The following is a 284263-nucleotide window of genomic DNA, read 5'->3' on the forward strand; positions in this document are numbered from 1 at the left end:
TTTATGTCAACAAATAAAAGGGTCGAAAATCGGCCATATTTCGCAAATTTCCCTGTACTATAGTACAGGGATTTTTTCCAAAAAAATTGCTAATTTTCTACCTTTTTTTTTTTCGATAAAACTGGTTACTATAGCACAATTGACATGCGCAGAACCCATTATTCGACTCTGCGCATGTTTATTATACTATAGTAACCATTTATGTCAAAACTGGTTACCATAGCACAATTGACATGCGCAGAACCCATTATTCGTCTCTGCGCATGTTGATTATGCAATAGTAACCATTTATGTCAACAAATAAAAGGGTCGAAAATCGGCCATATTTCGCAAATTTCCCTGTACTATAGTACAGGGATTTTTTCCAAAAAATGGCTGATTTTCGACCTTTTTATTTTTCGGTAAAAGTGGTTACTATAGCACAATTGGCATGCGCAGAACCCATTATTCGACTCTGCGTATGTTTTTTATGCAATAGTAACCATTTATGTCAACAAATAAAAGGGTCGAAAATCGGCCATATTTCGCAAATTTCCCTGTACTATAGTACAGGGATTTTTTCAAAAAAATGGCTAATTTTCGACCTTTTTATTTTTCGATAAAACTGGTTACTATAGCACAATTGACATGCGCAGGACCTATTTTTCGCTTCTGCGCATGTTTATTATACTATAGTAACCATTTTTGTCAACAAATAAAAGGGTCGAAAATCGGCCATATTTCGCAAATTTCCCTGTACTATAGTACAGGGATTTTTTCCAAAAAATGGCTAATTTTCGACCTTTTTATTTTTCGGTAAAAGTGGTTACTATAGCACAATTGACATGCGCAGAACCCATTATTCGTCTATGCACATGTTTATTATGCAATATGTGAAAAAATAAAAAGGTCGAAAATCGGCCATATTTTGCAAATTTCCCTGTACTATAGTACATGGATTTTTTCCAAAAAATGGCTGATTTTCGACCTTTTTATTTTTCGGTAAAAGTGGTTACTATAGCACAATTGACATGCGCAGAACCCATTATTCGACTCTGCGTATGTTTTTTATGCAATAGTAACCATTTATGTCAACAAATAAAAGGGTCGAAAATCGGCCATATTTCGCAAATTTCCCTGTACTATAGTACAGGGATTTTTTCCCAAAAAATTGCTAATTTTCTACCTTTTTTTTTTTCGATAAAACTGGTTACTATAGCACAATTGACATGCGCAGAACCCATTATTCGACTCTGCGCATGTTTATTATACTATAGTAACCATTTATGTCAAAACTGGTTACCATAGCACAATTGACATGCGCAGAACCCATTATTCGTCTCTGCGCATGTTGATTATGCAATAGTAATCATTTATGTCAACAAATAAAAGGGTCGAAAATCGGCCATATTTCGCAAATTTCCCTGTACTATAGTACAGGGATTTTTTCCAAAAAATGGCTGATTTTCGACCTTTTTATTTTTCGGTAAAAGTGGTTACTATAGCACAATTGACATGCGCAGAACCCATTATTCGACTCTGCGTATGTTTTTTATGCAATAGTAACCATTTATGTCAACAAATAAAAGGGTCGAAAATCGGCCATATTTCGCAAATTTCCCTGTACTATAGTAAAGGGATTTTTTCAAAAAAATGACTAATTTTCGACCTTTTTATTTTTCGATAAAACTGGTTACTATAGCACAATTGACATGCGCAGGACCTATTTTTCGCTTCTGCGCATGTTTATTATACTATAGTAACCATTTATGTCAACAAATAAAAGGGTCGAAAATCGGCCATATTTCGCAAATTTCCCTGTACTATAGTACAGGGATTTTTTCAAAAAAATGGCTAATTTTCGACCTTTTTATTTTTCGGTAAAAGTGGTTACTATAGCACAATTGACATGCGCAGAACCCATTATTCGTCTATGCGCATGTTTATTATGCAATAATAACCATTTATGTGAACAAATAAAAAGGTCGAAAATCGGCCATATTTCGCAAATTTCCCTGTACTATAGTACAGGGATTTTTTCAAAAAAATGGCTAATTTTCTACCTTTTTATTTTTCAATAAAACTGGTTACTATAGCACAATTGACATGCGCAGAACCCATTATTCGTCTCTGCGCATGTTTATTATGCAATAATAACCATTTATGTCAAAAAATAAAAGGGTCGAAAATCGGCCATATTTCGAAAATTTTAAACAAAAGCCAATGAACTTTCAAAAAGTAATGTACTTTAAAACTTTTCTGTACATCAAAACAGTTCAAAAAGTAAAGTAAAAATAAAACGCATAGTGATACCGGACCGACAGACAGACCGACAGACCGACCGATATAGTGAACTATAGAGTCGCGTCCACGCGACTAAAAATATACTATAAAAATGTATTTCTTATTTTACTAAAAAAATCATGAGTCTCCTCTCCCTAATTGCCTAAGTCACACAGCTGACTTAGGCAGAAACACAAAAAGCGATCTGAGCATGTGCAAATGTATATAAAAGTACTCAGATAATGTACAGAGGACAGTATAATGATATAAGCAGTGAGTTAGGCAGATCATAAGTCAGCTCTCCTCTTAGGAACACAAAAAATATAGTATATTGATATAAGCAGTGAGTTAGGCAGATCATAAGTCAGCTCTCCTTAATTGCCTAAGTCACACAGCTGACTTAGGCAGAAACACAACAAATATAGTATATTGATATAAGCAGTGAGTAAGGCAGAAAAACAAAACAAAAATTATGTCTTAGACACTTTTGTTATGAGGCTGTCGATATCATCTATATACAACAAATTCTACCTTTAAGTAACAAAATTTAATAGCATCAGCTCTTCAGATTAAAATTAACACTGATGATTTTAGAAAAGGAAAGTAGCAATAAAAGCGAAAAAATTTGTAACAAATGGGTTAAAAAATATACTATAAAAATGTATTTCTTATTTTATTTAAAAAATCATGAGTCTCCTCTCCTTAACTGCCTAAGTCACATAGCTGACAGTCACATAGCTGACTTAGGCAGAAACACAAAAAAACGATCTGAGCATGTGCAAATGTATATAAAAGCACTCAGATAATGTACAGAAGTAAGAAGTAAGGAGTAAGAAGTATGATCTAGATGATATATTGTTTACAAGGGGAAGAGTATGATCTAGATGATATATTGTTTACAAGGGGAAGAGTATGATTTAGATGATATATTGTTTACAAGGGGAAGAGTATGATCTAGATGATATATTGTTTACAAGGGGAAGAGTATGATCTAGATGATATATTGTTTACAAGGGGAAGAGTATGATCTAGATGATATATTGTTTACAAGGGGAAGAGTATGATCTAGATGATATATTGTTTACAAGGGGAAAAGTATGTTCTCTCTTGGTTTAGGTGAACTGAATGCTTAAAAACATTGACGCGCGCTGTCATTAGGCGTCGAAGTAATGATTATTGTTTAAACGTTTGTATTATAGCATGCCTAACAATGATTCGCGCTGTTATATCCTTGGATTGAATGAATATGGTATTTGAAAATAAATAATATGTGCAGTTTAAATATTTATTTTTTTTTATTTCTCTGTCTTGCATTTTGTATGATCTCGGTATTTTGAACAACACGAAAAGAATTATCTAACCATAAACATTCATTATTTACAATAGCCTATTAAAATGAAAAATTTACAAACGATGAAAATGTCTCATAGAATATTATCAGGAAAATAAATATGTCAAGGGTGAATATTGAGACTACCAGAGTAAAATAGTACAGTACAATAGGAATGTGATTAATTACAGTGCATATATATATATATTGATTAAAGTACTTGATTTGATGTTGGATATTCCATTCCCTAGTACTAAATAATTGCATATAGACTTTATATAACTACAGCTTATGGTAATGTTTTGAATATATAAATATATATAACTTTTTCAATTTCACAATTCATGCATCAGAAATTAGTCGTAGGTTGTTTTTCAGTTGGCTTATACATTGAAATTCACGTGTATAATTCGTCTAGTGAAAAAACACATTTCCCAAAATGCTTGATTGCAGCACAATATTATACTGTACTTTTTGTGAAATGGAAGAATGATAATTATAAATATTATTTTATCAAAAATAGTTATTTAGTAGGTGACTTTTTTGTTGGTCTTTGCAAGCCGCTGGTGGGTCTAGCAATGCGGCTAGGTGTAGCACCAACACTGTTGTGTCTTATCGTTTTAGCCTTCTGTCCAGGAGTACCAGATTGCACAATGTCCTCAGTTTTGTTAGTTGATTTGTCTACCACTAAATCTTGCTTATTTCTGTTCCCTTTTACAGTACTGCTTTTTTTTTGTCCACTGTTTGGCTTCTTAGCTGTGACGGCCCTTACTGGTGTTTTATTCACTGAAGAAAGATCACCTCTTTCAGATGATGGGCCAACAGGGGTTTTACTCTCCTCCGTAGCATTCAAGTCTTCTAGAATTTCTGGTTTGGGTGTAAATATATTTTGAACCTCTTCTTTAAATTGTTCCCTTTGCTGTTTAACCTCCTCTATTTCATCAGTAAGCCGATCCCGTTCTGCTACGCATTTTTTTGATTGGATGTCGATTGACATAAAGAATTGACGGCCGAATCCACTTAACGCTTTTTTAGTATCTGCGTTATTTTCAGGAGAAAGTGATCTCACAACATCTGAAAGCTATGATATATAAAATAAACTTTAATCAACACAACTGTCAGGTCTGTTATTCATATTTTTTCATCAGCCTCAAGTTGCACAAAAATTCTTTAAATCTTTTTACAAAAAAAAAACTGCAATAGAACCATTAAATGGAAACATAAATTAGAACTTTTACCGTTCAATAGAATGAACACTGAACGACATGTGATGCGAAATTAACCAATCAAATGGCAATGAAACCATGCTTCATGACGTCTAAGTAATTAGGGTTAGGCAGTGCGACCAGTAACAGGATTTAAACATCCTTGATGGGTAGACTTTGAATAAAGTGTTTAGATTTAGTATACTTACTGTATCAGCATTTTCTTTAAAAGTTGCCAAGAAATCCCTGAGAGCATCTTCAGAAGTTGAATCTCTCAATAATAAAAAGGTATCCAATATATCTATTAAAAAATAAAGTAATATTTATGATGATGAATCAATTATTGTTAAAATATAAAGCTCTGTCTAAACTATAAAAAAAAATGGTGATTTTTGATAGTGTAGACAGAGCTTAAAGATGGCATTATTAGTGAACAAAAGATAGTGTAGACAGAGCTTAAAGATGGCATTATTAGTGAACGAAAGATATTTTATCATAGAATTTTTATTTAAAGATCGTACATCAAATAATTGCTGTGACTAGAAATGCTTACCTTTCAATGGTTTGCCTAGCATCTGTTGGATGTTGGTCTCAAACGTAGTGTAGGAATCACTGGTAAAAACAAATAAAGAAATGAGGCTAAACCACAAGCAAAATTAATAATTCAATTTCAATTTCTTTATTTTTCGGAAATATTTCATCCATATAAAAAAAAACTCTAAGCTAAATATATAGGATACCTCTCCATCTACAATACATTTTTTATTTTGTTTTCAAACATACACTTATTCGCAATTGACATTTGTGTGTCCAAAAAGAGGAACAAATTAAAAAAATAAACAATTTGCTAAATTAGAAAATAAACTTATTTTAATTAAAAAAATTAAACTCGAAATGAACAAAGCAAATTATAGTGTCAATCAACATTAAAATAGAACATTCAAATCAACAATTTTTATTGTTATTTTTAAATACCTGACAGCTTTGAATAGTGACTGCATGTAGTCTACTTGTAGCTGGTATATTGCCTGGTGATATTTTAATTCTTCCGCACAAGCTTTTGCCTACAAGAAAATGAATAAATTAATAAAAATAAAAACAAATTTTTACAATGGTATAAAACATGATTAAAATTTTAGTAAATATTTAAAAAGCAAAACATTTAATTTGATTTAGTGTTTATTAATTGTAATGAAAACTCAATTGTCAATAACTCATAGGGTCTTATTAAACCAGAGATTATTTAGTCACAATATTATTATCATACAATTACCTCCAATCGTACAACTTGCCGTGAGTAACTGCATGCTTTTGCCAGAGCTGTAACCATTCGCTTACCCTAAAAATGAAAATATACACTAGAGAGGTTTCGCAATCTTATGAATACGATAACGAAAACGGATACGTCACGCACACATATTCGTTTTCGCAAGCCAGTAAAAATCTGTTTCGCATGGTAACGAAATATTGAGGTGCGTCCAAAATATGGACTGCGGTAAATTTGAGCGAAGCGCAGGTACGTGTTGCTTGGTGGTTGGCTGCCTAGGCCTAGCGTAACATCAAAGCGAGTGAGGACTTTAAAAACTGCTAGTTATCAAAATTGACTTGGCCTTTTAGTAAATTACTTTTATTAAATTACTTTCAATAAATCTATAATTATATTATAATCATGAATCATTCCTGATTCAAATGCAAAATGTGCAAAATAGATCAAAAATTATACTCGTTTTGTAGTTACGAATATGACTGGTGATATTCGTTAACACAAATACGCTTTACGAATATGAAATAGGGATCAGCTCAAAAGTTTCACAAATGTATAACGTATCCGTTTTCGTTATCGTATTCGTAAGGTTGCGAAACCTCCCTATTAAATACTGCATTACAAACACTGGCTTAGAATAACACAATGTTTGAGGACTGGCCATACAATCCAAACATACAGGTTAAAGTGGCTGGTAAATAATTGCTTTAGAGTATGGGCTATTCATACATCCATTATGTAGCCTTTCAAAGTCACAATGCATTTCAACATACAGTTCTAGTTTGACAAAAAAATGTACCCAAATATGGTAGTGATATCCCCAAATATGGTAGTGATATGACATCATCATGTCCATATATGGGCACACACATAAAGTTTGATAGTGCAGACAGAGCTTTAGTCTATTTTTTACTAACCTCTTGCTGCTTATTGCGAGGAAAACTGGGTAAAGCCGCTAATATCATGTCGGTTGTTACATCAGCAACTGGTGGTTTGTTTAATATAGGCTGAAAATATTCATTCATTTTTTATTTCATTATTCTGATAAAATACATACAAACTTGAATTTGATTGTGATATTATGTATAGTAATATTGAATAGTACAAAAATAGAATTTGATTGTGATATTATGTATAGTAATATTGAATAGTACAAAAATAGAATTTGATTGTGATATTATGTATAGTAATATTGAATAGTACAAAAATAGAATTTGATTGTGATATTATGTATAGTAATATTGAATAGTACAAAAATAGAATTTGATTGTGATATTATGTATAGTAATATTGAATAGTACAACAATAAAATTTGATTGTGATATTATGTATAGTAATATTGAATAGTACAAAAATAGAATTTGATTGTGATATTATGTATAGTAATATTGAATAGTACAAAAATAGAATTTGATTGTGATATTATGTATAGTAATATTGAATAGTACAAAAATAGAATTTGATTGTGATATTATGTATAGTAATATTGAATAGTACAAAAATAGAATTTGACTGTGATATTATGTATAGTAATATTGAATAGTACAAAAATAGAATTTGATTGTGATATTATGTATAGTAATATTGAATAGTACAAAAATAGAATTTGATTGTGATATTATGTATAGTAATATTGAATAGTACAACAATAGAATTTGATTGTGATATTATGTATAGTAATATTGAATAGTACAAAAATAGAATTTGATTGTGATATTATGTATAGTAATATTGAATAGTACAACAATAGAATTTGATTGTGATATTATGTATAGTAATATTGAATAGTACAAAAATAGAATTTGTTGTATTTTTTTAATTTCTTGTAGCAAAAGTTTCTCAATTGAATCCTGTTACAAAAACCTTTGAAATTGTTATCAATAATATAATAGACATTTTAAACTTATAAATGCTCTCTCAAATCAACTTACCCACGGTGCAGAAGGCACTAAAATTGACAAGGATATGAGATCTCGACAACACTGTTCTAGAGACTTTTCACATTTAGCCAGTTGTCCTGACAATCGTTGGACAACAGGCAATCCAAGGTTCTGATTGGTGTATAGAGGTTGTTTAAAATCATGTGACCAGAATAGTTTCAAAGACTGATGAAGAGCATTTAAATTCTTTTGTAGAGCAAATAATTTGGACTCCAATTTGGCCTGGAAAAAAACCCCCAAAAACCCAAATTATTAAATTTGAAAATAAAAGAATAATGTTCCTTATGGTATGCTTCTTAAAAAATGGGATATGCACAAATATGGAAGTGATATTCCCAAATATGGTAGTGATATTCCCAAATATGGAAGTGATATTCCCAAATATGGTAGTGCTATGACATCATGTCCATTTATGGGCACATCATATTTTGTTGTCGCATAAACTTTGATAGTGTAGACAGAGCTTTATATACAACTAGCAAAGACACCCATCCCAGGAATAATCTCCTCCTTGATGCCTATTTTCAAATGTAATTTAAAAAATACAATACAATTCTGGTCATTTTGATTCCATGTGTATATACTGTATGCATAGAAGCAAATCTATTATTGTTGAGTTCAAAAAATAATTCTGGTACAGTATTTATTTTGTTAATACTCACCACATGTTTTAAACTAATATGTTCAGTATTTCCATTGCACACATCAAAGATTGTCATCTCTTTAGCCTGGCCATGCTTAATAAACTCTCCCATGTATAGCACAGGCTTAGCTAGCCTTTCTGTTGAGTTATTCTATAGAAAGAAATCAGAAATTTGTTTCAGCAAACCAACAGCTGATAATGGCATATTTAAAATGTTTTTTCATGAAGAATCAATTCACAAATCCTTTGATGCCCGATGTGAGAGATTGATTGGACGCTTGGATTATTTCTGATAATAACAAGTGATTCAACTGAAACTTAGTACTAGATTTTTAGAATAAAATTCCTTGTGTCTATGTCTTGTAGAAAGAAAACAATTCTAAAATCATTAATTAGGTAACTAATTTACAAGTGACTATCTGCTTACTTCTATATTTTTGTAGAGGCGATGACGAGCACCTTCTAGATTTTCTATAACTTTTGTTAGTTGTGATCTTTCAATTGGTACAGTTGGACCATAAACACCACTTGCTAGTAAATCTCTGTTAAATTAATATACACTAAGTAACAATAATATATATTACCTGATATTCTTTGAATGGTCAATGCAAAACAAGAGAAAACAATGTCAAATCATTCTAGAAACCAGTAAGAATTATGAGAACTTTTACAACTCTACAACTGTCCTAATTTGCAAGGCAATTTTACTCAAATTTTTGATGAAGAAAAACTTCTTTAAAATGGTTGAGTTGATTCAGTTACAGTTACTCAACTTCATTTACACTACCTCATTGAATCTGCTGTCGATTGAAGAGTGTTTTCAACCACCAGCAAGACATCTGATCTGGAGGACAAGGCATGTGATTGTAAAAGAATCTGTCGTTCAAGCTGTACAAGCTGTGATTTTAACAAGTTTACACGCATTTCATCAAACTTTTCTGAGGGCGCTTCTTGAACAAGTTGCTTGTATAGCGATCTGGAACAACAAAATAAAAGTTTCATTTATCAAACAATTAGGGGGGGGGCCTTTTTGGGGTTATGAAGGTGTCCCATTGATAGAGGTTCTCCTTTAGTACTGTATGTGTATCACTAACCTTAGCTGGGGTTCTCCTTTAGTACTGTATGTGTACCACTAACCTTAGCTCCGCAAGTTCTTCTTTTAACTGTTTATTCTCTTCTTTCAGGCCCTAAAAAATAATGTTTTAAGTTATTTACAAACATGTTAAATCTTTTCTCTACTCAGGATCGATATTAGCAGGATGTCTGATGATGTTTGTGCTAGAGGGCGCTATATTTGGTGGGGAAAAACATTAAAACAATTTTATAAAGATTAACAGGACTTCAGTTACTGCCAAGATTATATAATACATTACATTCATTGGTCAATTTTCCTGCCCTGAGCTCAAAATCTCTATCCCAAACCCGGAATACAAACGATTACTGTACTGTGTATCAATTTCAAATAATAATGTCCTCACCTTAATTTCATTCTCCATTGTTGATGTTTTTGCTTAGGAAGAGCCAATGCAGAAATGCTGAACTGAAAGTTAAAAAAACAAATTATCTAGCCAAGCTAGGCCTAGACCTCTAGGGTAGGTTATTTAAGATATCCTCTCCGAGGCTAGACCCAAGCTTCTGCTATGGCCTAGCTAGGATAGGCCTACTAGAGGAGGTCTTGGCTAGGCCTCTTATTAGAGCCTCTGGGCCTAGGTAGGCCTAGTTCTTCTCGTACTAGGCCTAGGCCTACTGTACTAGCCTAGAGAGAGGCTAGCTAGAGGCCTAGTTATGCCTAGCCTTTAATAATATTAATAGCCTAATAACTAGGCCTAGATTAGGTAGTAAGCATAGGCCCTTAAAAATAAGTTAGCTAAGCTTACAGATGTGTTTACACCAATTAGGCCTACCGCACCGCACATGAGCTGGTCTTTCCGCCCGGGACGAGAGAGGCGCGCGACTGTGACTTATGTTGTCGGGAGTCGATCACCGTTAGCATGCGTCGCAACGAGCGTCACAACGATGAAATTGACGTTTTTAAAGACTACAATATTGAAGAATAAATTTGGTGAAAGGTTCTTATATTATTATTGACTTATCCCCCACTCACAAACTTCCTTGCATTGAGCTTTTTAAATTCTAAAAAAAAATACAATATAATCAAATTCCAATTTCTTCACAAAATATGATTTAATTCAAGTAATTTCATATTGCTAATGATCAAGAAATTTACAAAAACCATAAATCCATGTCATACAAAAACAGTGAACACAAGCAATATAATATTTATAACTAACTCTAACACAATACTGTAGACTAACATTAGACCTAAAAAAGAGGTTTGTTTGCAAGTGCAGAAAAATTAGACAATTATGAGTTTACAGCAGATTCAGTCAGGGAAGAGTACTGTAACTCTTCCTGATTTTAGTGAAGACTAGACTTGCTCCAAGTCTGTATTGTTTTTTATTTTTATTTATTTGTTTTTATTTCGACCGCGATTTTTGTCTGAGAGTATCCAAACTCAAGTAATACACGTATGAAACGCCATATGTGCAAAAATATTTATATTTTTACTAATATTAAGAAAAAACTCCGTCTGGATCCCAGACTAAGTGAAGACATGAGAAAAAAGATTTGAGATTGATAGCATTTGAGAGCATTTGAGAGCAAACAAACAATTTAGGCCTTATTTACATACCAACAATGATTGCAAAAATAAAGAGAAAAAATTATAACCAATCTGTTTTACAATAAAAAATGTCCTAAATGTTTTTTTTAACCACCACAGACAAGACCGTAGCGAGAGGATAAAAACAGACGAGGCATATGTATGTCCAATGATGGGGGTATATTACACCTCAATGGTCCAATGGAATTTACCCTAAGCTATGTCATTGTTATCTAAATTGTCTTTGTTCTCTCTCATATTGATCTACACATTTTACAAATTAAAAATTACAATTCTATTCCACATTATTCAAGAATTTTTTAAGCCTCTATAATTTTTAGTAAAATTGTAATATTAGAATTTACTAGTAATAAGAACCATGTATGTTTGTTTATATTTAATATAAATTCTTAATAAATTGACATTTAATATCATTAAATAAATTACATTAACACATAGTATTTCCCATTAAAATTTACACCATTAAGAAATAATAATATTTTAGATTAAAAATATTATTTTTAATTATATAAGACAAAGAAACTATGTAGAAAAAAACATACATATACATACTGTACTAAGTAAGTAAGTTGTCAATTGTTAGTAGACCTCAAGGCAGGCAAATTGTACAAAATCAGTTACTCAAACCATGGACCTATAAATTAAAGCCTAATTTATAGGTCCATGCTCAAACCGAGATAACATTACATTTTCACACAATTCATAATATTATATCATTTTTCATGTTAATTATTAAAATTAGATTCAAATACACCTTGCTGGACATTTGCAATACTATACTGAAATAATGTTAGTATTACCAGTAATATAATGTTACTATATAAATAAAAATAAAGTATAACCCCATTCACCACAATAAATTGAATCATTATTACCATACATGACCGAGAATAGCCCCAGGGGCCTGTTTATGAAACTTGGTGATAATTAGGAAGTGTCAAAGAGAATAGTTCTCCTGTATACATAGACAATTATACTGTATTACTATGGCCAATGCTATGATGTACCTGTATGCACTCTTGCAGCATTTTTCTTTCTAATAAATAATTCATTGCATTGCAAATTTTCTAATGAAATTAATGTATCCTATGTAATAATGATGTATAGAACTACATTGATATTCATTAGGTAAATAAATTGAATACATGGGGTTTACCTAAAAGTTATTTTAAGCTTTTACCACTGCCTCTAGTTTCTCTAAAAATAGTTTAATACATGGGGTTTACCTACAAGTTATTTTAAGCTTTTACCACTGCCTCTAGTTTCTCTAAAAATAGTTGGTGATCATGTAACGAAGCTAATAGACCATGTTCGTTTTTCTCATCTCCGGGAGCTTTATGTTCGTAATTTATCAGCTCGCCCTTTAAGTTTGTCATTTGTTCATGAGATGCACGCAAGATGGCGTCGCCAGCACATATATCCCATTTCTTGATCAGCGTAGTGTGGATGTAAGCATCGGCCGTTCCATCGTATAACGACAAAACTTTATAACCTATTGAGAGAATAAACAGAACTCATAAACATTCAATATTTGTATATTAAATTGTTTGTAAATTGTCACTGACTGACAAGGATAACATTATATTTAATTTAATTTAATTTCATTATTTATTCTGTCTATTTTATAATATATACATAACAAAAAAAACTGAAAGTTGGGAGACCAGGGTCAACCTAAGTGAACTTAATCACTGTAGCTGAGCCAGTTGACCCAACCCAAAGATCAGATAAAAGACACAGAATACAGTTAAAGCAAATGAATATGAACTTTTCTAATGATGGCTGATGGGCTTAACGTACCTGCTCCTCCTGCTGGGATAACCTCTGTGGTTTCACCAAATGATTTATGTGCCACTGTTTCAACTTCTCCTTTGTGACTTCTAGACACAATAATCTTTGGGTTGGAAGCCTGGTCCGCCCGTTCTTTAGGTTTCTCTAAGCCATTAGACTTTGCCATGTCCAGCCACGCCCACTCTAAAATAACAAAATTGATTTTTTTTCTAATTTAAGATATTAACTCACTCATGCAGAGACATTTCTTCTCACACTTTACAAAATAATAATAATAACAACAATAATGTGGAAAACTTATATTGCATCAGTTTCTTTCAAATAAGGAGATGCTCATGGCGCTTTGACACAACAATACAACAAACACTATGGTGTAAAAAAAGTAAGAATCCAAGCTAAAAGTTTAAGCTTTGATTGAAAAGATTTCAATGAAGTTAACATGTTCCGAAAGCTGGTTACAAAGAAATGAAGCAGTAAAAGCGGTTACCACATGATTTTGAATTTTGTGGTGAAAAAACTTCTGTTTGATGATCGCAGGTTTATATGGAATGAGTAAATTAGAAATGTATGAAGCCACATGGTCAATTGTACAGTGGAATACAAAACAGGTATATTAAAAACAATCCTGTTATGTTAGGTATTGAGAGGCAATACAGATCTTTGTTTTGTTTATTCAATATTTAATATATATTCAATATTCTCTACACATATATTAAAAATACATAAAATAATAATAATTTTATTAACACATTTGATAGTAATTGATAAAACATAGTATATGTGGAAGGAAACATATATAAATTAAACTTTACTTTAGAAAAGTATGACGACGCATGGTCAATTGTACAGCGGAATACAAAACAGGTATTTAAAAACAATGGTATTAGGAATTGAGGTGGCAATCTTACTTGTCTTTTGACCATTACTGAGGAATGGTTTGTGAATAACACCTATAATAGGATCACCTTTGACAGCTACACATACCATGGTAGTAACATACTGTAACAATTCCTCTGTCAAAAAGAATGAAAGCAATTGTTATCACACTGTTTATTATATATACAAGTACATACAAACAAACTGTACAAATACATAGATTGAAGAAAGATGGCATAAATATAAGAGAGAATACAATATAAAAACTTTTGGGCACCAGTGATAATAATCCATTACATAAAAAGTTTAGCATTGAATGGCCAGCAGTTGAGCAGTACTTCCATTGTTCTAATCTGTAGATAAGGGACTATAATATTGAGTCCATATGATGGTCAGTTATCAAATTTCTATTTTGGGAAGACTTTAGGAAATTATTTTCCAAAATAAAATGAATGAAATGATGATTAATCAAAATACAGTAAATTCTTTTTTTTTACTGGAAAAATTATACTTTTCTCTGGTCACGTGCTTGTGTGTGCCCTCTTTAACCCATGTTCATTTAATTATTTATACCCTATACATAATGTGATTTTTACTATTTAAAGCTCTATCCACACTATGCCCATATAGAGACATGATGGCCAAATCACACTTTTTTTGTCAAACTAGTAGTTGTGATGTAAAACAATAAACTTGAAACAACATACCTGTATATTCTTGAGTAGCATCCAGGGGGTCTATCCAGACTGTAATATCTCCGGCACTGATAACAGTATCACCTGTAATTGACTTCACTTCATCACGGTTCATCTTTGGCATTTTCACTTCAGATTCATCCCATTTCAGAGTCTCATGTTCTTCTGAAATTACCTAAAGGAAAGCAAATACAGTTTATAATCAATGAAGGCTTAAAATTGTCATTATTATGGAGTGTGATCTGTATGTTTTACATCATGTTTATAAGTAATAGCTTTGCTAATTTTGTTTCCAAAAATTATACATGCAGTAGCAGCAGCACATTTGATATCAAATTGCACACCACAGCGCAATGCTAGTAATGTATCATATGTAATAATATTACATAATTTTTATATGTAGGTATATTTTATATGCAAATGGAAGTGATTTTCCACTGATATGAATGAATAGAATAGGCCTACTAATGTATGTTATGTAGATCCCACATCCATAGCTCTAGTAGTAGGTCACTAGCTAGGAGGCTAGGCCAAAGCTTTTAGTATCCCAACTTACTTAGCTACGCTAAGGCCTAGACTAATACTACTACTCTAGGGGATTCCCCTACTACCTAGGCTAGTAGGTCTAGCCTAGCTAGGCCCCTCTCCGTAAGTAAGTTATTTTAAATTTTTACCTTTAAGTTTGGAAATGCTTTTTTCATTCCATGTGTCATTATTCGGTGAGATCGAATATCACCGTCAGTTACAGGATTATTTGCGCCTTCCTTTGTTTCACCTTTACTTTTTTCGTTTAACTTCTTTTCATTCATAACTTGAACAACTTCTAGGCCTCCCTTCTCGGCCATCTCGATACTCACAGACAGGAGTTCTTTCAGGCTTATTTGCTCCGGTGTGCTCTTCATTTCAAATGACTGGTACCTCCAAACTCTTTGAGTATACAGTACAATGCATCCACTGATAATAAAGATCACTGCAAATCCAACGGGTGAAATTTTAATATTAGACACCATGATTATCGGTTTATCGCTAATTTCCAACAACAAAATCACCTAGCTAGGCCCCAGACCTCTTCTTTTCGTGTTCGCCGCCGCCCGGTTTGTGATCGTTTTCTTCCCGTGTACTTTCTCTCTATAAGCAGCCACGTCACGTCGTAAAGTCACGCTTCAGTGAGCCCAAGAGCAAACGTACCAACAACCAGACCCAACAAACATTATAACAATAGGACCAGCTTATCTCAATATTTTTCATGATAAGCAATTGTATTGCAATTTAAATAATTTAAACAATATGTAATACATTAATGAATAAACAAATTAATGACACAAATGTATTATTATTAGAGTGCAGCACACAGGAATTGCACGGCCGGGGTTTCAGGAAAATTGATGAGTAAAGAATATGAGAAGTGTAAATATTTAGATGTATTGATTTTCAATTTATCAGATACTGCAAAAGTATATTATTATATCATTCATTCATCATTCTATAAATCAAAAATACTATTACTGAAAACTTTGTTTTATTAAAAAAATTTATGATATTATATACATAATTTACAGTAATCAAATTGTGAACAAGAATTGTTGTTACAATTTAAACTATTTATTAATACCTGTATAAGACTAGTGGTAGTGTAGGTAGAAGCTTGCTACTAAAATGGTTTACTGCCAATATCTTAAATGGTTTACTGCCAATATCTTAAATGGTTTACTGCCAATATCTTAAATGGTTTACTGCCAATATCTTAAATGGTTTACTGCCAATATCTTAAATGGTTTACTGCCAATATCTTAAATGCTAGTCATCAAACCTGGGAAAAGATTTTACATTGAAAAGGATGTACTGTAACACCTACATGTGAAGGGATTCAAACATTGGTTTTCAAATCTGGTTCTGAGTCAAATTCCTGAAATATTGGTCTGAAGCATGAAAGGATTCTATTTTATAATCAACTGTTTTTCTCCAAATTTATTGACAATTATTCAGGAGGGGGATCATCATATCATACTTAAAACTGACGAATGTTGTTGTGATCTTGACATACAATGTGCATCTTCCTGATTGCTTGTGACAACAAATCACAACACAAAGAGAGATCATCTTCACTTCAATTTCTTTCCATCATTTCATACCATTTTCCAACATGCAACATTTCACTGATGAAAATTGGTTGTAAACCTTCACCTATCGTCTCGTGATTTTCCTGTATTTTTTGGCATTTTTCGACTCGAACCATCTTCCAGTTCTTTTGATTTGTAATAATGGGGTGCTACTTCTAATAACCACTGGTTCTCAATCTCAATTACCTGCAAAACAAATAAAGCTTTTAAAATGGATTACTGTTGTATTGTTAGGCATGTTTCTGTTAAGCAAATTAGTGAATTATAACCATGTGATTAAACTACCCAAAACATCTTGGAAGCAGATTTGGAACAAATTTCATATAACCAGTTAAATAGTGTTCTCAAAATAATGGTTAAACACACTCAATCGATTGTGTGTGGAATGTCGTGTGAAATGGCAGTGGAGCTGTAGCTTAGTGGTTAACATGCTTGCCTTCCAATCCCAAGATCTGGGGTTCAATCCTGACCTAATGCCTGGGTTGTAACTCACGACTCCTTAACTCCACTCCCTCAAATAAGACTTAGTTTATAAGCATGATAAATTATAAAATAGTTTATCTATCCTGTAATTGGCGAATTACTCGCTGTTGGATGTGCATGAAATAGAGAAAATGTCACTCCTGAATCACTTACCTGTCTCATAAATTCTTTGGTTGTAAAGACAAGTTCAAAGTAGATGACCCATCTAGGCTGCTCCTCAAACAAACTACTATTTGGATGAATCATGACAGACTGTTGATGCTTCACAGTCTTGTACTGCCCTCCTTTGCTGAACTTGGCCGTGTGATAGAAAAAGCCAGCTGTAACTGCCTACAACGCAAATTAAAATGAATTATAAACTAAAGGGAAGTTACAACAAATTATAAACTGTAATCAAAATTAAAATAAATTTAAGATTATGTCTATGACTGTAGTTATCACAGTTATAATACAATATTTCACCCTGACAATTTTTTTTTCCTCACGAATAAACACCTTTTACTTTATTTTATCACTTCTTTATATATAATTATTGCGTTTATCCAAATAAACATGGTACGCTACCTTGCGAATTGCAATTGTATCTTGTGGGTTAGTTGTAGAAGGAATTTCAACCCGCTCCATCAGTCCAACGAGTTGATCACGCACATCACGCGCCCTTTTCATTGATCTATGTTGTATAAAGTTCTCAAAACACCACTGTGTCGAGTGTCCTGTTTCAACCCACTGAAATAACACAAGCATATTTTCAGTTTATTTTAGCACAGGCAGTAAATAAGTCAATTACAGAACTAAAGCTCTGATGCGATATAAGTGTAAAGCTTGACTGTCTACACTATCAAACTTTATGTGAAAAAACATGTGACATGCTCATATAAGGACATGATGATGTCATATCACTACCATATTTGGGCATATCAAACTTTTTTTGTCAAACTTGTTTGATAGTGTACACCGAGCTTAAGAAATGAAATATAACAACAATGATCATGACAATATTAACCAACTCAACTGACCTGGTTGTATACATTGAGGAGTGTCAGATGGTCACCTCCGGCGACAAAGAAATTGACCCTTGCATTGTCCGCATGAACTATCTTGTCTTTAGGCCGATAGAAGATAGAAGCGTTGACTGACAACATAGCTGTTATGCTGAGGATCTCTTCTGAACATTGATACCTTACGTAACGTAGAAATATTGACATTAAATACAAATAAAGTGAAAATGAAACCAATCATAGCATTGGCTGTAAAAGTCTATGCATACAGTAGCACCAATCATAGCATTGGCTGTAAAGTGTATGCATACAGTAGCACCAATCATAGCATTGGCTGTAAAGTGTATGCATACAGTAGCACCAATCATAGCATTGGCTGTAAAAGTGTATGCATACAGTAGCACCAATCATAGCATTGGCTGTAAAGTGTATGCATACAGTAGCACCAATCATAGCATTGGCTGTAAAAGTGTATGCATACAGTAGCACCAATCATAGCATTGGCTGTAAAGTGTATGCATACAGTAGCACCAATCATAGCATTGGCTGTAAAAGTCTATGCATACAGTAGCACCAATCATAGCATTGGCTGTAAAAGTCTATGCATACAGTAGCACCAATCATAGCATTGGCTGTAAAGTGTATTCATACAGTAGCACCAATCATAGCATTGGCTGTAAAAGTCTATGCATACAGTAGCACCAATCATAGAATTGGCTGTAAAGTGTATGCATACAGTAGCACCAATCATAGCATTGGCTGTAAAGTGTATGCATACAGTAGCACCAATCATAGCATTGGTTGTAAAGTGTATGCATACAGTAGCACCAATCATAGCATTGGCTGTAAAAGTGTATGCATACAGTAGCACCAATCATAGCATTGGCTGTAAAAGTGTATGCATACAGTAGCACCAATCATAGCCTTGGCTGTAAAGTGTATGCATACAGTAGCACCAATCATAGCATTGGCTGTAAAAGTGTATGCATACAGTAGCACCAATCATAGCATTGGCTGTAAAAGTGTATGCATACAGTAGCACCAATCATAGCCTTGGCTGTAAAGTGTATGCATACAGTAGCACCAATCATAGCATTGGCTGTAAAGTCTATGCATACAGTAGCACCAATCATAGCATTGGCTGTAAAAGTGTATGCATACAGTAGCACCAATCATAGCATTGGCTGTAAAGTGTATGCATACAGTAGCACCAATCATAGCATTGGCTGTAAAGTGTATGCATACAGTAGCACCAATCATAGCATTGGCTGTAAAGTGTATGCATACAGTAGCACCAATCATAGCATTGGCTGTAAAGTGTATGCATACAGTAGCACCAATCATAGCATTGGCTGTAAAGTGTATGCATACAGTAGCACCAATCATAGCATTGGCTGTAAAGTGTATGCATACAGTAGCACCAATCATAGCATTGGCTGTAAAGTGTATGCATACAGTAGCACCAATCATAGCATTGGCTGTAAAGTGTATGCATACAGTAGCACCAATCATAGCATTGGCTGTAAAGTGTATGCATACAGTAGCACCAATCATAGCATTGGCTGTAAAAGTGTATGCATACAGTAGCACCAATCATAGCATTGGCTGTAAAGTGTATGCATACAGTAGCACCAATCATAGCATTGGCTGTAAAAGTGTATGCATACAGTAGCACCAATCATAGCCTTGGCTGTAAAGTGTATGCATACAGTAGCACCAATCATAGAATTGGCTGTAAAGTGTATGCATACAGTAGCACCAATCATAGCATTGGCTGTAAAAGTGTATGCATACAGTAGCACCAATCATAGCCTTGGCTGTAAAGTGTATGCATACAGTAGCACCAATCATAGCATTGGCTGTAAAGTGTATGCATACAGTAGCACCAATCATAGCATTGGCTGTAAAAGTGTATGCATACAGTAGCACCAATCATAGCCTTGGCTGTAAAGTGTATGCATACAGTAGCACCAATCATAGCATTGGCTGTAAAGTCTATGCATACAGTAGCACCAATCATAGCATTGGCTGTAAAAGTGTATGCATACAGTAGCACCAATCATAGCATTGGCTGTAAAGTGTATGCATACAGTAGCACCAATCATAGCATTGGCTGTAAAGTGTATGCATACAGTAGCACCAATCATAGCATTGGCTGTAAAGTGTATGCATACAGTAGCACCAATCATAGCATTGGCTGTAAAGTGTATGCATACAGTAGCACCAATCATAGCATTGGCTGTAAAGTGTATGCATACAGTAGCACCAATCATAGCATTGGCTGTAAAGTGTATGCATACAGTAGCACCAATCATAGCATTGGCTGTAAAGTGTATGCATACAGTAGCACCAATCATAGCATTGGCTGTAAAGTGTATGCATACAGTAGCACCAATCATAGCATTGGCTGTAAAGTGTATGCATACAGTAGCACCAATCATAGCATTGGCTGTAAAGTGTATGCATACAGTAGCACCAATCATAGCATTGGCTGTAAAAGTGTATGCATACAGTAGCACCAATCATAGCATTGGCTGTAAAGTGTATGCATACAGTAGCACCAATCATAGCATTGGCTGTAAAGTGTATGCATACAGTAGCACCAATCATAGCATTGGCTGTAAAGTGTATGCATACAGTAGCACCAATCATAGCATTGGCTGTAAAGTGTATGCATACAGTAGCACCAATCATAGCATTGGGTGTAAAGTGTATGCATACAGTAGCACCAATCATAGCATTGGCTGTAAAAGTGTATGCATACAGTAGCACCAATCATAGCATTGGCTGTAAAGTGTATGCATACAGTAGCACCAATCATAGCATTGGCTGTAAAAGTGTATGCATACAGTAGCACCAATCATAACATTGGCTGTAAAGTGTATGCATACAGTAGCACCAATCATAGCATTGGCTGTAAAGTGTATGCATACAGTAGCACCAATCATAGCATTGGCTGTAAAGTGTATGCATACAGTAGCACCAATCATAGCATTGGCTGTAAAGTGTATGCATACAGTAGCACCAATCATAGCATTGGCTGTAAAGTGTATGCATACAGTAGCACCAATCATAGCATTGGCTGTAAAGTGTATGCATACAGTAGCACCAATCATAGCATTGGCTGTAAAGTGTATGCATACAGTAGCACCAATCATAGCATTGGCTGAAAAGTGTATGCATACAGTAGCACCAATCATAGCATTGGCTGTAAAGTGTATGCATACAGTAGCACCAATCATAGCATTGGCTGTAAAGTGTATGCATACAGTAGCACCAATCATAGCATTGGCTGTAAAGTGTATGCATACAGTAGCACCAATCATAGCATTGGCTGTAAAGTGTATGCATACAGTAGCACCAATCATAGCATTGGCTGTAAAGTGTATGCATACAGTAGCACCAATCATAGCATTGGCTGTAAAGTGTATGCATACAGTAGCACCAATCATAGCATTGGCTGAAAAGTGTATGCATACAGTAGCACCAATCATAGCATTGGCTGTAAAGTGTATGCATACAGTAGCACCAATCATAGCATTGGCTGTAAAGTGTATGCATACAGTAGCACCAATCATAGCATTGGCTGTAAAGTGTATGCATACAGTAGCACCAATCATAGCATTGGCTGTAAAGTGTATGCATACAGTAGCACCAATCATAGCATTGGCTGTAAAGTGTATGCATACAGTAGCACCAATCATAGCATTGGCTGTAAAGTGTATGCATACAGTAGCACCAATCACAGGATTGGCTGTAAAGTGTATGCATACAGTAGCACCAATCATAGCATTGGCTGTAAAGTGTATGCATACAGTAGCACCAATCATAGCATTGGCTGAAAAGTGTATGCATACAGTAGCACCAATCATAGCATTGGCTGTAAAGTGTATGCATACAGTAGCACCAATCATAGCATTGGCTGTAAAGTGTATGCATACAGTAGCACCAATCATAGCATTGGCTGTAAAGTGTATGCATACAGTAGCACCAATCATAGCATTGGCTGTAAAGTGTATGCATACAGTAGCACCAATCATAGCATTGGCTGTAAAGTGTATGCATACAGTAGCACCAATCATAGCATTGGCTGTAAAGTCTATGCATACAGTAGCACCAATCATAGCATTGGCTGTAAAGTGTATGCATACAGTAGCACCAATCATAGCACTGGCTGTAAAGTGTATGCATACAGTAGCACCAATCATAGCATTGGCTGTAAAAGTCTATGCATACAGTAGCACTCATCATTTGGGACACCTCAACATATCAACTTACTTTTCGGATGCTAAAATCATCTTGGATAACATTGGATCTACTGGAAACTCGGCCATACGTCGACCAAGCTTCGTCAGTTCTCCTTTATGATTAAGGGCGCCGAGAGCATACAACTGCTCTAATGCCATTACCAACGTTTCGTGCGGTGGAGGATCCATAAAATCAAAATGAATCAAATCATTTATTCCTAAACTTTTCAGTAATAACACGACATTTCCTAGGTTAGTTCTTTGAATCTGAAAATCACAAATTAAAAAAGTCAAATTTTATATATTTATCATATATGTAGGTAAACATAAAATTGCATTCACAGAAAAAATTTACAACAATATCTGTACAAAAAAGTCTTTTTTTTTTCTTTTTTTTAGTTTAAAAAGCAGAACTACCTACCTCTGGAATGGTATTTTCCTCAAGTTCATGATTATATGCCCATGCCGTGAAAAGTCTAAAACATTTACCTGCCGCAACTCGTCCAGCACGACCTGCTCTTTGGTTTGCAGATGCCTAGAAAGGAAGAAAACGAATGATTGAATCACACATTGCGCAATCATTCTCAAAGGTATTGTAAACGAAATGAGTTTTGACAATCCTTAAGCTCTGTCTACACTATCAAACTAGTTTGATGTGCCCAAATATGGTAGTGATATGTCCAAATATGGTAGTGATATGAAATCATCATGTCCATATATGGGCAGATCACATTCTTTAGAGACATAGAGTTTGATAGTGGAGGATTAAAATGAATAGGTAAATATGTATCACCTTTGAGATAGGAGTGACTAACAAAGATTCCATTCCAGTTCTGGCATTGTAACTTTTCTGTTTGCAGAAGCCAGGATCAATAACATAGATAATGCCATCAATGGTTAATGACGTCTCTGCTATGTTTGTAGCAAGAACAATTTTTCTAGCTCCAGGTGGTGTCGGTTCGAATATCTTGGCTTGGAGGTCAGAGGGCAAGTTGGCATAAATTGGTAGGATTATTAGTTCTTTTATCTTGGAACCAAGTTTCTTTGTTCTTTCCTGTTAAAAAGATAAATATATGAATGTTTAATAATAAGAAAAGAGAATATTATAAGAGATGTATTGATAATTGGTACAAATGAATTGATCGTTTCACAAGAAAGTGTCCAATGCAACAGGGGTGTCCCTAAATAGGGGTGTCCCTGAATAGGGGTGTCCCTGAATAGGGGTGTCCCTGAATAGGGGTGTCCCTGAATAGGGGTGTCCCTGAGTAGGGTGTCCCTGAATAGGGGTGTACCAATAGTGGGGGACTACTGTATTGAATATAGATGTCTAACCTGTAACATTTCACTACAAGTTTCAATCTCCTCTTGACCTGTAAGGAACACTAGTATGTCTCCAGGTGGCTGAGATACATGGATCTGTAACACAGATACCACACATGCATCTAGATAGTCTGCCTCTGGAGCCTATAAAAACAATTCATGAGATTAACTTCAATGTGTGTGCTGTGTACGCATTTTAGTAGACAAATGCCTATGTTATGTATGTATGCAACAGAATACATGGTGGGATACATTGCTAAAGTAATGGATCAAAATTGAAATTATTTTAATAATAAAACTGAATCCAACTACATTTTGTAGAGATTTATCTTAATAGTTGTGATACTGTAGTTGTATTTCTTTCATAGAAGAACATCCGTTTTAAAATAAAGATTTTATTATTATTAGTATATATCAGGCCATGATTTGAACTCAGCAATCTGCAAAGCTACAGTGTACAACTAATATGTAAATATAATTACCTTTGTATAGTAAATGTGTACTGGAAATCTTCTACCTGGTATTCTGAATATAGGAGCATCATCAAAAAACTAAACACAATCACAATATATTGTTTTTAATTAAAATATATTGGCGTTAATTATCCTAAACATGGCAGCCTCACACACACACATTATACATTTCAGTTAGAAGCCAATACTTGTTACTGTATCTTATACATAAAAAATCACAAAACCACTACAAAAATATTAAAGAAAAAACTAATCATTTCAAATATAAATTTATTAATAAGCCTACTGTAGGATAATATTTGGTTGAATAATGTTCCTTGAATAGTTATTATCACAAGGATGGATTCTACTGTGTATTTAGTTTATGTTGAATACACAAGGCAACCACTTACATCAGAGAACTTCTCAGCATCTAAAGTTGCACTGGATATTAAAAGTTTGAGATCAGGTCTGAAGCGAGCGATGTCTTTGACGAGACCAAACAGAACGTCCGTATGCAGCGTCCTCTCATGGGCTTCATCGATGATTAGCGCACTAAAAACAACAGCAATTACAATTGCGATATGTATACAAAATGTAACAAATTTTACATCAATATAAAATAAGCTTATGGAGTTACAACAACCCAGTTTTGTCACGATATGAGCTATTCCGTGATTTTACATCGATCTAACATGAAAAAATACTATTTAACGTCGTGAGGTGGTGTCCCGAATGATTGTATGAATAAAACGGTACTGGGTATGAGTAGTACTAGCGTTCGTGTTCCAACCTAATCATCCATCAATAGAAGTACTGATAAGGAAGTCAATCTGTTGCGACTATAGAATGGACCTGACTATCTTCGACTTTTAGATAATAGAAAGTTTTGAAATGAAATGTATGATGTATATGTGTTCCACGATTTCACATCGATCTAACATGCAAACACATTAACACCAAATTACAATACCCAATAAAGGAGTTAATCCACAGTCTCTCATAGAAAAGAATGTTGGTGCAGTTAACTATTTATTTAGAAGTGGAAATGCTTCTAAATGTCTATTTCTTAGTAGAATATAAAAATATTTAAAACATTTGATAATAAGTATTAAAATATTAAGTAATTACTCAACTACTACTGGCTACTTACCTGTATCCAGCAAGATCTGGTTCACTTAGAAACTCCCTTAACAGCATACCATCAGTCATATACTTAAGAACCGTACGATCAGATGTACAATCTTCAAATCGAATACTGTAACCAACCTACAAACAAATTACAAAGCTGGCTTATTGAAGCGTTTATACTGAAGTCATTTATTTTATGTCTTTGGGCACATGTGGCCAAGGATTACCAATAGTAAATTAATGACTGTCCTATCAGACAGGTGGTAATCCCCTGATACAGGGGCTATTTTATGAACCAGTTCACCCCATATCTCGAATAAAGAACTGGGTTCTTTAAACTGGGTTAATGGCGCCCCTGCCTTAACCACTTGGCCATGTATAAGATTTGGTCACTGGGTCACTCCACCTTTTTCTGATATTCTGGACACAGTCAATGCCATCAGGTTAATATCAACCACCAAGACAGATTCGCTATAAAAAAAACCAACTTTAATAATAAAACTAATAAATGCAGAGGAACCTACTTCATTGCCAAGTTTAACACCCATTTCATCAGCTACTCTAGAAGCCACGCTCATGGCTGCAACACGTCTAGGCTGAGTACATCCTATCTTCTTCTCACCCTTAGTATAACCCTAAAACGACAATTACTAATACAGTAGCATAAATACTAAATAAAGAAAAATAATTATCATATTTAAATCTGAGCTGTATGCAAATGAGGTGTATGCAAATGAGGTGTATGCAAATGAGGTGTATATAAATGAGGTGTATGTAAATGAGTATGTCATTGTAATGTTATGTAAGCGTTTGTGGCTGTCATGAACAGGACCCAATAAATCTGAATCTATAAAAATCAGGTGTATGTAATTTGAAAATAAGTATGTAAAGAGGGAGGTGTACTGTATGTTAATTAGTTAGTGTACAACATCAATTTATTTTTGTTTATGTATTTGTCTATGTCTCATGTAAACATCTTTACAATATAAACTTACAGCTTCATGCAAGTACTGTGGAATTTGAGTAGTCTTGCCTGAGCCTGTCTCTCCCTCAATGATCAACACCTGATGCTCCTCAATAGCCTGGAGAAGATCTCCACGGAATGGGAACACTGGTAAGCTTTCCCTTGTCTCTTTCATGCTAAGACGTTTTTTCTCTGCTTTTGATATTGATGGTTCTTCCTCCTAATGAAATAAATAAAGGCCACTGAGAGGGGTGCCCAATTTAAAGCTTGCTTGCTGTGGAACCCCCTTTTCACTTATATATTTTATTATCGGTTGTTATTTTGCGAAATTATTTTATTACTATTTGTGGAAAAAAAAGAGAAAAAGATGTACAGCAATAAAGATGATAAATTAACAACAGTTAAAAGATTTTAATCTTTTAACATTTGTGATATTTTACTACATATGTACCAAATTGTGGAACGTGATTTCACTAACCTGGGGTTCACCTACGGCAGGCATTTGTAAAGCACTCACAAAGTCTATCTGATCAAATTCATCCAATACAACCAAATCATACTCCTTAGTTTGCTGAAAAAAGGTTTTCAAAATATTTGTATTATTTATAGCAAGTCGGATAACAGAGTATTATGTATGAATAATTTAGAAAATTGACCGTAGTAAGACAATCTGTAATTTTTGTTAACCTTTTTCTTAGCATCTTTGGCGCCAAATCTCATTTGTCCAATTGCCATTTGGCCCTCTTCCCATTTCTTCTGTTCATAGCCGGCCATTTTCTCATCTCCTTTTGGCTCAACATACCTCTCTTGCGGTTTCTGAAAAAAAGAAGAATTATTTTCTAATTTCATTAACATAACGAAATGTGTCTGTAGTATAAACATGTTCTACTCAACCACAAAAGTATAAAACCAACATGCAGTTGGTTGGTTTAACTTTACAAATCATTCTGAGTGCAAATTAAAACAAATTTGGGATGGGGTTATAGTCCCAGGGTGGGCCTATCCAGCCATGAATATTGAATATGGTTTAATAGTTTAAATTTTATTCATTTAATGTTAATTGAAAGTTATTAAACTAATAATAGTTAATAAATGCAAATTTTCATTTTAATTACAGTATTTAAGATATTCAAGTAAATTTTCTTTTGGATGATCCAAAATTATATAACAACCTATTAAAGAGGAGGCCCCGACAATCCCATTTGGGTAAAACTGAACGATCTATAGATGGCGCTATACCATATACGAGATATGGTAACAAGTCCAAGTAACAGAGACTCACTCATGATTAAGCTGCGTCGTTGACCAGCGAAAGCTAGAGATAAAACGTAAGTTATACGATTTTATTTGACTTGAATACTATACAGAGATCAAAATGAACCTTTTCACTAAAGTATTTAAGATTTATAGCTAAATACAAACAGTACATTTTAAATTATCTTTTTATCATACTCACAGCATCATCTGTTGGAATATAGTAACGGTCTTCCTTTTCTTTATCTCCTGCTTTATCGTACCTTTTTGTTAAATCTAATATAGTCTTTTTATATTCAAGATTTCTTTTCTCTTTTTCAGTCAACCTATTAAATTAAAAACATAATGTTATAATTCAGTTTTTACTCTTTTTTAAAAAGGTGTATATATAAAAACATATATTCAAAAAACTTTTTCTATGCCTTGAACTAATATATAATTTTTGTTGTATATTTCTGAATTTTCTGCACACTCATCCCTGCCTTTGTAACAGGATAATAATCTTAATTAATAGTAGCTTAATTATGTAAATTCTCTTTTAAATAATTCAGTTATACAATGAAAGGAAATTGTTCTACTTCTTCCATTTAATATAATATATATATTTGTATTTGAAAACAAATTCAAATAACTTACTCGACACCAGAATATAAATATTCATCATCCTGGACGTCCATCTCCAGCTCGTCTAATTTGTCACCCTTCCTCATCTCCAGATATTTCCTTCTGGATTTCTTTCTTATATCTGGAATCATTTTCTTTTTGTTCTCGTCATCCATTTCTAATCGTTTCTTGGCTTCTTCATATGCCTAGAAATAACAATGTGTACATATAAATTATTAATACGACATGTTTCTAAGCCATTCAACTACTTATATAAATGAGTTTTTTTTTTTTTTTTTTTTTTTTTTTTTTATCAATCAATCAATAATTTTTATTTTTCAAATAAAAACAAAATACAGTTAACATTTTCTAAAAATAATAGATAATAAATAAGTTAGTCACTTAAGCTTTGTCTAAAATGCAATATCAAACATTATGTGAAAACAAAATGTGATGTGCCCATATATGGACATGATGATGTCATATCACTACCATATTTGAGCATATCACTACCATATTTGGGCACATCACTACCATATGTGTTTATGTTTCAAATTACCTCTTTGTTTGATTTATCAAGAACATTCTTAGTGTTATCTTTGTCTTTCTTTTTCAATCTATTTGCAAACTCATCACGCTCTTTAAGATCCTTGATTCTTTCCTTCTCTTCCTTGTTCCATTCATCAGAATCTGAACTTGTGTCTTCTTTAAATCGAAGCTTTTTACTAAAAAAAAAGTTAATAAGTAATAAGTTCCAGGAAATTCCCAAAATCAAATTCACATATTTATGACTATTTTGATTCTCCTCTGTGAACAATTTATTGCTATTATGTAGTATTCAACATACCTGTCTCTTATTTATTGCTATTATGTAGTATTCAACATACCTGTCTCTTATTTATTGCTATTATGTAGTATTCAACATACCTGTCTCTTTCATCTTCCTCACTTTCACTAGATGACGATGTTTCTACTTTTTTCCTAATGTTACGTTTCTTGGATTGGCTAGACTTTAAAATAAAATAAAAAAAACAAAACATAAATTTAAAGTTTATAAATACAGCCACTGGAGTTGAATTATTTATGCTAAATTCCTATGCTCAGCATTCAATCAATAAAATCTTGCAGTTACCCACAATGTTCAATGTTAAAATGGTAGTGTCACTGTGGTTCTGGGTTCAAGTCTGCCACAGATTAGTATCAGAATTTATAATGATATTTACAGTGCCACCACTAATGAAATGTGACTTTTTTCTTCTCTATTATTTACAACTTAATTTGTAGCAACAATTACACCAAAATGTTGGCTCAATAATTATACTGTACCTTTTTAGTTGCTGATTTTGTCTGTAGCATCTCAACGTCGTCATCATCATCAGACAAGACCTTATAACTTTGATTCTGTTGTCGTTGTATGATGGCAGATTTCTCCCTTGCTCGATTTACAACTGACGTACTAACTTTACGGGGTATCTGTACAAAATGATAAATTTCAAACACTTCAAATAAACATTTGTTTAGCTATTGGTTGCTTATTCCAACTCGGGCTTAAGTTTTGTTTTTTTAATCAATTAGAGATGAGGGAGCAGTGCTTTATTTTGAGTAAGTGATTATTTGGAAGAGGTGTTTATTATATTAAGACATACCTTTGACCAAAGTTGATTAGCAAATGCAATGGTTCGATCATCAACATCTATTGTTCCCGTTTTTTCAATAGATTCAACAAAAGCTGTTGAAGTACTGGACTTTTTTGCAAGCCCTATCAGAAACTCTGCAATGTATCGATCACTGATACCTAGAACATCATGAAGCTGGTCATGAACCCACACATCTAGGCCCCTGTCTGCCATCTTGTTGACAAAGGTTGCCTAACTGCAGGCTAGAAAATATCCAAATAAATTATAAATTTATTTTGAAAACAATTACGGTATATTATGTAGTCATTCTCAAATAAAAGTGTTAAGACGTTGAAGGGTCCTCAACAACCCAACAATCCACATTGTATTGTCACTGCTACTGCTTTTAATGTAAAACATTCATTAATAGTAATTGGATTGTATTTATAATATTGAATGCAGTAATTACAGTTCAGTAATCGCCACACTAATATATTCTTCAACTCGAAATACTGAAAATCAGCCTAGGCCTAAGTGGGTCGCAGAGTCTGCTGTGTTCGCAGGCGGGTTCGTCTAGGAATGAGTGGTTGGGCGACCTGCCTGAGCGAGCCTAGCTAGCTACAAAATAGGCCTAGACACTGTATTCTATTTTAATTTTGCTTAGGCATTAACCAGAGCTTTAGTTTATTTATACAGTATTAAGTAATCATCAACATTATAATAGTATAACCATATATACCATGTAAAATGAAAACTTTTAACTTACAAAACTTTTTGTTTTGATGAGCTCCAAAACACACGTTCTCTATACGAACCTCCTGAGGGCAGTACAATATGCTATGGTACGCCAATGATGCATTTAAATGGATAACACTAGAAACGTATCTGTGCTTAATACTGTACTGTATTTATTATCAACCTATGATATAATTTATTCACTTACAATTTTTGAATTAACATCACAACTACATTATATTATGTCTTCAACTCTATATTATGATATTATAATCATATACAACATTTAGTATTAAAAATCCAAACAGAAAAAATGATTGTTCACAGTGACATTTAAAACATAGGCTTGGTAATAAAAAAAACAAAACTATAACAATACAAAAAAAATAAATTATTAGAATATATTTCTATAAGTGGACGGATTGTAATACACTTTAATATTCTAAAATAAATACAATTGTTATATCCTTTTATGCTATAAATCTAGGTTGGCTCCCATTAACACACAGGGATGTAAGCGAAACGATGGGATATAAGAGCAACACAAGTGAGTTGACCAATGACAAAACAGATAATCTATTACTTGTGTTGCGCTTACATCCTAGCCTCATCATAGTAGGAACCAAACTAAAAGACCTTTGGCATCACCTTTTCAAAGCACTAACAACACTCCTCTCATATAACCCTCACATTTAAATAAATGAAAACATTGAAGAAACTTGCGAATGTTAAAGAGCCTATTGAGTGAGTTCCATATTATCACTTGGTAAATTTAATAAAATTATAGTTGTTCCTGGAATGTAAGTCTGGGTTGTGATTTTAGCTGTATCTAAGATTTTCTTACAGGTATCTTAAAACAAAGCATTGTTTCAACCCTGTAATTGGTGGATTGCCTTGTCCTTATGTCAACAACTACAGCCTCTAAGTTCGAAATATTTGATGCAAGGTGTTTTCAAATCACAAAATTAATTAAACATAAAAAAGGTACATAATCAAAGTAATTCAAGGTATCAAACTTGCTTTTGTGCACATAATTGCATATAATATAAATAAATGTCTTACATAGCCTAATGGTGCATATTATGATGTTTGTACTACCATGGACCTATGTACTACTACCATATCTTTTACCAAGTTAAAAGATCATTTATTGACAAAATGATTGTTTGTGGTTATAAGTTTTGTTTTACAACTAGTCCTCTGACATTCAGACAATTACAATAAAAACTGTTAACTGACATGGGCAATAAAATCAATTTATTTCTTCTTTTAACTCAAGACTTTCCTTCAATTACGGTATGTTTTGGACCTATAGATGCCTTCTATAAGTGCACTAAATCCCTTTTAACACAGAAGGCTGTGCCCATATATGGACAAGATGATGTCATATTACTACCATATTTTGAGGATATCACAATTTTGTTGTCAAACTAATTTGATAGTGTAGACAGAACTTAAGATTACTTGGCTAAATAGGAGCATCTCTCTCTCTCTACCACAGCATTTGTGCCATTAAACTTCTCACCATAAAACTAATAATATGAATCTGCTAAAGAACGAGGCACTGTCAACCATGCATGTAATTTAAGTTTTCTATATCTTCTGACACTTTACAATAGACACATGGTCAACTGGTCAACTCAGATAACAAGCATGGTTCATCAAAGGTCAAACCAAACCATCCTAAGCTTTTTCCTGGAAACACGTATACATGTACAAATACTATCAATATATGGATAATAATCAACGGTATCTAGTAAGTCCATTCACCACTTCATAGTTTTTAGTTGTCCTAACGTACTGGCTTTTACCGTTCCATACGATTGGCTGTAGCTGCCTAGTGAGGATTTCGCTGATCCTGAAGAACTTGTATTTTTCAATCCAAACTGTTTGCGTCCATATGAGACAGCAGTCCTCTGTGATTGCTGCTGTCGGCTAGCATCTTTCCCCGATAGTGGTCTTTGTTGTGGAATCTGTAAACAGTGTTCAAATATAAAATTAGATGAATTATGCTTACCACTAACATACTGTATTCATGGTGGCACCAAACCCTATTAGTTACACAGCTCATTCAACCCTTAGGCCTTGTCTAGACTATTAAACTTTATGTGATAACAAAATGTGATGTGCCCATATATGGACATGACGATGTCATATCACTACCAAATTTGGGCATATCAATACCATATTTGGGCACATCAGTCTTTTTTTGTCAAACCTAGCTTTACTCTTCCCATTGTCTACTTAAATTTGAAACAAGTATTAAAACCTACAACTTTAGATGTTGTTACTCCTAGGCCCCCAGCATTGCTTGTCACTCCCCTGTCGGTATCTCTCGTGATTGTTGCATTTTTCATACCGGCTGAGAAGGAACGAGTTCTTTGGTGGCCGACTGGTTTTCTTGTGGTCCTGTGGCTGTTCTCATTTCCATACCCGTTTAACTAGAATAAAAAAAAAAGGATAATGTATACATTTAACAACTGAACTTTAATACTTTAATACTACAATAAGCCCACATGAAGAGGAAGTTATAGAAATATGAACTTGATAATATTAATTTTAATTTTACTACAATAAGCCCAGATGATAAGCTCAATAATTCTAATTTTCTTGAGAAGCATTTCATTATTGTGTAACTTCATTTTCTTCTAGTTTCAATAATCAATTATTAATGGATAATATTAAGCATTTAGATTGAGACCAAAATGAATAGATTGGATAACAATTCAACAATCAATGGACAGAAATAAGTAAAAAAATAATAATTTTTTTATTTCGAATCCATTAATCATATATATCATACATAAAAATAAAAAACAAAGAAGAAACATTTGATGATGATGATTTGATGATTGGGACAACCCAAATAATCATTAAAAAAAAAAGAATTAGTTTCCATTGAACTTACTGTACTTTCGTTAGGTTGATGCCTAGTTGAATAATCTGTTGTTTTAGATGACCTGTGGGCATTGCCTGCTGAAGATGCATACTGATTACGATTTGTACGAGCTGTAACAATAAATAATTTAACTTTATTAAAATATTAGAAAATGATATTTCAATAACATTATTGAATACAATTTCACAAAATAAACAGCAGTAGAGTAATGTTAAGATCAAGTAGAGGATAGCAGTGACAATCATTAGATAAATAAAGGCTTGTTTCCATAAAATTCAAAAGAACTGCATTGAAAAGAAGGTCAACAATGTTCCTTAATTGTTTTATCACAAAGGGTACTAGCCACACACAGTCGACCGTCTGATACAAAACTTGATACTAAATACACAGTTGGCCATGTCAATAGTCAAGTCAAGAGACCGAGTATATATTATGGAAACCTGCCATTGCAAATAAGAAAAAAACAAGTAAAAAATAAGAACCCCTTGGAAAGTGGAAGACAATAAGTATTAAATAAATGCCAATATACACAGACGAGTGGTAACGGTAATGAAAATATAGAATCTATGTTATTCCATATCAAAACTTACACAGGTTAGATACAGATTCTACGTTGGACAAGCTACACGGTTTCCCGCTTACCGTTACCGCTCGTCTGTGTAAATTGGCCTTAAGACAGCAGCAAAAAGTGTTAATGTAAGCATGAAAATGTAGATATAATGCAATCAAGTTTTTGGGATAATCACCTGGCAAGAGTGTGGAAGAACCATAAGGATGTTTGGAGTTGGAGAGAGGATAACGCACCGTGTTGGCTGATAACGGTGGTCGATGCAATCTACGTGCTAAACACAAGACAAAGCAAAATCACAGCTAGTTCAAAACAAAGTTAAAGCTCTGTCTACACTATCAAACTTTATGTGACAAAAAAATGTGATGTGTCCATATATGGACATGATGATGTCTGCCATATCACTACTATATTTGAGCATATAGTTACTATACCATATTTGGGCACATCACACTAGTGTGATGGTGTAGACAGAACTTAAAATATACAAATAAGGTTAAAATATGTAAAATCACAGTTACAACAAAATCAGTATTGTAAATATCACATCAAGGATGTGAACAGAAAATATAAGAGTGACCTTTCATTTTCACAACACGACATGCGCTATATAGCTGTAGAGTAAAAAAGTCATTCTGCTAAAAATATGAGCATGCGCAGAACTTGATTGCGTAGCATATGCTGTAAAAACGAAATGTCGCTAGTCACTGCAATAAGAATACTATACTAAACGTATAAAATCTGGGTTAAAACGTTCAATCACGGAAAAGAATATTTCAAATAAGGTGACAAAAAAGGTCATTTAAACACTATTGAAAAGTTAATATTCATTTCACACAACACAAACAATTAACCAAAATCCTGTCAAACCTAGTAAAATGTTCCATCGTTTTTGTAAACTTAAAGCACATTGGGATATTGTACATAAATAACAACATGTTATGTGTTTTCCTGAAGTTGAAATATTTGCTAGTATTAATCATGTAAAAACTCACCTGAATACTGGGTATATGATGAAGGTACTGCACCAGCAGCATTAACCGTGGCAGACTTTGGCCTACCAGATATTCCTTGATGCGATGTCACAGAATCAGAGCTGTAAGGTTCGGTTGGAGAGATTTCTTTGGTTACAGGTTCGTTCTTAATTTCTCTCCGTATCCTCCTACTCTGTGCCTTTTTCTCTCGCATCATCTATGGTTTTTACAGAGACAGAATGTGAAAATGTAATTCTCTTGTAGCATGTAACTGTGTGTTGATATATGGAATTTAGGATGTATTGTATTTGTTAAGTATTTATTAACATTTCTACCCAATTATCAGTACTATATTTATAGTTTGTTCTATCTACACTATCAAACTAGTTTGACAAAAAAAAAGTGTGATGTGCCCAAATATGGTGGTGATATGCCTAAATATGTCACATAAAGAACTTTAGTTTAACTCAGTATACACATTAAGAAACAAACCTCATAAAGTTTTTCTCTGTACTCGTTAACTGATAATTGTACATCATCATCTAATGGAGGGATGACATCATAGTCTAAGGATGTTTCCTCTTCTGGATTGTGAAACCTGAAAAGTGGAGAGAACAACAATGTGAAATAGAAAAATCCATATAACGTTTTTATGAATCTTTGTATTACCACAATAAAATTAATTTCCCCGTAGAGATTGGGATAATAAAGTTTTATAGAAATGAATTAAAAATGGTAATAATGTTCTATTGTTAAAAAATCTATTTTTGATAAGCCTTTATCACCATTATCAAGTATTTTACTGAGTACATACTTGTGCGACTTGAGAATATACATACATACCTAGCAACATAAGGGTGTTCTAGAGCCTGCTCTGCAGTTAGTCTCTTGTCTGGGTTGAAGAGAAGAAGCTTAGATAGAAGGTCTAAAGCATCTGCTGGTGCCTCTGGTAAAACATCTTCAAATCTCAATTTATGTCTACAAAAAATATGGTTAAATGTTATGCAAATAATAAATGTGTATTAGTAGACAAACAAGTACCACAGCATGGACAAGATTAGTGAAAGACAGGAACAACTGGCACCAGTTGGTAGAGGTATTTGCCCGGCATTGGGACGATATGGGCTGAAGAAAGAAGTAGAGTAGTATAGTAAAATGAATAAAAAATTGTAATGAGTTGAAGGAACAGTACATCTTTGACAGACCTACTGTATTGTGGATGTTAAAGGCAAGTCATAAAAAAAGTATGGCTCTCGGGATATATACATTATACCTGGTGCACAGTGAGTGGCGCAACACACAGGGTTAAGCACTCCTAAGGGGCCCTCCAAAGCTGGGTAGTTGTGAGTGGCGCAACACACAGGGTTAAGCACTCCTAAGGGGCCATCCAAAGCTGGGTAGTTGTGAGTGGCGCAACACACAGGGTTAAGCACTCCTAAGGGGCCCTCCAAAGCTGGGTAGTTGTGAGTGGCGCAACACACAGGGTTAAGCACTCCTAAGGGGCCATCCAAAGCTGGGTAGTTGTGAGTGGCGCAACACACAGGGTTAAGCACTCCTAAGGGGCCCTCCAAAGCTGGGTAGTTGTGAGTGGCGCAACACACAAGGTTAAGCACTCCTAAGGGGCCCTCCAAAGCTGGGTAGTTGTGAGTGGCGCAACACACAGGGTTAAGCACTCCTAAGGGGCCATCCAAAGCTGGGTAGTTGTGAGTGGCGCAACACACAGGGTTAAGCACTCCTAAGGGGCCCTCCAAAGCTGGGTAGTTGTGAGTGGCGCAACACACAGGGTTAAGCACTCCTAAGGGGCCATCCAAAGCTGGGTAGTTGTGAGTGGCGCAACACACAGGGTTAAGCACTCCTAAGGGGCCCTCCAAAGCTGGGTAGTTGTGAGTGGCGCAACACACAAGGTTAAGCACTCCTAAGGGGCCCTCCAAAGCTGGGTAGTTGTGAGTGGCGCAACACACAGGGTTAAGCACTCCTAAGGGGCCCTCCAAAGCTGGGTAGTTGTGAGTGGCGCAACACACAGGGTTAAGCACTCCTAAGGGGCCATCCAAAGCTGGGTAGTTGTGAGTGGCGCAACACACAGGGTTAAGCACTCCTAAGGGGCCCTCCAAAGCTGGGTAGTTGTGAGTGGCGCAACACACAGGGTTAAGCACTCCTAAGGGGCCCTCCAAAGCTGGGTAGTTGTGAGTGGCGCAACACACAGGGTTAAGCACTCCTAAGGGGCCCTCCAAAGCTGGGTAGTTGTGAGTGGCGCAACACACAGGGTTAAGCACTCCTAAGGGGCCCTCCAAAGCTGGGTAGTTGTGAGTGGCGCAACACACAGGGTTAAGCACTCCTAAGGGGCCCCCCAAAGCTGGGTAGTTGTGAGTGGCGCAACACACAGGGTTAAGCACTCCTAAGGGGCCCTCCAAAGCTGGGTAGTTGTGAGTGGCGCAACACACAGGGTTAAGCACTCCTAAGGGGCCCTCCAAAGCTGGGTAGTTGTGAGTGGCGCAACACACAGGGTTAAGCACTCCTAAGGGGCCCCCCAAAGCTGGGTAGTTGTGAGTGGCGCAACACACAGGGTTAAGCACTCCTAAGGGGCCCTCCAAAGCTGGGTAGTTGTGAGTGGCGCAACACACAGGGTTAAGCACTCCTAAGGGGCCCTCCAAAGCTGGGTAGTTGTGAGTGGCGCAACACACAGGGTTAAGCACTCCTAAGGGGCCATCCAAAGCTGGGTAGTTGTGAGTGGCGCAACACACAGGGTTAAGCACTCCTAAGGGGCCCTCCAAAGCTGGGTAGTTGTGAGTGGCGCAACACACAGGGTTAAGCACTCCTAAGGGGCCCTCCAAAGCTGGGTAGTTGTGAGTGGCGCAACACACAGGGTTAAGCACTCCTAAGGGGCCCTCCAAAGCTGGGTAGTTGTGAGTGGCGCAACACACAGGGTTAAGCACTCCTAAGGGGCCCTCCAAAGCTGGGTAGTTGTGAGTGGCGCAACACACAGGGTTAAGCACTCCTAAGGGGCCCTCCAAAGCTGGGTAGTTGTGAGTGGCGCAACACACAGGGTTAAGCACTCCTAAGGGGCCATCCAAAGCTGGGTAGTTGTGAGTGGCGCAACACACAGGGTTAAGCACTCCTAAGGGGCCCTCCAAAGCTGGGTAGTTGTGAGTGGCGCAACACACAGGGTTAAGCACTCCTAAGGGGCCCTCCAAAGCTGGGTAGTTGTGAGTGGCGCAACACACAGGGTTAAGCACTCCTAAGGGGCCATCCAAAGCTGGGTAGTTGTGAGTGGCGCAACACACAGGGTTAAGCACTCCTAAGGGGCCCTCCAAAGCTGGGTAGTTGCATTGGGGCTGTTCATGTTCTGGGGCTCCTGGTTAGCCATTATACCACTGTGCACACTACAGGTTGAATTTCAATGATTTGACCTGGCACCTTACCTTACACAAGCTTTGTCTAATACTGTTGCTCCATAGTTTGACTGAATTGAATCAACATCTTGCTTTGTTGGTCTTTCTATTAAACTCATGATTCTTTCTATTTGATTAAATGTAGATGTACCAGGAAAAAGGGGCTTTCCCTTTAATAGTTCAGCAAGAATACAGCCTACACTCCACATGTCCACTCCTTTAGTATATCTACAAAATACAAACAATAGTAATACTGTATCAACTACTTCACTTCTTATACTCGATTCAGTTGGAAATTTGTTTTTAGGCTTAGCTATAAAATCAAAGTAGAGTTTCACAGTTGTCAGACCATAGCTCTGGTGGTAGAAAAAGTCGGATAAGTACTGGTGGTCTAGTGTACACATCTGGCTTGTGTACACTTGAGAGACCCCAGTGCATCTTTTAGAAAAGTAGTGGGTTACCCTGGTATACTGGCCCCTGAATTGACTAATACTGTACCTTTTTGAAGCCAGAAGAATTTCTGGAGCACGATACCATCTAGTTGCTACATATTCAGTAAGGGCTGGGTTGGCTTGATCAAAATCATCATCTAATTGAGTTATTGAGCGGGCTAGACCAAAATCAGCTAGTTTTAAAAAACACTCTGAATCCAGTAGTATATTTGACGGCTGCAAAAAAAATTTTTACTGATTATAAATGATGCAATCTTTATCATTGTAGAAAAAACTCACAAACCTTGCTAATCAATTTTTTGTTTAAAATCTCGAATCACGATTTAATCCACACCATTTAAAGAGTGCATGGCCTCTTCAACAAATCTGGATTGTCTAAACACATACATAGGATGTAAATCCCATTTTGTGGATTTTGAGGGCTTACCCTGGTACCATACAAATGACTAGCACTTTTTGTTTATGTGTTTTTTCTACCTTTATGATATCAAAATCAATCAAATCAAGTATATTACCTTCTTATCTCTGTGTATAACATTTCCAGAGTGCAAGTATTTTGTTGCCTTTAAAAGTTGGTACATAATGTACCTTTTGTGTACATCCTTTAGAATTCCACCTTTCTTTATCACTGCATGTAAGTCAGTATCTAAAAACAAAAGATTTTAGATATGAAAAATTAAAATGTTAATAATTACTGCATGGTTTTCTTCATTTCATTATAGTATATTAGCAATAACTATTAATTAATTAAAATTTGATAAACCAGTACCCCATGAAAAATGTGTTTAAACATAGGATAACCTCTCTGATATATTTTAAGGGAGTGGGGCGGGGGGTATCATTCCCATCTTCATATACAAAAGAGGATACCATATAATCAGAATTTGTTTAGGGAATTTGTAATTGAATGAATTAGCTGGCTCTCGAAAGGAGAATGCTTTTCTTTTTTTCATCTCCTCAGAGATGCAAGCATTGTTATGAATAAAATTTATTTTATAAACTTGCAATGCCAAACTCTATTAACATATTGTACTTATACTTACCCATAAATTCAAATACTAGGTAAATATCTTTGTCATTCTCTGCTCTCATAACATTCAATAACTTCACAATATTTTCATGTCCACTAAATTCCTAGTTAAAAAGATTTCCATAAGTCTTAATCTTAATATCATTGTATGACAGCCTGTCTGTTTCTAGTGAGTCAGATATTGTTGACTGTATAATTAGTAACCATACAGTATGCTAACCTCTGTCTACACTATAAAACCATATATGGACATGATGATGTCATATCACTACCATATTTGGGAACATCACACTTTTTTTGTCAAACTAGTTTGATAGTGTAGACAGAGCTTTAGACGATTGTAAACAATGTGAGATAGAAAAGTTTAATTTGTAGCAGTACAGAAAAAAAAACTTAAATAAATATATAATAATATAAGAAAAATTACATACCTGAAGAAACATTATTTCTCTGAAAGTTCGCTGAAAAAGTTCATTAAAAAAATTATAAAAACCACTAAAAAAACATGTTTCTGTACATTACAGTTTAAAAAAAAATTAATGACAATGAAATGAATATTTTCTTATGAAAATTTCTTATATTTTTCAAATGAGGTTCATTTTAAAATTAGATATGCACACATACAGTACATACTTTGTTATACATGACTGATCAAACAGGGCTTTAAAACTGGTAATTGATTTACGACATTTATACCGGAAGGGAAAATTCAATTTTGCATGCATTTGGGGCTTTGATTCTATTGTATTGTAGTTCCCGATAACTAGTATTCTTACAATAACATACCTGAGCGTCAGTCTGATTTCTAAAGGCATCAAATATTTTCTTTAAGGCAACAACTTCTCCCGTTTTCCTATCTATCGCTTTCCATACAATTCCATATGCCTTGACAAATATAATTAAGATTTAATATCAAAATCAAAATACACAATTTCTTTATTACTCGATGGCATTTATTTTATTGCTTTGAATTATTTGTTTGGTGAGTGAATTGCAAGTTATAAATTTAAGCTTTATAAACAGCTCAGCTGAAATAACTGGCAGCCATCAATATGATCAGACACCACAGAAAATTTAATATTAATTTTATAGGAATTATTGATAAATATTGTCTGCACTATCTAGGCCTATGCCTAGCCTAGGTAGGCCTACATCAATTCTTTCTATTATAAATTGAGTCAATAAAACCAATTTTAAAAACTATTAGGCCTAGTAGGTAGGCTAGGCCTGGCTTTCTATATAGGTCTAGTAGTAGAGGGAGGGGCCTAGTGTGACAGGGACAGGGCCTACTAGGCCTAGGCCTAGTTAGTAGAGGCTAGGCCTACTAGCCTTAAAAATATATTTTAAAAGAACAATGTAAAAGATAAAGACCCGAACATATAACTTACTCCTTTTCCTAGTCTTTTTTTAATTTCATATTTTTTCATCACATGGTCTTCAATATCTGAACTCATCGTAATTGTTTTCTATACAAAATAAAAGTAAAATAGTTGCTCAGGCCAGGCCTCACAATAGCAGAAATCTTCTGCCTGCGCTGTCCACTTTTTGCCGCCGTGGAATTTGTTTTTGTCAACATCAACATTTACGCGCGGAGCAGAAAGTAAACCCTTCATTTTTCATTGATAGGATATTTTATTATACAAAATAATACATTTTTCAAAACACAACATTATAGTATGTGAATTATAATACTATTCTTTAAATATTAAGTATCAATTCATAATTTAAGTGAATTAAATTAGAAGACGCGGATTGATATTATTTTATTGATGATCGCCGCCATCTTGTTTTTCACGGTCCACTGTTTTTCTTCATTTCGTTGTTTACACGATGCCATAGCAACAATCGTTACATACAATTAAAGATGTATTGTCCCCTTGAAAAAATTATTCTTACAAATTTTTTTTTAATATGCCATTTTATTGTCACCTAATAGTTATTAACTTTGACCAAAAATTAGATCGAAAACAAATAGTCAAATTGGTTTTTATTGGTTGAATTTAACCATTTATTTTGTCATTTTATAAGTAAAAACATTAATTTTTTTCGTTTATTTTTCTACGGAAGTGATTAACTTTATTAAAACTACAAAAGAATATATTCAAAATCTGATTTTATTATTCTTTATTTTTTTTGTTTTTGGGGACAATACATTTTTAATTACCGGACCATAACAAATCAGAATTTTCCTATTATATGTCTATGCGCATTATGTTAGCTTTTAACGTCAACTAAATAATTAATAATGAATAAGCTGCTAAAAGTATTTTTCTAATCTTGCACACATAACAAAAGATAAATAAAATAGTATACAAACTTATTAGTTCATTTCCTTTTATTAAAAAATAAAAACTACTTAACATGATCATTTCAGAAACTATATTCTTGCTGAACTAGGATTTTTCTTTTTTTTCTTTTACTGAATTTTACTGTTCCAAATTTGCTGGATGAATGTGTAACAAATAATAAGGGAAGCACCCCCTCTATATACAGTATACCACTGGTCAAGCCTTTGAGAGAAATTCTTATTAAATATTTTGTTTGCGATTGTTCAATATAACAATTCTTTGGAGAAAAAGTGTTTAACGTTTATTAACTGAAACATTTTGCAAAGTTGTGACAGTACATTCTCCATACTGCACTCGGTAGAGCGTCCTCTACTAGTTCTTGTAAGTCAACCGATATCCATACCTCACCACCATCATAACACTAAAAAAGAAATACAGAGAATAATATCTCATTAGTTACTGTCTATTTTATTTAGAAAGGTAATTGGTTTGGTAATGTCTTTCTTTTATTTCTTTTCTTTCTTCTATCTTCTTTTTTTTTTTGGGGGGGGGGGGGGGGGGGGGGTCATGTATATTTCCAATCTGTTCAGTTTGATTAATATAGAAAAAACTATCACTACCACATTTAAGAATATCACCACCATACTTGGGCACATCACACGTTTTTGTCAAACTAGTTTGATAGTGTAGACAGAGCTTAAAAATGATTGAAGACAGAGCTTTAAGGTGCAAAAATGGGACATCAGTTCACAACTTCATTAAAAAAAATTGTTAGGCCACTGAACCCCCACCCATCCTCTACCCGAACTATTACAAAATGCTTTACCTTATTGCAGCTACCAATCCTGCTGGCATAAACTTGCCACTCTTTACAAACCTCATTCCCATAACACCACCTAGAACTGCTGATGTTCCTGTTGCGTGAAAGAAGGAATGAGATACCATTCAGATTATTATTAAGCGGTAAAAGAATATTGATAACTAATGGATACAGGCATTACATTACAAATTAAAAATAATATACAGATAAACAGGTTGGCATTTTTCAATATTTGCTTATAATCCATTATTTATAGTAATATGCAATTGATCGATCTTCACTAAGAAATTTAGAATTCTGTCTTTGCTTAAGTCAAGATAGTGTGCTTATGTGAAACACTGAGAATCTATTATATCAAATTATTTTTATCTTATGGAATAGACTTTAGGCCATTTTTAAAACTAACTTGATAAATGACGTATAATGTTATTCATTTCACTGCATTCATTCAAACACTGTAGTGTAATCCAATCAAATAAGATAAAGAAAACGGATTCTTTTGGAAAAAAAATAAAAAAAATAAAATATAATAATACTACATTTTTTTGAAATTTAATTTTGTATATATTTCAAATAAATGAATTTTGTGACTACTAGCAACTTACCCAGAATAACATGAACGTTTCTTGGGTTATTTGAGGTAAGAGATGCACCATACCCTGCCAAACTGCCAAATAGTAATCCCATTGCAAGAGACATCGCACTACCTATTAACATCTATCATTAGTTTTTCTATATTTAAAAGTTATATACAAAAAATGTGCATTTATTCATATTTTAAAAATCATTTTATACTAAAACTATTTTATTATATTATTACATTATTTTATCCTGTAATTGGTGTTTGTAGGATGGAAATAAATAAAATTAATAAAATGAAATTAATAATAAATATTTAATGGTTGCTCTTTCTTTACTAAATACGTCTTTACTGTCACGTCATACAGTACTGTCACGTCATACAGTACTGTCACGTCATACAGTACTGTCACGTCATACAGTACTGTCACGTCATACAGTACTGTCACGTCATACAGTACTGTCACGTCCCGGGGTCACGTCATACAGTACTGTCACGTCATACAGTACTGTCACGTCATACAGTACTGTCACGTCATACAGTACTGTCACGTCATACAGTACTGTCACGTCATACAGTACTGTCACGTCATACAGTACTGTCACGTCATACAGTACTGTCACGTCATACAGTACTGTCACGTCATACAGTACTCACAGTAAAAATGCACTGCATTACAGTAAAATCTAATTTCAGTGTTTCTGGTTGTTGGGTAGAGTTTTATCAGTAAAATCCTTCAAATTGAAATATTATTTTAAAAAAGAATAATTTCTGAGAATATAGAGCGGCAGTATATTGGCTTATTGCAACTTCACTAGTTTCCAGTACCTGTATGCAACATTGCACATGCCGCCTGGTGGGCCGAAACGTCCATGGACCCTGCTTCGCATAGCTAACTATCCCTACAGTAGGCCTACTAACAGTAAAAAGGATTAGCCAGAGGTATGGCCAGGCCTAGCTACCGTAGCTAGTAGCAGGCCTACCGTCGTCGTTACGTAAAACATTGCAATATTTATATAGTTAAAATACCTGCTTTCACATATCCCATAACACCGCCTGCAGCTACAAGAGCAGCATAACCAAAGCCTAAAATATCAGTCATTCTGTTTTCGGAAAGGCAGTGATTCTAGATATATTTTTTGCAAGAAGTAGCAATAATTTATATCCAGGTACGTCTACCGGAAGTAAAGTACAAGTTCGTATACCGGATGCGCGCGAGGAAGTCGCTCACTAAATACCATATTCGGTATGAGGGCGCTTATCTTGTAGGGTGCTTATTTTTCAACATTTTTTCAACGTGAAACAGGAAAATAATTGTATTTATGATAATAATTGATAATAATAATAATAAATAATATTGATAAATCAATTTAATTGTTAAAACGATTATAGCATGATGGTTTAATAAAGGCCCATGCATATACAAGGACGATTACTAGATAAATGCATTTATTTTACTTAGGAAAAAAAAAATTTGACAAGTTTTGATCTTAGAATTTAGGATAACTCTATTTACTGCCTTAGATGAAAATAATATTTTCATACGTCCAATAATGAAGTCATGATTTGAGAGGAAAATTATAGATTTAGTTTAATGGCTGATTCGTAAAGCAGTTGTGAAGACGCACTGAATGCAATTTTAATATGATTGTATAAATGTATTTTTAATGTATTTGGCGGCAATATAAATTATTTAATTAATTTGTCAACACAATACACAATGTTTTGTGTTTGTGCAAACAATAATGTAATTATTTATAATGTAAATTTGTCTCCTAATTTAGGCCTACTCTCAATTCATAAATGAGTAAAAAACAAAATATGAAAACAAATTTTGGTCGAAATCCGTGTGGTGGGAGAGGGGTTAAATCTGATAGATCCATGGTTAAATCCGTCTTAATCAGGGACCCGCCGTAGCTTAATGTTCACAAAAGTAGTTATGACAACTTAGCCCAAACAGGATAAGAACAATGTGTGGCATCATGGAACTATATGGTGGCATTAATCATAAGAAGCTACTTAAAGATTTCACACTCCTCTTTATTTAGAAACGATCCTTTTATTTAGTTTGGTTAACGTTTAAGTAGTCGGTTAAATTTACTGCAACACTGGAGAGTTCTATACCGATCTGGTATTTCTAATTATTGTGATTTACTACTGAAATATTTTAATTACTATCTTTGACGGTGTTACGAGTAATTTTGAGAAGTATCTGATCTGAAAAAAGATTTTAAACTGAACTTAATAATAAAGAATAATGAATATCGTATACATTCAATAAATAGCCACTATTCGTCTGTAACAATCAAAGGAGACACACCATACAGAATTCTTTTATTGTCCAAGAAAATGGAAATGACATTGATCATGGCTGCCAAATACAAATCTTAAATTATGGAGATATTAGTCTTAAATCGTAATCTCTTCTTAATTATCGAAGTTTGTCTGTTTATCAACAGAATATTGAATAGATAAAACATATAAATATGTCTAACGAAGATTATTAATTTATTTTAGTATGATAAACAAAATATATGTCGATACGATCATTGTTGTACCAATTATTAATATTATTATTCATCAAGCAAGATATTAAACACGTCATCCTTAACAGGAAAGGGAGATTGCGGTTCTTATTGTACCTATGGTACCTATTGTTATTATTCACGGTCACAGTATATAAGTACACGTGGAGGGTAAACGTTGGCCACCCTATTTAAGAAGGTGCGGTAGAGGGTAACAATAGGTCTATAGAATATAAATTCCATACAACAATAGATTACTGATTTATCTACCTTTAGTTATGCTAATTTACCTGACTCTCATGAATGATTTCTAGCAACTTATGTGGCGTTATCGTAAGCCATCGTCGCATTCAGCCGGTTGCAGACGTTCAGTTAGTAGTACATTAAAAGCCTACCTACAAGTATACAAGATGGCTTCGATAGGATTCAAAGCAGGTTTACTTCTTGTTGTATTGTTAAAGATCTGCTCTGGAAGAAACCTTCTGCAACATGAATGGGATCCCAAGGGATACGTGATGTACTGTCCGTGTATGGGTAAGTTAATTGTGGGTGATTGTAGCTATATCTGCTAGGTTAGGTTTGCGTACGAGGAATCTTGTAATTTTCTCGATTCCTCCTGTTGTTATATTGACTCTATTTATGGTGTTGTGGAATCGATTCTACGCTAAATTATTCATAAACAATTACATTCCTTATGTACGTTTCAATGTAAGAACATTTAAGGAAATTGGTTTTTGGAATTTAGAGAAAATAGTAGTAAGAATAGAGAATGTATTTCTTGAGGCGAACCTTTGCCTTACTCAGCAAGGTCGTGGAAATTAGGGGAGCAATGCCATTGGCCAAAAGTAAAGTGGCGCGCACCAGTTTCGTTATGGTACATCGTCGTCAAACTGGCATAAGTTCCGATGTGGCGACAATTGTAGTTATGGTTTTGGTGGCACACTTAAGGTCTGTTTACACTATCAAACTTTATGTGCAAAACAATGTGATGTGCTCATAATAGACGTGATGTGCCCATTGTATGGACATGATGATGTCATATCATACCATTACGCATATCACTACCATATTAGGGCACATCACACTTTTTTTGTCAAACTTATAGTACTACTTTTATTTATTGAGTTATATATATTTATATTTGTTATCAATGTTATTCATCTGATGATTGAATGTAAATTATAGTATATACAGTGATTAGTATTAGTAGTATGTAATGTTTGTATACTTATATGTCACATGTTACATATTGTAATGTTTTAGGGCAATTCTCTGGGCAGACGGAACAGTTCCTGGGAGCACTATCATTTGCTAAAGGAATTAACAGAGTTCTTGTTATTCCTAACTATATAAATTATCCATGTGGAAGGAAACGTCACGCCCATCCAGGAGCCATCAGCCTTCCCGTTTCTCGACAGCACAATGTAAGAATCACATGGTGATGTTAGATTACACTATAGTACCTCCTTTGAACTGTTCTACTTGCCGTCACCAAGCCTTATTGAATCTGGTCAAATATTTATTTTTCTATAAAACAAATTTTCAACAAAATTATTCATTTGTTTCGTTTCAGGACGCTTTGGTAGCCAAGTAGACCAGTTCTTAGGAGCATGCCATTTTGCTAAAACAATCGGTCGAGTTCTAGTCATCCCGAAATTCATAGAATACCAGCATGAAAAAGGTCATGATGTACCAAATGTAAGGCATACAATTAATAATTCAAATATGCTATGATTACTGTATATAAACACAAACATGTTGGTTGTGCTTGATAGTTGTGCCAATTGATTTTCTATTGCTAAAACATTGTTTTGAAAACTGTCTATCAATGAAAATTAAGGTAATGTTAGAATTAACAAATAATACCATAGACATTAGTTGTTGTTTAATATATAATATAATCTCAAATATAACACATAACCTCAAATCACCGTAGTGTTATTATGTTGAATAGCTTCCTTCTAACACGTGTACAGTAGCTAAGTACATTCCAAATTTTCCTTTGTAAATCCTTTTTATTCATAACAAAAAAAAAGGATTGTTAAAAGGATTGGTTTAAAGCAAGGACGTGTTACAATGCTATTGGTTAGTTAGAATCTGTCATGCATCACTACTCCTATTCTTCTGGTAACCATGTTCTTTTTTTTAATGCAGGCATGAATTGGCCTATTGTTATAAAAATAATAACAACTCCTCATCTAACAAAACCTATTTAATTAACTGAGTAAACCCCCTAGCTTGTTGATTTTCTGTCTTGAATACTGTACACAGTAACTATATATTAACTACAGTATAATACATTTTTTCATTTTATTATTTCCATATAATATAAAACAACAATTTTCTAAAAATCACACCCAAATATATTTTATTTTCTAGTACTTAGTGCAAAATTGATGAATAATTATCAAGATAGTTTGCAAATAAGAATTTAAAATAATTTGATACTTTTCTTTTAAGATATATAAATCTTTTGATGATTATTTCAATCTTGATAAAGTGAAGGAATATTATCCTGATGTGATTTTAATGGATGAATTTATGGATGCATTCGGAGATAAAGAATGGTCTGAAGGAAAGCGTTTAGCTTACTGCTCAGAGAAGGCAGCAGAATTCAATGAAGGCGCTTGTCCAAGAGTAAGTTCCACAAAGTAAATTCAATAAAACATTATTATCACAAACTCCAGGGAAATTCATTTGGTTCTGGTACAAAGTATTAAATTAATAGATTTGTTTCTTTAGAAGTTTTGATCTTTCAATGAAAAATTAAACACGGGTATCAGGATCAGAATGGTGTTGTTTGATCATGGAGCAATCTAATTATTACTCCATGGTTTGATGGAAACTGTTTATAAGTGATGTCATCGCTAATAATTTACTATGAAATGCAATAAAATATAGACCAACAGTAAATAAACCCAAGTTATTATTCCAAGTTATTATTCCAAGTTATTATTCCAAGTTATTATTCCAAGTTATTATTCCAAGTTATTATTATTAAGTTATTATTCTATTTTATTATTATTAAGTTATTATTCTATTTTATTATTATTAAGTTATTATTCTATTTTATAGAAAGGAAACCCATTCTCTGAATTCTGGGATCATTTTGACATAAAATTTGATGGTTCAAAGGAATGGTCAGGAGATTTTCACTTCAATGTTGAATATGACCAATGGAGACAGAACTGGGAAGAAGAGTAAGTATTGTTTGTTCAATACTGGAAAAAATGTCACCATGGCAGTTCTGGTATTTTGAGCTTTCTATCAAATCATGGACATGATGATGTCATATCACTACCATATATGGGCACATCACACTTTTTTCATCAAAAATAAGTTTTACTGTAGTATCAAAATCTCTCTCTCTAGTACATGCGTCTACTTCCTCTAAAAAACTCATTTCCTACGAGAACATCTTAAATTCTTGCAGTAGAAATAAAGTCAATCCTCTTTTTTTTAGTTATAAACCTAAAGATCACCCAGTGCTTGCTTTCATGAGTGCCCCGGCCATCAGTCCCCTAACAGAGGTAGCTGGCAAACTACAAGAGTATCTGGAATGGCAACCAACTATAGTGGAGAAGTGTGACAAGATCATTGAAGAGAATCTGATAAGACCATATATCGGTATTCATCTTAGGAATGGAGCTGATTGGGTAAGAGGTTTTTTTAAACTTTTAATATTAATAACACAATACCATACACATTTGCAACATAATAGTAGGATAAATTATAATAAGTTGTTAAAAAAAACGAAGTTTAACAAATGTTGTTAAAATTAAATATTTACATACTGTGCAAGATTGATTCAGGAATATGTACCTTCCAAACAATAAATATTGCATGGTAATAATATAAATATCACTGTGGAAACATATCCTATGCAGAATTGTTTTTTGGTGTGAGGCGATTTGTTAAAAGGGCCATAGAAATGATAAAAATAAATAAATAAAAGAAATAAAAAGCATGCCTAATAATCCTCTTTTGTACACATTTTAAGGAGCTATAATATTTATAATATTTGGACCTTTTCTAAATAAAAACAAATTATAATTTGTGAAGGTTCGCACTTGTCAATTAGCCGAGGAAGGAGAATATCAACAACTGATGTCATCCAGACAGTGTACCGGTGTTACACATGACGACACCATCAAAATTGATCACAAAATGTGCATCCAATCAGAGGAGCAAGTGATTAAGGATCTTGCACACGTTGTTAGGAAGGAACAACCTAAATCAATATTTGTTGCTACAGATCATGAATCTATGGTTGAAGAACTACAAGAGGCCTTCCCAGAGGTTAGTAACATGAACTTGTCCTATGCTATTAAGTCTATAGATCTTTAGCCACTTTTCGTTTCATGACTCGTTTATCGATTAAAAAGATCATTCTATGCATGCTCATATGTTTCTGGTGCATTGTAAAAAATGAAAGGTCGCTATTCCTGTATCCTATCCTGCGTATTTGCGCAGATCAACAATCTATGGTGTTATATTTCAAATAATGTATATATTCTAAAAAAATGTTGATAATTAAGGGAGAATCAATAGAATAATATAGGTTTGGAAAAGAAATAATAATAAACTTTTATAAAGTGCAATTTACTGAGGTCTTGCAGCGCTAAAAGACCAACAAGGGGAGGTTTTAGAAGTGACTTGTATTCTTGAAAAGAACTGTAATTGAATTTTAATTTTTTCTTTTGAATATAGATCAAAATATTTCATCTTGATCCAGAGAAACCAGAGCATGATATGTACATCCTTGGCCAGTCTGACCATTTTGTTGGAAACTGCGTCTCAGCTTTCTCGCACTATGTAAGACGTGAACGTGATGTCTTCAGCAAACCTAATACCTACTTTGGTTGGAAGAGTAATTACCATGATGAGCTTTAGATAACTAAAACAATCGCAATGTTTTACTGTATTCTCTTAATTATGTACTGTAGTTCATATCAATGTTTCACAATTGGGGGAAATAAATGAATAACGCTTGCAATTATTGTTCCCAGGAAAATTTATTATTAATTTATTTATTTATTATTTATTTTCAATCTTTCTACATAACAAAAAATATAAAGTATAACAGGGGAGTAGCGGAAAAGTAATAATACCTTCAATTTTTCGACGATAACATTTTTTTTATAGGGATTTAATTTCATAGAAACGCCTTGAACATGCTATGCATTAATTTGAAATTTATTTTGTATGTATTTATCACTTTTGTATGGTTAAATAAATAATGTTGACAATAATTAATACGGTTTTATTATTTATTTATAATACAATCACACAAAATGGCTTACTTTACAAGGTTGGACAAAATCTTGTGGAAACAACTATATATGGACAGACTATTATGTTAGTGTTCCCCTGTTTAAAAAACCCTGCATCCACAGGAATAATAATATCCTTATTAGTGAAACCTCTAAGCGCTGAACATTAACAAGTATGGAACTATACTCCCATAATGCAGCTAGTAAGCAGCGCAGAGTTGTGTCTTGATCTAACCGGTACCATGACATTGATTTGGGAAGGCAAGGGTAAAAATGACACACCTGTCTTTTTAAGAATTTAAATTTTCGGCATAATTGTTATTTAAATAATGAAACGGAATGTTTTTATCATATTTCATTGACGTAAGGTTCTAATATGAAAGAATGAAATTTAACCATTGGGCTAGCTGACCTTGGGTTGTGTACTTTACAAGAATATCTCTACCAAACAGAATTGCAACTGAATTTACTTTGCATTTATTGCAACTATTACATTTATTATAAACATGACAGTATTACCCTCAATCAATGTTGATACAAATATTTAAACACAAGTTATGAAATGATTAAACTTAACGTCTCTCAAAGTGTACATCGCGCATTTCACGATCTCTTACGGATGATTGACTATTTGGTGTATGAAAGGTCGGAGGTCGAAGTACAGATTTGTTACTCGTAGCTCTTGAGTTTGCTTCTAAAAGAACATCCATTTTTTCTTCCACTCTGGAAATAAATAAAAACATAACAAGTATTAAAAGGTTATTACTGGGATCAAAACTTTTAAAATGGACATGAAATGATTTTAAAAATTCAAGTTCTGTAAACATAATTTTGAAATGTTAAGATACCTCGAAATCTACCAAAACATATCAGTGGTCATTACAATTCTTGACCGTATGAATCACATCGGGCCAATTGACCCTCTGGATGGTGCAAGTGAAATTGGCTTGCTTACCATGACACGGACGCGGAGCAACATCATGGGTAAATGACATAAAAGAATAAACTGGGCAAGGATTGGTAGCAGTATCATCATCAGCTCTGAATGTTGACGTGAAAAAGTGATGACCATCGCAACGCGATTCGCGCCAACGGACTAAGAGAGAGACCATGTACTGCTGTTAGAACCGCATACTGCCAAAGTACAACAACGAATGATTTTGTATATTCGTGAATTGGAATAAATTCAAACACACACAGTTTACATACGGTAATTTTAAACAAAAAATTCATTTCTTGTCCATCTTAAATTGAAAATTAAGATAATAAGAAAACAAAAACACGTAATTGCAATACACCATGCAAATCTAATATAATAAAGTTGATCAAAATTAGTAAACAAGTTGGCAGCGATGAATCAAAGGAGATTGCATAATTCGTTGTGTATTCCTTATTTCCTTTTCCATAACTGACAAATAATAGAAGATTCCGCTTCCCTTAAGCTACACTATCAAACTGTATGTGACAAAAAAATGTGATGTGCCTATAAATGGACATGATGACATCATATGTTGTCAAACTAGTTTGATAGTGTAGATCGAGTTTTACTCGGTTCTTACCAACAAATCTAAATATAACTTATGAACATTTGGGATCGGAATAACATGAAAAATGATTTGAAAAATATTGTTGAGATATGAAATTAGAAGATATAAAATGAACAAAAAATCGTAAAACTGTGAGAAAAGCTTATAGTAAATTTAATTGGAGTAATTAGGAAAGTAAGAATAGAAAATGTAAAGATGATAGTATTCATTGAGGTTAGCAGTATCTGTTGTTAGTATTAAACTAAATATAAAAGTGTTACAATTACTAACTATAATGCAAACATTTAGATGAACTATGAAGAAACAAACAATCATCCTTAGTATCTGTATTTTGATTAAAATACTATGATTGAGTATAAAAAGAAAGGATATAATGATGTAACATGCTAATTTCAATCAGGAAAGCTTGTAGTTAATTTAAAAACAAAATGTAATTTTAACTAAAGCAAGCAAGCATATATTCATGAGATTTTTAGCAACAAAGTGTTAAAGCTTAAAGAAAAAAAGAAAAAATTCCATTTAAATATACAAAAAAAATCAGGATATTTTCTATTCCTTTCATGCATTTAGGTGCATTTGTAAGAAATATTTATTTACCAAATAAATTTGTTTGTTTGTTGGAGTTTTGATTAAAACCATGCAAGAACATCAATAGAAACAAGCAATTGAAATGAAATAAATTCTTTACTAAGGCATAACAAACACTAATCATGCAAAGCAATATAGTAACTATTAGCTAACATGCATTAACAATAGAAGGAAAGCAGCCTTCCATAAAAATAATAACTTACTCTTCAGGATATATTTTCAGGAAAAGGTTGTATCACCGCAATAAATAACTACATTTTTACAACAAATCAACATATTAAACATCAATAACTTGTTCTTGCTAACAATCGTATTCATAAGGTATGGTAAAGCATTGTGGGGGTTTATCAGTGAGTGCATTGAATGTTATGATAGCACAAACAGCTGTAGTGAGTGAAAAAGTGTATTCACAGTAAAATATGTCTTTATTTTATTAAGTCGATACATTTTAAAAGGTTTCCCTTATTCAAGAAGTGTAAATATCACAAATGGTTTAAAAGTCTTGGACATGTGTTGTCTAATCTTCACGTAAGTTATAAAATTAATAATTAGTCTTTTTCAAATATTTTTAATAAACTTTACAGATATAACCAAGTTAAGATGGCTATAATATTGTCACGATTTTAAAACTTTTTTTCACTGCGCAGTTTAATCTCATCTCTGTGGGTAATTTTTTTTGTAATGAAAAACTAGTCAATAGGCAAATCTGTTTACATAAAATTAAACTTTGGCCATTATTCCTTGAAAAGAAGTACTATAATATTTAGTGAATATTACTTACTGTCCAGCATCCTGTTTGTACATGTCCTCTGCCTTCTTTGGGATCAAAAACTCATCCACTCTGCCAACCGTTCCTGTTCTGTCTTTGTAGTGGTCCCTGTGCTGCTGGGCAAGCTGTACACAATGATAATAAACATATTTAGTGGACGTGGTGTGAGAATTGAGTTGAGATTTAAGAATATGCTTTGTCAATTTAGGAAGCTAAATTACAGTATGTTAAATAGTTCTCAACTTGCTTAATTGATTTCAGTAATTTTGACAGAAAATATCATTATTTTTGTATGTGCTGCATCAAACATGAGTGTGCGAAGAACGATTTTTCAACTTGACATTTATGTAACTGGTTGACCGTTGATACACCATGAAAATGAAAGGCTGCAGCGTGCTATGTTTTGACACTTTAAAAAAAAATGTTACCTTATCAAATGACTGTAGCTGATCCTGCCTGTCGTGTTGAACATTATTTAATGAGTATGGTGGCGCAGTTCTCCATCGTTCCCGTGTTCTCTCCCTGTTTGGGATTACTAGGTCTGGGTTATGAGTGTATACAGTTGGAAATTGACCACCATTTGCATAATTTGTTTGGCTCGTGTTAAGCGTTTTGGAACGGTAATCTTGAAAGTATTTAGCAGTGGCGTTACCGTATGTCTCACCATAATCGTACTTCAGAGTTGGGCAGTGACCTTTATACCTGAAATACAATAAAAAAAAGGCTTTAAAAAAACTTACAAGACAGACAATTATTTACTAACTTCATTTGTTTCCTATTTAAAAATGCCTATCCCTAGGCCTATTAGTATTGTGATTTAATAATAATTATTATTACTATGTAACTAGGCCTAGCCTAGGCCTAGGCTAAGCCTACGCTACTCAGCCTTCCTAATTTATCTTAATAAGCCTAGTCTAGACAGTCACAGTGTGCACCCTGCACAGCAGCTGCTTGGTTGTTGGGTCACCCTAAATGCTAGCCTAGGCCTCCCAGCACTAGGCTCTAGTAGTAGTAAATACTAATAGATATGCCACATGATCATTTCACTCAATTAAATATTGTTGTAAAGTTTATATCACACAGATTTTTTTACTTACCCTGGCATGAGTTTTGGAGGTATATAAGTTGCCTGGTGAGTAGTGGTCAATGTTCCGGCTGCTTTTGACATTTTGAAAGGTTTTTATTCAAATATATTTAGAAGAAAAAGTCTTGTACACCGCTGAAAACTACAGTATATTGTGTTGAAGACAGAGATACCGATTGCTGAGAGAGAAATCACCACACCACAATGTTTTTATTTACACCCCGCCGCATAACCTTAACATTAACGTGATATATTATTCCGCAAAAATTAAAGCACGTAAAAAATGATTCATTAATCATCAAAATGCAAACATTCCAATTATAATTGTAGGATTGCAAATATCTAGTTATTAGTAAAATAATAATTATTCTAATATTCACCATATTATGGTTTTTAATGAACTATTTTCTATTATGTTAGTTGGCTCCCGGTATCCTTAACAACGGAATAAGCCATTCTTACTATAGAGGGCGTAAACAAGATTTCCAAGAAAAAAGTAAGCAGTCAAAATTCTAAAAATAGTAATTCCGGATGTGCGTTAGATATCATACGCGCGACAACTTCCGACGCACAATTTCCTACGCGATAGTATCTTAGAAAATTAAACGAATGTAAATTGTAAACAAACCATATTCTATCTCTCTATAATATCAAAGATAATAAAATATATACCTATTTATATTCTTTGATAATATCAACAAACACACAGAACGAGCCTGGTTATATTAGCTGGTGGTAGTACACTTCTCACCTGTAAGGAAATTAATGTTATTTTACAATTTTATAAACAAATTTGAAACTAAATGATTTGTTTTCAGATTAATTTTTAAAATAATTTGTTTTAGAAAGTTTTCAGCTAGTTGTAATGTAGTACATAACATAGTAAATATTTATTAACTACTAGGCCTAGGCCTATGACTTCACTCAAACAAGGTAATTTCTACTATGGCCCAGTACAGTATTATAGGCCTAGCAGTAATAGTATGAATATATAGTAGTTTACAAGAGATAAAAGTTTATAATATTATTATTAATATAGTGTAAGATTTTAAGTAAGGATTTAATTATACGATTTTTCAGCATATGAATAAAACATATAATAGCTCTAAACATTGGGAAATATTGGGAAAAAAATATCTTCTCAATACCTATTTATAAAAAATTAAAATACACTTTACTTCTAGCATTAAACATGGTGTACAATAAAAAAAAAAAGAATTGACAAATGAACACCCTCATCTTACATCTTTATTTATAAAATGGATCACCTACAAGTATTTCTCATTTGGCATGCAAAACAAGATAAAGTGGGAGAAGCAGAAAAAACATGGAATCAACAAAAATGATTCACTGAATTCCATTATTTTACATTTAATTGTCTTACAATTTAGAACTACAAATTACAAACACAGACACATTCACTAGCCAAAAAAAAAAAAAATGGTTGCATTCTCACAATAATATTACACAACCGTGTCATTAATTGGGTGAAATTACCAAATTCCAGTTAAAACCAGTCGGAATTAACTGATTTAAATGTTATTTGGTTACTGGTATTAACTAGTTTACTGGTACGATAACTGATTTTTATTATTTTAAAATTTTCCAGTTGATTATCAACAACCAGTTAAAACAAGTTTACAATTGGAACTTGGTTACTGGTGTTGACTGTTTACCGGTATGTTAACTACTTTTAATCATTTTCCAGTTTTTCCAGTCAACGAGTTGCAATTTGGTTAATGGTATTAACAGGTATCAAACTTAAGTTGGTTACTGGTATTAACAGGTATCAAACTTAAGTTGGTTACCGGTATTAACAGGTATCAAACTTAAGTTGGTTACCGGTATTAACAGGTATCAAACTTAAGTTTGGTTACTGGTACTAACAGGTATCAAACTTAAGTTTGGTTACTGGTACTAACAGGTATCAAACTTAAGTTGGTTACCGGTACTAACAGGTATCAAACTTAAGTTTGGTTACTGGTACTAACAGGTATCAAACTTAAGTTGGTTACTGGTACTAACAGGTATCAAACTTAAGTTTGGTTACTGGTACTAACAGGTATCAAACTTAAGTTGGTTACTGGTACTAAACAGGTATCAAACTTAAGTTGGTTACTGGTACTAAACAGGTATCAAACTGGAATTTAGTGCATAATAAATGAATGTGTACAGAATACAATAAATACATTCATATAATAAATTAAAACGTGTTCAAGGTACCCAAGAAATCTAACTAATGTTCTATTTACACCATTGCTAATTTATCAAAAATTTAGGGAATTTTATTTCTTGGAATTTCAAGTTTTAAAACAATATAATACTCCAGAAATAAAAGATAATTATTAAAAATAAATATAAAACAATAAAGAACATTACAAAACATGGCAAACACCGTAAACTGTATGCAATTGTAGAACAATATCATAATAAACATCTTTGGAATATTTTTAAAAATTAATAAAAGTTAAATTACAGTTTACATTCCTTAAAATTAATGCATTATTGGTAAATTGAAATATTATTAATAGATTACTTGTCTGAACAAGCAATTAAAAAAAAAAAGGAAAATTTCCCAATTTTTGTTGTTGCAATATTTGCATTTAAAATTTAAACTTATTGACAAATGGGAATAGACATTTGGAATGACATAATAATAGTTAACAAATGAGTATGAATTATTACTGGATATAATTGTAAGTATTATCAACAAATCGTTAAATTTCGAACATTCTTAATAAAGATAAAAATCATTTTTCCAAAAGTGATCCAAAATTGTTTATTGTGAAATGAGGTAATGTATTTGTGAACCGCATTACTAAATTTAATGGATTTTGGAAAATAAATTACCCTGGAATGTTGATCATTTATTTCTGGAAAGTATTGAACCCATTGGACACACACCCTTATCATTGGACACACCCCTATCCTTATCATGTTTAAAATATTCAAATACAAAAACTATATTTTTTTAACTTGTATTGTAAAATCTTTTGTATTGGTACTTAAAGAATATAATATATAATTATAAAACTTTCCAAAAGTTTTTGAGTTATAGAAGGATTAGTTATTATTTAAAGGAAAAAGAAAACAAAAAGAATATCAATTTAGTTAATATTTTGAATTACAATGTTTGTTAAACTTAAAATGTTGTGTCTGTGATAGCGTTGCGCATTTGGTTGCTCTACCAAAATTAAGAATGTACTATTTTATGATGATGATTTTTAGGTTTACAAAGTTATCAACTGTTGTGTGAGTTACAGCAGCAAACATGTGCAGGGATTGAAAACATTAAATCAGAGTTGTTGAACTGGGTGTTACCTACATTAATACGTTCATTGGTCATGTAAACTAAGCACCCAATTCTCTGTACTGTATCTTCGCATGTGGCATTACTGTGTAAGTACAGTATTACAGGCGAATTCTGTAATACAGCATCACATATGTATCATATGATGCATGTATTATGTTATGGTCAAGCATTATTTTTTCCTCCATGGGTCAAGTGTATGACCAATTATGATACAGGTGTCATATGTGATACATATGTGACACTGTATCATAGAATTTTACTTTGATACTGTAAAAATTATAATGAGCTGAGAATTGAGTAATCTAAGGTACTTTTATACAATGTATATACATGCTGCATCCATATACATAATAATCATCAATGTAATTGCCATGTGTACATATACAGTATGATGTACTGTACTGCTTATTTATAAAATATAAACTTTCATTCATGCTGATTTTATAACAATTTAACATACAACATCGCACAAACAATTATGTTTTGTACTTGGAAAAACAAGCAGGCAAGCATATCATTGCATACATATCTGTGTATAATATGCAATGACATTGTACCCCAGGTGTAATAAGCCCAATGCAAATTTGGATACATCTGACAGGGATAGGTCAAACCACTTTAGCCATCCCAAGGTATGAGTGGTCAAGGCTTTAACCAGAGTCAGTATATGGTATATATTTACATAATTACATTTTTAATATGCATTATATCAATATATGCATATGAATATGCAGAACACCTAAGGTTGTGTGCGGAACACGTGCACACGTGACGTGCATAAAACACATTAACACATATATAACTTGAGTGAATGCATTATACCCTGCTTGGTTTATATCTTTTTTTTCATAACACACATTTAAATTGATAATTTATGCTGAATAATCACATGACATATTACTATACAGTGCAGAAGCGTTTTTCTGTATCAACAAAGACAATCAACATTGGTGGCGCTACAACCAATGCTCATTTACACAACGTTTATCTACTTAAAATTCTATTTATAGTCTATTACTCACAAAATTACTTTACAAGACCTTTGTTTCAGAAAGTCCAGACAATTTTATATTGCAAATGGCGCATAATTTACACATATTTTTGTTCTGAGATCAACTCTATAAGAAGATAAAACACACTATTACGCTTGTACAAAAGAAATCTTTTATAAATGTGAATATTGAGTTTACAAGCTATTCACTACCCTACAAAAAACCATTTTAATACCCTAGCTTAAACTAACATATTTTTTAGAATAATTTCATTCAGCGAGTAACCCTAGGAACGACTGAACCTGCTCCCTGGGTAACTTTCATTAGCTTTGATGGAAAGCTGTAAAATATAACATTAATGTTAGGTAATGCATTGGTTTGTAGATGTGATATTCGCATTCTATTTCAAACAATGTCAATAAGTACCAAAACATGGTCAACAATTGGTACTTCTACAGGCCTACTGTTACTGATGCACTGTCTTTCCAAGTTTATTGTTTTTTCCCTGCTAGCATCTCATCCTCCGCAGCATGTCAACATTTTATACAGTCAGTTTTCTGTCTTTAACATGCCTTTGGTATAATAGTTTGTCGCCCTCGCAGTAGTTTTAAATTTGGTCATCGTACAACTTTTAGGTTTCCAACTCCAACAGCTTATTTCTACGCTCCATTGCACTTACTTTGCAAGATCCTTTTCTTAAATAAAATGGCCGCCAACGTACTTGGCACATCAACAAATTCTCCTGAATGTCTGAACATTTTAGTCACCTGCTTTGTAACAGTTCATCTGTTAAGCTTATTATTTTAAATTGCAATCTAATAAATAATTGTTGTGACATTTATACTCAGACAGCGATTTTAGAAATACTTTGAAATATGTTCTATAGTCCGCATTAAAAGTATTCCAAAATTATAAATAGACACACACTTCCTTGAAGTAAGTTTGTTGAAGTCATTTGCGTGTATTCAAATATTTGTACATCTTCATTCATGCAAGCTTTGTGCAATGTCTCTATACATACAACCCTTTTGGAGTTCAAAGTTCAGAGGTAGCCTAGGTCAAGTGCATGATGTAATGCAGCCAAATCAGAATGGCTTGAAATTCTCCAAAATGGAAAGTCCAACTGAAAAAAAAGTGAGAGAATGTTACAATCTAATACAATAATGAAAAGATATTAACCTTGTTACATTATATTTTTTACAAAATATGTCACAAAATATGTTACAAAATATGTTATAAAATATGTTAAAGGCAGAAATCATGAATGCATTGCAAATGGTATACATTAATAAATTGCTGTGATGACATGTGACACAAGAAATGGTCAATGCATTATTTGAAATCTGCACATAAAAAAACCAATTTCATACAATCCATTTTTATCTTTAATACTAAAATATGTGATGCCGATACAACTTTCTAACATCCTTGAGGGCGGTGCCTGCACTTACCGACTTAGCTGCTTGTTCCTCATCTCGTCCATCACCTATTGCCACGTACGTTACTTTACGACCAAATCGTGAGACAATACGTTCAAAGCAGCTCTCTTTACCAATCTTTGTTGCACTATATATATTCTCAATGGGAAACACACCGCCTAGTCCATATAGAAGAACTTTAGCAACTGCTGGTACAAGTTGAGTTGTGGTCACTAACACATTAGTACAGTTTTTCCTGTCCATTAAATGAAAATATATTTAAATAAAGTTTTTGGGTTGCACTAGTGTTTGAGTTATCTAAGGAGATTTAGAGGCAATACAGTAGATAAGTGTAATGACTGTTGGGTTTTCTATAATATGTATGTGAATCAGTTTTTTAAACAGTTTGTGAGAACTGTAATATACTAGGCTGAGAATAGCCTGAAGAAGTAAATCAACATATTCTTAACCACCTAGTATTTCAAGATACTGTAGAGTTCAACTGTGTTTGTTGAACAATGCTTTAAACATTATTTTACAATCATTCATTGTAAAGATCAAATTTAAAGAAATGACAAAGATCATTTCATGTTTTAAATACCAAAAATCTATAACCCACGTCGTGTACTGTGTGTTCAGTATTATTGCTATACTACATACCTTGATGCAATGATTGAGAGTGACTTTAATGCCAGACTTAACCATGAATCTGTCATGCCTTCTATCTCAGCTCTTAGTTGTAGCCATGTCTCCCTCTTTTGTGGTCCAAGTAAACCTGATGAAGAAAAACACAACACACATTCATAAATCTATCATAAAATACTCTGCATTTCAAGAAAAGAAAATATTATGAACTCTGCAACTGCAATTTTATAGTACAAACAAAAATAAAAATTTGCGTTACAGGTTTCAGTTGCAGTTTTATTGGGTCACGGACAAGTGTTATTTGAGTTGCGAACTGGTTGTATTAGGGTTGCTAAATTGGCGCCTACAGTGGGGTGATGTCGGACAAGTGTTATTGGAGTTGTGAACTGGTTGTATTGGGGTTGCTAAATGAGCAGCAACAGCGGGGTGATGTGGGACACCGATTTAGTATATCTTATGTCAAAACCACAACATAAATGTATATAATTGCTGATGCATCAATTTGTTAACTATTTATAATACAAATATGTATAATGTATTATACCTCCTGTGTTATTCTTGTAACTTGCATACATTTCCTTAATTCTTCTGTATCTGAATGCTAGTTTCCTCATCCAGTCTACACCTCCACGCACTCCTGTAGCTAAACATAGATTTGCACTTGTAGCGGCGGCATGGAAACCATCAGTCTGGAAGTTGTAATTCCTATTAAAAACAAATAATATAACGATAATAATCATAACAAAATTTAAAGGCACAGAATATTAATTCATAATTAATAAGCGGAACGGAAAAACAGCTAAAATTTTATAACATTCTGAACTATACTTTATGTAATTTTGGAAACCATGGTGTACCGCAAACTCAACTGACAGCCAATGTACACAGACGAACGGTAACGGTAAGCGGAAAATCATGTAGCTTGTCCCACGTAGAACCTGTATCTATCCTGAGCAGGTTTCCATTTTCGCCCATCCCCATAACGCTCGGCTTGATTCTATATTTTTGTTTTCCGCTTCCTGTTACTGCTAAAGCCTGGTTTCCATAAAATCGCTACATCGTTTCCATTGAAATCGCTACACGCGCAGATGTCGCCGACACGCATCGGGGAGGTCTCCCCGATTCATCGCAGACAAATCGGCAAAGTTCAACCATGTTCAACTTTGCCGATTTTGTCGGCGATGAGTCGTATACGCGTGTACCAAAGAATATTTAGCGCTCGCGTACTAGATCCCCGATAAATTCTAGCATTTCCATAGAATCGCTACGCTCTGTCGGCGACAGCAGTCGGCGACACGGTGTAGCGATTTTATGGAAACCAGGCTTTACTGTTACCGCTTACTATTATTGCTTACTGTTATTGCCCATCTGTTTAAATTGCCCTTTACTGGTGTTTATTCACCATGTAAATTTCCAGATTTATTAATAAATGAATGAATTTATAATAAATGATTACATAAAAAATGACAATAAACTAGTTTTCTTACGATAATTCTTGACCATTGTCATCTGAAGCAACATCATCGATGTGTACTTGATCACATTCCTATAAACAAAATAGTGTTATTAAATATTATATTTATGATTTGCAAGTAGCATACAATTATCTGAAATATAATTTATAAAGGAATCAATTTTCTGATCAATTAATAAATCACTCACTCAATCAATCGATCAATCTTAAATAAATCAATGCTTAACTTGATAATCAATATCGGTCAATCATCAATCAATAACTCATTATTCAATATATTAATATAAATCACTCTGAAAATAATTTTGATTAAACTGGAGACAAAATATTTATAATACTGTATATACACAAACCAGTTGTATTTCAAGAGACGCATTACAGATTACTAAAAGCAATGTTGTGAAAAAAAGTGTGATTTTAGGAGTTCCATATTCCACATATGGGGGCAGCAATATGGAAGGACTGATCTCTGTGGTAGCGAATTTGTAGGAGGAAGAAAGAGCCGGATATTATCTTCAGAGGATAAATATGCTTAAATAATAAAACCACTGGTATATCAAAGACAAGCAACCAGCAGAGTGGGTTTATACAAGTAGCAGGGGGTGTAACACCTGTCATTGGAATAGCTACCCTCTTTAAATCTACCATTTACTACCATCTGCTGGTAGACATGAAACTTATTTTGATGGACATGTCTGAATTCGATAATCAATAAATCAATTAATCTACATTGATTGCTAAAACAAACTCAACTTTTATATTTTATTTTCAAATTCTTTGGGACAGTAGACCCCCTTCTTTGGGACATCCCTTTTCAGTTGAGATTTTTTTTTTTTGAGTTCTACTATATGAAACAAACATAGGGAAATTATGTTTTAACATTACAGGAAATTCAGTGGACATTTCTATTAATAAGGGACACTTTGCTGTATCCTGAAGGTGTTTCCTTAGTAGGGACACTTTGCTGTATCCTGAAGGTGTTTCCTTAGTAGGGACACTTTGCTGTATCCTGAAGGTGTTTCCTTAGTAGGTTCCACTGAATAGTATTGTCGGTTTTTCAATTTCAAGAGTATTTTTTTCAGTACAAGACTTATTTGTATACGAATATACAGTGACATTTTAAAGGTGACAACTGCAACTAATTTAACAAAACAACAAATGAGATAGACAGAGGAGCAAAGTAAAATGCATTTGCAAGTTTCTTGAATAATATGTTAAATTCTCAATACAGTAACCAATTATAATGGATACCCAAATTTAGAGTTTGTATAATTTATGTACAAAAATATTAACATATGTTTAACCTTAGAAATAAAACCATGCCTTTGTCAATACTGTCCACAATTTTACTAAGTTCATAATCAAAAGTAAGTAACAAAGAGAAACTAAGAAAATAAATTGGAAGATATTTTGTTTCACATGGAAATATGCTATAGATGTTTATAACCTGTGCTTTCTACAAATAAGTACCAACAACTCCATTTCTAGGTCTGCATGATTAACTTTAATTACCTAATTTAGCTCATAAAGGGACATTTTCCATGACCTTAACTTGTAATATTTTGATTGTTTATGTCCAATCATGGAGCAAACAAAAGGAACTTGACACCAATGAAATGAAATTGTTAACTGCAACATACATCGACCAATCACACACTGGTATAAATTTGCCATGGATAAAAATTAGAGGATCAAATTCTCAAACTTCTAACAATGGCTATTTCTGCTGGTCATATTTGATGAAATCTCTACACTAATATATAGTTATAGTCATCTTAGAAGCGTCTGTGTGTTAAAAGCCTTCAATACCCTGTTGTATGACATGTAGTTAAAATCACTGCATGAGATTCTCTGGGTTAAAAAACATGCCAATATGCCTTTAGCAATAACTCCATAAAACGGAAAACTGAGAAGAAATGTATCCAGTTTTAAGGTAGTGACACCTTAACGATGAAACTGAGCCGGCAATCTAGGTCATTTCGCAACTTTATTATTTGTCTTAATGCGTTCTTAAAAACCATGTTGTTACTTATTTAAAACCACAGTTAGACATTAACACATGGCAAGTTCCAAACATACTAAAAATTACAATTATTGAATCAAATAGGCCTACAACTTGTAACTGTTGTATATTAAAGTGGAAAATTACAACTTTTTTTTTTAACCAAAAAAATAAGGCACAGATATTATAAATACCCTAGTGACCTTTATTCATTGTAATATTGTTAAGGATTTCTTTTGGATGGTCCAATAAACGTTTTTTGTTAACTCCAAATAACATTTTTCATTGGGTCAAAAAAATAAACCATAAAATTAAGCAATTCTCCTGGAGAGAATCATTTAAACGTAAACCAGGTTGATTCTATTAATTATAAATGTAACTTTTATTAATTAAATGTATTCAAAATAAATTTGATGAGGAGACAAAAACAATGTTTGGGTGATTAAACAAAAACTTCTTTTCTAATTAGCCTTTACCCTCTCAGCTTCTATTTACTTTTATCCACATTATAAATATAGACAGAATTATTATTTGATTGACAAACTGTGCAACCTTTTAATTGGCAGAACTTGTAAGTGTCGCCCCAAATTTTGGCTTCATTGCTGGAAAGGCCAAGCCAGAGGGCACGAAATTCCCTAAATTTAGACGGAATATGCGCCCAGAGAAGAAAAAAATTGCGATGTAATTATCGCGTTCACTCAAATCATAAAGTGAGTGTTTATGAACTGACGTGGTAATTTGCTTGCAGTACTGGTAGAATGTTCCGACTAATAGGCATGTGGGCTTGGCTGAAGTCGCGGTTCACAACTTGCCCTGCGGGTGTTTCTTTTTCATCTACAGCTGACAAGGCAAATTCCTGTCGAAACAAGCGAGCTATTGCAGGCTTGTGAACTTCACCGCGTTCTCTACAATCCCCCGCAGGTCCCTAATTCTACAGAAAGGTGATCAGAGGTTAAACTAAACAAGCTAAGCGGAGACTGTTTTTGCACCATTTTTATCAATTAACGATGCAGCGTTTTTCTTATCGCAAGACACTCATAACAATGTTATTCTGTACAAAATCCTAACTTCGTTCCGTCCACTCCAGCGAACACCAGCTGAAATTTAGCTAAACTATTCGGTTTATAGACAAGATAATATATAGGATGACATTAGGCCAGTCTGATTGGTAGTATTAGCCATAGCCTACAGCAAATTGTTTCACCCCTGTTGCCTCCATTTGCAATCTGACAAACGAACCATGTAGAAAATTAAATCAGTCTAGGTGAACTCATGCATTATGGGTAATTTAGGAAACTCCATGGGATAAACTATTACTAAACAAGATCCATTCAGGGTAGATAATTATTTATTATTAAATTAGTCTAATTACTCATTTGATAGGGTTGAATATGGAGGAATTAGGCGTAGGCCTTAATAATAGAATCAAAAGATCTTTTTTATTTAGGTACATTTTCAATAATTTATTAATACAGTAATGAATGTTGTTACTATTTTTCTATATATTCTGTATTAAATTGGTTGCAATTTACATGTTTACTATTTTGATGTATTTATATGTGCTTTGTTTCAACATTAAAATGGTTTACATCAATAAAGATTATTAATATTTTATATCAATATTAATTATTTGATAAAAATAGACTAAATCTACTGTATCAAATATCTGTTTGCTGCCATCTAGTGGGTACATTGAATTAAAACTACTCAAATTATATAATATTTGATAAAAACAAATATTTATTACCCTAAAATATTTTTTCAATGCATTTTACTACACATCTGACATCAGGACATTTCCAATGTTCACAGTTTTTATTTGAGTTTTATATTAATTAAGTTCTTATTTTGTTTTTGTTTTAAAAACTTGTGATACCAGTACCGCAACACTGACAGTTCCACCACATTAAATAATAAATAAATAATTGTTTCTAACAAGAAAAACCTTTAAAAAATGTTTAGTATGAAATTTAATTTTTCGAGTTTGAGGAGAGTTTGCTGAATTTTAATCCCATTTGTTAGTTGTTATTCAATTTCCGATTCAATCACATTTTTTGGGTCATCAATTAAGGTTAACACAATACCGGTGACCTAAACTTAGTACAATCTCAACATAAACATCAATTGCATTTATTTATAAATTCAATAAACAATACAAATTAATTTCTGAAAATATATTTTCTTTTAAAAATAGTTAAAAATCTTATTTATGCTATAATTGTGATAAATTATTATTTTTAATAAATGTAGAAATCAAAGAATATTAATGATAAACAAAGGAGAAAATATAGAATATTTTGAATAAAAAATAGAATATTTTGAATAAAAAATAGAATAAATCTTATATATGTTATGATTATGATAAATTATTTTTTAATGAAGAAATCAAACCATATTAAGAAGATAAACAAAGAAGAATTTGAACCAGTAAAACGGCACAAATAATCGTGTAGGAAAAATTAAATTATGGAACATAATTCTATGTTTGTAATGCATTTGATTAGTTTTGTGGTTTAAAGAAACAGAATGAATTGACTGTATATCTGATTCATTAGCCTTACTTTAGTTTTTTTTTTCATTTTCTTTGCTGTTTGTTGTCTTTTTGTAAATGTTTTCCAAACAAAAGAAAGAACATTAAAATAATTTTTTTTTTTAAATAAATAAAAAATACACTAGGCGTACTACTTTACCACAAACACCTGATAAAATGAATAAATATAATTATATACTAAACATTAATTAATAACATAATAATTATTATTACTAACCTCTAAATCATTGAAGAAGAGATGTGTATCAGCCAGGTTAAAGATCATCTCCTCCATCCGTAAACCAAGAGAAACAGAAGATGGCGCATCCTAAAATAAACAATATAATACAGTTAATAATTATTTGTTCATATACTTTTTTTATTTAAAAAAATAATAATAAAATTATTTAAAAAGTAATTTTAATATGGATTAGGGTTAAATTAAAAAACAATAGATGTACTGAATATTTCAAAATGTGAAGATATTTAAATATACAATGTTTTAATATTTTTTTTTATATACCGTATTCTAAGTTTGTAATATATTTGTTTTGTGGTTTAAAGAAACAGAATGAATTGACTGTATATCTGATTCATTAGCCTTACTTTATATCTTAATATTACGCCACATTTATTCATTACTCAACACCAGAAATCCCTAAGTACCTAATTATAAGAAGTCTTGCACAATCAATCAATCATTTCATATACCTTGTATTACTACTACCTACCTACATCTGGTCAATGACCCAGGCCTACATCTCATCATCAAATATTATTAAAATTCACAACATTATCGTGCCATGGGCTAGCCTGCGAAGATTCCACTTTACATGATTCTTAGTGTCCAACCAACTACTTTGTTTAATACTTCACAAGGCTACGTATTATTGACTGAACCAGCCACAGAAAATGCAATTAACAGTGTCAAAAAAAATATCGTACTATATGCAACAGAACCAAACTACAATATTGCTTGCGATTGAAGATGTACTACTTATCTAATGTATGTATTGACAGTAGAGCAAAAACACTATCACGGAGACTTTGAATAGTGGCGTCCCCTGAATAGAGATGTCCTCTGAATATGGGTTTCCCCTGAATAGTGGTGTCCCCTGAATAGAGATGTCTTCTGAATATGGGTTTCCCCTGAATAGTGGTGTCCCCTGAATAGAGATGTCTTCTGAATATGGGTTTCCCTTGAATATCGGTTTCCCCTGAATAGAGATGTCCTCTGAATATGGGGTTTCCCCTGAATAGTGGTGTATGGCGAAAGAGATTTCCACTGAATAGAGGTTTCCCCTGAATTGAGATGTCCTCTGAATAGAGATGTCTTCTGAATATGGGTTTCCCCTCTGAATAGCGGTTTTCCCTGAATATAGATGTCCTCTGAATATGGGGTTTCCCCTGAATAGTGGTGTATATGGCAAAGGGATTTCCACTGAATAGAGGTTTCCCCTGAATTGAGATGTCCTCTGAATAGAGATGTCCTCTGAATATGGGTTTCCCCTGAATAGCGGTTTCCCCTGAATATAGATGTCTTCTGAATATGGGGTTTCCCCTGAATGGTGGTGTATATGGCGAAAGGGATTTCCACTGAATAGAGGTTTCCACTGAATAGAGGTTTCCCCTGAATTGAGATGTCCACTGAATAGAGATGTCCTCTGAATATGGGTTTCCCCCCAAATAGTGAGTGTCCCCTGAATAGATTTTCTATGAATATGTGTTTCCTCCTGAAAGGTGTCCTCCAAAAGGGATGTCCACTTAATAACAGTTGTGTCCCCTGAATATGGGTATCCCCATACTAGGGTGTCCCTCCAATACTAAAGGAGGGATCTATTATTATATATGCAAGCAGAGCTTAACTACTTGTTCAACATAATGAATTCCTACAAATTATTCTGAAGCATGTATACATACTGAACAACCAATAAGGAAATGTTTAGTTAGCAAACGTAGGTTAGCCTAATTAAAATTCCTAACCAGTTCTTGAAATATTAATGAAGCATCAACCAAATCAACTGATGATGATGACATAATAATAGCCTTTGTTATTTTATAGTTTCTATTTGATTTTCTTGATTTATTCTGAACTTCCTTAAAAGGTTCACTAACTTAGAATCCATGGCACCACATTTTTATAATGGAGTTTCCTGGTACTTAGCCCAATTTTAAATTCCATATTTATAACATTTAAATCTGCCTGAACTGCCCTTTGCCGTAAAACATAAAGTGCAAATTTGAATTGATCATATTAAATGACTTTTTAAAGTGTGTACCCCTGATAAGTATTTCCACAAAGAAAAAATGATAATTATGATTATAATATTACTGTAGGGTACTTAATGAAAATACCAAGGTGTGTGGATAAAGAGAGGGGAACTTAAGGTATAGGCCCCACATTCAATCAGTTTTAAAGTATTAAATTCAATATTCAATAAATTCTAGGAAAACTAAGTGTATTTTAATTGTATGAATACTCTCATCCCCTTTATTGTTTCTAGATACATCACAAAAATAGACATTACATTACTTTATTCATTTCTTTCTTCCATTCTTTATCATGAATGCAAAATAAAATGCAATAGTTTAGATAGTGTACAGTAGTTAAAATTAACTATCTTGTGATTTCTTCAGGACTACCTGTTGTTATTGTAAATAAACAATACAGAGAGGTATTCTATGCCTAGAGCTTCAATTAAATCAGTTTGTGTGCTACAGAATGAAGAGGAAGACTGGCAAGAGAAGAATCACTCTTTCTTCTCAACACTTTTGCCTTAGGCTTTGTTGCCATGGCAATCGGGGTTCACAAATCAGACCCAAAGGTCACAGGGCATGTGTCTCCTAGGTCAAAACTGTCAAATCAAACTTAATCATGATATAGGTCAGATTATAACCTCAACAGGCAAATTTATCAAATAAAACAAAATTTATAAAAAAAAAGCTAAAGAAAATATAAACAAAAAATGACAGTTAGACCCCTATAGGCTTAATTGATTTCTCCCAGAATAAACGTTGAAATCATGTGAAAAAAAAAACAAAACATAAATTAAGACTATATTTCAGAATCTCTCACAAAAAAATAACATAAACAAATAAAAACGAGGACAATAAGAAGAAAAAATCCATCCCTGCATACAAATTAACTACTATGGTATGGTACAGTAATCCCTGTTCATATGGAAAGTTTATAAAGAAACATTTGAAGTTAAATCATCTTATAAAAACTGTTTGTTCATATAAATAAAAACTACAATAAATTAAAACACTGTAAAAATGAAACTTTATTTTCTATTTCTATTCCTCTGTTTTTGAGATCACATTAAACCCAAAATATTCTCATGAGGTTTACAAAAAAGTCAAAAGTTTAAACCCATAACTATCGTTGTTCTTTTTCTTTTGCTTTGTGTCATACCCATTGTAAATTATCAAAGCTGCCATATTTTAACTGTATCCATTATTTAAACACTATACATAGAACCACCCTATTACGGGGTCATATTCAGGACCAAAGTGTTCATTTAATAGAGGTTGGCCACAGTGTTAAAATAAATATAATCCAATATTCATTTCATAAAAGTGTTCCCTGAATAGGATTAAAATAACATTAGGTTATTACTTTTAGCATTTTAGTGACAATTTGAAAGAAAAACATAAATCGCACAATTAAATGTAATAAATTGACAATTCATGTTTGTGTCACATGACCTCAACACAAAGTGACATCATGGTGACATTCGCATGACATGACTGTTTCAACTTTTTATCTGTCAATCAAACGCTGTATCCATGGTAACGTAGACTTTAATAGCGTCAACATTCCAGCATGTTTGTTATACAATACAAAATGAAAGAAATAAATTGAAAGAAAAACAAAGAAAGAATCAACTAATTTAATGTTAATGAAGAAAAATACTTGGAGCATGATTGAAACACGTTCATCATTTTAAGAATGTTGTGAATGTGATGGATATAAATAAAAAATACTTAAAGAAAGTTTGTTTGTTGGAATAATACTAATATGAACAAATTAAGGGTATTGTTATTGTTATGACAATAAATCAGGTAAGCATTTACATAGGTACTACCACCACCACAGTATTGTGTGATTTTCACCAAAACTTTTCATCATCAACATTATTCTGCAGTTACTGCAGTAACAACGTTTATTGCAATAATGTATAATCTTAGTTTGTTTCAATGTAGAAGTTTATGACACAAAATGTTGCTAAAATAAAAAAGTATGTATGATTACCCTAAAACGTTTGCTAATAATTGTATGAATGGGTTAAATATAGTTACTGCAGCAACTTACTGCAGTAGAATAATTTTGACATGAAATGTAATGATATGATTTGAATGAATACTTTGGGAGAGGGTAGGTAGTATTAAGGGGATGGAAAGGTCACATTTGGAGGAAGATGATGTGCTGCTGGAAGAGGTGGGCTGCATTTACCGAAAGCCGTGGGCTGCAATTAGCGGAGAAGTTAGGAAATTGAGAAGACCATAAACTAGTTGTTACTTTATTTATGGAACTGTCAATTTATTTAAGAAAAGATTGCTGTGGAACATAGAAGTAGACTGTTGACTTAATCAAACATTTTTTGAAAGATAACTGACAAAAACCTAATGGAAAGGCCAAGTTTTACCATAGAAGCCCAATTAAAAAGACACCTTTAGGACCCAGCAAGTATCCTCTTAATAGGGGTGTCCCTTAAATAGCGGTTGGCTGTAGTGTTAAAACATATAGATAAATTTACCAATGACATGATCATTATTATACAGTATTTTGTATTATTAATTTACAGTGTTGGCCTTTGTCCAAAGTTGAATTTCAACAACACATTCCATCAAAAAAAGGTTTATAAAATGTAGGAAAGTTTGAATTACAAATCAATGCAAGTGTAAATATACTACAACATCTCTGGTTGTAATAAAATCTGTGAAATGTAGTAATTAGGTTTTCCTCTTGACCTGACAACTGCTAATATTACATAATGGGATACCAGTCATATACTAAGCAGGGTAACTTGCAGAAAACACTAGATCTCATCTAGGATTGCCCATCTCATTTTACATTTCTTGTATCTACTTTCACAACATTGGTCTGCTTAGAGCACTAAGCATTGACATCAATATTAGTAGTAACCCAGTATTACCTTCTGTATTACCAATCTATTCTTTTCCATACCATTTTTGTCTACAACTAATATACAAGGCAATGTAAGAGCACACAATGTAATATCTACACATTTTTCCAATAGCTATTCTTTTTATTGCTATTGTTGCAATACTTTTTACAAGCATAGCGTAAAACAGAACGAATCAGGTACTAAATTTTCCTGCCTAATGCCGGATGTTGACTAAGCATGCATTATGGGACAGTATGAAGAATTGATGGAGAGGTAAAAATAATCAATGGAAAAAGCCAACTAAGGATAACAGTTCTCGCTGTTCGGAGCTCAAACAGCTCAAACATGGATCAATTATGAGTATATAACCTTTAAGAAAAATCATATTAAAATAATATACAGCACAACTACAGTTCAGGAACTAATATATTTTTTAAATAACATAGCAATTTGTAAAAGCGTTATTCAGACTGCATGCCATTTACAATGGCTGCACGCTGCTCTGAGGTCAAGATAGGTGTTGGTGCTGCTGGGTATGCTACGGGAACCAGCTGGCTGAAAAACACGAGCCAACGGAGGCCTAGCACTCAAAAACAACACCCTACCATCAACTTGTTAGATTGGAGTAGTGATGTAAAAGGCCAAGGTACAAAGCGGCATCGAGCAAAGTCTATGAACTTCTTTGTTAAGTTCTTTGTACACTATAAAACTTTATGTGACAAAAATATGTGATGTCCCCATATATGGACATGATGATGTCATATCACTATCATATTGAAGCATATTACTACCATATTTGGGCACATCACACTTTTTTTTGTCACAGTTTGATAGTGTAGACAGAGCTATTAGTTATAAAATGAAATACACTTTTTGTAAAGTTGTTGATAAAAGTTGTAAGAATGAAATACACTAGTGGTTTAATGGTTGGTGTTCAACATCTTCAACGTGACATTTCATTTTACAAATTAGTATTATTTATTAGCACTTGTTCTGTCTAAATAATTGTAAAGATTAAGTGTTGAATAATAGCAGTGACTACTGATAGCATTTTAATAGACCGCTAACACTTTCTAAGTCGTTAACCACACTTTCTCGTTGCTAAACCCACATTAATAACGTCTGATTTACGCGCGCCATAAGAGTTGAAACATCGCTTTATACGTACAAATTTGAGCAATGTTTGAACTTAGCTATAAGAGTAAATGCTTAGCTTTGATCATTGAATAAGTTGGATTTATCAGCATACTTAAGTCAGCTATTTCTCAGACTACAGCAATGAGAAGTTTAATTGGTTTTTCATTTGGTCTGATTATTAAAAGCGTGGAAACTGATTAGCGGACGACAGATTTACATCGAGTGCTGAAGGAGCCTAACAGAATGGACAAAAGCTGTAGTTGAGGTGAGATCAACCTGTCATGTCTGCGTCCATACATCATCAAATAGTATTAATTCAATTAAAAGTAAATCGTTTAACGATAAGCTTTTATTGTTGGTTTCCTGCAGTTAACGCATGTTGGCATAACTCATATACTGCAACGGACATAAAAAGTTAAATATCCATGTGGAATGTGTAAATTCATTGCCGTATTTCTTGATTTTAAAGAGGTTTTCATACAAGCTGGATGGAAAATTAGGTGAATACATGTTATGAGAATGGTATAAATCAACAAAATTACTAATAATAAATTACATTAAAAAGTAAAATATACAGATAATGATTATGTTAAGAATATTAACATGTTCGATTCCTGTCTTATAACTGTGTTAATTTTGCCTTTTCCATTGATTCTGTCAGCAATCGTCGAACGATATCTGATATGGTTTTTTTATATAATATTTTAAATTCTAAATATGACTGTTCATTAATTTCACTATTTAGTTTAAATGTTCCTGGTCGTACACGAAATAGACATTTATTGCATATTCCTTTTAGCCGTGTCGACTGTACTAAGAGGGGACTTTTTCATAGACTACCTTATACATTTAATAATCTAAATAGCAATCATATCGATATTTTTAATGATAGACTTGGTTATTTTAAGAGGACGATGATGTGTTCACTTCTTGAACAGTCTGCATAACCTGTTTTAATTGAAATTTTTTATGGCATGCCAATCTATGTTTTTTATATATATATATATATTTTATCTGTATTTTATTGTTAACCGTTTTTGATGTTGTATTGTTTTATGTTTCAAACCTGTTAGTGGCGGTATTTATCGCTGTTGGTTTTGATTGAATAAAATAAAAAATAAAATAAAATAAAAATATTAGCATATCATATAAAAATTCTAGTTGCATATACTAGTACTACTGTAATGATTTTGAACACATCTTTTACAAACTCCAAGTAGCTGCAATGGGTTCTGATAGCCTTTTTGCCCTTTTCACTTAAGCATCCTGTTGTTTTCTAGACTTATCTAGAGTGAGAAATGTTGTAGAAGATAAGTAGGGCTATATGACATGTGCAACATACTTGCATTGTATGTAGGCCTACAGTGGATACTTGTGGAAGGTCAGAAAGTCTTTTTCAACTAGTTCAAAATGAATTTCATTCTGTTTCTTGCTACCACACCTATTATAAGATATATTTTATAAACTCCTAATATAGTTTAAATGATAACTTGCAGTACCTTCGTTTATGGTGGGCGCTGCACTGTGGCTGCCGTGAGCCCGTAGACGCCCTAATCCAAATTATTTCAAATTGGGGATAAATTTTATCATATATGAAATATTTTCTACCCACCTAAAATCTTGTAGCTATGATATAACGCTCCAAAAACTACATACAAATATATCTAAACAATACTTATTAAACTACATAGGAAGAGTGGCATTTTGTTATGGAATAAATATTAATAAGTTTTAAAAGTGCTCTTTACTATTAAAAAAGTACCCAATATGATAAAAATCTTTTTACAAACATTATTTTTCCCACTCAGAACTGTTGATGGATCTTGTCAAACAATAAACTACTTGTTTCTTAGGATGTATTGTTTTTCCCTGATTGATCTTCTATAATCTCCAAATTTCATCTAGTTTTAATTTTCTTGTCTGTGTATTCTAATCATGCCAATGTGTTGTATACAGTTGCAAAAGCTGTATTGGAAGTATCATCACAAATGCAATTGTAAATTCAATCAAATATATTATCACTGATCATTCACAAACTCCCACCTTACCAAAGCTATTTATCTTTAATCCCACTTAATCTACCTTAATCCCTCAATAGATCCAGAATCAAATAAACACATGCCATACACAAATCTCAACTGATCATGTAATTGCTTTATACACCTCTGGCTATAATCACCTTTGACCCACAATGGGATATAATTAATCCCTTGGGCCATACTAAAATCCCTACATATCCCCTAAAGGGAAGTTTACCCAATTTATATTACAATCAATTCTGAAGAAAAAATACAGGCAGAAATAAACACATAGTATAATCCAACCACCTCTATTCATGCTTACTAAAGTCAAGTTTCTCCATGGAGAAAAAATATAGGAAACCCCATTAAAATGAGAATTCTCGGCACTATGTGGAAAAAATATAGGAAACACAATTAAAATGGGATTTCGCGGCACTATGTGAAAAAAATATAGGAAACCCAATTAAAATGGGAATTCCTGGCACTATGTGAAAAAAATATAGAAAACCCAATTAAAATGGAAATTCCCGGCACTATGTGGAAAAATATAAGAAACCCCATTGAAATGGGATTTCCTGGCCCTATGTGAAAAAAATATAGAAAACCCCATTAAAATGGGAATTCCCGGCACTATGTGAAAAAATATAGGAAACCCCATTAAAATGGGAATTCCCGGCACTATGTGGACAAAATATAGGATAACTTTAGATGGACACTTAAAAACAAATGTTTGTCTTATCTGTTCTTGAAGAATTTGTCTATTTTTATGCAGGTATGTTTGAAAACTAGCTTTACATTTTTATTATGATTTATTATGATATCAAACTACGGTAGTTTTATGCTAACCAGTATCTACAACAGTGTTTATTCAATAGCACTGGTCTTTGCTCACAAATCATTAAAGTTGGCCCCTACATACCAGTAGTTATTTCTGTTTTTGTTCTTCCAACTCTATTTATTAAATGTATGATGTCACCATATTATTAAATCTATAAACTGTTATCTTATTCATAATTTAGGTTGACAGGATGTAGAATAGAAAAACGGATACAACGGACAAAAAATACAATGGACAAAAGACTGTAATCAATCATAGAATATGTCTAAAAAACTGATGTGGTTCCAATCAAAATGTCTGATATTATATAATACTACTTTTGTTTTTACTATTAACTGCTTTAGTTTGATGTTTTATTCTATTATCAACTTGTCTTGTAATTGTAAATGTCAATTATATTATTGTAAACTTATAAACAATTGTATTATCAACCTCAGGATATAAACATTGAAATTTAAATTATTGTTTACTTAACTGACAAAAAACTAAGTGAAAACAGTCATGTTTATGGAAAGCTGATTATTGTATTTTACTAGGAGGGACATGTGGCTATACTGGAGGCTGCGTACAAACAATGGCATCAGTCAAATGTTATCATTGCTAACAATTAACCCAGTTGGACTGAGAATGAGTAGATGCATTGCCAGGGGCAACACATACACTTTCTCCGAGGATGCCAAGCTAAAGAAAGATGACATGCCATTGTTGCGATAATTAGCAAAGAAGAAGCATGCTCATGTTTACCGGAAAATAGATAGTTTTACATATTTTAAAAATCATTTTTAGAACAAATTTCTTCATGCTTGATATACAAATTAATTCATCTTTATGAGAATGTTCTGATAAGACTAAACAAAAAAAGGACTCAAAATTAGTTTGAACCAAGAATGTTGGAAGTTGAGATGGGCACAACACCAATAATGCCGCCATCAGATTGTAAACAGGATAGGATGTAGACTCAATAGACACATTTCCTATATGTTGTTTGTACTTCAGTTTACTTCCTATAAACTTCCAAAAACAACGTTAAAATTATGCGAAAACACCGATGAAAGTAAAAGTGACAAAGACACGATGGTGTGTAGCGTTCTTATCTGAAATGAACAGCCAGACACAGTAGTCCATCAAACAGATAAATTTGCTCAGTTCAGATTAATTTTTGTTAATCTTTCTCTGTATTCAAACTACGAGTGAAATTATGAATGTGCTGTGCTATCATTATTGTCGATAACGCTATTGCGATTAATGCATGTTTGAGATTTGGTTGGAAAGCCGTGCATCCGTTTGATGCCGAGACAGCCTGGAGCGCGTTCATTACGTCCGTCACTATCTATCGAGAAGCCTTCGGGGAAACCGTGACGGCAAATCAACTATCTAAAATGTTATCGAAAATATGAATATTCATACAACAATACATGGAGAAATTAGTTGAAATGATGTTTTCATTCATGCTGACAATGTAGGCTAAATTTGTTTTACTAAAGTAGAGAACATCTATATTAAATCAGCATTATTCAGATATTTGTTTCATACTTTATAAAGATATCAAAGTTAAACATATAAATAATTACAAATGAGTTATGTTTTAATTACACTACTTGGCTGAATATACTGGAGAAAAAAAAACAAAACTGTTTTTATATTATATTAGCTATGAAAAAAATAATGTTATACCCTTAGATATAATTATAATATTCACATGTAATTCTTTTTATTTAGATATTGAATATTATTGAAAATCATTTTGTACAAAAACAATAATTTTTCATCGTTTGTGAATTTATAAATTTCCTTCAACTTTCAACTATTATTTATACATGTACTATTTCCAAGTGACATAGATAAATTTACCTATGTACTATTCTGTACATTCAATTCCTAAAACTATGATTTCTAATAACCAGTCTGGCCTCTCAAAGTACTTGCCACTATTAATATTAAAATGGACATTCAAGACAAGTATACAAATATTTATGTATTATGAGTTGAATGGAAAAAATATTTTCATGAGTTGAAAGATTGACTGTTCTCAATATTCAATTAATCTTCTATCTTTAATGGCGCACACTTAGTTTAGAGACATCAGCGTGTGGCACAACATAATTTGTAACAAAAAAAACCCATTAAATAGAAACGTTGAATAGAACTTTTAATGTGCAATATAACAAATACATGCACTGTTACTCATGAGGAGTAAAATTAATCAATATTATTTTAATTGTAATATTAAAAATTCAGTTTCAAATTATCAAACTATTTGCAATAAATAACATACTAAAGAATTTGTATATTAAATTGAACAAAACTTTTCTTAAATAAAATGTGTCATCCTGATATAATTCATCCTGATATAATTTATCTTAATAAAATGTGTCATCCTGATATAATGTGTCATCCTGATATAATTCATCCTGATATAATTTATCTTAATATAATCTGTATTTTTTTTAAATGAATTAAAATATTCTTAATGCAATTTTTAAAATATTATTTGGTAGAAGTGTATCTTTAAAAAAGTTCTGGCAAGCAATATATCTAGAGGTAAAATCAATCATGAACATAAATAATTTCTATTGTCATGCCTTTGTCTATAGAAAGAAAAAACCTTATGAATTTCAACAAGGACTCAAAAATGTGTAATACTTGGCGACTGACGGCCTAAGGAAAATTATTTACTACTTGCATTTCATTAATTTGACAAAATCAAATCCAACAAGCACGTTCAAGCTCATTATATCATTATTAGAATGTATTCTGCAAAGATGCATTTAACGAAAACACGCTTAATTCAGAGTTCTTGTCCGCAGGTATTATTCCGTACACTACACACGCAGAAGTTCAGTGACGATGAAACAAAACTTACGCTTCTTTCTTCCACTTTCTAATTCTGTCATTATTAATTTGTTTTTTTTTATGTGAACTCTAATATTGTGATAGTTTTAAAATTTATTCAAAGAAAATGTGGCAAAATGATAAGAAATCATTTTTGATGATGGTATTATGGCCGATATTAAATACAAATAACTATGTATATAATGACTATAAAAGTCATCATGTATAAAACAAAAGTGATTGTGATGTCAATGCATCTTTGTTGAAGCCGATGTACAAAGAATAATTTAATAGTGTTTGATTTTTGTAAAAATATTATTCGATTGTTGCAAATGTGATTATTCAGCCCAGAGGGAGCACTTTACCTCGATAAACAAATGTTTAAGAATTGATTCTAATGAGGTGTGTAAGTAACGACTGGACGTAAATCAATTTAGAACGTGTTTTACTTCAAAATAAAAAGAAATATGTATTTTTAAAAAATCCTACAAAAGTTATTTATTAATATTAAAAAACCTAAATAAAATCAGTTGATACTGTTCTTATAAATACATACTTTTTTTTTCTTCTGCACAGTGCCAAATAAACAGTTATTATTAAATATAAATTAATTTCTAAATTTGTACTCGGAAATAAACATTGATGGGTTCAGGCGATCAATTAATCAAGATGGTACTGTAGTTGATATAAGGTCAAAGGTCAATAAAATAACACAGTTGTTAATGAACCCTAGTTCACATTTTCCTTTATCAGAGCTAAATTGCTGTCTGTAACATGGTTTACTTTTTTCACCATTCAAACGCAAAAATACGCCAGATAAACATCTGATAGGAAGCGCTTTTTAACGTTATATTCTAAGCCTATAAGTTCTATCTTATAAACGACACAGAGACCAACACCAACAATATATGATTCGGATGAGCTTAAGTGTACATAGAATGGATTTTCCTTTAGCACGTATAAACAGTTTGTGTATAAAATTTAAAAACAAAATTCTTACAAAAACAATGCTAGTCTTATCAATTCAATAGCTTTAACACCTTACATATCTATTCATAGACTTTATTATTATTTGTTATCAATATTAGATATGACATATCATTTCAATGTTAACAAAACTGTAAATGTCAGCAAAACATTCTTACAGAATTATACAATTGAACGGGCAAAAAAAAGAAGACATTTTAAAATGAAATCACACTTGCGGTCTAAATTTGGTTTATCTCAGAAGGTCAAATAAATGGAACATAACTGGATAATAATGAAATTATTACACATTGGTCACTAAACCGAGAAAATAATGCTGTTAGTAAAAATGAGGCCAAAATAAAGTTTTTTCTTTTAACAAACCACCGAAACTACCATTCTTTGACTCTTTCTAAACATATACAGCAGTAAAGGCCTACTCTACCATGGTCTTAACATTTTGACAGTGCCTATATATCACAAATATCGGAGTTTTCAACCCTGTACCACCCTCACAAATTTAGAAAAAAAGGACTTGCTTGGCAGATTGACATGAAGGCCCTATAGACCAACAAAAATTACAGTCATAAAGAAGAGTGCACATAGAAGAAGAGGGCAAATAGAAGGAAAAGCTAACAAAACAGAAGTAATAACTAGTAGTAAATAACTAGTAATAATAACTAGTAGTAAATCGGTTAATTTGGATATTTTAATTCATATACGGTACAGTAGTTTAGTTCTTGAAAAGTTTCTATTAATCTTCTATTTCCTAATACATTTTCTTTTCCATCCTGTATGTTCAATATTAAACTTAAATTTCTCGACTCAAAGTAATGTTTTGGATGTCTTTTATTTCTATTTTAAGATCTTGAATATGTTTCAAATCCCCAAATATGGAAGGCTAATATAATTCAAAATTACAATTAAGTTAGTTGTTAATGAATCAAATTATATTATTTCTGAACTTTTGAAATTGTGTTGAGAAGACCAGAGTAAACTAATGCATAAGAAACAGAAGTTGATAGATACAGTCTCAGTTCAAGACCTTACTTATCATAGGAACTTGTAGATAATCCTAACAGAGCTGTGAACAGGGGATGAAGCTATAAAGATAACAATTTTCACATCTATTTCTTAAATTTGTAACTCATGGTTTTATAATGTTTAAATATCCATCAGAAAGCCAATCAATGAAATGCATTGCAGGATTATTTTGTTTTTTGGTGATTACATCATTAAACAAATCCACCAAGAAAAGTAATGGGTTCTCTGGAAAATTATTTACCAACTAAACTAATTATTACACACAACACAATTTGTTTCACTCGATGAATTACAATCGTTAAAAATGCTGTGGATCAGACAACAAAATTACAGAGATTCTACAACCATTCATCATCGCCATAACATTAAAAATGTCCACCCAATTACCACGATTTACCGAACGACAGAAACGAAACACAAATCATTGCCGGTTTAATCGGGAGAAACCAGTGGTAATGACGTCCCAAATCCTGGCGATATATCAAGATAATACGACGAATGTATATAAGCACATCATGAAACGTAATGGTTAAGAATAGCCAGTTAATTAAGCCTATAAGCTTATGCCTATTGCATTAAATGTTAACGTTCACTTACATGTAGCTTTGATTTAGAACACCTTTATAATGACAAGTTGCCAGCTTGGCTATCATTAAACTTATTGAGGACTTTGTCATCAGCTTCACACAAATAACGGAGAAATCATTTACCATTCAACGATCATAAATGTCATTAATATGACGAATAATTCAAATAATACCATTCAACAATAAATATTCCAACATTATCCAAATAAATTTTTTCAAATACTAAATGTCATTTACAATGAAATAATTCCAATGTTACCAAACAAAAATAAACAGTTTAAAATGTTAATCCAAATAAATAAAATGTTTAGATTGTATTAAATTAAATTGGATCTAATTTCTAATATCTAGTTTGTTGCCTAAACAGTGAAATAGACAGTGTATATAAAATGGATGCTATAAGACAGTAATAATAAACAAACGTATTTGTTTTTGGTATAATGACATCTTAAAAAAGTAGAATTCTAATTTTGCATTAATTAAAAAACAGAAAGATATGCAACAAGTGGCAGGCGAAAGATTGAACCTAAACTACTAAATTGTACGTCTAAATATTGTCTTCCAAATTCTTCGCACTTTTCATCGGATATTTATACTTTAATTTTGTAGTTATTTAGTAATATAAAATGCGCTTACCTTAGCAAAGCGTGATGCATATGATCCAGTTAGTAAAGAATGAAATATAATAATTGTCTCATCTAGATCCCATACAAAAACCCTCTGAAATAAAAAAAAACAACTCATAATTAAAGCGTTTACTAGCATCAGATACACTAAGGATGGCGTATTGTTTTTGATTGAAAAGAGAACAAAAAATACTACACAGATTTTCAGATTTAAGTTTTTTTGGATTTCATTCATCAGTGTAAAATTACTACCATTTATTGTAATTTGCATATACAATAAACATAGAAGTTATGAAATTATATAAACTATATGTCCCTATAATAGCAAATAACAAATGTAAAACTTAAATTTCATTTCAATAAAACTGACCTCTAAATCACTTTCTGGTGGGGGTGATGGATTGCGACGACCTCTTGATGACCTATTCCTATTTAGTTTGTTGTTTAATCTAGAACCACCTCGATTTAAATCATCTAATTTTACAGGTGAATCAGTGAACGTTTGAACTAAAATGCAAATTAGGGAACAAGGTTCATTAGAAAATTTGCATACATGTGATTTATTGATTATTCAACAAATAGTTATTATTATTAATCTTAATAATAATGACGAAATTTACAAAATTGCTAATCTTTTTTTTTTTAATAAACGGGGGAATATGAAATTTACTGTCTAAGAAATTAACAATTCCACAATTATGGAATAATTTGTGAATAATAATTTGTGAATAATAATTTGTGAATAATATTCATTTTTTTATCTTCTTTTTAATAGAAGTATTAGTTAGATCTGATAAAGGATTACAAAACACTGATTAAGAATAAGATAATTTTGGTTTTTTTAAATGAAATTTTAATGATAATTTTTTTTTATACTTCTGAAATTTTAAATATTTTTATCTTTTAGAATTTACATATATACTAATAATAATATTAATACAATGATAATCTTATTTATTAATAAAATAATACTGTATTAATGACAATACCGATATTACTAATGATATATACAACATGGCAACAACAATGTATTAATAAAAATGATATCAATAATAGTAATAATATAACAAAAATGAACAAGAATAAATCTGATGAATTTGGCATAAAAAATCAACCGAATTCAACTGCTTTTTGTAAAATATTTCTTGGCAAGATTGTTAAAGCTAAATTTGAAGACTGCCAATAAAAATATGAAACAAATAACGTTATGTAGAAATCTCATAATTTATTTCATGCAAAGTAATTTAAAATAATGTGTAAAATATATTAAAATCAATAGTGTAACATATAACATTATGACACATAAAAGTATGTATAGATGAGAAATATGTGAAAAATGTTGCTCTTTTGATTGGCAGGGAGGATGCCATGCCATTAGACCACCAGTTCAGTCGTACTATTTACATCCATTGCTTAGCAAAACTCTGGAATTTACAAACACTGGGGCTGGTACAAACTTTTGGAGTTTTGATAGGCGATTGAAAAGGATAGCAACACATTTCACCCTCATTTGTAATAACAAGTATTATAAACTTACTTTCTTCTACCATAGGTCCTAAAGAATAAAGAAAGTGTGTAAGATGTATGGTATATCTCACATAAGACAAACGTTTCACAAAGTAAATAATTAAACAACAAACACCATACATTTTACCTACATAATACATTATAAATAAGAACTTGAACTTACTTTCTTCCGGTAGAGGTGCTAATTGGTAGGTTGTAGTTGTAGTGGGAATAGACGATTGTATTGAGCTGTTCATGTAGGATGAATAGCCAGGATAATATTGATTTAATGTACTACCATATGCACTTGGATATGTTGCACTATAGTCTAAACCCTACAAGAATAAATAATGTTACTAATCAAATTTATTATTTACACAATTGTCTAGACTCAGAGAAGAAATTGTAAATATGAAATTCACATATTCATGTACCATAAACAGATTTTTTAACAGAAATGTACAATGCTTTACTAAAATAATGATAGCAACAAGTTAGACTGGCAGGATATAATGAAGTGAATGGTATTTTCTAATCATCTCAATACATTCCTCTATAATGCCATCACAGGTCAGAAGTGTTCATATCAATTTTTAAATGCAAGCTTACAAAAATTGTAAGCCTACACATAATCATTCTGCTTACTTAATCTATAATAAATATTAATTATTTAAGTACTTAGTGATCTTCTCCATTGCGTTCTCCAATCTCGCCACAGGTTTGATAATTTCTAGATTCTGGCAGTGACCAACACATCTATTCGCAAATCAAAAGCTTCCTAATATTTTAATATAACTGACTCCAAACAAAGTTTAAATGTTGCTATTACCTGTTGTGGAGTACTGCCAAAACCTTGTGTATTTGTTGTTTGTGTATTGCTTGTTGTTGGGTATGGGTACGCACTTGTACCTGTAAAACTACTTCCTAAAAACACAATATAATAATAACATAAATGTGAATAAACTTCAAAATAATATCTAATCAACTTTCTCTATATACAAAATTCATAATTTAGTTGAACAATTTTAAGTTGTATTTGAATTATAGTTATCTAACAAACATTAACATGTACAGTAATTATATAATGATAGTAATTTCTACCTGGCATTGAATAAAATGGGTTCTGTGTGCTTGAGAAGCCTGAACCATAGGCAGTTGGAAACGCCTGACTCTGTATCTGACTTTCTGATTTTAATGAGTTCTTGCCTGTAAATTGTACCAAATAAATATGTTAGTTACAGCCAATGTTCATTTCATTTTTTTCAGGAAAAGGCATTTGAGATATATTAAGAATGTTTTGGTAAAGTTTGCCACTGAATTATCAGTCAAATGAACAAGAAAGGGAAGAAGGATGAAAAGATCAGAAGAAAAGATGGACAGAAAGAAGGAGAAAGGTAGGAGAAAGGGCAGAAGGAAGATGGGCAGAAAGAAGAAATGGTGGATGGGCAAAGAAGGAAAATTGACAGAAGGGGAAAGGAAAATAACAATATATGTTTCTCCTAAATAGTACTGAAAAGTAAAATACACACCTCCATAAGGCATCGCAAGGCCTGAATACGACATTTGGCTGCTTGATTGTGAAGGGAAGGAGTATGGCGACGGATTACAAGATGTATATGATCCCTGAGGCGTGTTTAAAGGTTGAAAGTTACTGCCTTGTCCTGGTTGAATAATATGTGGGTAGGCTTGGCTGGAAAAAGAAGAAGAAACAGTAAATAGAATGTCAAATTGAAACATTAAATGTTCGTCACATTGAAACATTAAATGTTGTTTTTTAAACATATACTCAACTAACTACACAATTATGTCAGTGCACCTTGCATTGGGCTCAATTTAGTCTTAAATCCGAGTTGCAGCTAATCAAAACAAATCCAATCTGAACACTGGCTACAATTCCCTCTAATTTTACCTAACACTGTCTGCTCAGTAGAAAAGTTGCTGTTAATTCTTGGTAAACTAACCAAGTGCGAACAATGGTTAAGAGCACCCATAGCCTTCAAGTTCAGTGTGAACAAGACTTAAGTAATTTACTGAATCTGCACTGCATTTCTAACAAAAATCTTCAGAAATAAGTTTGCAAAACTTTTTTTTTCAAGCAAGGTTCAAGTACCGACAATTTAATAAAATCTAGTGAAAGAATAAGAACTTTTTAAGTAAAGACTGGTGGTGTTATAGACAAGAATCACTGTCAAATATTTATCTCAAAAATACATTCTGGATAAAATGTGTTTTTCATTCTTTACTTTACTAAATAATTAATTAATTCCCACAGTAAAAAAATATACATGTAGAGATGACCTTTAAATCTATAAAAGATAGTAAATGCAATAAACAATATATTATCCTCACTAGAGTGTTTATTTATATCTGACCTGAAATATAATAACAGACACTGTATGATCAAGTTATAATAATAATAATGGATTTATTATAATAAATTGTTAATTAAATATCTTAAAAAGATTAAATGGTTTCAGGATGGATAAAAAAAATTAATGAAAAAATAAATTCCATTGAAATTATATATAGTAATCATTTTTAAATTATTAAATATAAACAAATATTGATTTTCTTTGATAAACTAAATGAACTTCTTTTTTTTCTACTTATCACAACAAACTAACAGTGGCAAAACAGTGGCAAAAGGAAATATACACCATCACATGATCCATGCTTATGTTGCAAATAATCAGTTAAAAATTATCATAATTTTTGGGTTATTATTATTAATATACCAATAAAAATATATTAAATATTATTTAATCTTTCTACGAAAACTTAAAAAAACCGAGTTAAAAATAATACCTGAACAGAAATTATTTCTCCAAGTTCTGAATTAAACTAGTCCCTCTCACAGCAGGAAAACATATGATTTATTTACGAAATTGTTATTAATGATAATCTATTCATTAGCCTCATTAGCACGTTCCTTCTGATTGGTTCATTGGTTGTAGTCTATACTCAATTGGTCATGCTTAATTATTTACACAGCGGCAAATTAGATTAGAAGAACTGCCAGCTCCATTTGATTCAACAAAAATAAAATTAACTCTGCCAATTAACAGATAAATTAGTTATTACAATTTTAAGATTACAAAATGGGAAACTAACTAAAGCTGTACAGTAAGAAACTATTAGTATCATTTTAGAGTAATAATTCATATAAATCACAAAATCATAAATTAATATTCTCTTTTATATTTCCAGTACTCTGGTATTAAATCAAATATGGAATCTGAGACCCATAAATAATTTACAGCAAAAACAAATTCAAGTGTAAAATAAAGAAAATTGTGTACCTTCCAAAATACTGGGTTGCCGAATATTCACTTTTTGTCCGTAAATTCATGTCCAATGAACTTTGACCTGTAATACCGTTACTTGACCCTAGAAAATGTGAAAATGGAAATGTAAAACATTTTATAATTCATGTTCATACCAGTAAAAACTTTTGGAAACGTAAATAAATACAAGATGAATATTTTGGATTAATGCGTTTGAATCACTCAAGCTGAATTAATAACATTTTGGTGACAATATAATTCAATGTTTTTTTAATAATCTGAATGAACAATTTCATCATCATACATTTTGTTGTTTTGTCACAATCATCAGATTGTAATAATTACATCATTAATTATATTAATTACAGATTACAAACTGGAAGAACAATATTCCTTAAACCCTATTCATAAACAAAGACTATAGTACAACCTCTTCAATACTGGCTAACCAATGAGTATCATAAGGTCATGCACTGTTTGGTGGGGACACCATAGGTCAACCGCTGCCAATTACTGTATATTACCAAATCTCATTTATTAGCTGTTTTGATCAGCACTATCTATGTTATTTCTTAAAATCAAAAGACAATTAACAGCTATAATAACATGCAGTTTTTTTATTAATTATTTCTCGGTTTTCGGAGATGTTTGGGCCTACTTGTTGTAAAACAAAAAATAGTGCAGTACTAGGGTAAGGGAACTCTTGTTAAAAAGTGTAAGTAATGGGTTAAAAACGATCTGAAAAGGTTAATTATTATCTCGCACGAGGTAAATAAGGACCATCATTAGTATTTATATCACGTAAAAAAACAGCAACGCTAATTGTTAATGCGTGATTGTTACTGTGCAAAACAAAAATTATGCAAATGTGATTTGATTAGTCCTAGCTAATTAATGCAAACAGTTGGTCAGTTTTGCTTGAGTGACCTAAAGGTCATGAGAAAGAAACTACAGAATCGGTCTCTGTTCCCATCTGTAACTCGATAGTAGCGGAAAGAAATCATCGGCCTACGACTCTTTATTTGCGGTTTCACTGTCTGCATGCTGACGATTGGACAGAGATAACCGGTGCTTTACAGTAGGCCAGCATCAGACCTTCATAATAAACAGACTTAGCTCATCAATTTCGTGTCGCTTCAGTAGGCAGCAAAGGACATTATGTCAGGCTAACATCACAGGAACAATTAACTATTATACCAGAAAGATACTACTTTAAAAATGACAATTAAACTATCCAGCCTAAAAGGCATAAATTAATGAATATTTTAAAACTGTATATTCAAAATTTGAATTGCAAACCTACTAATATTTTTATAAATCAAAATCGATATTCCAATATAAATAAAACTTGGGTTTGAAATGAAATTTTAATTTTGTTTAAAATTCAAAATATTCTCAAATTTAACAGAAGGAACTATTAAAGCAAACAACTTCCTGTGTTATCCATTATATTATGATATGATTTACAATCTTATTTAAATAATAAAGTAATAAAATATCATCAATTATTAGCAGGAAACTTAAATTTAATTGTAATAATTTATTATATTATTTTAAACAAATAATAGTTATCTAAAATAATTATTAACATTTACATAGCTTAATAATTTCTTCTCAGTGACGGATCCAGAAAGGTTTTGTTTATGTACATATAAAATTAATAAAGGACAAAATCGGTGTGGGAGCTGTAAATTTGTTTAATTTTGTTTCTTCGCCAGGACCGCTAGAGGTCGTAGGTTGTAACATTATTATACGTAAATTAGCAACATTAGACGTAGTATACCTCTGCTTTAAAAAAAATATTTGTTGTAATTTTTAAATTTAAAAAAAAGAGTTGAATTGAGTTGTCCCTTTCTGGTTCCGCCACTGCTACTGAAGTGATGCAACTAAATCTATCAAGAAGCACATGATATACATGCAGCAGACTAGTAAAAGTAGTGAATCTGTGGATATTTGGAGGTAATGAAAATGAATGGATAAAGGGTTTTTATGGACTGACGACAGATAGATAAGCAGTAAACCACTATGTATACTGAAACTTAAAGGTAAATTACTTAAAACATAATTTAAATCTCTGTCTACACCATCAAACTTTATGTGACAAAAAATGGGATGTACCTATATATGGACATGATGATGTCATATCACTACCATAATTGGGTATATCACTATCATATTTGGGAACATCACAATTTTTTTATAGTGCAGACAGAGCTTAACACGGGCATTCATTACTTTATTGATAAATTTACCAATTTACTAAACTTAATTTTGAAAAGTGGACATTTGGTAGGCATACAGTTGAATCCATATTAAAGACAGGAAAGTGTTGTCATATTAAAAGGTATTTATTGTAGTGTCACTATAACTTCATTATATCTTTCTCTTTATGTTTTACTGTAGTAAAATGGCTCTCTTATGTTATCTTTCTCTTTATGTTTTACTGTAGTAAAATGGCTCTCTTATGTTATCTTTCTCTTTATGTTTTACTGTAGTAAAATGGCTCTCTTATGTTATCTTTCTCTTTATGTTTTACTGTAGTAAAATGGCTCTCTTATTAGGTTTATCCCTCCTTCCCCAATAGACCTGCCCAAAGGATGGAATCGTTATTGCTAGCTTGCTGGTTTAATTGTTTACCCCTTGCATTTAAAATTAAATATTCTAGATCAATAATTGGAAAATTCATTTATTTTATAGGCCAATATTCTTATAAGGAAACTAATATTTAATTTTTTTCATCTAATACTAGTTTTGTTTTAGCTGTTCTTACTACACACTTAATTAATAAAAATTGAAAACAGATAATTTTAAATTGCAAAAGGTTTTGACAATAATGGTTTTGAACATAATTGTTCTCTCTATATTCTCAATGTATTAAAATTAGAGATATGAATATCTATATATACTCCAACAACTTGTATATATTGTACTTTAATCTACATTTTAAATGTTAGCTTAAAACTATTATTAGAATGGCAGGAAGTGGTAATGGACGATAAAAAAATGATACAAATATTAATTATGATTACTGAGTATTATGCAGGGATCGAGCCTATTGATGAGAAGAGCAATGCTTGAACAAACCACTTCAATCTGACGCCAAGGCATGCAATGCCTCTCACCTGTGAAGTTTTCTAAACGATCGTGGAAAGCACCCCCAACAGTAGAGGAGGTGGGTGTTGCGCAATGGCTAATAGGTTCAGACTTGACTGGTGAGAGGTTTAAAAGAAGAAATAGCAATAACAAATTGAGAAATTATAAAGGCACATATGATGAACATATAATATAATTATATAATTCAATTCAACTTTATTTCAGACAAACTGTCCCTATGATACATATTACATTGAAAAAAACAAAGAAATACAAAGCATTATATATGACAACTGTTATGGAGAGAGGACCAAGAATGATAACATATAATATGTATATTAATAAAATAAAACATTTACAGAATGTTGTGACAATATAAATGTTGAGAATGGATGTACCAATACGTAAGTGAAGCAGATTTGTTTGTATACAGAATACAAAGTGTACTCTATGATGAGTGTACTTGTACACTTATTGTGCACTAAAAAAAAAAGTAATCAACATTGTTGACATGTCGTTAACCTTATCTCACTTGCATCATTATAATTAATTAAGCAAATAGTAATCACCCATTGAAGGTTAATTAATAAACAGGAAATGTAATTAAACTGTTTAATCATCATTATTATTGAGGTGTGATTTATTATATTTTGCTATAAAACGTAAGTGTAATAATAACTGTTGATTTATTTAACTGTTTTGTATGTTGTGTCATTCTGATTACCAAAAGGGGACAGAACAGAGACAGTATACTTTAAATAAGAAATAATATAAAATAGTTAAAAACAATTTGGATAATATGGAAGATTTTTCAAATCTAAATATATCTAGTAATGTTATAATACTTTGAAAGAGATAAGACAACAATATATTGTACTCACTAGTTGTGGAGTTGGAAAGATTATTCCAGCAGTTTGTAGAATCTGTTAGACTTGTGGATTCAACAGTTGTTGCCATTGGAACATGGTTAGCTACAAAAACAACGAAGAAACATTGTTAGGAAAATTGAAAGTAAATTAGATATAGAAAAAATGAAAAGGTATAAATATCCAAAGGAAAAAAAGCAAAAAGACCTAGGTCCACATGAAAAACAATGAGGAAATACCAAAGTATAGATCCTCATAAAGAAAGCAGTGTGTGTGTGGGTGGAAGCATAAAGAAATGAGCATGTAAAGTGCGACAACAAAATGTGTTTTAAACAAATACACAATACTTTACATGTCCAAAACTTTAAAACATATAATAACATATTCCGGTATAATAAAAAATGCTGACAAAAGGAATCGAAGCCCCAATGTAGCCTGCCGTCACATGACAGAGAGGGGTCAAAATACTATTTATAGTAAATTATTGGAATCAACATTCTCTTCTAATTACACCTTACCAATTGAACCTATCTCTCTACATTTGTAAATAAAATACAGCAACATTACATTACATTTATGAAAAATAAAAAATATAAATAGAAACCTAGGTCAACACTGATGATTGAGGTCATCTTGGATATGTGTGAGGGTTGCAATGCTCATTTTTAAATTCAATTACTGTACTTTATTTTTAAATCTAACTATTATTACTACTAGTATTTATTTCTTGCAAAATAAATCACTTTGATAGGTAGGACAAAGAATACAGATATGATTTTATACTACAGAGTTTTAATAAACTGAATTATGATACCCTTTTACCCATAAATTACAAGTTCACATCCCTGAACAAAAACTATGCATAATACATAAATAACATAAGCAATTGTAGCCTAAATTTATAAAGGTCATGTATGTAATTATTGACAAAGCAATTGTCCTCCTATACTAAAATATTAAATGGATACCCTTCCATGAGAATTAACAGAAGAGTGGACAGGTCAACAATAAGGCCCACAGATGACTGCACAGCAACACATGTTGCAGTCCAGTAACTGACAACTGATATAGATCAACAATGACCACAACTTTGGTCAGTTATTTTCATAAGAAATTCATAGCATATTTTCAATTTATTAAAATAAAAACAAATTTCAAAAAAATAATAAAATGATAAAATAACCAACTAAATTTTGCATTAAATTTCAGGTAGAATAGTACATTCTGTATGTTCTTATGCAATTATAAACAATGTATTTGAATAATAATAAACATAAACAATGAGAAATTAATTAGAGAATTGATGAATACATTAAAAGACAAAGGGTCATCCAGCTTCTCTAATAATGAAAATAGAATTTCACAATTGTCTGTGTATAAACATGAGGACATATTTTTTACTGAGGGTTTTCATCAAGATGAATCAATGGATGATGGATGATGGTACTTTTATCTTAATATTATATGGCTTAGCCCCACGCGCCTGGGTACAAACTTTGGTATTAGGTAGTGGGAGTATACTCTATAAACAGTAAATTACGATACAATATTATTTATTGTAATTTTAACAATGAGGTACAATTTGGTAAATTAAAATAGTACTTACTACTATTGCCATTAGGTGTTATCGTACACACTGAACCATTTGGGCTTGTGTGGTTAGCTGGACTTGAATGACCTGTAGATACTTGCCCTGGGCTACCAAGTTGCCCTATTTCCATAGACCTTAACGAAAAGAAAATATTTATAAATTAAAAATCATTAAATTGACATATATATATATATTGAAATATTTTATACAGTAGGCTTCTGTACAGTTTATACTTGTTTGACAAAATAAGTAGCTAGAATATTAATTCAATATATTTATAACAATAAACATTTCCTGGACAATTAAAACACCAATTCCTAGTCAGATTCCCGGAACTGCTACTGGATTAGATATTTATTTGTAGTTCAGATATTTTTCAGTTACATACTTCCCGGATTTTGACATTAAAAGTGCATATATGTATACAGCTGATAATGAATATTACAAAACACTCAACTTGTACTTAAATGATAATAAATAATACTTAAATAGAGTTGAATAACAATTAGAGAAACAATCAACTCTCTTAACCCCAAAATGTCCGGTTTTCAATTCGTAGGGAAATATATTACAAAACCTACAGTGGTTTTAGAAGTTACCTGGACAAAGTTATTCAACAATAAGAGTTGTATGGTGAAAATGAGCAGTCTGCAGTAGTGTGTATTAGTCACTTTTATCATTGTTCTCTCACTTCGAAGAGAAAGGCTAATGTTGGTTTATCCAGGTAAGCTAGGCACGCAATAGACTTAGCACTTTTTGAACAAAGAAAATTGTAAAGCTCCAGGAGGTTCTCATTTTCGTAAAAATGTTACAATGATTAAACAAACCATGGAAAAACGAAATAAAAATCTCAATTAATTAAGGAGATTTTAAGAGGACAACGGTTATCTTAAGGACAATGAGAAATGGTTTATTGTAAGTACTGCTGGTATCATAAACGTTTAAAATGATTCAACGATTTCCTTGACAATTATGAGGGCTTGTCTAAAGTAGAATACCAAACTAATAAATAGGAACAACGATAAGATGTACTTCCTTTATAACAATGCAATTGGTATAGCAATTATCAATAGATACTATAACCTATAACCACAATATTTTGTCCACATTACTATCCAGGGTCCCACAGGTTACAATCACTTATGATCTCTGTTACCTTATCTTTAATTCGTTCTTATAATATTTTATATTAAATAAAATCAAACTTGGAACCAGTTTAACAGAATGAATTCTGGGAATTAACCATGGTTTCAGAATGTTAAAAAGGACCTTAAAATACATCTTTTTCCTGTTGTATTATTATCTCTTCTGTCTGTTGGCTGTGCTAAATTTTATCAGTATACATGGACTGAAACTATGGAACGAGCTCTGTAGAAATCACTTAGATATTGTTAACAAAAATTATAAAATATTAAAAAAATATGTAAAAAGAGACATTTTATCGAATTACAGAACTTAAAATGCTTCACTCAAAAAATATATATGCATATATTATGCGTTGTGTTGGTGTGTGCGAGTATACACACATAGCCTGTTTTATATTATATGTATTCATACTTTTGCTATAATATATAGGCCTAAAGAATGAATTCACATGTACTGGAAGTAATAAACTGAATATCTTCTTTTTTAAGAAAAAATGTATAAATAATCATGTTAGAAAAACACTATCGCTTTTTGATGATGAACAACTCTAAAATGTATATAGGAAATGTTTTTTTATTTTGCATCTATTATGTTTTGTTTATTGTTTTATGTTTTTTTATGTAAAAGGGTCCTGCGAAAACAGAAGTGTAAACTTCTCTATGCAGGATCCTTGCCATCATTTATGCTATGAAACTATATTTATAAAGGATGAGTAAATAAATGTGAACTAAATAAATTAAAATACTTTAATAGTATCCAATTTAAACTTTAAATTGTAAATATTGTTTTTGAGTTTTTTCGAGAAACAAGCTTCATACTTTTATTAGATCACAGATATAATAACTTATAAAAACAGTTTTGTCTGTCGCCCTTTTGTAAAAATTTAAGTTCAAACTTTTTAATGAAAAATGTAGTTTCCTTCAAAGAAGGAATCAAAATTCTAGCCAGTGAACAGTATTGACAAAAATCATAGAAAACAAAATGACACAAACAGCACATATCCTTATTTATGGTATTTGTTCAAGTTAGTCGGTATTACAATAATAAAATCATAAATGTGGTTACATGAAAGTATAAATATGTTTTTTTTTTAAAGAAATACATGAGGAAATTATGCAAGAAAACTATACAATGCAGAGTGTAAGATAAACAAGATAACATAAGATCAGACCACATGAAAACAGGATGTGTGGAAAGATTAAAAGTGTAACTGTAAGATGTAAGAAAGGAGGCTAGAAAACCATATTGGTCAAATAAAGTAGGTCACAAACTACGGAATGATATTATTGCCCAATTTCTCTGAATTACAAATTTTACCATCAACAAAAATTACTAATCAACCTAGCTTTAAAGGTACAGATGAACTCGATGCTTTGATTTTGAATGGTAATACTTTATTGGTGATACCAGTTAAATTTTTGTCAACAATTTTATCACAAAGAAAAAATGTATGTAGAGATTATTCAGCACCAGTTTTGTTTCAACCTCTATGGTAGAGGAAGATGCGTTTTAGTAAAAGCACTTCACTTTGGCAGATTCTATTATGAGGGGGGGGGGGGGGTGTCCAAATTATAGTGTCATTGAGAGAGAATTTGGTTCAGTTTTTCAAGTAAGCAGCCAAAGCATTCTTACTACTGTATTAATAGTGTGTTATAAACAGTGAGAAAGCAACCAAATGCATAAAAAATATCTTTACCAATGTAATACTGTTTTACAGTAAGGAAAAGTTCAAATATCCCATCCCTCATTTGTTTTAAGTGTGGTAAACCTAATAACCCACATCCTATTGAAGGCAAAGGAGCTTGGTAAAAATACAGAGAAAAATACACATCTGAAACAATACTCATTTTCAAAATCACCTCATTCAATATCAGTCCCCCTTCCCAAACTCACCCTTTGCAAACTCACCCCCTTTGCAAACACGCCCCTTTGCAAACTCACCGCTTTGCAAACTTAACCCTTACCAAACTTTCCTCTTCAGAAACTTTTTGAAAAGGGATGATTGGATCCTTTAAAAGTACTCCATTATTAAAATGAAGCAAATTGAAATTTATTAGTATACAAGTAACAAATGTCACTTTTAAAATTAATGTTTTCCTTCACCTCTTTGTTTAGGTAAAAGTTCAAAAGGATATAATAAACCATTATGAGTTTAAAATTTCAATAAATTATTGTTTTCATGTACACAGTACTTAGGAACCAATATATAACATAAGTGTTTAGATAGAATGTATTACCTCTATTAAATTAAACAATGTAAACCATTAAAAAAGGTTTCAGGATTTTGACAATCTTTGACAGTTGTAGTTTCAACAATTTATTTGGAGTTGGTTAGAGAGGGGCTGGGCAGGATGGGGACTCCTGGGTATGCCTATGACTTGTCACCAGTTAATTTTATTTACTTTTCCACTAAGTCCATGCCTTAAAATAATTGCTTAAAATCATGATTTACCTTAAAATAATTCTGTTTTATTTGAAAAATGTAACAAGCTTAAGACTGTACAGTAAAAAAATCTAATCTGAATAATTTTTTTTTCTACATTATAAATTTATAAGAATACTTTAGAACATTTTGTAGGCTGAAACCAACAAAAATTAATGAATTGATTATTATTGATTATTATTGATTATTATTGATTATTATTTAAAAAATATAAATAAAGTGTAGGTATACCTATTAGAATAAAACTAATCCTTGTTGTATTTTCCTATCAAAAAGTTGATACAGTAATTCTTATTGAATTTCCATACACATGGCACATGTGTATCTATCTTACTACCCAAGCAACAAGGACTAGTAAATGGTTGGCCCATTGAAAACTCTACTCAAAATATGTAAAATGATCCCTTTGTTTCACAAAGTAAAATAATAAAGTCCAGAGTATAGGTTATTTCAGTGATTTCTCCAATTACATAATAATAATGATATAGAATACTTGAACACTGATAAAGATACTCACATGTTAGCCTAACTATACCATAACAACAAAACTAGTCTTTACCTGCAGTCAGCATTAAAAGGCATTTCCTATAGTCAATCAATTCCAAAGACAGTTACTGCTAACCACTGTATAATAATATTAATGATAATCAAAATAGCCAGTTAAAATTCACAGTAAGAATATTGTTCCTTCAGCAGAGAGTTACACTATGCATATGATATCTGTATACATTGCTTCTATTTATACACCAATGCAGTGAGAAGAGCTGGTGGTTGGTTATTGCTTTATCTCAGTGAGTGAGTGAGCACTACTAATAATGGATCAGGCCGATGCACAACCATCCAAAGTGCTTCCTTGTATGTAAATGACTGAGAAAGAAGCAACATTTTAACGTATGTCCTCGGGGGATAAACAGAGAGAGCAGCGAAGAGCCAGCAAGATTCTACGTCTGTGTAATTAAAACAGTACCAATTACCCCGCAGGTGTATTCTCTCAGAAGGGGGTGTAAGATGCTCTCTCTGTACATAGCCTACAGTTCCAATTATTACAGATATCTACTATGGTGGACTTCTATGGACTCTTACCCTGCTGTGTTAGCTAAACTAGTTAATACATGCGTTTCCCATAGGACGTATAAACTTCTTGTTAAGCCATAAATTTTCTACCAACTAGAATGAGAGGGTTTGGTAGAACTGATAGCACAGACAGTTATGATGAAGCTATACAAGTATTATCTTTATTTCAAAATCCTTCAGGTATTCTCCTGGGTATTCTATAAAATAAATTTAATGGTAAAAAAATGTTATGGTAACAACATTTTATGGTAATAATATAGATATTTATGAACAATTATTCCACTAAAGACAGTTACAATTATTTTCAAATTATACTTACAAGAATATTATAACAATTATATTTATTACTGTATACTAATATTTTTAAAAAAACAGTAAATAAAAATATCTCTGTATTAATTATTTATTCATATAGTTTATATTAATTTGTTAAATATCTAATAAGAACACTAGTAAATAATAGCCCCATAGAACACTATAAGAACACTAGTAAATAATAGCCCTATAGAACACTATAAGAACACTAGTAAATAATAGCCCTATAGAACACTATAAGAACACTAGTAAATAATAGCCCTATAGAAAACTATAAGAACACTAGTAAATAATAGCCCTATAGAACACTATAAAAACACTAGTAAATAATAGCCCTATAGATGTAATTAACAGATATACAATGAACAAACAGTTATGTCAGAATTTTATTTAAATAATAAAAAAAATATAAAATATGAATCTATAAATAATTAAAATGATACATTTATTTTTAAATTTTATATAACAATTTTGTTTTTACTAACAATGTTATTGAATCAACAGTTATCTTCAACAAAAGTAACACATTACTATAAAAATCAAGCAACAGTAATTAATTTAATTTGATGAATAACATTATAAAATAAAATATATAATTAAATTCAAATATTTTGTGACCTTGCAGATATATAACAAGGATAGTTTTGTAAAAGTATTTTGACAATTTTTGATATACAAAAATATGTTACTAGGCCCTCTATCATTCAAATAAAGTCATGTAGACTTAGAAGTACAGACTTTATCAAGTATGCCTAATATATTGATTGACAGATGGTGAAAAAGCATTTATTTTTCAAAATAAAAGAGAGAAAATGAGAAAACGTTTTACAATACACAAAATAAAATGAAAAAGAGAACAATTTTCTCAAGCAATAAATTTAAATATTTTACATTTATTCAATTAATATTTAATTTATTTTGAATAGAGCTATCAAAAATATTTAAAACAATTTAATTTTATATGATACGAAATGAAGTTAGTATTTCATAATCAATTAAAACTTAAAATATATAGATTTTTATTTCAAAACGACCTGTTTCTTTAATCAAACCATAAATCATTGTTGATTTCAAATAATAAATAAATCAGTAATGATTTAAACAATTTCTAAGTGATATTTTCAAACAGAATTCCAAAAGTAATTGATCAATTAATCAATTAGAATTAAAAAACAAATCCATCAATTAAAACAGAGAATCTTCAATCAAATACTAAAATAGAGGCATACAAGTCAAGTAAGATGAAAATCCATCAAACACTTTAATTGACCAATCAAATCAACAGTAATTAAGGTAGCAATCCATCAATCTATTACTTGACCAATCAAATCAATGCAAATTAACCAATCAATCTATCAATTAACCAATCAAAATAAAGCTTCTATGTACATGATCAATCACTGTACCTCTGTTACATCACTGAAATGTAAATATAAAGAACGATCGAAAAAGAAACGAACAAACACAATCAAACCGCAAAGGTCTTTCCACAAACACACACAAGGTTGGGTCTACTAAAATACCACAAATTTACTCTTCAGCAAACGACGACGGAGACAAGACCTAGTACAAAGCACGTATATAGGTTAAACCATGCGGAGGTTAAACTCGAGAAACCGTCCACATTCACTACACACTATTCTTCTTAAAATGTTTAATGACAAAAGTTAATGCATTAGAAAGCAGTACACAGACTTCAGATATTTTTTTCTTCAGGAATATGCCACAGTTGATTCTCTTAATTGTGAATCTGAATTTTGCTTGCAGGCATTTGAATAAACATATCACAACAAACAAACAAAAAAGAGAGACACAGATTCTGCTACTCACGGTCAAACAGCCCCAAGACATGTTTTTGCATAAAGGTCGAGCAGAAATACAATAATCACGGCACACACATTTGATTTGATTTCGATCAATTTAAAATGATCGGTTGAAATCGACGGACACTGTGATTAGATTACCGGTCAAGATAAGATTAGAGTTGACCATCAATATTGCAATTGACCATCGTCTTTGTTATATAAACTTACAATCTTGCTAAATGAAATCTTGGCAGTATTGAATTTTAAATATTCCTGCGTCTTTGTATAAATACAGATGTGTTTTAGTTTGCTATATTCTAGATCACTATACAAATACACGTCTTTCATTATCAAAATTATCCAAATATTAATTAAGTTTTATTCATTCATAATAATATTTAAACCATTAAAAAGAATTTTCTAACTAAAATATCTTTGGGAAAAACTACTGAAAATATAGGGAACATGTTCTCAACAAAAATGTTGATTAGTAATAAAACTGCTGATCAAATCATTTTACAAAATTAAAAAATATGTTTGAAAAAATTTAAATATAATTATATTATTGATGTTATTTTGATGTATTTTATATGGTTGATCTCTCATGCGAGGATTTTTTATTTAATAAAATGCAATTCAAATATTCTCAAATAATTATAACAGTGTTTGAATTTGTGTTAGCAGAATAGAAGTTTTAACATTACCTGTCATCTGTATTATTATACTGGTATATTACCAGTATATTCTATCATAATTAAAGTCATAAAAAATGAAAAAAATTAATTTACTTTTTGACCACACTGAACTAATACAGCTTTCACCTTTTGGTTAGCAAGAACATAGTTTTAGTAAAATATTGTGAATTTTAAATATCTTGGGAAAAGAACTATAGTAATGTACATAATTGGACGAAAGAAAACACTGATTTTGGGATGAAATATCATGCATATTATAGCATTTGAAATGTTAAGAATCTAAAATTCATATATTTACATGTTAAAATCATAAATATATTATTAGATTTTTGTGTATAAATAAATGTGTCCATGAAAAAGGATAAAATAAATAAACACTTGTAATTACAGGTAATTTCTTATTATATTTGACTTTTATTTTATTTATACCATTCAATCTTATGCATATAAATTATAAATACAGTGGAACCCTTCCTTTGGGTCACCCCTACTAAGGGAACACTTTATTTTAAAACAAACAAGGAGATATATATGTTTTAACACTAAAAAACCCCATTCAAAGGAAACTTGTCAAAGGTGTCACTTAATAGGGGTTACACTGTATTTCAACAAGCATTTTGTCATCATATAATCTGTACAAATTAGTTAAAATAGGTTTTATCAGACATTGTTAGATATCTCTTAATTTATTGCATTTTAAATGTTATTTCTTTTAAATGGCTTTATTTAATTCGGATTACCCATTAAGGTTCGTTTTCCTTTCAATTCTTGATCTCCCTAATGATGCACTTTAAAGACTACATCAAGGCAATCGTCTTAACTGCTTCACACTGGGCTGTTTTAAATACGAGCATACAATCTCAAGCAGTCATTATCCGGCAAAAAACGTTGATCATCCTTTACGACTGTTATGACAGAGCGATTGTGGTAATTCTCGATAGTTGAGTCTTCGCTTAGTTGGCTTCAAACGCGTTTCATTGTAGTAATTTAACAGGCGTTATTAAGGCAATTTTGTTGTTTTCAAGCCTTCGTTTTATTCATCAGTGTCCACGCTGACGTTGCTGTAACATTCACGGTGGTTTCAGCCCATTATGTCACTTGGTTTTATTATTAGTTTCTCGTAAATCACAAAGACTGGAAAAATCAATTCAGGTTGTCTTGTCATACTGTACACAGACTGTATGCTGTCATCTCATCATTAAGGAATATGCATTGTTGTCATAAAATGAATTGTTGTCATAAATGAATTGTTGTCATAATATGTATTGTTGTCATAATATGTATATATATTATGGTCTTTTTAGAAAAATAATGTTTTAGTATCAAATCTAATTTACTGGCAATTATAATTTATCATTTTAATAATAAATTTGATATTAACTGTAACAGGCAAAGACTGTTTTATGCCATTATTATAAGGAGTAGTAGAATAAGGATGGTATATTCAAGTACACTGATCATTACATACACTGACCATTACAAGCACTTGTTCTGGCCAGCCAGGATGAGGGACTAAGTATTTAAGATAAATTTAAGATATTTTTGTGGAAGCGATTGAGCAATTTTTTTTATAGTTAGTCCATGACAGATGAAAATGGCAAGAAATAATAATTACATTTTTTTTTCTTCCAAAAATGGCCAAAATGCATTAAGTTCTAGTTAAATAATACCTTCCACATAATTAATTAACTATTTCCAGGTATTACTATTATAAAGATGAAAGATAGATACCACCGAAGATGAGTAAAGACATTTCTGCTATAAGAATTGGTTCTGATATAACAAAGACATCAGTCATTGGGAATAGAACATCACCGGGAAAAAACTTTACCATCGTGGGTCGTTAAAACCTTTAAAGCGAAAATTATGATGATACGAACGAGTTGAGATAGGAAATAAAACATGCTACCAATTGAGACATCAACTTTTCATATCACCTGCGATATCTTAATCAGTAAGTAAAGAACATCAAATATAGAAGGATGTCATAAAATCATACAACAGAGGTTCTCAGGGGAGTCAGTAAATCGTAAAATGTTAATTGGACCACCGAGGTAATAAAAAACACATTTCCAATTGCTGTAGTTTACAGATTTTACTCTATAAGCATATTATCATTATCTACTCATACTAAAAGGTCATACTTAAGACACATAATATAAATTTAATATATAAATTATACATTGCAGGAAATACTTGTATATAATTTAATATATAAATTTAGGCTGAAAGAATTAGCTTAGTTCACTTTACGATACTACCATACTTTGTATATATTATATACATACAGTACATGAGGCATTTTTTTCCAAGATCTAGGCCCCTTTTAAATTGGCAGCTAAAATATGGAGTTGATTCAAATTTGAGTAACCTGTCCCATGACGCAGAAATGCTTAAAGTTAGGCTGGTGTTATTTGTGTAAAAAAGTATCATGGCAATGCTGCCACGTACCGTACCGTTGTTACCTACAAATAGCCTGTAACAATTGTAGTAGGTGGCTTCAATGAGTAGACCATTTCTTGTCCTTCAAAGAGAGGGTAGTTTTTTGACAATCAAGAAACTTAACATGGGCCAGTTTATAGATACTTGCAACTAAATTTACCGATTCAGATAAATTTTTTTTCGTTTATTTATTTGACCAGCATAAAATCAATACAATATAAATATAAAAAAAAGGGATGAAAAAACGCTGAGCAGGGGTAGCTTAAGCACAATACATCGCTGTTACTCAAATGAGTCACCTACCCCTCATAAAACAAAAATAGAATCTGAACACATTACAGGTTTGTTGTTAGCTCAGCAATGTGTTATTACTTAATCTAAAATTAATTTCAAATTATACCAAAACAAAACAAAAATTTTTGTTATAAAAAAGTTTGCTCAAGAAATTTATCTTTCTTTTAATGATCTTTTCTATTTAAATCTATAACTTAATTAACATTTATATATCATTTATTGTTGGATTTCTTGATCATATAAAACTTGAGTTTATCCAATATAAGAAAGAAAAGTTGATGAATAAAGTATAAAATCTGAAACCTCAAGAAGGTCCTGAAAACAACCTACATATTCTATGAGAACCTTATAAAATATGAAAAACTAATAAAAATAAATCTCCTGAGATAGTATATATATTTCTAGAATTCTAGTAGAATTTTACAAAACAAAGATGACATGACTATCACCGAGTGTATATTTCAGTAAGACGACTCACAAGAAAACGTTAAAATGGCAACATTTTAAGTGCTAAAATCTCAAGGGGTGGAACACTCTTCTCTTACCTTGACTCCGACGGATGTGTGTCTAGTCCGTTTTCGTCGTATCCACTGTGTCTTTTAATCTGCAGAAACAAAACACAAATATTTCTTAATGCTTCAGAAAATTTAATTCCATATTATGTTGCTACAAAACGAATACCAGAAAATAAAACGCCTACGCTGAATCAAATACAACAGAACACTTTCGTTAATCCACACTTTGTTAGACTGTCTGGGAGTTTTTATCATAGATGAACCTTGTGTGGGAGAGAGGTGTCCCGCTGTGAGAGAAATCTAGTCTATTAGGGCAAGGAGCAGTGCTAAAACGAAGGCATGAAAACAGAGTGATGAGAGCCGAGTGAAAACAGTGCATGATTATTTACTCAACAAAAGGCGAGCGGTGCGTGGTATGAATCATGCTAACAGTTTAACGGCGCGATCACCTGAACGTCGCAATCTTTGTCACTTTACTTGACAATCTGTAACTAGTGTGACAAGCTTGTTACAAAATACACTAAGTATTTTACTTAGTATTGATATTAATTTTTCTTACAAAACACAGTTAAGACACAGTTCTATATCCTTTTCTAAGATAGATATGATCGGATATTTACACTTCAAAACAGGTAACAAAAACATATTCAATAGTTATAATGTCTGTGCTCAAAATATGTTTTAAACAATTTTAATGGTAAGTGGTATTTTACATTAATTAACTCACGCTTCTGATGCATAGAGCACTAACTAACGTTTGAAATATCAAAGGAAAATATGCCAATTTATTTTGCAGAAAATATTTGTTTATATACACATGAAAAACAGTAAAATTTACCATATTTGGTAAACTTTGGATGGCATGATTTAAATTTTGTTTGATTAAAAATACACCAAATTTATTGAAAAAATCCATCATGAAATAGAAACGTTTATGAAAGAGAGAACAGCCACAACTTATTAATTTCAATAAATATTAATGGTGGAATTAGATTATTATATTAATAGTTATAATAGTAGGGAATCGACTACATTAAAAGGGCAACAGATTAACATCAGCACCACTTTTAACAGGCCAACTCTAACACTATAAAGTTAATAGAAACTGGATACTAAAATACAATTCACCCTTATTACAGACTGTCGTGACCTTATAACATGCCCATCACATTCATTCCTCTGTTCTACAGACAGCTGCAATTTAGCTGCGATCTAGCTGCGTCTTTATTTTACGAATAATATTCAAAGCTTCTTAATAAGACGAGATACCATCTAAATACTGCAATCATCGTGAGTTGATTTGAAAGTACAGGACTTAAACAATCCTAAAAACATGTTACGAACCGGGCTAGCACCTGGATGGTAGGTAGGGTCAGAAGTGCTTTGACACTGTCAATGGCCTCCGGAGTTTACCAGCTCACCAGGCCTCAGTAGGTGGCTGATCGTGTCCTGCCAGATACCATCTCACCTCATCAAGAGCTACTGCACTGTAGCCAATGCTTGCTGGCCACTGCTTCACCTAGGCTTACGCAGCTGCTTAGCAATAGTAAAGTTTAACAAGGGAGGGGGTCATCAATAGATATTAGAGGTGGTGGAATTTGGAAGGTGAATCGCAAGATCTCAAGGTGACGGGAACACCGGGACGTACCTGACACATTTTCCTGCAGAGACAAGTCCTAGATATCCGTGCGGATGACCTTTGGTGTTTAGTAGGTCTTTGGTATTCATAATTAGCCTACCGACTGTTTTTACTTTTGTTGGATTTATTATCTTTTCTACTTAATTTAATTTTACAAAATTCTATCATCAGGTTTTATTTATTTTTTGTTTTATTAATTTGTCATATGAATTAGTACCATTTAGACAGGCCTAATAATGCAATACGGCGAGAACACACTAAAACAATTAAAGCATTGATGTTCTATAAATACAAACTTTTGTTTCATCAACATGTAAATACATACTATGTTATGATGTGTGTCCGTATACTTGTGTGTTTAGTAGCGTTTAAAACTAGAATTTCCCAATTTTTTTTTTTTAATATTGGACAATAAAAGTTTTTTTTTATTTGAATTTGAATTGTTTGAATTTACATTAGATTTTTACATGCTTACTGCTATTATGAATTCACACACACACACATTTTCTGATCATCTTCATAGTAAATTCAGTAGTAGTAGTTCAGGTAAATTTTATTTGAAAATCATTATAATTAATCTTCATTTTCAAAACCATCAGTGAAAAAATATTACCGACTGTACAGTAATTATGACGAGGTCATACAGAAAGCTCATTTTAATTCTTTCAAAGAATTCAAGTATTTTCCTCGAGATAATTATCAATATTCATAACACAAAAATAAGAAGTAGCGTGTAATAAAAGTCGCGTACACAATTAACAAATATTATTATGAAGGCAACCTACAAATATGAATCTTTAATAACTTGTGACCCAGAAAGAATGATTATAACAAGGTTTGTAGGCCAATAATGTTAGGCTGATAAGGAAAGGCATTTGGATCAATACCAAACACTGGCAAAACAATAATCCTACAAATATTGAACCAGTTAAAGTGACACAAAAGTGCATCTGAATGAAGCTACGAGAATGATGCCAAGCTACGAGAATGAAGCCAAAAGCTACGAGAATGGCGCAACGTTCTAAGCTACAAAGCTTCTGTTATCTTAATACCAATGAAAATAACTAGCAAATCCTCAAATCATTTTTTATTTAAATATTGCACAAATAAAATGTTAATTTTATATTTGTAACCAATGCAAATTTCGTATTAGTACTTAATCAAATGTACATGGAATACGGTAATGCAATCCAATCATGAATTGTTGGATGTAAAAAATGGTGGGTGAATATAATAAATAGATGACTGAATTATATGATGCAATGGTAAGGGAATCAGACAAGTGTACATAGAAAGCACATGTCCATAATCTTCATACAATTTAAAAAAAGAGATGATTTACTCTGGCTGCTGTGGGTCTATAGTAGGGCGTAATCCAAATGTCCTCAATTATTATACATTTTCATTGATATAGATAATAATATATAATATATAATAATAATAAATAAATGATGAAAGCAAGAAGAATGGATAGGTAGTTAGATGAAAAATAGATAGTTACTGAACAGACAGGTTACGAAGATTATGGAAAGCATGTATTGTGAATGAATGGTTCTATGAATGGAATCTCTATAGAACAACATCATGAAATGGGTTCATATATTATATATATTATACACAGGTTGATTTTCAGTTGAAGTTGGATATATTAGATTAGGTTATGCTATAGTCAAATAATTTCTTTTAATTTCTGAACAACACTATTGTCTTGTATCCTATACAAATTGTGTAATTGTCAACAAATTACTTCTTATTATACGTATTTTAAAATGTAATCAATTAATTATGACAAGCAGAAAACTATATGAATACACGTCAATTGAAATGATTGGCAGGTATGACAAGCTTGCGCTAATTCACTCCTTTATTTCAACTTGTTGGGTACGCGTCAACATTCTCGAAAATTGAGAAAATATTAATTGGAGATGTGTTTCGAAAACAATGAGAACTAAGCCATTGACATGAGTCTTGAAAAGCATGCATAAGTGACGTGAATAGGAGAGGTGTTCGGTTTCCATTCTCTTTATCTGGCGTTCAGTATACCTTGAAACATTGTTCAATAAAGCTAATAATTTGCAGCAGGGCCTCACAAGCTCATCTGCTGTTTTAAACAGCTATTCTGTGTTAACGCCAATGTTTTTTCCCACCCCGCCTTACGAGCCACAAACAATAGACTAACTAAATTAATTTTTTAAATGAGTGTTTCTACGACAACTGAACATCGACTAACAGGGGCGAACTTGGTAAATAGAAAATTTATTGCTCAATAATTTAATTACAGGTGAATCAAAAAGCAATAAATAATGGATGAAACATCAATATTTTGACAATATGAAAAATGTTAAATAACTAGGTCTTTTCAAATTCGTTATTTAAACTCTGCATTTAAAATCTGATCATAAAAATTATGCTTTAATTGCAAAATTTATTATATATTTAATGGTAGACTACAATGTCTACATATCAAACAGAAAATTCCAGGTTCAAATCTTGGTGGGGACAGCTTCTTTTTGAACACACAACCCCTGTATAGTACACTATTAAATGTTAAGCAAACACGTACCTCTATTGTTAAACACCAAAGCCATATACAATATCCTCAACACCCGAACCTTATACACTATTAGATGATTAAAACCAAACCCTTATACACTATAAACACTGCATATGCTCTATCAATGCACAATTAAATGGTTAAAACCCAACCCTTATAGAACATTAAACAAGATTATCTAGTTTATACCAATATTAATTGCTGTTTTTCAGAATATATCACCAAACCCAAATTTGTCAGATTTCCTCCAAAGAGCAACAAACAAGGTTATCTAACATGTTAATTTGTCAATGAATTTGTAATTAACCAGGCAATAACCCCTCCTATAGGAAACACTTAATGAACTAAATTTTTTCCCTACGGAATAAAAACACAATATGGATTTCCTATTGCCAGGATGCTCCGGTCGTTTAAAATACGAAAACACTTTGTGGGTATAGTCAAATACCAAGAATAAGATTCAGAATTTCCAAATACAAATTAATACATTGAATATTTACTATATTAATTGACTAAATTATAAAATTTAATATTAAAAATCAGTTTTTATTGTTATTATTTTATTTTTTATTCTTTATTTCTCTTTGTAGAGAGTTGCTGGTCAGGTTATTTGTGGCCTGAGAGTTGCTGGTCAGGTCATTTGTTGCTGGTCAGGTCATTTGTTGCTAGTCAGGTCATTTGTGGCCTGAATCCAGTTTCAAATTGTTCTGTTTTTTGGATGAAAACTTGTTATAAGCGCATAGAGGCTTTACGCATTATATGCTTAATGAATACAAAATTATTATTTCAGCAGCATATAGGAAATATAAAAAGACCAAATAGATATCAATTATCATAATTTTATATTTCGTGGGTACGGTAAAAACAAATTGATTTCCGCCATAATGATATCAAAAACTTGCAGAATAAAAGATATAATAAGTTAAAAAATTAATTTATCTATGATTGTTTTTGATTGTCTGTTTAAATGTCTTGAGTATTAAGAGGAATGCCTATTTCTGCCACAATGATATACAGACAGTATTTATCAAACATACAAATATAGCCTTAATGTGAAGCAGATAACTTTAAGGATTGCTATAATGTGAAGGCAACAGCAGTAGAGAACAACAAATTGATCTGATGCTAGCGTACTCCACGCAGCAGGACTAATTGACCCATCCATTATCAATTCACTTAAGTGCTTTTATATTTTCTACCACACTTTACATTAAGTGCTTGAAATAAAGTGAAGAAGAACAAGTGTTCCCTAAATGATCATCATAAAGAAATGCTAAGTACAAAAAAAATTGAAATTCTCAAGGAATTAAACTAGAATTTGACAGGGATGTTGACTCGTAAATGGGTAGAGGAAGGGCCTTAAGTTTAAAGAGCTCAGCTATAAGTCTTCGAAAAATATGTTATTTAAGGCTTCATTTGTATTAAAATAAAACGTAAGACATTTTCTCAATAGCTTTCACTAGCCCGACCTAATAGTTGGTAGCCCAGGATTGAGATAAGTGCTGGTACAACTACATGGCATACAAAGGACAGAGACTGGCTACTGTACTCAGAAATTGTACATACATATATTATTACATTGAAAATCATTTAAATTGAATTTTGAAATCGTCACACTATTAGATATCTTTAAAAATTGTCACACTCTCATATTTACACAAAATCAATATTTTTTTTTATTGTATAAAAATTTAACTTTAAATAAACCAATTATCAAGAACTCACTTGCTATGTTTCGGATATTTTCGGTAGCCTTGGTCCCTATATGACTCTGTTATGACCTTCTGTCATTTTTTATTGTTATTTTTTTCCCCATCAAAGTTAAAAGTTAGATATGTGATGTTTTGACCCCGTAAGGTCAAGTACAATAGAGAATTCGACCGTGCACCATATATTATCAATCTGTGAAGATTTCATTATTATACACGCTCAAATAACTTCAATTCTATTATTAATATAAAGTACGCAGCCAGGTTATGTATAGCATGTACAGGCATCACTCACGGTAATGATCCGATAAAAAAGATGAAAAGATTGCGCAGGTTTTCCACGAAGTCTATAATATATGTAAATATATTATCCTCTTTATTCTTTATAACAAAACTTTTTATTCTTATCACTATACTTGTGGGAAACTTTAAGATTATTCAGTAGAAATCAACCAAAAACATAATATAATGGAAACATACAATATAATTAATAAGTAAAGTACATAAAATATTCTATGAATACTGACAGTTTGATCTTTGTTTGTTTATGATATTGCAGTCATTAGAATTATACCAGCTACAATCATGTCTAAATAAAAACAAATATTTGAATGTTTATAAGTTGATTGGGAAGAATATTTTTAAATATTAAAATGAATTGAAAGAATGACTAAAATTGTAATAATATACTATATATACTAAAATTGTATTTAAGTTTGAGTTGAATAGAACAGTTCAACAAAAGAAGATATTCACTTCATTCAAGAAAAAAAAGTTATTCATTTGTTTTTTAAAAAACTCAGGAATCACTAGTTCATTTCAGCCTTGAAGCAGAGCAATATGTCGCACATTTAAAGTTGTTACATCACGTATTATTCATCAGCCTATAACATTAGAAAAAAATCTCACAATTTTTTACTAAAAGCTGACCATGTAATAGAAGCATTGATTAGAACTTTACAGTTCAATGTAACCAAATGAATAATGCCAAATCAACTATACAGTCGAGGTCTGTTAATAGAGAGTCCAAATATATATATATCCTATAATACTTTGATTTAGCTTTTTGCTTTTTATTTGTATCTTGAGATACAGCCACTGATACCCACATCATTGTCATTTTTCCAGTGCTTATTTTATTTGTATCTCCATTGAGATACAGCCACTGATACCCACATCATTGTCATTTTTTCAGTAATTTGGATTTATAATATAATACTAATATATCTAGCTAATATTTAAACCTATTTCCAATCACTATGATTCAAATGGTCTATGATATTTCAATCAAAAATTTATAAAATATATCAGCTTTAATAAAGTGCAAATAGAGTTAATAAAATACTTGTTACCAACAATTAAGTAGTTTCTAATCATTACCTTTAGTAACATCGGCATAGATTCACCACCAACATCGCATGCATTAATTCCATTAAGGTCGGTCACTTTGCTGTAACTGGCTACTACTTGACCATTTACTTAATATGAAGACACATGGAGTGACCATTGATTATATCGCCAGTGGAAATGGCCGGTATGTTTTAAGCTAATAAACAGGAGGAATAATCAGAAAGTACTGGCTACTGGCTAATAGAGATAACCATAATTGATTGAATGCAAGATGGATGAAAATAGATTACAAAATAATTATATTTGAAGTTGGTTGGTAACTATAATTTAATTAATATGACATTATTTGGACCGTACCTTAAACAAGGTATATAGTTATAGATTTTGCTATACAAATATAATTTATATAAAATAAATAATGGATAAATAAGTAAATAAAATATGCAACAATTTTTTAGAAAAACATATTCCTTAGTCAGTTATTTTTGTAATAAAGTGAATTAATAATTTACAAATTAATATAAATTATTATTTTATTCAATGGAATAATTTTTTTTAAAGAACATATTAAAAACAATTATCATTGTGTTAAAGAGGAAATAAGAAATGTTAATATAACAGAAAACAATTATTAAATTTATATTTAACAAATAAGAAATGAAAAATGTGTGTATATAAATTCATATAAACAATGATACAATATGCTATTGCACAAGGGGGAATGTATAAACAAATACAAACAAACCCCCCTTATGTTTATATTAATGTAATGAATTTATATTTGAAGACATGACACATAAGAGAAAGTCACAGATCAATTATTAAGATATACATTCAAACAATCCCTTGGTTAATACTTGGATTAAGAGATCAGAAAATGATTAGCGCCATTTAAAAATTGTTAAAAGCAGCTGCCAGCTCGCAAGCGTGAAATCAATGGATCAAAATCATATTAACGAGAAGTTTCCGCGTTTTGTAGACTATGTTTGGAATGGAACGACAGGTTGTGCCAGTGATGCGACAATTCTCCAGGTAGTTGAGATACGACAAGGGATACGGAATCCTCATAAATTTCAATATGGATCCACGAAGATGGGCAGTCATGTGGAAAGAGATTGCAACTGTTCTCAGATATTGGTAAACGAAAATACATTTACGCCACAGCAGCAGTATTTAGTTAGTATCAATTAATAGCACATTTGTAATATAACAATTAACATCCAATATTATTCTATTAGTCACAAGGCTATCAATATTTAATCAAATATTTATCAATTTTTCATATTATTAAATATTAATATAGCATGAATATGTTGGCCTGAACATTTTATTTATATCTTAATTGTTTAATATATTTATTTCAAAGCAAATTTGGGGGTGTAAGCACCAAGCACCACAACCCTAAATCTACCACAATCCCTAAATCTGCCCCTGTGTAACATATATAAACAAGTTATGAATGAAAAGAATATAACACATTTTAAAAAGATCTTTTATAGAATAAAAAGTCTTGTTATAATTCAAATTTTCTTTTTGTTTATTCATAATCATACACTGTTTATAAATTAAATATTATATTATGTGAAATTACAACATCTGTATATAACTTGATATTCTATTCTAATACCTCCTTTGTTATTCTACTAAAAAACCAAATTTTATTGTTCAAAAACGAACTATAAACAATCATTTATTATTTGTTTAAAAATCAAATCATTCAGCTGGTTGTTATAATTATAATATTACATAAACATGTAGCAAAATAAAACAAATAATTAATTGTTTCTGTAACAACTTGACAATGTAAAGACACTGGCTTAATTACAGACTTATTTATGGTTGGTTTTAATCAAAGCTTTGTTCGGCGTAAAATTAGTAGAAAACCCAGAAGGCGTTTATGTAAAGGGGTGAGGTAATTAGGGTCATAGACTGTGTGAAAATTGACAAAACGACGCAAGTCTTTGGAAACCTAATCAATCGGAATAACAGGAATTTACAAGCAACGACCTTTAATGAGAGAGAGAGTACTTACAAAAATTGATTCTACAAACAATAATTATTGTATTTATGTGTTAAATATTTAAATGAAAAAAAAAACCCAAGAGAATTCTAGAACTATGCTTTTGAAAACAGTGGGTGAATCTTGCAGATACCTAATACAGATACCTAATACAGATACCTAATACAGATACCTAATACAGATACCTAATACAGATAAAACAGAGATACAGTCATTTGTTCATAAAACAAAGAACAAATATTTGAATTTCTACTTAATTATTAAAAATTAAAAATATTCCTTCTAGTAATAATAATAGTTCTACTGTATGTAATAACAATAATCAGATACAGTACGTAATATTTAAAATATTCATTTTTATTGAAGATAGCCTACAAATAAAACAATATAAAATAACAGACAATTATTATTATTTATTTTAAAATTTAGACTTAGCTTTTTTTCTTTTTAATTGAGACGCATGTGGCTAACTTGAATATTATACATTTTGGAAAAACGCCGAACGTTTTACAATCAAGGACTTCCGAAAGTTGGAAAAGCTCTAAAAAAAAATTTGTAAAAGCAGCAGCTGATATAAACTACTTAAACAAATTAGACAAATGTACTATTACATTGTTTTCCAATCATTTCAGTTAAATGTTATAATAAAGGTCTTAATATAAATTAACAGTTTAATTATGATAATAGATCACATTATTATAATAATTATTAAAGCACAGCAATGAATATTAATTAATTGGTTTACATTAAACAGTTCTCCATACTTTGTAAATGAAGCTATAATGCGATTGAGTTGAAACAGGTTTAACATCAAGCTGCTATATAAATTAGTTCATAAGTACTGTCATCAAACACAATTTTATTTTAATATTCAATGTTAAATTTATAAATTACATCCACAGCTGGAAAATTATTTTATGCTTTTATGCATCATAATTATAAATAAACAACATTTTTCCAGGAAAACACCTTTTTTTAAAGAGTTAACAATGTGTTATTTCTATTTATCTCCTGGTTTTTTAGTACTGTATCTTGTCTTATTATTATTATTATTCCGGACTTAAATTTGTAAGCCAGAGTCATTTTTTAAAGTATGTTCTTAAATATCAAAAAAAGTACATGACTCATGCCTCGTACTCGTATAAAACAACTATTATTTATTCTTTCTTTTGACTGGATTGCATTTTCAGTAACATAGTACTGCTTTTCAAAATGGTCCAGTTACAAGGTTTAAAAGTAAAGAACAATTTTAAGAGAAAAATAAAAGCATACATAGGATTAATTTAAAAGATATATACAGAACAGTTAAAAACAAATTTTCTTTTGTATAAAAGACTATAGATAACGAGCATCTTTCGCCATTATAACAATTACCAGCATTCTCATCTCTCTCACAACCAAGGTTGTAACACACAGCACTTTAAGATAAAACATTTTTAAAACTAGTAAAGATACGCACAGTCATAACATAATGCCTAAGTGAAGCCCCTATGTCCCGGAGGTTTCACAAAGAATGTTTATAAAAATTAATGCCTAGGCAATAATCTAGGCCGGGTGAGAAGGCTACCATGAAGATGAGTTATACTGCAATAGGACACAAAACTCACCTTTGGCTACAATTTAAAATGGACAATTTTTAAACATCATTTTCAATTTACATACGTAATATTGTCAATTACGTTTGACATGAGAACACAACATAATTTTTAACTGATTGCTTTTTATTAAAAGGTTAAATGCATAATTCATGAATCATAACCATTTATTACACAGAGGTTTTTGAACTGTTTCTAAATTACTTTAAAAATTGAAAATGAACGGGAAGACAACGTTGGGATGTAATCTTGCAATGGAATATATTATTAAATATGTATAAGATAAATCTGTAGGGATTTAATAAATCTAAAAACTAAATTAAAAGGTTTAAATTCAATCAGATAAATCAAGTAGAAAGTTGGTCTGGATTAGACAGTACAGAAAGCAAGCTAAAATGATAAATGATATACTAATAAAATGAAGTTTTAGTTATTCTAAATAAGAATTTTGAAAGTTATTTTTATGGAATAAATTGTATTGACAATTCATATTGATTGCTTGATATAATACTTTTATCATAATCAGTTTTAATATTAAATTTACATTTTTTATTAAAACAATTAGAATATATTTTTAATAAAATATAATGTAGATATAATTTGATTATTTTAAAGCGTAAACCCATTCACCATGTTTAATTGGAAAGTGATCTGATTTGAGTAAAATGCTATATTCCTCACATATTTCTAATGCGTAAAATTAATATATTATATTTCTTATGCATTGACTTAGTTCTTCTCTAGCAAACATATTTATCATAATTTTGATTATTTATGAATTAGATTAAACAATTTGCTAAGATTCCCACTCCTTCTAAATGATTATGGTAAAATGAATCGGGAGAAAAAAATGTTATTTTTGCATCGGCTGGTGACAGTTGGTCTAGGTTTTATTGAATTAGTATTACCTGGCTTTCGTAGTGATTACATTACCGACAGTAGCGCAGCCTAGCCACAGCAAACTTTAATCCATTATTACCATATACTATATAGGAACTAACATATTAATCATTGAAATCATACGTATAACATAAAATTGTATATTCTTATATTTTATACTTTGATACTTTTGATGAACAACATTTTTAGAGATTATTAAAGTGAAAATTTATGAGAAAATAAACATTAATTGGTGGAAAATTAATATTATTAAAAATCAAATGTCCTTACGCTATTGATATTATCAAATGTCCTTACGCTATTGATGTTATCAATGTTTTTAAGATAAACGTGTAGATAAATAAATTAATGGTAAACGATTAAGAAAGAAAAAAACGTTTCCATAAATGTCTCGAGAGTTGATTCAACGCTAGCAGCATTGGCAGTGTAAAACTGTGAGACGACACTTTTGATTTGCAAATTCCATTTATCAATTCAGTGTTTTGATGAACTGATTGACTAAAGCAAAATCATATTTTACCCTCAGGTCTTGTTTGATAATTATTCATGCACATATAACTAACTGAATTTTTCCCTCATCTTGGAGCTTAATGGAGACGTACTTAATGAATATGTGCAATAGAAAGACAATTTTAAAGATTTTTTACCCATTATGCAAGGATTTAAATAATCATACATGTTTATGCATCCACACGGATTGAGAAAATGGATGGAGAATTATCGTAAAAAATTATTTTTAATATTTCTTTTAAATAAAAGAAAAATATAAAAAGGTTTGATTAAAAATTCAAATAACACAGGCATCTATAAAAATATTGAAAAAAAAAATGTTTCTACAAATGTGAGACATTATCAATTGATAAATGAAAATATAATTGAAAAAAAAATGTACTAAAATACTCGGGCTTAGTTGATACACACCCAGCATACGACAGAAATGAATGGCACAAAATAGAGAGAACATGGAAATACTACTGTTATAGTAAGTAATGTACAATTTTTACTTCATAACAAATACAGTGTTCACAGAGAGAGATAGACTACACGCATGTTTTATAAATATGTTTATATAATTGTGTTAACACTAAAGAGTTCAAATAATAAAATAGTCATAAAACTGTCTAACAAAATTACTATAAAAAGCATAACAAAAGGAACAAACAAAATCATAAAATATTATGGCAAGAATTAAATAGAAATATTAATTCATAGCCTTTTCTCAGTATTCAAACCAAACAATGTTAGGGATGGGTAATACAGTTTCTACCAATAACATTATGCTATAAGGACAAAACCATGTGATATATGATTCTAAAATTAGGATAAACTCAATTTACACTGAACTTAAATGTAATATGAATGAGGAGAATCTAGATTTAATGGTAAAGTACATAATACATAATGACCCAGTAAACTTACACTGTTTGATAGATGATTCACAGTTTTATTGTTGTTTTTATGAAACTAACCAGGACAAAAACAAAAAATGTAAAAAGTGCAAACGGATAGAGGATTGCAACATAACCATGGTGTCTGGTGATATTTTTTTTCCCAGTGTGGATAGGGCTTCAGTTATCATGTACACAAAATACTGAATGGTGTTTTAGGCTCTTAAATCCTTAATTGTTTTACAATGGTAAAAGCTAACAGATTATACCATGTTTTTGTGAATATATGAAGTTTCCATTCATGAGTTTTATCCTATAAAATTACTGCCCAAATCAAATAGTTTTCCAGTATGAGTATTTAGTAAATACAACCAATAAAATGTAATCTTGCATGTATATATTTGCCTTGACAATAAAAAGGACAAAATATAAGAAACAGTATTTAAACAAAAAAATGAAATGGCAATATAAAGACTATGAGGACTATAACAAACTTTATGACTACAAAAACCATAATAAAAATACAAGGCTAGAATAGCGTAAAGATAGCCTGTGTACATTGTATCACCTAACACTTTCTATGCACGATACAATAAGGCCAACTCTCTAGGCTACAATAGCCGGGACTTGTAATAATGGGAGCTGAAACTATACACTAACGGTACGCAAAAACACACGCAAACCTAGCTGCTCTAATCCTAGAAAATAAGGCTCAGTTTACATGATATGCTAACGGTGAAACCAAGAATTGTGATTTTAAGATTAGAAATAAAATAGAAAGGAGGAGTTACCTTGAGAAAATCCCAATCAGCATGAGATAGGATACGGGCAGGAACTATCATCCTCAGACACTGCTAAACACGGCAAGCCCTCTCTCGTCTGTGATCACTGTCAAAATGTTTACAGAAAGGCGTACCGTAGTGTATGCAATGGCTCTGTATGTTAGGTACACAAAAGCACAATTCATATGAACATCACAAAGAAATTCAGGAGATATGAACAACGTTCAAATGCAGATGTCTGGATAATATACTCATACAAGGCAATAGGACATCTTACTGTCAAATACACTTAAAGATACCCGTTGTAAAAAAAAATACAAATAAAAATGTATTTTTAAATTGACTATGATTTCCAATGGGTGTACAGTAAAGCAGTTATTTAAAGTACTTGATAAGCAGATAGCAAGCCTACTTCTAACGACCAACACATAATTATCTCCAGCTTGCAAAAAGTCTGTCCTCTTGCGACGTGGATGCACTCTGCAGTAAATTTAATTAAACGGGCAGAGGAGTTTCTATAAATACGGTGTTTTCTATCTCGCTACTACGATACTTCAATACAGAACTGATCAATATCCCATTGTCCTTAGCTCGGGCTGTGAAACATGGCTTAGGGCGTTATATCATCGCCAATACAGCATTCAAGCTTGTCTTATAAACAAAAAAACCAACCACTTTATCAGGCTTTCTTACCCACTGGACTGTGATATAACCCTCGAGAAGTTTTGAAAAGATCGTCAATGGGGCATATAAAAAGGGAGTTTTCTTAGACAATCTTGAACAAGCCACAAATATGCACGTTTAAGAAAGCAATCAGAAAGCAGATAATAGAGGTATTGAAAAAAGAGGTATTGACAATCAAACACAGTGATTTATTACAAAGAACATGACAATAAAAAGCACAACCTGATTAAATAAAATTAAATATAAAGTCATGTCAAGTCACTATAACCAATTTTTATTGTATGATAAAATTATAGGTTTTCCCTTTCTGTAATGAGATAACGAGTCTATTTTAATAAACGTCAAATAAATAGTTAGTTTAAATTTTCGTTTATTAATGATTTTTTTCATAAATTTTTCAATTATTATAAAATATTTTCAGTTTGGCAATTTCACCATTTTCGTTATTGTATTGTTTTACTGTAACAAATATGTATTGTAATTTGGTATAGAGATTATTACAGAATTTTGAGAATAGAATTTTGTAGATTATCATTATTTTGGTATGATTAATTAATTAATAATTAACTTAAATTAAACTTCCTTCTTATTTTAATTGTCATATCTTACCCTTACTCTTACATAATTCTATAGTTTTTTTCTTTTTCATTTATATAAAGAATACTGTAGTTTTTTCAACATTGTAAATAAAGTATATAATACTGTAACTAGGGCAGAAATATTCATTCAGTATCTAAAAAAAACCTATAAAATCACAGCATATGGTTTATGCATTCATTCATTACTATCTTTATTTTGCCAATAAAGTCTAAACTCAAAAATATGAGTTGAGTGGGTACCTATTAAGTACCTTATAATTCTAGAAATCTATCAACTCAATTCAAACCCTTAGGGGTTCTTTCTAATGTCATGAGATTGAAGAAATATTTTTCTGCTAAATCTGAGATGTGCTTTAAAACAAAACTTAATGAAGCAACTAAATACAAACAAATATTTCCATTTACTTTGTACCTTCGTTATAAAATGTAATTATAAAACCACTCTCCGTTTCATATTTTTACTTTCAACGGAATCATGATGATGAATTGAGAATATAAATATAGGGTACACTGCCTAGCTCTAATTTATTTTCTGATTGGAATAAAACACCTAAATTGGAGGATGAATCACTTTAAAAGAGTTTTTTTTTTAAATTGTGAATAAAAGACAGGGGTAATACAACTTTACCTAACCTATATACTATGCAATGTAGATTTAAGAAATACAAATATTGTATATCTAGAGAAGAGTGAGATTTAATTCTTCTCTGGTATATCATTGTATATCTAAAAATGTACACGGTATTTTTTTCTTTTGATCTTTTATTTAATCATCCCTAATTTAGTTTATTTTTGTAGTGTTCTTCTCATCTTTTATGCTACTTTGACTATTTTATTGTTTTGTTCTTTTTCAGACAAATAAATAAAATAAATTCATAGATTATTACTGAAAAGGGTCATCTTTTTTGACCTGATTAAACTTGATTTATGTTTTAAATAATATTTCTTGCAATCAAATAAGACAGAAAAATACCCTGGACTGGTTGCTATTAACTTGAATTATAGGTATAATGTAAAATATGACAATGATGGCGAGGTTAAATTAAGGACGAGATAGAAGATGATACAGTTGACAAAAAGGACGAGATAGAAGATGGTGACAAATACATGTGTCAACTAATTCTTATTTTATAAATTTATAAATTCATTCGTAACATCTTGTTTTCGTTCATGAATTATCAACAAAATAGTTCAATTTGTTACTACCCCTTGATGCTGTTCAGCGGGAAAGATATGAATTTATTCATACAAGCATTGCAGTCAACAATAAAAACTACAATTTCTGAAACCAGATAGTCTGTGGTAAGTCCCACCTGATAATGCTTGGGGAATCAGCCAGCGAGATAGGTGATGATAATACTATGCTACTTAAGTAATCTTCGTTAAAATTCTGAGACATATATGAATAACCAAAGGCGAGTGTTGAGAAATTTCTGTATAGTGGGAAGTGAATGTCTCCAGAGGAAAAGGCTTCGTTGATGCAACGTTGCAAGGTGTCTAAAACCGTTTTGCCCCAAGGTTGAACAGAAAACAATGCTTTCATTCTGTAGGTTTTTTTTAAATGTGAAATAAATTTTAGGTTTTTTTAACACATTTTAAAATTGAGTATAGCACTGATTTTTTTTATGACTTTACACAATATTCCTTTTCTGTGTTTTTACTTTAAAATTTCATATAGTATATAGATGGTTTTTTTCCCCAAAAATTATGTGTTAAACTTGAATTTTATTATAAATGAATGTCTTATTTATTTTAATTCTATTAAATTTAGTTGTATAATAACTAGAATAATTAATAATTGTTATTATTATTACTTGTATAGCGCACATTTATACAACATTTAATTATAATCAGCGGCGCTTCACATCAATTAGTATCGTAACATTGTTTGAAATATAGTGCTTTTAAATGTTTTTTAAACTGATTATAGTCGTCTAAGTGTTTAATGTGACTTGGTAATCTGTTCCAAATTTTAGGTCCTGCTACGGCAAACGAACGGTCAGCAAATGTCTTTCGTTTAGTTCGTGGGATAATGAAGAGATATTTAATTAAGCTACTTGATCTGAAACATTAATTCTCAAATAAAATTAAATACACAAACCAAAAAAGGTGATTGGTAGTATATGAGTGCGGCTTACCTGGATAAACCGACATTAGACCTTTCCCACAAAGTTGAGAATATAAAAAAAAAAAATGTTTAGCGGAATCCCCTACCTGCCAATAAGACAGTCCTCAGACATAAATAAAGCTCTGAATAGAACTAATATTAATATTGCTGTAAATAAGACTTCACCATGAGAAACTTCAAATAATAAAAACAGAGATAAAATTAGGTTAATTGCAACAAACATCTAGAACAGACATTGACCCCCTAGTGACCCCTCAGGTGAACAACTATTGTTAATATAGCAAAGCCACGATAATTTACTTGTCTAAACGGATAAAGATCGATGAAAGGTCCCGCTTCTCTAGGTCAATCGTTTGTTTTTCATCTTTAGCCAGCTCTTCCAGCTCATTGATAAATTTTAGTCCGGTACCAGAGGGAATATTGCTGTTCATGCTGCAGTAGATGTGGTGAATCAATCATTGACTTGTCAAGTTAAGCCTAGCTATTAGTATTTACAAGCTAATCAATTGATGATCACTAAAATATTCCAGATTAAAAACTAATTATTAAATAGTTTATTAAATCTATGAATTATAATTTCTATTAAGAATAAGTAATATTGAAAATAAAATGTTGAACACTATTTTAACAAAAGTGCTGCTATGGATAGAAAGGATTTCCGGTTGATTAAAAAGTAAAAACTCAATTTTTATATAAATAACAACTAGTAAATAAATTTTTGGAATTTTAATTTTTATTAAGAATAAGTAATATTGAAAATAACAAATTACACTTCCGGGTATCTATTGATGAAAAAAAGGAGGTTTTTCATTTAAATGAACTTATCTATGAATAAATTAAAAAAACAAATCATATTATTAAGCTAATAATTTAGTTTTTCTCATTTTATTAATTTAAGTTTTTACTTTTTTAGGGTTTTAACTTTGCATTTAACTTTTGTATTGTTTTAGTTACATTATTTTTATTGTTTATAAAAAATGATTACAAAATAATCTACTAATCTAATATTTACTGCCTATTAAAAATCAAAACAAACATATTAAAAAAAAATGTTTTCTTAGGCAAATTTGCAATAAAAATTAAATACAGTTATACCAGATAATAAAAAATGACTTTTTTGTTTAATTTATAATGATTGAACAGACTATTATAAATGAAAATTAAACATAAATGAAAATGACAATAGAAATTCTACTACAAAATTAAATATAAACTTTTTTTGTAAAAGTAACAAACATTGATTGCCGGATGGAAACTGAACTGAAGTCAGTCATTAAAAGAATAGAACTAACAATGATTTGAACAATAGATCATCGTAATATGTGCAAATAATCATCTTAAGCACCAACCTACAGTGCCACAATATTTATCTGTTTTATGTGACACTGTGTTATATATGCAACATGCGATGATAAAAATAGATTTGGCTCAGGAAAAGATATTACCAGATATTTGACTATTGACAATCTACATCATACATCATCTTAGTTGTGTCTACAAAAATATTTTAAATTTCATAATATTCTACTTAAAACTGTTTAACAGAGCTGGAATCTAAAACTTTTAATGTATGTATGTGTTCTGTTTATTGATTTAAATAAATTCATTTGTAAATAATATGGAAATTTGGCAACAAATTAAAAGATTAATTACAGATTTAAATTCAAGAGACTATTTTAAACATCTAAAATTATTTTTTTTTACAAATGATAATATTAATATAATTAATTAATAGACACCTTATATAACAATATAATTCGTAAAAGATATTAGTTTTTGATAATATAAATGAAATAATTATTAATATAAACTATACCATGATCTATTTACAGTTGTAAAACTATTGTTAATATCTAAAAATATTAATTTGTGTTTTTACAAATTAATAGACACTATATATATAACAATATAATTGTTATAAGATGTTCGTTTTTGATAATAAAAAACAAATAATTATTAATATAAACTATACTATGATCTACTTGGTAACAGGGCCTATCATAGAGATATAGTATCTCTATGGTAATGCTATACTGTAGTTATTGATAACAAAGAAAAGTAGTTTTTTTTACAATTAATTCTAATTTTAACCTTACATTTGGACATTAAACGGTAAATCTAATTTTAGCAACAACAAAAATAAACCTATTTACCTGCAGTTTTTAAATATCACAGCAAATGTTGCAAGGAACTCGTCGGAGGCGACGTAAAATTTTCAGTTGATGAACACGGTTGGCTAACGGTAGTAAGCAAAAAGCAAGTAATTATTGAACAGTAATAGGGATAGAATTAACGTAACATCGTAACTAAACTACTTCTTTTAGCTGTAAGCTTGAAACTCATAGCAACAAAATCAGTATAGAGTGTTATCTGATGCAGCAACCATAGCTCACAGTCTACATCTTGAATTTCGTATATCACTTCCGATTGGCCAATCAGAAAATACACTGATTTATAATAACAGCGGGTAATGCCATCATTACTGTCTAAAACACAGGTAAACTATTTTTTGTCGACAAATTCCAAAACGAGAACTAGAAATTAAGTTATTTAAAAAGTTGCCTTACCTAAAGCCACAATCACCTAAGTTATAGTAATTTAGCTGCTAATTTGGCTGCTATTAACAAAGTAAATTTATCTGACTGGTAGGTAACTGTTTGTTTCAGTGAATGTAATACAAAGCTGTTGTTTGCTATTGGTCAGATAGAGCCAAGCGTTCATAACTAACAAAAACAAAGGTTATTACTCTATAAACCACTTTCTTTTCTCCATAAATATTCCACAATTTCTACCTCCAAGGAATGCTAAAATTCTTTAAAGAAAACAACATAAAAACTACAATGCCTTCTGAGCAAGGTACTTAAGTATTCAATAAGCATATGATTTCTTTATATTAAACATCAGGTTTTAAGCTATGATCCCTGTAAAAGTTTTATAAAATAGTTTACTTTTCAGACAATTACAAGTCAGTATTGTTTAATAATCTTTTAAAGTACAGCCCACTTAAGTTATTCCCCCAGTATATAAGAGGATAAGCTACGCCCCTAGTTTAATTAAACAAAAGTTACAAAGAAAGACACCTAATTGGATTTATTTTATGATTTCTTTCAAGTCCAACAATGATATAGAAGCAATTATTCTTGTAGAATTAACGGCGTCACGTTGGCTCGGTTACACACTCGCCTCATAAAAGATGTACAAGCTGAAAATTTATAGCAAAACTAAGTTATCAAATGATGAAGCCTGTTAAACATAATACTGAAGATATTATGTATTCATGGTCTGAAGGCCTAAACACAAATGTACAGAGAGAAAAATATCCTGGTTGAAAAAAAAAGACTTGAACAAACAAAAATCTATCTATCATTATATTATTTATTTTAACTTAAATCATATTGTTACTTTTTTAATAAAAAAAAAATATCAAGGTTGAAAATTATTTTAATCTACGACCTTTAACATGTTTATTAAAGACATAATTTAATATAGAGAACGCTAAATCAACAGATTATTATGTACTTGTATAAACATACAATTCACAACGCTTGTTTTATATTTTTAAATAACATTTTATCATTATACTTTATATAGTTTAATGTCATTTTGAAATGTTGTAATGTGAACTTGTATATTTTAAATTGTTATTAATTGTCATTTTAATATTGTAAATTCAACAATGTTTACTTTGTTGCAATAAATTTGAATTGAATTGAGAATTAAACTATAATTCAATTCTTATTTTAAATAATAATAATAATCATTTACTGTAGTAGTAGTCAATTCATATTGAACGTAAATATTTTTTTGTTTGGACATTTCTTGCATGATTTATAATATATTGACCTATAAATGTTAATTCTTTTTAAAATGCTGTGGTTAGATACCAAACCACACATTGAAGGTTGTATAAGTATAAAAGCAATAAATAAAATTAATGAATAAACACATTACATTATGTGTCCTAAAGGTAAAACAAACAATATTTACCAAGATGAATTTGTACTCAGATTGACAACAAACAATTAAACAAGATAGAAACAATAATTAATAAGGCCTACTTACTCTATAAACAAATATAAAATAATAATGGTATTTAAAATGTGTGAGTATTTATCAAATAATAATAAAAAAAATCATTAAAAATCCAATAAATCATAACAAATTTAATAAGTAAATTGAATCGAGAGTAAAAATTGCAATTAACCTTCTGAAAATTAAAAAATATAAATGTTGTCAGAAAACATAAAAACAGGTGTGTATATAAAAGCAAAACGACATATGAAAATAAATGTAAACATGTCTTTTAAAAACTATTGAGCTAGGCCATTCAAGCACAAATAATCCCCCGTGTACAAGTATGTGAACACTGAACGACAGGCCTGAAAGAAGTACCTGGATGGCCCAGATAACCCCAGTACAATGGGCCTAAATAATAAAATATGTATTGGTAACTAACCTATGCATAATGCTTTGTTTTAGAGGGAGCAGACAGGGTCCAAAGTGAAGTAATTAAATCTGACTAAACAAAGTAACTTAACCCAAACTTAGCATATTGCTCAATTACTAAAATAAACTATTCACAATTGCTTACAATGTATATCTCTTGTTTAATGCGATTTATATGCAAGTTGGTTTGGTCACTGGATACCGCAATCCTCAATCCTTATTCCGTAAAATAAAATAATTCCCGGCGCCTGTGCACAGACCAGAACCGACACCTAGTGAGAAAAACCTAAGACCGATTGAATGTTTACCTGTACAATGGGCCTAGGTAACTCGAATACCGTGGAGTGAAAGCTAACACTCTGTAGTAAAATGTATCCTGAAACTTAGAACTTGTTCTCAATGTCAATCTTGAGTTCGTTTAATTTACTTAGAGGTTTAAGGTGATCCGTCGTCGGGCCTTGAAAAGGAAATATTTGGTTAGTGGGTTCTATGTGAAACAATACAAGTTTACATTCGCACTGCAATAGAGTCAGCATATCAGTGGCTATTAATTACACTAATGATACCAATATTTGCTTAAATTTGACTTTTCTCTGGGTAGGATTTCCTAGTACTGTTCAAAGTGTAAGGATATGACACCTACAAGCTAAGTATCATAACACCAGACAGGTTTCTTGACTAAAGATACCGGTAACTTAAGTACTCGTATTAATGTAACAGTTTTGTAACAACAATCTGAGGTAAACTGTCAAGTTAAGAACTTATCTAAACATCTACTTAGTAATTAATAAGATGTTGAGAGCCAATTAAATATAACTGATGAAATACTTTTATTGCAACTTTTTAATTTGTTGATTAATACAATAAATATATTATTATAATAATTACATGAAAATATCAAAATAAAAAAAAAAAACAAAATGTTACATCAATCAAAGAAGAACAGACAAAAAAAAAGAAAAAATATGACTGTACAAGGATACTTATGCCTAACATTTATAAAAAAAGACATTTTTTTTTGTTCTGTATAATTATATGCTGAATATACAAATTAGTATATTAGACAAAGTTAAAACAAATCACTGAATAATAAACATAGTACAGTATATATAATAAACATAGTATAGTATATATAATAAACATAGTACAGTATATATAATAAACATAGTACAGTATATATAATAAACATAGTACAGTATCTATATTATAAGTGAGAGAGTTTGTCTGTCTGTCTGTTTGTTTGTTCGTTATACAAAATTTTGTTACTGCACATAATCTTACATATGGGGTATCAAAATGACCGCAATTGTACCGGGAATGTTCTAAGCTATATTTCAACATCATCCGCCATCTAGGATCCAAGTTAGGGACCAAAATGTGGTCAAACCCCCCACTTTCGATGTTTGTTCGTTATACAAATTCCTGTTTCTGTACGTAACCATACGTATGGGGTATCAAAATGATGGCAATTGTACCCGGAAGGTTTTAAACTACATTTAAAAAAATTCCCCCGACTCCTGCGGTTTTTGTAGGAGGGGTGGGGGCGGGGGGTGGTGTGGTGGTTTGTGATGTCATTTTTTGCTAGGGCTCGGGGCTGTAGGCTATCGAATTGTAAAATTATACTACAAAAGTTTTACAGTATTTGAATTATCCTCAGCAAGGCGTTTGGGGAAATATAGATATAGATATTTTATTCATTAACCAATATGACACCTATTCAATTACACATTTAGCAAAGTACTTTTACCATTATCCAGCTATGTATCGGTCTCTTGGATTGTCTCATTACAGACCCAGTGGGGTTGGGAGATAGGGTTTGGGAGTTTGGGTTCAGGGGATAGTGGGGATTTTGATTGCTTACACCAGAATTGTGGTTGGAAAATGTTAAAGTATTTAATCATCCCTGGGAAGCGGATGGGAGTTTGGGGTGGGGATGTAGGCCTATCACAATGACCGAAACTGTATTTGGAATGTTTTAAACTACATTTGAAAACTGCCACTGAGGGATTATGGGTTGGGAGTGATAATAACATAATCTGTTCTGGAACCGGCTTCCACACATCACCCAGTGTATCTGGGGTGTGTTTGTAGGGGGAGGAGGAGCGAAAATACTAGCGTAATGAAGTAGCCTATATGATTGGATTGTACTAGGAAAAGTTACTAAATTTGAACTGTCCAGGGGAGGAGTTAAGGTTTGTTGATGGTGGCTGGGGTGCTGAAAGGAGAAAGAAGGCTGGGGGACCGCAGTATCTAAATTACATATTTTAATTATCAACCAATATGACACCTATTTATTTACACAATTTACAACGTACTTCAACCATTATTAGACCCATCGTAGCTATGCATACTCCTCTCAATTCGAAGCTTAGGTTAAAATTGAATTTGTCCATCACTGGGAAGAATTTGTTTTTAAGAAAGAGTATGGGGTGTTATTGAAGAGGGGTGGAGGTTGGTGAGTATAGACAGATACGGCCGTCGGTTGTTATGTACTGAGAAGGCTGTAAACTAATTTTGAAACCCGCCCTGGGGCGGGTATAATTGCTAGTATATAATAAATCAGTTTTATCATGAGTACCATAGCAATAGTTTAAAATATCCTGAATGATTAAAGATAAAAAAAAGTTACAATTTCTCCATCAAAACCAACAAATTTTAAAGCATAAAAGTTATTGAACTGAACAAAATTATTATTAAAATTCAAATTTTATAACAAATATAACAAAACTTCAATTTGAAATCTAGAATTTGTTTATTTTTATGAACCGTCTGTTTCGTTTCATTTATTTATTTTTTAAATGTTCTGTTTTTTTAATCTTTCTAAATGAGAAATTTCATTTTATTAACAATATCTTTAGATTTTTACTATATTCACATGTTATTTTGAGTTTATAATAAATTGTTCTTTAAATTCAAATTACTATATACTATAAATATTAAATATACTAAATATTGTTTACCGATTTAAATTATTTCGAAAAAAAGATTAGCAATGGTAAAAAAACGGCATTTTATTTTTAAAACGCGGTGATTGAACGATAGGGCATAACTTATTTATATTGAGATAAACACACCCATATGAATTAGCACATGTTACCATTTCCTCTAACCAAATGTTGTTCCTATCTTTTAACAAAACAGTGAAAGGAGTGGGTATCATTTTCACATTCGCTTTATCTACATCAACTCTTCCATAAAATACAATCAATCCAGGCCCTGCAGGTATGAATATACTCAACATTAAAATAAAGGTGGAGGAAGGGTATTAACTAGCCCTATGAGTTCACAAGGTGTTACCGTAATTAATAACGTTAAGAGCACTAAAGGGAAGCAACAAATTAATTTTCACTTGAGAAGACGACCTTTGGAATGAGTGGTATCATGTTCGGGGATGTTTGTAATGGTAGAGTTGGTCAAAATAGGCGCTGGCTAAGAAGCAATCATTGTCCTGACCAACAACATGGGCTTCTTTGTAAAGAAGTGTACAAGTGGAAAGTGTTGATTTATTTTCACACCAGTTTAATAAAATAGTAGGATATTGAACTATGAAAAACATATCTATTGCTTGATTTAAACACCTTTGCCTACCTGTGCTTTGTACTAGCTGTTGATAGTGCAACTTGAAGCGTTAGTATCAGGTGAATAGATCGCTCATTGCATTGCCTATGCTCAGTTATATAATTTTGTTATTATCAATTACGATATAGAAGAGGTATAATTTTTATATGCTAATGAAGTTATAGGCATTCTTTTAATTTGCCAGATTAAACAAATAAGTGTACAACATTATTTTAGGAACAGTATTATAATAAATAAGAATTACAAAGGTACCGACTCTTTTCTGATGGGAAACAACCTATGTTGGTTTATCCGGGTAGCCTAGGCACAAAATACAACCAATAAGAGTACAATAACATTTCTTTATGAACAGTAATGTAATAAATAATGTAAGTAAGTTTGATGAATAAAAGAATTACAAAGGTACTGACTACTCTCTGATGGGAAACAACCTATGCTGGTTTATCCGGGTAACTAGGCACAAAATACACTCAGACATGAATTGTACCAATAACCTTAGAATAGTTAGTTAATATAGTTATGTTTAACACTTAACAGACAACCTGCAAATTAAAAAAAACATTAATTATACAATATTTGTTGTTACAGTTTATGACATGTTTTTATTTCTAAGCAAGTATTAGTTAAGAGTATCAAATTCTGTATTTCTGTGGGCAAATTAATAAATGATTTATAAGCTGTATGTTGCCAGGTCAAATCATTCTACGATGTTTATAACATCACAATTCCCAAGACATTATGTTATTTTTAAATGTGGATACCAGAATCATTGTCAAGATTATCCATTTAAATATCTTTATGTTTTAATGTTTGAAACATGATCATAGCACAATTTGTAAGTGCAACCAGTTAGAAAGGTAAAAGAGTCATATAAATAAATAAACTTAATGTTACTATAAATTTTCATGTAAGTGTACAAAAATAGAGTACATATTCACACCTTTGAATATTTCAACCAATTAAAAATATAGTTACTCTCATTTTCCTACTGTCAATGTTCAAATAAAGATGAAATGTTAAATCATGATCAGTCCTATAATTTGGAGTTTCCTTTTATGAAAGTACACACAAAACATATTTTTGGTTTTTGTATAATTATGTACTACTTCTCTCACCAATGTGACACATTTTAAAAAGCAGACTATATTAATTTGTGTATTATGTTGAGTTGCAATGATTAATTAATTTATTAATTTAATTTATATGACACTAACAGTGTAAAATACAAATTTTCTTGTAAACTACTGCAATCATCATAAAACTGGTAGAGCACTCTTTATAATAATACTGTCAAAATGATTTGAACCTATACATTAAAAGCAAGCAAGTTGACCACCAAGTTACTGTGCCACTACTAGTTTTATCTTAAGATATGTACTTAAGCATTTAAAAAAGTTACTAGTCTGAACTTTTTCAGAATAAGCAGAAAACCATTATTTGCTTATGGTACGTTACAATGAGTTTCTAATTGAGTAATAAGTTTCTATTATTATAATACAAACCTTCGATAATAGAACATAATAACACACCCACGCTACGCAATTTGTAAGAACTCTATAGAAATAAAATATACTGGACAATGCTGTGTTATATTGTCAATCTTACTGTAGCTAACGACTTACATTCTCGTGACTATTACTACGTCATGATTTTTCATTCTAAAATAAAAACTAGTAAATTGTTCATATACATTCTGTAAATCTGTGACCGGCACTTTTATTGTACAAATGTTTTTTAAAATGATGACCATAAAGTCATAATAATAATAATATTTATTTGACCTTTATACCAGTGGAACTCAATAGTAATTGGTGTGTTCAAAAAGACTTAACACTGAAATTACTATTTTTATAAACAAAATATCATCAAACATAGGAGCTTAGAGGTGTTCTCAAATATTGCAAAACAACGTCCGTAATTACTATGAAAATCCAATCTGATCAGTACTATGGAAATACATAGTCCGCAATTCCATAATTTGGCCTTAAATTATGGAAAACACAATTATGATTATTATTAATTATGGACAAATCAAGGACACACACACACACACAAAAATCAAGCCAAACGAATACTGTATTCAGCTTTTGGAAAATCATTCTGCACATGCTCAGAAACATTGTGCACATGTGCAAACTGACTATTGTGACACATAAAACTACTGACTACTATTACAAGTATAGCAAGTTGAGAACTGTGTAGAGGTAAAATAAAACTAATGAGATACGAGATATGATATATTCAGGATAGACTGTATACCATACAGTACAAACAAAATCCAAGTATAGCAAATTCATACCGATTTTACAATCAACAAAATCAATAAAACAAACCCATGAACTGTTATAACACAAGTTTAAAAGTGGAAAAGGCCAAAATCGTACCACCACACAAAATTATCAATTATGTGAGTGAGTTCTTACTTCTGAATCACAAACCAAGGAACTTTAATAATCAATCATTTCTTCCGATCCTGTTTTCTCGCTTATTAGTGCCAAGAACAAAAAGCTTTTCACAAAACAAGTTCATAAGGAAATACGAGTTAAAATTCCACACGAATGCAGTGTAAACATTTTGGTTGATTTGTGAGGTTGAGGCAATTAATGATTCGCAATAAACATACAACAAATAATAGGCAAGTTATGAAGTTAAATGACATGTTCAAAAGTACACCAGCTTGGTACGTGCAAAGTTTAAATACATCATACAGTAGAAAGATGGAAAGTATAGAAATCAATTTATTCACTTCCAATACCTTCAACTTTATTCACATCATACAAACAGTACTATATGTGAAAAGGAGCCCAAAAAATAGCTTTCGCTAATCAAGGTTTGGCTCCTGTCACAAAAAATAAATTAGTCAAAATGCATAAATTTTCATCGAACAACAATAATCAAATAAAAAAGAAACAACAACTATATAAAAGTTAAAAAAAAAGTTAACAAGGCTGCAGGGTGGGAAAAAAAAGATTCAGAGGAGAAAGTTTCTGACAGATCGATCTATTTAAATTAATGCCACACTCTGAAAGCCTTTTGTGCACAACTAGGGATTGTAAAAATTCTGGTGAGTTATTAGAATGAGTTGTAATAATCAGACCAGCTGATCAATGAGTGATACCAAGCCAACATCTATCGATTAACATGTTACAGTCCTCACGCACAGTTTCCATGGCTACTACAAGTACATTAAAAGGTAGTCCTGTATTATCAGCATCAACTATAATATATGCTAAATAGTGTTAAATATGTTCTTTTGTTTTTTGGTATTAAATGTTTCTCAAATAAACAACAAAAACAAATTTGGCACCTCTATTTAAACATCTTTTAAATTAATAATAATGCTAGTATTGTTAGTTCTTTGTAGGGCGCCAGATAAAAACTTACATACGGTAGATAGATAGATAGATAGAAAAACCTGAAATCAGAGTTAGAGTCACCTTTATTTATCCAAAATTAAGGAATTTAAAGATTCTGTTGAGGAATCAGTTGATAAACTTACTTTAGTAATAACAACAACACTTTCTGTGTGCAGTGCATATAGAGTATTTGTATTTTGAACTATACACATTCAAAACCATTAATAACCTTACTTAATAGTAACAATTAGTACTGTAACTTATTTCAGAATACAGTAACTTGTTCAATATTCTTTAATTCATTGTACAATATATGTTTAAAAGTGAACTATTTTTGTTAGTAATTATGTGCATTATAAAGCTTTTCCATTATTCTGACGTATCACTTACATATTTTCAACCTTTCACAAATATAAATACCAATACCAATACAAGATGTACTATTTTTTATATTGGATTATCTTACAATTATTTACATTTGCCATTCTGTAAGGGTTATATCAATAAGATAATTGTGAAGGCGTACATTAAAAAATTATACAAGAATTAATAGCAACACCCACATGTTTGTGAGAATGTGCTTATAATAAGATGTATAGAGAAAGGAAAGGATTGTTATGGCTTTCTCTTTGGCGATTTTAAGACGTATTGTATTGACGATAGTGAATGCATTCAAAAGGAGGAACAACAATAAGTATTAGACCTACGGTAACTTTTTGAACCTAGCCTTCTCTCAAGAGCTGGTGTGAGTTAGCAAATTGCATTCAGAATGAAGTTGTTCGATATTGTCCACAACCGAAAGAGGTTTAAGGATTGTGATACTCCTCAACTAATGAAATTATTTCACTTGGTTGATTTAAACAAGCAAATGTTTGTCAACTGTGTTTATAAAAAACGAATAACAATAATGGGTAATTGGCACGCCTGGCTGACGGTGAATGGCAAATAAATAACAGAATTCAGAGTACAAGTAATTAGTCCAATGGACTGTTAGATTAAACACTTTTTATTTAAAGGCAAAATAATATAAACTGGTGCCACCGAAAAGAGGGTTCATAAGTATTACGGTTGAGCGAACAATATAGTAACCAACGTGTTTAATAGCTGAGTATGTTCCGTGTACGTAATCTACATAGCTCTGGGCGCTGGCTGTATCTTTGACCCCAACCACTGGGCCGGAAAATTCCCGGGAGAACTGAGGAGTTTCTAATTTAGAACATTTTACACGACGACGTTCTAGAAAGGAAGCAGTTTCTTTTAGTATATATGCCAATGAACACAAAGTGCGTTTTTCAATTTAAGAATCGGGTTGTGATCCACTATGGAAGCAGCAGCATCAAAGCATCCTTGTTATTACTGCCTAAAGGCATTTCACAAATACATTAATGCCAGTGTTTCAACATTCATATTGAATATGTCATATTAAATGAATCTTTAGTCAATTTATTATATCTTTTCTTTGATGGTAATTTCAATATGAAATTTAATTATGTGGATTGAAGTTATAAATTGCTAAATGACTATTATAAAACAAAATGATATATAGTTATATTTCTGAATGCAGTGTTGTTTTTAAAAGCTATATTTGTATTATTTATGGAAATTAAGTGAAACACTAAATTTATGTATTCTTGATTTTAATTGTAACATTAAAAAAAAATGTTTTTAACTTTTTAAATTTGTGCTGTTTGTTTACATTAAATCATATACTTTATAAAATAATGTAACATTTAAAACAATCTTAAGCACTGTCTACACTATCAAACTAGTTTGACAAAAAAGTGTGATATGCACAAATATGGTAGTGATGTGACATCATCATGCCCATATATGGGCACATCACATTTTTTTTCACATAGAGTTTGATAGACAGAGCTTTAGACATAAATTAGCTAGAGTATATGTTGATGGTTCTTTATCATATAATGAATATTATACAATTTTCATTTCAAGTAAATTTGTATTAGTAGCCTGTTCATATTAAGTACTAACTTTTAAATAGTAAAGAAACTTACCCTATTAACATTGATAACATTTAATTTTAATGGATTGTTGGAAATATGATAGCATAAAACATATGGGTTAGACCACCTATGACCACAAATCAACCCATAACGAAATAACTAAGTAGATTTAGATAGTCTTTAATAGAAATAGCTCTATCCTTAGTAGGCTTAATAGGCCGTTAGTAGTTTTTTTCTCTTGGCTACTAAGGATTTTATCATAATTTCTTTGACTACTTTCTGACTACATAAAATAGATAGGTGACATAATAGGTACTACCTATTAAAAGTACACAGTAAGTAGTTGTATCATAGTTGATGTAGCACTATTTAAAGTAGGCCTTTAAGCTACACCATTGTTAGTAGTTTTTAATAGATATTTTTCACCTTAAGAGTTTTTATGTAGACAGGGAATAGTCTCCATCTATCTATATATAATAGATATTTAGTAGGTATGAAAAAAAAGTTAAATGTAGTTTGTTAATAGGTTATAGATAGCTGTTGTCTATCTATTATAAATAGACAGTTGATAGATAATACAAAACTGTGTTACTCATAGATTTCTAATAGACTTGTAGTAGTCTCCATCTATCTATATATAATAGATATTTAGTAGGTATGGAATATAAGTTAAATGTAGTTTGTTAATAGGTTATAGATAGCTGTTGTCTATCTATTATAAATAGACAGTTGATAGATAATACAAAACTGTGTTACTCATAGATTTCTAATAGACTTTTAGTAGTCTCCATCTATCTATATATAATAGATATTTAGTAGGTATGGAATATAAGTTAAACGTAGTTTGTTAATAGGTTATAGATAGCTGTTGTCTATCTATTATAAGTAGACAGTTGATAGATAATACAAAACTGTGTTACTCATAGATTTCTAATAGACTTGTAGTAGTCTCCATCTATCTATATATAATAGATATTTAGTAGGTATGGAATATAAGTTAAACGTAGTTTGTTAATAGGTTATAGATAGCTGCTGTCTATCTATTATAAGTAGACAGTTGATAGATAATACAAAACTGTGTTACTCATAGATTTCTAATAGACTTGTAGTAGTCTCCATCTATCTATATATAATAGATATTTAGTAGGTATGGAATATAAGTTAAATGTAGTTTGTTAATAGGTTATAGATAGCTGTTGTCTATCTATTATAAGTAGACAGTTGATAGATAATACAAAACTGTATTACTCATAGATTTCTAATAGACTTGTAGTAGTCGCCATCTATCTATATATAATAGATATTTAGTAGGTATGGAATATAAGTTAAACGTAGTTTGTTAATAGGTTATAGATAGCTGTTGTCTATCTATTATAAGTAGACAGTTGATAGATAATACAAAACTGTGTTACTCATAGATTTCTAATAGACTTGTAGTAGTTTCCATCTATCTATATATAATAGATATTTAGTAGGTATGGAATATAAGTTAAATGTAGTTTGTTAATAGGTTATAGATAGCTGTTGTCTATCTATTATAAATAGACAGTTGATAGATAATACAAAACTGTGTTACTCATAGATTTCTAATAGACTTGTAGTAGTCTCCAGCTATCTATATATAATAGATATTTAGTAGGTATGGAATATAAGTTAAATGTAGTTTGTTAATAGGTTATAGATAGCTGCTGTCTATCTATTATAAGTAGACAGTTGATAGATAATACAAAACTGTGTTACTCATAGATTTCTAATAGACTTGTAGTAGTCTCCATCTATCTATATATAATAGAGATTTAGTAGGTATGGAATATATGTTAAACGTAGTTTGTTAATAGGTTATAGATAGCTGTTGTCTATCTATTATAAGTAGACAGTTGATAGATAATACAAAACTGTGTTACTCATAGATTTCTAATAGACTTGTAGTAGTCTCCATCTAACTATATATAATAGATATAGTAGGTATGGAATATAAGTTAAACGTAGTTTGTTAATAGGTTATAGATAGCTGTTGTCTATCTATTATAAGTAGACAGTTGATAGATAATACAAAACTGTGTTACTCATAGATTTCTAATAGACTTGTAGTAGTCTCCATCTATCTATATATAATAGATATTTAGTAGGTATGGAATATATGTTAAACGTAGTTTGTTAATAGGTTATAGATAGCTGTTGTCTATCTATTATAAGTAGACAGTTGATAATACAAAACTGTGTTACTCATAGATTTCTAATAGACTTGTAGTAGTCTCCAGCTATCTATATATAATAGATATAGTAGGTATGGAATATAAGTTAAACGTAGTTTGTTAATAGGTTATAGATAGCTGTTGTCTATCTATTATAAGTAGACAGTTGATAGATAATACAAAACTGTGTTACTCATAGATTTCTAATAGACTTGTAGTAGTCTCCATCTATCTATATATAATAGATATTTAGTAGGTATGGAATATAAGTTAAACGTAGTTTGTTAATAGGTTATAGATAGCTGTTGTCTATCTATTATAAGTAGACAGTTGATAGATAATACAAAACTGTGTTACTCATAGATTTCTAATAGACTTGTAGTAGTCTCCATCTATCTATATATAATAGATATTTAGTAGGTATGGAATATATGTTAAACGTAGTTTGTTAATAGGTTATAGATAGCTGTTGTCTATCTATTATAAGTAGACAGTTGATAGATAATACAAAACTGTGTTACTCATAGATTTCTAATAGACTTGTAGTAGCCTCCATCTATCTATATATAATAGATATTTAGTAGGTATGGAATATAAGTTAAATGTAAAATGTAAAATGTAGTTTGTTAATAGGTTATAGATAGCCGTTGTCTATATATTAGTGCGTGTGTATAACAATTGTTACACCCAAATTCCCGCTTCTTTTTTGCAGCAGCAGCCGGCACGATGCAGATGATCAGAGAAAAAAGGAGCATTCGCTTGTTGTAGGCCTTTTTGATCAGACCATGAATGTTTATTTTTATTCCAACCACAATGTCAGTTTAGTGGTAAGTGAATCAATCCATATCTTTACATTTTATTTGTTAAAGTTAAAGTGTTCCTTTTTGATAGGCTAGAAGCTAGGCTAGTAGGCCTCTAGTAGGCTCTATAAGCTAGCCAGGCCTGTATTAGTTAGTAGGCCTAGGCTAGGCTACTAAGCTAGGTAGGCCCTAGCCTAGGCCTAGTCTTTTTTAAATTGCACTAGGCATTTTTCATTCAATTTATAATTATAATAGCCTAGCCTAATATACTTTATAGCCTAGGCTTATAGGCCTACTACTAGGCCTAGTTAGCCTAGGCCCTACATTGCCTATTTGTTGTTCAAAAAACATTTATTTATTCAACAATGGCATTATACAGTATAATATAATTATAGGTGTGTACATAAATGAAAACATAGTAATAAGCCACAAGTTGTAGGCCTACTTCCCAGGGTTCAATTATAAAATAGATTTTTTAGTTTATAATATTAATACTAAATAGTTATACTGGGCTGCCTAGGCCTATTATCAGTTTGTTAATAGGCCTAAGCCTAGTCTATTAATAGGTTATTATTGGTAGCCCTAGTATAGCTATTGTAAGTATGCAGTTGATAGATATTACAACTGTGATATTTAAATAATAGATTTCTAATGCAGTATCTAGGCCTAGAGGCCTAGGTCATCTAGCTATATCTACTGTATCTATTTGTAATAATTCTTAGTAGGCCTAAGTATATAAAATAAATAGTTTATTAATAGTTACTGGCTATTATCAGTTTCTTTATAGTCTGTTAATAGGTTACTGGTAGGTAGCCCTTGTATAGCAAAATTCAAATGGCATATTCAACAAAAAAATGTTTAAACAATTATTTTTTCAGAGAGACGATCTTTAACCTATACAAGTACAAATTTGATGGTCAAGTGCAAAGATGATTAATTTATGGTGAAGTGTGCTTTTGCGTAATTAATTTTTCATGTCAATAGTGACAATATTTGGTGCATTTCTTATTGTCTGGTCTAATTCCATTCAGGAATTGTTTTGAATTTTGAAGTTTAAATAAAATGTATACTGTATATTTGGATACTGTGTCTTGTTTCATTTGATAAGTCTAGATTGTTACAAAAGTGATGTTAAAACATGTGCAATGTTATGGTTAAGATATTAAGGTTTACAAATACTGTACTATCTTAATTTTTTGTTAAATAAATTTATAAAATGTATACTGTATATTTGGTTACTAATGTCTTGTTTCACTTAATAAGTCTAAATTGTTACAAAAGTAACTGTTGTTGTTGTTTGGTATTCTTCCTTTTACATGTCCAGCTGAGTTAAAACATGTGCAATGGTTAAGATATTAAGGTTTACAAATAATGTACTATCTTAATTTTTTGTTAAATAAATTTATAAAATGTATACTGTATATTTGGTTTACTAATGTCTTGTTTCACTTAATAAGTCTAAATTGTTACAAAAGTAACTGTTGTTGTTTGGTATTCTTCCTTTTACATGTCCAACTGAGTTAAAATATGTGCTTAAAGTTTTCGGACTCGCATATGTATGGACAAGATTAAGGTTTACAAATACGAGAAAAAAATTAATTTGTTATTATTATTGTCATTATACATTTGTTATTTGCCAATAAGATGAATTATTGTTCTGTATCTGTATTTTAGCCAGAAAAGATTAGATTTTTAATTTCTGTAGATTTTAAGTATCTAAATTAACAGTAGTTAATTTATGTAGAATTTTAATAGCCAATTTATATGTAGATTTTTAATAGCCCAATAATATCTATATGTAGATTGTTAATAGCCCAATAATAGTTATATGTAGATTTTTAATAGTCCAATAATATCTATATGTAGATTGTTAATAGCCCAATAATAGCCAAATAATGTAGATTTTTAATAGCCCAATAATAGCCAAATAATGTAGATTTTTAGTAGACAAATAATAGCCATTTTTAAGTAGATTTTTAACAGCCCAATAATAGCCAAATAGTGTAGATTTTTAATAGCCCAATAATAGCCAAATAATGTAGATTTTTAGTAGACAAATAATAGCCATTTTTAAGTAGATTTTTAATAGACCAATAATAGCCAAATAATGTAGATTTTTAGTAGACAAATAATAGCCATTTTTAAGTAGATTTTTAATAGACCAATAATATCCAAATAATGTAGATTTTTAGTAGACAAATAATAGCCATTTTTATGTAGATTTTTAATAGCCCAATAATAGCCAAATAATGTAGATTTTTAGTAGACAAATAATAGCCATTTTTATGTAGATTTTTAATAGCCCAATAATAGCCAAATAATGTAGATTTTTAGTAGACAAATAATAGCCATTTTTATGTAGATTTTTAATAGCCCAATAATAGCCAAATAATGTAGATTTTTAGTAGACAAATAATAGCCATTTTTAAGTAGATTTTTAATAGCCCAATAATAGCAAAATAATGTAGATTTTTAGTAGACAAATAATAGCCATTTTTATGTAGATTTTTAATAGCCCAATAATAGGCAAATAATGTAGATTTTTAGTAGTTGAATAATAGCCAATTATTTAGTAGATTTTTAATAGTATATTAATAGCCAAATAATGTAGATTTTAAGTAGACAAATTATAGCCATTTTATGTAGATTTTTAATTGCCAAATAATAGCCAATTTATACAGATTTTTAATAGCCCAATAATAGTCATTTAATTAGTAGATTTTTAATAGCCCATAAATAGCAAATTAATGTAGATTTTTAAAAGCCAAATAATAGCCAATTAAGAATCCATTCTAGATAGATTATTGGTAGTCTAATCATAGTTGTATTTAGTAGGTGTCGCCTACTAATATCATCGCGAAATATGCTAATGAGGCAAAAATCTACTAACAACTATAAAAAATCTATCAAATATCTATCTACTAGTAGGTGATAAATAGGCGACAGCTCTATATCTACTAAGCCGGATAGACTATAAGGCTAACCGCTATAGAGCTATAACTACTAAGACTTTTTGTTATGGGAACAGATGTCTTTTAATTAACTATCTAAGTAAACTTTATTTATTCATTTGGAATTAATACATAGAGGCATTCAGTTGTAAACAACAAAAAGAAAAAAAAACCTTGACTGACAGAGTACACTATATTTGCCTCTCTTCTTTACATCAGGGTCAAACGTTTGTGCCTAAAGAGACATTTAAAAAAATTAATAATTAAGTAATTCTTCTCATTAAACCATGATATATTGTTTTTTTAAATTCTCTTTTAATGTCACATAAAAGTCACTTTTGACCAAACATTTGATTGAAAAAAAAAATTGTTACCTGAAAAAATAGTAATTTAAAAAAAGAAGTCAACCATTTCTCAACCTGTCTGTCAAATTTAATCATTTGTTTTTTATTTATAAATGAAATTATTATTTTTGTCAATCTGTCTGATATTAGAAACACACAAATATAATAATTTAATTGGCACTAGCATAATATAGCCTACACATTATTTGGTAAATGGGAAATTGAAGATATCATTTTAACATGTGATTTTATACATTAACTGCAAACCACAATTAATGTATACTCATAAAATGGAATCAATAATATTTACATTAATTTCTATTAGCGTCTATTGTTAATAATGTGTAGGCTGGCCATTCATGTACTTAACACAACCTTTCATTTCCTTTTACCTTGTAGTATTCACCAGACTTGACCTACTTATATAAAACCCAAGACAGTAGCTCTACAACTATGCCACTTTATGATGTACTTTTTCCTTTTAATTAACAACTCATCTGTTTACATAGATGGAGTCAGTGTAGCATTGGGTCATCTATTATATGATATTCTGACACTTGGGTCTAATGGATGTAGTATTGCTGACCAATGAGCTCTCAGTGACCTGACCTACTTGTTTTTGCACCACTAAATGTGTCCACTAATCAATTATCATTTATCATTCACTACAGATACCAAAATCAATAGGGTTATTACAGTTACTAGGGCTATAATAATAGTTATACTGACATTTAGTAAACTGTTAGTAGGTGTTGATGATTTTATTTTTAACTGCTGATTTAATTCATGAAATAAAGCTATACAAGATAAACATGCTATAAAGCTATAGTAGCAATGAATTAGTATACAACAGATTTGAATGGAACAGTCAAATACTCCATGAATTAGTATACAACAGAGTTGAATGGAGCAGTCAAAATACTCAATTTAATGAATACAAATTATTCCCATGTGTATTTGTCCTAAAGTAAATTATTATTTAATTAATCAACACATATGTCACTTTTATCTTGAATCAGATGTCAAAGGCTAGGCCACACAAAATGGGGGTGTTCAGTTTTTGGCGTTCAATCAAGAATACACTTTTATACAATTCCTACTGTAGGTTAATGTGAATTAAATTGTCTTGGAATTCAAATACAAAATTGAATAACCTTAACAAAAAATTCAAAGAAGTTTAAAATGTGAGTTATGATATTGATACTTGCATGAATGACCATAGCTGTCCAGTTTGACTTTTTGACCATAACGTTGACTACTTAAATTATTTTGCTTTTGATACTAATGCAAAATGATGTTTTAAAATGTTGAATAAAATGCATATGATAGTTAACTTTCCAGTAGCCAGGCTCTTTCAAAAACAGAAATTTCTAAAAAAATAAGTATTCAAATCGGACTTTTCTCCCCTTTTTTCATTATTATTAACTAAACAACATTGTATGTTCAAAGACTAACTCGGTGTGAAATTATCAGTAGCAGTGTAATTCAGTTGTGGAAGATGGTAGTAGTAGTGCCGTTTCTTTTTCCAGAACTTACTATCTCCACTTTTTTTTTTGGTCCAGTTACTTTCCTACATATCAATTAGCCACATCTGACTTTAAGAAGTTGTAATTGACAGTAACTAGGTGTGAGAGTATAAAATGGATATTAGGTAGGTTACAGACAGTTACCGGGTAATAGGTATATGGCCAGTAGCTAAAGTAATGGTCAGTAACTAGGTATTATGGCCAGTAGCTAAAGTAATGGTCAGAATTCTAGATAGACAATAGGTAATAGACATCAATAGCAAGTAGCTAGGTAATGGACAGTATGTAATGGACAGTAGCTAATGATTAATATATGAATAATTATTCAGTGTCTTATTTACTCATTGTCCAGTGATGTTGACTTTGTAGATTATTGTGTTGACCAACTTGTTAGAACTGATGGATATCTACTTTGATTGACAATATAAAGTGTAAAATAGAAAGCAGTTCACATTTTTTAATATCTAATATTCACTAACTTCCGTGCACAAAAGGTGTTTCATCAACCTTTTATTAACGGGTAACGAAATTATAGCTTTAGCATAAAAAAGTACACAAAGCGAAAGTGGTTTGGAGGTTATGGATGCTCTATCATTTTTACTTTTTTATTTAGTTATTTTTTTTAAACATTTTAAGAAAGTTTAAAAAGAGATTTTTAGAAAAATACTTTTAATTTAGTTTTTGGTATTATAATTTTATTTTTCATGTTTTATAACATATTGGCATAAAGTAAAAGGAAGAGATATCTTATGCTAAGTTTAAAAATAGTAGAAAAGCTTATGTCAAAAGGTGCGGAATGTAGAGGGTTTATATTTTTTATCCATATGTTTTCCCGACTGGATGGGTGGATAACTGAGTCATGAGATCACAGATAGAGAGTATGTTATAGTTTTATGAAATTACATCCCCCCCAAAAATAAATGAAACGAACGATCCACTTTAAACAAATTAAAGAATTAAAACTGACAAAGACCACTTACCTGAATTAAGAGTCGCCTGACCCAGCTGACCCCTGTAATAATATGAACTCAACAGGGTAAAAAAAAAACGAGGTGACCTTAAGAATGATAATCATATGACCTTTCAACTGTCAATCAAAACGACGGCAGACTTAACGCCGCAAAAGTACATATAATAATAGGTTCATACAATGTACAATCATTTAATAGAGCGTATGCTGATGATTACTAACAGAAGCAATAAGTAAATGTATTGTTAGATTTATTCCATACATTGTATTGACATGTTGAGTACAATGTAATTATTGGAGCAATAAATAATACATATACTTCTACACCCACAAGTTAAATACATATAAATTATCTAAACATTACATGTCTATGCAAAATTAATAATTATTATTTATAGTTTCAATTAATAATTGGCTTACAGTATATTGAAAAACGTATTGTTACTAAATTTGTACAAACTGTATTTATTGTTAAATGTATATTTTCGGTAATTAAATTTTGAGAATTAAATGGATACAGTATAAACAAAATAAACAGAAGACTGGATTGGAATTAAAATGCATTCATTAAGATCTCTCCAACTTAAGGATTTCGGATTGTTTGTTGGGTTAGTTGTATTTTGTGTTAAGTCATAGGATATTGGTTTCTCATTAGAGGTATCTTTAATTAAAGGTCCTGCATAAAGCACACTTTAGCAAATATATAAAAACTAAGTGACACATGATAAAATTGCAAGAATATTCGTAAAGTACTAAAATAAGTCATTTACGTGTCCAACTAAATAATAAATGGAGTAATAACTCAACTGCAATAATCGCAACAATAAAAATTGACATTATAACACTTAGTAAGCACTACGGATAAGTTCTTATCACATCTCAATTACTCTTAATTCTTTCCCTGATTTATGATCGAGACAACAATGAACGCATTTTTTGAATTATTATAGTAAGATCGCTGATGTGTTGAAATAGATTGATTTTAGTCTACACGACATGTCGCTATTAAAATACTTGATAAATTTGCTAAACATAATAAATTTCTGGTTTATAGCAATAAATCTATAAACTATAAGATAAAAATATTGTATGGTTGGAAGATATATTGTCCTCCTGAAAAAAAATTATTTAAAAAAAATATTTTTGTTGAATATGGCATTTTAATTTTATATAATAGATATTCACTTTGACCAAAAATTAAAAAAAAAATAATTTACCTGAAAGAACTGTAATTTAAAGCAAAAAGTAGTCAAATTGGGTTTTTGGTTGAATTTAATAGTTAATTTTGTCATTTTAAAGTGAACTGAAAGCATAATTTTTATTAAGTACAGGGTTAGGTCAGCTTTTCTCACCATCATCTTTAACCACTGCTTAAAGTAAATGCTTATGTGCATTTAACTCTGTTAACTATATATAATACCACCGATGCGTTTTTATCAGATGTTACAATAGACAACACATTTGAACAGAAAACACATTAAACCGCATGATCAACTGTATTCAACTCCGATACAGAAAAGAATGTACAAACATAGCTAGACTAAGCAGGTGAAAAGTTTTAAAGTTTTATCTCCTTTAAAATCAAACTTTAAACATGTATTTAAAATACTTGTTTATATAATTTTTCATTTTTCTGTTAGCCTAGTTTTTATTGAACTTTATTTATACCAACATTCCACCTCAGTTGTCCACTTGAAAACTATTTAAAAACCATCCCCCTCTAGATAATGCAAACACACGTCAGTGCATTATCCACGATTAATACAATTAGTGGAGGAAGCTTGAAAAGTATTTAGATTAAAATCTACGTTTAGCCTAGTTTCAAGTGGTATTGTTAGAACGCTTAATATCAAACATTGTATAAAGCTGTGATCAAAGAAAAGCCTTTAGGATATGGGTGATAAAACTCAGCTAATTAAACAACTAAAAGAAGAATGATGACTGAATAGTAACAATACATTCACTTTGTTAGTTTGAAAGATGTCAGAGAGATTGAATTATGACGCAAGTTGTTGTAATACTTGTCTGGTAGTTACAAGAAAAAAGGCTAAAATGGTATCAACACTTTGTGTTATTACAATTATCCATAGTAAAAAATTGTAACCCCATTTACTCGGTATATCTTTATTTAAAAAATGACACAAGCATCCACTGGCTGAAAGCGTAGTCGTACAGTACATCATAAGCCTACATGATAAATATAGTTTAAAAAAAAAAATATATATTTTTAAAAAAAAGAAGAAAAGATCATCGTACATCAAATCCTACAGCTAAAAACTAGTTATAATTCTCTTCTCATCCATTAAACAATTAAAATATCATTCTAATAATTCATTTTCCATTGAGTTTTTACTTTTATAAACTTTTAGTTGCTAAAACCAAATTTCACTTCTTGAGGCTGCGTTTTCAAATATTGTATTGTATACTTTATGTACCATATTGTTTTGTAAAACTGTGATAGGATCATGAATAAAGTCTTATTGGTTTAGAAGACTCATAATATCGTGAAAGTCAAAGTAATAAAAGATAATACTTTTTCTTAAATTAAATGTAGTGAAAACATTTAAGGTTATTCTAGGAGAAGGTTGCCTACATATTTGTTTGCTAATGATCTTTTAAGAATGAATAATACAGTTTATCATATCTTATTACAACTAACTATATCATTACATCGAAACAATTATCAACGAGTAAAATAAGCTGGCTGACTAAAAACTTTGGACTCCTACGATCATCAAAAGTTAGAGTTGATAGTTTCACAATATACAGAAATATATATACATAAACAGATAATTCTAAAACTCTTTGTTTTGTTTTGATTTTTAAATAATAGACCAAATATATATAACAGACTTTGAGTAATCAATGTTGGAATGCAGCTGAAAATGGAGGGCAACTATCGCCCTTCGAAATGAGTGTATCATTCACAAAAGGCTGATCAGACGACAGATAGTAAATATGTAATGAATAAGCCATTGTCATTAAGAACATGCAATGCTATACATGAAACACACACGTGAGAAATGGGCCAGATTCCGATAGAATCGCTGTAGAGTCATTACTCTTAGATTACCAGACGTATTACATTTTCAGGCCAGTTCGTTATTCAGGACATAAAAACTACCAAATGAAACCATTCATTTACAAAAATAAAGACGAATGCGTAACTATTGCAATGATATCATCAAGTCATCAAATCCTGGTAATAACCGTGAACTATGACATTTTATATCCAGTTATCTAGACCGTTCCTGATTTAACTGAGCCTTCTGGGATACTGTGTGCTAAAATCAAGAAGGTTTGTATATGAATAAATAACCTGGCTTTGTTTTACTGATTTCTATTAACAAAAAAAATATTAGGTTTGATTTGATCTGTTTCATCTTTGTTCTCGAATTCAAAGATCAAGAGATCCAGAGATAGACAATGGCTGACCATGATCAGATGATGAAAGGGATGTATATTTATGTGTCTACTTAGGTGGGACTGACTAAGGTGAGAACATTTTTAGAAAATAACTGAAGAAAACATGGAAAGAATGCAGGATATTTTATCCTTATTGCATTTCTATGTGGAGTTCATTCCCTTTATCTGTGAAGACACTAGTTGACTTATAACATTATTATTTGATGTTTAAATTTAATAACAATATTTACAGATTTATGATCTAATATTTAAATGCTTCCTTAGAATTCTTAGAAATTAAGAAAATGAAAATGATGGGAGGTGTAAATGTCATAACCAAAATGGAAAGAGCATACAACTTACGGTTTAATTATCAAATGATCTATTACCAGCAACAAATTTCATTAAAAAACCAACCATCCTGTTTCTACTGGCAAGAATAAGCAGAGTACAACTGTATAACACAAAACTTATTTAATTAATTAATAAGTTTGATTTATGATTCCAAAAAACAAGTCATGTTGAATCACAATCGGACCCAAAAAAAGTAGCTTAGTACCATAGTTTTTTAAATTAAATGAAACCCAGAATTTACAACAACATTTAAACTTTTTGCACTTCAGCGAGGAGAGAGATAGTATTCATGTAGTAGAAAGAGAGATAGTATTCATGTAGTAGAAAGAGAGATAGTATTCATGTAGTAGAAAGAGAGATAGTATTCATGTAGTAGAAAGAGAGATAGTATTCATGTAGTAGAAAGAGAGATAGTATTCATGTAGTAGAAAGAGAGATAGTATTCATGTAGTAGAAAGAGAGATAGTATTCATGTAGTAGAAAGAGAGATAGTATTCATGTAGTAGAAAGAGAGATAGTATTCATGTAGTAGAAAGAGAGATAGTATTCATGTAGTAGAAAGAGAGATAGTATTCATGTAGTAGAAAGAGAGATATAGTATTCATGTAGTAGAAACTTTCAATATTTCAGCGAACATGGTCCGGATTATAGCATGAACTGAAACAGTGAGTCATATTGGTAACTTAATAGACACGGTTTATCACCATTGTCATAAAACATGAAAGAAAGAAAGTACGGGCAACAAAATAACTGTGTGTTGTAGCAATACATTAACTTTGTTAGTTTGAAAGATGTCAGAGAGATTGAAAAATGATGCAAGTTGTTGTTTTACCTGTCTGGTAGTTACAAGAGAATAGCTGTATGTTGTATAATAAACCATAAGAAACAAAGATATATTTACAATTACTGCTGAAAACATATGATGTAGAGAATTAGGAAAAAGTCATCTGGTGGTAAGTTTTCAAATTGGATTGATAAACTAGTTGTTGCCAAATGTTTAATTGTCGTAATTGTTAAGAAGAATTAAACAAGAAAACAACCCCTGTGGTTGGCAACCTCCCACGGCACCAGTACTTATTACCACTCCCCCCTGTGGTTGGCAACCTCCCACGGCACCAGTACTTATTACCACTCCTTTTAATGCAAGTACCCTACATTATCTTGTTACTTAAACGCAGACATCTTTCCTACTACTCTAAAACAACTATTAAGAAAATTGTAATCATTGTAAAATTAATTATTTATTTTCTTTTTATTTCCAGGTAAACGAATGTATTTGGTTAAGTTATTGTTGTAGCACAGGGTACTGATAAGACAGTGGCCACCTGGCTTGGTGTCTCCTTGGGAACCATGTCACACCTAATTTGAATAAACACTTGCTGTGTTATGTTGTTGAAACACGTCCTTGGGATCAACATTCATTTATGTTGGATACATTGAATTGTTTGCACTAAATTGCACCCTGGGAGAAGTCGGAGTCTTCGAGGATGTCTTTGAGTAATGACAACAATTGTGTTCTCGAAGATGTCTACGATAAAAACTTTAATATTGACATCATTGTTCAATAATTGATGGCCTGTGTGTAAAAGCAACCTTTGAAAATAAAACATCTTTAAGTGAGAAAAAAAAAATAACTTGTATTCCAACTTAGTTTTTAAACCCAAATTATGGGGCTAAGTTGTTAAGATAGGGGTGCCGCAAACCACAAATTATGGGGCTAAGTTGTTAAGATAGAGGGTGCCGCAAACCACAACCCTAACATTGGCACAATCTCATGTCCATCATATTGTATGCAATGGTTCTAGTGGTAGAAAAAAAGTCTCTTTCAATAATGACGTACATCTAAAAGGTCTACTTTGCACCTAAAAGGTGCATCTTGCATCTTTCAGAAAACAAGTAGGGAGGAATCCTGGTATTCTGGTCCATTCAGTCCCTACCAGTTCAATTCCAAAACCACAAGAGTAGCCCTAAGGTATGTCACGATGGGATTAAAGAGGATTACCGGTACTGTATATAACCGAGTATAATCCAATGCTAAAGTATAATCCTATGCTAAAGTATAATCCTATGCTAAAGTATAATCCTATGCTAAAGTATAATCCTATACTAAAGTATAACAACTCCTTAATTTTTGACTAAAATTGGACACCAGACTTTGGTAATCCATTTTTAATAATAATTGTTAATACTTCGGACTATACTTAGTAATATACAGTAACATTACATACCCTTCCTAGTTTTGAACAATGCTTCATAAATTGCCTTCTTTGATTAAAATAAACTATATTTAGATTCATATAAGAGCCAATTAAAAACCATATCCCAATCAACACAGAAATTTGTTCATAGGTAATATCCTACATATTTACAAACAATCAAGATTTCACAGTAAAGTACCAAGAACCGCAGGTATCCTCACAGGTCAAAAAGTTAGTTTAAATACGCCCTAAGGATAAAAACTACACAAAATTAGCCTTTGCACTATGGGTATTCTAATCAATGGGAGATTTTTATCAGCAAAAAAAAAATAAATAAAAAAATGTAATTCTTCTTACTAAAGTATACAGAGAAAGTATACATAACAATTAGACTACGGGTGATCTTTATCATAGATCATCTAGTCTACTTGTACTATAAAAAGTATCAACGGATATTTCATTGACTGAATGAAGAAAAATGCTGAAGAAGAGAGAAATGCATTGATACTAAAATAAAAGTATGTGTTTAAGACATGTTTTCTTAATTAAAAAAAACATATGAGGAAAAGATATGTTGATCAGTTTTTTACTTGTTTTTTTTTTGTTTCTTACATTTTAACTTAAAAAATTATTTGTTTCACATTTAAAACAAATGCTTTTTAAAATTGTTTTCACATATGTATCAAATATACAGTATTCAGTACAATTTATGTTAGATTTTACATTCAACCTAATTACCTGATGTATGAAAATTTGTTATTAATCCTACCTGGTTGCAATTATCAAAAATAAATTTATCATAAATAGTAAACAATCTCTATCTTTAACATTTGCAAATTATAGTAAGAATTTTCAATTAAATGTAATAAAACTTACCGAAAAGTAAATAACGAAAAGAAAGACGAAAGTTCAAATGTGGTTATAGTTCATTGTCAAGGAAAACAGAAACAAAACTTGAAATACTTGATTACAACAAACCAACCTTAACAAAGACACAACTAATTGAATAGAGTGACCTATATTGTCAAAAGTCTATGAGAAGGGAGGAGAAAAGCCAAGGTCTTTGATTGGCAGTTCATGAATAAGCACTCCTTATGCCGCTACATCTGCCGTAGGCCAATTACGGTAGTTACCGACGACGAGGGGTTATGTTTGAAAACTGCCTAAGCAAAATATTGAAGCAGAGTAATGGATAAAGAACGGCTCAGAATAAGCGGCGAGTGTTGAATAGGTACTTGAAAAGTGAAATTTACATTGTAGTGTTGACAGCCACAGGTTTTACTATGGTTTTCTAGCCCTTGCTTGTGTGATGATTTTTAAGTGGTCAGGATAGATTAGATTAATACACAGTTTAAGAAGCTACTGATTTGACCACACAATGTACTGTTGACACAGTTAAAATGAATTGTATAGCTTATTAGTAGATAAGGAGTAGGATAATTGAAGGAAGAAGGTATTGCTTGGTCATAATAGTAACAAGAATAAAAGAAACCAAATACCTCATTTAGCAAAGTGAAGGGCACAAATAATAAGTACATATTTGTTGATTTTTTGATAAATGATGTAAATATAAGGATATGCCTCTAGGTGAAAGGTTAAGGAACTATATATACAGTAGATTCACAGAATAGGGAATGAACTTGTTTTGTATATTTACATTGTGTTTGTATAACTTTTGGTTTCCTCCATGGTTTTTCAATACTGAATTAACCCAACATTCCCTCCCCCTACCACACCTCCCCCCACACCCAAAATCCCTTCTCCACCTGAAACTTTTTTGTGAAATTATGAATAGGCTTATTTCATTTTCCAATGAGAATTACAATGAATTTAGATACTATCAATGCCCCTAATTAACGCACTAAGTTTAAGATATGTAGATCAAAATGATATGATAAAACCATTACACAGGATCAAAATGGTGTAAAAGCAACGCTTTTGAAACGTAGCATCAATGAAGTTTAGCAACAGTTCACAAAGCCATGTCTAACAGCACAAAAGGTAATTATGAAAATGACAAAAGTTTGTCCTAATTCTGGTAATTAAATGATGATGCAGATAAAAGGGGAGATAATAAAGTCATCAGAAGCAAATAATAATCATAAGAATTGGTAATAGTAACGCCATTACTCTCATCTATGTGTTTGAATCAAGTGCCATTAGTAGTATGAATTTATATTTTATTTATTTGTTCTATTAGAATAAAGATTCTTTGAAAAGGCCATACTATTTCTTAGTAAGGTACCTTAAAAATAATAGTAATTTCCTCTTTATATAAGATGAATGCATATTTTTTATATACATATACATTATCGTTTCAAATTAATTAATTAAATTTCAGTATATAACCAGGTTGTTCTGTGCCTGATGTGTTTAATATACATTATATGAACATACATACATATAGATAATAAATAGATTTATTTATTCTACTATATAGATTGCCAACTACTAGAAACAAGATACAGGATGGATAGGGTAGATACAGGATGGATAGGGTAGATACAGGATTTTGGAAACAGGAGCGCTAATAATAGATAGTGTACTTGGGAATCTTACCTATGTATGTAAGTATGTAATCTTATGGTTTTAAGTGTAGGTGCTTATCCTTATAAAACATATATATTTATTTAATTACAGGTGTACATTATTATCAAAAGTTTGATAAAAAACAAATTTAATAAAATGACTAAGGGACTATTAAAAAAATCTACTATCTGCTGTATTTTCCTAAAATAAAATATATGAAGGAAAACGTAATATGAATTGTACAATTGAATTCAAATGATTATTTCACCTTAAATCGTTAAGATCTATTAATACTAAAAACACTATAAGCTAAATCTGCCAGAACCACTTAAGTGTAGGAGGATGGTGCAGAAGTGAGCATATAAGCAAAGATTCTAGGCCATTAAATGGAGTGCGTGACTATGCTAAGCCACAGGCAATAATGCCTTAATTGTCGGCCAATCCCCTACCATCACTGTACCTCTAGAGCATTATTTAGGGGCTTAGGATCTTTTCCCGGCAGTCATGTCTGCCTTCAATCTACTAAAGCTATAAGTTATTAAGGACATATAATTTAGAAACATATTTAAAGAATCTTTTGTTATGGTATTACATTATGACCTATTTCTTGTATGTAATTTCAATGATTTTCATACAGTAAGGTTCTGTTTCTATCGATAAACCATTATGGCACTCAATGACCAGTAATGTGTGATCAAAGTATGAATGGTCAATGCTATACAGTATATGTATTATTGTATATTTAATTATTTATTAAAACAGGAACAAATCAATATTCCATATGTTATGTATTTCATGTATATTAGGCAGAATAAAGTATTGCATTGTAAACATAACGAGCAATTTTGTTACACGAAGTAATTTTTATTAATTATTTTAATTAATTTTAATTGAAACACTACATAAGCAATTATCAAATGCAATTAAGAATAATTAAACACATTTGTTATCTTGCAGGAATATGCTTTTTACTTTTATTATTACAAAATCCCATAAAACTGAATTTGAAAAAAAGTTTCCTTAAAACTATTAAAAAATATAATTACAAGAAAAGCAATTTATAGTTTATAAACTATAACTTGTCTTTCTTGTAATTATATTAACTATAGTTTCAGTTAAACTTCTTAGAAACAATTTCAATTTTTCATTGAAATATTCCAGGAAATTACAATTTTTCTTCTAAATCTTTAACAGGATACATATTTAGTGGTTAAAATGATTTCATCATAGGCTGTGTTAACATGTAAACTATGAGATTGATAACACAGAAAAGGAATAGAATCAGAAATGATCAACTACTGTAGGCAACATCTAACTGATAACACTCGGCAGGGACTCCTAAAAATGACAGACTGTTGAAAAACTAAAATATTATGAAGAACCAATTAGAGGTTCAGCGAAAGACCAAAAGGAACACCGAAGACAACATGATGGCAAACATCAAAATGTAACTTTTTATACTGCTCAAAGACGCAGAGTGGCAAACACAAGTGACAATTAGCGTTTAAGATGATGATGAATTATATCATAACTAATATTTTTTTTAAACTGTAGTAGTTTGATAAATAACTAGATTGTTGGTAATGTCAATAGAAAAAAATTATTTCTAAAATGTTTTCGTTTTAGGATTGTTTTCAAGTTGATATCTCTCAACAGATGAGAGCTCATTGGTGACTCTTTTTGAGCTGTGATTATTGACTGTCTAGATCTTATTTTATATGTTTATGGTTTAATAACATATTGCAAAAATTTAAAAAGAAAAGCACTATTAATATGTCACCACACACTGAATAATAATGTAGAGTAAACACTGTTATTATACTGATGGTTTATTGTAAATAACATGAAAAATGTGAATGTAATAGCTATTATTTTTATGCTTTGTAAAGTGTGTACTAAAATGTTTGATAAAGTAAAGATGTAATAAACAACACGTAGAACATATCGATGTGTTCATTCATACTAATTACTGTTATCTGTATGATATAGATACTATACCAAACTATCGCAATATCATCTACTTTTATTGTCAATTTCATATGAAAATTAAGTAGACAAACGCAATGAAGAGAAGTTTATTTTTCTGTGAATATCCGTCTCCGAGTGAAATCAGATTCGCCGCTCCATGACAATTGGTTTTATGATCAAATTGTTTGTGTAGTGAGAATTTCTTCAATAGATGTATTGTTCCCTTAGTGAACATTTAGTTGCAAATGCTTGTAGTAAAAATGTAGCAATAATGTTCTAGTCACTCTACTAAACATTTTTACATAATTATGCATGTTATGGCTATAACATTATAACACCATCTCCTATTCTGCTTATAGATGATTTCATTAGTTTTCAACATCAATATTGTGCCGATGAAAAATCAATCAAATATGTTTTATGAAGAATTTAGGTCAAACACTGAGTATGATGGGATACATTAATGCAAGTGGGTTAAACACCAAGCTGTTTATAAAATGTTCATGTTTTTATTGCAAATGATAATAATGTTCTGACTAATTAATACTTTTAAACTTTTTTATTTACTGTTTTTATAATTTTTTAGGTTATCAACCATGTACAAGCTTTTAAAATATTTTTTTTTCTTTTTAATGACATTTCTCTATGATGAATAAATTAATGAAATGAAATGTACTGCCTATTGGTAATGAACATCTTTAAAGACTTTAAACGATAATAATGTTGTGACTAATTAATATACTGAATATTGGTCATGAAATACTACATTTGTTTTTCTAAGACAAGTTCTATACTAAAGTTTGACGTGACTATTGCTGAGTAATGTGCCTTTACATTCAACCACTACATATCAAACAGGGTCTGTTTCCAATTGAAAACTCTACAGAAAAGTGTTCTTTGAAATCGGATTTGGTAGTTGTTTATTTATTAACAAAGTTGCAGCCTAATTTTACTTAAAATAAACAAATTTTCGCATTTGGTTGTCGTTTGTGGTTGGTTGTGTATGATGTCATTATCCACATAGATGGTTCACGCCATTAAGTGACCTGCGACGAGGTTAAATTGAGACCATGGTTGCATTTTTAAATCAGGTTTGATGACTGAGACTAGAATCAATAAAGTGATTTTAAAGTTTTGATTGAATGCTTTATGGTATTTAAGATGGTTTTTGCATAAACTTTCATCAGACCATGGAGGTACCAGACCCAGAACATAGACATTTTGTTCCAAAGTGAATTGAAAATTGTCTTTTAATTTAATTTATTTATCTCAATACAAACAATAAAATACATGAGTACAATAAATAACAGATAATATCATCAGATAGGAAACAGAAAAAGAGAATATCTGTTGACTGATAATTTAGAACATAAAAAAGATACATTAAAAATGAAAACAAAAATGTTTATCCTAATGATATATAAAACAATGTATGCTGAAAGGTTAAAGATTGCGAGGCACGTACAACCACTGTTAGCACAGATAATAAGAGGCCTACAGAAAGCTTAAGATTTATCAATACCACGATACATGTAAAAGTGATATGATGTACAATGGTTATTACTTGTTTGTTATTATAGCAGTATTTAGTTGTAAGTGTTTGTACTGTTATCAAACACATTAAGATGAAATTGAGACAAGGATTTTAACCATTGTCTCATCATCCAGTAAGTTATCAAGGTGCCGAAACCATTTGATCATTTCAATTAAACTCTCGTCAGCCTTATCTTACGTTGCTCAAACCAAATTCACACAAATGCGATGAATCTAAGATTTTGAATTTCTCAGGTAGTACTAATTCAATACGTGCCAGCTGATACTCGTCGTGAATTCATCGTGCTAATAACTGGTCATACGATAGACGTACAGGTTTTGTAGTCAACGTGATCCTTCTAATAATATTACATTCGATCTCTGACACACTTGAACATCTTGGCCCCGTTTTAAGAAATCAATTGGCGGATTTGCGGGAATCACACAGGGAAACGTCTCGCGTTAACTATACAACAGTGAAACAAAAGCGTCACAAAGATTAACTTAATACTTTGATGTACCAGCATTGATATGGTTACTCAGATACAAAAATAAAGGCTTGTTATATTACCACAAAGTTTGTTTATTAGAAAAAGTTGAACATTATTTTGTGATGTCATGTGTACAATTTCTAACCTATATACAATTTGTTGTGTCAGTTTGTCTGTGGGTCCTACAAGTGTGGTTTAATCATATAAGAGTTATATAGGGTTAAAGATTGGTTCCCACTTGGATGCAACCAGGTAAGCACAACGAGAATAAGTTGCTCAATTACAAATGACAGTTTATATGATCCATTGTGTTGTGATTGGTCAAATTACTTCTGACAAACTTACGTACATTACGAAGAGACCCCACTGACCTGCTCTACTGTGTGATTCAACACTTTAAGCTAATTATAACATAAGGGACAGTAGCTCTTAATTATGTAAATACACAGGTGAAAGTTTTTGTTTGAATACATTATCTAAATTTACATAAAAGCTCATTTGGTACCCGGTGGCACATATGGATATTGATTGTCATTTTTCTAATCAAACAATGATAAATTATAATTTACCTTGCAAAAATTGTACATTTATCTTTAAGTGGTATTATGTAATAATAAACATTTTAGGCTATACATAGAAATAACCAAATTTATACAGAATAAACAATTATGAATTAATGTTATGTTGCAAAGCTATACAACATTAAATCACCTTTCATATAGTGGAAGGCTCCAATAATTTTTTTTTTTCAGTTTCGTAACATCAATTAGTTCAGCTAAGAACATCGACCTGGTCTGACCTTTAGCGAATGCATGCACTTTGAGTGAAGCAAGCAAGCCTTTTGTTCAGCACTTTGCTTTACAAATTTCACAAACAAAGTGTACGACCTTTAATATAGGTAGATAGAGCCAGTAATCAATGTTAGTAAATACAACACTGCTGCACGGCAAAAATGTTCAGTCGTCGTCAAAATAAAGCCTTACGGATAGTACTATTGACCCAGTGTTCCCATACAATAACGTCGCACACGGCCCAGTTTTAACACTCCATAACATACTATGTTAATTCTACCATAACCGAGAATAAACACACTATTATTACCGTTATTATTCACAAAATAATGTCATACACCATTAATATTTTAATATAATAAGGCTATTGTCTTTAACATACCATATGATTTTAATAAAAACAGGAGCACAATGCAAAACAGGTTTTCTTTTACCTGATTGTATAATCCTGTATAAAGATGTTGTTAAATAAATAAAAACAACTTTTCTAGAGGATTATTAACGGGTCATGCATACAGAATTGAATGTAAATTGGTGACCAAAAAAGGGAGGTTTTGTTTTCATGATGCACCAAGCAACTGTGAAGTAAACAAAATTCTGGACATGATCAGAATCATGTGCACATGCACAGAATTACTATTTGACGAGACACATAGGCTACAAAACTACTGAAATGTTCTATTTCCTACCCACATTTGTTATCAAACCTACTGAAATTATAGCAAGTTGACAACTCTGTATCGCCCACAATGTTTGCCATTGTAGTGATTTTAGAAATTAAGTACTACTGATCTACAATAATCAATATACTAAGGAAACCTATATACTATAATGACAATCTATATTACACAGGGAATTTCCCACACAAGCCCTATAGCCAACTAATGGAGAATATCTGACATTAAGAAGTGGTCATTTTCTTAAGCTATTCCTACACTAACAAAATCTGATGTGTCTAAATATGATAGTGATAAGCCCCAATATGGTAGTGATATGACATCATCATGCCCATGGACACATCTCATGGTACTGTCACATAAAGTTTGACAGTGTAGACAGAGTTTAATGGGGAATATCTGACATGAGAAGTTAGTGGTCATTCTTAAGCTCTTCAAACTAGTTTGACAAATAAGGTGTGATGTGCCCAAATATGGTAGTGATATTCCCCAATATGGTAGTAATATGGCATCATCATGTCATATATGGGCACAAAACATTTTTTGTTAAAAAAAGTTTGACAGATTTTTGGAAACTTTGTAGACATTGTATTACTTTGCAAACCTTTGAAGCAGCTATTGCTAGTACCTACCAAGCTAGTTGACTTTTCACCACAGAGACTAGATAATAGAGGGAAGTTTTATAGCATATTGTGTTGATATAACACTTCTTAACAACAAACATCAGACACATTAAAGACAAGTTTACTATAAACTATCAACCTTTGACAAGTTCAAGTGTAAAGAGATTGATTAGATGAATCAATTAGGTTCAAAGAAAACATTTCAAGGAACAAATTTGTCTATTAAATTGCAATTACCATAAATATTGAAGAAACACTTCAACTTTTGACATTAAAATACAACATAGACCATTGGTATACATACTTACTGACACATTTACATTTCCTTATTATATATTGTATATTGTAAAACGAATTGTATTGGATGGGTGAGATACAGAAGTTAAATATACAGGGCGTCCACCAGTATGGTTTGTAAGAATTCAACCTGATCCTTTTTCACAGAGGCCTTGACAGCCCTGTTGCCCAGACAGAGATTGTTCCCTTTTTTTGCAATCAACACACAACTTTATTTCTCATGGCTACAGCCCTGATATAACACTACTTGCTGTTAATATGCAGCTTACATATAAATACCCATATTAGACTTTCTAAGAACTCAGAAAACTATTCAAAACCAAACTTTCTAAAAATTTGGAAAACTATTCTTACCTAGTGCACAAAACCATGGAGTTATCAGTGACCAATGTTGTGTAGAGAGATCTACAACTGAGCTCTCTCCTTTTATTCTGTAACTTTCGTCTATTTCTTTAAGCAGTTTATACTTGGAGAAAAACTTATTTAAAGGTATCCGTGCAACATGAAACACTTCGAGTTTATGTAATTTGTAAAAACATTTTTTTATAATAACAAATCAACACAATCTAGCAACAAATAATTATGTTATACTTTCTAAAATATCAAAAGTGGCAAAGTATGTCGTAGGTTGGATTGCATGACCTTTCGTATCGATTTTCTTTTTTATACATTATACCCTAATCATTACTAAAAATTGTTCAAGTCACTTAGAAAATATATAAAATTACACTATTTTCTTAAATACTACGTTTATTAAACAATTTTTTTTCCTACTAATATATTGCATTACACAAACGAAGAGTATAATCAGACAATTTAGGCAACCAAATCAAATAGTCAATTTGATTTTGTAATAAAATTCTTCAACTAAGATTTCATATTGAAACATACAATCCAGCAATAAATCAAATCAAATCAAATAAGCCGTTACAACAATAATTTAGGTTCATCAATATTCTACGGCACAAAGTAATTAAAGCTGCTTGCAAAATAATCATATAACACTTGCTTGGTAGTATCTATGTCATATTCTAGGTTTATGTACAAACTGGGCTCTTAGAGTTGTGTTTACACGTACTACAATTAACTCCGGCCTATGGACACGCTTATCAAAATCATATCGGAGTTATATCCCCGGTAAATGCTTGTGTGGACTATTGTCCTTCATGTTGTTAACCGGACTATAACTATGATAGGTTTCACATACGATGTGAATTTAACTTTGATAGGTGTGACTTTAAGTGCGATAGGTTTCAGAATGTACCAATAGACAAGCCCTTTGCATCGTGGGTATCATGTTTAACTGATGTTTTTTGCGTATGAACACAGAACAAGCTAAGCTAAACCGCAATGTAACTCTGATACACCGTAATCAAACTTTAATATAGAAAATAGCATAAAAACGTTGTTTATGTATAGGTACATGAATTGAATTGAATTGTACATGTTTTATATCAACTATATAAATTATAAATTATAGCTTAAATATCAATGTGTGTTTGTTCTTTGGAGTCAAATTCTCTTGTATTCAATAGTTACCAAACAATAGAAGTCAGAATAGAGCAAACAAAATATCATATTGTTTCCACTATTATTATGGCAATAATGAATTATTCATTTTGATGACAAGTTAACCAAATACAATCCGATAGACAATATGCATTTTTCTGTATAGTAACAGAAAGAAATTATTGTGTACTTCCCTGATAATTGCATCTTTTAGTACATCTTTATAAAGAGAAGGAGGCTTACCCCAATCTACTGGTCTATCTCAGCCCAACCGTTGATAGTAGACGCTGCACTATGGCTGCCTTGTATCTGTAGAAGACCCTATCTGAATATCATCTTATAAATATCATTTTAAAACCTTTCCTCTTCGTTTGTATTTAGGTTTAATTTTACAGAAGACCCTAGTCAAGAGTGTATTCATATTTTGCTTTAATAGTGTACTGTACTAGCTTTTTTTCTCATTATTGTAGTTAAAGTTATTGTTTGGATCATATTATTTGGATATTTAATAGGCTCCTCTTCTTGATTTTGCAAGATGAATATTAATTTAATAAATGCAAAACAAATACAATTAACATTGCATGAGACAATAATGCAAATATACATGCCTTACTATTACCATGTGAACTACCAGACATAGTGCAGAAGCAAAGGTTATTTAAATAAAAATTAGAACAATTAATTAACAAATGTAATTCAATTTTCTATATTTTTCACTTCTTTATATTTTAACCAATTCTGCAAAATACAATACAGTAAGAAATGTGTCAATTACAAAACTACAACAATATTTTGTTCTAAATTTAATTGCTTTTGATTTTTATTGAAATTATTTATTTTGTTGTACTGTACTTCCAATTTGCTTGTAAATTTTATGAGCAAAATATTTATAAATATTAATTGATTTCATAACAATTATTAATCCTAGTTTAATCTAAGATAAAAATATTCATCAAAAATAGCATTTTTATATTTAAAGTATGTTTTATTTTTCATATAAATGAGAATCACAAGCGCCATAAATACGCTAATAATAGTATCCACAAGAATTGTAAAGAAATTAAATATAAATACTATTATAAACTATTATAAATACTACTTTTGTTTTTAATATTGAAACTGACAACTATTATAAGCAGCTATATTGTTTTGTCATTTAGTTTGAGAAATTCAAATAAAACAAATCTTTTTAATTGTCACTTAAGAAAAAAACTCTGAACATTTAACAAATTAAATGCAAATTTTATATAATCGATTAATTTGTAAATTCTCTAAATTAAAACTATGAAATTTGTAAAAAATGTAGAATTTAAAAATCAGAATTTGCCCGGAGATATACTTAGATATTATGATACTGATAACCATTACATGTATAATGTCATCTAAATCTCATGTAATGTATTTCAATTGGTGAGTTTATTATTACATTGTAAATTCCTTTTGGTCATTTTTGTGCCTGAAAATGTTATACACTGATACATACAAATTAGAAAAGACAGCGGAAAAAAAAAAGAGTTCTGTCCATACTATCACATTTTATTCAACATGAGATAGAGTGTCAGAATCTGATGATTAGGGGGTAGGAGGGTAGGGGAGGGGGTAGGAGGGTAGGGGAGGGGGTTTATGAATGTTTCTCCTCTGCAGAAACTGGAAAGTAAAATACGGAAAACAAAAATTCAATAAAAAACAACAATTTTAAGCTTGGGATAGCAAGTAAATAATAAATCAAATTAAATAGGAGCTCAGGAGTGAAACAATTGAGAAACAGCTTGAGATGAAAATGAACCAATAGGAGGTTAGGAAACTAGGAGGTAAAAGAGGACAACTAAGTGTCATGGAAAGATATGGTAAAAGAGGACAACTAAGTGTCATGGAAAGATATGGTAAAAGAGGACAACTAAGTGTCATGGAAAGATATGGTAAAAGAGGACAACTAAGTGTCATGGAAAGATATGGTAAAAGAGGGAATGCACGGAAATCAGTTTTCGAGGAATTTTTTTTTTTTTTTTTTTGAAGCATATTATTTGTGTTTTTATAAGTGTTATAAATGTACTTTAATTGTATTTTAAATGTACTTTCAATTTATTTTAATATTATAATATATCTTACCTAGGAAGATAAATTTTTTGTTTAGTACATTTTTTTTGACAGATAAAGTTAATCTAAAGTCTACATCCAAACATGGTAAATGTTTAGGTACCATGAAAGAACTATTTGTATTCCCCTATGGTATAACCAGCCTGGTATGTTGTTCACAATGGAATCATTTTAATTTATTACACATTATTTTCTTTGTAGATAGTGACCAAAATGATGAATACAAATGTGAATGTATGAATCAAAAACTGGACGGTTTCATGTTACTTGAATGAGTTACAATGTTTAGTTCATCGTGAATATTTGCATGCGTAATAACAACATGAAATTTCAAAGTCAAATATCATTTAGAAATTTATGTGTGAATCATTACTAAATTACAACACTATAAAAAATAAATCTAATATGATTAAGTATACAATATATGAGATTGTATAGATTGATCTAATATGTGTGTGCTTTAATCATGCATTTATTTAGTATACACTACCTTCATACTAATCTAAAGCTCTGTCTACACTATCAAACTTTAAATGTGATGTGCCCATTTATGGACCCAATGATGTCATAACACTACCATATTTAAGCATATCATTACCATATTTGGGCACATCACACTTTTTTTGTCAAACTAGTTTGATATTGTAGACACAGCTTACTGTATATATTTTGTGCTTAATAAATGTGGAATTATATGAAAACAAATTCAAATAATAATTTATGACTATTTGTCAATTTTGTTAGATGCATGAAAGCCTTTTTACCAAAAACGTTGTACTTAATAATAATATAAAATTATATATATATTGATTACATGGAAAAAACCAATTTTAATTTCTTTATGCAAATGATTAATATAAACTTTGTTTTTATATTAGTGTTAACAAAGAAATACTGAAGTGTTTTCCGAAAGCTAGTCTTTTCTTACTCGATACCTTGATAACAGCATTTTCATTTTTTTTTAGTAATTGTAATTTAGATTTATATTTGAATATCCCTAGATTTGTTTCTTTTTACAGTGATTAAATATGCTTTTGACAATCCTTATCATTTTGTTTAATTTGTATTTCTTTGTATTTTTTTTTCCAAGCCGAAATTTAATAAATCAAATTGTTTCTTAATTGCAGAACTTTCTACAAGCAAACAAGGTGTCAAATTAGTACGAAACAAAACAAAACATAATTAAAGATAACATATTTTTTGTATTAATTGTACTTAGATGTTGTCAGCTGTCTGGGTTTAGGGTTGGATTTCATCAAATGTACAGTAGCGCCAGGACTACAGGTGCCAGGTATTAACCATCTTTACATCTAAGGATTATCCCTTCCCTAATCCCTTCAACCCTTTGTGTAATGTATATGGGATAAAGAAATACCATTTAGGACTTTAATACAATAAAGAATAATTATTTTTTCCTTTATGAAACGTACAACGAGAACGCACAACCATTATTTTAGCTTTAATTTAAAAAAACTTGATTACAAAGCATACTGTAGGTATAACATCTGTAGTTTATTTAGTTTAATCATATATTATTATTTTGATATTGTACTGTACTATGATGGAAACTATTCTTTATATACCGAGTGAGTAACTCTGTATTATTTTGATATTGTACTGTACTATGATGGAAACTATTCTTTATATACTGAGTGAGTAACTCTGGTATAAAATAAATTGAATAATATAAACAAATAAAATGATGCAATGTTAAATATAGGTATACTACAGTATATTAATGAGTCAAATATTATACTCCATTAATAGTGAAATACAAGTATATAATAGTATACCTGTAAGTATAGTATTATATGTGGTATAGTATTAGTACCAAACATCTTTGCTTTTCAGCATATGTTTTATATTCCTACTTTTGTAACAATGTATTTATTGTTTTAATTAAATTGAAATATGATTGGTAGTACCACATGACGGCTGTATAACGTAATCAATGCAATTTTGTTGACAAAATAACGAATGAGACAAAGCCCATCATAGTGCCTGAAGGCAAAAGCGAGTAGTCTAATATAGAGGGCTCACTTCTATTTTAGTATGGTTAAAAATGTTATGTTGATAAAGTTTGCGGTACACCGCTTATGTATTTCATAACAACTTTATAAATATAATACATTTCTCTCTTTATTAGTAACCATATGCAATTACTCAAATAAATTTTAAAAACATATTTTTTGAGTGATTATCTCTTTTTTTTAAGTCAGTACTAACAAGACACGATTTGTTATTTTCTAGGTAAATTAATTATTTATAAATTTTTCTCTTTATACGTGCAAATTGAGCTAAGAATGAGGGCAGCAAACATAAGTAAAACACGATCATTAATGTATTCAGCCTCATTTGTAATGATTAAACAGGAAGCACACTCCAAATATAGTATTATGGGGTTTTTTTTCAATTCCATTCAAGATTATCTCATAACATAAACACATTGGCACTGTTTATAATCATTGAATGTTTTGGTTTTCCTGTTTGCGGACATCTGCTTCCTATTAATGATTGCAATGGGAAACAATCCTACCATTAATTGCTAATACTTTTATAAAACAATTATTATTCAATATAAAGTTCAAAGTCAATTCCTCAAAAGGTGAAAGATGTAACAAATTTGGGTGGGATAAATCAAAATGGCGGATGATATAAATTTGGTTGACGTTGACATCATTGTCTAAAGAGAGTGGTTAAATATTATTATCATTGCAAAAATAATTTAAACAATTTTTTATTGGAGGCCAGGTCAGAAACGGTGTGCTTGTTGTATGCTTCTTATGAAACAAAAAATGAATGTTTAATACATAAATTGTTAATTTTAAAATGTTTTCAGGTGAATGTTCATCCGATCATGTGTAAATGGGGATACTTGTGACAGTATTTCTAACGTAAATGCTTTGTGACAATTATTACTAAACTCTGAGTAAATAAAACAGTTTTGTTAAAAAAGATTGGATTCCGAAAAGGTTTTTTGTTGTTTGTGAGGACTCTTTGCTATTAGGAAAGAAACCATTTTGAAAAGTATGGTACGTTTATTATACATGTTCCTAACTTCTCAATCGAAGCGAAAAATCTTGTAAACAAGACCGAAGAAAAAACAACTAGACCAAGCGTGACCTGGATGATCCACCTGTTAAAGCATAGCATTCAGTCAACTGAGTACTAACATACTTGGACCAGCAGAGGCCAGACATTTTGATTGATGTCAAACTGGAACAACTGCTGTGAATAGGAACAGTCTTGTTTTCATTGCAGCTCCTCTCAACACTGTCTTGGCTTAATCATGGGGGTTGTGAGTACCTCCATGGTTGAAAGAATGGCAACGACGATTCACTACGATAACAATGATTTTGATGATGGATGTTAAATAAAGATTATGACGTCAATGAAATTGACATCATTTATTTATTCTCAACTGTTTAACCACATTATGTATATGGGAAAAGTATACACACTCACACTGTACTTAAAATGAACAGACGAAAGGATCTCTCCTTTACTATTTAAATAGTATTGTAGACAAACCACTGCCTTGGAGGGGTATTCAAAGACTTAAATACTTTCTGAGTAATGTTTTTCCTCGTAGGTGAAAATGCCACTGTCGGTTTATCCAGCTAGGCAATGATCTATCAGTCTTCTATTATATTGACATATCTGGATCTTAGATATCATTTTAGTATTCACCCCCTCTATAGCTCAGAGAATAGAAATCATAGAATAGATTTATAAAGTATTTTAGCGAGTATAAGTCTGCTTTTGTAATTGTCATAATCATTTTTTTTATGCAGAGTGATTTTTTGTCTTCCTCCTTCTACTCGGGAAAAAGAAAAAAAAATATTGAGGGTTCGTGCTGTAAGACTGTTTAAAGTTGTTGTTTTGTTTGATTTTTTTATCTGTGTCTATTTTAATTGCTATATTATATATTTGTTCACTCTAAGCCAGAATTGGCTGGTCTTGTTGTAAACAGGAGTGTCATTAAATAAATTGTTTAAAAAAATAAAATAAAAACAAATAAAAAGACAAAACTTACCGAAACATGATCATAATCATCCGCCACCTTGTGACTATTTATATTGCTTGTTGTACGTAACATTACACTGGCTTCTACATCGATTGCAAAAGTTTAAAACATTTTTGGCAAGTGGTTCCAAAATCAGATTAATATGAGGCTATTCAACAATGAAAACAGAATAAAACTGTTTTTATTGAAATGATGATAATCGTAGAGAACTCCTTTATGTTCTGTGATTTTGCATATGACTCACTGTCAAATGTTGAAGATGTCTGATATTCAGTGTGTTACCTTTTGATAACCTTAAACACTGTTGTTTGCATAACATTGTACATCATTTTACAGGTGCCATTGTGATGCGATACAGGTGGCTCATCAGCTTATATAATTTTCTTTTTTTCCCCTAAATTTTTTTTGTTACTTTTCCCCTTCTCACATCTTGATTGTTTAGGCTGTTCAGCATCAATTTCTAATAAAATAAAGAAAATATTAATAATTGCCAACAGAATGTTTTATTTTGAATATTAAATTAATTTAATATCCAATATACTTGTTCCTTTTCATTCATTTTATTTCAGTTCATTCAATTTAACGAACAGACAAAAATTTAAAAAAAGAAAATGTACAAGAATATATATTAACTGAATGAATTGAATTCTTATTTGCATTGGGGTCTCTAAATGCAAAAAGAAAACAACACAATTACAATATAATTTCTGATACAAAACCTAAATACAAAGGTGATGGATCACACCACAAAAAATAAACATCTTTATTATGAAAATTCTGGAATGTTCAGATGTTCTGTACTGCACATAATGGCCTCAGGGTCTGATGCTGGGTCTTGGTACATCCTAACTAACATCACAGGATTGTACATCTAAACAGGGTCACTCACAGCGTGAAAGTTGACTATACTATCAAGATGGAATTGAGCATTCTAATAAAAGTCAACTAAGGTGAGATTATCTCGTTCACAAGATTCAAGAAGTTTCCTGGTACAATACCACTGATGAGTACATTTCCGTTGAGATATACAAATAGCTTATCATTTGGGAAGAAAGGGCATTTTAAACTCTAAACTACAATGCTTTATAGAAACTATATCTATCTTGAAACGTTTTCCGTCAATACGACATTATGGCTTCCAAACTTTATGTGTCAAAAAATGTTATATGCCCAAATATGGACATGATGATGTCATATCAGTACCATATTTGGGCACATCACTACCATATTTAGGCACAACACACTTTTTTTTTGTCAAACTAGTTTGATAGTGTAGACAAAGTGCCAATGCTTTATCTGATCTACTGTACTCTTTACAATTTACATAAACCAAGCAAGCAAACAAAACAATAATTTAGCTGCAGGTTAAAAAAATAAAACAAGACTTAACTTTTTTTAAAGTAATCATTACTTTGTAACTAGATACTGTCCCAATCTAATCAATTCAATTTTTCTTATTTTATGAAGATGATTTGTTAAAGTCATTTAGAAAAACAAAAGTTAAAAAACCATTATGATTATATTTTGAAATAGCTAGAAGCATTTAAAAAGGTTTTCATAATGTGCAGATTATTTTGTAAGAATTCAAACTGTTAGCCTATAGGAATATACAGGATAGATTATAAAATATATTTTTGAGCAATTATACAGTAGTTTAAAACTCATAATGCATTGACTACGTAATTACGTAGGGCATTGTGTTTTTTATTTTTTCCATGAATGTATTTGTATTCATAAAACTTTTCTGACAAAAAATGATTTATTTTAATATTCTTAAAAACCCCAATAGAAACTGTAGTCTTTATACATAAAGGACTAAAAATAGTAAAGCGGTAACATATTTGTAATGGGGTTAAGTCTGGTTTTAACAATGTAATAAAAATGGGTAAACTTTATTAAAGATAAAATTGGTATACTTTGGCCAGAATGGTGAAATGTCAACACAAATAATATTTGTTATATATTAAATGATGTTCTTTTATATTTCAACTATTATCTTAACTTATAATGCATATGGCTATTGCAGTGAAGCCTTTTAGATACCATTTGTGGACTGTAAATCTGTCATAGGTAATTACAGTTGTTGAAAACACAGAGGGTGCAATCAGGTAGGCCACTGACAGCTCAGCAGCCTGTAGGCCTACAAACAGGGTTCATTTCTACCTAGGCCATACTGAGATATGAATGCAGCACAGTTCAGACCACCAGAAAAATTTGCTACAATAACAAGTTTCATTAGATGTAACGTTACAATAGGTAGCATGTTTCTTTATAAATAAAATCAAAAAATTATATTTAATCATTACAGTACACAGTAGATAAATAAAAAAAAAGACCATCATAAATAAAGGAAGGAAAACTACAATTTATGATTGTATGGTAAACAAAGCTAAATACTAACTGAAGTGATAGAATGAGGAAATAACCATAAGGGGACCATTGTACAATCAAAATCAAATAATTTAGACATATTATATTCCTCTCGCTTTTTTATTTATCTAATTAGGCCTAAAGAAAATAATTTTGACATATCATTAAAAGTCCTCATCCCTTTTTATCCATCCAAAACAAAGAATTTAGACATATCATTAAAAATCAACCTTTTTTTATCCAGTTAAAACAAAGAATTTAGAAATATCATTAAAAGTCCTCATCCTTTTTTATCCATCCAAAACAATTTTCATACATCATTAAATCCTTCTGAATGTCATTATCTATGTCAAAAAAATGTTGCTGTGTACTTTTATAGCAAGATTTGTGGTAAAGCTTTGTGAAGTAGCTTTTAAATGACTTAAGGGAAATGTGTAATGCATTGCATACATTTCTTTGTGAGTTCATCAACACAAAGTGCATACTCTACCATAGACTGTTAGTGCATACTCTACCATAGACTGTCAGTGCATACTCTACCATAGACTGTTAGTGCATACTCTACCATAGACTGTTAGTGCATACTCTACCATAGACTGTCAGTGCATACTCTACCATAGACTGTCAGTGCATACTCTACCATAGACTGTCAGTGCATACTCTACCATAGACTGTCAGTGCATACTCTACCATAGACTGTTAGTGCATACTCTACCATAGACTGTTAGTGCATACTCTACCATAGACTGTCAGTGCATACTCTACCATAGACTGTTAGTGCATACTCTACCATAGACTGTCAGTGCATACTCTACCATAGACTGTTAGTGCATACTCTACCATAGACTGTTAGTGCATACTCTACCATAGACTGTTAGTGCATACTCTACCATAGACTGTCAGTGCATACTCTACCATAGACTGTTAGTGCATACTCTACCATAGACTGTTAGTGCATACTCTACCATAGACTGTTAGTGCATACTCTACCATAGACTGTCAGTGCATACTGTACCATAGACTGTTAGTGCATACTCTACCATAGACTGTTAGTTCATTAATATCAGAAAGAAACTCTGTACTCTGTTGTGTGCTTATAACTAGCCTGTTTTACTAAGCATAAAGCAAAATTTTAAAAATACCCAACAAAAAAACAAGATATTTCTAGAGAAGAAAACCAGCACACACATAAGAATTAATGTAATTGGAAGGGAATTATAAAACATTGATCATTTGGGATTACACTTCACAAACAGATAATTCCTACACAGTATAAATATCAATAAATCTGATAATAAAGTCTGAATCATTGGATAGGTTAATCCAAAGTTGGATAGGTTAATCCAAAGTTGGATAGGCTAATCCCATGTTGGATAGCTTAATCCCAATGGGCAAATGAATACCATATTGTATAAATCAGATAGGTTAATCCCATTGGATACATTTGTACATGTAGTGCATTGTGTTAATCCCATGTTAAGACATGGTTTAGCCTTTGATATAGCAATACTGCCTTTGATGTAGCAATATTGCCTTTGATATAGCAATAGTGCCTTGATATAGCAATAGTGTCTTTGATATAGCAATAGTGCCTTTGATATAGCAATAGTGCCTTTGATGTAGCAATAGTGCCTTTGATGTAGCAATATTGCCTTTGATGTAGCAATAGTGCCTTTGATATAGCAATATTGCCTTTGATATAGCAATATTGCCTTTGATGTAGCAATAGTGCCTTTGATATAGCAATATTGCCTTTGATGTAGCAATAGTGCCTTTGATGTAGCAATAGTGCCTTTGATGTAGCAATAGTGCCTTTGATGTAGCAATAGTGCCTTGATATAGCAATAGTGCCTTGATATAGCAATATTGCCTTTGATGTAGCAATAGTGCCTTTGATATAGCAATATTGCCTTTGATGTAGCAATAGTGCCTTTGATGTAGCAATAGTGCCTTTCATATAGCAATAGTGCCTTTGATGTAGCAATATTGCCTTTGATATAGCAATAGTGCCTTTGATGTAGCAATATTGCCTTTGATGTAGCAATAGTGCCTTTGATGTAGCAATATTGCCTTTGATGTAGCAATATTGCCTTTGATATAGCAATAGTGCCTTTGATATAGCAATATTGCCTTTGATATAGCAATAGTGCCTTTCATATAGCAATAGTGCCTTTGATGTAGCAATAGTGCCTTTGATGTAGCAATAGTGCCTTTGATATAGCAATAGTGCCTTTGATATAGCAATAGTGCCTTTGATATAGCAATATTGCCTTGATATAGCAATAGTGCCTTTGATGTAGCAATAGTGCCTTTGATGTAGCAATATTGCCTTTGATATAGCAATAGTGCTTTTGATATAGCAATAGTGCCTTTGATATAGCAATAGTGCCTTTGATATAGCAATAGTGCCTTGATATAGCAATAGTGCCTTGATATAGCAATATTGCCTTTGATGTAGCAATAGTGCCTTTGATGTAGCAATAGTGCCTTTGATGTAGCAATAGTGCCTTTGATGTAGCAATAGTGCCTTTGATGTAGCAATAGTGCCTTTGATATAGCAATAGTGCCTTTGATATAGCAATAGTGCCTTTGATGTAGCAATATTGCCTTTGATATAGCAATAGTGCCTTTGATATAGCAATAGTGCCTTTGATATAGCAATAGTGCCTTTGATATAGCAATAGTGCCTTTGATATAGCAATATTGCCTTGATATAGCAATAGTGCCTTTGATGTAGCAATATTGCCTTTGATATAGCAATAGTGCCTTTGATATAGCAATAGTGCCTTTGATATAGCAATAGTGCCTTTGATATAGCAATAGTGCCTTGATATAGCAATAGTGCCTTGATATAGCAATAGTGCCTTTGATGTAGCAATAGTGCCTTTGATATAGCAATAGTGCCTATAGACAGTACAAATTCAAATTCTGATTTATTCAGTGTCAACATCCAATTATCTCATTTCTCTAAAATAGCAACATTTTAGCAACTGTTATTGCCGTTGGAGGTATTTCTAATTATAATATATATTTGCAGCATTTTTCATTAACTCTCAATGGCTGGTTGATCACACTGGACCTTGAAATTAAATCTTACACCACAAACCTCTAAAGAGTATGCTGTGACAATAGACTGGCCGAGTTTGTCATATTAACAATATCGAGAAGATAATATAATTGTTACAAAATAATACCAATCGAGAGATAATGTAATTGTAATTTTAATATTTATTGCCATCCATATAAAAAAGTAGACAGATCAACAATAATACAAGAAAAATAAGTTACAATATATGGAATTTAAGCTCAAGAGCTTGTTTCAGAAGGGGCCCTCAACATAAAAATTAAAATATAAAGTATGATCATTATAATTTAGATATGTATTATGAAAAAGGGATTCAACTCAATTGAATTGAATTGAATTGAATTGAATTCAATTCATTTAAATTTGAGTGGTGGAAGTTTCTTCACCAGGCAGGGTTAGGGGATCTAGCAGAGATCAAGGAAAATCTGAAAATCTGAAGATTTAGTTTAATCAATTTGATATCAACTCCTGAACACATACTAAGGGAAACATTTGGCAGATATAAGATTTCTAAATAGGAAGGGGATAGGTGGGGGATGGGAGAAAGGTGTAGGGAAAAGGGTTAGAACCAGCTGTATACATTATAATTAAGAACTAAACTTAACCTAGGATCTTTTGTACTGGTTTCAACAAAATCTAGGTGGTAGGCTCTCCCCACACACCTCTTTGGATCCACCAACGCGACCTAATTTCGACGCTCACCTCAAACAGCAGATTCATCCCTGCTATGAAATTGTGTTCAACTTTGTATATACATACATTTCAAATTATTAGTTGATTGAATTCATTCAAGTTGAAGTGAATGTAGCCTCATATATTTGTTGTTTTGTGTTAATACTCAGAATAATGCATAACTCATCAATACTGTTTATATTAACACTTGACAACACCATTATGAAATTCCCAGTGGTTTCAATAGTGCAAATTATAATCGAGGTGCATAGCCTCTTACGACGACTATAGTCACTCACAGGTTTCATCTGTTGGTTAATTACTAATCATTATTTATGTCAGCACATTTCTCTTAGGGTTTTGTTTTATTATTCGAAAAAGGCGGCTCTAAAATATCAATAAGTAGAGTCTGATTAGTGAATGAAAAACAGCTAATGTCATATATTTTTTATGAAGTTTTCCATTTTGGCATAAACTTTGTTATTAGGTGAAAGAGTAATGCACCTTAACATTAAGGTCAGTGACCTACATATGGTACCCTATGGAATAAACCAAACATTTTATATGCCAAAGACAAATATTGAAAATCAAAGCTTCTAAACTTGCTCAACCCTTGCTAAACTTTTCTGTACAATATGACTTCTGAAAATCAACTAGTTTGGAGTGTGTACCCTGTTAAATAATGAGCCACACTCGCACCCTGCACGTACCACATTTTAAAATAATCCTCATGATTTCGTTTTCCATATCAATGCCTTACAATAAAATTGAGAAGGAATCCTCGTCGACCGAGCGCCCCCGCTCACCGGGGGGCTCGTGAATTCGATGGAATAGCCGTTCTTGATTGTGGAGAGAACCCACCTGTCCTCCGACAGGGTCTCCCACACTCGGGCGAACCGTCTTAGGCGACCCCCCACCTGCCCGTCGCTCGGGGGGACGGGCGCATCGAACGCGTCACCGGCGGCGCGCAAACGCACCCGGACGCCTACCACTCTTTTGGGTAGCGTCAGACCGTCCGGCCCTGCCTCGTGCAGTCCGGCCATATCGGTAGCTGTTGTTGCCGTATGGGGTGCGCGCGCGAGATGTAGAAGCCTGCGTGTCAGGCCGCGCCGGTGGGACATTCGACGGCTGCGGTCGCGACTGCGGCGGTACCGGAGCTGGGAGAGGGGGAGGTGGCCTGGACGGACCCGAGCGGCCGCGGCTAGCCCGACGCTTCTGTGGGAAACGAGCGCGCGTTTCCCGACGGGCCTCCCTCTCGCGCGCCCATTTGTCCTCTTTTTGGGCGAAACTACCAAAAAACAAGTCCTTAGCCCCGAGGGACTCAGAAGCCGTGAACCTGCGATAATGCGCTGGCGCGATATCAGTACTTTGTAGTACGTTGACACGACGCGCGGCGGCAGAAGTTAAAGATACAAACGCCTGCTGGTCGGCAATTAGCCCCGTGATCTGTTGCAGCAGCGCAATGACCTCTGTATCGAACTCCCGCGGGTGGTCCGGATCGGCCAAAAACGACAGCAAGTAGCCGGAGACGGATGTTACTCGAAGTGTCTCGCGGGCCGCTCTATCGATCGTGAGGAGCGTATCTTCTGTCTTCGCGGCCGTCGGAGCAAGGTAAGTAGTCTTTCCCGCTTCTAATCCTTGGTCCTCCCGAACCCGGTCCTTGGCGGCATCAGGCACGCCTGGCGCAACAATGTACCTATCAAATTGAGCTCTAGGTACCGGAAAAGCGCATGAAAGAATGTTCGGCGCCGGTCTACGCGTACTGGTCTCGCGCGCGATAGCGTCCACGCGGTCGACCAGCTCCGGGTCGAGAGGAACGACTGGGCACGTTGTAACCTTACGGAGAGGCGTACGTACCCCAAACGTCGAGAAACGCTTTGTAGATGGGGTTGGCTTCGGTTCGCGAAAAGCGTATTCGATGCCTAGATATTCCAATACCGCCGGAAGAATCTTATTAACCAGCGCCTGTAGCCCCTCCTCGCCGGGCCTCCGCAACTGCGCGGCTCTCTCCTCATCGGAGATCGTGAGCATAGTACGGTCGCTCGTGTATCCCTCCTCCATTGAGGGTCCCTCAGAATACGACAGTGGCGTCTGAGGTGGAGGCACCGGAATATATGGAATATATGGAGGGCGTGGTTGAGGGAACACCGCGGGCTCGTCCCGTGGAGCAGCCCTCACCGCTGCCGCGATGGCTTGAATAACCGCTGGAGATAGGTCAGTATCCGCAGCGGGAACAGGCGCGGAACCCGCCTCTGGCTCATGCGCGGGAGCTGCGAGAACAACAGGCACCTCCTCGCGTGGTACGTTCTCAGCCGGAACGTCCATTGCAGTTGCGCCTTCCTCCTGAGGTGCGATAGCAACTGCTTTCTGTTCAATAACACGTCCCGCGGGACGTGGAAGCGATGCGAATTTAGCAGGCGTCCAGCGTACGCAAACTTCGCACGGATCTGACTGGCTGCACGTGCGGCAGCTAACGCACCGCATGTGGCGGTCCCACTTAAGTGTTGCTCGTGGGCCCCTGCACTGGATGCATTCTTGTTTTGGCATGATGACGAAGAACGCCTAAACAAAGCACACAAACACACCCTAACAGAGTATCTAACGTACTATGCAACAGTGGATACGCCTGACTGATTCTAATAAATACTACACAAAGCCGGTGAACAGTCCCGGTATGTGAAAAAATTTTTGCCTCGTGCGTAGACGAGGCAACGATTTGCAACGTATCCAACAACTAGTTCTCTAGTCTAACGGTATTTTTGCCCTGTTAGATTAACCAAACAGGGCAACGGTTTCCAACGTATCAATAATCAATGTATACTAATAGATATAAATAGTATATCAATAGGTCAACTTAGCCTCGGCTAGCTTCAGATAAGGTTGTATTTCTCCCTCGTTTGTGACGTATTGCAACGCTCAAACTTCGTCTTGTCTTCGTGACAGTACGAAAAGAAATGATGACGGTAACACGTGGGAGTGGTCCCACGAGAGGGCGCTAGAGCGGAATGTACCATTCTTTATGAGGTGAATTCGGGTAGAATTCTTCTTTTCGTATTTGTTTCGCACTTCGTGGAAAAGGGCTATTGTCGGGTTTATCCAGGTAAGCAGGCACGTAATAGACTATTTTATCTAGATATTGGAACTGATCAAAGGCTGGGTAGAATTAATGATAAATTTATCATGATTCATATATTTAAAAAAATTTGAAATTTATTATAAACAGCACACATTCATTTTCAATGATGGGGAATCAGTTGAATGATTAGGCTGAAAATGAGAGAGTTTGTAATTTATTTGGGATTCTTTTTATATTTTATTTCAAATAGTTTCAGGCAACAGTCAACCTTCAAGGGGTTCAAGGCTCACAATTCACCCTAGCAAACTAGCACATTGTTGGTTAAGAAAAAGGTCAATTTCTATAGTCTTACTAAGGCCCTGTTTCTGCTGCCAATCCCAAATATACCGTATAAATATACCGTATAAATATACCGTATATATACCGTATATGAAATTCGTGCACCGTTTCCGCTGCACATACTTCGTGGGTGGGCTGTAAAAAAAGTTGGCTTTCATATACCCAAAATGCATTTTGTGAGACGGAAGTATGGATTGACCTAGAGTCTCGTGTAGTGAGGTTACATGACAAAAACAAAACAATGATGGTTTCTCAAAACGTCTTAGCATTGCTTTCTATTTTAAATCTAATGATCAGAAGTGGCAACGAATTTACATCGCACAAACAATCTAGAAATGTAGAATGGGCATTGATTACATTTATGCAAAGAAGACGACGGCGTTTGCCGATAACTTTGGCGTTATTAAGTCTACCACAAATTCTGCTTTTATTTTGTTTGAGATACTTTTGTAAATCTCGGTATCTCTTCTGTTGCCATGTAGTCTCCCCCCAACTTTTGCTTCTCCCCACAATTGAATTGCAAAAATAGTTATTTCTTCAGTCCACAGTGTGATATTTTGATCTGTTGCTTGCTTATTATACACGTGTGTGTCAATGCAGCAGAAAAACCAAACAAACGCGTCACGCTCTGTTAGTTTTTGATCTCGTGTCATGGGCCGGGTCACATATACGGTATATTTTGAGTGCAGCAGAAACGGGGTACGAAATATACGGTATATTTTGGAATATACCGTATAATATCCACAAACGATGGGGATATTTATGCGGTATATATACCGCATATATATACCGTACGGTATATTTTTTATGAGACCCATTTCTGCTGCCAAAAAATATACCGTATATAAAATATACCGTATATATACGGTATATTTTTGGCAGCAGAAACGGGGCCTTACAGTAGGGTTCTACAAAAATGAAGCTACAGCTTTTTTATGCAGGATCCTTGTTATCAGTTGTATTGCAATTATGATGGAATTGATGACTAAATAAATGTGGAATAAATAAAATTTGCAACAAATCTGTTTGTTTCTAAAATGAATGAGAAATTTTCTTTTATTGAATAAATTTGATATTGTGTGGGAAGCTTGTTTAGTTTTCTATAATATCATATTAGTACTGTAGGCCTACTGTAGGAAGTTAATTGTTGTAATAACGACATCAATTTAATCATTTAATTTAATTCTGTTTAAAAATCTGTGAATACTAAAGTCAATATTTTGCTTGGTGTTTTGGGTACAATGTGCTTTAATTATTCGTAAATTATTCTCAAAGGCTTGGTAAATATAACACGTATTATTCTCTATGCTTCTACAAACATTGATAGAAATGAGGGTGGTGACAAAGGCAATCTCACTGGGGAAACAGATTTACAGTCAAATTTAAATTGTGCACAGCAAACCATGTGTTATTATTGTTTTCCAGCTTGCAATTTGACAGAGAAGGCTTGTTGTCTTTTTTCTCTTTCTCTCTTTTGTGGCATTAATCATAAATTTACTTTATTCATTTCATTTTTAAATGGTCAATACAATGATTTTATACATCTTTCTAACATATATTCTATTGTCATTGTTATTTTCTTATTTTTTAAACATCACCTGTAATCACCTGTAATCACCTGTCTTGTCGGGCTCATAAGTAGACCATACATTTCTGTATGGTACATGTCATGCCCTCCCAATTTCTTCAAGTCATCACTGCATGGTTTTTTTTTAATTTAGTTTTTTTTTAATATATATCATTAATTTTATTGTAACAAATGTATTTGTATTAGGTTTAGTTAATGATCGATTATTAAAATGCGCAGTTAAAAAATGAACACCACCTAAAAAAAGTTAGTTTTGATTGTTATTTATGTCATACAGTGCTAAATCCAATACACATGTTGTTCATATTTCTCTGTGCAAATCATGCACCCCTCTCTCATGGCTGCCAACATTTTTAAAGTAGAAAATTGGTAGACATTTCATCATTGTTTCAGTGTTTCTTTCTTCTTCTTCTTTCTTAAAATTTAAGGAATTAACAGAATGAATTTTTATTTTGTTAATTTAAACATGTGGATGTTTCCACAAACATTTCCAAAATTCAACATTTCACTTGGTTTCTTTAAACAAGATTTCTCATCTAAATGAATTAAAATGTTCATAACAAATTTAATTTGTCACTAAAATATATGCCAACACCTGGAGTAAAAAAAATGGACTAGGAGAGACTAGTATAAAATATGGAAGTCCCCTCTGATCATCATTGTCAGTAACCCAAATATTTCTTATGGTCCATCTGACAATATATGTTGGTAGGTAGGTGTAGGTGCATTTTTTAATGTCAAAAACGCAGGTATAAAACGTGACCAGATGAGCTTACTTAAACATTAACTAAACACGTCAATCATTAACAATTAAACTGGAATAAAACACATACTATTAATTTAACAAATCACAAAAAACAAAAAATTCTATAAATCATCCAATTTCCAACGTCTATAACCAGTTCTGTTTTACACCTGCAAATAGCAGGGCAAATGGTCCCATATAGCAGGCAATGATCATTGCTTAGTCGCTTATCAAAACATTGCATCACTGCGAAGGAGGCCAGTGAATCTTTACGCCAAAAGTTGTACTGAAAGGCATTTAAATTGCACATAAATCCTTACCTTTTATTGCATTGTATCAGTATAATAATCCCAATTACGGATGAGTTGACAAATGTCAAATAAACTGTACATTGATTTATCGAGACACGTTCTAAGCCAGGGTCTTAACTGTATCAGTCAATAGCGATGGAGCTGCTGGAGCACCTAATCAATCCACTACTGGAGTTAAGTTGAAAGGTCAATGAAAAAGTTCACTTTAAGTTCAAGATTGGTCTCGTAAAAAATAGTACAAGTTTTGAAACATTAATATAATACATTAATTTAAATTATACTTTCTATGGATGGACCAGATATTCCGAAATTAAATATTGAATTGAATTAAAGAAATGATATTGAAAAACAGAACATTTTTGAAAATATTAGTTTTTATTTCCCAGAAAAAAATACTGTAGTAGTAGAAACAATGTAGGTAGGCCTACAGCTTGAAATTATTGATGAATATTGACTGTATTGATAAATTATTGATGAATATTGACTGTATTGATAAATTATTGATGAATATTGACTGTATTGATAAATTATTGATGAATATTGACTGTATTGATAAATTATTGATGAATATTGACTGTATTGATAAATTATTGATGAATATTGACTGTATTGATAAATTATTGATGAATATTGACTGTATTGATAAATTATTGATGAATATTGACTGTATTGATAAATTATTGATGAATATTGACTGTATTGATAAATTATTGATGAATATTGACTGTATTGATAAATTCATTTTTAAGTGTAAACAGTCAGCACATGCTTAAAATAGATCAGCTTTCAATAATTTACTACTTTATTTTTAGATATAAATTATAAAACGATAATTTATTGATTAACTTAATTTGTTTATGACGAAAATAAAATGTTAACTTAACGAAATATTAACAACAACGACAAAAGGTTAAACTTTTTTTAACTTGCAGAATTCGAAAAAATGTGTTTAACAGTGTGGAGTGTTTACTGCGAAAAACTAACAATAACCTTCTTCCCAAGAACTACACCTGTATAAACTAATTTGCATAACAACGTACGGAATACCAAAATGCTTCGTACTACTGCGATGAACATAAATTCCATTCTAAATACGTAACGAAGAGAATTATTAATTTCTTTTAAAATTGAGGGCGCCAAACATAAAATTTACGAGATCGAAAAAGGTTGAAAAAAAAAAAAAGATGTTAAATGTGCTCTCCCTGCCTCAGCACTAAGGCCCTGCCACAGCCTTTTGGGGTCGTTTCCAGCACATCACCAGATGCATTGATGTTGTCACCTCATGATGTGTGGTGGAAAGGGGAACGTATGATCTGTGAACCCCAAACACAGTGGCTCGTATAGCCTTAACTCTATTCCACCGACCAGCGTGGGAATCGAACCCACGACATACGTGTGTTAACACGACGCTCAGACGACTGAGCTAACTGATCATTTTGGTTTAAGCAAGGTCAATTTGATATTTATGACGTAATGATGAATTGCGTAATACACGTATAAATAGACTATTATCGGCTGTTAAGTCATATACGTCGTGGCGTAACGGTTGATGCTCAGGTTTGAGTGCTCTCAGCTCTAGATTGGGCCCGGTTCAAACCTCTACGGATATATTTATTTTTTTTCCAATGGAAAATTAATATTGTTTTCTTTTATTTTGACAGATATTTAGAGGGTTAACAAGTGAACCTTTTTTAAAATCAGAAATAAAGTTGTATGGCATTCATTTATTCATTAAACTGCCATAAAATCGCAAAAAGAAGCCCATGTGCTCCTTCATTTGTTAGTACTCTTGGGTGGGCTTTTTTTTCCACATGGAGTTCTTTTCGAGATTACTTTTGCAAACTAAAAGAGAGGAACTGCTAGGTTTCTGCACGAAAAAAATGTTTTACTTACATGATTTGAACAACCTTCTAATAAATTTAACAGTGAATGGCGTGTTGACCGCGAATGATTAACAATGTACCATCTTCTCCATTACAAATTCACAAACTCATTTGAATGACAACGCACGGCATACCAAACTGTTTAAAATAGAGCTGCGAGGTCCCCGGAAATGACATCTATTATTTTGTTTCAAAATATATAAGAGTCGTCAGTTCCCCACCATGCTTGGGGATGAGCAAAGACAATTTTAAAATATAGAGCTGCTAGGTTCCCGGCCGAAAAAACTTCACATAATTTGAAATTATATGAAACAAACTATAATATAAGACTTACCAGGACAATAGAGCTTGTCCCCGGGAAGTATACCTATTCATTGAAATATGAAAATAAATATTAAGTCTCCATTAGACCTAGTAACCAACCATGGTTGGGGCAGAGCTAAGAATGAAAATAGAGCAAGGTTCCCGGAAATTGCACTTATACTTTGAAAAACATAATCACCTATGATAATTGTGGTAATGTTAACTATTCAGATGCAACCCAGTGTACTTGATTTCGAGATGGGCTTCTTTTCGAGAGTATATTTAATGACCAAGGAGGGGGCTTCTTTTCGAGGTTTCTTTTTTGTACCTCGCTTCCTCGAATGATTGTATAGATAAATGTGAGTACGCCCCCTATACATCAATAAAATAAAAAAACTTTCAACCAATAGAAATTTAGTCACGATATCACCTGGTTATAATTTCCGTAAGAGGCATCCTGTAATAACAACAGTTAAATTTCACTGCACAACATTATTGTGTAAATCATTTTACTAGTATTTATGAATTAGCCCAAGAGTGTAGTGAAATACTGGACGGAGTCAAACCACCCAGATGATCGAAAACGCCGCACTGTAACAATCTCAGAGAATATTACAATATCAGTGTCATAAATCGTCATAATGTTTCCGCCACTATCATCACTGTCCCATAGTATTTTTTCATTTATTTATTATTATATTATACTTATACTGGGTAGCCTCTTCAGACTAAGACTGTTCTCCCAGAGGCCCCAGTGTATATGATGGGGCTGTGTGTGAACTAGTACACCGGGGTAACCCCCTACTCGTCTCGAAAGATGTACTAGGTTCTTTAAAGTGCACATGAGCCAGATGTGTACACTGGACCTACGGTTTGTAGTCCTTATCCGAGAAGACTGCACTGGACCTACGGTTTATAGTCCTTATCCGAGAAGACTGTTTCTACCACCAGAACATAACAATGTCACATCTTTGACAAAATTGATAAAAGCACAAAATAAATACCGTTTATATATCAATATATTTATTATTTACAGCAGAATGCAATGGAATGTAAATAGACATTCAAAACTGATATAAAAGAGTATTTTTAAGCACACTATAATAAAAGTTGTGGTCATTTGGTATTTGTTTAATTATGGTTGAGGTAATAAATAACATGAGTTAATGATGATGAATAACTTATGAAATAAAATCTAATCTAAATGCCTATGGTGAATTCAAAGTCAACCCATCTCCTTTTTTTTGAAAGATAAAAAAGGTTATTAATATATATATATATATACACTAGAATTTTGTTCTTGAAAGGTGTCTGGGACTTGCTCTTTCACAAAATACAATCGATCAAGGTTTAATTATTTTGAGAGGAATGATTTAAATTAACATTTTAAACATTTGTTTTACTATTCTGAGGCTTATTTATTTACTTTTACTGTATATAAAAATCAACACTGAAAAATTTGATCCATTTAAAAACTTTAATTTAGTTTTGTTCGAACACAAATAATTGCCGACTCCTGTTCCTAGATCATTGAATGCATATTATATTTACAATAAACATAGACAAAGTCAAAGAATATATATATATATAAACTGTATCTTGCACTGATGAAGGGCTAGTGTTGCCCGAAAGCTCTGCTAACTTTTCTGGCTGTTTACTTTATCGTTTTGATTTAGCTTTTCGCTTTTTATTTTTGTATCTCCATTGAGATCCAGCCACTGATACCCACAGCATTGTCATTTTTTTCAGTAATTTGCCTTTGGATATATATAAACTGTAATATATTTATTTTGTTCTTATTAAAACACAGAATTAAAATCGATTATATTAATTTATTTGATTCTTAAATTTACGAAGCACAAATAAAAGCATGATTTCATTATACAGTATTGCTAAGAAAATAGTCTTGCTGCTCTGGTGACACAACGAAACCATTATAAATTGTATTACAACTTATAACTTAAGCTCTGTCTACACTATCAAACTAGTGTGACTTGCCCTAATATGGTAGTGATATGACATCATCATGTCTATATATGGGCACATCATATTTTTTTGTCACATAAAGTCCGATAGTGTAGACAGGGTGTAATAAAGCTAGGTTTATGAGTATTCTTTCATAACACGTTCATTTTTGTAACTTAATATCTTTGGCAACATGTAATACCTACCTTCATAATAGTTATGGGATATAATCAACATGTCAGTATTAAATATAAGTTTTGTAACCCGCATTGAATTTACTTGTTGGGTTTACTACCTAGTACTACTATGTACAGTTTAGTGTAACTATTAGATATTTTCCACTTTTTAGTAACTCAACTTTGACCTTGTATAGACGATTATACTATTAATGATGTTTGGCCATTTTTGCATTCAAACCTGTTTCTTTTTCAGTGACGCAACACTGACCGTTGTCTAGCCAATCTTACACATGGTGTTGGTAATTTTTGTCACTTTCCTTTTTCTTCAGTGACTCAACCTTTGTCTAGCCCATCTACCGATTTGTGATGTTTGACCATTTTTGCATTTAAACCCGTCTCTTTTTGCAGTAACACAACTTTGTCTAGGCCATCTTACAAATGAAGTTAGTCATTTTTTCATCTTCTTCAGTGACTCAACTTTGACCTTTGTCTAGCTGATCCTACACGTGAAATTGGTCGATCTTGCATTCGAACCTGCTTCTTCACTTTATCTGACCTCTCTGACCCCTCTGTAGTGGACTTAATGATAGATTCACTGGCTGTGGACGTTCTTTTTGTTCTAATAGAATCTTTGTATTTTTGAGCCCTTGTGTCACCTTTGTTTCTAGATTTAGCTTTTAATAGAAAGAAAGATGCAATTAAAATATAGTAATAAAACATAAACATAGAAATCACATATATATATACACTGTATATTGGCATTGAAATCACACATATCTACACACACTGTATATTGGCATTGAAATCACACATATATATACACACTGTATATTGGCATTGGTATATTTCTAGGCTGTCTATTAAGAGTTAACTTATTTCTAGGCTGTCTATTAAGAGTATAGTATAGTTAAAAGTGTTTAATGTTGGCAATAAATAATAACAATATTGAAATATGCTGTAAAATGTTTGAAAATGATTAACATTTCTTCTTCACAGCATTGATTTATATAAACTATACACTCCAGGCTCAACTATCTATACAAGGCCGTAGTGAGAGGTTAAAAACAGACTTATGCCTCATCTGTTTTTAACCTCTCACTACGGCCTTGTATAGATAGTTGAGCCTGGGGTATAGTTTATGCCGCATATATTTATTTATTCATATAAAATATGATGATCTGTGCTGGGGAATTGTGGTGGGTGGTGAAAATTATATATATATATATATATTTTATATTTTATTTTCAGTTATGTATAATTAACAGACTCAATACTCACTTTGTCTATTTTTGTCATTTTCTTTTTCAACAGTACTGTCAGTAGAATGTTTTGATTCTTCATCGGCTATACTGTGGAGTACTAAATAAATATACAGATATTATTAAGACATCCCTTTAACACAAGTTTAAAACAAGTTTGATTTAATAATAAAAGTTATCTTAACATTTCCAAAATAATTGTAGTGTGACTATAGGAGGTGTCCTCATGTCACAAATAGACATAATTTGTATTGTTTGTAGTTGCTTGGTGTTGTTTACTGATGCCTAATTTTCTATGAAATCTTCATTCAACTCTTCAGGCAAAGAGTGTATCTTGCATCTTGCATAAGGACAGCCAATTCTTTAATAATAATAATAATCTTTCTCTCTTTCAGAAATGCTTTTTGTGTTTTTTAAACTTACTTTAATTGTCACAAATGTACATATTATATACTGAGAATAACAGAGAATTGTAATAAAAGTGACATGAACTCACACAATACTAAAAAAAAGAGATGTGTCTGTAAAGTTTAACAACTGCACGAAATACCTGATAAAATACTGGAAGCTCTGTCATCTCCATTCAGACGCACCTGTTCATCCTCTATAGCCGATACATAGTGCGAGTATTTCCATTCCACTTTCTGAATACCGTCATCAAAATTATCCTCAAAGAACTCATTTAAACTCTTTGATGTTTGTGTTGCTGATGCATTGCTGGTACGATCATCCTCATACTCTGATATGTAACCTTTTCTTGCAAATTCCTAAATTCCAACAAATGGTTGATTTTCATTTCAGTTTTCCTTCCAACTAATCATAGTATATTTTATTTGTTTATCATATTAATAATAGAGATGTGTTTAGTTTGAGAAAGAGCCGGGAGCTGGTGTTACTATAATAATAATAATAATAATATCTTGGATTTATAGCGCCTATTGTTGTGAAACCTCTAAGCGCTGAACATTATTACCCCAGTCATTTTTTCCTGATCAAACACCTATAGAAACATACTAACATAGTGCAGCTAGCAATCAGCGCAAAGTTGTGTCTTGATCTAACCGGGTACCCATTTATACACCTGGGTGAAGAGAGGCAAACGTAAGTAAAGTATCTGGCCCAAGGACACAAGCAATGCGGATTGGATTGGATTCGAACCTCGATCTCACGATCAGTATCTGGCCCAAGGACACAAGCAATGCGGATTGGATTGGATTCGAACCTGGATCTCACGATCAGTAGTCGATGATGGGTTTAGTTTCTAATTTGAATAAATGTTCTTGAAATCATTTACCTTATCTTGTTGTATCCTTTTCTTCTCCATCTCTTTCCTCATTTGCCTCTTCTTTTTCTTTTCTAGTTCATAAAGGAGTTTTTCTTCGGCAACGGTGTTCTTATATTTAAGAAATTCATTCCAATGCGGATACAGAACACGGAACACAGTCATCTGAAAATAAAAAATAAATTAAGATGCTTTTTAATATTTTTGGCGATATTTGATTTGTTTGAAGGTTGCATGGCGAAATCAAATGTTGATATAAAGTTTGCGGTACACCACATGTATTAGTTTTGAAAAGAGGACGATCAAAGCATTATTGATCGAAACGTCGAGAAACTCAACAGTACTGCAAACTTTATATCAACGATATTTATTTTGTGAACAAAGCAATCATCGATTTTCCTGAAAATCATTAGGCATGATGTGTTGGTTTTTAGCTATTTACAAAATCGAACCACAATTCAGGATGATAACTTGAAAGAATTTTGCCAAGTAACAAAATGTTTTGAGTGTTTTAAAATGAAAAGATGGCAACTGTTCATTATTGTTTGGTTATAGCTGTATTTATACCTGAGCTTCTCGGAAAGCATATGGTCCAAACTCTCTCATCCTTTTATCCAGTAGCTTCTCTGCTTGTTCTGGAGTGATATCAATCTGGAGGGATGGCGGCATCTCGGAGTTGATGAAGCAAGCTAGGATTGTCTGGATCTTTTGATGAATTAAGGATTCCTCAGTGTGGTTGTGGTACATTTCCTAATTGTATAAAAAGTAGTAAAGTTATTACCGAGAAATTTGCAAGAATGTTAATGTTTTGACCAGCTTTAAACTATAGTGTCTATAGGTAACAATTGTATATAATCAAAGTTACGTTTACGCTAATGACAGTATTGTGACATAATATGCATGTAATTTAATAATAAGTTAACAGTCAACTCTCGTAATACTGGACCCTCTGAAAACTCTACCAAAACAATTTTGACCTATTAGGCAAGCCGTAGAATGCTGGGAGAATTGATTTATGGAGTTTTCTATGATTTTTGTGCAATTGAATTGTTATTAATTTAATTAAGACCTACTTGAATCAAAATCAGAGTTTAAATTTTATATTTGACTAACTTAGCTTTAGAAGACATAACATAATAATTGTTAAGCTCTGTCTACACTATCAAACTTTATGTGACAAAAAAAATGTGATGTGCCCATATATGGACATGATGATGTCATATCACTACCATATTTGGGCATATCACTACCATATTTGGGCACATCACTACCATATTCAGTTTTAACTATAAGCACTTGCCTTGAACTTCTGTACTTCCAACCAAAATAAAATATCATTCTCCAAATGATCACCTCGCAATGAAACAAATTTACGAAGCTGGCTGCAAGTGACCGCGTTCTGCATAGCATGACGAAAAGCGATAATTTCTCGTGAGGATGATACCCACTTGCCTTCTAGAAGCTACAATAATGATTAAATAATAATAATTAAAATAGTATGTGGTATTATAACAACATATTCAAAAGAAATCATTTTAATATGTTTTTTCATCGAAATTAAAATTATTATTGTAATTAAAATTGTTCTTTCTTTTTTTTTCAAACCAGTAAAATATAAAAGTAAACAAGTAACTTCTAGAAGCAGCAATAATGATTAAATAATAATAATAATTAAAAAATGTATGTGGTATTATAATAACATAATCAAAATGAAATAACACCATTTTTCTTGAAATCATATTTAAAAATATTATTATTAAAATGTTTCTTTCTGTCATGGATGAGTCTATTAGGAACTTAATAGTTAGTTATTAGGGTTAAGGCCTTACCTTATAAATAGCCATTGAGCGTTGTTTCTTGGCCAGAAGGAGGTCATCCACAACGTCGTCTATTTTTAACAGCGGCTTCATCCGTTGATAGAAACCATCGGTTGATAAGAACATTGGAAGCCACTTCTTTTGAATTCTATCTTGGACATACTTCTGAGCTTCAATGAGGATCTGGGTAGGGGGACGATCCAATAGAATCTTTCCCCAGCCTCCGCCAGCTTGCATAACCTAATTGTGTAAAAATTAAATCATTTTATAATGTTCTGATGTGGCAGCCAAAACATGGGCTTGCAAAACAATGAAGACCAGCACTCACATACATTGATGTACTAGAGAGAAGAACTGGTTGTCACAATGGAAGTTATGGAGGAATCTAGTCATAAGTTTGGGCATGTCCCGGACTAAGTAGGTAAAGTATAATATATTTAATGGCTTAAATACAATCTTAGATAATGTTAATATTGTATATAGCACTTTTAACAATTCAATTTATTAAAACATTCAAACTTGTAAATCTATACATTAAAACCAGATACATGAAATACATACAAAATTGATTTGTTCCAGTTTAATAAATAATAAATATATATTAAGTTACAAACAAAATTGACCATTCATACTTTGATCACACATTACTGGCCATTGAGTGACCATTCATACTTTGATCACACATTACTGGCCATTGAGTGACCATTCATACTTTGATCACACATTACTGGTCATTGAGTGCCATAATGGTTGACGGGAAAACGGTTTAATGACCAATTTGTCAGACAAATCTATTTAAAGGAGAACCCTATTTAGGAGACCATTAAGAGGCCACCTTCACACTATGATCAACCCCATTCAGATGGTAAACTTCAGAGGACACCCCTATTTAAGGGTATACATTATAAGTCTAGTATAGGTGTCCCATTAATTAAGGGTTTTATTTTATTTATGACCTATGACCTATGACCTACATACCAAGTGCTGTTGCTGACGAGTGGCAGGACTGTTAGAACCAAAAAAATACTTTTTGTTCAAATAACGAATCTTAATGTCCTTGGCTTTTTTATCTCGTCTGAGGTTATCAATATGTGATGTACGTCGGAATGACTCAATGTCCATCCAACATAACAGGTCTGTAACAGCATAATTCTCCTCTGAAATTTATATATAAAAATGGTTATAACAGTGTTTTTTTCTGATAAACTGTCAGTAAAACACTTAAATTAGAAAAAAAAATTCAGGATGATCTGCAAAATAAATGTATTGATAATTCATTGCATTGTGGTATACAGGGCACAAGATAGTTTTCACAACATTAAGTTCCATTTGTATTAAGTGCTCAAACTTAATATCATTTATATTGTTTAAGCTGGATGCACCATTGACTGATGTCTGCCAGCAATATAAAGATGAATCCCTTGAATAAATGACATTTTAAAATAGTAACAAATTAAAATGCGTACCAAGAAATTGCTTAAAGTGTTCTAACTCAAGTCTATTGTGAATGAGCTTGTTGAAATCATAGTCTTTGAACTCTTGAGGGACTTTATCCCACAGTGACTGGTAGTAAGCAGTTTGCTTAGTAGCATCATCCTCAGGCCCTATATCTGGGGTGGAAATTCTCTACATGAAATAACAAAATTTAACAATTAATAGTGAAAATATACACATTTTATAATCTGGCAGTGGTCCCTAAACAGGAAACCAGTGCATGGGGATTCACCTTTATTATTATTATTGTTTTTGGTGAGGGATACGGTAAGACCGTGTACACATGACTAATAAGAATTTTGACTTAAAAATTCAGTACCATATTTTTAAATGAGAAAATTACATGAATTGTGCGAAATAAAGTGTATTTTAAAGATTAAAACTAAATGAAACACACAGCAAAATGATGCTTTTCAATCAAAAGTACAGGTTAAAAAGATAAAGAGTTTGTACGTGTATGCCTGCCTCTTTGAACATAGTTCTTCTCTGCAACCGTCTTAAGTATCTAGACTCCCTTGTTTCAACACGTCTTTCCTCTTGCGTCATCTGAATCTAAATATTACCAAATAAATATAAATAATAGATAATTACTTTTATAATTTCAATACTAATATTCAGACATTTAAAAAAGTGATGAAACACGGCTAGTGGTATTGAGAACATACAGATGAAACAGAATTACTAGATTGGTATGTTTTGAGTGGAGTGAACCTTTTTACATGGCTGTTACTTTACACCCAGACAAACTAGTGTCTGAAACCTCTATACACTCTGATTATTTTAGGAGATATCTATGTATGACTGTTGTTATATTTGTGTTGTGAACCAGGTATAAAGTATTTACTTGGATATTAAAATATTGCTCCTAACCTTATCATACAAACGTTGATCAGATTGTTTCATTTCAGAAAAGGGTTGTGCCAACTTCTCTAGAATATACTCTTCAGTTAGGTCAAACAGCTCCTCAAATGGTGGAGATATCTCCCGCCGCACTTGTCCTTGAATGTCTTTTGAGCAGCCTATGTGATAATACCCACTAGGAACAACATGCTTACCAAAAATTGCCTTCAATATAAAAGTTAAAAAATATCAAATGCCTTTCACAATGACTACTAATTAAACTAAAAAGTTGAGATAATGTACATTTAATACTGATATAATGCATTTTCAAAAACAAAATTAATCTAAAAAGCTTGATCCTGGGAAGTGTCATTCAAAGTAACATATTTGACAATGACAATGTCTCCCTGAAAAACAGAATTACAGCTCTCTGAAAGAAGTTATAGCGATAATATGCAGCCACTAACCTGTGCTTTTCTGTTCAGCACATATTCACTAAAAGTGTCTGAGAAAAAGAGTGTGTGGTATTCTTGAATATCATGCCAGCAATGAAGACAATTGATTAAAACCTAAAATATAGAAGAAAACAAATGGAGATAACAAAACAAGATTTAAATGTGAAGACAAGTTTAGACTATGGGGGTGTAATTAAACAAGATGTAAGTGCATAATAATTGTCCCATACGCCCATATTCTTAAACAGAACTTTAGTCGTAGTTCAAACTTCGAACCATTAAGTCGGTGATTTAGCCTGCATATCAAGGATTGAAAAATCGATCAAAATCTGTCTCGATTTAGTCAAGGTTGGCCTGATTTAGTCGCTGATTTAGTTATGAATTAAAATGATGTCATTTTCAAGTTTTATCATGAACTACGACTAAAGTCGTGGTGGTTTAAGAATACAGGCGTTATTCAGTACTTCTTTAAAGAAGTCACTCATAGCCATCACAGCAGCACATATAATAATCTCCCCTCTATCTGTATCTAACCTTGTCTCCTAGTTGCTGCAAGTACGTCATAAAGAATCCTCCAGATTTCTTCTCAAACATTAAACCTTGTAGTAAGTTCTCTATCCGCCTTCCACCAAAGAATTCACTCTCATCAGAGGCTCTGCTACTAACGTCAGATGTCCTGCTGCTGCAGGCTGAGCTTGGCCTAGCTGATTGGCCTGGGAGACTGAAGGAAACAAGGTTTTTGGAATGAGGTGATATTGGGAAAAGTGGTAAGGACTGATACTCCTCATGGTTAGTTGCTGCATCATGGTTAGGCAGTACAGTGTGCTGGTTAGTGCCCTGGTTAGTGTGCTGGTTAGTGTGCTGGTTAGTGCCCTGGTTAGTGTGCTGGTTAGTGCCCTGGTTAGTGTGCTGGTTAGTGCCCTGGTTAGTGTTAGTAAAGCTGATTCCTTGTTGGTTAAGGTTGGTTAACTGGTTATCAACTTGGTTTCCATGCCTGTCATCTTGCAATGTGTGACTACTGTGGTTAAGACAAGTTAGTTATTGTTGGTTAGTTAAAAACTTGGTTAGTAGAGTTATTACAATTCAACAAATTTCCACCATCCTGTCATGATATTCTTTCAGAACTTGATGTTGCTGAGACATTAATGTTTTCCTGATAATGTAAAAGCTGATTACATACATATTATATAAAGATTAACCAAAATGAACAAAGCATTGCAACAAGTTGAGGACATGACACATGGGTTAGCATAACATTTAAAAATAAAATGTTTAAACATACTAGCAAAACATTTAATGAAATAAATGACAAGAACATCTACAAGAAGACCCATCTTATATAAGTATATATCAACAAATTATTTCATTAAAAATTCTGCATACATAAATAATTGTAAATACAGAAAGGATTAAAGCAACAAGCTATGCTTTCATTTAGGCTCATTCACTTGATTTAAGTTATAAGTAAAGTGAAATAAATTGAAAGGAACATGGACAACAATGTGCAATATCACATAGATTTTCTATTGGCGAAGAAAACTAATCATTTCATTCCAAAATGTTACCTTCTTACTGCCCTTGCTTTAGATTTATTCTCAGATCTGGTCACCGGTTGAGCGGATGCAGGTCGACTAAAGCTTGCCCTGCTGTTTGGCCTTGACCTGGCGCTGGCAGCCCTTGAAGTTGGTTTCGTATTTTCATGTGGCTGCTCTTTCAGCTCTTCTTGTTGGGTTTCTGCATTCATCTTTTGCCGAGTTGTTGGTGGTTTTGGCGTTATTCCTTGTAAATTGATTGCAAATGATAAATTTGTAAAAGTACTATTTTTTATTGTTGCAGGGGAAACTTCTTTGTGTAAAGCAGAACCAGCCTGTAAGAAAGAAAAAAAAACATAAAAGGGTTTAGATTATACAAAAACATTTTATCAGTTAATAATGCAAGTAAACTTCTTTAATAATTGTGGGGAGAATCTGTCTCTAACACGCATCAAATAGTTCATGTTACAGAATGATTCCTCCAATTCCTTCTGAAGATTCAAGCTGGGAATAATTGACAATACACAGAGCAGTCACAGTAAAGCTCTGTCTATACACTATCAAACTTTATTTGACAAAAAAATGTAATGTTCCCATATATGGACATGATGATGTGAATATCACTACTATATTTGAGCACATAACACTTTTTTTGTCAAACTAGTTTGATAGTGACTTTAAGCTCTAAGTCAGTTTAAAGTTCTGGAAAAATAATGTACATGCAACCTTACAGGCTAGGGGGAAAATACTTACATTTGGTACTACATCCCTCTTTAGTTTTGGCATGCATGTCTTTGGTCTTAATGGCAGTAAAGCAATAGCCTTTGGTTCAGGGTTTGCTACCGATACTGGACGGTTTAATTGTTGCCGACGGTACAGATAGTTGGTTGCAGGATTGCACTTGTAGTGTTCTCTCATTAAGAATTTAGGAGCCCTAAAAGAAAGCAATAAATGATGATGATAAAATAGATAAATATATTTCAGGTATATTTATTCATAACAAATCGCACAAACAGAAAGCAGCCAAAATTCTACACTATCAAACTTGTTTGACAAAAACAGTGTGATGTGTCCATATATGGACATGATGATGTCATATCACTATCATATTTGGGAATACCACATCACACTTCTTTTGTTAAACTAATCTGTGTAGACAGAGCTTTAGGGCCGCTAATTTATTCGAGTAAAGCGAGACACATCATCATGAAACAGCAAAACAACAATCAGCATACCAGTATAAAAGTAATGGTTCCAGAACTTTAGGTTGCATTTTCAGAAGATCTGCCAAGAATGAGCACTTGTACGACTCTGAGAATCCAAGACTTCGTTGCACCTCTTGTGGCAGAACACACACTCCTCTGGAATTCACATATTTCTCTCGAAGTTGACATATAAATCTGCAATTAAAATTTAGTTTCGAAATTAGTTCCAGACTATTACTTACTTACTCTTAAATATAAAATTACAGTACAAATAATTTTGGGTTGGATCTTCAAGATATTCTTGGTTTTAAATTGTGTGATACCTAGCCACATCAGGTGGTGATGTAACAGGGTTGAAATGTGCAGACTTTCAACCCTAAAATCTTTACTTCTAAGCAGTCAGTTCAGATTTATAGAACCGCGTTCCAAAGCCATAATAATATAATAATATTTGAGTTTGAGGATCACTTGTGGTAGAACGAGGCTTCACGGATAAGGACTATAAACCATAGGTCCAGTGTACACAAAATATTTGCGTGTGCACTTTAGAGAACCTAGTACATCTTTTTGAGATGAGTAGGGGGTTGCCTGGTGTTCACACACAGCCTATGTTGTGACAGATTAGAGAACGACTGATGTGAAAGGGGTATGAATTGGCAGCAATGACATGACATATGTGGTTGAAATGTGTAACATCTAAATCTTTACTCCATGATTTAAATATACAGTACCATGATTGAGGAATTTTCTTGGAATGGCTCTATACAAATGGACATTATCATCATAATCAGCAATGGATGGTTAATACTTCCATCACTTTATAGAATTTTTAAGTCTGTACTTTTTTTATCTTTTAAGTATGATCTACAGGTATGCAGTATTCATATAATACTGTACTTACTGATTTTCATTATCTGTATTTAAAATGCTATTTCCTCTATCAAGATCCAACCATAAACTCCAATACTTTTCACCCAAATTTCCACATAGAAAATTCTTAAATGCATCAATGCCTTTCTTATTACTTAAGTCATAGCGCTTAGTCCTTGTAAAAATAGTATAATTGTCATCCTCCTCCTCATCACTATCAATCAAAGAATCCTCTTCAACAGAATCTTTTACGGAATTCATAGAAGAAAATGTTGATGAAGCAGATTCTATTTGTTTCGGGACGGTCAACATGTGGTCACTTTCAATAGAGGGCGATCTAATTTCTATATTATTCAGAGTGTCTTCTTGAAGGTCTGCCGATTTTACAGTTTCTGATTTGAGTACGTTTTCATCTAAATACGCATTGATTACCTCGTCAGAGCAGTTTGTCACACACTGTAGTGCACGCTTGATTGAATAAGTCACCGTCATCTTTACTAATTGATCAATGTTATCCACTACGATTGGTTTCATTACTTTAACGTCCATTTCATTTTCTATTTTCCCATCTTCAGTTTGAATACATCCCTCATTGTCAGCTGTTTCACTATCCGCTTTCTCGCTTTCAACACCACTTTCCCCACCCTCTGATAAAACTTCTTCCAATTCCGTTTTTGATAAATTTTGCTTCACAACTGGTAAATGAACAGCGCCACCATAGTTTCGTTTTTCACTCTCAAGTACAACGCATGATTGATCTCCAATCGGCGCCCTCCAATGTTTTGGAGACGTTGGGCGTAACTTGGGAGGATTATCAAATAATTTACTGCTATTGATGGATGCATCACCATCAAAGCTAAATGTCTGAGACGGATTTGAAAATGACTCCTGTCGACACAAACTCCACACACCACTGTCGATCATACTCAAGTCTTTACTTAATGCACTTGGTGGACGTGCACTTGTTGGACGAGATTGTGCTGATAATGGTCGACTGTTTGCACTCTGAGTTGTGTTGGTGTCTGTGACAAGTTTTACATCGTTGTACCAGTCATCGGTTTGTGTGGTCTGTGTTTCCCCAAGGCATATAAACATGTCACGAAATGCGACTGATTTTGTATCTACCGCAACCGGCTTTGATACAACAGGTTTTTCAATCATAAATGGTTTATAAGATGAGTCGATGACAAGTTGTATCGGTTTATCTTCTTTAGTTGCAATCTAGCAAGATGAAAAAACATGGTTGTTAAAGGTTAAGATTTCACCTCTAATTTTATAGAATTCACTGGTTTGTTTTATTTCATCATAAAGCTAACTTGGTGCTGTCCAAGTTGAATCCAGACGAGACGAGTCGTCTTGAGATAGCGTTGGCGTAGTTTTTAGGTCATGAGGAGAACCAATATAATTTTCTTTCGACGAGACGACTAGTCAGGCCTCGTTTTTACGACGCTGTCTGAGGTGGCCTTTATTTATCGTGATAATATTGTCTCCGAAAATGTGTTTCAAAAAGAGCCAATAAATTAGCATTGTTTAGGATTTATATTCAATACTTAATAGTTACAGTACTTTACCTCTGTTTGAGAAACAACTTTAGCAAGACGGTACTCAAGATAAATGTCAGAGTGCAGAAATGCTGGCATCCTTTCCTCTTTTATCCATTGGATTCCTTGTTCTTTATTTAGACACTAAAACCAAAACAGTATTTAAAGTGTAATGTAAAACCACTGTTAAAAGTGTCACAAATTTAAAAGCCTTTAGGGCATAAAGTTTATAAAACAGTGCATTATAGTATAAGAAATATAAATGCATAATTTATACCTGAACTTTAAATGTAGTTTTAATTTCCGGTTCTTCTTCCTCCTCACTATCGTCATCATATTTCACTTTTGGTGGATTCTTTTCATTAAGCACTTGCTTAGTAACTTTGTAGATGTGGTTGGGAGATTGTTTAGACCTGACGGCAGCTTGCATTTGATTCTTTAGCTCTTGCTTGGCATTGGTGACCACCTCAAATCCACCACGTTCTTTGTTGAATGCTAGAGGCTCCACAAAAGTCTGATGAATAAATGATAGGTAGTTAGTTTTCATTGTGGCATTCATTCTTCTAGAATAGAGTAAAGCCATTAGTACAGTAATCACTTACAAAGTAGCATCATTTTTTATTCTGGCCATTTGAGGTAGAAATCATATATTGGCTACTTTATGAGATTATGAGTATGGCATTAATTAGGATATTATAGGGGCGCTATATAACTAATAAGTTGTGTCACTGTCATGCCATTATTCAATAACTTCTTTATACATTAAACATTTTTTTTTTCAGGATGCACAGTGTCAATATGTTTGTTTGTAACATCTCATGTGGTTTTTTAATTTTGTACCTTTTTAAAATATATCAATACTTACTGGCAATTTGAGAAACGCATTAAAATATTCAATGAATAAATTGTCCGTTGCCAAGTATTCCTCCTGTAAATGAAAACAAAATATATGCATTTATTAAAACACAAAACGATGTGCAATATAATGTATAGCTCAAGGGTAAACTTAATTTACTAAAGCCTCCTTCATAGATTTAAGAATGCTCTAAACTATAAACTAATTTATTTGTTCATTATAAGAACACATTATGTGCTATAAACTTAAACCAAACACTCAAGTGGTCTAGTGTTTTATTGATAATAATGTAAACCTCTTAACCTTCTGGGTGTAATCATACTAACAATATAGATCAACACTACATATTACATCAAATGATTCTTGGGATTTGACAGTTAACCCACAAACTATTAATTACCATTCTTTGTAGAATCTGTTGAATGTGAACATAAAAACAATAGATATTGTACTACAGTAGTTTGACTGTTGCATTGATCAACTTGTCAACATACTCTGTTGTTGCAGTCAGCAGTCTATCTCATTGTATACTGTATGTCTTTTCACTAATGTAAATATCATTAAATTAATTATTCAGTTGACTATAGTTTGATCCTATTTCTTTAAAGCTCTGTCTACACTATCAAACTAGATGATGATGTCATATCACTACCATATTTGGGAATATCAATACCAATTTGGGCCCATCACACTTTTTTTTTAAATGACTAGTTTGATAGTGTAGACAGGGCTTAACAGCAGGGTTGGAGTTGTTTGGTAAAGTGTGTGCTATTCAACTTTCTTTAAATAGAAGCTTTAGTTAAATAAATAGGTTTGTATGTGATCTATTGAAAAGGAACAATATGCTTTATCACTTAGCAACCATAACAATGGAAAGAAGCAAGTCGTATCTGTGGAAATATAAAGCAGCTTTAAAAGAATGTGACATGGTGCATCAAAGAGCTACTTGAAGAAATGGATATCTGGATTGTATTTGTAACTCATAACCATCTTTTCTCCAATTAACGCCCTTATATAATTATGTATTCAAAAGATGAATAAAAGTTATTCACTTTTTGCAAAAATAAATTAATCTCATCTAATCGATGGGTGTGTCCTGTTAAAAAGCAGTTGATTTGAAATTGAAAAATGGCACTGTTGATCCAGGGCCGTAGCCAGGATCTGTCAAGGGGGGGTTCGGACACTAAATATTTGGGTCAACCCCCCCCCCCTCCCCCAGCCTGATGCGAAGCGAATTTTGTTAAATGACACCCCTAGATGGCCGGAAAAGACACTCTCGTGCAGCATGCTATATAACCAATGAGCAAAAAGATCGTACTTTTTTCCTCCTCCTCAAACACGTCGATAATTTAAATGATGATAACTATTTGTTGCCGTATGTTAGATGCGCGTGCTCTGTGCGGAACCGCCGATTGTTTGATCATTTACTTCGTATTTTGTTTTGCGTTCAAGTTCAATGCGAACGTATATCTAGGAGCAGCCCCGAAAAAAGCACACTGGGTGAAGGCAAATGCTATTTGCTAGCTCTATCTATAATATTTATTTACAGCAATTTGTTGAGGAATATAAATATGTAAATAGGTGATATTGATACATTTTAGTACGTATCGGCGTGGTCTAGAAAAAAATAATCGGATGCCATAATGTGAACTACAGTACTTGATACCATAGATATTATAGTGTAAAATATTAATATTCACTATAATCCTCTATGATACATTATACTTCATAGCCACACATAAATACTGATGTACGTCGACGCTCATACAGAGAAGTACTGTACTGTGGGGCACGTATTTGGAGGATTTTTGGAGATGAGGGTGAGGTATTGGGCATGTCAGGGATGGGGGTTCGCAGTTGGTTAAGGGGGATCCGCTATAAAGGGGGGGTTCGCCCGAACCATAAAAACCCCCCCTGGCTACGGGCCTGTTGATGCTGTTTTGTTTCTAAATTTAATCAGATTGTAAAATGATATAATATGAATTATTATAAACGCATCACATATTCAAAATACATCATTAATTTTAATGGAATAGAGAATAATCATGACATCATTGTGTTGCTAATGTTCAAACGGCAAACAAGTGATACCAAAAACAGTCATTGCTGAGCAATAAAAAAATGCATTGAGATTCTCTACAATATTGGTGAATAGTTGCTAGGTAACAAACAGTTCATGCTAAAATCGACAGTAACTAATTGGCGCAGTCTAGAGAAGACATGTTTCCTAACAACAATGCTAAATGATCACAAGCTGAGAGATTTATGAACATTCAGGACAGTCAGGTTTTTGAAATTGTTTACAATGAGGTATTGTGTGCTGACAGAAATTCTACCTTAATACTAAATCTGAAACTCTCTAGAGAAATAACCAAACTTCAAAAACTTCCTTCTATGAATGTATTTCACATAAAAATAGAACTATTTTGATCTTTGAATGTTTGAAAGTGCATCCTAAATGCACCTTAAAGGTTGCTACATACAGTATTGTACAGTACAATATATTGTTATTGTAGTTTATAAAATTACGAATTACCATTAAAAGTGTTCTTGTTTCGTCTTTTTTAAATTACACCAAACTATTATAATATTTCCTTTAACTTTATTTTGCTACAATTTATATGCCAATACATTTTTGCATAATAATGTAATGTTTTATAATTTTTGTTTTTTTTTCATTATTTTTTACAATATGATAATGATATTTGTGACAAGCTTGTGATTTTTTCTAATTCTAAATATTTTGCTCAATGATTGAGAATTTTCTTTTTTTTATAGCTTTTGGTGTTAGGTATGATAAAAACAACACAAGTAATTCAGTTTTTTTGTCACTGTGATTTTAATAAATGAAAAATGCAAGAATAAAAAGTAAATTAAAGGCTATACTGTAATTTAGTTTCTTGTTAAAAAAATATCCTTTTTATGAAAGGATACAGACTGTTTATTTTTGCAATCACTGCAATATAAGCGATGTTTGACAAACCTGACAACAAAACATTGCTTATTAAATTAGTCATGTTTGTAACACAATCATCAGATGCTGTCAGCCATAACTTACCAAAACCCAACATCAATGGTATTACTTTCAACATTTTGAAAGGTAACCTGATTTTCTGGTAACAGCATCAGATGGAGTTACATAGTGTATTTTCCACAAAACCTGACAGTATACTATAATAAATCCAGAAGGATCAAGCTAACTTTTATATTGTTAGTTAGTAGTATACAGTATTGTTTGTGGCTATAAGCTATTCAAGTTAAGTTATACAAATGTCCGTTTGTTTGACTTCTGACACGTTTAATAGGAAAACAGAAATAAACTCTTCACTTCGGACGAGTTCTTATTCGCTACATTTTTGCAAATATTTTCAAGCATTAGAAATAGAAAATAAATATCACAGAACTTGCTTAGATTTGTTTTAACTTGTTAAATAATAATGACAGTTAAAAAATGTATTTCAAACTTGAGATACAAAGATTTTTGTACTATTTTTTCTTGTGAAAAGTGACACAGGGAAAGTTTAAAGATTGTCCCCCCCTAAACAAACTTTTTTTTTCACATTTTTTGTTGAATATGCCATTTTAATGTCACATAATTACTCACTTTAACCAAAAACTGGATCGAAAAATTATTTACCCAAAAAAATGTAATTTAAAGCAAAAAAATACTTAAATTGTCTGTCAGACAATGGTTTTGGTTAAAATTATCAGTTTCTTTTGTCTTTTTGTAAGTAAAACAATTTGTTTTAGTAGCAAAATGCAGGTTGCCTAGCAATGACATGCATTAGTATAGTTATCTTTCTCATTATTGCAATTTTCTATTTATTTAAGATCTATTATAAATTATTCATTATCATATAAATTAAAGCAAATATTAGTAAATGTGTTGTTAAGCCGCCTCGTCATTTTGTTGAATAAATTATTGTGAACAACAATTAAATCATGATATTATGAATTGTGGTTATAATAATGATGACATTTATTTAAAGGTTTTGTCCCCTGAAAAAATAACTTTTCAAATTTTTTTTGTTGAATATGTCATTTTAATGTCACATAATAGTTATAAAAATCTGAAAAAATGTAATTTAAAGCAAAAAATAGTCAAATTGTCAGACAATAGGTTTTTGGTTAATTTAACCGTTTATTTTGTCTTTTTATAAGTGAAAATATTATTTTTTATGTTTTTTTTTTCTATGAAAGTTTTATTTTAAAAAAATGGCCTATTCAAAATTAGATTTTATTAATCTTCATTTTTCATGTTTTTGGGGTACAATACATCTTTAAATGATTATGATGAAGATGGAATCAGAAACAAATTTGTATTATTCCTATTCAACTGATTTTAATATTCAAGATTTTTATTTCACTAAGATACAGTAGGCATTTCTATAAATGTACTACAGAAATGACAAAGGTAATTTAAATAACTTTTCACAAAAATAATCAATAAAATTGATTCTCAGCTATTCCGTTTTCGTACCAATTACCCACAGAATAGGATAGTTAAACCTTATGCAATATGAAGGTAAACAAAGACCTATTGATTACTAGCAAGCGTTTAACCAACCACAATATTGTAAAACAAGTAATTAAGAGTAGAATTGTTAGCGTAGCCAAGGTATTAGGTATTGAGTACAAAGTAGATACTCAATGTAGACATATTGATGCAGTTAACATCAATACATTTACAAAAAAAAGATATCGATGCTGTTCAAATAGGCAGTGTGTATCCTACATTGCAAGTGTTGTCCAAGAAGTTTGTACTTCCCCGCATTTTGAAATACTGAAATGGTGTCCGGCGGGACTTAGTTTTTTACCAACCCCCGAAACCAGTTCTAGAAATACCGGGATGGTGTCCGGCAGGGATAGTTTCACCAGCTCTTTTTATTTATTGTTAGCCGAAACCATTCAAATTCATTTCAATGTAAATGTTTTTTATATGTTTACAAATGACAATAAATTTACTTGACTTGAAAGGATAGCACAACTCATATGTTGTGAGGCATTATAGTTCAAGTGGGATGAAAGTCTCCCAGTACAGCAAGCCAGACTCATTATTGTACACATACAGTGTTCTGTTTTGCTTTGCTTTTGGTGTGGCAACATATGACATACACTCTTACCACTATGGTTCTATTTATAGTTTACCAGACAGCATGACAAGGGGGTCAGGTCAAATATAAGATGCAAAGTTTGGTTGTCTTAGTTACGATGAGAATAGTGAAAGTTACTAATATTAATATTGGTAATAAAATTATGATTGCTAATTTATGATGATATACACTAGATGGACTAACTTACTGTGTCATAAACTGTCCTTTCCTGATGAATATATAGTATTACAAATTAAACCACTATATAAAAAGATGTAAATCTATCAACAGGCTAAAACAAGCCATGAGAAAAAGCTTAGTTTAGTGGTCCAAACTAATGGATGTCATGGGTTCGAGTCAATAGAAAATTACTGTTCTTAGTGTAGGCCTACTGTGAGAATTCAATACAATTACGTCAGATTAGGAGAAAACATCTGACAATTTTAATGTCAAAATTGTTTCAATTAATAATGCCTGGTTAAATTTCCGAGCAGTTTATCAACAATTCCCAGAATGGGTTCAAGTCCAACATTGCTCTTAGTTCAGTCTACTTGGATAAGGACTATAAACTATAAAACGTCCAGTGTACACAGTTTGCCCGTGTGCACTTACCCAGTTCATCTTTTTAATTAATAATAATAATAAATCAAATCAAAGTGAAATTTATTAAATTTAAAAGAAAATCAGTTACTTACAAGGTCATCTATTGTCACCTCTGGTGGGGCTAAATAAAAATGTTAAAAAAAATATTAATAGTATTGCATTTATATTATGAATATATAATTATAATATGCAATTTGTTTTGAAAATTCAAATATTAATTATTTAAAATTTGCAAACAATACAGGATACAAACAAATCATCAGGGGAGAATCCAGACAGAAATCATGACAGCAAAAATGACAATATGAACTAGGTCTAGGGGCCTAGGCCTAGCCCTAGGCAGATATTAAAATGAAATTAAATATTACATTGTTAACGGTCTTTCATTAAAAAATCATGGATTTTCCCCTGGGCCCTAATTTAGGCAGGGAGATGTAAACAAATTCATTTGTCCTGTCTAGCCTCTATTCTAGCTAGCCTAGGCTAGGCCTAGAGGCCAGCCAGTATTTATTAAACTAGGCCTAGCCTTGCCACTAGCTAGGAAGAGGCCTAGGCCTTATGCCTACTGGAATATATAGGCTAGGCCCAAATGTTTTGTTGTTGTTCACTCACCAACAGATAGCTTCTTCTCAGGCATATCTATCTATCTTTAATAGCACTTTACAAATTACTGCATTCGTTAGGCCTCGATTAGCTTAGGAATTAGGGTAGGCAGTACCGGATTTAACTCTCTCTAGCCTACCAGGCAACAGCCCAGTGCGCCTGTAAAGTTACTGCTAACTCAGCAGCAGCAGTGGAAACGTGGTAAGGCGGAGAGTCCAAAAACTTCAACATCCACCATCCTATCCATGTGTATTGTGCTGTTATACTAGCATATAAATGGCAAAACAATGCTGCGTTTGTGCGAGAAACGTGTAATCTTGTTGTAATATTTTGTTTGGTTGACTGATTGCATTTAAATCAATATTTATATATGGACAACTATCCAGTAGTTTTCTTTCGTACTCTTCCCCCTAATCGGCGGTATGTTGCTATGCGTTGGTAAGCTGTACGCCTGACTGAGTTTACGTAACCTTCGACAGTAGGGAAGTTCCCTTTTGTTCCTTTTGAAATCAGTTTCATTGCCTTTTGTACGAAATTTATTTTATTACAGTAATGTATCTAAATTCTTATTTGACAATTTAGTATCAGCATGGTAAAGCGTTTTCGGAAGCTGATGGTTTCCAATGAAAGTTACACAATATTCGTTTAATAGAAAAAAATAATTATGCCAAACGCTACAGCTACACTGTCATCACATTCTATTCTATTCAAAGTAGAATTAGACTTCCATGATCTATTTCCATTTTGATACATTTGTACTGTATTTTACCACTTGTTGGGTTGTAGTTTTTCGTAAGATAGGGAACGTTTATTGGATTGGACCTGGACCATTAGCATACACCTCCATCCAACAATTAAAGTCTCCCTCAAACCTCCGTCGTCGAATAACTCTACTAAAAACCCACTAGATAATAAACGACGCATTAAAAACTACCTGCTGGGTAATAAACGCCCCACCCAAGCATTGATTACAGAGTGAAATAAGGCAAAATTTGTTTTTTGATATCTTTCATTTGGGACCCAAAAAAATGTCCCCTAATAGGAGTGTCTTAAAGGAGGAGTTTACTAGTAGTAGGCCTACTACTGTGGTCTTTTTTGTAAACAAGCTATTGAGGGCGCTAACCTAATCTATTTATTTATTAAACAGATCATGATGTTTTTTTTTCAATCCTTCATTGTAGCTTAAGTTAATGAAGGCACTTGTATATTTTGTCTGCTTTACTTGTCCTATTAAAATATCTTATCATGTCATGTCATGTCATGTCATGTCATATCATGTCATGTCATGTCATGTCATGTCATGTCATGTCATGTTACCATCTGACTGTTGTATATAATTTATGCATTATTTGTCCTATACTTTTATTTTGATTCATATTCTTATATACTATTGTTCCTCGATATTTGCATAAATGAATTCATTGATTGATATAATCTCAATTTCAATGACTATTTACTTTTTTACAATGCTGTGAAATTTTTATCTGTCATTCAGAATGATTAGATAGAACATTTATATTATCAACAATTCCTTATTATTGTTTGATGAACAAGGGATTAACTTTGAGGAAAAAGATTAATCGGATTTCAATTTCTCAAAAAAACAAAAATTAAAAATTAAAAAACAATAAATAAATGTTGATGTTCCTATGGTGTTTTTTCGAATTGTTTGTGTACCTGTTCTCGGCTTCCGTCGGATTTTGAGCGACTCCCGGGTCTCAGAGCATGTCGTGGATTGTGGATAGATCACTCTATTCAAAGTTTATCAGGGCAGAGTTAAACTACAAAGTAATTTTGCCCACGGGTTTTTCCTTTAATGGTCCATTATCTGTCTGAATCTACTGAGAAACAAACATCGTTCGTCTCATGAAAGCTATGCATAAGCCTACTACCTGACACAATTTGACATTAACAATATCGATGTCAATTTTATCGTTATTTATTTGTTAAAACATTAATAAGCAAATGTCATCAACCGATATAGCACATAATGCCATTATTAAAAATTATATTTATAAAATAAATAGGAAGAGCGTCATTGTCTTATAGAGTGTTTTGATCTGATGGTGACCATGGTAAAGACACGTGCATCCTCAACAAGGTATTGTGTAAAACATATTCATGATCGTTCTGAAATAATATCAACCTCATCATCTTTATTTATAATATTAATATACACCTAAAATTAACCTCGCACGCGTTTGATGTATTCTTTATACTTTCTATTCATTCAAGACAATTGGTACTAATTCTGTCAATCATGTTTTTGTATGTACATTGTAATATGAATGTCTTTGTTTACTTGTATTGTATAATCATATTACTAATTAGTTATTATTATTATTAGTTATTATTATTATTAGTTATTATTATTGCCTTAGGATGTTTGGAGCAGCATGAATAATACAAAGTTAAGCAACATAATAAAAAAAAATTAAAATATACCGTGTAAATATAATACGGTTATTTAATTAATACATTGAGATACAATGAAAAGAGAGAAACAAGATAAGGGAAGCGTATGACAGTAAGCTATCTTCATTTTGACACAATGTTGGTACGATACACTTGTCTATTGATGCTGAACTAAAGCATGTCTCATTCGTTCTGCTGATAATTTGAAATTTACGTCAAAGCAAAAATGGATGTGCGGAAATATGCAATTTTGGTTCTTTTCGTTGCATCTTATTGCAGAAGCCAAAAAGGTGGTGGCTCAGGTATGCTGTTTCTATTTCTAATTTATGTTGTCGTTCTGCGGTTCTAGTAAGAGCAGAAATGAGAAAATGGATTATGAATTAACCAAGTCTATGTATTTTTGACAATTCAGATACCATTATAATTGTTTATAGGCCTAATTCAAAAATGAAAGATACAAAAAAAATGTACAATTTTCTTTGGTCTTTGATACTTAAAAATAAATTTCGTTATCATATTATATTATTTCTTATATATTTCGTATATTAGTATCTATATATAAATTTACGTACGGGCAAAATTCAATAAATTTATTTCTAGAATTTTTACTGGATGGTATATAAAGTTGGTTCATACTTTCGGTACTAGTTTTAACCATCTGATGTAACCCTGTTTACTAATTAAATTTAGTTAGGTAATTAGTTATTGACGATTAAAACGAATTTAGGTTCAACGATTTGCCCCAAATAGGGGTGTTTTCCAATCGTGGTATACACTGTCTAATGAATGTCCATGGAAAAATACCCGCACACAATAATAGGAGGATGCTTTAACTTCGCATTTTCCTATCTCCTCCTACGATAATTATTTTTAATAGCTGAAAACCGGTTGAACAGCTCGAGTACAGCATCATAATGTTGAAGACAGGCCGATTTTCTTTAAAAAAATACTATTTTGATAGATTTAATATACATTTATACAACTGTTTTGATCTGCGATAAATGGGACATTCCAATCTCTGTTCCACAAGTGTCTATTCTCTCAGGCGTCGTAAAGACAAGTACTGTACAGTCATAACCGAAATTCGATCCATTTTATCCAATCTGTGCTGCAGAGGTTGGATATAGGTTTTTTTTAACGAATAATGATCTAGCCTTTCCAGTCGCCGTCTATTAAATAATCATGTTTATTATTGCAGTCAAACCGCCACCCACAACACCCCCCCCCCCCCATCACTGGCATGAGTACCGTAGCGTTGTAAGGCCAGTAGATGACAGGCCTAACAGTACAAAGGATCACATGCCCTAAACGCAGAACAACTTTGGTGGTTAGAAACCAACTTAAGTATGAATTGGCTCTAAGAAACAATTGAAAACCATTAGACCTACTAATTAAGTTGAGTTAGATAATTATTTATTGACGATTAAAGCGAATTTACGATTTTCCCCTAATAGAGGTGTTTACTTTATTACTGACAGTTCCTTCTGAACGTTTATATTAATTAATAATGTAATTACTCTACAAAAAAATATAAACGTCGTATTAGTGATGTATCGTTACATGTACTGTACTATTTCAATCGACTATACGGTGACAGTTTCAACAAAGTATTAAATAGCAATGTTTTACTGTGTTTAGTCATGGAGGTATAAATACCTCCATGGTTTAGTGGTATATTATTTGTAAAACAGGAAAACAATTACTATTTCGTTACTAAATGGAAGAATATATTTAGAAATTGTTCGTCTTTGCACCCATCCTGTTCCCCATCCTTCATCCCTCATGTTGCATACAAACCACAAATTCAGTTTGTTTCAAAACAATTGGTCTTATTTTTTGACAAGTTTCTCTTTCGGAAGTAATTCACAGGGTGCTAATTTTAGTTGAGTACATAAATCACCGTGTCTATTTATTCGTTCCTGTAAACAACATGTATTATTTTCCTGCATGTACATTTGAAGTCGCCAGTTTTTTAACGCTGAAATTACTATGTATTCGAGAACCATCTGTGGGCACGAACTAGATGGTACGCGAGCGAAGCGAGCGTACCAATCTAGTCCTTAAAATTCAGGAAAGTGGCATAGTCTATCACATGTGCGGCCCTTCAATAAACATCAGTTTGCCAAATGTGAGCACGTACCGTTCAGTGGTTTTGGAGTAGATGCGTAAAATACGCGAAAAAACGTAGTAGCAATAATATATAGATAATGATGATGATGATAATTATGATGATGATAATATTAACAATAATAATAAAAACAAACATCAACAAACAACAATAATAATACATTTTGCATTCGTATTTAATTTATTCTTTAATTTAGGATTAAGAGCAACTTTCATAGAAGCAAAACAGAGTTCTACACATAGTTCTGGGGCAGTTGCTGGTAGAGCCATCGATGGAAACACAGATGGGGATTTTGAGGAAAATACGTGTAGCCATACCGGTAGTGCTATAACAGTCACTTTTTATATCATAATATATGTTTATGAAATAATGTGATAGTGATGATGCGCATATTGATGCTGATGATGGTGAAGGTGATGATGATACTGGTGATGATGATTCTGATCCTGATAATTTTGATGATGCGTGTACTGATGCTGATGATAGTGATGGTGATGATACTGCTGATGATGACGATGCGTATACTAATTCTGATGATGGGGATGGTGATGATAATAGAGATGGTGATGATAATGGTGATGATGTTGATAATGATGCGTATACTGATTCTGATGATGATAATTATGATGCGTATGCTGATGCTGCGGATGCTGATGATTATGCAACGTCGGTAGTATCTTTTTCTCTGCGGTGTAACATCATACCCTTTCATTATACAGGTTTTATTTCTCAAAAGCTTTGTAGTGATATGACACTATCATGTCCATAATATGGGCATATCACACTTTTTTTGTCACATAAAGTTTGATAGTGTAGACAGAGCTTAAGACCGTTTTTGTTCTATAATAACATTTTTCTTAAGTAACCGTAGCCTATACCGCAAAGCTGCTCCTTTTCAGTTCAGGCGAATGAAGATATCAAGATTCCAACATACCGATCGGAGCAGGAATATGTATTTCTATATCTTGTACATGTTGCAGTAAAGATTTGTGTCAACATTCTTTTAAAACCTGGTTACAAAGGATTGGTAGTAATTAGTGAGGAAGATTAGGCCGAGTGCATGTCTCATAGTTTGTATATAGTGGCGATTATTATGTAGGCCAAGACTTTTTTTAATAAAGACGACGTATGGTTATAAGCAATGCACATGATTTAATCTATGGAATAAGTAAAGGAATAAAGTGACCTCCAAAAAAGCATAGGATTGACATACCATACATTGCACCAAGCTCCTGCTCATGAATTTGAAAAACTGTACTGAATGCAGTCAATATCGGACCATTTTGGACAAAATATACTGTTATTTTCGTTGACCATGCCCTTTATTGTAAATTATTGATCTAAGATCAAATCTAATCTAAGATTTGCTTATATAGGAGAATAAAAAAGAGCATTAGGAGTGTGTATAATAACATAGTAGAGTACAGTATAAGAGCATAATGAAAGAGAGTATCAGCGTTCCATAGGTGATGCTGCTGGTGCTACTACTACTGATGATTCTGGTGATAATGATAATGTGTTGAGAATAATATGCATTGTCTTATCTTAATAATGCATAGTTTATATTCAATAATTGCATCTTTTCTCAGCTGAAGCATTAAACAATTCGTGGTGGTATGTTGATTTAAGATCACGGCAGACTATCTCAAAGATTGATATATATAATAGACAAGACTGCTGTGGTAAGTTTAAAAACAACATTAAACTAAAAATATAATAAAAATCAATTGTATGGTTATATAAGTTAAGTATGCCGAACATCCAAGAATAGATATTTCCTGTACATTTATATGTATCTTCTCAAACTAGGTGATAGACTGGAAGGTGCTGAGATTCGTGTCGGTAATAACAAAGTATCACCTTTTACTGGAAATGCACAATGTGGAGCTACTATTACAACATCTGTGATTGGTTCAAATCCAATCGAAATTATATGTAACCAACCAATCACAGGGCAGTACGTTAGTGTTTATCTTCCCAGAAGGAAACCTCTTACTCTTTGTGAAGTACAGATTTATGCAGGTATCACCCGATAAATTTCTGGAACTCTTGGTCCACAAATATACTACTGAGGATACACAGTGTATCAACAGTAACAAGAAATATTTCTTACAAAAAACGCCGCGTAACTTTTTTACTGGACAGTTGTAAGAACAGTCTTTATTAATCTAATATAATAGGTCGGCCAATCAAAACGCAAGTGAACAATTGGGACTTTACTTGTGATTTATGTCATTGGCCAGTCAGCACAGTCGTTTCTTTCTAGAATTAAACGCACAAACTTGTATTGGGAATAATGTATGTGGTTATTAATATCGCATTTAGGTATTGATAATAATAATAATATGGCTTTTGAATATATAATTACTGTCTGTAGAATAACATTTATACATTTTCGGTTCGCGATGAAAAGTTATATGAATGGATTTGTAATAGGTATTTATAATAATAGTATATGGGTTGTATTATTGCTAAGCTATCACCAAATCGCGTTATAACATTATTTCTCAGGGTTTTTTGCACCATTGATCAATACCAAACGCGTATCGGTATTATAGTTTTTAATGAATCATTACATTAATACAAATACCCAATTAAATCAATCGCGTCAGTCCAATTCCGACTTATGTTTCGATCACATAGTTCTGTGTCTACACTGTCCCAACTAGTTTAACAAAAAAAGTGTGATGTGCCCAAATATGGTAGTGATATGCCCGATTATCGTAGTGATATGACATCGTCATGTCTATATAATATGGGCACATCATATTTAGTTTGATAGTATAGACAGAGCTTAAGGATTATATTTAAAAAATGTTTTCTTACATTTTGAACGGAAGTATTTATTTGGTTATAAGCCCAATTTTCCAGTCTTAATTTTACATTTTGAAAAAAAAAAGTATTTTATTTGTTGATAAGCCCAATTGTGCAGTCTTATTTTACATTTTGAACGAAAGTATTTATTTGTTGATAAGCCCAATTTTGCAGTCTTATTTTACATTTTAAACGAAAGTATTTATTTGTTGATAAGCCGAATTTTCCAGTTTAATAATAATGACCCCTTCCACAGTGCTTATACCATATACATTTTACATGATATTGACCGTGGGTTCTTTACGCCTCTGATGCATTTGTTTTTATTGTACCTTTTTAATAAATTATTATATGTTTAGGCCTGATCACACCCAATTTAATGAAACGGTCAGATTCCGATTTCAATTGAACGAAAGTAGTACTGTATTTATTATTCATTTATTCTATAGTTTTACAGATAGCACCTGTGGACAGTAGCAGAATCGGGTGTTCATTGATAAGCCAAGGGTCCCATGGCGTTAGCCGATATCTTGAGCATTTGACTCTTGTGTCAACCTGTAACACAAATTATTCTTCAAAATATAAAGAAAGAACCTCACACGTCTTTTTTGTGAGTGATACACTATGGATATGCCCACGGAAATAATATGTGGACATTGCAAACAATCATAGGCCTACAGTAACAAACATAACATGGCTAATAAGCATAACATTCAGACTTGCTTGTTTTCTAGTGGATTTTTATTTACTTTAGCATGTAGAATAAAACTAGTAACAGTGGCTATATTAATAATTATACTGATTATCCTTGATGTTATCGCGTCTAATAATAAAATATTTTGTTGTTGATAAGCCCAATTTTTCAGCCTTGATTTTACATTTTGAACGAAAGTATTTATTTGTTGATAAGCCCAATTTTGCAGTCTTAATAATGACCCTTCCACAGTGCATTTTACATGATATTGACCGAGGGTTTTTACGCCTCTATAGCCACTAATCAATACAATAAGTAATGTACTTTTTTAAATGAATATTGAAATGTTTCAACATACCCAATTAAAAAAAACGGTCCGTTTTCGAGTTCAATCTTTTGATTAGAGAGGTTGGAGTTTCATTTTGAACGAAAGTATTTATTTGATTGATAAGCCAAATTTCTAGTCCTAATGATTTGAGATTCAACGGGTTTTGCTTTCAATTGTATAATAATATAATTATATATATATATATATATATATATATATATATATATATATATATATATATATATATATATAAATATAATATTAAGTATAATTATGAATTCACCAACACTTTCAGGCCCGGGGCCGAGTTTGTGTAGACCAGACTTCCATGCACAGTCACATGTTAAGGAATATGAAGTCTTTATGATTTTAATATGGTTCGAAATGATATTACACAACAACGATTAGACAGCAACTGTGCAAGAGTCCAACTAATAAAATCGGAATGATCAATTAATTGAACATTTACAGCATAAGGCCCATACACTAGGACGATAACGATCGACGATAAATAGACACATGTGCATTTTTAATAAAAAAAAATAGAAATATAAACAATTCCTTTGACGTCATGATTAGTAAGACCAATAATATCGTGACAATACAGCGATGTTATTGTTTTTATTTATCATGACGTCATTTGATTGGAATTTGAAAAACATTATTTTTATCAAAGACAGCATAAATGATTATCCTATAGGTCTAGAACGAAAACCTTTCTAATTTCTTTTGGTTTATGTAAAAAAAATGCATGCTATATATTTATCGTCCGTCGTTATCGTCATAGTGTAATTGGGCCTTTATACAAAAAAAATAAATTGATTACGAAGTTACATGTCATTTTCACCTATCACCAAAAAACTATACCTTTTCAAAACTAATTAATTGTTACGAAGCCAATTTATATTATATATTTCATTAAAACTTAACTTTACGGTAAATTAAGAGTAAGTATCACTCAGTTAATATGAATAATATAACTAGTAGGTCTATGAACTTGCGTCCAGACACAGAACTGTGACATTACTATCATAAAGGTTGAAACCACTTATAAAACCTTTTTTTTTAAAGAAAGTATAATTGTGTTAGGAGAAGGCTAATAAACAAATAGATAATGTACAAACCTTTTTCTGGATTAATTAATGGAGCAGGCGTTCCTAATAATCTGCTGCTGCTACCTAGACTGATTGTTCACCTTCTGACGATAATTGATTGGACCCCCCACGGCATCTGATAACCAACAAAAAATTTACGAGGACTGTTTCAATGATTTAATATCTGACGGCGTATTATTATAACATATTGGCCTAGATTGACAGTCAAAGAAAGTCATTGTAAATACCTCCCTTTATGTTGACAGAGCCAAAATAAAGTTTTGACCATTATCGAATGATTATTTGACAGTGACTTATTATAATACCGGCCTGGTTGACAGCAAAAACGAAGTTATTATTTATTGATCAAGATTTTACAGATTTCCGTCTACATCTCAATAATACTGTATTATCAGCCAAGGCTTTCATATAGACTCTCTTCTCCCAGACGTTTTTTGGGTCCAGCAGCTACCTATAAATTATAGTCGAGTTTCCAAATTCACAAAACTGTCAGCCTTAGATACTAAAGCTACCGCTATGAAACAGCTTATTAATGAATGTGTCCTCCTGGGACATAGCTGGCTAGAGCCGCGGCGCGAAAATATGTGTTAAAAATAATGGGTTTCTAGAAAACTCAGATCTAAAAAACTCAGATCTCAGATATATCTGAGTTTTCTAGTTCTAGAAAACTCATTTATCTGACTTTTCTAGATCTAGAAAACTCAGATATCAATATCTGGGTTTTCTAGTTCCAGAATGGAACTAAAACTCATTAATGATTGGTTGGAAGGTCATTTGGATCATTCCATTATTAATCAGAAGTAGGTCATTTGAAATACTAGAGTATTATTAAAACTGATTACTGTGTACGTTTTCGTACTAATATTGTAACATGAAGAAGCGGCCTACGGCTTAAATCATACATGAAAATACAGTGCATGTTACCGTTAAAATTTAGGCTTAAAAATGAGGCATGTACGAGTTGGTGTGGGTACGAGTTGATTGAGGTACGAGTTAGCCAAGTTGGGAATAGGTACGAGTTATTTTGGGTACGTTATTTCTCAGGCAGCACGTGTCAGTTCTTTCACTATGACGTTATCCAAATTACTTTACACTAGATGGTACGCTCGCTTCGCTCGCGTACCATCTAGTAATAATAATTATTAGTATAATAAGTACATTTTCCGGGGACCTACAGCTCTATTTTGCACAATTTTCTTAATCCAGCCCCAACCATGGTATTCTGTTTCATATTTCGAAGTATAATTCAACCAGGGACCTAGCAACATTTTCTTAGCTTCACACCACCCATATTGGTCTGGTCCTGTAGACTTATAATTTCGTTTCATATATCAATGTAAAAGTGCAATTTTCGGACACCCAGCAGCTCTATTCTTCAAAAGTATTTTTTTTTCAGTTTTTATAGTCCCGAATTAACAATGTTCGCACCTCCAGACAGCAACCAGCCTACGCCTCGTTTCAATTGAAACTTTTAACTTAAATTATCGTAAATATTTAAATTGTCCATAGGCCTACCTTGTATATGTTATATATTGTGTGCCTCTTTCTATATTATGTCGCGTTGTATATAATAATAGTTTATCCAATTTTAAATCGGTATGGTATTATATAAGCTTTAATTAAAAAAGACATGGCTGTTAAATTTTAGGTGGGTGAGGGGGTTGCTGTTGTTTGGGAGGGGGGGGGGGGGGGTGATTCTAAAGCCTGTTTCCTGCCTAAATCAGCTTTAATTAACGAATACGCAGAAATTCTACGTTATCCTAGAATCATTATATGAATCTTTGATTTCCTAAAGTTGACTTAACCATCCTTATCGTTGTTTCACACGAATACAAAGGGCATCAACCTCTTCACGCACGTATGGAAGAGTCGACGGTACATTCTGAACGTTACGATAAAGGCTATGATCTGAGTGGACGCCGACATGAAATGTTTAAGTTATTTTGCACAGATTGTCGTTTAACAAAATAAACAATTTCCTTAAATCTATTTTTTATAATATTTCATTATATTATTATTTGCCAAGGGCATTCTCCAACCCCCACTACGCCTCCTCCGGAAACCATCATACCTACGGACCTGTCTACTAATTATTGCGTCAATGACACCTATCCACAAGATACTAACTGTAATATGTATGCGGCGGATGCGGCGACTACTGCTAGTCCCGATGAGGCGCAACCTGGAGCCGACGAATCATCATCAGTTAGCTGTAACAGCATATACAACCTTCTAGGCACTGCTTTGATATACATCATTGGTCTATCTAAAGAAAAGTGTGCTGATGGTGGTCAGGTTTCTATTGGCAGCTGTTTTCATTTGGTCTATGATAATGGTATGTAATAAACTTATATTTAACTATTTAATTAAACTTAAATGCGTTGGTATTAATACAGAATACAGAAATGTATTGGTCCAAAAGGAAATTCGTTTCGTTGACAAGCTCAAACAATTATAAATATAAATGTCTTGAATACAAAAATACAAGTGTGATAACAAGATTTAAAAAAAAATACGAATAAACATCGAACATAGACAAAAATATAAAAATACTATATCGTAAACATATAAATATATATAAATAAATGAAAGACGCTAGTAAATTACCAACTGAACATTTTATTGCACTACAGGCTGTTTCATGAGTATGAACTCAATCTTCAGGTGCTTGGCTCTGAATGATAGTCACAAGTGAATACAAAAAGCTATAATGAAGTCTTAAGGCAAACTGTTTATGTGAACAATAGTATGCTAATTAGCAAGTACAACACATCTCTATTTCCTGGACAGTCTATTGTTAACCAAATTCTTATTATCTAAATTACTGATACTTTAGTAGAAACTTTCTCCTATGTCTACATGCACTGACTAATTCGTTCCTTTGGTTAAGTGAGCTGGTTTCAGGCTTGCATATAATATAATACTTCTCTTGTAAGCATAGATTACACCGTTTGTTAACATTGGAATATGGTTTACACTTCTTTATTATTCGCCATTTAATGTTATACTTTATGTTATCATCTTTTAGCTTCCAGATGTAATGGCTAAGTGTTGTGCTGTTTTTGTATTTAACATTACGGAATGAACTATTGTGTGCGTTATATCTGCATTTAAATGTGTTTTCGGTTAGTCCGACATATGTTTCAACTTTATCATCATCATTTGTTGTTACTGTAGCCTGATAAACAACACCACTGGTTAGGCATTTCCCATTTAATGGGCATTCATTTCGACAGTTGCATTGCTTGATGTTATCACAGGGCATATCATTACGTAATACATTTTTGTTGTGGGCCGATATTACAGACCCTATATTAGGCATACAACTATAGCTGATTTTAATTTAGTTTCTATTAAATATTTTTCTTGCTCATGGTTATGTGGAAAACATTCATCTACAGTCTTTAAGAACTCGTGCCCTATTTTGGTTTTCACGTTGGCACTGTAAGGCGGGTTGAACCAGATGATATTTCTTTTCCTTGTCTTCTTCACGTTATTTTGTGCGCTGGTATTGGTCGGGTTGTACTTCAGATTGTGGTCGTATCCACTTTCATACAAGGCTTCTTGGTACGGTTTCTTTGATTCATTGAAAACAGTTTCATTCAAAGAAATGTTTGATAATCTTTTGTTTATGCCTTCAGAGATGTTCTTAATTATTGATGCTGGATGATTACTTTTGCAATGAACATAGCGTGGTTTGTTGTTTTCCTTTAAATAAGGCTTATAGCTTCCATCGTCAATACAATACATTACATTGTATTGTATTGACGATTACATTTGTTCGGTTCAATTTGACCGTCTAAAAAGTGCTCAATACGATAAAGTAGACCTAAAATATACGTTAAGTCTGGAAAAGAAGTAAAAACTACAGTTTGGTCTCTACAGGCTTGTTTCGTGAGTCGTGCAACTCACTCATCAGGAGACTATAATGGGAAGAATCAATTACAACGTTGCTTATAAGCACATTTACTTGTAGAATTAGCATTTACATGTGATATGTTTTGGAATGTCAGCTGTTATGTAACAATGCTTTCTTTCTGTGCCGGCAGGCGGACACAAGTTCGTTACGTTTGTTTAATGTCGATAATTCAGGGTGGCGGATGATAAATAATTTCTCTTTGAGGTAGAGGTTGCATTTTTTGTTTGCGCTACTATATGCTTTAGTAGATGCCAAGATGCGCCATGAGATTGAATAGTCTGTGTTGTTGTCCTTGAGTGTCCAAATATGTTTACTGAGTTCGGTTGAGTTTCTAGAACGTGTATTACGGAATGATGAGGTGTGATTTCTGTATCGTGTTTTAAAATCATTTTCAGTGAGTCCGATATAAGTTTCCGAGGTGGATTTGTCTTTGCGTGTAGGCCTAACTGTGGCTTGGTATATTACAGATGATTGTAAGCAATTTCCGTTTAGCGGGCATGTGTTTTTCTGTCGGCAGTTGCATGATTTGTTTTCTTGCGTGTTTTCCACGGATGTTGTTTCGGGCTGGTTGAGTATTCTCTTGTTGTGACTGTCTATTATCTGTTTCATATTGTTCATACAACTGTAGCTAATCTTGATAGTGTTTCGGTTGAAGATTTTTCTTAGTTTGTTATCTTTTGGAAAATGTTTGTCTACTAGGGATAGGAATTTCTGTCCAATGTTTGTGCTGACGTTTTTGCTGAACGGTGGGTTGTACCACAGAATGTCGTTTCGTTGTCTGTTTTTTCGTCTTGTCTGGGTTACCGGCTCGTATTTTAGTGTGTACTGGTATCCACTGTCGTTGAGAGTTTTCTGGTATACTTACTTCTTCTTCTTTCCCTTTTCAGGGAATTTATTGGTTCAACGTATATTGGCCTTTGGCCCTAATACAAACAAATAAAATATAACTATAACTTAAGATAATGGTTTCTTCTTTCAAAAGCAAAGTAGACGTATTTTCCTAAATTATAAGTAAAATTTGTGTTGGAAAGTAATAAACAAAGCTTATTAATAGAAGGAAAAACACGAATAAATCTTGGAATAAAACTTTTTCTTAAATCATTATAAAATGTGCATTGCAAAATAAAATGATATTCATCCTCAACAATATTCTTTTTACATAATTTACACGTTCTCTTATATCTTTCTACACCCTCCCATCTGCCCTTTTCAATTTATAGCTCTAATATCCCTAAAACGTAACTTAGTTAATAATCTTCTTTGTTTAAAATTAATGATGTTGGTCAAGTGATAACTTAAACATATTTCTTTTTTATAAAGAAAAAAGAGCCTTAACTTATTATGTAAACTAAATTTTTGAATGCATTTTTGTTTTTCAATATCACATAAGCGCAACTTAAATTCTCTCAAAAATAAACCTTTACTATTAACATATTGTTGTAACCATATATAACCAAAACCAGTAGAAAAGAGTAAGTGTTTGACCTGTTGTGCCCAACAATTCTCATTACGGTTAACTTTTCTAAGTTGAAACTCATAACACTTAAAAATGAATCTGTCATGATCTAAAGTAATAATATGTAACCAAAATCTTATAACTGTAACTAAACAATCCAAAGAAAGTGGTAATCTACCTAACTCAGAAGTAACAGCGGCATTTGGTGCATTTTTTCCAACTTGCAATAAATAATTATCTACAAAATTTAGTATGTGTTTTTTCTATAATAATAATAATAATAATAATATTTATTCGGTCATCAATGTAAAAATAACCAGGAATGAGAATAGGCTAAAGCCCAAACAGATTCTGCACTCACTCCATAAAAAAAGGTTTCGTCCGGGCTCAAACCAGGTACCTTCTGCGTGTTAAGCAAACGTGATAACCACTACGCCAAGAATCCGCATATAATGTTTGTGCTATCTGACATGCCCCAGATTTCGCTTCCATACGTTAAAATAGGAAGTATTTTCACATCAAAAATATTGTTCCATGTATTAATTGGAAGAAAAGATAAGTTACGATAAATAAATGATTTTAAGCAGAATAAACTTTGATTTGCTTTTTGTTGATTATGTTGTGTTGAGTTGTTCCATGCACCATTTGAACTAAAAATAACACCAAGATAATTATACGAATTAACAATTTTTAATTGAATATTTTTATACTTCCATTTGTCAATGTTCCTTAAATTGCGGCCATTTTTAAAAACCATAATTTTGGATTTTGTAGTGTTTACAGTAAGTTTCCAGGTATCACGATAAAGTTCAAGTTATGAATCATCTGCATAAAGAAGATGATTCATATGACAATCTCCAATTTGAATGAAATCGTTTACCTGATTAAGTATACCACTCAAATCATTAATGTAAATATTAAAGAGTAAAGACGACAACGGAGAACCTTGTTGTACTCCAATCGAACAATTAAAAGATGGACTAAGTTTGTTGCCAATTTTAACATGAGCAGATAAGTTTTGGTATAAGGAATTTATTATGTGTAACATTCTGCCTGAAACACCGATACATTTCAACTTATGTAGTAAAAGTGTATGATTTATAGAGTCAAAGGCAGGTTTAAGATCAACAAAACAAACAAAAATCCTACCCCGCTTTTAAGTATTTAGAGATGAGGGTATCTAAAATGAATATATTATCTGTCGTTCTATATCCCTTACGAAAGCCTGCTTGTTCCTCATGATTTAACTTTTTACTATTTGTAAATTGTGTTAACCTAGAATTAAGAATATGTAAAAATATTTTTCCTAGGATTGGAATTAAAGAAATACCTCTATAATTTTCAGGTTTGTTTTTATCTCCATTTTTAAAAATTGGAACGATTAAGCTTGTTGCCCATTGTTTGGGAAATTTTCCAACTAAAAATATGGCGTTAAAAAGAATTTTTAAAATATTAAAAATAATGTTGGGGGCGTTTAGCAAAAATTCAAAATTCATTCCATCAATGCCGGGAGCTTTTCCACTATTTTGAGAATTAAATGCTTTTTTTATTTCATCCAACGTTATGTCGTGGTCTAAATTATCATCGTCTTCATTCTGTTGGCATTCTGTGATTTTTGGCAACTCAGCGCTACCAATAGACTCATCGTTTTTAAATAGGTTCTTAAAATGAATATAACATTGATTAATAGAAAGTTCGCAAGATAATTTCTGTTTTGTCTTCAACTTCATCCAAAACGTTTTGCTATCCTTTGTATTGAGTGAATCGATAATTTATTTGCGTATTCTTTTATGAAAGTAATTTTTTTTGCATTTTAATAGCGATTTATATTGCTTTTTTATCTGAATATAATTATTTAAAAAAGGTTGAGTGCGCATAATTCTAAATCTCTTTAATGATTGTTTAACCTGCATTTTAAGGTTCTTACAATCTTGATCAAACCATTCGTTTCGTTTTGTAGAAGTTGAAGATTTACTTGTTTGTGTATACTTAATTCCTTTACATACGTATTCAAAAATTTTACATAAATGTGAAACTGCCTCATCAATTTTATTTTGAGAGATAGCATTCATAAAATCATTATCAATAGTTTCAATGATATCATGTTCCCATCTGACTTTGGATGCATTAATGTAACTGTTGAACCATTTGAACGTACTCTGAGTAAACGTGTCATCTTCATTGACAATCAATTTGGTGTGTTCTTTGTCTTTGAATTGAATACTAAAGGCAATTGGCATATGATCCGATTCAACACGGTCATCAATTCTTAAATAAGATATTAGTTTAAAGTTGTTTGAGTAGTATACAGGGGCGGCTTGGTTGAATGAATTCTTGTCGGATGACAAGGACGAGAGTCGTTTGTTTATTCCGGCGGGTATATTCTTTAGGATGGTCGGTGGGTGGTTACTTTGTTGATGGATATACTTTAACGTGGCGTTTGGTTTGGTGTAGCGCTGGTGTGTGTTCTTCGCTAGGTTGAGTGTGACGTCTAAGAAGTTGATGACTTGTTTGTTTGCTTCTATGGTAATGCGTAGGCCGTTATCTTTGAATATTTGGCATATGTCTTTTTTGATATTTTCTGTGCTTTTAGGTGTGGTGTCTGTGACTGCAAGGCCGTCATCTCTGTAAAGTCCTATTTTGATTCCTAGTTTCTATTGTAATTGGTGTAACAGGAAGCTTCCAACAAGTTCATATGTTTCTGCGCCATCATAACTACCCATAGTCACATCGAATGCTGCGGGGCCTTTCAAGATTCAAGATTCAAGAAATTTTATTTGTCCATAAAAATGGAAATTCACTTTGCTTGGTAGATTAAAACAACAATATTGCAACAATTTAAGAACGTGCAGTATTATAACAGATTAAAAATACAAGATAAAAAGTTAAAAATACTGTTAAAAATGTAAAACTATTAAAAATTGCATTAACGTCTTACATTAGAATTAAAAATATGAATGCTATTTACAACGAAGGATTTTCTAGTTCTACAAAGATTTGCTCTTGGAGGTCGTAGCCTAATGCCTGATCTATTTAAGTTATAACAGTAATGTAACGGATGAGTGGGGTCTTTCATAATATTGTTTACTTTTTTTAGAATACTCTTTTCATATATAAATGAACAAGGCGTAAGATCAGCTTTAATAATACGTTGTGCAATTTTACGTGGTCTCTCAATATTTTTCTTATCATTTTCAGTAAAGTTACCATAAAAACATCCAATGCTAAAAGATAGAATACTTTGAATAATACTTTGATAAAATAGAATTAAAATAGTGTTATCAACTCTAATTTGCTTGAGTTTTCTGAGAAAGTAGAGCCTTTGAGATGCCTTCTTGGACATCATTAGAGAGTTTGACTCCCATTTTAATTTGTTGTCAATTATAGTACCTAAGTATTTGTATTCGGTTACTCTTTCAACCTCGGTTTCTTTAATAATTATTACATTATGTTCAAAATCTATTATCATCTCTTTGGTTTTAGTAATATTAAGTATTAAGTTCATATCTTCACACCAATTAACAAATCTTCCAACTTCATTAACAAATTCATTTACATTATGCTTACTATCGCAAAGAAAACCACTAATTACAGTATCGTCAGCGTATTTTACAATATTGCAATCTTTACTTAAAATATTAAAACTACTAGAATAAAAAGAGAACAAAATTGGAGAGATAACACATCCTTGAGGAGCTCCAACACTGGTAGATTTCTTTTGCCATGGTTGCTGTTTGTGTGATAGTACTGATTTTTTGGAATGTACGATGATGTCTCTTTCGTCGTTGGTAATATCATCGTATCTATTAGCGAAGTCTAGTGCTTTATTCAGCAGGTCATTGCTGATAGAGGGGTAAAATTCTACGATGTCGAAGCATATAAAGTTGTGTTGTTGTTTCTTGTCGATGCTCTTAAACCATTCGATGACCGATGAGGTATTTTTCCATTGATTGGTGCGAAGTTTTGATGTAATTTTGCTGTTAATACGATCGAGTAAAGTTTTGTAATTTTTTCAGTAATTTGCCTTTGGATTTATATATTAGCAGCATTATATAAATAAATATACGTTCTTTAGCCCATATCGTCCTACTGATGGGCAAAGGCCTCTCTTAATTGGTGCCAGCTGTTCCTGTTCCTGTCTTTCGCAAATTTTGCCGTGGACCGGTCTGTCTAACGACTCATCCCTCCATCTTGAATGAGGTCTACCCCTCTTTCTTTTCTCATATAATGGTTGCCACTCCGTTGTCTATTGCGTCCATCTAGCATCGTGTATCCTTCCTAGATGCCCTGCCCACCTCCATTTTGTATATTTTGCTGTCTTTACTGCGTCGTTCATTCTTTATATACAAAATGCGTAAATACAGACTTCTTCACCTTAGCTGCTCAAGGCACTTTTTTGAACACTTGCAAAATAGAGAAAGCTCATTGATGTTTTAAATTAAATTGTAGTAAATGTATTTGACATCATGAAATCTATTTATCATATTTGTTCTGATTTATGTAATCCATCATAATATTTTGAATAATAATAATTTTACTATTAAAAAAAATTATTAACTTAAAAAAAATACGTGTACATAAATAAAATAAATAAATAATGTGTACAATTTTATTGAAAATCTTTACAGTTAATTCTCGGAATTGGGATATATTCTTACTAAAGACAAATAACTATATAAAAAAAAACTATGTTATACAGTACATGGGAATGGGTGTACATCTTATTAAAAAAATTAAATTTGATACTACAGTTAAACATTTTCGAGTCTTGATTTGGATCGCCTAATGCTATAGTCTATGTTAAACTTGAGTTGGTTAGGGAGCTTTCGAATTCCAACGACAGACGACCAAACAACCTCACATGATTGGTCGACGGTCATCGCAAATCTAAAACTTCTTAATATATACCAAAATATCACGGAATTTGTAGGACTTTCATTATATATTTGAAAGTATAAAGTAACAAGTTGCCCTCGAATGGGAAATTTTACCCACGACTTTTAGATTACTAGTCACTAATAATAGAAATTTTTCATTTATTTTTCACATCAGCTTCAAGTTATTACAATACCTGTCCACACGACAATCAACTTGATGCGAACGAGAATGCTACGTTAGAAGTATGGGATGACCACCAGCCTAGTTTGAATGTCTCTACAGCTAATTGTAGCTTAAGGTCTACACATTCACATTCGTCATTCAACGTTAATTGTAGGCCTACCATTGTTGGTAATGACAATTTTACGTTTTTCACTCGTGTAAAAGGTAAGTTACGTAACTATGCATTTATGTATGTGACATGGTTAAGCGTTTTCTCCTCCATGTATGTATAGAAGTCAAACATTCATGTAGGTCGTTTGTATACTGAATGTTATCTTAAAACAAATCAGAGATCCCATTTTGGAAAGAATGTTCTCGTTTTAGATTCATCATCCCTCTTCCAAAATCTAACCGTCTTACGTGCTAGAAATTCGATTGAGTGGATTTTTAAATTACAGGCCTTTTAAAATAATAGTATGCTCCTATTTTACTCCATATGTATGAGTATCCATACCTCGTAAGTAGACAGCAACAGATATTTTGTTGACCAAATAATTTGGGGTTAAACGATAACCTATACCACATCTTGTATAAAGCCACCTAATTTTACTGAATTGTAACAAATGGAATCAGGGACTCAAGTGGGAACAGTTTTTGGGATATTTGCGGATTGGACTCGAACCCACGAACTAATAATAACATTTTTATTTTTACACACAAGCTTCAATTCATTACAATACTTGTCCATATGACAATTGGATTGATGCAAGTGATAGTGTTTCGTTAACATGGGATCATCGCCAGCGCAAACATGGTAATGGCGTTGTAACGACTTGTACTTTAACGTCTGTAAGTTCGCTTTCGTCATTTAAAGTAATCTGTACCGATGATGATGATGATGATGATGAAGATTGCACGTTTTTCGCTCTTGTAAAAGGCAAGTAACTATAGCATCCACTGTATTAGGAATGTACAGATTACCATACGATGACTGTAGATGGAAATATTAACATTTGTGGCCTGTGTGTGAAAATGTACTATTAACTGTATTATGTTACATTTTGTAGCCGCTACACATCTTAGGCGATTTGGCTTTATGTATTACATTACGTAATCAATAAGCCAGTTTATTAGAATATGGCTTGATTCTGCTGCCAAAACGTCGAGTAAGGACTTTAAGCCACATCGACACTTAATATAAATATTCTCATTCCATGTAAGCACCAGGCACGGCCTTGTGACAATTAAGCTAGAATTAAATTCATCAACACAATTCCGCTACCGTAGTTGTTATCTTTTATTTCGACAGATAAATTTCCTGTGTATTTTCCCGTTCGATTACAACACGAGAATGATACTTGTTTTGGCCGTGTTGAAGTTTACGTTGGAGGAGTATGGGGCACGATTTGCAAAATAGGTTGGGATATAAAAGATGCAGAGGTTGCGTGTCGACAATTGGGGTACAGAGGAGCCATGAGAGCCAAGAAATACGGTGGCGGTAGCGGATCTATATACTTTAAGTCATTTATGTGTAACGGATCTGAACACTACCTGAGTGCGTGTAAATATAGGCCTATACCCACCACTGACAATGATGACAAATGTAGTCATAGCAATGACGCTGGGGTATTATGCGTAGGTGAGTTACATTTTCCGAGAAAACAAGAGAATATACGTTTATTCAAAATTTTTCGCATGGTCTGACGTGTACTGAGACACAATTATTAGTGTGTCTCGCATATCCATATTACACCATATCATATTTTAATTACTTCAATTAATATTCATTTATAAAGTATTTTTGCTTTAAATTACCGTACACTTTTCAGGTAAATACATTTTTTTTTATTCAGTTTTTGGTAAAAGTGAATAACTATTATGTGACATTAAAGTGGAAAGATAATCGTCATTGTCTAGCTGATTACTTTTTTTTACTTTGTTATTACTTAAAAACCTGATGTTTCCATTGTTTTTCTAGGTCATGATATGGAAAAACAGCGTAAGATTTATACATTTTGGAAACACGCCGATTGTGTTGCAATTTTTGTTTGTATTTTGTAACTACTACAGGAATAGAATAGTACTATTAATCTCACATCTTCACCCAAAAATGGAAACATTTTTAGGTGTGCTAAAAATCACCAAAATAGATTTACATACAGACAGACAAATATGGGTTTTCGTAAAAATCCCTTGGCGAGTGTAAATAATAAATTCTATATTGACTATTAATAGGCTACCTGATACACTACCCGTTTTATAACAAAAAAGTGTCCGTGTTCTTTACTAGGCCTATAGGTATTAAGTGTAAAGTAGATAAGAACAAACGTGCATTTTTGGTTGGGACTGTAGTATATTAGTGATCGGTTTCGAATAATTTTCCTTCAACTTCTTAGTTTAACATTACATCTTTCTTTTTTGCTATCACCTTTTTTTCAATAATCAATAATAGTAATTATATGTCAAATCCATTGACTTTTCTCCCAACTAGCAGATATGCCTTATACACTTTCTCCCAATGTAGTACAATTGTTACCGTTGTTCATTGTAATGCTTTTATTAGTTCATGTCGACGTGACCTGTCCAGAAAACTTTACCATTACGACGCAAGAAAATCTAACTAGTAGAGTGATACACATACGTAACGACGGAACTTTGTCAGAGGCAACACGTATCTCATGTGACGTCATTCCTTACTCCACATACTATACTTTGGTCATTGGTCTATCGAAAAACTTGTGTTTTGATGGTGAGGTTTCTACTACTGGCAGCTGTTTACTGTTGATATATGTTAACGGTAGGTAGCATTGTCAACTATTTCAATTCAATACGTTAGAATACAATATTTTTTCGTATTATAAACATATCATAATGTGAATGGAAATGGTTAAAATTACTAATCGAAATCGAAAGTTTAAGAAGGTGTTTAGTCGAATAATGCATTATGTACATTTGAGAATACTAAAACATTTGTAAGTTGTACGCGAGTGTGATCGAACCCACGAACTTCATTCGTTAAATAGAACAGCGTTACCTAATAAATATCTCCGCCTACTCTAAAATTCCCCTTCCATTACATTCCAATTCCATACGATTCCTCCCGAAAATGTATACTTCTTTATTTTTGTGTGAATGCTGTGTGTGATTAAGATAATTTTATTGTTATTATTATTTTGTATTATTAATAATATTGTTAATTTTGTTTTACTATGAACCTACGTTACTTAAGACAGCTCAGTACTAGATCCAAGGCTATTGAAAGTTGTCTCCTAAATTTGGATCCTGGTCCGGATTGCCTCCAAATTTAACGGAGTGGTCCTTGACCCCATATCTATGTGGTTTCAATTTGGTAAAGATCTAGCAATAATGTTTTGAGTAATCCTGCTAAAAACAACACACAGAAACACGCGATCGACTACACAACCTCTTTTGCGGAGGTAAATATTGTTGAAATAAAAATTAACAAATATATTTGTTATTCTCTTCACAAGATGCTCTCAACAAATTCCATAAATGTCCAGCGTACATTCGAATTGATGATGTGAAGGACGAAGTTATCTTAAGAAGTAGGGGCCAGCAGCTAATCCAACGTTCGCACGAAATTAGAGCTACTTGTAATCCACTGTCTTCAAATGGAAATTCGTTTAAAGTGACCTGTATGTCTACCTATAATAATGATGGCTGTATGTTTTTCCCTGATATAATAGGTAAGTTATATAACTATATACTTTACAGTGCGCTCTGTTACAACATTAACAGCCGTTAATGCAGAAACACCAACTTATGTTAAATAAAAATCAACACCATGGTAATGTAACACGGACAACAGCGATTGTTGTAACGAAAATTGCCTCACAGCTGTGTCAACCTATGTCTAAATGTGTAAATACATATCTTTACTTCTATCAGTCTAACCACATCTCGTAAGCGACCGCCTTCTAAAAAGCGACCATCTGTTAAGACCACCTACCCAAAACAGATCATAATCGACTACTCTTCCAGTAACCGCTGCCGTGGACCGTGTTTAGCCGTGAAATGTGCAAATAACCACATTTGTGCAAACATGGCACCCTCAAATGTGCAAATCTGTAAACATGAATGCAGTACTCCACTAATGTGCAATACGGAAGCTTCTATGCAAACATAACGCCGTTAAATGTATAAACGATCTGTTTTGACCTTAAATGACCGCTCATAATATAATAATACTGCTTATATTTCTATTAAACTCAGACAAAACAAAGCCGCATATAACGTGTCCAGCCTCTATGGAAACTGATGCGGAGTCCAATCTAACTACGGTGACATGGGATGACCCAGTGGTTAGTGACAACGTTGATATCGAAAAACTTTCAGCTACTTGTACTCCAGGAAAGGAAACTCAATTTGATATTGGTTTAACAAATGTCACGTGCATCGTGAATGACATTTTTGGTAATGAAAACAGTTGTATGTTTAGTATCAATATTAAAGGTGAGAAAATATTTACGGATACATAAACATGGCATAAGACATACATAAAACTTTATAAATAAAACAATTTTTAGGTCAAATTAAAAGAAAATTATTAGATAAAGAATGAATAAATACAAATATATTTATTCATCAAATCAAAATAAAATAATAGTATGTACAATGATTCAGAAAATGATAAAATGGTGAAATGGGGTCTCAGGAAACCAGCAGGTTTGAGTGATAGAGACCCCGCAAATTACTTTGAAAAAAATGATTTAATAAAAAGAGGAGAAGAAGGGAAAAGACCAAAAAATAGACAAGAAATTTGCAAATTATTTAGAAACAAAATAAACGAAAACATATATATTTATACAGTGTTGTTTATAAAAATATTATAGCAATTTTAAGATAATATTATTTACGAAACAAGGATTTGTGTTTTACATGCATACTAATAAGTGACTGATGTAACACATGAAGGAGAGTAAATGTACAAATTAACAAAGTAATGAAATAATGTATATTATAGGCCTATACATTATGGCTGAATCGGTTCTTATATTAAAACTATTCTTTAATCCATGGTTGGGGCGAGATTGTTAGAGGCTCGATAGTCAGCGCGTTGAGAAACGGTAAGAGTAGAAATGGTGTTAAAAAGTTGACAGGAATGAGTAGTGTAAGGAACTTGGAGAATAGTTCGGAGAGCTCTATTTTAAAGTTTCTGAATCTTAGAGATGTGACTAGGTCCCTTGAGCCCCACACCGTGATGCAGTAATCGATGTGGGGTAAGAATAAAGAATGTAGGTTGCATGTAATATAAATGATTGAGTGGACGAATAACAGGATGGGAGCTTCGAATAAATGGATGAAGAAATGAATTACCATATATTGCATATACCATTGTGGATTTCCTTATAAAAGAAAATATATTTTAAATAAATGAGGTAGGGTCTATATAGATCTTGAAGAATCAAGATTCGATACACTGATGGGTAAATAAATGACACTGTCACTAGTAATACTGTACAAATCAAATTACCTTACTGGCATCATTTACTTAATTGATTCCTACTATTTATAGACAATAAAAAGCCGAATATAACGTGTCCAAAGTCTGTGCAAGTTAACGCATGGTCTAATCTAACTACGGTGACATGGGATGACCCAGTGGTTACTGACAACGTTGATAACGAAGGACTTTCAGCTACTTGTGATCCAAAGAACCAATCACAATTTGAAATTGGTTTAACAAATGTCACTTGTACCGTTAATGACACTGCTGGTAATATTGGGAGTTGTATGTTTGGTGTCAACGTTACAGGTAAGAAATAGAATGTAGGTAATTGCATGTAATTGTTTATGAAAGTTAAGGCGAATTCCAGTCTAACTACGGTGACATGGGATGACCCAGTGGTTACTGACAACGTTGACATTGAGGAGCTTTCAGCTACTTTGTAGTCCAACAAACCAATCAACAATTGAAATCGGTTTAACAAATGTCACGTGTATCGTTACTGATACTACTGGTAATACTAACAGCTGTAGGTTTGGTGTCCTAGTTAAAGGTAAGAACAAATTTACCAATAAATAAACCGATTATAGATTGGACATTTTTAACCTACGCTTATTTAAAAAAAAGGACATACCGCTGTAAAAACAACCTAGACCTATATCTTTATGTAATTTAGAAATTTCGCATTTGAGACCAAATGGATATTACTGGATTTATAGACGAATAGATATAAAAAAAAACATATCTATAAATATTATTGTTTAATATCTATAGACAAAACAAAGCCGAATATAACTTGTCCGGAGTCTATGCAAGTTAACGCATGGTCTAATCTAACTACGGTGATATGGGATGACCCAGTGGTTACTGATAACGTTGATTACGAAGGACTTTCAGCTACTTGTAGCCCAAGAAACGAATCTCTTTTTCAAATTGGTTTAACAAATGTCACTTGTACCGTTTATGACACTGCTGGTAATAATGACACTTGTATGTTTGGTGTCAACGTTACAGGTAAGAAATAGAATGTAGGTTACATGTAATATAAATGATTGAGTGGACAAATTAATACAGGATGGAAGTTCGAATAAATTGATGAAGAAACGAATTACCATATAGTGCATACCATTGTACCATTTCTTTATAAAACTAGAGGGTACTCCGAGAGTACAAACCTCCGCCTACTGTAAAATTCCCCTACATAAAATGTCCCCGGAAAAAATATATATATATTTTTTTAAATTTTGTTTATTAGTTTTAAGTGTAAATAGGCTAACTGCACACTACGACGTTGTAGATGAGAGTTTGGTATAATGGTTATGTATCCAGCCTCTCACAATTGAGATCGCTGGTTCAAATCCCACTGAGGTTTTTTTTTTAATTATTATTATTTTTTTTTTGTGGACCTTGATCTTTGACCCTGACCCTTCTAAATTTAACCACAATTATATGATGAGTCATTGATCATTGTGGCTAAGTTTGGTGAGATTTGAATAAAAACTGTGGTCTCTAGGCAGTAAAATAGTTTTTATTAGTTGTGACCTTGACCTATGACCTTTTTCCTTTCAAATTCGAACTCGTCCGAGCTTTTGAGGCATAGATAATTGTGGCCACATTTGGTGAGAATCGGATAAAAATTGTGGCCTCCAGGCTGTTCACAGGCACACCCCCACACACACACCCCAACACACGCACACAACCTCCTTGGCGGAGGTAATAAAACACATTTTAAATAAATGAGGTAGGGTCTATATAGATCTTGAAGATCTAGACAATACAAAGCCGAATATAACGTGTCCAGAAGTATAATCTAACTACAATGACATGGAGTGACCCAGTGGTTATCTCTATGGACTCGGTGATTTAACGAATAAACTATTTTATTCTATTTAGTTTTTACTGCTTAATTTTCTTTCAAACTCAGACAATACAAAGCCGAACATCACTTGTCCAAAGTCTATGGACGTTGATGCGAAGTTCAATCTAACTACGGTGACATGGGATGACCCAGTGGTTATTGACAACGTTGATACCGAAGGACTATTGGCTACTTGTAGTCCAAGAAACCAATCACAATTTGAAATTGGTTTAACACATGTCACTTGTACCGTTTATGACACTGCTGGTAATAATGACACTTGTATGTTTTACATCCGAGTTGCAGGTAAGAGTAACGATCGATTAATAAAGAAATATTATTATTACAATTAATCGACAATGTATGAAGACATAATAGCTATGCATATATTCTGGACAGCAATTTTGAAAAATAGATCTGCTGGTCTCCAGAAAATGGCACTTTAGATGAGTTGAAATTATATGAAACAAACAATATAAGACTTACCAATCACAATTTTGAAAAATAGAGCTGCCAGAATGTTGTACCCCACTCCAGCCAGTCACAGATTGCAACTCCCTCCTCTCTATCTTCAAGTATACTTGTTTGAAGAGATTCGTAGGAATATGTCACTTTGCAATTTCGAACTACTTTAGTAAAATTGAAAAGTGAGTGGTTGAGTGTGTGATTTCTATTTTTTTTTACTGCTTAATTTTCTTTCAAACTCAGACAACACAAAGCCAAACATAATGTGTCCAGAATATATGCAAATTGACGCGGAGTCCAATCTAACAACGGTGACATGGGATGACCCAGTGGTTACTCACAATGTTGATAACGAAGGACTTTCAGCTACTTGTAGCCCAAGAAACGAATCTCTTTTTCAAATTGGTTTAACAAATGTTACTTGTACCGTTAATGACACTGCTGGTAATAATGACACTTGTATGTTTGGTGTCAACGTTACAGGTAAGAAATAGAATGTAGGTTGCATGTAATATAAATGATTGAGTGGACGAATTAATACAGGATGGAAGTTCGAGAATAAATTTATGAAGAAACGAATGATCATATAGTGCATATACCATTGTACCATTTCCTTATAAAATAAAACACATTTTAAATAAATGAGGTAGGGTTTATATAGATCTTGAAGAATCAAGATTCGATACACTGATGGGTTAATAAGTAACACTGTCACTGGTCACCGGTGCACTGGTAATACAGTACAAACAAAATTACCTTACTGGCATCATTTACTTAATTGATTCCTACTATGTATAGACAATACAAAGCCGAATATAACTTGTCCAGAGTCTGTGCATTTTGATGTGAAGTACAATCTATCTACTGTGACATGGGATGACCCAGTGGTTATCTCTATGGACACGGTCAAGCTCAGTGATTTAACGAATAAACTACTTTATTCTATTTAGTTTTTACTGCTTAATTTTCTTTCAAACTCAGACAATACAAAGCCGAACATAACGTGTCCAGAGTATATGAACATTGGTGCGGAGTCCAGTCAAACTACGGTGACATGGGATGACCCAGTGGTTACTGACAACGTTGACATTAAAACACTTTCAGCTACTTGTGATCCAAAGAACCAATCACAATTTGAAATTGGTTTAACAAATGTTACTTGTATCGTTTATGACACTGCTGGTAATAATGACACTTGTATGTTTGGTATCAACGTTACAGGTAAGAAATAGAATTTAGGTTACATGTAATATAAATGATTGAGTGGACGAATTAATACAGGATGGAAGTTCGAATAAATTGATGCAGAAATGAATGGCCATATGCATATACTAAAAGAGTAGGCTATTATGCCATTTCCTTATAAAAGAAAACACATTTTAAATAAATAATGTAAATAAATGAGGTAGGGCCTATATAGATCTTGAAGAATCAAATTATTCGATACACTGATGGGTAAATAAATAAGACTGTCACTAGTAATACAGCACAAATCAAATTGACCATATGCCATAATTTACTTAATTGATTCCTACTATTTATAGATGATATCAAGCCGAATATAACTTGTTTAGAGTTTATGGAAGTTTATGCGAAGGCCAATCTAACTACGGTGACATGGAGTGACCCAGTGGTTAGTGACAACGTTGCTATTGTAGGACGAGCTACTTGTCGTCCAGGAAAGGAATCTCCGTTTAAAATTGGTTTAACAAATGTGATATGCAATGTTAATGACATTGCTGGTAACCATGACAGCTGTATGTTTGATGTCATAGTTACAGGCAAGTAAATATCGATCAATACACTATATTGTTCAAATTAATGGACATTCATGCTATACATGTATTAACAGATAATTAATATATAAGGAATGGTAAACGGATGTTATATAGGCCTAGGCCTAAATAAATGAAAAGTGAGTGGCAGGTGGAAGTGTGAGTTAACATTTAGTTTATACTAAAATATAGCTTGCTTTTTTTTAAACTCAGACAATACAAAGCCGAATATAACGTGTCCAGAGTCTGTGCAAGTTAACGCATGGTCTAATCTAACTACGGTGACATGGGATGACCCAGTGGTTACTGACAACGTTGATACCAAAGGACTTTTGGCTACTTGTAGTCCCGGAAAGGAATCTCCGTTTGAAATTGGTTTAACAAATGTCACTTGTACCATTTTTGACACTGCTGGTAATAATGAAACTTGCATGTTTGATGTCATTGTTACGGGTAACTATATGATTACAATTATTTATATCTTTTGGTACTTCTCGCAATTACTCATTTTTATTTTTTTTTTAGCAATATTATTATTATTTTTTGTTCATTGTATCTTACTCTTTTATGGACTCGGGCAGGCTCAGTAGTTTAACCGGATGCGATTTTTTTTCGTCCATAATTTGGGGACCACTTATGTGAAAGATAGGCGATCTACTTCCATCGACTACACAGACGGCTCGACAAAAAGCGTTTGCATTTGTGAATTGTAGTTTGCTCAATTCTTACGTTACACCTTATGGATATGGCTAATGAATATTCATGTTCATTTTGTGACGTTTCATGTGGGGTCTCCAATTTATGTACGAAAAGAAATATCGTTACCCGTATGACCTACATGAAAGTGAGTGATATTAACCAATATTCACGGGTAAATAATTAAACCCGTCATTACAGATTGTACAGAGTACGAAACAACTGGATTTAGCTGTTCAGATCCTACTACTGAGGTTAGTATTCGAGTATGTACGCGTTAAGCGTGGTTCCCACTAGAGACGCAACGAAAGTGCTATATTGCGTAATCACAAGTGGGAACTGACGACGCAACAGTGCTGCAAACATCGCAGGTTTGATTTCATGCAGGCGGGAGTAAACACAATTATTGGAAGGGCATTTGCTTATGTTGCGTATCTAGTGGGAACCAAGCTTAAAATCCTATTTAGCCTATAATCATACAATGCATTTAAGATGCAATTCCAATGCCGTTTGCGACATATACAATAAGTTTTTTTTAAATATTAAATTCTTTATTTTCAAAATTGATTATTCATCAGGCACATTATTTGCGTTCTGTATGACTGTCCAAATCAAGTAATGTTTAGTTAAATAAAAAAACTCATAAAATTGTCATTCTGTTGACAAAATACAACATTTCCAAGGTGACTAGCGATACATTTCATGTGTGTAAATTCTCGTGTGTTTTCTTTTAGAACCAAATTGTGAATGATTTCAAGGAGTTTGAAATGCAGGTGTTTTCTCAACTAGAAGACATAAAAATAAACAAAGAACTAGTATTTGAAGAAAAAAATTATGGTGAGGAATATTTTTCATATACTATTACTAAGTTGTATACACATAGCATACAGTGAGAGTAAAGCCTTGCCTACATTATCAAACTTTATGTGACAAACAAATTTGATGTGCCCATATTTAGGAATATCACTACCATATTTGGGCACATTTTTTTTTCAAATTACGTTAATACTATCCACTTTCAATGTTTTAACAACAATGGGAAAATAATATAATAATATTGTTGAAAGTTTAATTTCCACTTACTTCCAAAAATATTTCTTTCAAAAATGTTTGCTAGTAACTGAGATTGTACCTCGAGATGGATATGAACCAATTATAGGCCCTCTGGGCCTAATCGACTCCTTGTACCTCGAGATGGATATGAACCAATTATAGGCCCACTGGACCTAATCTACTCCTTGTACCTCGACTCCTTATAGGCCCACTCTACTCATTGTACATCAAAATACAGTAACTCATTTCTGCAGAACTCGTGGTGATACGTGTAACTATTTGTTATTTCTCACTTTTCTAGTTGGACTTGCTAAAGTACAGAAAGCTAACGGTAGTGAATTGATAAGAGGTGAAATGAACCTTTATAATGAAAGTAACATGGCGTTTACTCTTGAAATACAAAGCAATAAAGAAGGTAGGTTTAACTCTTAAATATCATTGTTACTATTTTTCGGCTTTGTGAAAGTGTCCATTAGGCGAGATCTTTCAACTTTGTCTAAAGAAAAACATATACAATATATTGATGGTTCATTGAGTGTCATACATTAATAGAAGCCAGAAGAAAATGTTTTTACTAATATACAATATATTATTATTTATATCTTGAATGTAGCATGATTGGTATTAAAAAATAAGATATTATAATAAAACTCTGCGGAATTGCATAAAGATGGAAGAATATTTTATTTTATTTTTGTTTACACTTTAGTTGACTTACTTGTTATTGCAACATGGAGTTATAACCAAATTACCAAAAACAAGACTGTAAACGAAAGCGTTTATATTAATGAATTGTGAGTTGTTTTTTTAATTTAGGGGCAACTGACTCTTTGAGTTAGGCCCTATAGTTTTTTTTTTTATTTAGTTGCCCCTGACCATTGTGCTTTGCTTCTGTTCTGTTCTGTATTATTTTAATGTTTATTTGTCGAATGAAATGAAAATGAAATAAATAAGGCATCGTGGCTTCTGCAGCAACCTCATGCCGAGAAATATGCAGACCCTGTACTTTCTCATTGTTTTAGTTTCAAATATAATAATACAGATATTATATTAAAACAGGGAAAACTTACTCTATTTTATAAACTTTAACTATTCTTTCAAAATATAATTGATAACTTCTTAAATCATGATTAAAATAGGCCTATTATTGATATTATTATTATTGATGGTATTAATGTAAATCTGTATATGTAGTTTAAACCTTATAAATACACTTTACCTTGACTGTTTAAATATACCCATATCGTCAACAAATAAATATGTTTTATTCATGATTATTTAGGAAAGAAGACAAGGCTGAATTTCGCTATTTGACGGAGATGTTCTCATGCAGTGTTTACATTATCGGAAACAACATAATAAAATTAAAGGCGTCATTAAACTTTCATGAAAATAAGGTAAATTGTTAGTGATATATGTTAGGGATATATCATTCACAGCCCTTACATGTAACGGCCCGTTTACAAAAGAAATCTAAAAAGTTTTTATCCTAGAACTAGGATAACCATCTATGCTGCCTTTGATGAAAATAATATTTCCACACGTCCAATATATTGACGTCATGATTAGTATGAGCAATAATATAATGACAATGCGATTTTATTGTTTGTATTGATCATGACGTCATTTGATTAGATTTTGTTAAATATTAAAATGATCAAAGACAGCATTACATGATTATCTTATAGTGGTAGAAGAAAAACTTTTCCAATTTATTTTGTTTTATGTAAGAAAAATGTATGTTTATCTATTTATCATAGATCGTTATCGTCCTAGTATAAACGGGTGCTTATTAGCCTATCCGATACACGAGCAATATCATGTCTGTAGCGACAAAACATCGTACATTATCACGTTTTCTGGCAGCAACCTTCATCCTCTCCTGACATTACATTACATATCCTTAGGCAAGATACTTTACTTGCGTTAGCCTCTCTCCACCCAGGTGTATAAATGGGTACCGGTTAGTTAGATCAAGACACAACTTTGCGCTGATTGCTAGCTGAATTATGGGAGTATGTTTCCATACGTGTTTGATTCTGGGGTAATAATGTTCAGCGCTTAGAGGTTTAACAACATTAGGCGCTATACAAATCCAGGATATTATTATTAATATATCTTAATATATGTGGTCGTGTTTTTTTTTATAATGAGAGATTATTTAGAGCGTTACTGTTAGTAAAGTAGGAGTAACTTTAGGCGATGCTTAAACTTCTGATTCTAATTTAAACCTTTACTATTTTAGACATTGCTGACAGAAATCGGAAATAGAAATGAGACAATTTGCCTATTTTACGATGAAAACAAACGGTGAGATTTTTTGTGCACAAATTAAACGTATCCGTTCAGGTCACTACAGTCTCATGAATCCAATTATTTGAAAGATTAATCTAACTCCTACCTAATAATGAAGCTAAATCCTTTCGAGGAATGTCTAGTAGAGGCCACCAGTTCCAACCAGTTACTTCCTTAAAAAGAGTATAAGAAGATAAGTTAGTGCACATGCTCCACTCAAGTTAAGCTTGAGGACAAATAACATTTTTATCCTTTTAAAACTGCTCAACGTCTGTTCCTCATCTAATTTTATTAAATATTATAGTGGTTGGAGTGATAGAGGTATGACAACTAACAACACTAAAGACAGAATAAATTGCTCTTCGGATCATATCACCAGCTTTGGTGTATTTATGAAGATTAGTAATTCACCAGAGGTACTGAAATAATTAAATTTCACTTCTACTGATCTCGATTACCCACTTTGTACCCGATTCTTGGGTACTGTATCTAGATTTCTTTTGTATCATAGGAATATTGGTAAAACAGCATTACATGTGTTTCACATACCTCCGGGTATGATAGACCTTAAATAACTCTTAACCTAAGCTTACATCATACACACACCGTGTGCTACACATGTGGTGCTGTATTGCAGACTGTTTCTATGATACTTGGCAAAAGTTGTTGTATGTGGAAATACAACACTGAGAATATTGTACACATTTTGTATTATAGGCTAGAATAATATTATGAGAAAAGGTTACACGCGGTATATTGGTATATTTAACTCAAAACTGTAACGTTTTCTTTAGACGTTTTTAACAATTGTTATATCCTATAGCCTCTTGAAAGTAATAAAGGCCTACATAAGTTGTCGAAAATTTGTATCTACTGTGTTAACATTATTATATCCCATAGCCTCTTGAGAGTAATAAAGGCCTACGTAAGTTGTCGAAAATTTGTATCTACTGCTCGCTCATTGCTCTGAGTGTTACTCTTGGAACCTACTGCTATTTCTCGTAAGTTGTTTGTGCATACTTTTGCCATTTACCGATCAAATTGTTCGGTTCTTCTTCTCAACATAGGCATACATCCAGATTAGTAATCCTTGGCTTAGCCGGATTAATACTCGGGGTTGTACCTCTTTAATGTACCCTTAACCCAATATATTGCGCCTACGAAATCTATATTTTTTTTTCTCAAATAACTAATCTCATATGAAAACGTTTCTAGAGAATTATGGAAATCTCAACGCAATTCGATACACAAGAACTTGGTTATCAATCTGATTCTGATGCAGTTTCTATTTCTTTTCGGAATTGAAAAGACTGAATATAAGGTAACACTAAATACATCTTCAATATTTTTAGGAGGTAAACATTAATTATTTGCAAAATGATGTTGTGTCGGTATCTTCCTTGTTTGCTTTATTAAAATGCTTGTAAAGCTCTGTCTACACTATCAAACTTGATGTGACAAAACAGAATGTGATGTGCTCATATATGGACATGATGATGTCATATCACTACCATATTTGGGCACATGAATCTTTTGTTGTCAAACTAGTTTGATAGTGTATACAGAGCTTAAATGACAAAAATACAATATATTGTATATAAAAGCTGATTAAAACTTAGTAGTAGTTTTGAAATGAGACGTTCCAAATTAATTTTACCATTTCAGTTCATCAGCAAAATAAAACAATCATCGGAGAGAATACAGACGTTTTTTTTACGTGGTCGACAAAATGTTGTTTCTGTAGGTCCACATTGGGTAGTCGCTGTTATATTTATGTTTCTTTGAATATTATGTGATAGGTACAGTATATGACAACCCAACTCTTCTATTTTTACAGACAGCGTGTAAGATAATCAGCATATTTCTTCATCTGACTTCTCTAAATGCTTTTACCTGGATGTGTGGCGAAGCTGTATACTTATATTTTAAAGTATCTCCAAAACCAAGCCGACATAACCGACTTAGATATTATATGTTCCTGTGCTATGGAATCCCACTAGTCATTGTGTTTTGTACTTCTGTGGCAAGATCAGTGGTTGGGACCTACATACAAAACATGTCAGTTTTTTTAATTGTTTTACTTTAAAGATGTATTTTCCCCCTGAAAAAAATATATTTTGTTAAATATGCCATTTTAATGTCACATAATAGTTATTCACTTTGACAAAAAATAGTTACCTAAAAAATCTGTAATTTTAAGTAAAATTGTCAGCCAATAGAATTTTGGTTGAATTTAACCATTTATTATAAGTTTTAATATTTTTGTAAGGAAGTGATTAACTTTATTAGAACTACAAAATAACCTATTCAAAGTCTGATTTAATTAATCTTTATTTGTCATGTTTTTGGGGGACAATACATCTTTAACACAGTATACATCTTGCTCCATCGCTATCAAGAAATCATCAAATCATGAATTCCCTCTAATATTAGGAGTAAGCATATTATTCAAACATGATCAGTTTTTTTTTACAACAAACAACATTGAAGTAATAACATTGTGATTACTTCTTTGACCATTGTGATTGTATGGTACGCTCTTGATACGAAGATATGGGTTCCGAAAATAGTGATTACAATTGTATATTAAAATAATAACTTACGGATAATCTAATTTATTAGTATTATTAAATTTCAATGATTTGAACATAGTTGCAGTTCAGTACGAGGATTCGTAATATATTAAAAACAAATTGTTTCTTTTAATTTCAAAGCTGCTGGCTAGAATCGACAATGAGATGGGCCTTCATAGCACCTGCCATACTGATTATTACGGTAAATATTGCTTGAATGTTTCTTTTATTCTATACGCAACAGCTATATATATAAAAAAAATAATATTGTTTATTTTTATTTATTTTTTCAAGATTAACACTGTTGTCATGGGAATTGTTGTGAACGTTATTTACAAACGATCTAAGACAATGGTTGGAAAATCAAGAGGAGAGACGCTAAAATCGAAACAAATGCGGTAAATATTATTTTAAGTTATTATTTTTTAGTATGGCATCGTTCCTATAAACATAACGAAATTCTCCGTGTGAAAACAGAGCTTTATAAATGTGCGCATGGTATGTTATAGTAGGGCCTATAGAACGGGAAAAGATTTTTTTTTCGTACTCGAAAAAAGTACTATTGAATAACCGTTCAATAGTGCGTACTATTGTACGCCATGTTATCCACAATCGTCCAATCAAATGACAGGAATTTATTTAGGTGTTATATAATATGGAATAAAAGTTAAGATATAGCAGAAACATCTTTATCTCAAAGCATATTACCCGATTCTCAGTGCTCTCCACATACAGTACAGGTACTATGATATTACCCAGTACTTGTATAATACAGCACCTCATTTATATCAAGGTTATGTGAATTATATAATAGGAGATACTTGTAAAACACATGTGATACCAAATATTCCTATGATTCTGGAGAAATCAAGTAGAGTACCGAGATAAATATTAATACAATTTTGACATAGTAAATATCAATTATTTTTGTTATTCTCTTGATCAATAGAAAAGCTGCTAAAGGCACGGCTATGCTATTGCCAATCATGGGAACAACCTGGCTGATTGGTCCGTTTCTTCTCACGACGCCAGTCATGGAATATCTATTTGTCCTGCTTAACGGTAGTCAGGGAATCTTCATATTCTTTGTCTATTGTGTTTTTGACAAAGAGGTACGTCATATTATAATATATATATCATTAATATACATCCTCCAATGCATATATGTACTTTGTTAACATAATAAAGTTTTCTGAAGACAGAATAAATTGTGTGAAAAAATATATTTATCTTGCCAAAAAAGTATTCTATCTTACCAAACGGTATTTTGTTGGCAAAATTAAAAATGATTAATAATTAAAATAATTAACAAGGCCATATACATGGCTGCAGTCGCGTGTGCAAATTTGAGTTAGTGTTTACCGACCGACCGACCGATATAGTGAGCAGAGTCGCCTTTGCTAACTAAAAACTAAAAAAAAAAGTTAAAAATGTCCAAAACGACGCCTTGCAACTTTGCGCGTCACTGTACACATAATAATACTATATACCGTTTCTTTTCAGGTAAAGGAATGTTTTCAGAAACGTAACAAAAACCGAGTGTCCTCCTCGGCTACCACTATGACAATGTCCCATACTGTTTAAAGGTTGATTTAAAATGTTACTTCAGTATTTAAGATATGGGACAAGATACACTGCAACTGTGAGCTACCTTACCTGACTGGCCGCTTGAAGAAAAACATATCTGCCTACAACATTTAATTACATAGCTAATTAGTGTATTGAATTAATGTAAGACAATTTAGTAATTTTTATACAATTTTTTTGCATCGGGTTTTTTCTTCTAATATTGATAATAATTGTATATGTATACATTTTTTTATTTATTTATTCTGGTTTATTAAAAACAAAGACATGGCAGTACAAAACTGAATTGCGTCCAGTAACATAAACATAAAAAATATATCAAAAACGAGCAAGATTTACACAAACATCCAATATAAAAATATATATATATACATTTATAATAGATCATACGTCACCTTTCTTAGTGTTAAACATTCGTAATTCTAATTTATTTATTTATTTTATTCATTTCGGCAATAAACATAAAATAATAATTACAAAAAACATAAAAAAAATATATATATATATGAAAAACAAGACACGAGGCCGAGGAAAGACAAAAGCATTAAACAAACGCTGTCACCGGTAAGGTGTGTCTCTCCAATTAATTTAATTGTTACTTTGTATAAGAGTCGCACAATTTGTATATCTGTGTGTAATTGATATATTAGGTATGGACTGTACAATCTTATTCAATATCTGGTCTGTTTTAATTCAAATTAATACATTAATTATTCAATCATTCAATTATTTATTTAATCGTTAATATAAGATGATAAGGCAATGAAAGCATGCAGAATTGCAGAGTTCTAGGACAGAAATGTATTTGGTAACAAATTCAATTCAATATAACATTTATTCAATATTGGTAAGACAAATAATACAAGAACAGTAAACACGGGAGTAAACAATAAGAAACATATTGCTTGAAGGTTTGCATGGTGAAATCAAATGTTGATATAACGTTTGTGGTACACCACGTGTATTAGTTCTGAAAAGAACTATTGAGTTTATCGACGTTTGGATCAATATGCTTTGATCGTACTCAGGAGTGAGAATGGGTTATGGAAATATTTATTCTCACTCCTGAAGAGGATCAAAGCATATTAATCGAAACGTCGAGAAACTCAACAGTTCTTTTCAGAACTAATACACGTGGTGTACCGCAAACTTTATATCAACAATAAGAAACAGTTAAAGAGGAAATAAGAAGAGGTAAACAACGAAAAGGGAATGCCATCATTGGGGTCATGATTAGAAGTAAAAAAGTGTCTCACCATGACCAAGACAGAGAGAGAGAAAAAAGATATAAAAAGCTACCTTAATTAATGCTATATAAAATTATTGATGATACAGTAATAAATATTTATTTGTTACTTTACTTTTAAAAGCTGATAAAGAAACAGAATTTTTGATTAGTGATATTTTTAAAAATTATTTTTTGTTATAATTATCTCATTTATAGTAATGGTTATCGTCAATATTACACATTTTGTTTATTATTTTGTTTCTATAATAATTGTAAACTCATAATGAAAATAGTCAAAGATAATTATGTTGATGGATCACTATGGAATCTACATGTTGACAGTCAAATTTGACCGTAATAAATACAGGTAATATATTATATATTACAATTCCGCTCCCGTAAGGCAAACTAATGGCGTTAAAGACATAATTCCTCGAGTGACAAACAAATATTGCCGTACGGACACAAACACACACATTGCCATATGAACAAATTGCCGTATGGTTAAATTGGCGTAAGGAAAAAAATTGGCGTAAGGACAAAAATTGGCGTAAGGACAAAAATTGGCGTAAGGACAACAATTGCCTTAAGGACAAAATTGCCGTAAGGACAAAAATTGGCGTAAGGACAAAAATTGGCGTAAGGACAAAAATTGGCGTACAATCTAACTAAATATAAACGTTGAGGGCAGCATAGTATTTTAAAACCACGTGACTGAAACCACTCTGTGTCCAGTCCTGCTGGGGATTAAAAACATAATCGATCATTGAAGGCCTGATGGTATTAGAAAATAAATATTTGTGAGAAAACGGCGGATTGCTCCTGGGAGTCACTTTGGTGGGATTATACTAGGGTACCTCCTTAGTCGTCCAGTATAAGTTAAGAGTAGGACCACTGGTCCCGTTTTTACTCGGCATTTATTTTTTAAATCTGAGTGTAACTCAATTACGTTTTTTTATATATAGTGAAATTTGATACTGTATTTGTGAGAAAACGGCAGATTGCTCCTGGGTGGTGTCACTTGGTGGGATTATACTAGGGTACCTAGTCGTCCAGTAAAAGTTAGAGTAGGACCGCTGGTCCTGTTTACTCAGCCCTCATCTTTTAAATCTGAGTGTAACTCAATTACGATTTATTAATATTATAGTGAAATTTGATACTGCATTTGTGAGAAAACGGCGGATTGCTCCTGGGAGTTACTTGGTGCATGGATTAAAGAATAGAATAATATTCCTTAATCTATGCTTGGTGGGATTATACTAGGGTACCTCCTTAGTCCAGTATAAGTTAAAGTGGAACTGCTGGTCCCGTTTACTCAGCATTTATCTTTTAAATCTGAGTGTAACTCAATTACGATTTTTTTATATATAGTGGAATTTTATACTGTATTTGTGAGAAAACGGCGGATAATTGCTCCTGGGTGGTGTCACTTGGTGGGATTATACTAGGGTAGCCTACCTAGTCGTCCAGTAAAAGTTAGAGTAGGACCGCTGGTCCTGTTTACTCAGCCCTCATCTTTTAAATCTGAGTGTAACTCAATTACGATTTATTAATATTATAGTGAAATTCGATACTGTATTTGTGAGAAAACGGCGGATTGCTCCTGGTAGTCACTTAGTGGGATTGTACTGGGGTACCTCCTTAGTCGTCCAGATGTTAGAGTAGGACCACTAGTCCCGTTTACTCAGCATTTATCTTTTAGATGAATATGACTTGGACAAGTATACCAAAATGACTACCGGTATAGTTGAAAACAGTGTTAAACGGTATCGTACATTAATGTTATTTGTTGTATTTTATTAAGTTTATCCTATTCTTTATCACTGTGCTCAAGTAGACCAAAATGACTATAGTTGAGAACAGTGTTAAACGGGATCGTACATTTTTGTTGTATATTGTTAAGTTTATCCTATTCTTTATCACTGTGCTCAAGTATACCAAAATGACTATAGTTGAGAACAGTGTTAAACGGGATCGTACATTAATTTTATTTGTTGTATATTGTTAAGTTTATCCTATTTCTTTATCAATGTTCTCAAGTATACCAAAATGACTATAGTTGAGAACAGTGTTAAACTACATTGTACATTAATGTTATTTGTTATATTGTTAAGTGTAGGCCTATTCTTTATTCTTAATAATTGTACTAAATTACTAAGAAAGAAACAGTAGTAAGCATAACATTTCCCCACTCCTACATTAGCATGGTAAGACACTGTAATGGTCGCAGGTGGCTCAACTTTATTTATTACTGCAATGGGATGGACATGGTCCTACTACCACCTTACCATCCAATAGGATTCCAGTAAATTTCCTTTAGGGCCTACTACCTTTAGGGCCTACTACCATGCCAATCAGAATTCAGTAATTAAATGAACCCTAAGTTAACGAGGAAATCAGCCTATCCGAATATACCAGTAGACTTCGTCGTACAGTCGTACTGTGGTAATAGTTGAGAATTCTCAATAGTCAATTTGGTATATTTTATATACCTGGCAGGACTGGACACAGAGTGGTTTCAGTCACGTGGTTTTAAAATACTATGCTGCCCTCAACGTTTATATTTAGTTAGACTGTACGCCAATTTGTCCTTACGCCAATTTTTGTCCTTTCGGCAATTTTGTCCTTTCGGAAATTTTTGTCCTTACGCCAATTTTTGTCCTTACGCCAATTTGTGTCCTTACGCCAATTTTTGTCCTTACGCCAATTTAACCATACGGCAATTTGTTCATATGGCATATGTTTGTGTGTCCGTACGGCAATATTTGTTTGTCACTCGAGGAATTATGTCTTTAACGCCATTATTTTGCCTTACGGGAGCGGAATTGTTCGTACGGCAACGTTTGTCTATTTTGGCCCTAATGGCCGCCCATAATTTATTGCCATCACGAATTGATGTATTAATGAGACAGAAAGAATACAATACTATCAAAAGATGTATACAGTACCACTTCATTAAACATATGAATATCTTTGTTATCTCGTCGTACTTGGTATAAGTCGTAGTTTGTCTGTAAATTTGTAGTAGTAATTAACTTTTTGAAAACTACAATGAAAAATATTGGCATTTGGATTAATTTTGTATTTTATCCTCGAACAAACTGTAATTGTAGATATGAATTTCGTCGGACAATATAAAATGAATAATACAAATTGAATTAATGGTTAGTAGTACTCAATGCATAATATAAATAAGAAAATACAATCAATACTATAGTCATTTTATCGAAATTTTCGTAGGATGCACTTGTACACTGAAGTGTGTTATCCATTCTAATGATTAAAAATTTACTTAGAAGTAAAAATGAATGTGGCAGAGCATGTTGTTGCTGTTCTTTTGATTACATTACATGTTGTCTCATGCTGCACCGGCGGTAGTTCAGCTACGGGTAAGCAACAATTACTTTCGTTTCTTGATGTTCTAAAGCCTGTTTTCCTGTCGACGTTGAGTTGCGTTGAGTTGACATATTCAACGATTTAACAGGAAAAGGGGGTAAAAATTAACGTTGAAAATCGTTAAAATCTTAAATCGTTAAAGTTCAACTCCGTTCAACTTTAACGATTACGATCGTTACGATCGTTAAAACTGACCAATCAAATGGTCCACAAATTACGTCATTGCAGTTTGTGAAAAAATAGGTACGCGCTGACAATTCTTGAATGTTTACAACGCGACGATGTTTTTCACCTTTTTTGTACACTTTTAAGGTCTGATATTAAAAAAAACAAGTGTAAGTTAAATTAAATTATAATATTAAACCAATTAAATTTAATGTTTGTCTTTAGTGTAAACCTAGATTAAGATATCAACGAAATGTCCTAGGCTGGGTTTAAGCATCAAAACCCGTAACTTTTTCAATTTTCACACGGTCCCGGCTGCGCGTGGCCGGCCTTAGTTTTGCAACACTTCACGTCTGCGTGTGTCTCAGCAACGCTCGAGAGAACCAAGAAACTATGAACGATCGCGTAAAAATGTGTAAATATTAGCGGTCCGACTCGATCATTGTCATCGCTATTTTATTTTCAACTTTAACGATTTTAAACTCAACGCAACTCAACGTATTTCAACGTCGACAGGAAAACAGGCTTTAGTTAATTGGAAATATTCACTTAACACGTGGAGTCGAACGCCTAAATATAACAATACACTATACTAATACCATTAGTAAGATGAACTCATAGTTCAAGGGTTGGTTGCAGGCGCTAAAATATGGAATAACCTACCAACTGAAATTAAATATACCCAACAATTGCTTCATTCAAAGCTAGATATCGATTTCATTTGTTTTTCACAAAACTAAACATTTTTTTCTCTGATTTTTTTTTTTGTATTTAAGACAGGACCACAATGCAAATCAGGATTTATTTTACCTGATTGTATAATCATGTTTAAGGATGTTGTTAAATAAATAATAATAATAATATTATTACCAAATCCGAATGCGCAAATGACTTCAACTTCGGTTTTTAGAAAATTAACATTCACCGGACTAGATTTCACATAGTATCTATGCGCGGACGCATATCAACCAACTTTAAAAAATGGACACAAAACCACACATTTTTATACATCTAAATGGTTGTTCTTGTTCAAAATGGTATATAAAATGATTAATTGTTTTAAAGTTCTTTGATTTACTAAAATTTACAACGCAAAACCAAACGAAGAAATCGAAATTAGTTTTTCTTAAACTTTCTTGGATTATCCTCAGTTCAATGGCTATCTTTAAAATCGATTTTGTCTTCTGTGTTGAAATTTGTTTCACATTTAGCAGTAGTATTATCCTTAAATATAAATTGATTATTTCCCGGTCAGTGCTACCAGATATAACTTGCATTTTTATAATCTTTTTTTATAATCATTAACCATAGAATCCACATTTATTTTTTTTTAAATGAACTCTACATTCTCCAGACCAAGGTTCTGGAACTCAACATTCTTTAGGTACGTGCTATTTTTCCTTTCTTAAACGAAATAATTCAACATGATAGTAATACTGAAGTCCCCAGCATGGAGTTAACTCAGCAAGGGGGAAGGGGGTAAAGCAAAGCATCATTGAGTTAATCAAACAGAGAGGTACAACTACTCGACAAGGAAATGACGTAGATGACGTCATGATCAAAAGGAACAATAACATCATTGTATCATTCTGTCGTTTCGTTTATTTATTCGACCAGCATAAAATCAATACATTACAAAGATTTGTTAGATAGTTCTTTTTTCCCTTTAGCCTATATTTATTTAAGGCAAGCCAAAATATGAGCACTGCAATTTCCATTATATTGGATAATATAAAAGAAATCTGTATATGTATATAAATACTTCTTACTTCAGCTCCCAGGTAGGCTTTCGCTTGACAGTGGTGCTAGCCTCTTTCTAAAAAAAAGAGATGACAAATGCTGGGCAGGGGCAGGTTATTTAAGCGAAATAACTCAAATGAGCCAGCTACGACTCAATGAAAATCATAAGCTCTTATTGCTCTTATTGATCATGACGTAATTTATTTGGGAATCATCTTGTATCTTTTCATTTTGAGATCAAATTAGGCTACTATAACAATCATAATTTGTACAATATAGAAGAAATTTAAACAGATAAATAATTGTCACCAAGAACACCTTTATGTATGTTGAGACAGACGCATTGAAGACATCATTCATTATTAAATTCTATAATAAAAAAAATAGTTTTATATATAATGATTACAAATAGAATGTTGCTTTGTATCCAGGGAAGAGTGAAAGTAATTGTAATTTCACTCTTCCCTGGTATTACTAACTAATTATGGGTTTCACTAACAACAAACAACAAGCAACACTAATATAAATACAAAGTTAATTAAAATATGTTATTGTTGGTGACTGTTGAATAATTTAAATACAGTTAAGAGAAACAGGAAGAGGCAGTAAATTTATCGAAATGTTCGTACGATGTCCTCTGATGCTGAAGTAATTCTGTGCAGTTTATTCTGTTTATTTTAATGATTTATGAATAATTATTGTGATTTGAACAAATTAGAAAACTGTATGTCAATGCCTTGTAAGAATGGCGGAACATGCCTAACACATGGTGATATGTTCTCGTGCACATGCGCCACTGGTTTCTATGGAAGTTTCTGTAACGGTATGTATGATTTCTTATTCATTTTTCCAAATTGTGTTAATGATGCTGGGAGTGACGTTAGATTTGGTAATTATGGTAGGGTAGGGTGAGATTGGGTGTGGGATTATGGTAGGGTGCGATTGGGTGTGGGATTATGGTAGGGTGAGATTGGGTGTGGGATTATGGTAGGGTGAGATTGGGTGTGGGATTATGATAGTGTGAGATTGGGTGTGAGATTATAGTAGGGTGAGATTGGGTGTGGGATTATGGTAGGTGAGATTGGGTGTGGGATTATGATAGGGTGAGGTTGGGTGTGGGATTATGGTATGGTGAGGTAGGGTGTGGGATTATGGTAGGGTGAGGTTGGGTGTGGGATTATGGTATGGTGAGGTTGGGTGTGGGATTATGGTAGGGTTAGGTTGGGTGTGGGATTATGATAGGGTGAGGTTGGGTGTGGGATTATGGTATGGTGAGGTTGGGTGTGGGATTATGGTATGGTGAGGTTGGGTGTGGGATTATGGTAGGGTGAGGTTGGATGTGGGATTATGGTATGGTTAGGTTGGATGTGGGATTATGGTAGGATTATGGTAAGGTTAGGTTGGGTGTGGGATTATGGTAGGGTGAGGTTGGGTGTGGGATTATGGTAGGGTTAGGTTGGGTGTGGGATTATGGTAGGGTGAGGTTGAGTGGGGGATTATGGTAGGGTGAGGTTGAGTGTAGGATTATGGTAGGGTGAGGTTGGGTGTGGGATTATGGTAGGGTGAGGTTGAGTGGGGGATTATGGTAGGGTGAGGTTGGGTGTGGAAACAATAGAATGTGGTGTGATGATGATGGTAGGAGAGAGGTTTGGTGTGACAATGGCTGCCTAGCTTTCAAAGCTATGAACAATATTTCCCCTTGGTACATCACCCAACGATTTTCCACTGTTCCGATACGCTCTATGAGGACTAGGGCTGCTTCCAGAGGCGACTTACTGGTACCCAAAGTCAAATTGGAATGTTTCAGGCTTTTTAGGTTATATGCATGATATGCATATAACCTCTTGATTCTGTAAAAATCTTTATTTATTTATTTATTTATTTATTTATTCTTTCCTTAGCACTATTTTGTCCGTGCATTATCTTGGCATCAGTTTAATCTAGCTAAGTCAAGTTTTCAGAGTATATTCCTCATGGCCAGGAATCGATGTGGTTATATTTTCACGATGCGTAATCAAAAGTTACGCGGTCTACGCGCGATTTTACGAAATCACGTTTGTAATCATATCTTCACAAGCATAAATCACAATTAAACAAAATTTGGTACTCATAAATTTCAGGTCATATTTCATCATATGGCAATAAAATTACGTGCGTAGCGCATATAACGCTTGCGTACGCGCGCTTAAAATGTTCAAAATTGTCAAAATTTATTTTCGATGAAATTAGAGTACGTTTCAGGCAATTTTAAGCGTTTAAAAAATTGCCATGAGTGCGCAGATTTTTGCACGCGCACTGCGCGTTAAACGTTAATGCGCACTCTTTTTGCCCGATTTCTGTTTTACAATCTTTCTTTAATAATATCATCATATTTGATTCAGGTTTCAACTCGAAATTGCGTTATACGAGCACGTCAAAAGTGACTGGCTACGCACGTATAAGTTAACAAAATGGTGAAAATATGCTAAATTTTAAAATTAATATATATCGTCAGAATGCAGGGGAACACCTATTTTTTATTTTATTTTCTTGAAGTGTATGTATCATATGTATGATTTATTATCAAATAAAGAGAACAAAAGTTGATTAAGTCATCATTAATTGCATATTAAATTTAAAAAAAATAATTTCGACAATCAAACAATTTATGACATTTTCTTAGGCCAAAATAACAAAACTTAACATTAACTTTCTTCCTTCAAAAATTCATATATTAAAGTTAAAAGTATGTAGTTTGACAGTGCATCATTTGTATACAGTTTAAAGATGTCATCATAGTAAAAAATTATAATTCATTTCGGTATGTAATAATCTATTTGCATCAAAGTGGTTACTGCACAGTAAATACACGGAGGAATTTTTCTACAACTTTTAGTCAGTTGTGTACGGCTCGGTGGTCTGTGCTCGTGTCTATGGCATTCAAGGTACCGAGATCGAGTCTCACCTTGAGAAACGAAATAAGATTTTTTTTTATTATCCGTATTGTTTGTTCAAATTTATTTCTTAGTGTATAGATTATACACATGATTTATAATGAAATCTAGATAAAAATTAACTTATGTCTTTATTATTATGTAACAACAAATGTGGTTTATGACATTATACGCATAATGGATCTTTGATCGGATTATGATACCGGCTATGGTGTTCGCGTTAGCAAGGTCCTATCATATATTATAAATAATTAAAGATTCTGAGAAAATCAATCAATCAATATATCTTTTAAAAATCAATTATCTTTATTTAAATCAATGCATATAACCTATAATTCGTCATAGTGACGAATTAAATCTAGTTTTTATTTATTCTGCTAGTATTTTATATAATTTATTACCTTCTGTTTTAAAAGAATGTACCAATATTAACTCGTTTAAATTTAATTTAAAAAAATACATTTTATCGTAATTGTCTAATTGAATATGTTTTTAGATAATCATTTTTTTTAGATAATTGTTTTAAATTTAAATAAGTATATAGTAGATTCGTATTAGTTAAGTATAGTTTTATATATTTTGTCATTTTCAAGAGGGCCCCTGGATATCAGTAGGCCTGCGGGTTCAGCTGGAAGGGTTACCCTCTATAAATAAAGTTGAAATAAAATAATAAACTAAAAAAGATGATGATGTAGGTGGCAATACAGGGATCTCGACTATTGATATTATTGTGTATAGATACATGTGGTAGTGCATCATGCCAAGACGTAAGTCCATGTAACGGTACTCAAGCACAGCAATGTGGTGAATGCGTTCCAAATACCAATCAGTGTCAAGATCTCACATACGGTATGACGTCACATTCATACTTTATTTATAAATAAAAACACTTTATGTGATGATCTGTTTCATTTTATTTATATTCATTTCATTTTATTTCATTATATCAAAAATGTCATGGGACCCCAAAAGCAACAGAGTCACCATAACATGAAATGTCTGGGGGCCCACAAGAACGTAATTACTTTAAAATAAAGTATAAATTATTATTTAAATATAATATTTAGATGTATTACCTAATTTCTGTAGACAGACTTTCATGTATGAAACCATTTGATGCATGGGGGTGTTTAGTATAATAAAAAATAAATAAAAACATAGTTAAATTTAATACAAATTGAATGTCTAATAAATTAATTATTGATTTAAAATATTTTTAGGTAAATGTTCATCAATTAATTATTGTGTTAATGGTGGTACTTGTGAACCGAATCCCACTCGTGGTTTTGATACATGTGATTGCGATACGTATTACGATGGATTTTATTGCCAAAAAAGTGATGGTAAGCGTCGTTTTGATATCTAATTGCAAACATGTCAATTTCGTGTTTTACGAATATTTTATTATTGATACTGACCATAAAAGAAAATGAGAAACTGGTACAGATCAATTTCCACTAAAGAGGAGTCTTCATAAAAGCATCATGACTAGGCCTACTGCAGGATAAGTACTATATAATAATAATAATGTTACACACAATAATAACAATAATAATAATCATAATCATAATCATAATAATTTATTTGAACATACACTTTTGTAACCGTGGCACACTTTGATATAAAAGTGCGTTCTACATCAATATTTACTAAAACCACATTACAATGCTAACTATAAAACGACTATAAAAATGTAATAATAATGAAAACCAAACAGTACCCTGATATTTAAAAAAAATCACAAGATCAATGTCCACTTCTATGTAAGCATCATGCAATAGCTTACTACAGGCTATTATAAGTACTGTATACAGGTAATCTGTTTACGAGTTTAATGGTATTATTTGTCTTATAAAGCTTGGTAACGTAACGCAACCTACGCAACGTAAGAAAATGCCCTTCCAAAAAATGTGTTTGCTCCCGCCTGCGTAAAATCAAACCCGCGATGTTTGCATCGTCGGTTCCCACAAGCGATTACGCAATTCAGAACTTTGCGTCAATACGTCGTAGCGTTGCGTTACGTAGCGTCGCTAGTTCAACCACGCTTCAACAACCTACTGTCCTAATGTTATACTGCATTAAGTATCATCATGAAGAACTCCATGTTATAATTACTATGTAATACCTGTTCACGAAGCAGGCAGATCTTAATACTTTTATTATTTAAAGGTGTTTTTGATTATGATGTATTCTGCCCTTGTGATCTGAGCTCTAAGCCTATATATATGAACAAAACGTCATCTACAGTCAAATATGAGGATGAGGATGTATCGGAGATATTTACCTGTAACGGCATCAATGGCCTAACCACTAATATATACATCATTGGTCTATCTAAACTATTTTGTAATGAATATATGTCTAATGGTAGCTGTTTGCTGTTGATCTATGGTGATGGTATGTAAGGAAGATTATCGATTTAATTTAAATATACCTCCTATGCATAATATCCAGTGTTGTTTTTTATATTAAAAGTATAAAATAATGTATAAATTTGTCAATTTTGCAACAGCTGCTTTTGAATGACGTAGCAATGAATTTTCCATCGACGTGATATTTACGAGACTTGCGAAAAAGGTCTCAAAGTTGCTCTCGGATGAGATTCGAAGCCACAAACTTCAGACCACTTTTCCTTGATTTAACTTATAAAGTTTTATTTCATTTTTATAAAGCTTCAACTCATTACAATACTTGCCCACAATTTATTCGGATTAATTATATGAATAATGACGTCACGTTAAAATGGGACCAAAACCATCTCATCAAAAGCAGGCATGAATATACTGCTACAGCTACTTGTGTTGTATCATCGTCAACGCCGACAAGTACGACTCCTATGTTTCAAATTAAGTGCAAGTTTGAAGGATGTGATTTTTCCGTTGGTGTAAAAGGTAATTTATCTCTTGGTTCTCACTAGTGACGCAACGTAACGCAATCTACACAACATTAGAACATGCCCTTCCAATCATTTTGTTTTCCACCTTCCTGTGTGAAATCAAACCAGCTATACGATGTTTGCAGTACTATTGCGTCGTCGGTTCCCACTTGTGATTACGCAATACAGTACTTTGCGTCGATACGTAACTGCGTCGCGTTCTAGTGGGAACCAAGCTTAAATAATGCATTAAATAACCGGGCATGTAAAGTGGGGAGGGGGGGGGGGTGCGGGAGTAAAAAAGAGTGTGTATGTTACTACAGTAGAACCTCTTCTTTAGGACACCCCAATTCATCTGTCACTTTCACAATGTGAAACGAACAATGGATATTTTAACACTGCACGGTCAACTCTTATTAAGGAGACACCCGCATTATGGGGACACGTTATTTGGTCCACATGTGCCAAAAAGTACACCTGCATGATTCACTTAAGAATTGGGTACATATTAGGAACAATCCCATCAAATCAATTTTGCTTTACTACCAATATTATTATTATTTATAGATAATACAAAGCCGAATATAACGTGTCCAAAGTCTATGGACGTTGATGCAAAGTCCAGTCTACCCAGCTAGCAATTTGACATTGGCCCGACGTCGGCAAGCGTCGGCAGACGTCGACAAAGTCGCGGGCAAATTGCCGACGTTATTACAACGTTATTACAACGTGTACTATAAGTCGTGAATTTAATGGTTGTTAACCTAACGTCCTGCCGACGTCGTATTTACGTTGAAAAATTGACAAAAAAATGTGCCTTGCGATTACATAAATCCAACGTCAGTTTGACGTCGTTATCATTGGTTGGCACAACGTCTGCAAACGTCAACATATTAAAGTAATTTTGACACGTCGCATCAACGTTGGCAAAACGTTGTAAAGAGTTGTCAACAATCAAACGTCGTCACAACGTTGACAATTTGCCAATATATGACAACTTATCAAGTCGGCAAATTATTGTTGGTTTAACGTCGCCATTAGTCGTTGGTTCACCGTTAGCGAATGTCGACACACTAAAGTCATTTTCCTCACGTTGCACCGACATCGGCTAATGGTTGTAAAATTTATGTAGGCATTTTAACGTCTACCCAACGTTTGAAATTGGATACAAGACTTTAAGCATTTGGGTTGTTCATTTATGTCGATTCAACGTCAAATAAAAGTTGTTAAGCCAACGTCAGCAATTGTCAACAACATTACATTGACTTGTTCCACGTCATACAGACGTTGGCTTATAGTTGTATACGTTAAGTCGGATATCAAACGTCGTGCCAACGCTTGAAATTGACGCAAAATACTATCATTTATGGTCACTATTCTAGCGTCAGTTTAACGTCAAATAAAAGTTGTTAAGCCAACGTCAGCAATTGTCAAAAATATTACATTGACTTGTTCCACGTCATGCAGACGTTGGCTAATAGTTGTATACGTTAAGTCTGATATCAAACGTCGTGCCAACGCTTGAAATTGACGCAAAATACTATCATTTATGGTCACTATTCTAGCGTCAGTTTAACGTCAAATAAAAGTTGTTAAGCCAACGTCAGCAATTGTCAAAAATATTACATTGACTTGTTCCACGTCATACAGACGTTGGCTTATAGTTGTATACGTTAAGTCTGATATCAAACGTCATACCAACGCTTGAAATTGACGCAAAATACAATCATTTATGGTCACTATTCTAGCGTCAGTTTAACGTCAAATAAAAGTTGTTAAGCCAACGTCAGCAATTGTCAACAACATTACATTGACTTGTTCCACGTCATGCAGACGTTGGCTAAACGTTGTATACGTTAAGTCTGATATCAAACGTCGTGCCAACGCTTGAAATTGACGCAAAATACTAGCATTTATGGTCACTATTCTAGCGTCAGTTTAACGTCAAATAAAAGTTGTTAAGCCAACATCAGCAATTGTCAACAACATTACATTGACTTGTTCCACGTCATACAGACGTTGGCTAATAGTTGTATACGTTAAGTCTGATATCAAACGTCGTGCCAACGCTTGAAATTGACGCAAAATACAATCATTTATGGTCACTATTCTAGCGTCAGTTTAACGTCAAATAAAAGTTGTTAAGCCAACGTCAGCAATTGTCAACAACATTACATTGACTTGTTCCACGTCATGCAGACGTTGGCTAAAAGTTGTATACGTTAAGTCTGATATCAAACGTCGTGCCAACGCTTGAAATTGACGCAAAATACTAGCATTTATGGTCACTATTCTAGCGTCAGTTTAACGTCAAATAAAAGTTGTTAAGCCAACGTCAGCAATTGTCAACAACATTACATTGACTTGTTCCACGTCATACAGACGTTGGCTAATAGTTGTATACGTTAAGTCTGATATCAAACGTCGTGCCAACGCTTGAAATTGACGCAAAATACAATCATTTATGGTCACTATTCTAGCGTCAGTTTAACGTCAAATAAAAGTTGTTAAGCCAACGTCAGCAATTGTCAACAACATTACATTGACTTGTTCCACGTCATGCAGACGTTGGCTAATAGTTGTATACGTTAAGTCTGATATCAAACGTCGTGCCAACGCTTGAAATTGACGCAAAATACTAGCATTTATGGTCACTATTCTAGCGTCAGTTTAACGTCAAATAAAAGTTGTTAAGCCAACGTCAGCAATTGTCAAAAATATTACATTGACTTGTTCCACGTCATGCAGACGTTGGCTAATAGTTGTATACGTTAAGTCTGATATCAAACGTCATACCAACGCTTGAAATTGACGCAAAATACAATCATTTATGGTCACTATTCTAGCGTCAGTTTAACGTCAAATAAAAGTTGTTAAGCCAACGTCAGCAATTGTCAACAACATTACATTGACTTGTTCCACGTCATGCAGACGTTGGCTAATAGTTGTATACGTTAAGTCTGATATCAAACGTCGTGCCAACGCTTGAAATTGACGCAAAATACTAGCATTTATGGTCACTATTCTAGCGTCAGTTTAACGTCAAATGAAAGTTGTTAAGCCAACGTCAGCAATTGTCAAAAATATTACATTGACTTGTTCCACGTCATGCAGACGTTGGCTAATAGTTGTATACGTTAAGTCTGATATCAAACGTCATACCAACGCTTGAAATTGACGCAAAATACAATCATTTATGGTCACTATTCTAGCGTCAGTTTAACGTCAAATAAAAGTTGTTAAGCCAACGTCAGCAATTGTCAACAACATTACATTGACTTGTTCCACGTCATGCAGACGTTGGCTTATAGTTGTATACGTTAAGTCTGATATCAAACGTCGTGCCAACGCTTGAAATTGACGCAAAATACAATCATTTATGGTCACTATTCTAGCGTCAGTTTAACGTCAAATAAAAGTTTGTTAAGCCAACGTCAGCAATTGTCAACGACATTACATTGACTTGTTTCACATTGACTTTATAGTAACAATTGTATTACTGGTTAAGTCGGATTTTAAACGTCGTACCAACGCTTAAATATTACAAACATATCGTGTTTATTCCAAACTTGATAGAGTAACTGATTGACAACTTACTAAATAATACAATACCCCACATAGAAAAGTTGATTCAAACAAAATGCAATATTATGTTTTGATATGGATATTAAAGAAAAGTAGGCCTATATTCTTCTTTAGATTGTTTCTAAATATTTTTGAACATTAATTAGGACATCTAACTTTATATATTAAGAGAATGTCTGTACACTTATCGTTTGAATGCAGCTATTGAAATGGAATGATTGATTTAATGATGGTCATCCTAATTATGGTTCCATTTAAAATAAATGGCGCCCCCATTCAAGAAACTGAATGGAATCAAAGATCTTATAAAATTAATGAAAATACAAAATCTACAATTTACAAGGAACCAATTATTGGTATTAAAAGATAAATATTGAAATATGTACTTGGCTATTTTTCTAAACGGAAAAATGCAACCATACCACCATACATCATAAATGCAAAATAAAGAAAAACGATTAAGTTCATTCCACTGATAATACGTTTAATTGCATTTTCATTTCAACAGCCTAACATTAAATTTATTTAAAAACATTTGTCAAGATAGATATTGGGAATACACCTCCATTTTTTCGCAATATAAGAGAAGCTAATAACGAATTGACAAATGGTCAAACAATAAACGGTCTCAGAAAACGATGTTATAACGTTCATGATCTGTAATGTTCGCTGATATTATAAAAACTAAAAAGTAGGCATAGGTTAAGTTTAATTCGTAGTAAGATATATGTGTGTATTATATTATATACTCCAAAGTAACTAAATTCTACAGAGGCTTCAAATTTAATTTATGTAAAAATAAAAATTGTACATGAATGTTAATGAACTATTTGGGCTTATAAACTTATGTTATGTTATGTTCTAAATTACCGAACGTAAAACAAAAAATGATGAGATACAAAAATGTGGATAAAGAAAGAAATAATGCGCAAGACATAAAATTAAAATAATACATTATTATGTAAGCAGTGTATAAATTGTTGAACAAAGTATTAATATAGTTCATATGTTATATATTATTTGTCTTGTTAAATAAATTTGTAAGGCCCTATACTGTTATTCTTTAAGGAAAGTTGATATACCCTATTATTTTATGCCTATTAATAGTATTAATATTGTTTAAGTAAATATTTTGTCTAATTGCCTTGATTTTGTGTATAGGCCAATGGCATCAAATTTGTCTCAAAGCAAATTAAAGACACTTTTAGACACATGATTCATTGATTTCTGATATAATATTCTGTACTTGTGTATGCATTACTAAAATAGTTATATTATGTTTCATTTATAATGTATGTAAACATTTATTCATTTTTTTAAAACAAATCGGTGCACTTTTTCTGTTGTTTTTGTTTAATTAATTTTAATTAAAATTATGACAACAATTCCTATCTAACCTAGATTCACACAAAAACAATTACTTCCTAATAAAATTGTATAATGGTATACATTACAGAGCATTGAATAAACTCGAGCGGAATATTAACGCACATAAAAAAACATTCATTTTCTTGTCGAAAAGTGCCCTCTCTAGTTTTCTATTGATTTAATAATTATTAATAATTAATTAATGGGTAATATTAAAATATTTTTAACTTTTAATGTTAGAAGTTGGTTCTACTCCTAACCAAGTTTCATATCTCCAAATTTCAACAAGGTAGACAAAGCACTTCAATAAATATCACATTTAACATCACAAATTAGGGTTATGGATTGAATTTTTGCTAATAATTTTCGATAAAAAATACTTTTCGTATTTAAAAACATTTGATACTTGGTGTGAATATTCAATATAAGTTGCTCTATCCATATTGCTAAAGAAAAATAAATATCAAACCATAATTCACTGATTGTTGTGATTTACGTTTTTACAAAATTTACACTTATGAACGACCATACAATTCCAACTCATTTTTTCAACCTAAGAACGATTTAAAAAAAAAAAACCAACAGAAAAGGGTTATGAAAGCAATTTTGTTTCTGTGAATAGAGCAACCTATATTGAACATATAAAACGAGTTTCAACTGTTTTTAAATACGAAAAGTATTTTTTATCGACGTTTTTTATATATGTTTTTAGGCAAAAATTTCTTCAATAACCCTAATTTGTGATGTTAAATATGATATTTATTGAAGTAATTAGACAACGTTGTTGAAATTTGGAGATATGAAATTTTGTTAGGAGTAGATCCAACTTCCTACATTAAATGTTAAAAACATGTTAACCTTACCCATTAATTAATTATAAATAATTAATAAATCAATAGAAAACTAGAGAGGGCACTTTTCGATAAGAAAATGATTATGTTTTTATGTACGTTATTATTCCGCTCGAGTTTATTCAACATACTGTATTGTATACTACAGTAATATACTATTTTATTGGAAAGTAAATATTTTTGTGTGAATCTTCTTGGAGTTCTTTGAAAGAGTATCCGCTTATACTTCTTTTCTTCAGATTCAACATCTGATTTAGGTCTTAAATGTGCACACACACTTCCTGAACCAACATAGTACATTGAAAGTCAAATGAATTGTTTTAACTTTTTTTATTGAAAACAATCTGACTCAAAACATATTATCAGTGACAATAATAGAAAGGTTAGATAGGTTTGTTGTAATAATTTTTAATTAAAATTAATTAAACAAAAAACAACAGAAAAGTGCACTTTTTTGTTTTAAAAAATGTAAAAAAATGAATAAATATTTACTTACATTATAAATGTAAACATTTCGATAAGAAAATGATTATGTTTTTTATGTACGGTATTATTCCGCCCGAGTTTATTCAACATACTGTATTATTATACTATTTTATTGGGAATACATTAATTTACACATTCATAGAAATATATGGTTCATACTTTTTTAACATAAATATTTAGCCATTTACTTTGATCGATACATTTATAATTTATACCGATAATAGTACACCTATTATTGTATAGCATTACCATGTTTTCACCCATATTAATAATTCTGCATTTTCAATTCAATAATCAATTTCATTTATTTATTTCAACACACATTTAAATCGGTGATTGACAGCAAAATAAATAAACAACAGGCGCGTATCTTAATACATGTATACTATTTGTAAATATTATAAACAAAAAACATATATATAGAAAATGAAATGAAGTACATTTAGACCATTTTGAGCATATTTTCACTTATTATTAGGCCTATGTCAAAAACCGAAATTGAAAATGATAAAAAAAAAAGCTGAATGAAAAAATATTTAGGCCTACACATGTTGCGGGGATATATTAAAAAATGATTTCGTAATTGGTACTTCTCTTTAAAATGTACTAATTTCACTATTTATTTTGTTTGGATTTTGAAATTATTAAATACGAATTATACTACTTTTATCCATATGTACTGTACGATATTTGTACTAAATCATTTCTCCAAATAAACATTGTGTTTAAAAACTTAAATTGCTCTCTGTTTGCGCTGTATGCAACATTACATATACGCATTGGCTTCGGTTGGGGGAGGAGGGGGAATTACCAACCTGACGTTTATTACAATATCGGAGCAACAGATACTGTAATGCGTAAGTTCAACAAAAGATGCGCGTAGGCCTACACAGTGTTTGTGCGAAATGTGTGTTTCATTAAAAATGCGAGACCCGTGACGTGTTAAAACTCTGTGAGCTGATATTATAGTTTGACAATAGGGAATGGTGTGTGGGGTGCTACAGTCCGCAGTAAATTGGAGGGATACGTGGGACTATGGGCAGTAGCGAATTAAAAGTTCACACCATATTAATTCTAAAAATAATTGATGAGATGCTCTTTAGTTTTCGTTTTAGCTATTAATGTATTTCATTCAGCAGAACATTTTATTTAAATTACATTCGTATACCCCTTCAGTTAAGATACATAAAAAGTGTGTGCGGGTGGCCGTTTCGAAAACGCGGATGTTAAGTTTTGATGGATGTAACTGAACATATTTGGAGGTGCGAAAAAGTCTCCACGACATTGGCCCATCATGTTTTTTACTTCATTTCCAAATAAACATATAGTGTTTTAAGGATGAATGATAAAATAATTTGATTTTTTTTTTATTTGATTTGAGTATTTAAAAACTTTAATTACTCTCTGTTTTTGCATACGCTGTTTTTTGATACTTTATTCACATGCCGATGTAAATGTCCTTCAATCCTGTCGGTTGTTTACGAAAACCGAATGCCAATGCTTATATCGTAAACAACCGACAGGATTGAAGGACATTCGCATCGGCATGTGAATAAAGTATCAAAAACAGCGTATGCAAAAACAGAGAGTAATTAAAGTTTTTATATACTCAAATCAAATAAAAAAAAAACTCCTACCAGCGTGCAAAAATGCATTACTGTAGGTATTCTTGGGAATGGGATATGTAACTAATTCCACGTGTAAATCGAGTCGACTTGACACGGATGCCCGGATGTACTCTCCTAAATGTTTTAAAAAAAAGCCAGAGACGATATATATATATATAAATCACTTGCACTGATGAAGGGCTAGTGTTGGCCGAAAGCTCTGCTAACTTTTCTGACTGTTTTACTTATCGTTTTGATTTAGCTTTCTCTTTTTTTTGTATCTCCATTGAGATCCAGCCACAGCATTGTCATTTTTTCAGTAATTTGCCTTTGGATTTATAAATCAATACATACTTTAATGTCCAATCATACTCAATTCATTCTATTGAATGTTTTAAGTAGAATTGGGCAATTGTAATAATTCATAATTATATTATTAGACCTATGTACAGAAAAATGAAAGAAATGTATCGGTTCAAATATATACAGCCCAAACAACACATTTGAAATGTAACACAAACACACACACCCCAGACCCACTGTAGGTACAGAACATTCATTCTTAGCCGCCCGGTGATATAATTTAATTAACTAATTATTTTAAAACGATCATGTAATGAGGAAATCTGTGAGAATAAGAACAATTTAGGAACCCTCGCTTGATATGCTGGTGCTTTCATAGTGTTTTTCAAATTCGACTGGGCATAATCAACAAACAAAAGCCCTAATGAGGTTTCGTAAAATAATACAGTGATATTTTATTTTACAAATACAATCAATTTTAGGATTTTCTTATACATAATAGTTTGGTTCTTTATCAGTATTGGATAGTGTAATAAATGGTCATTAATATTATACATAGAAATTATTTATTTAATTATAAATAGAAAATTAGGCCATATCAAATACCAGTGAACATCCGTTTAGCCCGTTTGAAATTCAATCAAACCTATTTGGTTAATAATAATTTAATGAGTTCAGAATGTATACCTTTTTATCCGCATACGATATTTGACTATGTATTTATGTAAATTATTTGATATGTTTTCCAATAAACAATGTACTGATTTTTGTTTTAACACTTTGCAATGATGAATGATAAAAGGGTCTATTTTTTGTAATTGATTTGGGTATTTGTAACTTTCCATAGCTCTCTGTTTTTTACTTTATTCACATGCCGATATGAATGTCCTGGAGTCCAATCGGTCATTTACGAAAACAGAATACACTGTAATAAGCATGATTTGCATAGAATTCTCATAAAATCCTGTGTTTATATCTCAAAGGTCACTAAACAGTCCCAGAAGACAGATCATTCAAGGTTATGATATGAATGGTGAACTAGCAAATAGCTCAACATTTTGATTACAAAATGCTTAATTTAAACACAAAGGAGAATGTACATAGGTATACAACTCCCTGGGTAGACATTCTGTGAACACCACTACTCGTAGATTTGAATGTATAGATAGATAAATAATATATAATGTGATGATCAATGAAGAATGATAATCTCATGTAAAATCGAAACCTTGCATTGAATTGACAATGATTTTTAATACAACAAATTCAATCAAGGTGCTTGATATAAATATTCTTTTACATTTCACATTAACATTATACCGACGATAATGATGGTGTATAATTATATGTGACTTGGTGGAGACTCTTACCCCAACCCGGTTTATAAATTACAATTCCGTCTGCTGTATTGCTTATTGTTATTGGATATACTCTTGTTTTTAAACCGTAAATATTAAAAAAACGACGAACTCTTTCATGGTAAAGAAATAACCATCATCCATACAAAAAGATAGATCTCGCAGATTTTTCTTTGTTTAAAGGTTCATGTACAAAAATAAGGAAAAACTGGCATTTAGGGGTAATGTTGTATCAAAATAATCTGATTTAAAGTGTACATTTGAACCATCTCAAGGATGTATGGTATGTGGATGTTGGTTGAGAATGAGAGGATGAGCTGAGGTGGGGTTGGTGGTTAGATGGGGATTCAGAGATAATGAATCAAAATGAATTCTTCTGTGAAGGATTTAACCTGTGATTTCAATCATTGCAATCATGCATGGTCTCCATGAAGCAAATAACTCCCACCCTGGGGCAGGTATTTGTATCTGCTACCTTCTAATAAATATAAGAAGTCTGACAGTTTAGCATACCAGATGATTTTAATGCATTTTTATTTTATACTTTACTTTTAACTTTATTAAATTGTACAATCATTTTCATAAATCATAATAAATAAATAAGTCTATATGCAGACTTTTGTACTAGGTTCTCCCAACCAAAGGGCCAATAAATTTACCTGTCATGGACACTTGTTGTGTGCTATACCAATTAAGGGATTGTGACTTAAAGTAAGATGTCATCTTTTTTGTGGCACGCCTAATTGGCGACAGAAGCTGTGTTAGCCTCTTTTGTTGCTCCATGGCGCAAAATCTAGCTATTTTTTGTATTGTTATGTTTGTATAATTGTTTTTGCCGAAATTAATAAAATAAAATATAATAATCTAAATTTCTTCTTAAAGATGATGAGTTATTTAAGTTTGATCAAAAACTAACTCATATATATCAAAGTTATGCGATGAGGTCATAATTGCTACACCCATTTTACAATCTTAGTTTGTGTACATTTTATCATCGAGTTGAACAACAACTAAAATACAACTGTATCACACATTCATCAAACAATACTGTATAAGTAATAATAATCCCTTCTACATTGTAGTTGTGGGCCCTGTACTCTGCTAAAGTTACTTTAAATACACGTAATACATTTGACATATGCCTACAATCATGTACTGTACGTGTACTTGAACAAAGCATGTATTTGTGTTTATTCTGCATGTTGTCAACCCCGATATCTACTCGCAGTTTCCGACTCGCAACTCGCACTTTCCGACTCGCAACTCGCACTTTCCGACTAGCAACTCGCAGTTTCTGACCCGCAACTCGCACTTTCTGACTCACAATTCGCACTTTCCGACCCGCAACTCGCACTTTCTGACTCGCAATTCGCACTTTCCGACTCGCAACTCACACTTTCCGACCCGCAACTCCTAATAGGAGTTATCGCGGGAAAAACGAATACTGTAAGCCTATACTACAATGAATCATAATTTATCTGGACTCAAGAAAATTTGATTCTATTTTGTATCTATACATACTGCTCTTATTCCGTTCTCTCATTCGGCTAGGATGTACTTGATGTAATACTTTTTTGTATGGAATCTCTGCCTCGACCAAATGATGCTTTTTGTTTTTGTTTTTATTTTTATTATTATATTTTTGTTTATTAAATATACATATGTTGATGTTTGATTTGGTAGAAATAAATGTTGAATTGAATGTTTGCGATATACTATGATATGACCTGATGCATATCTGATGCATATACAGTATATACACTTTTAGTACTGAGTGCCTATATTATTTGTACGTGTCATCTAGTTGATGAGCCTAGTACAGTATAATAATATATAGAATACAAATCCAACATTCTTCAAAATTCTATGATGTGGGTAACATGGGTACCTTACTGTCAAACTACTTTACATTGCATTCGTTTATCATGAACGGATTGTGATTGACTTTCCAGTCCGCGAATGTCCTTGCCTGTTGGAATTTGATTTACAAGCGTGATTGATTTTGACGGTAGCTTACCATTGAAAAGACCAAAAAACATTCTAGCACACGCTGTCGTCCCTGTATCACGCTCAGAACTTGCTGCTCAAAAACTTTTTGTCATCGAAACTGTAGGCCTACTGAAATTTTATTTAAAAGTTCCTGATTGACCTTTTCTGTTTCATCAATTGTTCGACTTCTTCAAATACAGTGAGTAATAATAGAACATTTGTATTATATTAATTTGAACAACATTTTACAATTATTAAAACAGTACTGTATTACTGTAACTATGAATGTAAATAGTAAAATTTACTGTAAAAGAACTCTCCGCAATAGAGCCAAAAGAAGGGCTAATGAGATTGTAGGGCAAATTGGTAGGCCTAGGCCTAATGTGAATTTTGATACGGATAATGTAATTAGGCCTATTAATCCACGTTATTATAATGATGAACACGTTGACGACGGAAGTGTCAATATTACTCCGTCTCTACCTCCTTCTGATAATAGCCAAACTGACAATGTCACTACTAGTACTACTAGTCATGATGACCAGAGTGTTAGTAGTCTTAATAAAGCAAGTAGTAGTAGTGTTACTTCCAGTTGTAGCCTAACTAAAAATAGTCCCAAACGTTGTAGTAATATCAGCAGAATTGAAATTAGTAGCAGCAGTAGTAGCAGCAGTAGTATAAATGATATTGATCGTAGTAATAGTAGTACTAGTTCTACTATTATTAATACTACCACTACTACCAGTGGTGGGGGTAGTAGTAATTTTAGCCTATCTCATCCTCCTTATTTTTCAAGTAGTCCGGGCAATACTTCCTCTAGTTCTCTGTCCGATGATGAGGAAGACAACATTAATCCTTCAACTACGATAAGAAATGAACTCTGTAGATGGGCTATTGAGAGCCAAACACCATCATGTCATGTTACTTCACTTCTTAGTATTCTTAAAACTTGTGTACCAAATCTTCCAAAAGATGCATGAACATTAAAACATACCCTTACTTCATACCGACTAGAGGACATTGCAGGAGGGACATACCATCATTTCGGAATTGCCAAAAATGTAATTTCTATTCTTTCTGTCGATGACAAGTTTTGTGGTATCACTAGTTTACGTCTACAAATCTTCGTTGATGGTTTACCACTTTTTAAAAGTAGTAATGTCCAATTTTGGCCAATACTTGGCCGACTGGAATTGTATGAAAGTACTGGCCCCTTCATAATTGGGTTGTATGTTGGAACTTGGATGACATCCAGAATATTGAAGAAAGCCTTAAAGAAAGGGCAAATCAAAAGGCCCTAGTAGGTTTAATATTTTACTTAAAATAATAATAACAACGTTCTCAATTAATTAATCATTCTGCTTTACATAGGATGTATTCAAATATTTCAATTAATGTTAAACCAAATTGATTAATGTATTGTTTGAAGGTTTGCATGGCGAAATCAAATTTGCGTTTTGTGCTTTGATCATCCTCATGAGTGAGAATGGGCCTCCTGAGGAAGATTAAAGCACATTGATCGAAACGTCGAGAAACTCAACAGTTCTTTTCAGAACTAATTTACGTGGTGTGCCGCAAACTTTAATCAACAATATTAACTAATGTTTTTCATCTACGTTATGTTGAAAATGTCTTGTTTTAACAATTTCTTTATTTTTATATTTTAGATTTTGCGATTATGCAGTCTTGGTGGCCACAATGAAACAGATGTCCTCAATAGGATAATGGGTCATCTGCTTTCAAACACACTTGCCTCAGAATTTAATTGGATGGGAAGAGGGGATAAGAAGGGATTCAGAGGACTAAAGCTTTCAAAAATTGTAAAAGGTAAATACTCTAATAAACAGCACCCGCCATTCCAAGATATACACTGGTCCCAACATTGCTTCGGTGATTTGACGAGAACTGGTGTTTCAAAGTGTGTATATGAATTACCGTCTGACTGATTTTGGACGGAGATGCACACATAAAATTGGATGTCTCTTCCTCGTTTTCAAAATAATATTTTAAAAATCTTATTTAGTATTATTAAAATAATTATTTCAAATGCATAATTGCTTGTTTTATCTTGCTAATAGGGAAGCAAGAGGCTTTTGATTATATATTTTTCACATGAGATAAAGTATTCTGTTGATGCACAATGTTTGTACACTTTGCAGTTTCAGCTAGAAGATCATGGACCGGAATGACGGAGGCCACATGTGAAAATAAAATAAAATCTTGGCTGAAATACAGCAAGGACAGAGCTGGGGGAAGAAAACTTAGGGAACAAAAGAAGAAAGGTCAGTTCAATAGTTAAATTTAGTATTTAAAGATGTTTGTACTTTACTTGTAAATCAGGTATCAAGTCATTTTAAACCACCATCATGACGGCAACAACAATAATCCATGCTGGTGGTTATTTATTACGACTACTAATTTTCAAACTAGAATTTAATTCGTCTCTTTAACGAATTATAAGTGATGTCATTTTATAATTTTACTGACATTTATTTTAAAACAAATCATGCACTTACGTTAAAATACCATCGCAAAATGTTGATACTGTATAATTATGGCATCTTTTGACCTGATGCATTTACGCTTATAGTGCTGAGTTATAATTATCTACAGCATATGTACATCTATATATAGCATAGGTGAAATTTTTTTTTTTTGGTATGATGGCGTTATCAAAGTAAACATGAAGATGATGAATTGAGCAAAAAGATAAAAGATTTGGAATAAAATTAATTGGGCACGTAAAAGGGCGGCGGTGCGCGCTTTTTGAAATTTGTACAACTTTTACTAAAAACTAACATTGTGTTAAATAAATTGCAATGCGATAAGCTTTCTACTATAGCTTATGGTTTGTAATCACTATGTGTGTATTTAGTAAACGTATATAATTTACAGTTAATTGACAATAACTTGCTTTTCTTTTCTCTTTGTAGCAGCTGCAGCAGCAGCAAACACCGACGAAGCCGAAGATACCATAGATGATGATGATGAACTTTTTATTTGAATTGTTGGTTATCCGTATACTGGATGCTTTTACGGCATCATATTGCCAGTAGATTTTGTAAAATAGGATTTGTTTTTTCTTTGGTACTATTATTCATATTTAAAAGAGCGCATCTCGCTTATCGATACCCCATTTCTCCCAGCTTTAAATATTTTCTTATTCAATAAATCATTCCTCGCATGAGTAGTAAACTTTTTAATTTTGATGACCTCATTATGTCTCAACATTTGAACAACATGGGTTAATTAATTTAATCTATATAGTAAATTGTAATCTATAGCCCCTCAGGATGAAAAGTGGCCCTCATGATTAAATGTGTGCTCAAATTAACTTCCGAATTGATGAAATGTTAAAAACTTGATTAAAATGTAATCAAACGTTGCAATTAATTATACATTTTTACATTCTTAAGAGACGAGTTCAAATCTATATAGTTTATTTGATTTTTAATTGTCTAGTTTTTAAATGTTTTACTTAAATTGTTTATCATTAAATAAGTATACCTTTAATAAAAACAATTTCCAATCCAATATTTGCAGAGTACCGGCATTATTTAATTGTTAAGTTTCATTCATATTCATTCGATGGTACAATCTATTTACTACGGTGAATCGATGTAAATTAACACAGCTACTCCAACACGTTGTGCTCACGCATAACCGACGAATACAAAATACGATGACCGACGTAATCTATGACTTTAAGCCGACGTTGACCCAACACATTGGGCGAACTAATGCCCAACGAAGAACAATTACGTTAAACCAACGTCATCAAAAGTTGTTAGACCAATGTAATATAAATGACGTTAAGCCGACATCAACCCAACACGTTGAGCCAACCTAGACACGACAAATAAAAAAATACGTTGAACCAACGTCATCAAAAGTTATTAGACCAACGTAATGTATATGACGTTAAGCCGACGTCAACCAAACACATGTCGGGCCAACATCGTTAAAAGATGTTAAGCCAACCATAAATGACGACGTTTGTCCGACGTTGCCCGAACACGTTGTGGCAATGTCTGTCCAACGCGTTGGGCCCACTAAGGGCCGATGTAAAAAATAACGTTGGGCCTACGTCGGTAAAAGTAACGTCGGGCCTACGTCGGTAAAAGTTGTTAAGCCAACCATAAATAACGACGTTTGTCCGACGTCGCCCCAACACGTTGTTCCGATGTCTGTCCAACGCGTTGGGCCCACTAAGGGCCGACGGAAAATATTACGTCGGGCCTATGTCGCGGTATAAGATGTCGAGCCAACCATAAACGACGACGTTTGGCCGACGTCGCCCCAACACGTTGTTCCAATGTCTGTTCAACGCGTTGGGCCCACTAAGGGCCGATGGAAAAAATTACGTCGGGCCTACGTTGGTAACAGTAACGTCGGGCCTACGTCGGTAAAAGATGTCAAGCCAACCATAAACGACGACGTTTGGCCGACGTCGCCCCAACACGTTGTTCCGATGTCTGTACAACGCGTTGGGCCCACTAAGGGCCGATGGAAAAAATTACGTCGGGCCTACGTCGCCTAAAGTTGTTGGCCCAACGTAACTGTTGACCTTACGCCAACGTCGGTACAACGTGTGATTGCTAGCTGGGTAACTACGGTGACATGGGATGACCCAGTGGTTAGTGACAACGTTGACATTGAGGAGCTTTCAGCTACTTGTAGTCCAAGAAACCAATCAACATTTGAAATCGGTTTAACAAAGGTCACTTGTACCGTTAATGATACTGCTGGTAATACTAACAGCTGTAGATTTGGTGTCCTAGTTAAAGGTAAGAACAAATTGACCAATAAATAAACCGATTATAGATTGGACATTTTTATACCACTAGTAAAAATAACCTAGACCTATTTCTTTATGTAAAGGATGGAAACCTAACAAATAAAGTTTTATGACATTTTTTAAAACCACTTTGATCTTCAATTAAAGGTTTTATATTTCATAGTCTTTTTAAATTCTTATTGGAGACAAATTAACAGATAATTAAAACATGATTAATAATTGACTATAAATAGATCAAATAAAATAAATCATCTCCTTCTAACAAATATTATTATGATAACGCATGGAACGTTGAGTAAGTTTCAACGTAACCTTTTCCTTCACCATAAATGAAATTATTATCAAATGAATAGATTATTTATTTTATTTTATTTTATTCACTCGAAACCAACAGCGATAATTACCGCCACTAACAGGTTTGATACAAACAAAGCCAGGACTGTTTAAAGCACCTTGATTGGTCCTGACATTGATCAAGGGCTTCTCTCGTCCAGTTCCCACCTTGACCAGAGGTCTGAGGCAGATACTAGATGCAGGGGCTGCCATAAGAGTCATCAGTGCTTATTTCAAATGCCTAACGGGACCCAGCTCCGTATACAGCACCCGCTATTCCCAGATGGTCTCCCATCCAAGCTCTAACCAGGCCGAACATTGCTTAACTTCGGTGATCTGACGAGAACCGGTGTTTCAACGTGGTAAAGCCGTATACAATTATTATGAACTAAGCCACTGAACGAGATACAAAAGAGGAAAACAAACTTAAATTTGATTATTTGTATTCCCTTGTAGACAATACAAAACCGACTATAACATGTCCAGAGTCGATGCAAATTGATGCTGAATCCCGTCTAACTACGGTGACATGGAGTGACCCAATGATTACTGACAATGTTGATACCGAAGGACTTTCAGCTACTTGTAGTCCAAGGCAATCGCCATTTGGAATTGGTTTAACAAATGTCACATGCACCGTTAATGACACTGCTGGTAATATTGGGAAATGTGTGTTTGTTGTTCAAGTTACAGGTAAGACAAAATCGATCAGTTAAATAAACAAATGAAACAATTATACAGCAAACAATCATTGTATTTAATTAACCTTGGAATAGGAAGGCAATCACGTTAACCACAAAGTAACATATCCACTAAATGTTGCTACAATAATAAACTATTTTTGGAAAAAATGAAAGAGAAAATAGGAATATTGGCAGCTAAATAAATAACAAGGAATTGAACGAAATACAAGAGAGGAAAACAAAATTAAATTCTTGCAGATTGAATTTGCATATTTTCATTCCTTGGTAGATAATACAAAGCCGAATATAACGTGTCCAAAGTCTATGGACGTTGATGCAAAGTCCAGTCTAACTACGGTGACATGGAGTGACCCAGTGGTTAGTGACAACGTTGATATTGAAGGAGTATCGACTATATGTGATCCAGGAAAGGAATCTCAATTTGAAATTGGTTTAACAAATGTCACTTGTACCGTTTATGACAATGCTGGTAATATTGCCAGTTGTAGTTTTGGCGTCCGAGTTGCAGGTAAGATAATAATAAATGAATTAGCAGTTAACGATACATAAAACATGTCACTCAATATAATACACGGAATGGTGGTTGCATATTAGAAACATCATACAACAATATAATTTGCTTCATTTTACAGACAATACAGAGCCGAACATAACGTTTCCAGAGTATAATGGACATTGATGCGAAGTCCAATCTAACTACGGTGACATGGGATGACCCAGTGGTTATCTCTATGGACACGGTCAAGCTCAGTGATTTAACGAATAAACTACTTTATTCTATTTAGTTTTTACTACTTAATTTTTTTTTCAAACTCAGACAATACAAAGCCGAACATAACTTGTCCAGAGTATATGAACATTGATGCGGAGTCCAGTCAAACCACGGTGACATGGGATGACCCAGTAGTTAGTGACAACGTTGATGCCAATGGACTATTGGCTACTTGTCGTCCAGGAAAGAAATCTCAATTTAAAGTTGGTTTAACAATTGTCACGTGTACCGTTACTGATGCTGCTGATAATATTGGCAGTTGTAGTTTTGATGTGCTAGTTACAGGTGGTACAGGTAGGCATATTTTATTCATTATAATAGTGCTTTAAATATAAAATTTTTCAAAAGCATAATGAAATATTAACTTACACTATACATTAAACTGTGATAATTATTTACTGATTGTGTTTCTATTTAGAGTATGCTATATTTAATACAATTTGTGTTTATTTAAGTCCTATTTATATTGTTGTGTCCTCTTATATTATCTACACTACTTACTTAATCAGTAAACTACCTAGAAAGTAGGTATAGCGCTAAATGCACCTTTTTGACTTACACTTTCTTGTTTACCAAAAATCATAATTTGAGCATCATTTATATAAATTTATAAATATAAGAATTAAATACATATAAAACCTGAATCTAATTGTTTTTACAGAATGCCAAGACGAAGAAAAAGAACTGAATTGTTATACACCTACTGTGGTTAGTATCAACTAATTATGGAAAGAAACGTTTCAAACATATTGAATAAAATATAATAATAATTAATGACTCAATCCTCAACGAGAACTTTCCAAAACTCTTTCGTTCGGTGGTTGTATGTTCACTCGTTTTTTAGCCAAATTAAAATTCAAAATAATATCAGAATGAAATACTCTAGAAGAGCGCATTAGATTACTATACTTGCGAGTTAGATTCAGAGAGAATTGCTTTGTTTTATTTCTGTTTCCTGAACAGTGAAAGACATATTCAAAGCTATTCTCATGTGTTACCTTATAGGACCCGATTGTGAATGATTTTAAGGAATTTGAAAGTCAAGTACTTTCTCTAATAGCAGACATAGAAGTCGGCGAAGAAATAGTATTTGAAGAGCAAGATTATGGTATAAAATACATATTTTGTGAATTTAACTGGAATTGTAGAAAATGAAAAAATATTCTATAGGCCTAATGATGTTGAATTTATTCTCTTTTATTTTCGTTTTTCTCGATTACTGGGTACTAGCAAAACTTGTCTAAAGCTAACTGGAGATTCCATCTTTGATTTTTAAATTACTTCAAAAAGAAGAATAATTTGATGAAAATGTTTGTTATTCACGAATTGCACTCGTAGATGGATAATCTATCTGAAAGAATTCAAAATGCTTTGGTTTTTTAATTTAATTTTAATCTCAATCTTTGATCAAATCTCAAATATGGTAAAATGTTTTTGGCTGCTATTAATGTATCATTTCTCACTTTTCTAGTTGGACTTGCTAAAGTACAGAAAGTTAACGGTAGTGAATTGATAAGAGGTGAAATAAACCTTCCTGACAATAGTAACATGGAGTTTATTCTTCAAGTACAAACTAATGATGAAGGTAACGAATTGCAAATCGCAAATCGATAATGTATATTGTTACTATTAAACCACATTTAAGCTCTGTCTACACTATCAAATTTGATGTGACAACAAAATGTGATGTGCCCATATATGGACATGATGATGACATATCACTACCATATTTAGGCACACCACACTTGTTTGTCAAACTGTGTTAACAGAGCATTTGTCGACCACTTAAATCGGTCGACGATCTTGCATCCAGAATCTGACATTGTAGCAGATTATTATCTTACACGCGTGCCTAAATAATTCCTAAAAAATATTATATTGTGCTGTATTTTAGTTGACTTACTAATAGTTGCTTCGTGGACTTACAACCAAGTTACTGAGAACCAAACTGTGAAAGAAAGCGTTTTTATTGACGGCTCGTGAGTATACTAATATAGTATGAGTTTATGAATGGTATTCTTATTGTAGCATGGTAATGGATAAATCTAATTCTCACAATATAAACATCGCATTCAACCCATCAACTCTAACTATAAAAGAGAAGGAGTGGAAAAAATACATTTAATTTGTGGAATAAAAATTGCCAAAACAGACGCCACTTGCTTATCTTTTGAAACCGATATTTGAAACATTCAAGCATATCTGATTTAAAGATGTATTGTCCTTTTGACTAATTCCAAAAAAATAAAAAATAAAAGTTTAAAAAAAAGTGGGTCATTTTGAAGTATCATAATAGTTTAATTAACTTTCACCAAAAATTAGTCGAAAAAAAAATCATGCATAATGCATACCCGTGGTTTGAAATCTTTACTTTACTTTACTAGCGACGATTTCCTGACGAAATGTAATCAAATTAATTTACCTGTTAATTACGTAAACTTGTTGTTTTTGGCTTGAATTTTCCACTTAAAGTGAATAAGTTTAATATTACTTTGATATGGCCAATTAAATTAAAAATATTTCGACCTTTGTGTTTGAAGGGACAATACATCTTTGATACATCATCAAATGTTATCAATAATATAAACTTATTTATATTGTAGAAGTACAAGTTAATCCTGGTCTTGCATGTTTGTATTTAAATATTTTAACTGTAACTTTATTTTTCCTCAACAAAGCCTGGGTCACTTTTTATTTTGACACATTGATGGATAATTTTGTTTTTTTATAGACAATCTAAGGATGAATTTCGATATTTTACGGATATGTTCTCATGCAGTGTTTTTGATATCGAAAACAACTTAATTAAGTTAAACGCAACATTAAACTTTCATGAAAATAAGGTAGATGATATAGTTTATAGTATTCAATTAGGCCTACCAGGGAAGACTGTCACTATTCTCTGGGTCTACAATAATAAGAATAAGTGGGTAGGTGTAGTGTATGTGATGAACATGCACGCTAAATCCTCGACAGATTATAAACTTTAATTTGAGACTAATAATATTATTACTACTGTATATTCCTATATTCTATTCATTTTAGAAAATATCAAATTTAATTTAAAAGGCATGAGTGTTATATATTAATAATAGTTTGTATTTGTTTACATATGCTAAACCTGATTCTACTCTACGTTATACAATTACAGATGGCGCCAACAGAAAGTGACAAAGTAATTGAAACAATATGCCTCTTTTATGATGAAACACTACGGTAAGATTTTTCCACAGACGAGTACGGGGTTACCCCGGTGTCCACACCCCCACTGTCGTGCACAGACTCTTTTGTAAGAGTAAGAGTTTAATAGAGTATTTATTGAATATCATGTGACCCACAATCCTCCAATGAAATGACAAGAATCTAATCAGGTGTGTTATACCGATAGTCAATCTCTCAGTATTTTAAATAAAATATAAAGTTGTTTCCTGTGATTACTAGTACAGTAGCTCACAGTGGATTTCCAGAAGAAAATAAATAAACCTTCTGTCTATGACATTTCTATACTTCATTTATATTTTATTGAATAAGGGGTTGGAGTGATAGAGGTATGACAACTTACAATACCAATGACAGACTAAATTGCTCTTCGAACCATATCACCAGCTTTGGAGTATTTATGAAGATTAGTAATTCACCAGAGGTAAAACATGTGTTCATTACTTACAAATTAACGAAAGAAAAGAAAAACGTCCCACTCGCTAAATTTGTTGTAGGTATACATTGCTATTTTGGTAAAAATTTACAGTACAATGAAATACTTACAAAATGTTATAATCTAATGTGGAATATACCGAAATGTTTATTTTGAGACAAAGAATACAAGCCGTATTTGGAATTTGAAGTATCTTGTTTAGGCATATTTGTGTTTAGAAGTGTTAACTGAAGTTCTTCTTTATTTTGTGTTTTATGTAAAAGTTTTAACATTATTATATCCTATAGCCTCTTGAGAGTGATACAGGCTTAAGTAGGTTGTCGAGAATTTGTATCTACTGCTCACTCACTGCTTTGTGTGTTACTCTTGGAATGTACTGTTCATTTTCGTAAGTTTATTTTAATAACAACTGATAAGTGTGAAATTATCGTGTACATTTATTGGTTATTCTTGGTAACTTATCCATTAAAATATCAAATCATAAGTGCATTGTTGCATTGGGCTTAATGTGCTGTCGAATACTTAAGATTGTGTTTTATATTGTTATTGTTGTAATTCTATGTGCGGTCAACATATCTTAATTATATTTTTCCTCCTAGAAAATTATGGAAATCTCAACGCAATTCGATACACAAGAACTTGGTCATCAATATGATTCTGATGCAGTTTCTATTTCTCTTCGGAATTGAAAAGACTGGAAATAAGGTAAATACAATCTAAAAATACATGTTTTGTATACAACAATGCATATTTTGTTGACACATTACTAATAAGAAGAGTTGCAACCTCCGCCAGGAGTAAAACGAGAAAAAAGATCAAGAATCGTGTTAAAGATTTATTTTATAGTTTTGACGTATTACCTAAAATTAGTAAAATTTATAAGAGTTCCAGAAATTGGGATCCGTGTCCGGTTTATTTCCAAAATATAATGGAGTATTCCGTGACCATATATCTATCTGTGGTTTAAAAGTGGTAGGCCTAAAGATCCGTTTTTTTAAAATGTTGATGTACAACCTAAGATAAAGTGGTCCAGAATTGGGATCCTCATCCGGATTGCCTCCAAACATTTATTGGCTATCCACTTGTCATATTTTTTCAGACGATTTGTACGATAGTAAGCATATGTCTTCATCTTACTTCTCTCAATGCTTTTACTTGGATGTGTGGCGAAGCTGTATACTTGTATTTTAAAGTATCTCCAAAACCAAGCCGACATAACCGACTTAGATATTATATGTTCTTGTGCTATGGAATCCCACTAGTCATTGTGTTTTGTACTTCTGTGGCAAGATCCGTATCCGAGACCAACATTCGTAACATGTAAGTTTTGCTTATATTTATTCATTTTCAATCAATTTCTCTCAATAAAAAGCATTGGAAGAAGTTTAAAAGAAGGCCAAGACCCATCAAAGGAAGTTCAAAAAGTAACAATGGTGAAGGCATTGATATATATTCTAATTTATTCTGGAAAAAATTTCCACATTTTAGAGAAAGATGAATTTCTTTATTGGAAAGTTTCTCTATTTTGGACACAACTGTCGATATTCTCATTTTAAAAAAAAATCTGAATTTGTCTACATTGGACAGTTTTTGGACGTAAAAAATACCTCATTTGGAAAAAAATATTTTGGACATTCACAACACACATTGACTAATTTATTAAAGTTGTTTGAATTGATCATATTAATTATGGCTTTATGTACATTTTTTTTTATCTTGTGAAAAGTCTATGTTATTATAGTATATATTCTTGTTAATTGTAATTTTTGTGTTAGAGAGACACACCTTACCGGTGACAGCGTTTTGTTTGGTGCTTTTGTCTCTCCTCGGCTTCGTGTCTTGTACTTCATATATATATATATATACATTTCTATGTTTTGTAATTATTATTTCATGTTTATTGTCGAAATGAATAAGATAAAATAAAATAAACAATATAATTATATAAAAATAAATATAATTAATTTTAAAGCTGCTGGCTAGAGTCGACAATGAGATGGGCCTTCATAGCACCTGCAATACTGATTGTCATGGTAAATATTACATTTTATATTATGTATAAACTCTTCTCTGGTATAATACAGTAGTGAATCTTATCAGCTGTTTCGCTAACAATGAATACTATTCTTACGTATAAAAGTGTGATTCGTTACAATGTTTAATGAATATTAATGCAAAAATTAGGAAAATATGGCCCTTCAGTATATATAAATTGATTATTGTTTACCTCATAATTACTTATATTATTGTTTTTAAAGATTAACACAGTTATCATGGGTCTTGTTGTAAACATAATTTACCAACGATCTGGGAAAATGATGGGAAATTCAAGCAGAGAGACGCCCAAACTCAAACGACTGCGGTAATTTATTTATTATAATTATTATTTTAAAGAACTTATTATTTTACATTCTTCTTATAAATATCGATTCGTTATTTTTAAGCTATCTGCACATTGCTTTTTAAAGTTAGGCCTATATTATCGTCCTGAACAAATTATTTTCGAGATGGCCTACTTATGAGCGAGAACTGGCATAAATAAGAAAAATGATTTTAATTTAACGAAAGACGAGTAGACAAGGGGCACGACGAAACTATATTAATCTGATCTATATCTGGAGGATACTATACTTACTATTTATAAAACACCATAACTGTAATTACCGTTATATTGTTGATCAATAGAAAAGCTGCTAAAGGCACGGCTATGCTATTGCCAATTATGGGAACAACCTGGCTTATTGGTCCGTTTGTTCTCACGACGCCAGTCATGGAATATCTATTTGTCCTGCTTACCGGTAGTCAGGGAATCTTCATATTTCTTGTCTATTGTCTTTTTGACAGTGAGGTAATACTATATTATTAATACTCATCATCTCTAATGAAAATAAAACAATATTTTCTTTTACACTTTCAATTGGTGTACCAATTGAAATTAATACATTTTTTTTAAATTTTTAGGTAAAAGACTGCTTTCAGAAACGTTTTAACAAAACTCGAGTGTGGCCATTTAATACCAGCACGACCATGACGACTGTTTAAAGGTTGATGAAGAAGATTTAAAATACTGTTTTATTAAGTTCAATGCACTGTCACATGACCTATAACAATTATTATAGAGATTACGATTACAAATTATCCGCCATCTAGAATCCAATATAGCGGCCAAAATGGCGTTTAGTTTAAAACTGTTATTCCTCACTTTTTCCTCACCGTTTGTTATCAGTTATTGCTATTGTAAACATCCGCACCAAACACTACCAATAGACAGTTGCTCTTGTGTGGGTATGAATCTTCATAACCTCCAATGATAATTTGAAGAAAATTAACCGTAATTGCGAAAAATTAAATGTAAAAATATCAAAAAATGGGCTATAATGTCGTACCTGGTTTACATGATTTAATATAGTGATTATGAATATTTAAACTATTAGTTACTATGGTTTCTACTTAATATTGAACTCTACCGCATACAAAAATTGACAATCTATACCGGACTCGCCACGTTTAGTTGCATCATCATCGCGGTTCACCCAACTGTATGTTCAACCTTTTCCTCAGTCATTCGCCATCGTAATCCACCTCCTTTTAATATTCAATCATTGGTAACGTTTATGAATATAAATGATTAATCTCATTCTTATCAAAGTCAGTAAAATACCCCCAGCGTGTTCGGGACAAAACGAAAATATCAGTCATTTAATTTCCAATTCAATGCTGTAATGTTGATGACAAATGGTGTTGTTTGTAACCGACGCGTCATGCTAACAAACCCCACGCGTTTCTTAAAAGTGACGTGTAAATGAAAGTCAATTGACTGGAATATTGATTTTTACCTTTGTAGCATTCTGATTTAAGCAACGCAAGTAAGTTTACCAATGACAACCATCAGTTTGAATAATTCATCTCATTGGTCAACTATCTTACGCTTGTGTATTTATAGCTATTTTTTATATATTTGTAATGCAATTCATTTCAATCCTTGACTGTCGTTTTGTAATTGGATATATTTTTATTATACCGAATAAATAAATAAATAATAAATTCTATACAGACTTAAGTTTATGAGTTTTAACATGATTTATGTATCAATGTTGTTTCGTATTTGGATAACATAATAGTCTGATGTTAATACTCTAATTATGCCTACTTTAAATATATTATATAGTATGTTTGAAATAATTATGTAGAAATGCAAGTAAATAAAAAATGTTTTAAGTATTTTATATTGGTATTCATTTGACTCGACAACTCGGCTTGAATCGCATGCTATCTAACCAGAAAGAATCGCCATATTTATGGATACCCTGCTTTTCGAAAACTAAAGATATTTATTCTTTATTCAATTTTAACTATTGTAATATATTTTTTACTTTTTATGTTTTATGTCGTATTTTTGAGGGCCCCTTAAAATCAGCTTCCGCTGGCTGGGTCACCCTCGTGAAATATGGTTGAATAAATAAATAAATAAATAAATATTCCTATCTTACTTGCGCCATCAGTTTTTTAGACTAATATCTTTTAGCGATCTTCTTATTTCCATTTTGGCAAATCTTTGTAACTAAACGGGAAGCTGGGTTGGCATTTATCAATATTTGCTTATATTTTTGCTTAAGCTGAAATATTTAAGAAGTGCTTAAGCAAATAACATAATCTTATTTATCAAACCGTCTTAGCAATGTCTTAGCAGAAAAATTGTCTTAGGTAAATTTTACTTTTGCACATGCGCAAAATTAAACTCTAGAGGGCAGCAGATTATGTCTTAAGACGAAAAATCCTGCTCTCCCTGCCTCAGCACTAAGGCCCTGCCACAGCCTTTTGGGGTCGTTTCCACCACATCACCAGGCGGCGCTATAACATTTTATCTCCGTATTTTCACTACTAATTACCTAGCCATTTAATATTTATGAGTTATTGATGTGTTTTTGTGACGTCAATTTTAGTTTTATCATTATTTATGAGTTACACATTGTTTATAATTACCAATATGTCTTCAACCGATTCAGCGTGACATATTATAATTACCTTTTTACAATACTGGAACCTAAAATTATAACCATTTACCGTAAATAACAATTATAATGCTTAGTTATCTTCTGGTGATATAGAAGGCATCGCTCCCTACTTTTTCGTTCACCGTGTGTCTCGCTACGCACAATAGAAGCAAGAGATTATATGCTAGGCATGAATGCTAAAGCGTGGTTCCAACTAGGAGGCAACGCAAGGACTTAAGCGCAACGCAAACGAGTTGACCAATGACAAGCGCAGGTCGAATAATTCATTGCTTGTGATTGGTAAAATCCCTTACGCTGCGTTACGTCGTTGTGTTGCGTCCTAGTGGTAACCAAGCTTTACTAAACCGTTCGGCAACCTTGATGGCATCTAGATTCTAGAAGATACTGGAAGTATTTCCTCGGTCTCAGTCGTCACTGAACTTATTTCCAATTAATTAGATAGTCATTATGAAGCCGAAAACTCTCATAATTAATACATTCAAATTAGAATTGATACGATGCGTGGTATAAAGATGATACATTATTAATACTGTTGTTTCTAGAAATAATTAAAACGCTTCAATTAATATAGGACAATCAAAGGTTAATTTATAGCGTGTATTGTAATGAAAAGTTAACAATTCAATTTACCGATGTCCAACAGCCAAACGTCGGATACTAGTTCAAGACTAATAGGCCTACCTAATCAGTCAAACATACTTGTATTTTCTAAAGTACTCGAGAGTCGGACTAGTTTATTATTATTATTATTTGTTTAAAAAAACACACGAGGAAGGCCTATGCTTAAAATCATTTCAAATGTACCTATACTATTTTCCCCCAATATTTCTGTATTCCACAATTATAGATCTCAACATTAATCGATCAAAACCGAGTTTTTATACAGAAGCAGAATTTAGCTTGATTTGAGTTTGAGCTTAATGTAGAGTTAGAGCTTAATGTTTTTAGAGCTAAATTTTTTAGAGCTTAATGTAGAGTTTGAGCTTAATGTAGAGTTTGAGCTTAATATAGAGTTTGAGCTTAGTGTAGAGTTTGAGCTTAATGTAGAGTTTGAGCTTAATGTAGAGTTTGAGCTTAATGTAGAGTTTGAGCTTAATGTAGAGTTTGAGCTTAATTTAGAGTTTAAGCTTAATGTAGAGTTTGAGCTTGATTTGAGTTTGAGCTTGATTTGAGTTTGAGCTTGATTTGAGTTTGAGCTTAATGTAGAGTTTGAGCTTAATGTAGAGTTTGAGCTTAATGTAGAGTTTGAGCTTAATGTAGAGTTTGAGCTTAATGTATAGTTTGAGCTTAATGTATAGTTTGAGCTTAATGTATAGTTTGAGCTTAATGTAGAGTTTGAGCTTAATGTATAATTTGAGCTTAATGTATAATTTGAGCTTAATGTATAATTTGAGCTTAATGTAGAGTTTGAGCTTAATGTAGAGTTTGAGCTTAATGTAGAGTTTGAGCTTAATGTAGAGTTTGAGCTTAATGTAGAGTTTGAGCTTAATGTATAGTTTGAGCTTAATGTATAGTTTGAGCTTAATGTATAGTTTGAGCTTAATGTAGAGTTTGAGCTTAATGTAGAGTTTGAGCTTAATGTATAGTTTGAGCTTAATGTATAGTTTGAGCTTAATGTAGAGTTTGAGCTTAATGTAGAGTTTGAGCTTAATGTAGAGTTTGAGCTTAATGTAGAGTTTGAGCTTAATGTATAGTTTGAGCTTAATGTATAGTTTGAGCTTAATGTATAGTTTGAGCTTAATGTATAGTTTGAGCTTAATGTAGAGTTTGAGCTTAATGTAGAGGAGAGTGAGTTTAAGGTATAGTTTGAGCTTAATGTAGAGGAGAGTGAGTTTAATGTATAGTTTGAGCTTAATGTAGAGGAGAGTGAGCTTAATGTAGAGGAGAGTAAGCTTAATGTAGAGGAGAGTGAGTTTAATGTATAGTTTGAGCTTAATGTAGAGGAGAGTGAGTTTAATGTATAGTTTGAGCTTAATGTATAGTTTGAGCTTAATGTAGAGGAGAGTGAGCTTAATGTAGAGGAGAGTGAGTTTAATGTATAGTTTGAGTTTAATGTAGAGGAGAGTGAGTTTAATGTAGAGGAGAGTGAGTTTAATGTAGAGGAGAGTGAGTTTAATTTAGAGGAGAGTGAGTTTAATGTAGAGGAGAGTGAGCTTAATGTATAGTTTGAGCTTAATGTAGAGGAGAGTGAGCTTAATGTATAGTTTGAGCTTAATGTAGAGGAGAGTGAGCTTAATGTAAATTTATTAGAATTACGTAGAGTGTGAGCTTAATGCATAGTTTGAGCTTAATGTATAGTTTGAGTTTAATGTAGAGGAGAGTGAGTTTAATGTAAATTTATTAGAATTACGTAGAGTGTGAGCTTATAAGCGTTTGAGTTAATTGAGAATTTGAGCTTAATATAACTAACTACAAGTTTGAGCTTCTTCAGAGTTTGAGTTAATTTAGAGTTTATTGTTGACAAGATGATAAATGTCTCACACGGAGCTGTATAGTAAGCTATATCGGAAATGAGATCGCCAAGTAAATACCAACGGCACTGGCAACAACGGATTAGTTAACTTAAATTAAAATTCAGTGATTTTTCACGTTAATTTCAACAACATCCTTGTAAGGGTATTATGTTAAACGGTGAAAATACCAATTGATGGTGAAAGCATTCATTTTATATTTAGAGTCAATGCTTAAACACAATATTAGGTTAAAATAGAAAGAAAAACAAACTCATTAAACCTGACCAGATTTAAATTAGTGAAAGAACAAACATTCATTTAAATATTGTTTGATTGATGATAATACTTTATTTGGAGACAGTTACTGTATAGTTAAGATTAATTTAAAAATGGTAGATGTGAACGAAACAATGTTAAGTTGTTAATTAGTCCCATTAAATCCAGATTTTAATAAGTGGTTATTGATTAAGGAAAATACATCTATGAGAGTAAAACAAACTCGGAAATGTTCTGCTTTGCAGAGATCCATTATAGCACATTATGTTTAGATTGTATGTTTAGATCCAATTAAATAGAAATTCGATTCAAGTTGTTGACGTTATAATTTGGGAACAGTCCTATAGTTCTTCTTCGGCATTGAAACTAATTCACAAAGCGAGGATGGTGGGACACATTTATTCAGGAACAATCACATTAAGGGACAGACCTATTAAGGGAACACAAATAAATGAGGGGAAATATAAGACTAGGGCTAACTCGTATTACCTTTATTGGCTACCGAAGGTGTCCCCTTATGAGGTTAAAAGTTTGGAAAACTAATGTAATACAGTACTCTATTGTATACACGGGGGTAAATAAATAGTGGTCAGAATTACAACAAAAATCACCTTTACAACCATAAACTATAGCAAAAAATCCTCATGGCAATTAAAGATTGTCGACCCTTTACACTTTATTAGTATCATACATTGGAAAATGGCATGTTTGGAAAAGAAGTAAACATTGTACGAGGCAAGTAATACCTAGGCCCATGGGAACATGCGGATGTTACTTGTTTGATACACACTCCCATGAGACTATGGACAATTTGAATGTTGAGTGATATATACTCATTAACAAGATGAAAAATCATATCACGTGTAAGGCTGTAACGTCTATCAACTCATAAATATTTTGTAATTATATATCATATTTCTTAGAGTAACTAGATGGTCAATGAACCGTAGATATATTGAACTTGTTGTGACAAATTAGGTAATTAATATGTTCGTCATCACATCACTGTTGTCATGGCTATGTCATTGTTAGTTGCTATATTATTTTTGTTTGTTATCTTTTACTTTTTCTTAATCATCCTCATCATCCTCATAATCATTATCATAATTATCATCATCATCAAAATCCTGTCCTCAGCTTAATGTGGAGTTTACTTTTTCTAATCATCCTCATCATCCTCATAATCATTATCATCATTATTATCATCAAAATCATGTCAGCTTAATGTAGAGTTTACTTTTTCTAATCATCCTCATCATCATTATCATCATCATCATAATTATCATCATAAAAAAAAACCTTGTCATCAGCTTAATGTAGAGTTTACTTTTTCTAATCATCCTAATCATCCTCATCATCATTATCATCATCATCATAATTGTCATCATAAAAAAAAAACCTTGTCATCAGCTTAATGTAGAGTTTACTTTTTCTAATCATCCTCATCATCCTCATCATCATTATCATCATTATCATAATTATCGTCATCACAATCATGTCAGATTAATGTAGAGTTTACTTTTTCTAATCATCCTCATCATCCTGATTATTATCATCATCATTATCATCATCAAAATCATGTCAGCTTAATGTAGAGTTTACTTTTTCTAATCATTCTCATCATCATCCTCATCATCATTATCATCAAAATAAATCAAAATGTCATCAACGTCATCTGTAATTATCATTCATAATAGTATATAGCCACGGTGATTATTATTATTATCATTATCATCCTCATCATCATTATCATCATCAAAATCATGTCATCAACATCATCTGTCACATCATTCATAATAGTATATAACCTCGCTGATTATTATTATTATCATCATCATCCACATCACAAACAAAACTTTCATCATCACTATCATTATTCTTATTCGATTGTGGATTTTGGATTTCATGGCAGATAATGACTTATGGCTATGATTATTTATGTATTACTGTTTTGTTTGTTTTATTCGTTGTTATAAATTTGGTAAATCTTTGACATTTGCAATAATAAGGAAAATTAAAATGAATTATCACCATAATATTATTATCATTATCATCACCATCATCATCAAATCACCATCAACATATTCCCCCTCATAACATTATGATTAAGTTCAATAACGTAAGTTCAATAATAATGATGGTATGGTATTATTCGGATCAAAATTAGAAGTGGGTATTCTCTCCTCTTCACCCTTATTAGAAGTGGGTACTCTCTCCTCTTCACCCTTATTACAATACAATGTAAATTAGAAGTGGGTACTCTCTCCTCTTCACCCTTATTACAATACAATGTAAGTGGGTACTCTCTCCTCTTCACCCTTTACAATACAATGTAAAATAACAAAACAAAAAACCAATGAAATAAAAATCTATCACCGCTATCATCATTATCACCGGCCTTATTATAATCAACTATTATAACCTTTAGATAATCTAGGTGAACATTAGTAATGTCTGGCATAATACTTACCACGACACACATTTATGTTCTATTACTTGTCCTAAAATGGTTGTAATTCATCAAAGATACCATTATACAAAAGTGACAAATTGCGGAGAATATATGAAATAGGAATTTAATATATTCTTCTGAAATAAATATGAAACGAATATACTGTCATTTGGCAAAATCACGATTACGCTGTTTGATATTCTACACAAGAATACTAAAGCTCTGTTTACACTATCAAACTTTGAGTTATGTGCCCATATATGGACACAATGACA

General features: G+C 32.1%; 14 protein-coding genes, 2 long non-coding RNA genes and 1 pseudogene across 28 annotated transcripts; 8 read left to right on the forward strand and 9 right to left on the reverse strand.

Moving 5' to 3' along the window:
• Positions 1-3086: 3086 nt before the first annotated feature.
• On the reverse strand, positions 3087-10624 carry LOC140062238 (uncharacterized). 2 transcript variants are annotated; one of them, XM_072108364.1, is made up of 13 exons: positions 10522-10624; positions 10123-10184; positions 9782-9831; positions 9432-9620; positions 9072-9186; positions 8664-8795; positions 7993-8223; positions 6979-7068; positions 6071-6136; positions 5773-5861; positions 5351-5409; positions 5007-5098; positions 3087-4673 (listed from the first exon to the last, which is right to left on the reverse strand). In XM_072108364.1, the coding sequence occupies exons 2-13, from the start codon at positions 10138-10140 to the stop codon at positions 4116-4118; spliced, it is 1689 nt and encodes a 562-aa protein (XP_071964465.1). In that variant the 5' UTR covers positions 10141-10184; positions 10522-10624; the 3' UTR covers positions 3087-4115. The 2 variants fall into 2 exon arrangements, with proteins under 2 accessions (XP_071964465.1, XP_071964466.1); XM_072108365.1 differs by having other exon boundaries at positions 9739-9831; positions 10522-10562.
• A 179-nt stretch (positions 10625-10803) lies between these two features.
• Positions 10804-15788, reverse strand: LOC140062864 (inositol monophosphatase 3-like). Its single transcript, XM_072109237.1, has 5 exons — positions 15364-15788; positions 14702-14864; positions 14027-14131; positions 13128-13301; positions 10804-12819 (listed from the first exon to the last, which is right to left on the reverse strand). Exons 1-5 carry the CDS (start codon positions 15697-15699, stop codon positions 12566-12568), a joined length of 1032 nt encoding a protein of 343 aa, XP_071965338.1. The 5' UTR covers positions 15700-15788; the 3' UTR covers positions 10804-12565.
• Positions 15789-16306: 518 nt separating this feature from the next.
• LOC140061930 (pre-mRNA-splicing factor ATP-dependent RNA helicase DHX16-like) lies at positions 16307-30675 on the reverse strand. The gene is made up of 22 exons (XM_072107929.1): positions 30644-30675; positions 29908-30140; positions 29588-29734; positions 29189-29271; positions 28821-28986; positions 28295-28467; positions 27861-27984; positions 27092-27220; positions 26883-26975; positions 26436-26624; positions 25965-26075; positions 25463-25578; positions 24723-24864; positions 24340-24408; positions 23870-24001; positions 23331-23591; positions 22959-23072; positions 22569-22804; positions 18309-18471; positions 17857-18018; positions 17446-17622; positions 16307-16995 (listed from the first exon to the last, which is right to left on the reverse strand). Exons 2-22 carry the CDS (start codon positions 30109-30111, stop codon positions 16870-16872), a joined length of 3117 nt encoding a protein of 1038 aa, XP_071964030.1. The 5' UTR covers positions 30112-30140; positions 30644-30675; the 3' UTR covers positions 16307-16869.
• A 120-nt stretch (positions 30676-30795) lies between these two features.
• On the reverse strand, positions 30796-41466 carry LOC140061931 (extracellular signal-regulated kinase 2-like). 2 transcript variants are annotated; one of them, XM_072107931.1, is made up of 14 exons: positions 41313-41466; positions 40711-40809; positions 40356-40385; positions 39938-40028; positions 39410-39540; positions 38941-39110; positions 38473-38670; positions 35897-36031; positions 35546-35651; positions 35075-35270; positions 34258-34353; positions 33521-33621; positions 32886-33053; positions 30796-32585 (listed from the first exon to the last, which is right to left on the reverse strand). In XM_072107931.1, exons 1-14 carry the CDS (start codon positions 41376-41378, stop codon positions 32379-32381), a joined length of 1794 nt encoding a protein of 597 aa, XP_071964032.1. In that variant the 5' UTR covers positions 41379-41466; the 3' UTR covers positions 30796-32378. The 2 variants fall into 2 exon arrangements, with proteins under 2 accessions (XP_071964032.1, XP_071964033.1); XM_072107932.1 differs by lacking the exon at positions 34258-34353.
• A 775-nt stretch (positions 41467-42241) lies between these two features.
• On the reverse strand, positions 42242-44812 carry LOC140062617 (transmembrane protein 14C-like). The gene is made up of 4 exons (XM_072108907.1): positions 44642-44812; positions 43638-43739; positions 43039-43126; positions 42242-42633 (listed from the first exon to the last, which is right to left on the reverse strand). The coding sequence occupies exons 1-4, from the start codon at positions 44712-44714 to the stop codon at positions 42585-42587; spliced, it is 312 nt and encodes a 103-aa protein (XP_071965008.1). The 5' UTR covers positions 44715-44812; the 3' UTR covers positions 42242-42584.
• Positions 44813-46464: 1652 nt separating this feature from the next.
• On the forward strand, positions 46465-51238 carry LOC140062365 (GDP-fucose protein O-fucosyltransferase 1-like). 2 transcript variants are annotated; one of them, XM_072108556.1, is made up of 7 exons: positions 46465-46671; positions 47401-47561; positions 48598-48774; positions 49213-49337; positions 49601-49793; positions 50200-50436; positions 50848-51238. In XM_072108556.1, exons 1-7 carry the CDS (start codon positions 46548-46550, stop codon positions 51028-51030), a joined length of 1200 nt encoding a protein of 399 aa, XP_071964657.1. In that variant the 5' UTR covers positions 46465-46547; the 3' UTR covers positions 51031-51238. The 2 variants fall into 2 exon arrangements, with proteins under 2 accessions (XP_071964657.1, XP_071964658.1); XM_072108557.1 differs by lacking the exon at positions 47401-47561 and adding an exon at positions 47711-47835 and having other exon boundaries at positions 46466-46671.
• A 122-nt stretch (positions 51239-51360) lies between these two features.
• On the reverse strand, positions 51361-55606 carry LOC140062366 (ciliary microtubule inner protein 2C-like). The gene is made up of 4 exons (XM_072108558.1): positions 55412-55606; positions 54743-55016; positions 54327-54439; positions 51361-52133 (listed from the first exon to the last, which is right to left on the reverse strand). Exons 1-4 carry the CDS (start codon positions 55480-55482, stop codon positions 51983-51985), a joined length of 609 nt encoding a protein of 202 aa, XP_071964659.1. The 5' UTR covers positions 55483-55606; the 3' UTR covers positions 51361-51982.
• A 1022-nt stretch (positions 55607-56628) lies between these two features.
• LOC140061955 (protein phosphatase EYA1-like) lies at positions 56629-178307 on the reverse strand. Of its 6 annotated transcripts, XM_072107982.1 has the most exons (20): positions 178198-178307; positions 166012-166462; positions 104055-104113; positions 93311-93429; positions 91720-91809; positions 90868-90954; positions 87761-87848; positions 85991-86151; positions 85563-85667; positions 85291-85385; positions 84646-84796; positions 84493-84510; positions 83326-83462; positions 82966-83049; positions 68011-68100; positions 63254-63312; positions 62311-62471; positions 61782-61896; positions 61155-61377; positions 56629-60826 (listed from the first exon to the last, which is right to left on the reverse strand). In XM_072107982.1, exons 2-20 carry the CDS (start codon positions 166072-166074, stop codon positions 60746-60748), a joined length of 1986 nt encoding a protein of 661 aa, XP_071964083.1. In that variant the 5' UTR covers positions 166075-166462; positions 178198-178307; the 3' UTR covers positions 56629-60745. The 6 variants fall into 6 exon arrangements, with proteins under 6 accessions (XP_071964083.1, XP_071964086.1, XP_071964085.1 ...); XM_072107985.1 differs by lacking the exon at positions 90868-90954; XM_072107984.1 differs by lacking the exon at positions 84493-84510.
• Positions 150415-153644, forward strand: LOC140062882 (uncharacterized). The gene is made up of 4 exons (XR_011847542.1): positions 150415-150691; positions 151372-151461; positions 151901-152027; positions 153184-153644. It is a non-coding gene; the product is annotated as an uncharacterized lncRNA (long non-coding RNA).
• A 3076-nt stretch (positions 178308-181383) lies between the features above and the next one.
• On the reverse strand, positions 181384-202002 carry LOC140063001 (regulator of G-protein signaling 22-like). The gene is made up of 22 exons (XM_072109429.1): positions 201978-202002; positions 201458-201486; positions 195679-195741; positions 195091-195327; positions 194844-194957; positions 193304-194493; positions 192433-192597; positions 191951-192131; positions 191231-191532; positions 190200-190683; positions 189678-189779; positions 189241-189435; positions 188824-188922; positions 188343-188502; positions 187855-188033; positions 186889-187116; positions 186360-186521; positions 185627-185809; positions 185072-185224; positions 184328-184544; positions 183797-183877; positions 181384-183192 (listed from the first exon to the last, which is right to left on the reverse strand). The coding sequence occupies exons 1-22, from the start codon at positions 202000-202002 to the stop codon at positions 182984-182986; spliced, it is 4758 nt and encodes a 1585-aa protein (XP_071965530.1). The 3' UTR covers positions 181384-182983.
• Positions 202003-204485: 2483 nt separating this feature from the next.
• On the forward strand, positions 204486-213805 carry LOC140063002 (uncharacterized). Its single transcript, XM_072109430.1, has 5 exons — positions 204486-204685; positions 206708-206830; positions 208101-208193; positions 208321-208533; positions 213489-213805. Exons 1-5 carry the CDS (start codon positions 204610-204612, stop codon positions 213803-213805), a joined length of 822 nt encoding a protein of 273 aa, XP_071965531.1. The 5' UTR covers positions 204486-204609.
• Positions 213806-224350: 10545 nt separating this feature from the next.
• On the forward strand, positions 224351-229853 carry LOC140063003 (hyalin-like). The gene is made up of 7 exons (XM_072109431.1): positions 224351-224674; positions 225369-225584; positions 226111-226350; positions 227414-227653; positions 228119-228358; positions 229269-229508; positions 229711-229853. The coding sequence occupies exons 1-7, from the start codon at positions 224374-224376 to the stop codon at positions 229851-229853; spliced, it is 1620 nt and encodes a 539-aa protein (XP_071965532.1). The 5' UTR covers positions 224351-224373.
• Positions 229854-231426: 1573 nt separating this feature from the next.
• Positions 231427-239990, forward strand: LOC140063004 (adhesion G protein-coupled receptor L4-like). The gene is made up of 16 exons (XM_072109432.1): positions 231427-231448; positions 231656-231895; positions 232340-232392; positions 232873-232975; positions 233493-233606; positions 233901-233985; positions 234474-234588; positions 235437-235501; positions 235791-235902; positions 236387-236487; positions 236702-236807; positions 237324-237544; positions 238201-238261; positions 238354-238457; positions 239009-239171; positions 239563-239990. Exons 1-16 carry the CDS (start codon positions 231427-231429, stop codon positions 239641-239643), a joined length of 1746 nt encoding a protein of 581 aa, XP_071965533.1. The 3' UTR covers positions 239644-239990.
• Positions 239991-244300: 4310 nt separating this feature from the next.
• Positions 244301-246924, forward strand: LOC140061958 (uncharacterized). Its single transcript, XR_011847453.1, has 3 exons — positions 244301-244605; positions 245790-245819; positions 246894-246924. It is a non-coding gene; the product is annotated as an uncharacterized lncRNA (long non-coding RNA).
• Positions 246925-264115: 17191 nt separating this feature from the next.
• LOC140062696 (uncharacterized) lies at positions 264116-266948 on the forward strand. 5 transcript variants are annotated; one of them, XM_072109004.1, is made up of 4 exons: positions 264116-264151; positions 265198-265357; positions 265690-265812; positions 266464-266948. In XM_072109004.1, the coding sequence occupies exons 2-4, from the start codon at positions 265255-265257 to the stop codon at positions 266532-266534; spliced, it is 297 nt and encodes a 98-aa protein (XP_071965105.1). In that variant the 5' UTR covers positions 264116-264151; positions 265198-265254; the 3' UTR covers positions 266535-266948. The 5 variants fall into 5 exon arrangements, with proteins under 5 accessions (XP_071965105.1, XP_071965104.1, XP_071965101.1 ...); XM_072109003.1 differs by lacking the exon at positions 264116-264151 and adding an exon at positions 264158-264226; XM_072109000.1 differs by lacking the exon at positions 264116-264151 and adding an exon at positions 264165-264283.
• A 1971-nt stretch (positions 266949-268919) lies between these two features.
• On the reverse strand, positions 268920-269037 carry LOC140063283 (5S ribosomal RNA; annotated as a pseudogene).
• Positions 269038-274432: 5395 nt separating this feature from the next.
• Positions 274433-277686, forward strand: LOC140062954 (adhesion G-protein coupled receptor D1-like). The gene is made up of 6 exons (XM_072109346.1): positions 274433-274497; positions 274892-275112; positions 275765-275825; positions 276051-276154; positions 276478-276640; positions 276754-277686. The coding sequence occupies exons 1-6, from the start codon at positions 274444-274446 to the stop codon at positions 276832-276834; spliced, it is 684 nt and encodes a 227-aa protein (XP_071965447.1). The 5' UTR covers positions 274433-274443; the 3' UTR covers positions 276835-277686.
• The last annotated feature ends 6577 nt before the right edge of the window (positions 277687-284263 follow it).

This window comes from Antedon mediterranea, chromosome 11, assembly GCF_964355755.1.
Source record: "Antedon mediterranea chromosome 11, ecAntMedi1.1, whole genome shotgun sequence".
NCBI lineage: Eukaryota > Metazoa > Echinodermata > Crinoidea > Comatulida > Antedonidae > Antedon > Antedon mediterranea.

Coding starts and splice junctions, on each gene's coding strand:
- LOC140063001 (XM_072109429.1), bottom strand. CDS start 202,002: ATGCCTGAGAAGAAGCTATCTGTTG. Junction 189,436..189,677: donor TGCTGAACAGAAAAGCACAG/GTTAGTGGCTGC, acceptor TTTATATTGAAG/GCAATTTTTGGTAAGCATGT. Junction 187,117..187,854: donor CTCGTCAGCAACAGCACTTG/GTATGTAGGTCA, acceptor TTACACAATTAG/GTTATGCAAGCTGGCGGAGG.
- LOC140061931 (XM_072107931.1), bottom strand. CDS start 41,378: ATGAGTTCAGATATTGAAGACCATGTGATGAAAAAATATGAAATTAAA. Junction 40,810..41,312: donor AAAAAAGACTAGGAAAAGGA/GTAAGTTATATG, acceptor ATATTTGTCAAG/GCATATGGAATTGTATGGAA. Junction 40,386..40,710: donor GAAATCAGACTGACGCTCAG/GTATGTTATTGT, acceptor GAACTTTTTCAG/CGAACTTTCAGAGAAATAAT.
- LOC140062365 (XM_072108556.1), top strand. CDS start 46,548: ATGGCTTCGATAGGATTCAAAGCAGGTTTACTTCTTGTTGTATTGTTA. Junction 49,338..49,600: donor AGACAGAACTGGGAAGAAGA/GTAAGTATTGTT, acceptor TCTTTTTTTTAG/TTATAAACCTAAAGATCACC. Junction 50,437..50,847: donor TACAAGAGGCCTTCCCAGAG/GTTAGTAACATG, acceptor TTTTGAATATAG/ATCAAAATATTTCATCTTGA.
- LOC140061930 (XM_072107929.1), bottom strand. CDS start 30,111: ATGGCAGACAGGGGCCTAGATGTGTGGGTTCATGACCAGCTTCATGAT. Junction 24,002..24,339: donor TACACATTTACTATACAAAG/GTAATTATATTT, acceptor TTGTTTTTATAG/GCTCCAGAGGCAGACTATCT. Junction 18,472..22,568: donor ATGATTTTAGCATCCGAAAA/GTAAGTTGATAT, acceptor ACGTTACGTAAG/GTATCAATGTTCAGAAGAGA.
- LOC140063003 (XM_072109431.1), top strand. CDS start 224,374: ATGCCTTATACACTTTCTCCCAATGTAGTACAATTGTTACCGTTGTTC. Junction 228,359..229,268: donor GTTTGGTGTCAACGTTACAG/GTAAGAAATAGA, acceptor TTTCAAACTCAG/ACAATACAAAGCCGAACATC. Junction 229,509..229,710: donor GTTTTACATCCGAGTTGCAG/GTAAGAGTAACG, acceptor TTTGAAAAATAG/AGCTGCCAGAATGTTGTACC.
- LOC140061955 (XM_072107982.1), bottom strand. CDS start 166,074: ATGTTACGTACAACAAGCAATATAAATAGTCACAAGGTGGCGGATGAT. Junction 85,668..85,990: donor CCTTGCGATGCCTTATGGAG/GTGTGTATTTTA, acceptor TACAATTTACAG/GCAAGAACTCATTAAAATCA. Junction 63,313..68,010: donor TCTTCTTCAATGATTTAGAG/GTTAGTAATAAT, acceptor TTTTGTTTATAG/GAATGTGATCAAGTACACAT.
- LOC140062696 (XM_072109000.1), top strand. CDS start 264,212: ATGATATTGATCGTAGTAATAGTAGTACTAGTTCTACTATTATTAATA. Junction 265,358..265,689: donor GCTTTCAAAAATTGTAAAAG/GTAAATACTCTA, acceptor TACACTTTGCAG/TTTCAGCTAGAAGATCATGG. Junction 265,813..266,463: donor TAGGGAACAAAAGAAGAAAG/GTCAGTTCAATA, acceptor TTCTCTTTGTAG/CAGCTGCAGCAGCAGCAAAC.
- LOC140062238 (XM_072108364.1), bottom strand. Junction 7,069..7,992: donor TAGTGCCTTCTGCACCGTGG/GTAAGTTGATTT, acceptor GAATATTTTCAG/CCTATATTAAACAAACCACC. Junction 5,862..6,070: donor GGCAAGTTGTACGATTGGAG/GTAATTGTATGA, acceptor ATTTTCTTGTAG/GCAAAAGCTTGTGCGGAAGA.
- LOC140062954 (XM_072109346.1), top strand. CDS start 274,444: ATGATTCTGATGCAGTTTCTATTTCTCTTCGGAATTGAAAAGACTGGA. Junction 274,498..274,891: donor TTGAAAAGACTGGAAATAAG/GTAAATACAATC, acceptor ATATTTTTTCAG/ACGATTTGTACGATAGTAAG. Junction 275,113..275,764: donor GAGACCAACATTCGTAACAT/GTAAGTTTTGCT, acceptor TTAATTTTAAAG/CTGCTGGCTAGAGTCGACAA.
- LOC140063002 (XM_072109430.1), top strand. CDS start 204,610: ATGGATGTGCGGAAATATGCAATTTTGGTTCTTTTCGTTGCATCTTAT. Junction 204,686..206,707: donor CCAAAAAGGTGGTGGCTCAG/GTATGCTGTTTC, acceptor TCTTTAATTTAG/GATTAAGAGCAACTTTCATA. Junction 208,534..213,488: donor TGAAGTACAGATTTATGCAG/GTATCACCCGAT, acceptor TTATTTGCCAAG/GGCATTCTCCAACCCCCACT.
- LOC140062366 (XM_072108558.1), bottom strand. CDS start 55,482: ATGTCAAAAGCAGCCGGAACATTGACCACTACTCACCAGGCAACTTAT. Junction 54,440..54,742: donor AGCTACAGTCATTTGATAAG/GTAACATTTTTT, acceptor CATTGTGTACAG/CTTGCCCAGCAGCACAGGGA. Junction 52,134..54,326: donor TACAAACAGGATGCTGGACA/GTAAGTAATATT, acceptor ATTTATTTCCAG/AGTGGAAGAAAAAATGGATG.
- LOC140062864 (XM_072109237.1), bottom strand. CDS start 15,699: ATGGTGTCTAATATTAAAATTTCACCCGTTGGATTTGCAGTGATCTTT. Junction 13,302..14,026: donor CAGTAATGGTCAAAAGACAA/GTAAGATTGCCA, acceptor TTGTTATTTTAG/AGTGGGCGTGGCTGGACATG. Junction 12,820..13,127: donor TATCCCAGCAGGAGGAGCAG/GTACGTTAAGCC, acceptor TTCTCTCAATAG/GTTATAAAGTTTTGTCGTTA.
- LOC140063004 (XM_072109432.1), top strand. CDS start 231,427: ATGTTTGATGTCATAGTTACAG. Junction 234,589..235,436: donor TAAACTTTCATGAAAATAAG/GTAAATTGTTAG, acceptor TTACTATTTTAG/ACATTGCTGACAGAAATCGG. Junction 236,488..236,701: donor GGAACCTACTGCTATTTCTC/GTAAGTTGTTTG, acceptor AAACGTTTCTAG/AGAATTATGGAAATCTCAAC.
- LOC140062617 (XM_072108907.1), bottom strand. CDS start 44,714: ATGACTGATATTTTAGGCTTTGGTTATGCTGCTCTTGTAGCTGCAGGC. Junction 43,127..43,637: donor AAACGTTCATGTTATTCTGG/GTAAGTTGCTAG, acceptor TTCACGCAACAG/GAACATCAGCAGTTCTAGGT. Junction 42,634..43,038: donor GGATTGGTAGCTGCAATAAG/GTAAAGCATTTT, acceptor TTTCTTTTTTAG/TGTTATGATGGTGGTGAGGT.